General features: G+C 40.5%; 13 protein-coding genes across 16 annotated transcripts in view; 7 read left to right on the forward strand and 6 right to left on the reverse strand.

Moving 5' to 3' along the window:
- LOC117477570 (fucolectin-1-like) overlaps positions 1–1419 on the forward strand; it is a 5088-nt gene extending 3669 nt beyond the window's left edge. The window contains exons 5-6 of the mRNA XM_034124261.1: positions 418–697; positions 1187–1419. Of these exons, the coding sequence (XP_033980152.1) occupies positions 418–697; positions 1187–1340 (434 nt within the window). The 3' untranslated portion in view covers positions 1341–1419. The remainder of the gene's footprint in view (positions 1–417; positions 698–1186) is intronic.
- Positions 1420–5203: 3784 nt separating this feature from the next.
- On the reverse strand, positions 5204–10717 carry LOC117477623 (fucolectin-4-like). The gene is made up of 6 exons (XM_034124340.1): positions 10604–10717; positions 9799–9874; positions 8404–8689; positions 6966–7114; positions 5933–6212; positions 5204–5436 (listed from the first exon to the last, which is right to left on the reverse strand). The coding sequence occupies exons 2-6, from the start codon at positions 9860–9862 to the stop codon at positions 5283–5285; spliced, it is 933 nt and encodes a 310-aa protein (XP_033980231.1). The 5' UTR covers positions 9863–9874; positions 10604–10717; the 3' UTR covers positions 5204–5282.
- Positions 10718–20476: 9759 nt separating this feature from the next.
- zdhhc18b (zinc finger DHHC-type palmitoyltransferase 18b) lies at positions 20477–37871 on the reverse strand. Its single transcript, XM_034125312.1, is given in 10 exon segments — positions 20477–22329; positions 24908–25017; positions 25799–25901; positions 25993–26044; positions 28027–28164; positions 29042–29084; positions 29086–29192; positions 34741–34901; positions 36409–36679; positions 37402–37871. Coding segments are annotated over 9 exon segments (1146 nt in total). The 5' UTR covers positions 36663–36679; positions 37402–37871; the 3' UTR covers positions 20477–22151.
- A 2319-nt stretch (positions 37872–40190) lies between these two features.
- lin28a (lin-28 homolog A (C. elegans)) lies at positions 40191–42946 on the reverse strand. Its single transcript, XM_034124481.1, has 4 exons — positions 42937–42946; positions 41814–41962; positions 41026–41198; positions 40191–40374 (listed from the first exon to the last, which is right to left on the reverse strand). The coding sequence occupies exons 1-4, from the start codon at positions 42944–42946 to the stop codon at positions 40191–40193; spliced, it is 516 nt and encodes a 171-aa protein (XP_033980372.1).
- Positions 42947–45787: 2841 nt separating this feature from the next.
- Positions 45788–58502, forward strand: si:ch211-30b16.2 (glycoprotein endo-alpha-1,2-mannosidase-like protein). The gene is made up of 5 exons (XM_034125311.1): positions 45788–46657; positions 47437–47776; positions 48713–48822; positions 54082–54158; positions 56687–58502. The coding sequence occupies exons 1-5, from the start codon at positions 46484–46486 to the stop codon at positions 57321–57323; spliced, it is 1338 nt and encodes a 445-aa protein (XP_033981202.1). The 5' UTR covers positions 45788–46483; the 3' UTR covers positions 57324–58502.
- Positions 58503–62878: 4376 nt separating this feature from the next.
- Positions 62879–71632, reverse strand: sf3a3 (splicing factor 3a, subunit 3). The gene is made up of 17 exons (XM_034125357.1): positions 71374–71632; positions 71217–71264; positions 70200–70252; positions 69975–70080; positions 69812–69884; positions 68888–68979; positions 68713–68795; positions 68054–68192; positions 67079–67147; positions 66787–66854; positions 66511–66618; positions 66357–66426; positions 65653–65817; positions 64938–65048; positions 64762–64852; positions 64623–64678; positions 62879–63142 (listed from the first exon to the last, which is right to left on the reverse strand). The coding sequence occupies exons 1-17, from the start codon at positions 71467–71469 to the stop codon at positions 63065–63067; spliced, it is 1506 nt and encodes a 501-aa protein (XP_033981248.1). The 5' UTR covers positions 71470–71632; the 3' UTR covers positions 62879–63064.
- Positions 71633–80207: 8575 nt separating this feature from the next.
- LOC117478046 (ubiquitin-conjugating enzyme E2 E2-like) lies at positions 80208–127256 on the forward strand. Its single transcript, XM_034124914.1, has 6 exons — positions 80208–80351; positions 82856–83053; positions 89201–89251; positions 119409–119541; positions 123009–123156; positions 126586–127256. The coding sequence occupies exons 2-6, from the start codon at positions 82863–82865 to the stop codon at positions 126681–126683; spliced, it is 621 nt and encodes a 206-aa protein (XP_033980805.1). The 5' UTR covers positions 80208–80351; positions 82856–82862; the 3' UTR covers positions 126684–127256.
- A 3912-nt stretch (positions 127257–131168) lies between these two features.
- Positions 131169–138775, forward strand: LOC117478047 (ubiquitin-conjugating enzyme E2 E1-like). 2 transcript variants are annotated; one of them, XM_034124917.1, is made up of 6 exons: positions 131169–131264; positions 133040–133192; positions 133581–133631; positions 137073–137205; positions 137859–138006; positions 138297–138775. In XM_034124917.1, the coding sequence occupies exons 2-6, from the start codon at positions 133047–133049 to the stop codon at positions 138392–138394; spliced, it is 576 nt and encodes a 191-aa protein (XP_033980808.1). In that variant the 5' UTR covers positions 131169–131264; positions 133040–133046; the 3' UTR covers positions 138395–138775. The 2 variants fall into 2 exon arrangements, with proteins under 2 accessions (XP_033980808.1, XP_033980807.1); XM_034124916.1 differs by lacking the exon at positions 131169–131264 and adding an exon at positions 131365–131450.
- A 2986-nt stretch (positions 138776–141761) lies between these two features.
- On the reverse strand, positions 141762–150610 carry nkiras1 (NFKB inhibitor interacting Ras-like 1). The gene is made up of 4 exons (XM_034125462.1): positions 150523–150610; positions 149870–149970; positions 144241–144482; positions 141762–143539 (listed from the first exon to the last, which is right to left on the reverse strand). Exons 2-4 carry the CDS (start codon positions 149961–149963, stop codon positions 143297–143299), a joined length of 579 nt encoding a protein of 192 aa, XP_033981353.1. The 5' UTR covers positions 149964–149970; positions 150523–150610; the 3' UTR covers positions 141762–143296.
- Positions 150611–151412: 802 nt separating this feature from the next.
- nup42 (nucleoporin 42) lies at positions 151413–156427 on the forward strand. The gene is made up of 7 exons (XM_034124174.1): positions 151413–151713; positions 153060–153570; positions 154178–154266; positions 154351–154427; positions 154574–154660; positions 154986–155088; positions 155593–156427. Exons 1-7 carry the CDS (start codon positions 151506–151508, stop codon positions 156105–156107), a joined length of 1590 nt encoding a protein of 529 aa, XP_033980065.1. The 5' UTR covers positions 151413–151505; the 3' UTR covers positions 156108–156427.
- A 4135-nt stretch (positions 156428–160562) lies between these two features.
- Positions 160563–199741, forward strand: rims3 (regulating synaptic membrane exocytosis 3). The gene is made up of 7 exons (XM_034124364.1): positions 160563–160741; positions 174129–174457; positions 194786–194927; positions 195206–195318; positions 196861–196962; positions 197058–197197; positions 197819–199741. The coding sequence occupies exons 2-7, from the start codon at positions 174184–174186 to the stop codon at positions 198029–198031; spliced, it is 984 nt and encodes a 327-aa protein (XP_033980255.1). The 5' UTR covers positions 160563–160741; positions 174129–174183; the 3' UTR covers positions 198032–199741.
- A 6850-nt stretch (positions 199742–206591) lies between these two features.
- smap2 (small ArfGAP2) lies at positions 206592–223424 on the reverse strand. Of its 3 annotated transcripts, none has more exons than XM_034124247.1 (9): positions 222959–223424; positions 212320–212453; positions 211026–211190; positions 210786–210845; positions 210002–210059; positions 209738–209883; positions 208448–208625; positions 207755–208308; positions 206592–207668 (listed from the first exon to the last, which is right to left on the reverse strand). In XM_034124247.1, the coding sequence occupies exons 1-9, from the start codon at positions 223062–223064 to the stop codon at positions 207543–207545; spliced, it is 1527 nt and encodes a 508-aa protein (XP_033980138.1). In that variant the 5' UTR covers positions 223065–223424; the 3' UTR covers positions 206592–207542. The 3 variants fall into 3 exon arrangements, with proteins under 3 accessions (XP_033980138.1, XP_033980137.1, XP_033980139.1); XM_034124246.1 differs by having other exon boundaries at positions 207755–208311; XM_034124248.1 differs by lacking the exon at positions 210786–210845 and having other exon boundaries at positions 207755–208311.
- A 589-nt stretch (positions 223425–224013) lies between these two features.
- Positions 224014–230713, forward strand: trappc3 (trafficking protein particle complex 3). Its single transcript, XM_034125417.1, has 5 exons — positions 224014–224185; positions 225141–225238; positions 228315–228414; positions 229603–229785; positions 230138–230713. The coding sequence occupies exons 1-5, from the start codon at positions 224144–224146 to the stop codon at positions 230255–230257; spliced, it is 543 nt and encodes a 180-aa protein (XP_033981308.1). The 5' UTR covers positions 224014–224143; the 3' UTR covers positions 230258–230713.
- Positions 230714–288358: the final 57645 nt, after the last annotated feature.

Consider the following 288358-nt stretch of genomic DNA (forward strand, 5'->3'; position numbering starts at 1 on the left):
TGATGTTCAAGTTGTAAAATATGGTCCCATTAATATGAAAAAGAGAAAGGATGTACCAGCCTTTCATGTCACTTATGATTACTAAAACAGGTCTTATTTTATTTAAAGTTTAATTTGCCAAAACTGAATGACACATTTAGTTAAACTTAGTGCAGTTGTAGTTATATATAACTTTAACTATAGACTCAATATATTATAGACTACAGTATAATATTACTTTAATTCCTCTTTTCCAATAACACATAACTATATTGTAGTTGTTTGTATATGGTGGGGTTATCACTTTTATGTCCTTCATCCTGACGGCAAATTAAATCAAATCTTTTGAGAGTCATGGTGAAACGGTATAATAAAAAACAATCTGCATCAGGAGTCATACATCTTATTTATTTAACCTAAATCTTTGTTTTGTTGCAGGAGAGAACCTGGCCATTCAAGGCAAAGCCACACAGTCATCAGTGTATGGGGCTGCCGATGCAGATAGAGCCATTGATGGGAATCGGGCCTCCAAGTGGGGTGACGGTTCCTGCAGTCACACAGCCAAGGAAAGGAACCCCTGGTGGAGGCTGGCTCTGCCCAAAACACACAAAGTGTTTTCTGTTGAGATAACCAACCGATATGAAGTCCACGAACGACTCAATGGAGCCGAGATCCGCATTGGAGATTCTCTTGTAAACAATGGTGCTGACAATCCAAGGTAACTTACAGCCTGTCCTATTACAATACTAATATTAAAAAGTCACTAAATTGGTATTTTGTTGGAACACGTTTGAGGAACAATTATTCAGTTTTTCTCTCAAGTTTACCCTGTTGCTACATTTTGGATTAAAAATCCTTACATTGCCAAGAAATAGGATTGGAGCGGGAATACCCTTCATTTATGAATGATTCCTGCAATGTGTTCCGATCTGATTACAGAAATGGACAAATACCAAGGTCGCCAAATGAAAGGCCTGATCGAGGGTCGTCAATTGTGATTCTGTGAAAACATTTATTTAAACATTACTGAAATATAAATATTGTTCTTTATCAAGTCCTAATTAAAAGATCTGCAACCAACATTCTAACCAAGTAAAGCGTAGAAACCTAATGACGCTTTGAGTGCATATTGAACTTAAAATGAAAAGCCTATTACTTCAATAAACCCTTCCTGAGGTTAATGTAGTGATTTCTGCTTCTTCTACAGGTTTGCTGTAATCACCAGCATCCCGGCAGGTGAAACTGCTGAGTTCCAGGTTCCCAACGGGATGGACGGCCGCTATGTTTACATAGGTATCACTGGAAGATGGGAGTACCTGACCCTCTGTGAGGTGGAGGTGTTTGGCTCTGCACTGGATTAGCATTCAATGTAATGGATTTGCAAAGATGCTGTAATGTGTACACAAAGCATCCAAAATAAAATTTGCATCTTAAATTTCATTGTTTGCATGACGTCAAGATTTACTGGTGGAGATTGCAATAAGTCTGCCTTGACTTTTGCTTTTACACGGGACTTGTACACCTTTTGGGAATGTGCTTGTTTTATGTCATAAGAAAACAACTGATACATTTTTTTCTATCAATCATTTAAGACCAGTGAAAGCAATGGTTCTGAAGGCAGGTTTTTTTTTTTATTTAAATACAGACAAAATAGACAAATATTATAAAAGACATCTGAAAGCTTTCTTACCCAAATTTAGATCAGAAGATCGATCCCCATCATGTCTGTGAGATTGGTATCTTGATAACTGAAGGGCCACAGACAATATTAAAGTTCAAACAACTAATGTATGTCTGGAGGCCCAAACAAAGACCAGTTTCCTCTGTATGCCTGAGCCGTTTGTGTTTTTCTGTAGAAAGCATTAATAACAAGACTTCCTTTGGCAACAAATACAATAAGAAAGAAAGAGAACCTTGTTAAGGCCATACAGTTGTATTTCACAAAGAATTGGGTATTTACAAAAAAGTTCTGACTGGGCACAGTTAGAGGCAGTCTACTTGTTTTGCCATAAAAAACACAACTCTTTCTGTCATTTTACAACTGGATTAGGAATGAAAGCGTGCCTGCTGAAAGGTGAATGATATGCAGTAAAAATTGTATTTAAAAGCTTCCAAACATGGGAACATCATTTTCCAAAGACTCTTTAAACACTGCTGGCCTCTAAAGGAACATTTCAACAACTTTTGCATAAAAATACTTACAAATAAATTATAAAAATAGCGTACTACAGAAGAATCTTTCCCCAGATCAACACTGTGCAGAACAATAGAAGTCAGATTTGGTCAAGTTTGCAAAGGGTATTGCTTCACCGTATGTGGACATCAATGATTTGGCCTGCCAGACAAAATGTACTAAAGTCAAAGAAAATAAATTCCTAACATTAAGAAATAATACTGATTTATTTATATTTATTGATAAACGCTGTGAGAATGGATCTGCGGAGAGCATTTTTCCGCGATCCCAACTCGTCTATTACCAGCGTTCAGGGAGCTCTATGCAAGTCAATGGGACTCCCTGATAGTTGAGACTCGACGCTAAAGGGCCCCCCCTTGCGTTGGAAAGTGACGACAGGGACCCTGACATAACGTCAACATAGGCCAAGTTGGGAGGGAGAATGTGTTGAAAAAAGACACCCCTGATTTAAACGAAGGAAAAAACACCTTCAACCAAAGGATACTAAAATATGCCGCATTGCTACGAATCTTTTGTTAAAAGTTTTTTATACACTATTATTATTTTTGCTATTTTTTAAATAAACAGATGACTTAATTTAGATGCAAATTGATCGATTGACCATTCAGAAATGAATACAGTAATTGAATATATATATTATTCAGAAATGGGCCATTGCGCTTAACTAGTACATTTTAATTTTGTAACTTTAATTATATTTTGATGCTAATACATTTGCACCTTTACTGAAGCACGATTTTAAATGCAGCACTTTAACTGCTAACAAGGGGACTTCACAATTGTATTTGTATTGGTACTTCTTGCACCTCTGTACTGCTATACTTTGCATGTAGTTGTTCTCCAACTTGTGCACCGTATCAATGCTTTATTGTGCTCCTCGCAGGGATAGAACCAAGCTGGTGTACTCCATGTATAGCCGCATGTCTGCAGACACAGTGAAGGGGAACCTGATGACGCTGGGGGTGGACTTCTTCGTCCTGGAGGATTCCTGGTGCACCCGGAGAACCAGGTACCTCCACACCACCAGAGCCCTCTCACAGCCTCTCACAACCTGTTTTCTGTCATATTTTATTTGATAATATGATAACACTGTATTGCAAGATAAAGTCTGGAATCTTTCCTGCAACATCAACAAAGAATAATATTTAAGGCAAGTGTTCAGACACTCAACAAACATTACAATCACAGAAGATAATATTTCAGAATCAGAAACAGGTTTATTACAAGGTAAGTTTACACGTATGAAGAATTTGAGTTGGTGTCGTGGTGCATAAAAACAAGAATTAAAAACACAGGAAGAGAACTAGATAAATATTTAAAATAATACAAAATATATAGTGAAATATAATATAACAGTATTTACATTGCATTTGATCTGGGGTTAAACTTTATTTTGCACTAAAGAGGAAATATTCTGCACATTTTCCGGTTCATAGTTCTATCTCTAATGTGGCACACAAACCTATATATCACACTACAGAAGAGGGGAAACCCCTACAAGCATAATAGGGCCTCTGTAACTGGTGCTGGAAAGAGTGTTTCTGTATGGTTAAATCATGTCACCCTGTATTCTGTATTTGATGGTAACCACTCATGTGTGCATTTTAGGACATGGTTATGTAAATATATTATATATAATCATTTAAAATATCTAAATTGACTTGAATTGCAGGACAAATAGTGTGTCATTCTCATTAACCATGTCTTCCTTTCTCTTCGCTCAGGCCCGGGTGCAGCATGCCAGAGATCTGGGACATTGAGGATTCCCAAAACGTTGGTAAAGTTCCCCTTTGCACCCACTTCACCACAGTCTTCTCCAACGACATCTACAAAGTTCTCCAAAGTTCTCAGATAACACCGTGAGATGGACTAGTTCAGCACCTGTTGATCTTTCACTAGGTTTTGATCAGTCACTGCCATTGCTGCTTTTTACTCGAAGCCCAACAGTTCCCCCTCTTTGCGGTGCTCTGAGTCACTGAGCGGTTGGACATTTCACCCTGACTTCCCAGTGTCTGTGGACTGTTGCCAACCATCTTTACTGCTGCATTGTTTTCATACAGCAACATGTGACATGCTGTTCATAAATCAGTATTATTTCTTAATGTTAGGAATTTATTTTCTTTGACTTAAGTACATTTTGTCTGGCAGGCCCAATCATTGATGTCCACATACTGTGAAGCAATACCCTTTGCAAACTTCACAAAATCTGACTATTATTCTGCACAGTGTTGATCTGGGGAAAGATTCTTCTGTAGTACGCTATTTTTATAATTTGTGTGTAAGTATTTTTATGCAAAAGTTGTTGAAATGTTCCTTTAGAGGCCAGCAGTGTTTAAAGAGTCTTTGGAAAATGATGTTCCCATGTTTGGAAGCTTTTAAATACAATTTTTACTGCATATCATTCACCTTTCAGCAGGCACACTTTCATTCCTAATCCAGTTATAAAATGACAGAAAGAGTTGTTTTTTAAATGGCAAAACAAGTAGACTGCCTCTAACTGTGCCCCGTCAGAACTTTTTTGTAAATACCCAAATTCTTTGTGAAATACAACTGTATGGCCTTAACAAGGTTCTCTTTCTTATTGTATTTTTTGCCAAAGGAAGTCTTGTTATTAATGCTTTCTACAGAACACCATAAATGGCTCAGGCATACAGAGGAAACTGGTCTTTGTTTGGGCCTCCAGACATACATTAGTTGTTTGAACTTTAATATTGTCTGTGGCCCTTCAGTTATCAAGATACCACTCTCACAGACATGATGGGGATCGATCTTCTGATCTAAATTTGGGTAAGAAAGCTTTCAGATGTCTTTTATAATATGCGTCTAATTTGTCTGTATTTAAAAAAAACTTGCCTTCAGAACCATTGCTTTCACTGGTCTTAAATGATTGATAGAAAAAAATATATCAGTTGTTTTCTTATGACATAAAACAAGCACATTCCCAAAAGGTGTACAAGTCCCGTGTAAAAGCAAAAGTCAAGGCAGACTTGTTGCAATCTCCACCAGTAAATCTTGATGTCATGCAAACAATGAAATTTAAGATGCAAATTTTATTTTGGATGCTTTGTGTACACATTACAGCATCTTTGCAAATCCATTACATTGAATGCTAATCCAGTGCAGAGCCAAACACCTCCACCTCACAGAGGGTCATGAACTCCTCTCTTCCAGGGATACCTATGTAAACATAGCGGCCGTCCATCCCGTTGGGAACCTGGAACTCAGCTGTTTCACCTGCCGGGATGCTGGGGATTACAGCAAACCTGTAGAAGAAGCAGAAATCACTACATTAACCTCAGGAAGGGTTTATTGAAGTAATAGGCTTTTCATTTTAAGTTCAATATGCACTCAAAGCGTCATTAGGTTTCTACGCTTTACTTGGTTAGAATGTTGGTTGCAGATCTTTTAATTAGGGCTTGATAATGAACAATATTTATATTTCAGTAATGGTTAAATAAATGTTTTCAAATCATGTCACAGAATCACAATTGACGACCCTCGATCAGGCCTTTCATTTGTCGACCTTGGTATTTGTCCATTTCTGTGATCAGATCGGAACACATTGCAGGAATCATTCATAAATGAAGGGTATTCCCGCTCCAATCCTATTTCTTGGTAATGTAAGGATTTGTAATCCAAAATGTAGCAACAGGGTAAACTTGAGAGAAAAACTGAATTGTTCCTCAAACGTGTTCCAACAAAATACCAATTTAGTGACTTTTTAATATTAGTATTGTAATAGGACAGGCTGTAAGTTACCTTGGATTGTCAGCACCATTGTTTACAAGAGAATCTCCAAAGCGGATCTCGGCTCCATTGAGTCGTTCGTGGACTTCATATCGGTTGGTTATCTTAACAGAAAACACTTTGTGTGTTTTGGGCAGAGCCAGCCTCCACCAGGGGTTCCTTTCCTTGGCTGTGTGACTGCAGGAACCGTCACCCCACTTGGAGGCCCGATTCCCATCAATGGCTCTATCTGCATCGGCAGCCCCATACACTGATGACTGTGTGGCTTTGCCTTGAATGGCCAGGTTCTCTCCTGCAACAAAACAAAGATTTAGGTTAAATAAATAACATGCATGACTCCTGATGCAGATTGTTTTTTATTATACTATTTCACCATGCCTCTCAAGATTTGATTTAATTTGCCGTCAGGATGAAGGACATAAGGGATAACCCCACCATATACAAACAACTACAATATAGTTATTTGTTATTGGAAAAGAGGAATTAAAGTCATATTATACTGTAGTCTATAATATATTGAGTCTATAGTTAAAGTTATATACAACTACAACTGCACTAAGTTTAACTAAATGTGTCATTCAGTTTTGGCAAATTAAACTTTAAATAAAATAAGATCCGTTTTAGTAATCATAAGTGACATGAAAGGCTGGTACATCCTTTCTCTTTTTCATATTAATGGGACCATATTTTACAACTTGAACATCATGCTGGATTGAAGACTTGAAACAAACAATTGAGATCATAAACTAATGGGTACACTCTTTCCAGCAGTAATACATCAAGTGAGTTGCAAGACAATTTTGCATAGACTTCTACACAATCAGACTTTTAGAAAGAATGCAGGTTTAAGGCACTTTTCTTTATACTTTTATTGTCATTACACAGTGGGCATACTTACTATGTAACAAAATGGTTTCTCTGCATTTGACCCATCTTAGTGTTAGGAGCAGTGCACCGAGTTAACTTTTCAGCCACTTGGCTTATATGACAGTTCCTTATTTAGATGGAAATCACACATTATTTATGTAAGATCCCAAACCCTCACCAGTTGGGGCATGGTACCCGTAGACTTCCACCTCACAGAGGGTAAGGACCTTTCTATAACCCGGTATACGCACAGTCACATAGCGTCCCTCCACACGATGAGTGAAAGTCAGAGTGTACAATGCCTTTATTGTAGAAATTGTACCAGCCCTAAAAGAAAGAGAACAAAAGTGAGAAAGAAAGAACATGAATGACATGTTATACCCCTAAGGCTTCAACAGTTCGATAAAAGGTAACTGGTAATTTCCTCAGACTTCTATACAATCTGACTCCTTTTTGCAATCAGTGGGGCACCCACTGCGAGATATGAAAGACGATGCAAGTTTAACGCACTTCAGCATTGCCTATATTTTTTATATGCAATGCAAATAAGTAAAATGACATGGTTGAAACATTTAGGAACAGTTTCTATGAGAATCTACTGGCAGAGGTGGGTAGTACATTTACAGTTTTGAGGTACTTTTACTTAACTTGAGTATTTCCATGTAATTCTACTTTCTATTCCTCTACATTTCAATACGGAAACAATGTCATTTTATTCCAGTACATTCATTAAACAGCTTTAGCTACTTTTAACTAAATGTATCTCTAACAATTAAACTAGGGGACTAACTCTTTAAGTCACAAAACAGTCAAATCATATAAATAAAATTAAACTTGTAAAATGCATGAATATATCTCGAAATGTCACATACATGTGTACATTTAATCATCAAGTACATTTTGCTGATACTACTTTTACTTAAAGGGGACCTATCATGCAAAATGCACTTTTGTACGTCTTTTATACATGAATATGTGTCCCCGGTGTTCCAGGGAACTCACCAAGTGTCAGAAAACACAACCCTCTCTATTTTCCTCCATACCCAAATCTCTAAAAAAGGGGCTGCAACGGATCTGATAAAAACTGATCCAGATTTGAACACTGTCCTGACGTCAGGACGGTGGCGCTACAGCTATTGGGGCAACTCCACCAATCAGGAGGAGACAGCCACGGCCATTGCCGTTCGAAAGCGCTGGAGACGCTGTAGTACATATGCCAGGCCTGTAGGTGGTGCTGTTCTCACTGAATCTGCCCTTGCAAAAACAGAGCTAAAAAATGTCAAATTGAGCAAAATGAGGCATGGCTAAAATGCATGATCTGTTTGGTATTTTGAAAAGAAAAAAGTATAAATATGCCTTATATAGGTATGGTCCTACACTATATTATTCAAATATAGCATGATGGGTCCACTATAAGAAACATTTTGAATGCAGGAATTTTCCTTGTAATTAAATATTTAGAAACTAGGGGATCTGTACTTTTACTCGAGTAACACATCTTAATACACCTCTGTCTACTGGTGGTGAGCAATGAACAGGGGAGAGGAGAAGATAAACTAAATGCTCAGACAGTTACACAAAACAAATGAATAAAATGTGTGCAGGAAATGTCTCACACTGGGTTTGAAGCACCATTGTTGTCTAAGGAGTTGCCGATGTGGACCTGTGCCCCCTGAAGCCTGTCTGAACAGCAGTCTCTTCTGTTGGAGATGATGACGGAGGTGACGATGTAGGGCTCCAGCAGGTCCAATCTCCACCAGGGGTTGCTTTCTGCATCAGTGTGGGTGCACGATCCAGAATTGAACTTATTGTCACGGTTTCCATCAATAGCGCTGCTGGCAGATCCAAACACGTGGTTATAACGGTTTGACTGGGTCGCTTTTCCACGCAACGCCACGTTTTCTAGGAAAGAGACAGTTGAATATATAATTATAATACACACATTGGAAAATGGTTTAAGCTACATTATTGTTCCAACAGATAACTGGTCCTGAATATTCAACGCACAACAACTAAAGAAAACAGAAAAAACCTCAAATGACAAACAGAGAAATGCTGCACGTTTCTCAGAAAGTAAATGATGACTTTATAGACCTGTGAACGGTGATCATTAAAAACTATTCCATTGTGAGTTGGGTTACGCTTTCTGAATTTGCAGCATGTTGCCTTAGCATGCACGTGTTGTCCACTTGATAAAGATGTTTATCAGTGTTTTAATGTCTATGCAGTGTTTTATTTCCAAACGCTGAACACATGCTGATGAACTGGAGATTGAATGTGTTTTCTGTATTTGTTTGTGTCGCTTTGCTGGGATTTCTTACATGGCGATGTGTTCACAGTTACATTTAAACAGTATTACCACAATAACCAGTTATTGGAGCAGCAAAACATACAGTGTATATCTAATGTGAGCAGTGACATTACAATATTTCATGCATTACATAACTGCTGAAAAACTCGTATTTCCACCACAATCCAAAGGATTTTGGAGCTAAAGCTATAAACTAGACCAGTGGTTCCCAATCAGGGGTACGGGGACAAAATAAACCATTTTAAATCAATTGTCTTAAGCTTGGTGTCCTGCCCCAAGAACTATCAAAGTTTAAGAAAGACAAGCAAGGTCGAGTGTCTCAATAAAAGCTCTAGTCTTAACAAAAGATGTTGAAACTGCTCGAATAAGTGTAAAGGTCAAGTTTAAATGCATTTGTATTAAGGGTGACTTATCAACTAAGGAGCAGTTTGGTTAAATACGATTAGAAAAGGGTTTAACAAGAAATCATGTAGGCGCATCATCACAGATGAGTGAGGGAGCTCTTATAGAATGGAGACCAGCTCAAGGGGTAAACGAGACAAAACAGGTTGGGAACCACTGATCTAGACAATTAAACTTAATTTATATAAACCTGCTTTTCTTGCTAACGGACAGCCTTACATTCACTTCCCTGTTATGTTTTATAGTGAAAACGTCATATATATATATATATATATATATATAAATGATTCATACTCACGATAAGTGGAGGCAGAGCACGTCTCCATGAGGAGCATGAGAAGGAAAACACTGAGTTTCATCATTCTGGATGAGACCTAGGAAAGTCATTCATAGAACATATTTAACATAAAACACATTTCTTTGTTATTTCTGAAAGCCATCATTTAAGAAATGAAAATCAAATCTTAGTGCTGAATTTCAACATTAAGACCATGATCCCGCCCCTTATGTCTTTGACCAATGGGAAGTCAAAGTTAAACATATTTAATACAACTGTTAATACAATTAAAGCTGCAATTTGAATGTATACTTTATGAAGACCTTTCACGAAGAAGAACAAATAATATTATTTTAAATAATTAACAATGGGGAAGAGCTTGGTTAAATCCTTGATTGGATATTCCTTCTCTGAGAATACATGATTTTTCGTAACCCGTCTGTAAAATATAAAAACTTCAGGGGTGGAAAATAACTAAGTAGATGTACTCAAGTACTGTACAGTATTTAATTACATATTGGAGGTACTTGAACTTTACTAAAGTATTTTAGTGCCACTTTATACTTCTACTCCACTACAACTCAAAGGGAAATGTTGTACTTTTTACTTCACTATATTTATGTTACAGCCAAGGCCGGATTAACCACAGGGCACACTGGGCACGTGCCCAGGGGCCCTTGAGCAAGAGAGGGCCCTCAGTGACCACACACACACACACAAATATGGCAACTGCACTCGTTCACTTTAGTTGTGGTGAAAACAAAGGAAAATGCATTTTGTCAAACCATGCGTTAGCAAGTTTGTTGAAGTTTGTATATGTACTCACACTGTATAGTTGTGGGATGGAAGATGATCTCAAGGTGAGTGATAGAAGGCTGGCAGGTTTCCCAGGAATCAGAAGAGTTTTTGCCTGAGTTCAAAGAACAATCTGGTAATGAGTGAGTGTGCAGGAGAGGCTTATATACTAGCTGATTGGAGATGAGAAGCAGCAAGGAGCCCAGGTGAGCTGACGGGGTGGGTGTGGCTGTCCAGTCGGGTGAGGTGGAGGCGGGGTCAGTGGAAAAGTACTGAGGTGCAGCACGTAAGGCAGACCGTGATAATAAGATCCGGGATCAGCAACTTCTTCTACTGATGTTGAAAAATGTTTATTTCATCTGATGCTAGCTTCGTTATTGTTGATAAAAATATATAGACTGCCATTTAGAAACATCCAGTAAATACAATTCTGCTTCCAACAATAGGGCTAGGCCAAACTGTCTACACTGTGAAAACGGTTCCGATGGTGAAGTCAATAAAACTCTATTGTCTAATGTCATTTATTTGTCCTAAATTGATTTTTTTTCAATGTGCATTTAAATAAGCAACATTTAATTAACAATGAGAACATGTTTTAAGAACTCATTAATTTATAAATTAATAGTCACATTTTCTGAACTTTCATTTCCCCGGATTTGCCCGCCTCGCCCCCGGAGCAGCCGTCTTCGTCGCCCCAAACACCGCCACCCCTCGGCGGCCCGCAAGTGCCAGAGGACCTCGGCAAAACAGAGCCTGCCCAGGTATATCTAAACAAGTTCCCAACTCGCCTGTACAGTGGGGTAAGGCGCTCATTTTGCAGCTCATGGTTTAAAAACAGAGATTGGCTGGAATTTCCTGTAAAAGATGCCATCTTCTGCTACTGTATGCCTGTAGACATTTCGGTTCAAATACATCTAACTCAGATGCCTTCACCACAATTGTACCAGAGTACCAAACGCTGTCTCCTGGTACTCATCTGAGTAACTCACTAAAAATGAATGACTATATGACAGTAAAACAAGAATAGAGTTTAAAAGGGGAGTGATTTGTAAAATATCCATAAAGAAAAAGTAAATCTGTTTACAGGTCTGTTTCAAATGGATGTTGAGAGGTATCCATAGATCTCTTCATTTTGCTCTCAAAGTGCACCAGATTGATGCATTTAACTTCAATATTGAAAGAAAACTCTTCCCGGACCCCCCTAGAGGGTGTTAGGTCCACTCCCCACTTATAAAAATAGCACTTTACCCCTGCACCCCCTCTTATCTCAGATGCACCCTGAGTCATTTTGTTTAAGTACAGTGAGCCTTTCTAAAATATACAGTAAAGAGACAAACCCACCAGCATTATAGGATATACTAGGATATGACTTTGACTATGACTTTGAGCCAAATTCTTGTTTTTGGGCTGTATAAATAAATTGACTTGAAACAGTTGCTGATTTAGAGTACTGGCACCTTTTGTATTCCAATTCAAGCACTGGTCGTAGGACTGGAAACCCAGAGTTTCCCCTGAAGTTAGCTCGCTAAACGAAGATCCGGCTTCGTAGTACAGGCCTCAGGTCAGAAGAATTTCATTGGCATTTCTACACTCACTGTAGCTTTGTGCATATGACAATAAAACCTTTGAACGCTCTGTCCTTAGACCCTCACATCGGACAAGGAAAAACTCTCAAAGAAACCCCCCAGTTAATGGAAGAAACCCCACAGTTAATGGGGAAACATGGAAGAAACCTCGAGGAGATCAACAGAGGAGGCATCCCTCTCTCAGGAAGGACTGACGTGCAATAGATGTCGTGTGTAAATTAAAAAGATAATACATTTAAAACATAGGTAGTCCAAATGCATGTGTGTATAAATAAGAAGATAATGAATCCAGGTAGATGTCAACAATCCTGTGGGTGCCATCAAAGAAGTAGTAAGGTGAGCAATGACTCACAACAACTGTTATTGTTTACAGTGATAAATAAAAACTGAGTCTCTTTATTTCACTGAACTTTATTTTTCTTTTCCTTTACAATGACAGGAGCATTTTTCTTAAACAACCTTACAACGGCGTACAATACAAACATGTTTCTCTTCAGAGATGCATCGATCACATTCACTCCCACTGACATCCACGGTGTGTGTGTGTGTGTGTGTGTGTGTGTGTGTGTGTGTGTGTGTGTGTGGTGTGTGTGTGTGTGTGTGTGTGTGTGTGTGTGTGTGTGTGTGTGTGTGTGTGTGTGTGTGTGTGTGTGTGATGTATGTGCAGCTATTGCCACCAGTTTACAGTGAGGATAAACGTGATCAATGTCACAGAAAACTTGCATATTGAAAATCTAAACTACAGATTTCCACCTGAGAACAAACAGAACACCTATGGAAGCCTATAAGGGGCCTTTTTCAATGATAATGTAAACCTCACTTCATGTCAATCCAATCTTGTTTTTTAAACATTTTTGCAAGTTAAAGCTAGGGTAGGTAAGAATGGAGAAACCAGCTTGAGTGCACTAACATTTGAAAGTACGCAGCCGAAAAAAATCTGCCCCTTCCTTCAGACTTCCTTACAGAGCCCCTCCTCCAACACACACGAACGCGCACATGACCAATGAGGGCACGAGATAAGTTTGTGCACAGATGGAAGGCTGACAGGCAGGTAGGCCATCCAGTTATTTTAGTCGGGCCGGCTAAAATGATTGGTCGTGCTTTTTACAGTATTACGGCTTCCACAGATGACATTTCTTTTAATGAATTTATTGTCAAAGCACTTAATGTATTCATAGCTATCGGGATGTGAAGAGCATTCCATGGAATATAACAAAAAGTGTTTCTGAAGTGAATTACCTAACAATTGGAAATAAATACCCACATTAGATTATAAAATATTTACCTGCCATGCATTTGAAAGTTTTAGTATTTTACATCAATTTTGAAAATGTAAAATCCAATATAAACACTTTAATGTTATTTGCTTCAATGTAAGCATTATTTAAAACACAATTAAAATCTAAATGTAATTTTTCTAATCATTTAAAATAAAAACAGAACTTGACATTTTGGTTTTCTTAAGATTAAACCTGCTTAACAGTGGACAATTTAAATTGGAAATTGTAATTTAATTTAAACAATGCAACCTGATTTTCCATGTATGCAAGCAATATTAAAGTCACATTTCAAAATGTTTTTGCGTTTTGAGGTCTGATCTTCATTTCACTTGTCTACTTTACGGCCCGTCCACACGGCGGCGTGCGTTGAAGCTTCAACGCTTCTGCCCATTCACTTTGAATGGGGTGACGTCACACTTTGCCGAACTGCGTTGCTCGCTTCAAAAATTGAGCAATGTTCAACTTTTGAAGCTTCGACGGAAGCGTCAGCCAATCAAATCATATGCCGGGGCGGGAGATTCATGTGATTGGTTGTTGGTCGAGTTTCAGACACGCCCGCCGGTAAGCTTCAACGCACGCCGCCGTGTGGACGCTGACAGTGGACAATATTCAAATGCAATAAGCTAAACAGCGCCCCCTGTCTACTGCATTTACCATTACAATATTACCTTGTGAAAATGAAAATGCTGTCATTTCTTTCACCAAGATGGGTTTTCAGGTAGGAATTGTCTTCCCGGTTCGACTTTCTTTTGACATTTTACAGTTTCCATTTGAATAAAGTCCCCTACGGGCTTCCATACACCCAACGTTCACATTCTTAGATTTGTCAAAGCACAGAAAGTAAAACAACTCTAAGGAGGAGAGAACAGGTATTGCTGTTTTCAGTGTGAGCAGGAACTGAAATCTTTAAATGATTGTGTGATCATAAAATTAAAACATCAGTAGGCGGTGATGAAGCACAGACAAACACTTCTTCAGTTCAGGTACACAAATCACAGTTTTCCTACAAAGAGTGGTTCGGGGTCTCTCAGGAGTATGGAGTGATCGTGGGAATAAGAAAAACTAAAATATGTGTCAAGTCATTATCATGCTGTTGCATTCACTGCCATTTATGAAGCATAAAAATCTGTACACATCAATACAACTGTGCTTTTTGTACAAAGATAAAGGGAAAACCACCTCAAAAACTGAATTCACATGTGCAGTTTTAACGTTTTGGATAGTTAATAAACAATTAAATGTGGGACAATACTTGTAGTTTGCTGGTCAAATGATAACTAAACTTGGACCTGTATACCTTTGTATGAAATAGAACAGATAGGCGACAAATAAAACCTGGATAAATGTGTATTAAACCTAACAAGCTTAATGGGAATGATATGCTCAGTCAATGGATCTTTCTGGAGCTTTTGGCAAGCGATGTGTCAATCTCGTTTACCACAGCTGTATGAAACCAAAATAAACACATTTTTATAGGTTTTATTGCCACAAACTAGTCAAAAGGATGCCAAATGAACTACATCATGATGCCAATTCGTAAAAAGTCTGAAGTTATACTTTGTCGGGTCATTACATGAGACGACAAGCAACTTTTAACATGTTTTCTGAATGGAGTTTGGAACAATCAGGGCTATTCTAAAATGGTAGCTGGTCCATCATCATGTCATCTTAAAAAGGAATTAAAACAGCCGCAATCTTACTGTTTATACGCAAAGATAACTAAATACTTGGTTTCTTTAAAATAGTATGTAAACATAAAGCATTTAAGATGGTAATGACCTCAATATTATTAGTAGCTTTCCCCTTCATTTCTGATTTATCAACATCAGGCCCTTAACACTGATTGGTTTAGCGTCACTTGCTTGGGCTGAAAACATTTAAACTTGTATATATGTGCAAATACTGCAGATGTGTTTAATTACCATCACGTTATTGTGTCTTTTGGGGAACCAGGGGCTAATTTATTGCGTCTATTGTGTTTTAAGATTGACTTTGTATGTAATTGCGCCACGGGAATAAAAAACATTCAGGATTTCTGGTGCACACAGCATTAGACAATGATCTCAGCCCAGTGCCACTCGACCCTGCTACAAGAACCTAGAAGCCAAAATGAGCTGAATGAGATTTAATTTGTCACCCATCTGTATATGTAAGGGAAGTTTCATCTGTGCATTACTTTCCTCATATCCTTGAAAATGCTCCAACGACTTGTTCCATTATCCACTGTCTCCGGATGACCTCACCAGACTGTCTCTCTGCTGTTTAGCTTAAGCAGAAAACTGGCTGAAGTTCATGCTATAAATCGCACAATGTTATAGAAAATTACACATGTGAATTCAATATTTGGCAAGGACTTTCCCCTTAAAGACCACACAAAGCTTTTCAAGCTTCCAGTTTGTTCATCATAGCTACTATTTCACAACATTTGATGGATCTGACATGCTGGTAAAATTCATGTTATACATGTGGATCATCAGAAAGGCATATGGCTCTACCAGTACAGCTCCTCCATCTTACACATCTCCTCCTTTCATGTGCTTTTTGCATCCTTTACCGACAGACATCTTCCAATCTGCTCTAGTTTTTCTATTTCAACGATTAATAGAGTGATGCAGGATTGAGTCCTAACACCCGGAAATAAGTCAGCTTTTTAGCACTTGAGGTTCCCGTGTCTCGAAGTTACGTTTTTTTAAGCTGTTAGATGCCTGAAATAAGGTATGTGGTTAAATAAATTATAAATTGCTCTTATTGTCATTTCACAGTACAGGTACTATGTAACGAAATTGTTCCTCTGCATTTGACCCATCCTAGTGTTAGGAGCAGTGTGCTGCCGTGGACGGCGCCCGGGGAGCAGTGTAGGGAACGGTGCCTTGCTCAGGGACACCTCGGTAGCACTTGGTCTTGCCGGGACTCTAACTGGTGACCTTCCAGTTGCCAAGCCAAGTCCCTATCGACTTTGCCACCACCGCCCAAGCTGAAGAGATTTTAACGGTTTTTAAACACGTCAGTAGATACCTGACTGGTGAATTTGAAAACTGCGGTTGTTAACAAGTGTCTAAATGAGACGACTTAACGTCATCACGCCCAACATTAGCCGCCTTTAGCTTAGCGGTGGTGACGTGAAGTCATGTGACCATGATTGTAGTTCCTTTATAGCCTAACATTCGTTTTTTACTTCTGCATTTACGCTGCAAAAATCATAAAGTGGTGTTAATATGTGGAGATGTGGAGAACATGTGTTTGCCAAAGATCCTAGTTTCTGCACCATTCCACAATCCAATGGAAAAATCCCATTGCTTTTTGTTTAGGGAGCTTGTGTGCTTTAATTGTTGTTTTACTTTTATGTATGGACCACAACACCTATCAAATTCCTCGTAAGTGTAAACCTACCTGTTTCTGATTCTGATTCTGATTGCAATGCTTACTTCCAGGTCTGCCTACAAAAATACGTCATCACTGCAGCACTCTATTGAACACACAAATGCATATCTTCCAGAGCTTTCAAAGAACTAACTAAACAACAAACATTTTTGAACTCATAACACTTGTATCTGACTGTGTTACAGCATGCAAGCTTCAAACAATGTGTGTAATCACTTGAAAAAAGCTGCCATTTCTTTCTTTTTTTTTGTCATTGAAAATGTGAAAAGCTGTCACCTTTGTGGCCCCTGGCTTTGGAGCTGGGGCCAGCGTCCGGAGAGGAGGGGGACACGGGGACATCGAAGGAAGGGTTGGCCATTTGCAAAGCTGCTCGTTTGTTTTTCTTTGACCGAGTCTTAGTGTGGCGAGGCGTAGATGCCCGGCCTCGGGAGTGATGGACGTGTCGGGCACCGCTGCAACTCGTGGAGATCTCCGGCGAGGGGTCAAAGTTCACAGTGGGGTCAGTGGGAGGTTTCCCCTGAGGACACGAGGTGGAGAGGAGCGGGGGGAGAGTGGCCGACTCCAGCAGACCTTTAGTTCCCTGTGTGCACTGAGGAAACAAGGAAAAATACAAGAAGTGATGAGACGAGGAAGTGGTGTAACAGCTAAAGGATAGGATAAATTAAAATAAAAAATTGATTCATTATAAGAAAGTTATTGTAAATATTAAAAATATATATAAATATAAATGTTTATATTAACAGAAGATGTTAAAGTTAAAAGGTTGCAATAAAGTATTGAAATATATATATTTTAAGAAAGTTATTGTACATTTTCGCCGAAAAGGATCAAAATATAAAATGTAAATATGTATATAAACATGTGCAACAAAGGATAACATTCAAAATATTCAAATAATAAGTAAATTAGTTTGAAGTAAAAAATTATAACACAAAATACAAAGAAATATAATAAAAATAATTATTATAAGAAACAAGTTAAAGGTCACTATCATGCTATTTTTAGGCAATAGCATAGGTCTCAGATATATACAAATATATAAAAAACATGTCTATGAAGTGTTTTGCTCAAAATACCAAACAGATCACCCATTCTAGCCATGCCTCATATCCCTCTATTTCACTTCCTGTTTCAAAAGTGCTGATTTGGGGTATAAAGCTTTAAAAAAAAAATTGATACAAAATAAAAAGGGAGGGGGCTGAGCTCATGAGGGACCCGGCAGCTACTGTCTAAACTAAATACTGCCGTGATGAAACGCCATATCATGGATTATCAAGGATTATTTCTGAAACAGTATGGAGCTCAAAGGCTTTCTCTCTTGCCGGTTATACCACAAGGTGAGTTCCTTTTTATTTCCTGCTTCTTCACACACATGCTCTCCAGTACAGGTTAGCTCTGAGTGTTAGCGATGCTAATGTAAACACCGACCATATTACGTCCAAAACAGTCTGGCATTGTTTCTGATAGCAACTTTCTGATAGTGCCGTGGGTCCCCATTTCCGATATTACGTCATATCGGACGCAAATCTGGATCAGCTCCGTTGTAGCCCCGTTTTTAGAGATTTGGGTACGGAGGAAAAGAGAGAGGGTTTTATTTTCTGACGCTGCGTGAGTTCCCTCACACACCGGGGACACATATTTATGTATAAAAGACATCACAAAGTGCATTTTGCATGATAGGTCCCCTTTAAAGTAAAAATTGACAAAAAGGATAAAATAGAATAGAATAACATAAATTAAGGTTAACATACACGATAAAGGATCAAATTAAATAGAATAAAAATTGCAATATATAAACCTAGGAAGAAGTAAAAATGTGTTATGATTTTTGGGAAACAAGGAAAAAGACAAGAAGTTGATGAGCCGAGGAAGAGGTGTAACAGCTGGAGGAAGCTCACTCACACGCAAGCTGCCATGCAAGCAGATGTTTCATGAACTCATAGTTCTTTCTGATGTCGAGGCTCATCAGAACTAGACACTCATATTTGAGAAGAGCTCAAATATCATTCTAGAGTTTGGCCATTTGTCCAGTTAGAAGAACTTGATACGACTTCTTTACATTACATGTGACTTGTTAGACGCTTTTATCCAAAGCGACTTACATACTCAATACTGTGGGCAATCCCCACAGGAGCAATTTGGGGTGAAGTGTCTTGGCCAGGGACACAACGACATGCTGACTGCAGTGGGGTTTGAACCTGTGACCCCCTGATCTCAACCCCCTGATCCCAACACTGACGCAAAACCCACTGCGCCACACACCGCCAAAACTGCTGCACCAATTAAAGAATCTGCTGAATGGTTGTAGATTTAGATGTAGAAAAGTTTGTAGGTCAACAAGATGAGAAACTCTATAAATGAAGCTACTATAAGCAGGTGTTTCATGCCATTGATCTCTCTGATGTTGATGCACATCAGAAGTAGGAAAATAATATCTACACATCAGTGCATTGTGAATACATGTTCCATAGAGCATGCACTGTATTGTGTTAAATGATGCATTCGACAGTGTGTGTATAACATGGCAGCAGTGTGAGTAAAGCCATGCAGGATTCAGCCGGCAGACAGCAGGGTGCTCAGACTCTGCTCTCTCTCTCCCTCTCTCTCCCTCTCTCTCTCTCTCTCTCTCTCTCTCTCTCCCTCTCTCTCTCTCCCTCTCTCTGAACAGGCTTACCGAACTCGCTTTTCCTGCTCTAACAGAGGCTGCTCAGCCACCGCAGGACACCGCAAAGTCCAGACACTCCCCCTCCTCGTGAGGAAGGACACACACACAGTTAGGAATGGATGGAGACAAACAGGGAGCACAATGGCTGTTTGTTAATGGCCTTTTTCCCTTCAAAAATATGATTAAACTAAATTTGAATTGTAATATGGGAGGATTTAAGGGGCCGTTGTAGGTAAAAAAAATGTATACAAAATTCCCGATATGTGGGAGGGGTTTTCATCTTTGGAGCAATGTTGAATTGTAAAGCCAAGTGTATTTTTTCTCGTAATTTTGACCTTAAAATGTTGCAGAATGTTCCAGTTTTTCGCTTCTAAATTTGGATTTTTTTGTAGTAAATCTAGCACTTCAATTACAGAAAATATTTCAGTTTATTCTCCTGAATTTATGACTTAAAAGTGGGGTAGGTAAGTTTGAGAAACCGGCTCGAGATCGCTAGAATTTGAAAAAACACAACCGGAGAAAATCTGCCACTTCCTTACAGAGCCCCTCCTCCAACACACACGAACGCGCACATGACCAATGAGGGCACGAGATAAGTTTGTGCACAGATGGAAGGCTGACAGGCAGGTAGGCCATCCAGTTATTTTAGCCGGCTGAAATGATTGGTCGTGCTTTTTACAGTACTACAGCTTCCACAGATGACATATTTTTATGGATTTTTTTGTCAAAGCACTTAAGATATTCATTGCTATCGGGATGTTAAGAGCATTGGAATATAACAAAAAGTGTTCGAGCCGGTTTCTCAAACTTACCTACCCCACCTTTAACATTGGACAATATTAAATCTTTAAATGTGAGTTTTTTGTCATTAATCCAGCACGTTAATTCTTAAGAATATCCACGTTCAATTTAAGTCTAGAAATGTAGAAAAGTAAAACGTTTCTGTTTTTGAGGGTGGACAGACAATGAAATGAGTGACACAGATGATGAAATGCATGGATAAAAAAATGTTTTATTATTATTTTACATGTCAGTAAAACTTACAAAATAGATGTATAAAAACAAGACAAATCACACAAAAACAGTGAAATGTAGACATGAAGGAAAGTATGAAATGATTTGGCACTTTGACTTTATATGCAAACAAGTAACATGTTAAATACAAATGTAAACCACAACTATAAAACAAACAGCTCACAGCTTCACCATGATGTCAACTCAAGACAATTGTTCACTCCCACAAAACACTTTGAGTCTACTCCGTACACACCAATGTGTACACAACCCTTTACAGCTGACTCTTTTGGTGTGAAGGAAAAATATTTTCCAAACAGCAGCTTCTCTTTTCCACTTGAAATGAGAGCACTGCACCGCAGATGTAAGCAAAAGTTTCTGTACAACTCCACACACATTTCATATCACTAACTTTCAGAAAAACAACCAGAGAGGGAAGAGGACACAGCCTCAGAGTCTTAATACAACTCCCCCTCCCTCTTAAAACACCCCACATACTGCACATGACACTGAGGTGGAGATTTGTGATACAAAAGGTAACCACTAGTCATATAAAAATATAGTGAACAGTATCCCTGTTGCTCAATTAAAAAACAACTATTATGTTCATTTCCATGAGGTATATATAGATTAGCTGCCTGAAGCAGGTGTGTAAACTCATCACAATAACAAGGCAACACAACACAGTACTACATCTCAATTTAAAGGAATGGTTTTGTTGGATTATTGCTTTTTTTTTTACCCCAAGAGTAAGACGCTCATGCCTGTTTGCTAAATATGAAGCTACAGCCAGCAGCTGGTTAGCTTAGCATAGCACAAACACTTGACATAAGAGACAAGTTAACCTGGGTTTAACTAAGAGGGAAATATTAGATTACCGCTACCGTCACTTCTCAATGTTGTGGTCAAAGTGACTTTAGCCCATACTGAAAAAAGATTGCAAAAAAATCAAGTTCTGATCTCAGAGTTACATGTTAAGGCTTTTTTCTTACCAAAAAACTGGAAGAGGTAATGGGTGCAGCACAACATTGCCCCTAAAAAAAGTAAGATCAAATGCCTGACTCCTGATCCCGACTCCAATGCTGAACTTAAAACAAAAATGTAACTTTGAAAAGTTGAAATCATTAGAAATGGCATTCAGTCCTGCAAAACGTATTCTAGTAAGACCAGTAGCTTGTATGTTAGCAAACCTACGAGGGCATACAGCTGCATATCTGAATCAGTTGAACTGTATTCGTGCTACTTCTACACTTGTTTCCATTTCCCCATTACAACAAATGAATAACTGCTGCTCAGCTAAAGCTAACAGCTAGCTTTCACACACAGACATTAGATGGATATTGATCTCACTCTCTGAAAAGTGACTCCTTAAAGTGACAGATTCCAGTGTTTGGCATACATGAAAGAAGCAAACAGTATACTTTATTTACCAAATGTATGAGCACTTGATTCATTTTAGCTTAGTCTTAATCCCTGCTTTTCAATTTCATTCCAGCTATTATAAATCATGCCAGCATTCACCGAATTTCACCCTATTTTTGCAGTGAGTAACGTCATAAATACTGGTTGAACTAATACAGTGTATGCAGGGATTAGCCCTTCAACAACAGGCAGCGGACAGATGTTGAGCTACAGCAGGCAACAAGGCTCCCGTCAGGCAGAGGAGGAGTTATTTTGGGAGGAGGGGGGTGCAGGGGAGGGGGGTGCCAGCTGTGAGGATCCTCCTACCACGTTTATCTCGCTCTTATTGGCCAGATCGGGCAGCTCGATGTCAGCGCCGGCCGTCTGCACAGACTCATCCGCCGGCAGGAAGCCCCGTCTGTCGATCAGGCTGAGAAACAATAAAGATTTGAATCAGCAGGCGTGCTTTTAGTCTCAATATCTACAAATTTAGAAATACATGTTTCTGGAGAAGCAGCGTTCAGTTGTTATGCGCCAAATATCTGGAACAAACTACCAGAAACCTGCAGGTCCGCTGCAACTCTTACTACTTTTAAATCCAGGCTGAAGACTTTGCTCTTTGTCCCTGCTTTTAAAGGTAGGGTAGGTAAGTTTGAGAAACCAGCTCGAGTGCGCTAGAATTTGAAAATACACAACCGGAGAAAATCTGCCACTTCCTTACAGAGCCCCTCCTCCAACACACACGAACGCGCACATGACCAATGAGGGCACGAGATAAGTTTGTGCCCCGATGGAAGGCTGACAGGCAGGTAGGCCATCCAGTTATTTTAGCCGGCCCGGCTCAGATGATTGGTCGTGCTTTTTACAGTATTACGGCTTCCACAGATGACATTTCTTTATGGATTTTTTGTCAAAGCATTTAATATATTCATTGCTATCGGGATGTTAATAGCATTCCATGGAATATAACAAAAAGTGTATCTCGAGCCGGTTTCTCAAACTTACCTACCCCACCTTTAATCTGCACTGTAACTTTTATTCATGTATTTTTTTTAATGTTTATTTTATTATCTTTGCTTTTTAATGTCCGTTTTTAAATGCAATTTTCTTAATGTCTTTCATTTTTGTAAAGCACTGAATTGCCTTGTGTTGAAAGATAAATAATCTTGCCTTGCCTTCTGTCACATCCTATTGGCAAGCACATTTAAGTAAAACAAGATACTGGGGTGGAGATTAGGGTTGCACCATTGGGGGAAAAAAAACATTTGTAATTCTTTTTGACTCGTACTGATTGCGATATGATTTGCAATATAAAAGGGAATGATCATTTGTTAAACATTATTCTAATTTACAGTGATATAGAAATAATTATGCTTTTTAGGGTTTTCTCTTTCCCGTAGTGTGTTCTATAGGATTGTGTGCGTGTAAATGGTCAACAAAGGCTTATATCCCCAAAAGTCAGTCTTATTTTTTTTTAAGAGCATCAGTACCAAACAAGGTTTTTTTAATTGGTTCTGCAGAATTCAGATATTTTCCACATATTTTACTTTTTTCAAATGTTGCACTTGCAATTTCGATATTTCACTTCTCCATTTTGCAATTTCTTTAACCCTTATGTTGGGTTCGGGTCTCTCGTGACCCATTTCAAGTTAAAATTATATAATAACTACGCTCTAGTTATTTTTATCGGAACAAGGCTTCATGATATCCTCCACAACAGATATATAAACACTACAAAACTGATTTGGACAATTTTAGCCAAGTCTGAAGGTCTCTAAAAAAAAAAAAAAAGTGTATAATTTGGTGTTCGGGTCTGGGAAGACCCAGCAGAATTGTTGGGGGTGACTCGGGTTCAAATTTGGCCCAATCAAAATTAATCTTTGACTTTAGACACCCCTCCCCCACTCCCTTCATAAACTGTAACAATATGTTTTCGCAACATGCACCTGGTCTCCCCTCCCTCTGCCCCCTTCCCCCCACGGGAACTCAACCTTTCTCAAATAATATGTACACTAACACTTGAACCTGAACACACACATGCACGTGTGCAATATGTGGTGTAATGTGTTTTGGGCCATAACATTAAATGACAACAGGATTGTACGGTTATGAATGCATTATAAGTTAGATGTAGTTAAAACAATATTGGATCATAGTCATTATTTTGAGTGTTTTGGACTGAGATAAATCATGGGTCAAACTTGACCCGCGAACACCATGAACGGTAACAGCTTTCGAACACAACACAAGGGTTAAAGGTTAGAATAATTGTTCAGCCCTAGTGCAGAAGCTAACTAAATGTAATATTTCTTGTTAATGTCAGGGATTTCAAATGAAAGAGTCAAGGCTTAGAGCTCGACAGAAGATGTTCCAACAACAATTTTAACAACTGATTTGTCAGGGAATAATTCTGTATACATGTTTACCTTTCGCCCTCTGACGCAGATGCCCAACCTAGGGCAGCCGTTATCTCCCTTAAGGAGGGGCTGCCCTAGCAAGTTGTTGTTGTTGTTACCAGTTTATGACCGGGCACCTCTCGGGGAGAGATAGTTATTGTTGTGGGACACCTGGAACACATCCTTCTCGGGGTGTAGATGACCCCGAGCCATAAGCGACAAACAAATGTGATTCAGTGTCCTCAGCTGTTTAGTCTATCTATTGAAGAATGTTGATTATTACACTCTGAACTAGTTAAAACCTCGAGCTACAGGAGGGTTCTTCAGAATTGATTGTGGCATCTCAACCGTGTGGTCAAACCGTGGCCTGTGACATGTCTTGTGAATTCTCCGGCCGAGCTCCAAATAAACCGTCAGTGATCTCGTGTCTCTCTTTTGAGTCCTGAATCCTATTGTTGCAGAGGTTTCCCCCCACAGGATTCATCATCAAAAATGCAGAATGCTAAATTGATTGTTGGATTTATGAGTCCCTGATTGAGGATGTGGTTTTTGCTCATTCCTAATTATTTACATGCATATGTGTTACTTCAATAAAACCAAGTTCCCACTGACCTGGGGGGCATGGGTCCACAGAGCACAGAGCAGCAGTTCACAAAGATGTTTCTCTGACTGTAAGGGTTGGTCACATCTTCTCCACTCTTCCCCGACCACGAGCCTTTAATCTGGGACACACAGGATGAGAACACCTATTTATTACCAGCTTTATTCAACATCCACGTCATTAGATACTTGGGTTAGTGTCCCAGGTGTTGGATTTAGAACTTCTCATTAACCCCACTGAACCTTATAAAAAAAGTTTGTGGATACAAACAGAAGAGATTCTTCAATTTTCTATAAAAATGTTGAGTGTTTAAGACCGGCGGGACAGATCTAATAGTAATTTAAAAATTATCCTGCGGGCCCAAATTAAATCCACCAAGGGCCTTATTTGGCCCCCGGGCCTTGAGTTTGACACATGTGATTTAGATAATTGATTTCATGTTTAACATTTATATTTCTGTTCTTAGTCTGCCCAGTTTATTTGTAAAATATTCGTAAATAAGGCAGCAGTGTCAGTGTATTGTTTGCATGCTTTATTCATTTTAATGACTATTGCAAGTTGTCCAATGCATCTTTCTTGTCTTCAAAGGTTTTTCACCTAAAGACCCGTTAAGCAACCGAATGGACCTTTGGTTTTGAAGTAAACTACTGAAATAAAAGACTGAGAAAGTAACAGTTGCTGTTTCATTGGAGTGGAATCCTGTTAAAAGTCCAGTAGATGTTTCAAGTCCCTTTCAAGTGGGGAAACTGCACCAAAAAACGGAGAAGACTTGACAATTACTGACAGTTAATTAAAAATAATAATTGATTTTAGGAATATTCCAAACTTTCTTAAGGTTGACCCACAACAAACCAAAACAAAAAATCCCTTTCAAAGCTTCTCCATTATTGCAGCGTACTCACGTCCTCATTCGTGGTCAGGTTGGAGGCTACCAGATATGTATGGAAGCCTGAGAGGCCCAAAATGGACCAGACGGAGAAGAAGCAGATCACCAGCTCCACTGCAGTGAGAGGCTGAGTCAAGGAGGTTTATTAGAGCAGGGAGAAATGTGAATAATACATGTTCACTGAGAGAAACCTTCATGATTAAAGGATATCTGCCGGGACTCTCCTGCAGAGCGAACACCAGGCCTTTCCCCCCCTGAGCTCCTGGAAGAGAGGAGGAATTACGAGAGATTAAAATAATTGTAAAATAATAATAAAATTAATTTCTATGCGCTTTTTCAGGTGCTCAAAGACGCTTTACAGTGGTGATAAAAAGGAAATAAAATAAAATGTAAAAAGTTCAATTCAAATATTAAAACAGCAACACAACATTAAAATGAAAATAAAATATATGTTTTTGAAGTTTCTCAAGGTTTTTCAAAGTGTGGCATCACCCTTAAAAATATTTAACATCCTCAAACAATATTCTAAGTTTGAATAAAGTCATTTTGATTAAATGCGTTTGACTTTTATTTAAAGGTCACCCATCATGCTATTTTTAGGCAATAGCATAGGTCTCAGATATATACAAATATATAAAAAACATGTCTATGAAGAGTTTTGCTCAAAATACCAAACAGATCACCCATTCTAGCCATGCCTCATATCCCTATATTTCACTTCCTGTTTCAAAAGTGCTGATTTGGGTATAAAGCTTTAAAAAAATAAAGAAGTAGGGGGCTGAGCTCATGCGGGACCCGGCAGCTACTGTCTAAACTAAATACTGCCGTGATGAAACGCCATATCATGGATTATCAAGGATTATTTCTGAAACAGTATGGAGCTCAAAGGCTTTCTCTCTTGCCGGTTATACCACAAGGTGAGTTCCTTTTTATTTCCTGCTTCTTCACACACATGCTCTCCAGTACAGGTTAGCTCTGAGTGTTAGCGATGCTAATGTAAACACCGACCATATTACGTCCAAAACAGTCGGGCATTGTTTCTGATAGCAACGTTTCTGATAGGGCCGTGGGTGTAAAGCCAGCCTACATTTCCGATATTACGTCATATCGGACGCAAATCTGGATCAGCTCCGTTGTAGCCCCGTTTTTAGAGATTTGGGTACGGAGGAAAAGAGAGAGGGTTTTATTTTCTGACGCTGCGTGAGTTCCCCGACACACCGGGGACACATCTTTATGTATAAAAGACATCAAAAAAGTGCATTTTGCATGATAGGTCCCCTTTAAATAACCAATAAATGCTCCCAAACTGGCCACTTTTTCCATGTCTTTTCTCCAATTATCGTTTGGTATGAAAGTGGTGATGCCTTGATGTATCCCCAAACAAATGCAGATATACATTTTTTTTTTACAACAGTTATTTACTATAAAAGTGTGGGAAATACAAGGAACTGTGTGCAACTAGTTAGAGAGATAACCAGTTTTTGGTTGCAATAGAAATGCCGTCATTGAAAAGCTTGACTCTAACACATATAGACTAAACTAAATATAAACTTTGTTGAAACATGATAGGAATTTTTGAATGTTTGAAGCACACGAGTCAATCCTACGCACCAACCACAGAAATGTAATCCTTTTTCTGTTGTGTGTTGCTTTAATTATTTTTTTAATGAATTACACTGTATATTTAAACTGAGTACCCTAAAAATCCCTTTATAAATAAGATGTACTATTATTACTGAACAGTCAAATACAAATAATATAACTGTAGCCTAATCTTTATCAACGGTGCAGAAACAGGAATGAAGCTATTCAGAGCAGCAAATCAAATAACTCTGACTCAATTCCATCAAATAGAAAAAGTGCGTAGTTCCTAAAAACTGTTTTGGTTAATCTTCTTGATGTGGGAGCAGTAGCACCAAGGTCACGCTCGAATATTCTAACTCTTATGTAAACTGGCTGTTGGATGAAATAACATTTGAATACTCTGTGAATGGCCAGTGGGACACAGACACCTTATACCTTAAAAAAAACTGGAGAAAACAAACATTGTACTGTAAAAACTGTATATTTTTCTTATCAGATAGCTAACCTGCTCTGATGTGGTTAGCCCCGCCCATCAGAAAGAGACAACACACACACACAGGTGCTGTTACAGCCAGGTGTGTGTGCAGGTATTATCAGTAACATCCTGCCTGTTTTTAAACCATGAAACACCTGTGAACCGGAGCAAAGAAACACACGTACTCAGAGCCAGATGTGTGGTCACGCAGCCGAAAATGAAGGCGGTGTGGAAGGAGAGCGACACGATGAAGGTGTAGAAGAAGCGGTAGTTGCGTTTTCCCACACAGTTCCCCACCCAGGGGCAGTGGTGGTCGAACCGCTCTGAAAAACAAACGCATGTTGATGAAAAGGGATGCGCAATGAATTGATGAGTGGGAGAGAAAATCCTCTGGAGGGATAACAGGGATTTTAGCCTTTGCAGACCATTTACATGCACACAAACCTATCTAAAGGTCCCCTATTATACTGTTTTTCATCAATATATTATAGCTCTCAGATATATACAAAACATGTCTCTGAAGTGTTTGTCTCCAAACACTAAACAGATCATTGCAGCATCCCATAATCCCCTCTGTTTCAGCCCTGTTTCCAAAGTGCTGATTCTCTGTCTGTTACTTTAGATGAAAATAAGGAGCCCCTCCCCACGCCCCTCTGAGAGAGATTTGGTTAAAAAGAACACAATGGTGCTCTAGGAGGAGATTCAGGGGATAAGGTGGGGGGGGGGGGGTTACCTTGGTTGGTGATTGGCTAATGGTTACACAAGCCAAACAATCGTTATGACATCATAAAGTGGCCAAAATCTGATCAGCTCATTTTCAGACAGGTTTTTATATAAATGGATCAGGACAAAAAGAGAGAGAATCTTTTTTCCTGAAACTTTCAGAGTCTCTTTACACAGAGGGGACACATGTTGATGTAGAAAAGACATGAACAAGTGGATTTTGCATAATAGGTGACCTTTAATACAATATGAAAGGGAATGATCATTTCAATCATAAAGTTTTAAAAATAGTCTTTCCCTCCAATATTTGAAATGATAACACAATTGCAACATCAGTCAAAATAGTCAATTATTAGTTATTTTATTCCTCATCAATCATCCCATCCTATCAATGGATCCAGCCTGATCCCCGGCGATGGGATGATGTTCCCTGTGAGGCCTGTATTTATTATGCATGGTGTGTGAATGTCAGCTCACCCACACAGTTGTCACACAGGCTGCAGTGGGAGGTGCGGGGGGGGCCGGAACATCTTGCAGGTGAAGCAGTACTTGAGCTTCACCACCTGCTGGTTGATCACCACCTCCTTAGTGCGGGGGGGTGGCCGATAGCTGGTGTTCCCCGTGTTATCTGCACAGGGGAGGGACAGAGAGACAATTCAGTTTATTCACTGATCAAAGGAGAGATTTCTTCCTTTTCAATTCTTTATTTGGAGTCACATTATATTAAAAGTACAGTTTTGAAAATCATATCTCTTTAGAGACACGAGTGTTTTTTTTTTCTTATACCCTATTTGAGGCAGAGTGTCCAAACTTTTAAAAGTACATTGAAGACCTACATTTTTAACAAAGCCTTCGGTTAGACAGGGTATATGCAGGAATCCTGAAGTCAAATGTAAAACCTTTTAAGACCTTTTTTAAGACCCTTTCCATACATTTTAAGACCTCATCGCCACTTCGAGTTTTAACCGGTTACATTGGCGACACACTTTACCTCACATTTACTATATACAGTATTGATTGTCCTTCCTCCTTATCTTCCAACCATTTGGACGCAGACTTGCATTTCCCCATAACGATGTTGTTTAACAACCGGCGTAAACGGACCTTCACGCGCTATCAAGCAGTGAGCGTGCGATGTCCTGTTCAGATGACGTCCAATCCAACGGGATGCCATAAATAAACTACACAGAATCACACTACACACCTACGCAATGATTACATTCAGGCAAACTGTAGAATACACCCTCTTTAGACAATTTATATACTTATTGAAAACAAGCTACCAAATGTAATACCTTGGAAAATGCCGTTTAATACTTTTTAATAGCCTTAATTTTCGCTAAATTGATTTAACAACTTTTAATACTTTTTAAGACCCCGCGGACACCCTGGTAGAGCTCGCATTTTATGGTATTCATTTGATTTGATTTTGATGGTAATTTGAATAATTTGAATGCTTTATGTATTTTTATTGTCTTTTGTTGTTATCTTATTTATTTTGTATTTCTATTTGTATTACATACACTATCTTGTCTTTTCATTTTGCTGTAACTCCATTATTTACAATGTTGTTATTTGTTTTTAATCTGTAAAGCCCACTGAGGTCCTAATAAAGACATAAAAAGGGCCATCTTTTACAAACACATGCCATTTAAAAAAGGGACAACTTACTCCAAAATCAAACAAACATATTTGTAGTCTTACCTGTAGCGCTATTTATAATCTAATTATTGGATATCTGGATTGTTTTGGGTTGAGTTGCTGAGTCTTGGAGGTATTGGTCATATAGATATAGACTTCTCTCCAATATAATGGAACTATATGGTTTGTGGTGCTCAAAAATAAGTGCATTTAAAGCTCGAAAACGATAAATGATGACAAGTTTACTTAAGTATCCATAGTTTCATTTAGGAACGACAAACCGTACTTACCATATCACTGTACTGTTCTTAGATTAGTATCACAGCTCTAGTTTGATTTTGAATATAAAGAAATGCGCTGCTTATTTGAACGTTATGTACTTTGATTGTACTTATTGTCAGTCGCTTTGGATAAAAGAAGCAACTAGATGAAATGTAATGTAATGATTTCCACATTTCCAACATAATGTGCTTTTTAAATGAACGTGTAATGGCATCAGTAATGAGATCAAGCCTAAGAGAATAAGAAGTCAAACTAAATATCCAAAGCTGTTTCTTTAAAGTGGACCTATCATGCTATATTTGAATAATATAGTGTAGGACCATACCTATATAAGGCATATTTATACTTTTTTTTTTCAAAATACCAAACAGATCATGCATTTTAGCCATGCCTCATTTTGCTCAATTTGACCATTTCTAGCTCTGTTTTAGCAAGGGCAGATTTTTTTGGGGGAAAAATCCAAGCTTTTATTTTGAAGGACCGATTTTCTAACGCTGTGCATGCAGTAGGCGTTGGACTGGAAGTACCGGAGACCATAAATGGTTTTGAAAACTTCTGTCACGTAGTGATCATCTTCTCAATAAAACATCTCTGCTGATGTTTTTTCGAGTCTTCTGGCCAATCAGAATCAAGATTGTTGCCCGAAGTCCCCACGGAGAATAACTGAGGTAGAACTATTCTTTATACATCCATGGGTACAACTTCAGATAAAAAATGAACACATAATGAAATATGACCCCCGGTTTGATGATTGACAGGTCACAGAACAATGGGAGCTATCTACCCTTACCCACAATTTAAAGTAAGTCACACAGAATCTCCTCTTTACTCTTCTCTCAGCAAGCTGTCAGAACTAAGTGAAAAACAAACAATGGCATAAAATATTATTAATATATCGGGTAGTAATAGATTTATTTATTTTCTTCTCAGAGTGTACCAGAATGCGTAGTTTATGTTAGTATTTCTAAAAATCTCCTGGGGTTCAGCTTTGATTCCATTATCTCATTAAACCTTTTTTAAAAGCATACTTTAGTTCTGTGAAGGGATATATGCACTGTACTTCACTTTTATTAATATTGTATTCTGAAAAGCGTATATATTACAGCACGATTTTTTGTTGAATAGATTTGAGTGCTTCAAAATGTTGGGTCACGATGTATTGACCAAGTAAAAAGTGGGTCCCGAGGCCTAACCAGTTGAGAACCACTGATCTAGAGGCCTGGCATATGTACTACAGCGTCTCCAGCGCTTTCGAACGGCAATGGCCGTGGCTGTCTCCTCCTGATTGGTGGAGTTGGCCCAATAGCCGTAGCGCCACCGTCCTGACGTCAGGACAGTGTTCAAATCTGGATCAGTTTTTATCAGATCCGTTGCAGCCCCTTTTTTAGAGATTTGGGTATGGAGGAAAATAGAGAGGGTTGTGTTTTCTGACACTTGGTGAGTTCCCTGGAACACCGGGGACACATATTCATGTATAAAAGACGTACAAAAGTGCATTTTGCATGATAGGTCCCCTTTAAGATATGGTGGTAGGTAAAGATTCAAGACTTATGTCAGAGCATCTGTATTAAAAATATCTGGAGCAGCAGCAGTGCAGTTGTGTAATGTGAACGTCTTACATCATCACTGCCTAAACTTTGGTCCTGAGTAGGATGTAACAAGGTGCACAGAGCCAGCTTTAGACACGAGGTCAATATATTGAGGTAATCCATATTTAAAGGGAAGGTAGTGTTGGCAGGACTTCAAACTGAGAGTGCATATAAGTGATGGACTGAACCCTGGTGAAAAAAGGAAACACTGAGGGACAGAAAATCCTCCGGTCCAAGTTACAGACACATTGATTTCACAAAAAATGCCCTAAAGCTGCCAATGAGACATACGTTACACATGGTAAATACTTCTTTAATGCGTCAAAGGAATCCTCATCGTTTAAAATAAAATGGCAACAGAAAAACTGATGTCTGTATTCCAGTAAAACAGCTAAAAGAATTATAGCCGCTTTCACACCAAGTACTTTGCCGTACTTAGTTCCCAGCACTTAGTACCCCCATGGATAACCAACTGTAAACCCCTCACACACCATTGCACGCTGTACTCTTTAGTCAACTTGACATCATTATCAATGCGCAGATCACTGCACTGGTACAAACTCATCTATACCGCTATGCTTGGACTGCTGCCCCTCTACATATCCACTTACATATCACACAAACAGTACAGCTATAGCCTACGATCTCAAAATTACATCACTCTGTCCGTCCCCAGTTCGCACGGTGCTTGGGAATAAAGCCATATCATACTCTGCCCCCTCGACCTGGAACACACTTCAGCAGGAACTTAAGCTGACCAGTTTGATACCCATCACGGATTTTAAACTAATTTTAAAAAAGCTGGAGAAATCATCTGTGGGTGTTTGCACCTGCTATATCTAACTACTGTATATGGATTTCAATGACTACTTTTTTTACGATGTTGTATTTTAGTGTTGCCTCTGTGTTTAGTGTCCTGTCTGTCTGTAACTTTGTGTGGTAGTGTTACCACTGACAGGTCTCTCTTGAAAATGAGACCTTGTGTCTCAATGAGATTTTACACCTGTATCAATAAAGGCTAAATAAAAATAAAAAATTGAACTAAAGAGCCGATCGTGTTCACACCGGAATAAGTTCCCTGAGGGAAGATTACGCAAATGAAGCCGCTGACGTCACTTCTTCTTCTTCTGCTTTGGGTTTACTGGCAGGCCGCAAACAACTTCACGGCGTATACTGCCACCCGAAGTCCCCGGCCGGAAGTCCCCGGAGTTGGGGACTGGCTTCAGTAGAAGCTGCTGGGACTTCCGAGTAAATCGCCAGAGCGCAGACACCTCCTCATCTCTCCAATGTTTTTTTTTGTGTTGCCATAAGTTAGTCTCTCTCCGTTGGTGCGCGGGGCTAATGCTAATGCTAATAATGCTAATGCCAGCAAATACAATGGCGGCTTCAAAAAACTTTTCCGAGTTTTACGGTGCGTGGTTTGCAATTCGCCCAGCCAATCCCCACCACCTCTCTAGCAGGCACTAAAAAGGGGGTAAAAGTTCTCTTTTTGGTGTGAACGCAAAATCCCAGGAACTAGGGCTGTACGATTATGGCAAAAATCATAATCACGATTATTTGGGTCAATAATTGATATCACGATTATTAAATATGATTATTCATTGACTTTGAAAAAATCCATTTATTGAACTTTAAAACAAATACAAATAATAATTTGAACAGTATCTTTTTAACTGTTGATTACCCTGAACGTATAATTCAACTGAAAAACCAATACAAAAATAAATGATACATTTAAATAAATAATATCAAAATAATAAATACCAATAAACAAGATCAACAAATATTTTGGAGCGCACTTCCCCAAGCTACTAAACATATATAAATATGATAAATACAAATAAATTAGACCAAAATTAATTAGATCAAATATGTTGTAGTGCACTGTCACAACCTAGCAAAGCTAAATAATTGTTTTTTTCGATTATGTTGTTTTTGTAATTGTGGCAGGCCAAAATCATAATTGCGATTAAAATACGATTAATTGCACAGCCCTAACAGGAACTATCGGAACTAAAAGGGAAAAGTACTCCGGTGTGAATGCGCCTTATGCCTTCATTCTCTACTGTGAGTTATGCTCTGAATATAAACAAACTGTGTGAAAGCTGTGACAAAAATAGAGTTTCATTGAAGTTTGACACACTTTAATGCCACTGAGCAGAGAGTAGTTTATAAAGAAATGAGCTGAGATCAAGCAGTTTGAGTTTAGGTATCACAGTGTGCAAATGATGCTCTAAACCTGGGTCATAAACCGGCAGGAAAAACACCTTGCGGGGAAAAGAGACACTAAAAAGGCTTATTTTGAATGATACTGGACGTAAAACACAAAATAAGGGCTGCTTCTTACATTACTGTCAATCTGCAGATTATTTTCTAGACTAAAAAGGTCAGAAAATACTTTAAAAGTCCCTCATAGTCTCTTAAGGTCAAAAGTGATGTCTTTAAATGTCTTGTTTTGTCAGTTTCACTCATTTAAATATGACATAAAACAGAGAGAAGCCGTTTTCTGAGGGCCTGAAAACTGTATTTCTGCATACTTTCATGAAAAAACACTTAGAACTCAAAATAGTTGGCGATACTTACTCTGCAGATTGATTTTTTCATGCAGCTCTAGTCAGAAGCACTTAAGACAACAATGTTTCTATGACTGGAGTTGGCTCTTACCGATCTGTTTTTCGATGTCTGCCGCCTCATCGGGCGTCGCTCGGGGCAAGATGCCGGGGTCCGTGAAGCTCGTCTGGAGCAACGTGATGACCACAAACACAAAGAGGAAGCCTCCAATCACAGGGATGCAGCTGGTCAGGTGTTTGACCAGGAAGGGACAGCTGTGAGGAGAGGAAGAGAGGGGATGGATTACTAAGACATGACAAACAAAGGGAAAGGATATAAAGAAATCCAAGTCTCATATAACTGAGGCTGATATAGAGAGGCGAAGTCCCTCCCTTTCCGGGGGAGCTCCATGGGACCTTATTTCAGAAAAAGTATGTATTGAAGTCAATGGCGAGAGACAGATTATCTTTCGATCCCGTTTGAATTGTGCCACGAATTACACATATGATGTTTGTCAATTTAAAAGATAATTTTGCAAGTCAAAAAAATAAAAATGTGTCGTAAAACTGTGAAGTAACACTTTTTTTGTGTGAAACCGCTCAATGAACTACATCTCCCGTCTCGCAACACACACCAAGACAGCCGTCACGTTGGCACATTTCACTTCTTTCTTTCAGAATGAGGCGAAAAGTATTAAAAGAGGTGAAAATCACTCCAAGTCGGGGCATGTTGAGAGCTGTACATACACACAAGGGGAGTTAGTCGGTTCCGTAAGAGCCAGCATGCGGGACCGGGATTCTGAGATTTGTAGTCTTTCTAGTTGCGTATTTTTCATAGTCTTATATTTCAACAGTTTTACGACAAACTGTGACTTTTTTGACATGGAAATGATTTTTTAAGATTGACAAACATCATATGTGTAATTCGTGGCACAATTCAAACGGGATCGAAAGATAATCTTTCTCTCCCCTTTGACTTCAATACATACTTTTCCCGAAATAAGGTCCCATGGGTCGGAAGTAGATGGGCGGGACTTCGCCTCTCTATTTCAAACCCACTGGGGGATCTAGTTTTAATTAACATGCAGTGCCTTTAATCAAAATCTTAAATCCATAGAGACACAGCATACATTTCACTACACTATGATAACAAATACTTCATGAAGTATGTATTAGCAGTGATGGAAGAAATACTCATTATTTACTTAAGTAAAAGAAGCAATACTACAGGGTAAAAATACTCAATTACTTAAAAGTGCTGCATTCAAAATGTAGTAGTACAAGTTAAAAAGTAGTTGCATTAACATATATATATAAAGTGCCAAAAGTAAAAGTACTAATTTTGCAGAATGGGATATTTAAGAACCATATATTTTAGTATAGAGTTTCTTTCTATACCAATGGGAAGCTAAACCTATAATAATATATGATAATGTATTCTATGTATAATCTACATGTGCAAAGGGGAGTATAAAGTACCATAATGGGAAAAGACTCAAGTAAAGTACTTGCATTTTTTACTCAAGTACAATACTTGAGGAAATGTACTTAGTTACCTTCCACCACTGTGTATAAGGACATTTTATGAATTAGTAGAACCTGGTTTACAGTTCAGCAAAGATCTTATTCATCAGATAAGATTTAACTCAACAAAATAATAATGTTCAATGCTAGTATGCTTCATATTGCTTTACTATAGTGGAAGCTGACATGTTTTGGTATTTCCACTGAACTCTCAGGGGACGTGACAGAAGCGTGGACCTTAAAACTAACCCACACTCACTCAAAAATAAAGAATAATCCACTGGTGATGAGGATGAGGCCCAGGGTGAGGGGCAGCACGCCGCTCTGCCGGGCCACCATGATCCGCCCATCGCAGTAGAACCGGTTCTTTCCGGGGAACACGTGCCACTTCCTCCTGGGTTTCCCTTTCGGCTCCTCTGGTCTGTCAACGTCCGGCCCGTGATGAGGGGTCGGGATCGGGGTCGGGGTTGGAAGTGTCCGGGGGTCAATTTGCTGATACTCGCAGTTTTTCATGATGTGGAGTAGGGACCCTTTAATGCACCAAAAAAGTAATCATCATTTAAAGTCAACTGGAAACAGCGAAACTGATGATGAAATACCACTGAGAACAATGCCTTTAATCTCAACTGTGAGTTTTGCTGTGAATATAAATAAAACAGTGTGAAAGCTGGGACAAAAATATTGTTTCACTGAAGTTTGATGTACTTTAAAGCCACAGAGCAGAGGGTAGATTATAAAGAAATTAGATTAGGCAGTTTGTTGATACTGAAGGTTTTCATGACTTAATAACCAGGGTTTGGAGGGTAACTTCAAACATGTAATCCATTACAATTACTAGTTACATGTCAACAAATGTAATCAGTTAAAGAATCTGAGTATCAAAGTAATCTGATTACTTTCTTTTAATTTTGTATTACCACAATATGAAAATGCAATTCAAATAAAATAAAAAACAATAAGATGTTTTTCACTTAAGTGCAGGTTACAATTTAACCTCAGAAAGGAAGATATATGTTATGATATAAATGTAGTAACAGTAATAGATTAATAATGCCGTTTAAACTTCGACTGTATTTTGCTTAACATTAAAATAAAGGAGAATTAAAGTAGCCTAAATATAAAGGTAATTAATTCAGTACGTATAGTATAATATATGGATCTTTATTTTAGAAATATATTTTGTATGTATGTATATATTTTCTTGATAAATGTAATCTGATTATTATTTAAAAATGTAATTTAATACAGTTACCTTTTTTTGTATCCCGTTTACGTAATCTCGTTAGTTGTAATCTCGTTACTTCCCAAGACTGTTTATAATAACGAGATTTTAGTTATTTATCCAAATTCTGAGAACATTTCACCAGCGGTTAACAGCATCACCGACGCCCGGGTTTGAGGCACTGAAACGCCGCAAACGTCGTCATCTTTCTACGGTGAAAACAAGCCAATCTTACACTATGGGTATCCAAGTGTAAATAACCCAAAGTACTCGAAATAAAATCCCAGATATTCTCCATGTTCCTTCACTTATTCCTCTTGTTTTTTCCAGAGAGCCATCGCAAAATAATCCAGCCGTTGACCAACTGGTAACCATTAGCTTGTTAGCTTTGCCATTTAAACCCTGGATGTTTAACCGTTCATTCTTCTTCTTCTTCTTCTTCTTCTTCTTTTGCTTCTTATTTTGTTTTTACAGGCGGTTGGCGTCCAGATGTTGCATTACTGCCCACTACTGGATACATAATAAAACGACCCTTTCCAAAAATAACTATTATACCTAACGGAAAATGCTAATATAGGAAAATAAATAAACATAATAAGCACCTTGTACCTTCGTTTCGATTGTATTTCTTGCTTAAACCATAGACTGTATATATAAAGGCTTAAACCAGCAAAGAAAAAGAGACTGCAATATATTTTTTGTTTTAGTTTTTATGGCCAGAGGATCTCCCGGAAGTAGTTTCAAAATAAAAGCCCTCGTCTGGTAAACGCATGGCTGTATAAAAGAGAACACACGACATTTAATGATAGATAATGATTTTAAGATATAGTTGTTATTACAAGAAAGAGGCCGTAGAGACAGTCTTTAATGCCCTCTCAGAGTCTATATTGATAAGACTAGCGTTGAGGGCTTTCCATAGTTCGGTTTATTTTGAAAGATATTGACGGTTCAAGGACTGAAACCCAAAACGCTCCCAAAACACGAACAACGTCTCAGAGTTCAGCCTTATCAAAACAAGCCGAAATACACCGTCACCGAGCTGCACAACGTATACCTAGTGATGGCGAGATGAAGCCTTATCAAGCTTTGAAGCTTTCCAGCCAATTGGTTCTCAAAAGGGTTCATCTCATCTGAACCGTTGGTCAAAGTGTGTTAAACAGGCACACATCTCAAGAGTGTGATCTTTCTGTGAGTTCCCAATGAGTAAAGCCTTAGAATAACTGTAAACAATGAACATGAAATCATATTTTTTCATGTAATACATTTGTATGAATATTATATATATACCTGCCCAGTTACTCTTACAACGAATCCGTATTTGCAGTTAATCAAATTAGTAATCTAAGATAGCCTAGGCTACTCATAAAAGCACTTGAAGTATGAAGTGACCGCAGCACTGTTGTTAAGGGGTTTTTGCATCTAACTGTAACCTTAGAGCAAAGCATTAAATCCCCATTATTAATCAATCGATGCTTTCTACTGATCTGTGAAGGTTTTCATGTCATCATTACCATGGGCATCACTTTGTTAGAAACAGTGGTGGGGACAATTTCTCCATATTTAACAGCATAGCAGAAGACAAAAGATGCCCCCCCTCACCATGAAGGAGGGGTTCACCTTTGGTTTCTCCTCCCACCTGAATCCATCACATCACGATGGGGTCTAATCGCCATAGATTATATATTTTTGACTTTTGTACATATGGCAATAAATATGTTTATTATACCAAACAAACTCGAAGTCTCTTCTGATTTAAATACATTCAGCTTCCACTAAAAATTACCATCATTTAAATTGAGAGAATATTATTTGTGTGAAATACAATCCCTGACACACATATTAGAGTTTAGCATACAATCAATACAGGTCTTGCATAAAAGTTTGAATACAGAAATGACGGCTTGGTAAATAAGACATCAAGAACCTCATTACAACCTACATTCACTTTTCAATAAAATACCTCAAAATGTTTTCCCAAAAAGGCAGAAACAAAGGCGTTCAGCAAAACAAATAACAACCAAGTTTCTGTCTTACATTCACATATTGGATGTTGTCTTCATCTTCGTCAAGTTGATTACAAATACAAAGTTACTCTTGTTTCAATCAACAATTTACCAAAGCATTGGGGACATTCATTTGAGAATGATATAGAAATATTTTAAGAAAGAGTTGTAATCATTTCAATCAATTACATTTTTATTTCTATCTTCTCCTTATATTTTGGGAGAAAATAACTTGGAATATTACGAGGTTAAGAAGACATAGTAGATAAGATCTTGTCAATAAAATAAATCAAATAATTGGCTTTATTATATTATAATATTATCTGAATTTTTATTTCGCAAATAGAAAAAACATCTCAGTAAATTTGTGTCATTTAATTTAATTTTAAGGAAACATGGAAAAGAACAAATCTTGTCCCGGGGGAATTCATTTGTTATTTTCATAAATATATAACTTAATATTATGACAATAAAGTCAAAATAGATAGAAACTTTTACAAGATTTAAACTATTTTATTATCTTGTCAACTTGACAGGCCTTTTGGGGATATTTCCTATCTTGCACATACGTTATAATATTTATTATATCATAAAATTACCTGTTTTTGAATTTGGGGAATAAAAGAAAGTTGATTTCTGTTGCTACTTTTTGGATGAATTCACACTAAATCTGATTGTTTTTATCCCAGAGCTAATACACATTATCCAGACATTAAAACAACCTTAAACTTCACATTTTATACCTCAATAAATAAACCCTGAGTTTCTCAATCTTTAAACATTGTTCCAGTTAAAAACCTCACAGTTTCTCTGAGTTTAAAGAGGGTGGTGCTCCTCTTCCTCGCCCCTGTGTGAGGAAGCTGCAGACTGATGCTGCTGCGCTCTGATTGGACAGCTGGACACCATGTGGTTCAGGCTCTGACAGATGTGGCACTTTTTGGGCTGAGGAGGCAGCTGACACTGTTTGGCGTGATGGCCGGGGGCTTCACAGTTATAGCATCTGAAATAAAACAGGACACAGGAAATGAAATGGGTTTTTTTTTGCCACAAATTCAGTTGTTTTTTCTAAAATACCTTTTTGTTTTTGTGAAAACCGGTGATGAAAAAAATATTTTGCCATGATCATTTTCAGGAAAAAATACATTATAAATGTGTAATATATATATATATAGTTCTGACTATTTTCAGATGCATAATTTTTTTCTCAGAATTCTGACTTTAATTTCAGGACCCTCCAAAAAAAACATTTATACAATATTACTTTTGACAGGTATTACATTTGATATCAATCTGTAAAGAAATCTAAAAGCTCAAATAAGTCAATGCAGTGCACTGACTGACTCCCACCATAAGACGGCAGCTTTAGTTCCAGCTTCCTGTCTCTCTTTAACAAATCTGTCACCATGCAGCCTCTGATGCACTTTGAATGTTCAGGGGTAAGATTGATCTCCTCAGTCCCTCAGGGGGAAATATAAAGTACGCTTTGACAACCAAACCTAAAACTGGCTTAGTTTTACACCAATACAAAGTAAAGGGTGCAACATTGCATCATTAATGGGCTGTAGAGGAGATGGTAAGTGGCCAAAGTTTGCAAAATCTTGAACATTACTAGTGCTAAATGTGAAGGTTGTACGTCCTCATTCTGTCTCACCTCTCCCCTCTGGATCCCCGGCTCCTCTTCGGCCTCCTCTCGCTGCCCAGACACGGGGCTCCGTTTGGGCCGGTGACCCGCAACGACTCCAGACCTCTGGAGGATTTATTGAAGGTGAACTCAACAGCTTCTCCTTCTCTGAGGCTGCGGAAACCCTCCATGTGAAGTTTGCTCTGTTAACGAGAGGGTCAGGATTACATTTTATGTGCGTTTTGGCAAACTCATATCCCATTTTCAGTAGACGTATTGATTCACACTTAAAGTATTAGCCTACAGAACAGTTAAGCTTACAGAGAAGAGATAGAATCTGATCCAGACAAAATGTGAGACAAAGAGAGGATTTTGGAGAACAAAAATTGAGAATTTTGGAAAAAGTTGAAATTTTGGAAAAAGTTGAAATTTTGGAAAAAGTTGAAATTTTGGAAAAAGTTGACATTTTGGAAAAAGTTGACATTTTGGAAAGATCTGTATTTTTAAAAGACATTTTGGAAGAAAAAGTGAGAATTAAGAAAAAAAGTGAGAATTTGGAAATTAAAGTTAGAATTTGATTAAATCTGAAATCTATACAAATCGAAAAAAAGGGAGAATTTGGAAAAAAAAGTTAGAATTTGGAAAAATTATTATTAGTATTTTGATCATCTCTGAAATCTGAAAAAAGCTATAGTTTTGAAAAATAAATTCAGAATTTGAGAAAAAAGTCGGAATTTTGGAAAGAAGGTGATAAGGGCCAAATGTAAAAAGCCAGTGCATAAGAACTTCTACTGCAGCACAGGATCTGAATGCTGCACCTGATGCACGAACACGTCCTGCTGCGGGACCCCGTCCCGGCTGCTCATGGTCAGGAAGCCGAACCCCAACCTCACATTGAACCACTTGCAGACGCCGCTACCCAAATCCACCTCCTGTTTCTCCTCTTCATTGCCACATCCACTTCCTGCTGCACGAGAAACAGGGAGAGGGGAGATTAGTCCAATTATTTAGAGTTTAATAAGTCAACGTGTTTTATGAGGAATTCACTTTAAAAAATGCAAGAGACGAATGAAAATCAAGTCAGAGTTTAGCTTATTAAACACTTTAATTTAGATATTACATGTTGTAAAAAAACATTTGACTTTTAAATTCATCAAGTTTTAATGTCATACTCTATTACCAACAGGCCTTCCAAATAAAATGTTTCTTACTTCTTCCCCGACAATATTAATGTGCATTAAAATCCACATTTTAAAGACAGCGAATCTTGCAATCCCCTTTTTCTGTTTCCTCAAATTATCTCAGATGAGAGATTTTTTGACAAAGTGTGTTATCTGATATCTGTCATATCTTATTTATTGCAATCAACACCATTTCAATGACCACGATTTTCAACAACATATTAAATGTGTGTGTGTGTGTGTGTGTGTGTGTGTGTGTGTGTGTGTGTGTGTGTGTGTGTGTGTGTGTGTGTGTGTGTGTGTGTGTGTGTGTGTGTGTGTGTGTGTGTGTGTGTGTGTGTGTAATCCTGCAGGAGATATAATACCTTCTGCCTGCTTCCTGCTCTCTTCTTGCACAATATGCAGAAGCCCTCTTGACCCTCCCACCTCTGGTAACCCCCACCACACGCACACACACACACACACACACACACACACACACACACACACACACACACACACACACACACACACACACACACACACACACACACACACAAAATGTACAGATTGACCAATCAGAGTTTTATAAGATGCAGCTTTCCACATGAATTAAAGTGTTATTTAAGGGCTAAAAGTTGTGCTAGTAAAATGCAGGAATAATTAAATGTAAAATAGTGTACATTGGAATACAACACTGATTATTTCAAAAAAATATATGTATTTATATGAATATGTGAACTTATCTGATATCTAAAGTGAAATAAAGAGTGAGACATACCTTTGGTCATCTTAGAGGAAACTCCTGTTCTGCAGTGTCTGCTTGAGCAGTACATAACTGGAGCTGTATTTATAAAGTCCATGATGATTAAATAAATAAACAAGTGACATTTATACAGCAGATGGTTTCTTCTTCCTCTTCTTCTTCAGGGTGAGTCACATGATTCAGGTGAAGTTGATCCTCCTGTTCAGGTGATTCACCTCCACCTGTTACAGTTCATAAAGAGAAGTACGGTGGCCTGTAGGAGTCATTTACCCACACTCATTTATATATGATGAGCTGCTTTCAAACTACTGAGTCATGGAAATTCCTGTAATGACACACACAAATGCACACTCAAGCTCACACTAAACACACACACACACACACACACACACACACACACACACACACACACAAATGCTCCCACTTAAAACAAACACACACACACACACACACTGTCTCTCACAACACACACACACAGACACACATTCACAAGCATGTGCACTTCATAATTGTGCAGTAATAACTAAATAAGTAAAGCCACACACTCACACACTTAGCAAGTTAAGCGAGAGAGTGTGTGTGTGTGTGTGTGTGTGTGTGTGTGTGTGTGTGTGTGTGTGTGTGTTTAATAGCTCTCTGAAAGTCACTGTGGAAATGGAAAAGCCTACCGGCTCCTGCGGAACATGGAAGGCCAGGCGTCACCCAGAGGGGCTTCTGGAACAAAGCCTCGACACGCGCTTGTTTGTACACAGTACACACACAGTACACACACACACACACACACACACACACACAAACACACACATACACACAAACAGGCTGTTATGTCACTGTGATTGAATAAGCATAGTAGATGAGAATGGTATAAAACTCACATTTCACATATCACTCTGAATGTCCCCCTGCAATATTTATGTTGTGAATGTAATGCTGTTAAAATGCACTTGAATGAACATGTGTGTGTGTGTTGGGTTGAGTGTGTGTGTTTGTGTGTGTGTGCGTGAGGGATGTCAGATCACCTTTCAGCTTTCCTCCAGAGGGACATCAATCAATAAATCTGATCAATAGTAAATCAAAAAGATGCCATGTTGTGACAGATCTCCCACACACACACACACACACACACACACACACACACACACACACACACACACACACACACACACACACACACTATGTGACAGTATGTGACACTGTGAGTGTTGCACGGCCAGATACGGCTCAAGAAGCTGACTCAAATAAGGAAATATATGATACAATATGATGTGATATGATATGAATGATAATGTGACACATCGACGTCTGCACTCACAGTGCCGCGGACTGTACTTAATGTTACTCTGATCCGGTTACTTATGTCGTGGCAGATATTTAAGTAAGCTTTCTTAACGCTAATGTTATAATAGTCAGATTGCTCTGAAGATGGGAGGGGATATTCTATTAATTTTCACGTTCACACAGTCAGTTGATTTTTGCCGGCCGTCTTTCCTGCAACGGCAGTTTTTCTGTATTTCCTCTATCCTGTAATATGAATTGATCACTTTAAACTCCGCACACGGAGCTCTGATTGGTCAGCAGGCAGTGCTTTCACTGAGTTGATCTCTTAGCCTGCAACCTAACCTCCTCCCGAGGAGGTTAGCCGCTCAGCATAAGTTACCATGGAGATCTAGCCTGCTAAAAAGAGAACCAGCGTCGTAGGACCGGAAAGCCCGAGATTTCCCTGAAGTCGGCCGGCTAAGCGAAAATCCGGCTTCGTAGTACAGGCCTCAGGTGGCAAAGGACATGAAAGACTGAAGATGTATTATCTGTTAAAGAACAATAACAACATTTGGGGGAATTGTTTAACATAGCTGCACATTTACCTATTGCTATTAAAAATATGTATGTCCTAAATAAATGTCATGCATATGATTCAGTATATTACAAAAATTAGTTAGTATTGCATGACGTAGTGTAAAACTTTCTTAAAATAATGACCATTAACCTCCAACCAACTACAAGCATGCAGATAATACATGCACTATGTTCCCTCTCCCACTAGATGTCACCTAAATACTTTACTCTCTGAAAACACCCCAATACTACACTTCCAAAACAACACTGCACATATTTGATTTGATTAGATTATTTCAAGTACTTTGCAACAGTATACTGCACGTAGTTCTTTAGTATTTCCAGATTTCATGTAAATAATCTTCTATATCTTAACGTATAATAGTTTCTATTTTATTTTTGGGTTGTTTTTCCTATTTTTTATGTTCTTTAACTGTGTGTATGTACGCACCACCAAGACACATTCCTCATATGTGTAAATCTACTTGGCAATAAACCTGTTTCTGAGTCTGAATAATGTCACACTGACTCGTGCACAAAAACCATGGTTACGATTGAATTTGGACATAAAAAAAACCCACATTCAATATACAGTACGTTTTTGTAGAATCGTGCAACACTGGGATTTGTTTCCTTGCTACATTTTACAGATGATTGATTTTTATTGAGGATCAATCATATATATTTAATTTAAGATTTACTAAGATTGTTTCAATACACACATAATGTATGGATATACACAAAAGTACGGAAGAGGATTGGTGCCACATGTGATAAAAAATGGAGATCTTCAATGGATTTCTAAAAATAATTATATTTATTTTCTATATTTAAGTCAGAATATCACATGTTTCCATAATCCTCATCATTCCCTAAAAACATTTACTATAAATATCTGTCACAACACACAGAAATGATTCTTCATAAATCTGAGCTAAGGCTCCACCTCCTGCCTCTCTTCTGGCACTAATCACCCCTCACACATGCATTTCCGGTTGGGGGTTAATCCCACCCCCTCCTCCTGCACAAACAAATGTTTCATTCTCTCCTGAAGCGTCAGTATCCATCAAAAAGAAAAGAAAAACCTTTCTGTGCTGCAGGGATGGATTTTGGAAGCAGATGTGACCCCTGGACCCATGAGGATGGGATGAGAAGAGGAGCATTGCACGGATAAACTAAACATATTAAAGCTCCTGTAGAGACATGAGGGAACAGCTGACAGGTGACATAGATGTTGGAGGAAAAGATGGAGGGGAATAAAACGCGAAGTGCGCAGCGCGGATGTGCAGAGCAGCGGATTTATTATTATTATTTCACTGCAGGATGGAGGTGAAATAACATGCATGTTTTACAGTCTCCATCGCACTGAATCAACGCGTTTTATTTCCTGCTGTAAAACGAAGAGAGGAGCGCTTGTTTTACTGTCTGCAGCAGCCTGATCCTGCAGGGTATCTCGGGGATGATGGAAGTGAAAGAATACTCATGTTTTACAGTCTCCATTACGCTCCAGCTGCACTGACTGATTTAATCTCACCAGTTGAAAAAAACACTTGTTTTCCTGTCTTCAGCACCAGGGACAGCGACCATGTGTGCAGAGGAGGGGGTTTACTGAAGCCTGATCTCCGGGTGGAGGGGAAATAACATGCATGTTTCACAGTCTCCATTGCACTGACTGAAAGACGACCAGAGGAGCGCTTGTTTTCGGTCTTCAGCACCGCGGACAGCCACCATGACGCGGCTCCGCAGGAAGGCTTTAGTTTCTCTCTTCCTCTTCACCCTCTTCATCTTCGGGGCCATGATGGGGCTCCGGACCCTGAAGCCCAGCGACGGCTTCTCAGACCTGGCCCCGGGGATGGGCTTCATCCGGGAGAGAGAGAGGGACCGGAGGCGGCTGGATGCAGAGGTGGGGAGTAACTAAGTACCTCAAGTACTTAAGTAAAATGTGTATTGTACTTGTACTTTACTTGAGTATTTTTAATGTTATGTTACTTGTCTACTCCACTACACGACCGAGATAAGTCACAGAGATACATGTTGTACTTTTACTCAATTACATGTATTTAATACCTTTAGTTACTTTACAGATCTGGATTAATGATGTGAAATATAATCAAGTGTTAAATCAGACTTTAGTTCCACCTGGAGTAAATTCACAAGCTACCCTGCAGTATACAAAGTCATTCAAACTAGCTGCACCTTTACCAGCTTTGAGAACACTTTCATGATCAATCATTAGAAAACATATCATATTATTCTGAAATGGACCAATCTGCACAAAGACTACTTCTACTGTTGCTACTTTAACTATATTTAGATGATAATACTTTTCTACTTTTACTAGAGTAACATTTGAATGCAGGACTTTTACTTGTAACAGAGTATTCCTACACTCTGTATACTTCTACTTTTCCTCTAGTACAAGATCTGAGTACTTCTACTTTTACTCAAGTACCAGATCTATACTTCTCCCGGCTCTGTATTTATGATGCATTGTTGGTGGAGCCTGGGACTGAAGAACTTAATCGCATAACACTGTAGCATTTCATATGACAATAAAACCTTTGAACTAAGTATGATTTTGAATGCAGGACTTTTAATTGTAATTAAGTATTTAGCCCATAATGTATTGGTACTTTTACTAAAGCATCTGAACTCTTCTCCCCCCTCCGTCTGGACCTGCAGGATGTGGCGGTGTCTCCGGGTCAGGTTCACGGCGGCAGCATCAGCAGCGACACTAAGGTGGTTTTCACTAAATCTGACCGGGACTACAGCATCTTTTACGACGTGCACATCTTCTACTACCTGTGGTACGGGGACCCGGCCACCGACAACAAGTACATCCACTGGGACCACGTGCTGGTGCCGCACTGGGACCCTAAGATCGCAGCCAGTCACGCCCAGGGCAGACACACGCCTCCGGAGGACATAGCCTCCAGTTTCTACCCGGAGCTCGGCCCCTACAGCTCCAGGGACCCCAAGGTGCTGGAGTCCCACATGGCGCAGATAGAGGAGGCTGCAGCAGGTAACTGATTTAAAAATACTGCTAAATGCATCTACTGAAGAAAGCAAAGGACTTTATTTGGATAATAGTTACAATTAAAAATACATGTTTATATTATTTTACACTTTTTATTTATTGACTTAGTTGTCCATACATGTACTTTCAAGATCTCCCTTTATTTTTGCAAACAGTATAAATAAAATAAGACAAGTAGACATGCCTTAAATCTGAAGGTCCTTTTGTTCACATGATAATAAAAACTGCCCAAAAAGTTAATTAATAATTTTATAATTTATACAAATAATAATCATATAATAGTTAAAATGTAATCTAATAATCTGCTTCAAATAACTCAACAAAATTGAGTGCAATATTGAGATGATGATTAAAAAATATATATTTTGTGCAGCCCTGGTGTAAATAAAGTGACCACAGCTTTATTGATTATTAACCAATCAGTGCTTTAACCTCCACCCTCAATGTATTAACTCACATTCTGGTTCTGTCCTGGTACCCCCCCCGGCGTGGCAGACGACCACGGGGATATCAATTATAAAACTGCCCAAATAATGAACAATGAATTAATAAAAAACAAACATTATAATTTATAAAAATAATAATAATGTAACAGTACACATTTCTACTGATAATCTAAATAACTCAACAAAATTGAGTGCAAGAGATGATGATTAAAAAAAAATATTTTGTGCAGCCCTGGTGTAAATAAAGTTACCACAGGTTTGTTAAGCAGTATTTACATTGTTACTCTACCTATGTTTCTATAAAGTGAAGATTTGTTTACCTACTTTTGATACATGCTCTGATATAATAACTGTATGCTGTTGAAAAAACCCAATAAAAGTGACCACAGCTTTTATTGATTATTAACCAATCATTGCTTTAACCTCCACCTTCATTAATTTAACTCCCACTCTCTGCCTCTCGGTGGTGTGTTAGGGGTGCTGGTTCTGTCCTGGTACCCCCCCGGCGTGGCAGACGACCACGGGGAGCCGAGCGAGGATCTGGTCCCCGCCGTGATGGACGCCGCCCACAGGCACAGCATCAAGGTAACTGGTGAGACAACCGGTATGTTTTCTACTTCCTGACGATTTACTCAATGTGACAGTTTAACGTGAAAGCTGAGTCATGATGTTCCTTTTAATCATGTGTGAGTAGTAAGTAATCTTGTGCATGTAAGATTAAGAACATGCAATACATTTGGGATTCTAATGTCCTAAGGCTTTATTGTTGTACGCACAATAGCTAAATGTAGTTTAGACTCAGGCTCCTCCAACAATAACACAAAACAATATACTTCAAATTAAAAGAGGCTTGATCCCTTAACGCTTTTTACTGATTTACTGAATTATTAATGACTTTACAGCGACAAACGTCTCAATATTGTTATTTGTATGATAGTGTTTGACAAGTTATTATCTTGTGCATATAGGTTTAAATGTCATTATTATTAGCTATTGAACAAAAGGATCTGTTGTTATTGTTTTTCGTTGGCAGTTGTTGTTATACCTCTACATGTCTTGCAGCTGCAATGCATTGTGGTCCACTGAGGCTCTTACAGTGAATAAAAGTGAGAGTACCAAGCGAGTGGGACCCGGTGGCATCTTCAATTTTAAATCTCTGACCTCAAAACCTGACATTTACAGTGATATGGAGGTAGCAGAGAGATGTTGCCTTTCTCTCTGAGTACATCGTTTTTTTTATTAAGTGCCTCAGTGTATTTATCTTCTTCAGTGCAGCGCTCCATCCAACAGTCAGATCCACTTCAGCACAGCAGGGTCTTAAAGCCAAAACATGCTGGAGATGCATGAGGCAGCAGAGACAAAACACACACACACACACACACACTGGAGCATCAGCGTTAAGACGACTGATGCCTCTGTGTGTGTGTGTGTGTGTGTGTGTGTGTGTGTGTGTGTGTGTGTGTGTGTGTGTGTGTGTGTGTGTGTGTGTGTGTGTGTGTGTGTGTGTGTGTGTGTGTGTGTGTGTGTGTGTGTGTGTGTGTGTGTGTGTGTGTGTGTGTGTGTGTCATCTACATCTACGCAGTTTACTAGTAAATGTTAGCATGGAACTATTTGTACACAGCATGTTTCATGGGGGACACAAATAGCGTTGCACCTGGTCAGGTAGAGCAGCTGGATATTCAGAAACAAAGCAGACTTCCTGTTGGAGGGTTTGGCAACTTCTTGTTGAGACAATAAGGCAGACTCATTCCTGGGTTTAGGACTCATTCCTGCATCACTCCATATCAGGTATTCTAGGAACACTTTCTGCCATTTTCAGACCTCTTGAAGTGTAGTAATTTTCTCTGTGTATTTTGGCGTTTTGCACTTTTGAATTCATCCGTTGAGTTTACATATAGTATCTGATTGAATGCAGTGTACAACAACGTAATGATGCAACATGAGTTCAGGTTGGTGTTTGTCATCATCTGAAGAGTAAATGCAAACAGCGGTGGCTCTCCTCAGGCTCAGTGTAAATATGATCTGAGCACACACACAAACACACTCTTCATCCGCAGATTGAGCGACGTTTTACCTTGGCGTAACACAGCCGCGTCACCATAGAAACTGTTTAGAAACTGACCTTGCTGTCTCTCTTTGAAAGATGGCGTGGGCGTCGGGTGTTTGTGTCTCCACAGCTCAGTCAAAGCTGGGCTGCAACCCTTATATCATGTGCCTTTATATGTAAAAATAAGCTATGTGTCAATAAATATAGCAGTTATAATGTTAGAGTATACGAGTACAGTAATCTCTCCTGGAGATGAATTCCCTGAGGATGAATGGATCTATAAACATATGATTTTATTATTCCTAAAAATATGCTGAATAGAGATCTGAGACATTTGGGTCAGTGGATTAGATCCTGCTTCACCTGAAAGTGTCAACAGATGAGACGATACATCCTCTCCTCTCCTCTCCTCTCCTCTCCTCTCCTCTCCTCTCCTCTCCTCTCCTCTCCTCTCCTCTCCTCTCCTCTCCTCTCCTTTCCTTTCCTCTCCTCTCCTTTCCTCTCCTCTCCTCTAGAAATCCTCAGGGTCCTGCAGGCTAAACTTGGCTTCTGTCCTCATGTCTTAACTCGAGACGAGAGAACACCTTTAATTAGGAACATTTTAAACAAAAAAGGAGAGAAATACACGTTTCAGATTCTCTTCGTGTTTGATTACCATCAAGGGTTATGATTAGCAGAGGTTCAAACTCCTCAATTCATATGTACTTCAAAAAGTAAACAATAATAGGCAAAAGCATCTGTAATTGTATTCCATAACAAATTAGATTTCAACACGACATTCTATATTAGAAACAATACATGTGTTCAGACACAAAATGCATTTAATGAAATGTTTCGAATCTAAGCATATCTGTAAATATGTATACATTTCTAGTACTGCAGGGTGTCCGCGGGGTCTTAAAAAGTATTAAAAGTTGATAAATCAATTTAGCAAAAATTAAGGCTATTAAAAATTATTAAAAAGTATTAAACGGCATTTCCCAAGGTATTACATTCTGTAGCTTGTTTTCAATAAGTATATAAATTGTCCAAAGAGGGTGTATTCTACAGTCTGCCTGAATGTAATCATTGCGTAGGTGTGTAGTGTGATTCTGTGTAGTTTATTTATGGCATCCCGTTGGATTTGACGTCATCTGAACAGGACATCGCACGCTCACTGCTTGATAGCGCGCGAAGCTCCGTTTACGCCGGTTGTTAAACAACATCGTTATGGGGAAATGCAAGTTTGCGTCCAAATGGTTGGAAGATAACGAGGAAGGACAATCAATACTGAATATAGTAAATGTGAGGTATAGTGTGTCGCCAATGTAACCGTTTAAAACTCCAAGTGGCAATGAGGTCTTAAAATGTATGGAAAGGGTCTTAAAAAAGGTCTTAAAAGGTATTACATTTTACTTCAGGATTCCTGCATATACCCTGTACTAATATATATTTACTGGGTATTTTTAAATTAGGTGCAATGCCTGATAACCTGCTGCTGCAAAATGCCAATGATTAATAAAGTGAATCTATCTATGGATCAAATCTTAAGAAGGGAAAGGCAAAATAACTGCAATGTACTGCTATAAGGATACTCAAAACCCCTTTTTGATCATCCTTTTTGGACCACACCAATACATAACTGAACAATTAACACAGTGACACATATTTAAAGACATAACATGTATCTGTCACAGCTTGTGTTTAAGCACTTATGTGTTTTTAAGGATTTAAAGTCATTAGTTTTTGGCTTTTCAGTGTTTTTACTGTGCTGACAGACATTAGATATTATAGCTGGCACACAGCCCTTATCCTTCAATGATACTCCAAAGAAGCAGCAGCTCCTAATAAAAGGTCAAATGAGTCAATCCTGCAGCATTCACACTCCACTGAGCAGCAGGAGAAATCTGTTTCGCTCAACCATAGAAGGTTGTTTTCTTTTTCCTGCAGGTATACAATCTTTAAAAATAGAAATCCAGAGCAGAGGCATGTCAGACGTTTCCTTTGTCAATCATCCAGAGGCACACACACATCCACAAACTATTTTTATCAGCACAAAAGAATGTAAAAAGCATCGGCACATTGGTATCTTTTCCATTTATTCCACAAGGACATGATTGACAGCATTTGAACCGCTGTTTGTAGTCGAAGAGATGTCAATCATGTGGTTGAAATGTTGTAAATAAAACCCACGCAGAGTAAACAGAAGATTCAGGAACGAGATAGCAATGTGCTGTTTCATTTATACAAGAAAAGCAAGGCCACTAAACTGAACAAGCAGGATGTTTTATGCATAATTCAAGGTGACCATCTGGGGCATGTTCTAAAATAGGGACACTTGAAAAAGGCTACTTCATGTTAAACTTATTTTTACAGACCTTATTTTCAGAGATTGTCACCATATGGGTATATGTTCAACCTCCAGGCCACTATTATATTTATATTTTTGAATTGTATATGCTACCTTTTCTTGTGAACTCAATATGTTAAAGACATCTGGAGGGAATTGTTTTTAAAATGGCACAAACCCTTTACTTGGACTAAAAAAATATCAAAGGTTACGAGGATCTTAAACACGTTTTTGGCCTTTGCGCAATAATGTATATGCTAATTTTGACCGTTTTTTACTTGTGGTTTCACTACAGCCCTAATTGTGCAATTGTAGGCTACTCTTAACATTAAGGTCACACTGTCCGTAGCGTGCACTCTGCAAACTTTAGTCAAAAAAGTCCCTTAATATAACTGTATTTGTTAGAGGCAGAAGGCAGCGAACTACTAAGATAACACAAAGAAACTGTAGGCTACAACAGCTGATTATTTTATATTTCTATAGAATAGAAGGATTGTTTTTGTTTCTGTCTGGAAAACAGGGCCTAAATTGCTTTATCAGCTAACATTACAACACCAAATCCATACAGCAAAGCTCAGTGAGCTAGCTTGCTAACCTTATCTTGCTTGCTAATATGTTAGAAGGCTAGCTTGCAAATTACTTAACCAGCCAATGTGACGGCTAACTGATAATGACCAACAGTGTTTATTTAAGCCAACATAAATAATGTACAAGGAAAAGTGTCAAATAACAAATCTACTAGCCAAGTGCAATGCAAGGCAGTGGCTGCTAACTAGCTAACCACAAGCTAAGTTTGCAGTTAGCTAGTTAGCCGCCCATGCCTAGCTAGTTAGCAACCACCTGCGCTAAACTAAGGTTCGCCAGTTAGTTGTAACTAATGGTTCAGCCAATGTTTGCTAAATGTGAGCTGATAAGCAAAGTGCAAACAGTAAGCTAAGTAAAGTTAGCCAAAAGTCAAAATATAATATAGTAACATAACAGATTATAACATATGTCCCGTCATTGCAGAAATGCTATATATACATTCATGTTATTAAGTGTAAAGCTGTAGCTGCATTTAAAAAACATTGCGTAGAAAGCTCCTCGTTAAAACTTTGCGGTTAAACTTTTTAATTGTTTCCCGCTGACTGGCATTATATTAGCTTTGATTGGTCATTAAAATGAATCTGGTGTTGAGTAGTTTGATATTTGAGTGTGCACACAGAAGCATTCAAACACAGTGGAACAAGCACCTCCAGAACATAATGACACTCCAATCAACACTGTGAATCACAGGCAGCCCGGCCAGATAATTAGCGAGGTCGGACTAATTGAAGGTTGCATTTATACTGGCTGTCCATCAAAATAAATGATATGCTGAAATAATAAGAGCTCTGTTGTAAATTCATTGCATAACCCCTTGTTTTTTAGGGTTTTGTGCATTTATGTTGTGCTTTTCATGATCTTTTTCTCAATGTGTTTTGCACAGGTGGCCTTTCACATACAGCCGTACAAAGGACGGACGGACCAGAGCATGCATGACAACATCAAATACATTATTGACAAGTACGTTGTTTGGCTTTGTTTTCACTTTCCTTTGTCCCAGACGTGTCTCCTTTCCCCGAGCTGAAGCTAACGGGAGCTCTGCTTTCAATATCTGACGTTTGAAGTCTAGAGGTGTGGTGAATCATGAAGTTTGAGAAGGGAATAGAGGAACTTGTTGTTAAATATTGATGTCTCCCCTGTGATCCTGCTGTCATAGATCAGGAGGTAGCTTTTGCTTTGACTTTGACCAGTCTTAATGCCAGAAAATCCCAATCCTCTTCCCTAACTCAAGCAAAATGTAAAGTGTGTCTTTATCAGACATGTGAAAAGGCTGTATGGGTCAGAGTTTCCGTTAGCCGGTAATTACCGGACTTTGACCTAGGGCTGTGCGATTATGGCAAAAATCATAATCACGATTATTTGGGTCAATAATTGATATCACGATTATTAAATACGATTATTCATTGACTTTGAAAAAATCAATTTATTGAACTTTAAAACAAATACAAATAATAATTTGAACAGTATCTTTTTAGCTGTTGATTACCCTGAACGTATAACTCAACTGAAAAACCAATACAAAAATAAATAAAATAAATGATACATTTAAATAAATAATATCAAAATAATAAATACCAATCAACAAGATCAACAAATATTTTGGAGCGCACTTCCACAAGCTACTAAACATATATAAATATGATAAATACAAATAAATGAGACCAAAATAAATTAGATCAAATATGTTGCAGTGCACTGTCACAACCTAGCAAAGCTAAATAATTGTTTTTTTCGATTATGTTGTTTTCGTAATTGTGGCAGGCCAAAATCGTAATTGCGATTCAAATACGATTAATTGCACAGCCCTACTTTGACAGGTAAAATATGCTGAAGACCGGCAAATCTAAATCTCTCCGGTCAAAATGTCCGGTCAAAATCATTTCCCCTTAGCGCAATAGTATGTGACAGACAAGAAGAGTCAATTCTAATGTCTAACACTTAATGTGGAGAAAGAGATGTCCTGTATGGGTTGATTGTGCGTTGATCTGTTGGTAATGCCTCGGGGTTCCGGTGGGCATGTAAACAAATGCATAATGCTGCTGCGCTATACTTTGTGGCCTCACCCGGTTGCATAGCGACGCTTATTGTTTAGGTGTCTTTTAATAAGCAGGTAGTCATATCATTAGCTAGAACTAGCTAGATCTGATCGATATGGACATAAACGCGAGTGAAGTCGAATCTGACGGGAGAGAGAGATCAGCTGCTGCTGACGAGTCGACACGCAGCTCTGCATGATCACCTGCAGCGGTGAACGGAGCAACACACAAACTTCAGGTTAAAAAATCACACTTCGCTATTTTAATTACCTCTCAAACTACCTAAACTAGTTATAGATATGTTTATTTTTACTGTCGGGTCACTCATTACTGGATCCGCGAGCTGCATACTGACGGGCTGTCAGGAGAAGGAGAGAGCGCTCCGTTCATTATTCCCATGTTATTATAAGTTATTTTACACTTTTGAATAATGTAGTTAATCTACTATAATTAGTTTGTTTAATATCCAATCATATCAATTTGTTTTAAAGCTCAATAAATAACAAAGAAGACCTTTGACCGGCACTTTTCTCATTTTGTCCGGAAGATTTCAACTTTAACGGACATGTTGACCGGCAAAAATAAATTCTAACGGAAACTCTGGTATGGTTATCAGATAGAGTTTCACCTCATAGAATATTCACTAGCAGTCTGATAAAAGCCCATGATCTCCCACTGTGACTAGGAACAACAATATAGACTCTCACTAGCACCACGTTTACAATGTTCATATAAATACTGGAGTAAATTCAAAGCAAAGGCTAGAGAGCGTCCCATTTTTGCTCTTTATATTCCTGCCAATATTTTCAGAAACCCACTGTGCTGGCCATCTGTATAAAATGAAAGAAAAAGTGGAGGGCCAGAAAAAGAGATGATGGTTTTCAGTAAAGCATAAATATTTTCTCAGTGTCTGAAAGCCTGTAAAACCTTTTGTTATAAAATGTGCTACATGTGGCCTTTAAGCATAATTTTATTTGAATATACTAGTATAAAAGAAATCAAACAAGACTACACATAAGAAGATTGGTCGCTCAGGCATCTGACCGACTGATACCGATGCAATTTAACTTTATGTCCATCATCCTACATCGTACATGCAAGTGACTCGCATTGTTGTCATTTAAAAAGAGAACATGTCCGGAGGCTGCAGTCTTTTTACTGCAGTGACTATATGATAAGCCGGAGAGCCTCAGCCCTTAAAGCTTCACAAATCAATACTTTTTACATTTTAAAGAACTTGAAGGAATTGGTAACTTTATGACTTTGGCTACTCCCAGTTGTAGAAAAAAAAACACCATTTACCAGCACACGAAAGAAGAATGCAAGCCACTAAATATTAATTTCACTTAATTTTTGCCTGCAATTGAAAAAGACATTAAAGCGACTATTTTCAAAATGTTTTTCCATGGATATTGCAACAGCTTGAAATTCCGCCTCTCTTGTTTTCCTCAGGTATGGAAAGCATGGCGCCTTCTACAGATTCAGGTCCAGCACGGGGCGAGTCCTGCCTCTGTTTTACGTCTACGACTCCTACCTGATGCCAGCCGAGTCCTGGGCCGATCTCCTCAGCCCTAAAGGTTCCCACAGTATCCGAGGCACGCCTTACGACGGCGTCTTCCTCGCCCTTATCGTGGAGGAGCGCCACAAACACGACATCCTAGCTAGCGGCTTTGACGGCATCTACACCTACTTCGCCTCCAACGGATTCTCCTTTGGCTCGTCCCACCAGAACTGGAAAGCCATCAAGAACTTCTGCGATGGCAACAATCTGCTCTTTATTCCCAGCGTTGGTCCGGGGTACGTGGACACGGCTGTTCGCCCGTGGAACAACCACAACACGAGGAACCGCGTTAACGGACGATACTACGACACGTCCTTGCAGGCGGCTTTGTCTGTAAGGCCGGAAATCGTCACCATTACGTCCTTTAACCAATGGCATGAAGGCACGCAGATAGAGAAGGCTGTACCCAAGAAAACAGTGACGCGTTTGTACCTGGATTACCAACCCAATCAGCCGGACCACTACTTAGTGCTCACTCGCCAATGGGCAGAGAACTACAACAAGGAGAAGGACACATGGCTGATGTGAACTTAATTTCCCTAGTGAATCAGACCAAAACAAAAAGTCAGCTCCTACTCCTTTATGTCCATTTCAATACCAGTTTTTCTGCTTCGACAGCATCTACACCTACTTTGAATCGAATGGCTTCTCTTTGGCTTGTACTACCAGAACTGGAAAGCCATTAAGAACTTCTGCAATGCCAACAATCTGCTCTTTTGGTCCAGCGTTGGCTGTTCGCCTGTAGCACAACCATGGAACGAGAAAGCATGTTAACGGACGATATTAGGACACATCTTTTCAGGCCAGAAATCTTGACCATTAAGTCCTTTTACCAATGTCAGGAATGGACGCAGATAGAGAAGGCTGGACACAAGAAAACGGTGAGGTGTTGTACCTGGACTGCCAACCCAATTAGCCAGACTACATAGTGCTTACAGGCCAGTGGGTCGAGAACTTTAACAAGGAGAAGGACATGTGGCTGATGTGAAGATGGCTTTAGATAAGACAAGAAAAGACATCTCCAAACCTTTATATCCATCCCCCTAACTGTTTTATGTCCGACTCTGAGCACTACTTTGACGGCATCTTCACCTACTTTGCCTCCAACGGCTTTCCTTTGGTTCGTTCAACTATGACTAGAAAGAAAGAACTTCTGCGAAGCCAACAATCTGCTCTTTTTTTCCCAGCGTTGGTCCGAGTTACTTGGGAAGGGCTGTTCAACCGTGGAAACGTCTTTGCAAGCGTCACCATTAAGTCCTTGAACCGATGGAAGAAAGGGACGCAGATAGAAATGGCTCTTCCCAAGTTTGTAACTGGACTACAAACCCAATCAGACGGACTATCACTTAGTGTTTACTCTTCAATGGGCGGGGAACTTCAACAAGGAAAAGGACACATGGTTGAACTTTATTAGCTGGTAGATCAGACCAGAAAATACATGAAATCAGCTCCTAGCACTTCTGATAAGATTTTCTCTAAATGTTCACTCTACCTTTACTGTTTTTAATCCGTTTTTTTGTACAGCTTATAAATGTCACCTGGTATGTTGAAGCTATGAAGGACAAATAATCATTGTTTCCTGATAATTCAGTATCTGTGTGCGGCTTATATGCAGTAACTCTGCCCTGTAGAGACGTTTTTCTTATTTTCTTATGATGAGAGACTGTTCTTTCCTGTATTTCTCTGAAGTGAAAATTAAAATGTGTGTCTGGTTACTGTCGGTGAGTCATTGAACAAGAACATCCGAGAAAGATTATAAATAGTCAAAGAAGTCTGGGTTGCAGGAATATGGTTTTCAGAGTCTAGGGTTTAAGTTGTATTTGTTTGCAGATGGTTGAATAATTAGCATGTGCAGAAAACCAAAGACAAGACAGAAGCTTGTGCTGCAGCTGCTCGAAATTATTGGTTTTGTTGAAGTGCCTGGGTTAGAGTCCTTTGTCACATTTTTTGAGATTGGTTAATTTTACCACGCTGTGAAATGAAAAGCTGTTAAGGGTGCAAAAAAAGAATAACACAGACTCTCAAGTACTTGTTTGTGCAGTAGTTGGCCAAAGAGAAGCAGAAGCATTGGAAAAATGTAATCTATTACAACTCTGGGCTTATTTTTTTTCTCTGTTTTTGGTATTAATTGCTATTAATTATGGTTTTTAGCTATTTTTTGGTGATAAAACCTTAATTGAGTACAACAAACATTTCCATAATTATTCTTTTTCCCAACCAATTTAAAACGTGGGTGCATTATCCTTTTTTAATTTTCTTTATTAATTAATATTTTTTTAGGGACATTAGAAAACATTGTTGTACATGTGTTACTTCATCTGTAATCCCTGGCCAGACATGTCAGAGACACATTAGAATGAGTTATGATATTTAAAAAGTGTAGAAGACGTTACAGAGAACATGGACAATCATCATCCTAAAATAAAATGATATTGTTCAATTACAATTATTTCTGGGACAATATCCTGTCAAATAAATGAAGTTATTGCAAAAGGCCCAGCGGACAGAGGAAATTAAATTAGAGCAAGGCTCAGCGTGCAGTCTTTTTTAAGCTTGAATGAGTTTATATCATTATAATCCAACAAACAAAAAAACACAAGGCACCTAAATGTCTATTCAGACTGCTTTGTCATTGCTTGGTTCTGTAAATTAGGCTGAAAAAACCCTGTGTTTTTGGGTTGATGCTACGGTGGCCGACCGGTGCAAACGAGCTACAACGTATCAAAACTCTTCCATTAGGAGAAACGCCCTGCAGCTTCAGACACGATGCAAATATATAAACACAAATGAACCAAATCACATGCAGATGAAGAAACATCTTCCGCAAATTGACAACACATGCAGCATTTAGAAAACATTTATCAACTTGAGGAAACCCGAGCAGCGCAAACCAAACCGAGCTGCGTAAACCAAACGCTGCAAATAAAAAAACTCTGCAAGAAGCTCGAAACACAACGGAAACCAGGGGACACTAAAAGGTTTCGCACACAGCTGGGACCGGAGCGCTCAGTGACGTTCAGGATTATAAAGATGGACATCTGTCTCTGTTGAAACTGCAGCGCGATTATACTTATGGAAATGTTTTGGCCGTTGTAATGCGTTTGCACCTTTCAGCCACCGCTGGTTCCAGCTGTTGATTCCAATTATGTTCCCAATCATGCATTAGCCTAAATGAAAAGACTGGCTTGTACAGAATTCATGTTTATTTTTTTCATTCAAAGCTTCTATTGAGGCTATTTGAATGTTTTTCATTACATTTCATGACTTAATCACCCTAAAGAGTATGGGGTTCAAGTACATTTTTGTTTTATAAATTGTATTTATGCTTTTGATGGATTGCTGTTATTACACCCGTTTGTGTGCAGCAATCAAGAGAGCAAACTGTCATTTGACCGCGGTAAAAATGGTTATTTTTGAAAATGAAACGCTATGAATGCTGCTGCAAACTATGCGGTACAGCAATAAAAAAGGACTAAGTTCTATATTTTATGGAAAGTAATTCAATGAACCTAACGAAAAGAGAAGGAAGGGTTCAACAGTGTAAACCCCCGGAGCGTGCTCCATGGTACATCCCGCTGACATTTAGACATTTAGTCATTTAGAGCACTCCTAGTCAGACTGTATCTCAGTCATTATATTCCCAAGCCTCTGCAGCAGCCCTCAGTGGGCAGACCTGACTTTAGGTGTACGACAATGGTTGTTGGCGTGCTGCTGTGTAATTCAGCAGTGGAGCCTGAGTAAGTGGAGCACATCGTGTGGAAGAGGAGTCAGTGGAGCAGCTGATCCCTCAGGACTCTCTGGTGCCACGCTGTAATGCTCCTGCTGGCATAGAGCCCACTAAGTCACATGTCAGAACCAGGCTGCTGTCAGCGCAGCCACTAACGAAATATGAGGACATTGAAGTAAGTAAGTTAAGTAAGTAAGTACAATTTATTTATAAAGCGCTTTTCACAGATATAGTCAAGTGCTTGACAAAGCATTAACACATCATACGAATAAAGACGTGCTAAAAACACAATAAACAATAAAAACACAATAAAAACATTCAATAAAATAGAATAAAAGCACAGAACTTACCCAAACAGGAATGTCTTTAAATGACATTTAAAACAATCTACAGACTCAGCGGACCGTAGGTGAGCGTTCCATAATTTAGGAGCTCAGTCTTCATTAGAAAACCTGAAATGAAAGCCTTAGAGCAGCTAATCGATGCTAATATGCAGTGTGGAATTTGAAAACTGTCTCTCTCATTTCTCGAATTTTTTTTTACACATTTAAGATGTTATTTAGGTGCAAATGAAGAGACATCTTCACCAACTTGGCAACACATGCAGAAAAAAAGTATAGAGTTGACATGCTTACAGAATTACAGCCATGACAATTCAGCAATATATATCTTTATATCACAATATCATGATTTTTCTAAATTAGACGATATGTTTTATAATTCTTCATTAACATTTTAGGGAGTTATTTTAATACTGTAAAAATACAAATTAGAAAGTTTAAATAAAATATAAACGCTGATATGTTTGTGAGTTGACCGAATGATCAGTCTCTAAGATTTCCACCACGACATCAAGCATAAAGCAGCACCCTCTGCAGGCTGTCACGTAAACTGAAGACTGCTTTTAATAATGATATTTAAAATGTTGAAAATATTCTAACAGTGACTAAAGGAGGGCGAAGAGAACAGCCTTTCAAGTTCTTGGACAAAAAAAGACTAACTTCCTTTTATTGGATTTGTGCTTTACAATTTTGTACGAATACAGAGGAAAGCTATTAAGAAAAAACGTAAACTTAAAGGTCACCTATCATGCTATTTTTAGGCAATAGCATAGGTCTCAGATATATACAAATATATAAAAAACATGTCTATGAAGTTTTTTGCTCAAAATACCAAACAGATCACCCATTCTAGCCATGCCTCATATCCCTCTATTTCACTTCCTGTTTCAAAAGTGCTGATTTTGGGTATAAAGCTATAAAAAAAAGGAAATTGATACAAAATAAAAAGGGAGGGGGCTGAGCTCATGCGGGACCCGGCAGCTACTGTCTAAACTAAATACTGCCGTGATGAAACGCCATATCATGGATTATCAAGGATTATTTCTGAAACAGTATGGAGCTCAAAGGCTTTCTCTCTTGCCGGTTATACCACAATGTGAGTTCCTTTTTATTTCCTGCTTCTTCACACACATGCTCTCCAGTACAGGTTAGCTCTGAGTGTTAGCGATGCTAATGTAAACACCGACCATATTACGTCCAAAACAGTCGGGCATTGTTTCTGATAGCAACGTTTCTGATAGGGCCGTGGGTCCACATTTCCGATATTACGTCATATCGGACGCAAATCTGGATCAGCTCCGTTGTAGCCCCGTTTTTAGAGATTTGGGTACGGAGGAAAAGAGAGAGGGTTTTATTTTCTGACGCTGCGTGAGTTCCCTGACACACCAGGGACACATATTTATATATAAAAGACATAAAAAAGTGCATTTTGCATGATAGGTCCCCTTTAAATTATCTTCTAATTTTGGTAAAAATCAATTAATGATATATCGGTAATCAAAAAGTTGTGCTTTCTAGTATTTTGTTACTAAAACTAGCAAGTTAACGCATATGACAAACTGATCCCTGACTCATGAGCCATGATGAAGAATGGGAAATAAACCCGTTCAATCAAAGTTGCAAAAATGTAACATAAGCCACTTAAAACAAAAAATAAATAAGGTCCAACGAGAAAAGAGAGCCGGAGAGGGTCCTCTTCTGCTCAGGTTCATATCAGTATGTAGTGTCTCTACTTTAAAGAGTCCTCTCCTGCTGATGTTCAGGTGTATATCAGTATGTAGTGTCTCTACTTTAAAGAGTCCTCTCCTGCTGATGTTCAGGTGTATATCAGTATGTAGTGTCTCTACTGTGACGTGTCTCCATGCTTTAAAGTTCAAACAGCTCTTTATTTTTCTCATACTGCCTGTGCTGCAGCACCTCTTTTCACCCTCTGTCTGAAACCAGAGCCCAGTCTGCTCTGATTGGTTAGCTGGCCGGCTCAGAGGAACATTAACAAACAGAGATGAAGACAAAGCTCACTGTGACAAAAGTTTATTATAGTGATCGATGGTCCCCACATTAGCAATTTGTCAAAGGGAGGAATAAGGGGGTGGAGACTGGAAAACAACATTTCTACTTACAAATAAAAAGAAACATGGCTGATAAAAAATATAGCAAATCTTAGAGGACGATCGTTGGATGTTTTTTTCTTTATTGTGCGTCTACAGCAGACCCTGCCTCTTCAGATCCTCGTAGGTCTTCTTGTTCACCACGTTACCGCTGGAGTCCTCGTACTCCTCCTGAAACACAGGCAGGGAAGCCAGGGTTACAAATACAACTTCAATTAACGATCAATCTGGATATATTTTTCTATTAATGTGCTGGTATTTATAAGTTGATCCTTACTTTGATATCTACATTTTTTTTTTTATGTGATAGAGAATGTGATGGTGGTGCCTGGTAGATGAATGTGTGTGTTAGTGTGGAAATGAGCTAATAGCTACATCTGGCTTAAACCATCTCCTCTCTTTTGAATATAATATGTTTATGCATGGTTCAATAATGAATTATGTCTAATAATAATAATTAAGAATTTGGGATAAAATGTATGATAATAGAGAAAAGTATTATATTTTTTAAATGTCTTGTTCTTTCAGGCAAAACATTTCACATATATTCACTTTAACCAGGGGTGTCAAACTCAAGGCCCGGGGGCCAAATCCGGCCCGCCACTTCATTTTATGTGGCCCCACAAGAGCTTGCAAAGAATATAATAAGTTTATTACAATGAACTACATCTCCCGTCTCGCACCACACACCAAGACGGCCGTCACGTTGGCACATTTCACTTCTTTCTTTCAGAATGAGGCGAAAAGTATTAAAAGAGGTGAAAATCACTACAAGTCTGGGCATGTTGAGAGCTGTACATACACACAAGGGGAGTTAGTCGGTTCCTAAGAGCCAGCATGCGGGACCGGGATTCTGGGATTTGTAGTCTTTCTAGTTGCGTTTTTTTCATAGTCTTATATTTCAACAGTTTTACGACAAACTGTGACTTTTTTGACATGGAAATTATTTGTTAAGATTGACAAACATCATATGTGTAATTCGTGGCACAATTCAAACGGGATCGAAAGATAATCTTTCTCTCCCTGTTGACTTCAATACATAATTTTTCCGAAATAAGGTCCCATGGGTCGGAAGTAGATGGGCGGGACTTCGCCTCTCTATTCTGCTAGGTCTCCCCAGACCCGAACACCAAATTATACACTTTTTTTTTTTAAAGACCTTCAGACTTGGCTAAAATGGTCAAAATCTGTTTTGTTGTGTTAATATATCTGTTGTGGAGGATATCATGAAGCCTTGTTCCGATAAAAAAAAACTAGAGCGTAGTTATTATATAATTTTAACTTGAAACGGGTCACGGGAGACCTGAACACAACATAAGGGTTAATAGGACTTAAAACTAAGAAACAAAGCAGGAAATATCCATATTAAGGAAAGACAGCATTTTCTCAAACGTTGACGATACTTAAAACACCATTATAACAAAAGAAATGTAAAACACCATTATAGCAATTGTGATGATATTGAGAGATTGACCACTGATGCTTTCACACTATAATAATCATCAGTAATGTCTGGTTCTTTACTGTAATGCTGCCTTTAAAACCAGAAACAACAACAGAAGATCTCTACTCTCATATTACGATACAGATATAATATTGATTTATTTCCAAGTGCTAAATAACCAGAATATTTGCAGATAATTTTCCTCACCTCTGTGTCCGGCTGCCACCGCTCCAACGCCTTCTGGGACTTCAGCTTCGCCCACACTGAGAAACAAACAATTAATCAAAACGAACTTTTCAAATCCTTTAAAAAAAATCCAACAAACTAACGGGACTAAATCTCTTACGGGACACGGCGTCCTCGATCTGTGTGACGTTGGCGAAGTGAGCCGTGTTGGGGATTCCCAGGCAGCGCATCCCGTGAGCATGCCTCCATTCCTACAAAACAAAAAGTATTTCGTTATTTGACTTTTTATAACAATGACAAGTGTAGATTTTCATGCTCTCTGTAACATCCACGTACAGCAAAGTGCCTCTGGAAGGCTTTGGGCCCTCTGTAGGTATAGTTCCCGCAGATCTCACAGTTGTAGTTGATGTTCAGACCGTGGAGTTTATACAGCCAGTACGGGATCGGCTGCACGGAGAAAAACAAGAGAGACACATGTTAAAGAAACAAGCAGCACGTCGAAGTAGAGCATTTCAAATACACAAATGGCATCTTGTGTTTTCATGTGCAATGTTCGTATGAAATGTATTTATTGTTGAGATGCAACGTTGAGTATTTAGTGAAGCACCTTTTTCAAACCAATTTGTTTTTATTAAATTGATTTTCCACAGGTATCTCTACTGGAAGACATGCTTGTTGCAATGTGCCCTATTGAGTAACAATTCAGTATTTTCTGTGCATTTTATTGATATAAGCTTCCAGTCTTATATACTTCAGTTAATCTTCACCCAATAACATGCTGTCTTTCCTTTCATCTTTATTATAGTCAACCACCACCAGGAATAACCGACTGTTGTGAAAAACTAAATAAACATTGATTAGGGCGAGATGATTAGTCGTTGTTGCATGGTGTGTATTAGGTACAGGGTTGTGTGTGTGTGTGTGTGTGTGTGTGTGTGTGTGTGTGTGTGTTAGGTGCGTGTGTGTATATTAGGTGCAGGTGTGTGTGTATATATTAGGGGCAGGTGTATGTGTGTATTAGGTGGGTGTGTGTGTGTGTGTGTGTCCTCACCTTGCCGTCCCAGCCCAGCGGCAGGTTCTTGGGGTTGTAGATGATCTCGTTGTCTTCGTCCTCGCTCTCGCTGTCGCTGAGCTGCTCCTCCTCCTCCTCCTCGCGCTCCTCTCCGGTACGAGCCTGCTTCCTCTGGACGTTCTCGTGAGTCAGCTGCCTCTGCTCCTGTGACCAGAAACAAATCATACAAACTGTCAGGGTTTATTCTAGAAGAAACACACAAGACACCTCTGATAAAATGTTGGATCTGGCCGCTTTATTCAGCTGTATTAACCCTTTAATCCACATTAACCAATCGGAGCAGCCTGGGCTCTGGTTTCAGACAGAGGGTGAAAAGAGGGGCTGCGGCACAGGCAGTATGAGAAACATAAAGAGCTTTTTGAACATGAAAGCATGGAGACATGTCCCAGTAGAGACACTACATCAGAGTTCCCGTTAGCCGGTAATTACCGGACTATGACCGGTAAAATATGCTGAAGACCGGCAAATCTAAATCTCTCCGGTCAAAATATTAGTTTGTTAATATCGAATCATATCAATTTGTTTTAAAGCTCAATAAATAACAAAGAAGACCTTTGACCGGCACTTTTCTAATTTTGTCCGGAAGATTTAAACTTTAACGGACATGTTGACCGGTAAAAACATATTCTAACGGGAACTCTGCACTAATAACTTAAATAAATACAAATGTATATTTTACTCACCCCGAGGATCTCGATGTAATCATAGACCTGAGCCTCCAGGAAGCCGATCTCTTTGTTCCTCTCTGTGTCTCTGCAGGAGTGGAGGATGGAAATGATCATTAAAGATATAATAAGAAACTGTCTGTATGAGATGTATAGCTTTACACCAACTTACTTCTTAGGGCCTTTAGCTTTGGGGTTTTTGGCGAACAGTGACGGGTCCAGTGATTCCAGAGATTTACCTTTGGTGCTGAACAGCCTCTGAGCTCGCTCCTCCAGAGTCCTGCATAACACACACACATTTAATCAGTTGACAGCACCAGTTTGTACAGAAAACCAATTTGCAGTTTGTTTTCCAGGTGTGCCACAGTCAGAAGAAATGTTAAGTGTCAGATTAAGTAAGGTAGATAAGTTAAACGTTATTTTTTCAGCATGCAAACGTCTTTCTCACCCTCCACACTTCAGCCCCAACGCCATGAGAGCAGACTTCAATCTGTCCAGACCCAAAGAGGCCAACTCCTGTGGAAGAAAACAACCAGAAAAAGCACATCAGTGGAAGCTAGGGTTGTATGTCAAATACAAATTGACAGTTATCATACTGTGTAAACAAGAGTGTTTAACATACTATACTCACATGTACATTCACTGTAATATCTGAGATTTCCCCATGAACATCTTATACCTTAATAAGCAAGCCTCTGTAAACAGTAACTCTTTAAAATATGAGTGTTTTATATGTTTACCTCCCAGGAAGAAAAGGCAGAGAGGTCCAGATGAGCTCCGGAGTGAGTCAGAGCACTACTCGTCTCTTTCTGGAAATAAAAACAGGTAAACAGGTCAGATTAGATGAGTCACCATATCTCATAGCAGAACAATCGTTATTTATATTGTACTTTAATTTGCTATTATGGTCCAATGAGACAAGAATCACACTTCACAGATTTTCAATTTAGAACATCCTCCTGGGTCAAATGTTCTCATATGAAGGCCTGTACTCAACCCGTAATCTTTAAAACAGTTTCTTAAAAACGGCTTCATAAATGTTAGGGATGCTCCGATCGATCAGTGAAGCAGAAATCCTGCAGCTCCACCCGCTGTGACGGACCGGTGAGCGGAGCAAAACACACACTAAGAGTTAGACCTAACACATTTAGCTATTTTATCTACCTCTGGAACAAGCTAAACTAGTTATACATATATTTATTCTTCACTGTCGGGTCACGCATTACTGGATCAGTGAGCTGCATGAGACGATACTGACAGGCTGTCAGGAGAGAGAGAGAGAGAGGGGGAGAGAGAGAGAGAGAGGAAAAGAGAGCGCTTATCCGCTCATTTCTCCCGTGTTATTATCCAAAGTTAATGTAAACTTGAATAATGTACTTCATTTGAATGTAATAATTATGTTGGTTGTTGTTTGTGGAAGCGCCAGTGAATGAGCCCCATTAACTGAGTTTTAAACATCACTTTAAATGGAAGATCCCCATAGGCCCCGCCCACTCGATCGGTATCGGCCGATACTGATTCCGGCGATCGGCCCCAAAATTGGCGATCGGAGCATCCCTAAAAAATGTATTATATTGGAAGTTTTTACAGGAGCATTTGTGTATCCGTTGGGGAATATGTTCTGCGGCTGATTTGTGAGTACTTCATTTGGCATCGACTCAAGAGGTTACTCTAAATATCTTCAGGTATCTTTCTGTAATGAAATAAGAACTCACGGGCCAGCCTGGAAACGTCCCGTTCTCCCACTTCTTCTCGAACTCCCCCAGCACCTTCCCGTAGAGCTCGTTCTGATCCAGCAGAGGTTTGACCCGTTCTGTGTAATCCTGCAGATACTCCAGCAGCATCTCCAGGTACCTGCACACAGAAATGATTCATAGAAGGAAAGAAGTTCAATATGAGTTCCTTGTATGCTAGTAAGGGATATTTATCAGCTTTACAGTCTCATTCATCCATTTAAATGTTTTTTTAAATAATAAATATATAGAATGAGCTTTTAATTTGTGCATTTTTAACAGCATATAGAATAAAGATAACAGGCTAACTTCTTTAGCCACATATTTTTTAATTGGGAGACTTTATTCTTAGGGAAATGATCAGAAGTGGGAAAGACTCTCTGAATGGTGGGTTTTTATTAACTTATCCTCTGGACGATGTCTCCACGTCATCCCGTCTTTCTCCCCCTAACAACTCTGTACATTTATCTACAATTAAAAAGGCAAAAAAGTTCCCGAAAATACCCTAAAAGCTGTAAATTGCCCCCAGTGTTGAAATCTGTCAAAAATGATGGACGGCCTTAACTTTGGGGGAAGAAATGGCGGTACCTGCTCAGTTAGTGCAACCCGAGTTCTGATGGTAATAAATCAGGTGGACCTACTTTTTGTACTCTGCGTTCTTCCTGTCTTTGGGGATGTCAAACAGCTGGTCAAATGAAGACAGGAAGGAGATGTACTCCAGTTTCTGTGGAGGAAAAGTAAAGACGGTGGTTAAAAATAAATGTGACTTATGTTTGGAGTAAGTCTGAGTAATGTGGACGTTAAGAAGATCCTCACCTCGGCTCCCTTCAGGTTGATGAACTTCAGGTAGCAGTCGTGGAGGTCCAGGTAACGGCCGTATCCTTCCTCATCAGAGAACTCCACCAGGTCTGAGGAAGGTAAATAAAATCAGAGCCGAGTGTTACAGAAAACGGTCCTCTATTTAATACCTGTCTAATTCTCTTTGAGCAGGTTTTTATTCATATTATCTTGGCTCTTTAACGACTGTTTCCTTTAATGAAATGCCATTCTATAATGTGTTTCTTCTGCAGCTATGACATGCTTTGGATTTCAAGTCTATCCCAATTTGACATACACCGTTTTAGTTGTGCAAAAGATAGCCTTGATTAAATCCTGTTGTGAGACGGAGCCTAAAATAAAAATGTAGCAAAATATTAGATCTGGATTGAGACTAGGGCTGCACGATATATCGTGTCGTGACGATAATCAATAAAAAAAATGTTTAGGACGTGCGATATTAAGTAGGCAAATTAACTCAAACACGTCATGTTACAATTCTTTTGCTGCTTGCTACAAAAGGAAAACTTGCGCAGCTCTCATGTCAGGGGTACTTGAGTGAGTGACAGCAAACCACCAATCACAATCAAATCTCCAAAGCAAACGGACCTGGTGATTAAAGGTAAAAACACTGAATAAAGTAGTTTCATGTGTTTCTCCAGGGCAGTTCGGCGCTGCTAACCGAGCTAGCTCAGCTTGTTGCTCTGATAACTTAAGATCCGGACGTCCGTGACTAAAATCCTTCATCCGGTTAAATATAGTTAGAAAAATACCAATTGTATAGCATTAAAGTTCAAGAAAGGATGGTTTGCGGACAAAAAAAACGGTATTTTCTTCAATTCCTGTATTTTTTTCATATCGCAGGGGGGGGAAAATCCCAATGTCAGTTTTTTCCAATATCGTGCAGCCCTAATTGAGACGTACTTTGCTCCTCCTCGGTGGGATTATCTCTGGCCTTCATCAGCTCATCAAACTCTGCAGACATGGGTATGGAAATCTATGGAAACACATGAAAACAGTATTGTTAACATCCCATAGTACAGAAGGATTTCATAGTCTAATTTACAAGTACGTAGGCGTTAACTACCTCATTGGGGTGTTTTCTGTGGAACTCCTTTATCTGTTTCAGTCTGTTGTAGAACTCTGCAAACTCATTTGGTCCTGAGATCGCAGCCAGTTCGTCCTTTCTCATTCTGTAACAAGAAAAATAATACACATGTTACTACCCGTGTGTTACTTTAGTGAATAAGGTTCCAACAACACCTGTAATATAGAGAAGAGCCGTTTTACCACATGCCATTTAGTCACTTACCCGTCTTTGTCTTCATAGGAGTCTCTGACAGTTAAGCTGACGTCCATATACCTCTGTGAAAAGATAAAAGCACTGTCAGACTGTCTTTGTTTTTACATTTCATTTAGCTGACACTTATCAGAAGCACAAGCAACGATAAATATCAAGAATACTGCAAGTACATAATCTTTTAATAAGCCAAACAATTTAAAGGGCTGCTGAATTGTCTAAGTTCTTCATACAGAAGTGAGAACGTTTTTTTTTATTAGCCAAGATGCATGTTGAGCATTATAGCCACTGTGTAATGTACTGGATTCAGAAAGATTGGAGGGAATTTGACCCTGAAACATCAGTACTTACTATATATCAATATGTAACAGATAAAGCAGCAAGTTTCTGCATAAGAGTACATACAATATTTATTTGTGGATCATTACAGCTGCCATGGCCTTACACATATTGAATGCTATGTTTAGTTAGTTGGACATCGATTTGTTTTTTTAATAATCAGAAATGGGGACTTAAGTCAAAACAAAGATTAAGAACTTTACATACTGATATTTACACTTTACTTTTACATTTAAAATTAGCTGTAATTTGTCCCTTCATAGGGTTTATTTGTCAGATAGTCTACAGATGTATATCTTTCACTGTCAACATGAATATATTTTATGTTTGATTATGTTCTACTTTTTTTATTTCCACATTATTCGCAATGCCTTGTTTACATGCTGCTGTTACGAAAAAGTCTCCCAATTTGGCATCAATAAAGTAAATCTGATCATATGTTGAGATATAACTCAGTTTTTTTTTTTACCCCAAAGCATTCTAAGTAAGAATGCAGGCATATTTAATCATTTGAATAGACATTAAGCTGATAGATTTTAAGTGTGTGGATTATTTGTCACTATATCCTCTATGAACATGTAGCTCTGAAAACAAGTAATGTAAACAACAGTAAAAAAAGTAAAACTTAGCTATCTTAGCTAACCGGTGCTAACGTTGGGAGTTTATTAACAAATAAAAGCTTTAACTTACATCCAACATCGCTCTTGTTCTGTGGTCCGAGTTAATCTGTTCCCGCAGCTGTTAGAAAAATAAACACAATGTGAAAACACAAGTTAATTTACACAGGTTTCCCATGCTAGCATATAAAGCTAATGCTAAGCTAATGCTAACAGAGGAGCTAGTTTACCGTTGATTTCTTGTGTAGCATTTCTTTAGTTTTAGTATCCATTAGCCTCTCCTTCTCTTCGTGGTAGCGACGCTGTTGCTCTAAAATCGTCTCCATGGTTTATTAATGTGTTTTGCGTTTATAAAAAGAAGAGATAATGCTACTAACTAGTTAGCATTAAAATGAACCAACAGCCGTTTAAGAGACGTTTGTTTTCAATGGCGCATGTTGAGGAGGGAAGGTCGGTCGCTGAACTCGGTACAGTGAAACATGGACCGAAATAAAAGGTTCCGGGTGACAGAAAACCATGGACAATAGTGTTTATACGTTTCTAATTCATTAGTTTAAAAGATAAATGTTATAAAGATATTCTAATAATATCACACTGGAACAAATAGTGCTACTTAAGTAAAATATATATAGTACATTACAGTGGAGAGCCGTGACTTTTATACCTAGGCCCTCTGATCCATATATCTATGCTCTGATCCCCCACCTTCCCTCGAAAAAAAAGAAGAAAAAAAGAGGAGTTATTACGTCACTTCGTAGACTTCAGCGGAATATCAAAACAACGGCCCGGAGTGCAAAACGCATCAATGACAGCGACCCTCTACCACACAAAACAACACCATACAACCTTTCCAAATCCAAAAGAGGTAGGTTTGCGCGTGGCAAATGTGCACGCCCAAATTAGGTAATCAGAAGAAATGGAACCCCAGTAATTACACGTATAAACCATGTATTTAACATATATTGCATCATTTTATGCATTTTTCAGAAAAAGTGGTAGTTTGGTAAACAGTGACATCAACGACATGTTTGGTCCGTAAAATGCCCGAAAAGTAAAAGAATGGGAGATAAATATCCCAAAGTCTCCACATTTTATTATATTTGTAATGTGTTTCTGGTCCTCTTTCAGTTGAGACAGTGTAGTAGATGAAGGATGTGTCAGGATGTAGAACTCTTGTGTGAACATTGGATAAAGCCAGGTTCATATTCTTATTTCATGTTGTTGACATATTAGAGTCAAAGGTTTGCACAGAACGAAATATCTTTGTGTTGCGCCATAAATCAGAGAATAATGCATTAAAAAAGTCATTTCCTGCATTTTTCTACTGATAAAGTGTGATATAAATAATGTACAGGCTTTCAGATTGCTGTAGTTCACTAAACAGAGACATTAACGACATGTTTGGTGTCGAAAATGTCAGAAAAAGTGAAAGAATGGGAGATAAATATCCCAAAATCTCAAAATTGTATTATATTTTTTGTGTGTTTGTGGTCCTCTTTCAGTTGAGACAATGTAGGTGAAGGATGCTTCAGGAAAAGACCAAACACTGGATGTCTTTCAGTCGCCAACATGTGTTTTCGAGACACTGATATTAACGGGGGAAACCCTGCAGGACTCAAATGCCTAGTCTCTGTTCCCCTAACTCATTTGGGAGTGATTACCCATCAGCCCCCCAGGGGTAACGCTGCCCTTCCTCTGCACGTTGTTTCTCTTTCAGAAACACAGGGTGTTTCTCAATCGCGAGTACGCTTGCTTGGTAGCACATGTCTGCCGAGCATCTTGCTTCAGAAGCGAGGCAAGAATACTTCCTGGCATTCGGAAAACAAAGAGTGGAACAGGCTAGCAAGTGTGCAGGTGTGCGTCATATGAGAGGCCCCGCCTTACATCTTCCGCCACAGATTTGGGGAAATTGGTCCGTGCGCAAAGCATTGTGGGGATTTTAAGACCGCGGAGTCTACTCATGTGCAGCCTCGATATTTCTCCAAACGGAGTACGCCGGGCTCGGTAGATTTCCAAGTATGCTGGAGATTGGAACAGTACTTTGGCGGCACTCGATGACGTAGTATGCTTGAAATAGTGGCTCTGCAGCAGCTTTACTCGCGATTGAGAAACACCCACAGGCCGTTTCTCGAGTATACCTGCTGCAGAGCCACTATTTCAAGTATACTACGTCATCGAGTGGCGCCGAATGCTGGGCATTTAACATGCATTTAAACAGTCCTTCGGCGCCACTCGATGACGTAGTATACTTGAAATAGTGGCTCTGCAGCAGGTTTACTCGACATTGAGAAACGGCCACAGAGGACTGTTTGTATGATGGGATCACAGACACGCTGCAAACGGTGTCCGCCAAAAGTCGAGTCCAGTGTCTATGTAGTGTCATTTTTATTTGTTATAGTTTGGGAAGATTGAAAATCGGTAGGGAAAGCCAGCTAAGTCGGTAGGCGGTAGAAACATGTCAAAAGCGGTAGACTACCGCCCAAATCGGTAGGGTTGGCAGGTATGCAACACCATTTATATAAACACCTGTCATGACAGGGCACCCACAGCCAAGTACCAATTAAAAATGAATTAAGTCGGCACGGCGGCCCACATTGAAAATTACTTAGGCTATACCTTAGATCAGGGGTGCCCAACCAGTCGATCGCGATCGACCGGTCGATCGCGGGGAGATTCCCAGTCGATCGCGAGATGTGTCTAAAAATAGAACAACAATATTCTGTTTTATTGTTAATGTCCTATAACATAATCTTCCTGTGCCAGAATAATGCACTTGAACGCATCAAAGCTTTGTGATTGGCCGGCGTGACCCCATGTGTCGGGGCGTGGCTGGTGGGCAGTGGGCACTAGTTCGCTGACGTTGTCCGTGTCAACAGGAGTGACAGTCCGCACACACACAAGACCGCAATTATGGCAGAAGCAAAAAAACCCAAAATATATAATTTTCACTCCGAGTGGGAGGATGATTATTTTTGTATCTATTCCAATTCAAAGTCCATCTATCTCATCTGCAATGCGAGCGTGGCTTTATCGAAGAAGGGTAATTTAGGAGCGGCATTTCAAAACAGTGCACAAACGCTACGAGACGGAATTCCCCCCTAATTCTGCCCTACGCTCCCAAAAGGTGAGGGACCTGAAAGGACAGCTAAATGCACAGCAGTCCATTTTCACCAGGCCCAACAACAAGAGCAAGGCTGCTACCATAGTATCTTATCGTGTCAGTCACGTTCTTGCGAAACACATGAAGTCTTTCAAAGACGGCGAAGTTGTGAAAGAAGCATTCCTGGAGGCTGCCGACGCGCTTTTGGGGGACAGTAAAAATAAATAACAGTAGCATTTCAACAGGTACTCAAGTTAGATACCGTTATTAATCACCTGTAAGTTTTAGTTTGTTTGAACTTATTCATTATAATTATTGTACAAAATGGTATAAGAATGCAAACTTAAATTGATTATAGTCTATTATCAATTCAGGTTAAGAAACTAGTGTTGCTTGCATCCTATTTTAAAGGAATTTCTTTTTATACTCTACTAAAATGCAACAAAAAAAGGGTTTGATTCTATTAATTTTGTCTTTTTTATTGCACTTCGGCAGCAGATTCCTGTGTAGCTTCAGATCTGAGTTGTCTTATTAGTAAGCCTAATTTATACTTTTGTAGCAACACTATTTTTATATAATGGCAAAGAAAGGGTTCAGAGTCTTTTCTTTTTTTCCTGTGTTATGTGGCAGCACTGTTCAATGTTTCTTGAAAACATTACCCACTGTAGTATGTGACGTGTGAATAAACTCCAACTCTGTATCAACAACACTGTTGTGTAACTTCAGTTAAATACTTGTATGTGTGTAGATTAGAAATAGGTAAGATAAAGGATCTGCAGTATTTTATGAAGTATTAATCGTACAAAGGTCAGTTTTATACAAGTAGAAGTGTGTATTTACCTGATAGTAGGCTGTCAGTAATGGCTACACCTCTCTATTTGGACTGGTAGATCTCGGCAGACTGGCAACTTTAAAAGTAGCTCTCGGTTCAAAAAAGGTTGGGCACCCCTGCCTTAGATGATCAAATCACTTAGATGATCAAATCACTTAAACACAAAGTCCATCCTCCTGTCCTTTTGGATGAAGCACTTGATGGCGGGGTCATGCAGCTGATCGTTTGCCACTCCAATTTATCATTGTAACTCAATCTTGAAAATGACTCATAATTTCGCAACGATGTCATCGCTATCACTGACATGAGCCATCATGAACGAGCTTATGCTAATCATAAATCTATCAATCATAAATCTATCGATTAGATTTATGATTCGAAAATGATAAAAGTAGGGTAGACATGTGGATATTATCCGGCTGAACAAAACGTGCATTTATCTAACAGGTTCGTTTTCCACAGACCTTATTTCGAGCTATTTTCCCAAATCCTATGGAGAAATCCCATTGCTTTTTTGTCGAGGGAACCCATGCAATTGTACTGCCATTTGATATTAGTCTCTCGTTGAGTTACTATAGGACCACCAATCAGCTCCTATCTTCACCTCGCAGAGACGAGCTTCTTTCATTTAACCCTTCACATTCAAACAGAAACTGAACAGGCAGATTCAAATGATTTATTTATTTGGAAATGTTATTTTAAATACAATTAAATCAACTTATGTTGGTAAAACTAATGAAAAATATAACAAAAAATATTTTTTTAAAACATGTTTTTTTTAATGTTTTAAAATATTATTTTTTTGAATATCTTAGGCCCTCAGAGAGGACCTAGAGGGCCCTGACCGCTCGCCACTGGTACATTAAGTTATTTAGATGATATTTAAAGATTAGACAAAGAGATAAGGTGTTTTTAAAGCTGTTCATGGGTAATACAGTGTTTATTTATTAATTCAGTTTAAATTAAGTTAAATTCAGAAGAAAAATATAATTCAGATATTTAAAAAATACCCCACTGGAGAAAACAGTGCTACTTCAATTATCAATGTAAAAGATAAGATAAGATATACTTTATTGATCCCAATTTGGGAATTGTTTTCGATACAGCAGCATGTAAACAAGGCATTGCACATAATGTGAAAATAAAGGAGTACAAAATAAACAGACATAAACAACTAAAAGCATCCGAAAATAGAATATAAAAACAGACATTTTAAGTAAAAAAATATGTAATGATTAGTCAATTAAGTTATTTAGATTATATTTTAGGATGAGATAAAGACCTGAGGTGTTTTTAAAGCTCTGTCAAATGTATGAACAGGCTCAATTTGTTTTATTGAATTGCATAATGGGACCTTGCATTCCTACAGTAGCAGGTCACCAAAGCAAAGGCATCACTAACAACTCCATTGCTCTAGCAGGGCTCCATGCATCTGAGTGAATGGACCATAAATAATTAACATCTCAGAAATCAGTTGTGAAATTCTGTTGCAGGCTTTTGTTCTAAAGCAGGATGGATTGGCAGCCTTTAGTGTATTCCTGTGTTTTGTACTTCCTTTGTAGTCTCTCTCTCTCTCCACACACACTATCATCAAAGCTGCCATAACGCTCCACAGAGCACACCGTCTGCGTGCACACGCGTGGGAGCGCGCACGGAGGCGGTCTGATTCGTCAAGCTGCAGCAAACAAAAGACATCATCGGAAATGAGGAATCTGTGCAAAAACATAGTAGATTAAACAGGCGTTTTATTAAAATACACCCAGGGCCGTTTCTAGCTTTTTGGGGGCCCTATGCAAGATGCTGTTTGGGGGCCTAGTTTTTACAGTTTTTTTAACTACAATGGGGGGATTCCGAAGCCTTTAAGATGATCTGTGGAGATGCATCAATCTGTTACACTTTAAGAGGAAAACAGGCTAATGTCACGAAAACCAAGCAATTGAAACTTACAAAAAATTATATTAAAAAGGTAAACAATAAGGCAAGAGATGCAGCATTTTCTTAACAATATTTAATTTACACTTTTCATCTTCCTCAGACGTTATTCATTGGCTGACAGCCCAACGATGATTTGGACTTTATTACCCCACAAACACAAGCCACAGCTTTGCTATCATTGCAGTTTAGTTGTGTTTATATCCTACATTTGATTTTTAAGCATATAAAGCTTCACCGAACACAGGAGGGGGCTTGGCTGTCTACATTACATTACATTACATGTCACTTGTTAGACGCTTTTATCCAAAGCGACTTACATTGGAGTGTCATTGTGAAGCTGACCATTGAGCGGCCCGACCAAGCAAGGAGGCAGAGGCAGAACGTCCAAATACAACCCGGTGTGGGCATTTATTACTCCTTGTGGTACATGACACAGCCTCAATATTACTGTCTCATGTGAACACAGTCACCAGCAACAAGGATCTCCCACACACCCAGACTAACAGGAAAACTGAACCTAAATACACACAGGACTAATCAAACCAACAAGACACAGGTGAGGAGGGAGGAGAAAACACAGGGCACCAGGTGAACACAATCACCAGCAACAGACAAGACGGGAGGGGGAACACTTTTCAAACTAAAACAGGAAACAGAGACAGACAAACTAAAACATAGACAGATCGTGACAAATAGATGCATAAATTACATATAATCACATGCTTCCTGTGCAATGTTTTAGTGTGGAACAAAGTAATATACTTCGCCAATAATGAAGCTATATAATCCGTAACGGAGGCCGAGATCTACGGCCCCAGAGATCACCTCTGTTACACTTGCCCAGGGACACAACTACATGCTGACTGCAGTGGGGTTTGAACCTGTGCTCCCCTGATCTGAACACCAACGCTCTAACCCACTGCGCCACAGCCGCCTTACAAATAAAGACGGCTAATTTTAATTCTCCCCAAATATATTGAGGCTGAACCTGAACTTTCAGCTTGGGGGCCCCCTAGGGGGCCCATAACGTGTGATTGTGAGCAAAAAAATGACATCGTTTGTATATATATTTTCATGGTCTATTTTTATTTTTGATAAACAGATTGTGCAAGTTGTACAACCGACTACAATTGTGTCACTGTCATTTATAAGCATATAAAAAAAACCTTAAAGAACAACAGAGGTATCAAATTAAAGACTAAAATATATATATATTATACGATTATTAAAGGTCCCATGTCATGCTTTTTCGGTTATTACCCGTCCCCTTGTGTGTTATGTAGCTTTTTATGCATGTAAACGGTCTGCAAAGTCACAAACCCTCAAAGTACACCCTGTGTGTGTGTGAGGAGCTCCACGGATTGGTCCATTTGGCCTGGTCCATTGGGTCGTCGTTATGTCACTTGGTTCCCGGAAGAAAAAAATTGAAAAAGAAAATCTCCAACGAGGCGTTCTGGGGCAGCATAGACACGTCTTTTCTGTGTTAGAGTTTTACTCAGCCAGCCTTATTTTTCTCAGCTGCAGCTCCACGGATTTCTCAGCCTCGACTAAGCCTGAGACAGCGGGACACGGCGAGGCCCGGCCCGCCATCCCGCAGACCAGCAACCAGGAAACAACACCAGCAAGCCAGCTCACTGTCCCCTCCAGCAGCGAGCCCCGCAACGTCCCGCCAACACGGCACCCAGACCCCACCCAGCATTCTATTACAATTATTATTAACTTTGTCTGTACAAAGTAGCCTGTCCAGGAAATATGCCCAAATCAACAAAAACTCATCTGTGTGTCATTGCTGGTGTCATTTTCTGGTTGCTAACGCCATTGTAACACATAATCACTGATGTTCCGCTGTAACGGTGGTGGACTCATCAGAACAGAGTGGGCGAGCTGACCAATCAGAGAACAGTGGGCTCACAGGGAGGGGGGGGGCAGGAGCTCCAACAAGCTGTTTAGGACAGAGACTCTCTGTCAGAGAGTGAATACACATACTATACAGAGACGCTGTATGAGAAACCAATGTGAGTTTGGAAAATTGCACAATTTAAATCTATTCTAGTAGACCTCAACAATGGAATTATGATCAGTAGAAATGGCCATGACATGGGACCTTTAACATATATGTTTTCATTGGCTATGAAATGTCACCAAAAAGCTAATAAACACTTCTGGGACGCTTCTAGCCGTAACGCGGCGAGTCTGGTGGAATAGCACCTGACTAGAGTGGCCGCGATCGCTGTGAACGCCGCGGCGCAGCCTTAACGGCCCGTCCACACAGCAGCGTTAAAAAAATCTTGGAACACTTCTGCCCATTCACTTTGAATGGGGTGACGTCACTTTGCCTCACTTTTCGCCGAACTGCATTGTGGGCAGCAGAGAGGAGATTTTCAGGATTTTCAGGATTCAAAGTTGAGCAATGTTCAACTTTTGAAGCTAAGGTGGAAGCGTCAGCCAATCAAATCCCATGTATGCAAATCTGACAGTTCAAGCGCTAGCCAATCAAACCGCGTGTATGCTGGGAGAGACATACCGCAGGTCATTTCCTCATATTCCAAAAAATGGAGGAGAAATTAGCGGTAGGGAATCACCCGATGCTTTATGACCAGTCCCTATTTACCTACCGGGATATAAACCGGAGGAGCCAGGCATGGAGGGAGGTGGCAGAGACAGTGGTATGTTTTCTGATCCTGGTATGTCCCCTTTAACAGACAGTATAGTTAAGCCACTGGTAACTATGATTTAAAATGATGTGTTTTTTGGTGATCTGACCATCTGTACAACAAACAGCATATCTCTTTTTTTCAAATAGGATAATAAAATATGCAACGTTATTGATCTGAGGAGGAGCGGACATTCTCAAAAAATTAAGAAAATTGCATTTAAAGGCTTTAAGATAGTACTAAAAAATGCAAATGTTTTGTTTTATGATGTATTGGTATATAGTTAATTGTTCTTAATTTAGCAAAGAAGGTGTCCTTGGATGGTTTGTTAAATACTGTATAATGCGTATGTGTTTAATTTCCTTTATTTGACACTGTATACATTATAAATAGCTGTGCAAACATGTATATGCTGAAGTACAGGAAGGTAAAAGTAAGAAAAAACTCCCTATATTATTATGCAGTCACATTTTCTATGCAATGTGTCACCTCACCTCATTCTTTTATTTTGAAACCCAGAAACCGGAAGCTCTTCGTGTAACCACGCGGTAACCTGACGGTGGCGGTTTGGCACATTCTCTCGCAGTCAGTCAAAGCAGCGGACACCCAGCGGTACGGATTACGGAATAAACAGTGGACATTTTCACACATTTCCCCCGCAGAGGTGCGTCCAGCCTGCGTATAAAGGTGAGCTGACCTTATTCTCAACTCTACAGATAGATATTTAAGGGTTTATTAGGTTATTTTGCAGAGGGAGGGGGCGGCGGCGGTGGCGGAGGGGGCATCCATTCTGCCTTTTGTGCTGTGGAGCAGATTTGGCAGAGGTCAGTATATTGGCTCTGGTGTTACACTTCGAATAAGTGTGTTGTTATGGGTTATGGAAGTTTAGCTCAGTCGGTAGAACAGGCGAACAATGTCCAGAGACGGACGGAACTCGGCTCGAAACCATACTGAACCGAGCTCGAATCCCACCTCTGGTTCCCCATTTAGAGCCTACATTAAAGGCACTGGTTGCTCAAATAAAAAAAAAAAACAGTTGTCGAGCTTAATATCTATATGTATTTATTAGTTTATTCCACTCATGGCAATTATTATACAACAAAACATGTACACAAGACAAGAAAGTCTTATTTTACCTGCCCCTTATTAAAAAAAAAAGAAATCGATGGTCTGTCAGCCACAGTTGTTCACACATACTTACAGTAACATGAAACCAACATCAAGTCAACACAACAATCTACCATCAGCAACACATCTGGATGTCTCAGAGAGGCTGTCTTGCTGTGTTTAACTCCCCGCAGAGAGCCACCAAAGCCCGGGGATTCCTCCTCATTATCTCCTTCCCGAACTCCGTCCAGAAAATCCATAATTTAACACATAATCCTCTCAAACCGTGTAAATATAGTCCTCGAGGATGCCGTAAAAGACATTAAAAAAACTGCTGACATCCACTGTTTCATCCGGTGTACACCCACTGCACCAAAAAACCTTTTAATTCAGTTAAATCTAACTTATTTTATCCAAATAGAGTCAAAACCGTCAAATAAAGAGGTTGAGATGCCTCAACTTGTTTAAGCCTGACAACATACGTGCATTTAGACAACGTTTTAAGTTAATTACAATACAACAACGTGTTTACCAACAAGCAAAGCAGCATTAAGCTAGGTATTTTTAGTGAATTTGACATGTTGGTCTTACTCTTTTCAATTAAGGACCATTGTTTCATTCCGTGTACACACTGCACCAAACACCCATTTAAATCCAATACAATCTTACTATTTGAATCCAAAAGAGCCCTAAAACTAACAATTGTTATTTTCAAAAAACTTGCATTCATAAATTGTTAAAAGTGAAATACAACAATGTGTTGCATGTGTATCAGAAAGCAAAGCTGTATTCAGTTATATATTATTAAACTAGCTGCCAAATGTTTGTAGTGAATTTGACAAGTGGGACTTATTTAAAAAAGGTATAGCTTCATTTGTCATTTGTTTGATTGGTTTTCTTTAAACTTAAAGACTTAAATATTATCGGTATATTACTTAAAGGCAGTACACCATTAATTGTATTGGCTTTAAAATAAGCAAAGTAAACGGGTATAAGTCTGGTTTTAAGTTTGCTATTTAGACATTTTTTAAAGCAGGATGTCACTGGCCACACTTAACAGGTAAACCTTTGTGGAAGCTACCTTGAAAATAACAAACCCAAACACCCCTTAATCCAAGTCTAAAGTAAAATAAATATGATATCTACATGTGGTTTCTCTTTGCAGTGTGGTTTTCTGCAGGCCTGCTCAGTAACACACACTTCTGGAAGCTTCCCCTCGTGTTGATGGTTACATTTCAGCTGACAGTTTCACACCTGAAGGGCTCTGCTGTGTCAGCATCTTTTACTTCCCCTGTGTTTATTCTAAACTGGAAACGCACCATAACAACAACAGCAGCAGCAGCAGCAGCAGCTGATACCCTGAGAGGATTCCAGCATATGCATGTTTTAACCTTTTGAAATCACGCTGCTCTGTGTCATCCTATAACCCGTTTAATCCCCCAATTATCTCCCATATCAGCGGCCCATCTAATTGCATCAGATAGCCTGTGAGCAGCGGCTGTTAGTCAAATGTCAGGATCCGAGTCCTCCGTCGTGTTTATTGAACAATCTGTCCTTACCTGTGTCCAATTTGATATTAATTTCAGCTAGGCAGCAGAAAGGCTCTAGCAGCCAGTCATCTGTATCATACATTTTTCATAGCGGGACCCGGGAATGTAAATAGAAGCATTCACCTTGACATTCACACACACACACTCACACACAATTACACACACACTGACGGATGGATGAGCTGGATTCAGCGAACATGACCTTGTGTTGTAGGTGTCTTTCATTATTGAGGCTTGTGAGCAGCAGACGTTCTCAGATATAACAAATCTGTACAAGATGCAAACGTATTATTGTCAAATGTAGTTTCGGCAATAACAATCTGAAGTCTCAGGTCCTGCAACCATTTGCATACATAAGATGTGAAAAAGATCAAGAAATAAAACAGCAAGTAAAATGCAGGAATAAGGACAATATATACAAGTAAAATAGAATGAGATTGCAGAATGTAAAATGAAATACTTCGATCAGATAGACCCTTATCAAACCGTGCAGTCCTGATAACCCTGCGTGTGTGTGTGTGTGTGTGTGTGTAGAGTCATCATGTCCAGTGAGGTGCAGCCGAGGCCGGACAACAGCCCCAACACCAGCGGGGGAAGCTCGGACGCGGAGCAGAGGGAGGCGGCCCCCCAGGAGCAGGCGGGCCCCGAGCAGCGGGACCAGACCCCCCCCAAGAAGAAGGAGGCCAAGATCTCCAGCAAGACGGCCGCCAAGCTGTCCACCAGCGCCAAGAGGTAGGTCTGCTCTCCTGGGACATGTCTCCATGCTTTAATGTTCAAAAAGTGTTCTCATACTGCCTGTGCTGCAGCACCTCTTTTCACCCTCTGTCTGAAACCAGAGCCCAGTCTGCTCTGATTGGTTAGCTGGCTGGCTCTGTTGTGATTGGTCAAACCCTTAGAGATGTCCCGCCCCTCAGCCGATATATCACGTACAATGTGTTGTAGCGCTGAAGAAATTCTACTAAATGGAACCTTTTCTGTCTCGTTGTGGATCTTAATACTAGTTTTTTCTACTACAGCAGGCCATAAAGACACTTATTTGGGTCCTTTTTAAGATATTATTAAGAAAACAGTGAAAGTGATGGTTTTAATATGTTGTCATTAAATCAAAAGTGCTTCTTTATGTGTTGACAGCTGTCTGGAAGTCGGTTGTTTTTACACACCTCACTGCTCTGTTGGGTTTTTCCACAAGCATATCAACTTCATATCCACACAGGTCTTAAAGGCTGCTTGCCCCTGGGGGATAAAGCACATAAATCCATCCAGAAGGAGCCAACGCCAGAGTTTTTTTATTTTACTTTAAACACCCTCTTAGTAGTTGCCAGCTCATAGAGTCCTATTGTGCAGCCAGAAATGTTGAGTAACCCAAAGTTTTATGATAGAAATGTAAAGTACGGTTCCCCAGCACATAGAAACTGCCGGAAGCTAACCTGCACATGTTGGGCAATTTCCACAATTACCATTATAGTGTGGACAATAGTAACAAAATGGCTTGGCTTGGAGGGGTTTTCAGGGTTATTGAGGATGCTCACTCCATTTCTGACATTTCAGTATAAAAAATGACAGTTTTAACAATCAAGTGGCCATATTTGTACTCTCTGTGGGCTGATTTTGATGAATTGTGGGTCTATTTGGAAGATTCAGGGGACTCTGGATCATTTGGATTGGACAGATTGGCCTATTTATTTGAAAACAAATAGTCCACAGTAGGGATGCCAGCGATTATTCGATTTTTCGAATATTCGTTACAGTCTCCATAATCGAAAATTATTTTTAAAATTCGATTTTATGTATATATTTTTTTATTATTATTTATGTTTTTCTATTTTTTCCTGGCTTAGTTTCAACCAAAATATAGACTAATGCTAATAATAGTAATAGTATTAATAATTGTAAATGGCAGTTTGTTTTACTGTAAACTTGGAGGAAGCCAGCTGCGCAGAGTGCAGACTGCTGCTGCCTGCTGCAGCCTGCTACACACCGACCCCGCCCCCCCCCCCCCCCCCCCCCTCTCCGTCACACGTGCGATTGATTTATTGGCGATATACAGAACAGTAAGAACAACACAACTAAAGATGAACAAAGCGGCATATAATAATCGATTAATATTCGCCAGGGCTGTCCGATTTTCGAATTTGATCATGGTAAGTTTCTGGCATCCCTAGTCCACAGCAGAGATAATAATGTTCATCTTGTGCTCTCTATATCCAATGGATGCAACACTACTCATGGTAGTCAAAATCAGCTCACAGAGAGTACAAATATGGCCACTTTCTGGTTAAAACTGCCATTTCTGATCCTGAAAATGTCAGAAATAGATTCAGCATCCTCAATAACCCCCAAAATGTTCCGGTTTCACTTTGCTGGCAACTAGACTATCTGGAGTTGTAGACATAGAATAGAATGGGAGGGATGAAACCCTCTTTAATGGTCACACATGCAGAGCACACAGTGAAATGTGTTCTCTGCTTTTAACCCATCCTAGTACCAGGAGTCTAGTACTAGGAGAAGTGGGCAGCTATTGTACAGCGCCCGGGGAGCAATGGGAGTGAGGGGGGAAGGGGGGTGTCCGGTGCCTTGCTCAAGGGCACCACGGCCCAGGAGGTGAACTCTCAATGTTTCAGACCATGGATGTGATGGATCTATATATCCATGCTTTTTCAACAGCTCCCTTACATTATTGATCTATATATGTCAGAAAATACGAACAAATATCCGTCCCAGTTTCCCAATGTCTTCAAATGTTGTTTACTTCCAAACTACAATCAGTTTAAAACAAAAGAACAGCAGGGAATCTCCATATCTGAAAGGTTTAAGATGCATTTTCTGTCCAAATCTACATATTTGAGAGGCCGAAAACAGCTTTTCCTGACGTTAATGAGATGTATTACTTCCTCCTTGTAGAGACTTTGGATCTGGAGGTTGTAAATCTGTATTTAAAAACTGTGCAGACACCCTGTCTTCTCATAAGCAGCGGAGGATTTGCAGTGTGATGTAAATGAGCTGTGCAGGGTGAATATTGCTCATGCATTCATTGCCACGTCGATGCTAAAACAGTCCATCACGTCACCATCGACTGCTTGTCCTTCTCCTGCAATAACAAATTATTATTATGTCCCGCCTAACAAACAGCTGGGCGAACAGACGGCGTGATCAATAAGAGTCGTCAATTATTCTGTTTTTATGGCATGCATGAGCATTTTGAGTTATGGCAGGGAAAACAAGATGCAAAGGGGAATAGAGTAGGGTAACAAATATACTTTATTTAGTTTCTCTGTACAGAAGATATGCTGTGTTTGAACGCGTGTCTTTGGGAGTTTAAACTTTAATTCAGGAGTGTAGACTTGTAAGACTGTGGGGACGCAATGCACTTTCAAACTCTTTGTAAGACACACCATCTACCTACCTACATACCCACCTACCCACCTACCCACCTACCCACCTACCCACCTACCCACCCACCTACCCACCTACCCACCTACCCACCTACCCACCTACCCACCTACCCACCTACCCACCTACCCACCCACCTACCCACCTACCCACCTACCCACCTACCCACCTACCTACCTACCTACCTACCTACCTACCTACCTACCTACCTACCTACCTACCTACCTACCTACCTACCCACCTACCTACCTACCTACCTACCTACCTACCTACCTACCTACCTACCTACCTACCTACCTACCTACCTACCTACCTACCCACCTACCCACCTACCCACCTACCCACCTACCCACCTACCTACCTACCTACCTACCTACCTACCTACCTACCTACCTACCTCTCTCTCTATCTCTCTCTGTTAGTAGTCTGGGAAAAAGGGTAAGTAAATGATGTCAAATACAACACTTCCTTATAGAAAAAGGCTCCTTAAATGATGTCTAAATCCTAGGTGAGTTGATGATACATAACTTGGAGTATCCAAGAGAGGGATTTCCTTTTCAAAGGCAGCGTCTGCCCACTCCTCACTCGAGGAAGGAGGAAAAAGAGACATATATTTGCAAAGGAGCCTGTAATACGATCTCCTCGGTTATGGAGTCGTTCTCAGCTCGAGTGCATGCTGTGTAATTTTATCCGCAGTATTTCCTGAGGTGGCACATTCTGACGGCTGGAGCGGGGGAACAGTTGGAGAGAGTGGTGCAATGAACAAGGCCGTGGGAATCCTAAAGGGGGGGAAACACTGATTATACTGCCGGCTCCTCATGCTCCTGCACGGACCAAACACTCGCTCTCTCTGATGCTCCACAGCTCATTGATAATCCCCCGAGACACTAAACGGTTACTCTCTGTGTCCCCGACAAATGCAAATATCAGCAGAGCTTTTTATGATGGAAAACACCAGCTCCTGTGCGTGTGGAGCAGACGGTGATTTATTACAGAGACCAGCAGCTGAATAACACTGTGCCTGTCAACGTTAAGATAAAAGTGTAACCCTCAAGGTTCTGGTTTTATGTTGGAGCCATCCTGATAGGAACTCTGTGTTTATATCAACCTGTCTGCCGTGGACTCTGGGTGTTTTCACCAGGAAGTGTCAGGTGAGGTGCGGAGTAAGTGCAGAGGCTTTTATTAAAGAGGTCCTATCCTGCTTTGTAGGTTTTCCCTCTCCTGTAGTGTGTGCTATAGGTTTTAGTGCATGTAAACAGTCTGCAAAGGCTAACATCAGTGTTTCCGCCAGACCAGGGCTGAGAGGGCGTCCTCCCCGAGAGCGGGTTGAATTTTGACTTGAGCCGTCCCTTATAGATACTGGCTTTTTACGTTAGTGAGCCGGATCATTTGGCTCGGCTCTCTTAAAGCGCCAGCTGTTTCGGGTCCCAAACGGCTCCTCATGTTACAACAGTTTACCACGGAGCCTCAGTTTCGCCGCTGCGAGGCTCTGGTGCTCGCAGCTCACGCGCGTGCTTCACTAGCACCGCTCATCGCGTCCAAATCACGCACGATCCGTGTTGTCCTGTAGCAGGCACCGCCGATGTCGGGGAAACGATCTTCTATACTCCGAAAAGAATCCCACCAGACTCCTTTGCCCCTCCAACAGAGGGATGTCCTTGTCCTTTTTCCTTTTCGCCATTTCAAGCGATAAAAACGCTCGATCTTCTCTCAAATTATTAATATTTCAATGTCAAATGACGGCAAGACGCCCCCCTGGCGGAAACCCTGGCTAACATCCCTGTGTTCCCTACAAAGTGAGTTTCTCTTCACACACAATATCCTTATTGACCCGTCAGCTGACAGGACTCCTGTGTTCAATCAGGAGCTCATTAGAAAGTCAGTGAGGTATTCAGAGTATGCACATATTGATTTTGCCCTGCAGGATTTATATACCTGTCTATGTTTGTATGTGTGATCATAACACATATCTGTCTCTTGTTTCCAGCCTCTTAAATATATAGATGAACTGCTTTTTGTATATCATATACACATATGTTTGGGTTTGGGACTGACGAAACAAGGCTTCTTACAGGGGTCGGCAACCCGCGGCTCTTTAAGCCCTCTGCTCTGGCTCCCTTGAGCTTAGACAAAAATAAGAAGGAAATAAAATAAAAGTATTTGTAGGACTATTTATATTTTGTTGCACGGTTGAAAATGTATGTACAATGTATCTTGTATTTTGAGGTGATACTGTGACACATAAAAAAAAAAAAAAAGGTTTTAATTAAGTCAACTCAAATATGCGTCACATCCTGCTACGGTCCGCGCCAGCGCCTTTTCTTGCAGGCGAATAACCTGACCCCCGGCTCGATGAGCGAACTATGGATACATCAAAGAAAATAAAAGTATCTGAGGAACACAGAGGGTTTAATTCTGCGTGGTTAGAGATATCTGCTTTCACAGCAAACGATGCTGGCTTACCGGTATGTTTGATATGTGGAGAGAAGTTGTCAAAGGTGCTGCAGCCTTTACGTATGGGAGGAAAACACAGAAGAGGAAGACAGCTGACGATCTTCAGTCATAATTCAATCAGTAAACTCTTTTTAGGGTGCAGCTATATGTCTTATTTATTTCAAAGTGGGCCCATTTTAATTATATTCATTTTCTTCAAATGTGCAGAGGACTCCCCAAGTGCTGTGTTGATTTATTTTAAAGTAGGCCTGTATTTTTTTTTAATTCTCCTTATAAGAGTTCTTTGAGTTAAACAGTTTTCTATAATGTAATAAATAATAAATGCAAAACAGCTGTAGTTTTTGTCTATGATGTAACAATATATACAACTTTATAAGCTATCAAGCTATCAAATATGTTTTGCGGCTCCAGACAAAAGAAATTGGTGGAAAAGGGGGCAAAGTGGCTCTTTTGGTCAAAAAGGTTGCAGACCCCTGTCTTAAGACATCACCTTGGAGTTTGTAAACTAGGAGGGACATTTTTCACTATTTTCTCACATAAGACCAAGTTATTCATTATTGAATCTATAATGTATTACTTTCTAATTAAAGTAAGTCTTAGTTGCAGCCTCAGTGCAAACACAAATATCAGAAATGTGTTTGTTTTTTTAACCTCTCAGATATAAATATGCCCTCCTTTTCTCTGTTTCAAACCAAATGTGTTTTGGTGTTAGACTGACAAAACAATACTATTTTCTGACATAAATAATTGCCGCATAAATTGCTAAACAATGTTATCGTTAGTTGCATAGATAACAAGAAATGCAAATAAGGTGGAACAGCATCTCTCCAGGTTTTACAGACAATTTGCGAGCAGATAACTTTTTCATAATGTGGTTTTTCCGTGTTTGTGAGGACAAAAGTTGAATAATGTGTGTTCGAAATACATTTTTTGTATGTCATTTATTGTTTAACAGATAGATTTTTTGCATGCAGGATTTATACAACTGTTTTGTTTTTAAGTGTGATCATAACACACATCCTCCTCTCGTTTCAGAATCCAGAAGGAGTTAGCAGAGATCACTTTGGACCCGCCGCCAAACTGCAGGTAGGAGCCTGTAGATGTGATTTAAAGGCAATTGTGTTTGTGAATGGATGAGTCACGTGATTATCCTGTTGTTTGCTCGGGCTGCAGCGTAATAAATGGACCGTGTAAGCAGGCATGGATCTGACGCTGAATAAATAAATGTGTGTGCCAGTGACCTGATTGGCAGCGAGGATCTCTGTAGCAACAGTGTTGTGTTTGCTCACTCTCCCTGAGGCTGGGAACTCTGCTGCGGCTCCACTGGTCCCCGCGGTGAAAGACAGTAATAAGCTCCTGCCAATCAACATCTGAGTCACAGCGCTCATTGTGTGGGGGATTTTCGTTGAGTCAGCGTTTGGGATTCTTCTCAAACTGATGGCTTTTTGGGGCGAAGGTGGAGGTGTAGGCAGCGAGTCACTGAAGTCGAGGCATTTCCTGAGAAAGCAGAGGAACTCAGTGATGCATGGACACTCTTAGGGTTTGGAGGGAAATGTTGGCCACAGCTGCCCGGGGGTTAGTCACTCCAAGTTTTTTTGCCAGAAGCAAAAAGTAAGGAAGCACTAATCCAATGTTTTCAATAGCAATCCTAATAATAATCCTAACTCAGTGGTCTTTTTCCCTTAAAAAAGGCTTATGGCGCATTTCCACTGCAGCACGTAGCACGGTTTAAGCGTGCCGTGCCAAACCCGGCCCGTTTTTTTTTGCTTTTCCACTAGGGGTAGTTCCGGCTCAGGGCTACTTTTTCACCTTTTTTCTGGCCCTCCAAAATCGAGGTTCTTACTGGGCCAACAACCGGGCTGAATATGCTAAACTAGAGACGTAAACACTCGACTGCTGATTGGTCAGAGAGAATCGCTGGCAAGGGGGCTACAACTACAACAAAATGAACATATTTGACCGTGATTTAATTGTAATACACGTTTCAAAATGATGCCGAAGTAACAACATACTGATACCGGTTAGTAAAAACCATGAATTAATGCTTTGACAAGTCTGCAGACAGACGGCAGGCGAAAAGCCTTTTAAAATGCGTGTTTTCTGAATGGAGATCGGCTAAGCTAACGCAGCATATGCTCCGACCGTCCACACTCACAACAACGGCCTATACAGACATAAATAAAGCAGCGACTGTATTCGCCATGACACAGACAGTCTGTGGTTTGTACTTGTTTAACTTTTGTCTAGTTTCTGAACAGGTATGAGGAGCTGTGGGCTCTGAGTGCTAACTGCTAACGGCTGATGTTTTGGTTTTGTGGTTCGCATTGAAGATGACGTCACGGCTCCGCCTACACTGCGTTACTATAGTTACTGCCCCAGCTACTAAACTGTAATGGAAACGCAGCATAAAGTGAGCCTGGCCTACCAAGGCCTAACTATACCGTACCAAGCCGTGCGAGGCCCTGCAGTGGAAATGCGCCATTAGTTGTATCTCAATTCCCATACGTCTGTCCTTACATGTGCTATTTTGAGTGCATAGGTGCAATGTATGATTGTATGCAGGGCCGTATCCACCATTGAGGTCACCGAGGTCCGGACTTCGGTAATCTTTTCCGAGCTGTGTATATAACTAAAGTTGTGAATTAACTGCACTAAAAGGGATTCTTTGTAGAACTTCCATTTACTGACGATGGGGGCGCTGCATAACTACGTAGCCTCGATTAAAGCAAACAGAAGAAGACGACATGTATCAACAAACCACCGCAGCCCGGACTTGTATCGGAGCAGCGGAGGAGTGATGAGGTATCTAGAGATCTGAGTCCAGCGGGCTGCTTGTGTTTCTGTTCATCAGGACATCATATGACCAGCAGATCCTGTGTGAACGCTCTACGTTAGTCAGTGGACGTCCGACAACATGCACACTAACTTATATTGCAGCTATAGGCTATTCTTTGGTTTAAATTGCGTGAATAAACTAGCTAGAGAGCTAAAGTTAATTACATTCATCCAATGTCAGAAGGATGACCTTTTAACAAACGTTGTAATGCTTTTCTTTCATTTCAATTTGAGTGAAACATTGAAGATATAACATTGTATTGTTTTCTTTTTACACTGACTCAGATATAATGAAAAGACTATGCCAGTCGAACCTCAGCTTTGGTAAGGAAGAGACAGGACAGGCAGAGAGAAAGAGAGAGAGAGAAAGTGATGGAAATCAGGGAGGAACTGCAGGTACAGTCACACAAAAGAATGTAGGCTTAATAACCCCATCTATCTATCTATCTATCTATCTATCTATCTATCTATCTATCTATCTATCTATCTATAACTTAGTCTTCATTTACAATATAGACAATAGGCATACTTTTTAAACAACATACATCTATTGTTATGATGTCATAATAACATACAATTGTATAAAACACAATGTGCTTACATCTTTGTTCTCTTTTGAGAATCAAACAAAACATATTTAAAAAAAAAAAAATGCAAACAAACAAGTGAAATGAACTAAATTGCTGAATTGCTTTTAATTCACTGGCAGGAGCGACAAGTGAGAAGGAGCAAAAAGTGAACAACGAGGGAGAGATTGAACAAAGAGAAAGAGTAGAGGACAGAGAGAGTAATGAACAGGAAGAAGACAGAGAGACTCAAGAAGATGGAAGAGAGGCTGCAGGTTATGGAAAGGAGAGAGACATGGAAAATGAATGTTGACAATGTTTTGTGATCATGTTAGCCTCTTCTGCATGTCCAGATCATTAATAGTAACAATCAACTGATTCAAAATATTTGATGCTGCAGCCCACTGACATGGTTTGAAATCGATATATTATCCAATTTGTGACCCCCCACAGGACTTAAAAAGCACCTAACTAGATCATGACAATCCCAGAAATCCCCCTAGCATGTTTGGACCTCAGTATTTAGGAAATCCTGGATACGGCCCTGATTGTATGATTGTATGATTGTATGATTATATGATTATAATTGCATCGTTTCGGATGGAGATGTTTTGGACCTGTCGGCAACTGTAGTAAGGTCCACATAAAAAAAATATTTATAGTTAATATTACATCATTGCAACAATTGAAAGCTTCATTTTTGGAAGATTTTAAGAAAAAATCTCTCAGGTGAAACGCTGCATCCATTGTTTTCTCACGGATTATCTGAAGATTTCCTTTATTCTTTGACGGATGCTTGATGTTCAGCACCTGCTGGCTCACTGTGTTAACTCATTAAAACGGTGTTACATCTTCAAATTCTTAAAAAAGAAAAAAAAGCTGTTATCCTTAAAGTTCAAATATGCAGACAGAAATGCAGCCTCTCACCTGTCACAGTACACATTCTCTTGCACGCTGCCTGCAGGTTTAATGCACGCTGCCTGCAGGTTTAATGCACCGCGGTGTTTTATATCAAGGTATCTGTCACAGTGGGAGATATCTCCTCGGCACGTCGCAATCTGTTTGTCGGCTCTCCGATCTCAAAGCAGAGGCTAATCTGGCTGAAGGATACCATTATGTTTCCTCACAAAGGGCCGAAAAGCCAGACATTTCATGGGCCGACGTTTGAATAGAAAATGACATTTCTGTGCAAAGAGTGGCTTCCCTTGAAGAGTGAAAAGAGGAGGAGAGACGAATATATGGAGCGGTCGGGAGCCCTCAGTCGTATGTAGAACTTTTTAGTGTATTTCAGCGGCAGGAAGAGATACCTGAAATGTAGATTCCTGTATTCAGAAACCCCTCGGGGGTGTTTCACACTAACAGCTCCCCATTCCCACACACTGCTGTTTGATTTACACAGGGGGCGGGAGGGTTGCGCTCAAAATGTATTCCTTTACATCAGGGGTGTCAAACTCAAGGCCAGGGGGCCAAATCCGGCCCGCCATTTCATTTTATGGGGCCCCGCAATAGCTTGCAAAGAATATAATACGTTTTTTATAATGTTACATGCCGCTTTACAGGAGAACGTTGCCCATAAACTACATGCCCCACAATGCATCTCATTTTGTGACATGCAATGAAGAGACTTGCAATTATTTTCCCTAGACTTCTGCTTTCAGACGTAGTTAATTATGAAGTTATTACCCTATCCGATAACAATCCAATGCAGAGGAAATAGTGTAAAATAATACATTATTTTATATTTATTATGTATATTTATCTATGTATATTTATATATATATCTTAAAGTTACCACCGGCCCTTTTGAGTGCAACCATAATTCTAATGTGGCCCGCGATGAAATTGAGTTTGACTATCAAAATCTAAATGTAACCTTTCTGTTACAAAGGGATTTTAACCTTTGCCGACCATTTACATGCACAGAAACCTATAGAGCACACTACAGGGAAAGCAAACCTAAGCAGGCAAAACCCCAAAAAGCACGATACAGTAGGACCTCTTTAAAGACAAATCTGCCTTTCATGAAGCATATTCAGGCAGCATCCTATGAAGTCTTCAGAGCCCTTTGTTCACCTGCTAATTGATCTGACAGCGTTAATAAAAGACATCAGATGTGAGGGGTTATGAAGGGACGCTGTGATGCCTCTCATTACCCCACAAGCTTCTATCTTTTTTCTCCCCGCCAAAATAAAAGCAGCAGCTCATGATCACACCTCCATGCATTCCCTTTCTCGGGTTACAGGACTGTAATTCCTCCTGGGAATGAAATTGAAACACCTTTGCCTCGTTTGAGAGATCATTTAAAAAGGATTTTGTCGGAGCCGTTACATGAGGAATATTTTCATCCTTCTGTTTAATCGTCTTTGTCACCCTGCCAGAGAGTAATTCATTGAATGTGACAAGCACTCAGGAAGGGTATGTAAATAGCCCTCCCCCCCCACACCAGACACATTATATTAGCCCGGTGTGTGCTCGGCCTTCCTGGATCGGTGTGTGTGTGTGTTTTCCGTAATTACCATATCCTTTCATGATAGTCCTGGCGGAGTGTTTTGATAAGAATCCCCCATCGGCGGAGGGGAAACAATGTGAAGGGGGAATTGGCCACGCTCTCTTGCTCTTTTTTTCTCCTTCTTAATCCCAGCAGGACTTTGTGTGTGTCAGAGGGATATCAGCGGAGATCTTAGGAAATGAAAGCAATAAGGCACGAGAAAGTGTCGCTGCAGAATGATCTCCTGAACGGAAATCCATCCGTGACTATCAGCTTGTAGAGATGATTGACTCGGCTTTTATTGTCTGACAGGAAGAAAGGGGTTTGGTTTCTCAAAGGATGGTGTCCAAAAATGTATTGTGAAATGTTGTAATATAGGGCTTTAACTGATGTAAGCCCACGGAAATTATTAATCTACATTTTGGGGCAGATTCTACTTTGGTAGCGCCAAAAAAAGACACCTTTACACATTTTTATTAATGAGGCCCTATTCTGGTGGTCTAATGGATAGTGAGGTGGGCTGATGATTGGAAGGTTGCGAGTTCAAATCCCGCCTGGAACACCACTACTAGTGTGCCCTTGAGTAAGGCACTTAGCCCTCAGTTACTCCAGGAAGAATGTCCCTGTAATTGGTCATTGTAAGTCGCTTTGGAATAAGGCGTCTGCTAAATGCCTAAATTGTAAATTGTAAATTATATTTTTGGGAGAATAAACCCCACAGATCTTCAACTCCGGTGTGTCTCACTCATTAACAACGCAACACAGAGCAACAAGAACGTTGTCTACAGTAGCCATGAACTCGCATGTATTTTCTTATTTGAGGGGGGGGGGGTGGATGCGTGGGCGCATTTACAATATATGGTCTGCAAAGGCTAAAATGTTCTTTTGTTAAAAGTAAATCCACATTTTAGATGAAAACACCACCAAAATAATCTTAAATGTTGTTTGGAAGGAGACGTGGATAAAATCATTTTCCATTGCTTCCGTTTTGTCACTTTTAGATTTATCCCATCGTAGTAAAAGCACGATTTATATTTATTTTATATTTATTACGTCAGGAAAGGCGCTGGCAGGCCCAGGAGTCAATAACATCGGGCATTAATTCCTCATCCGTCAATCACTCAGAGAATACTGAAGCCTTGTAATTCATATCGCCCATTTTTACTGACGTCTTAAAATCTCGTGGCAGCAATAGACGCTTGAGCGGAGTAGAAATATATTTTGATATGATATTTATGACTTTGATGTATTACAGCTCTCATAAAAGCTGCTGAGAGACAGATTCTTCTCACAAACATGAATGAGGGGTTTGAGTGCTGGGAACACTGTAAACCTCATCCATAAAACATGATTTCTGACTAAAACAAAAGTCTGTAAATCCTGGAGAAACGCAGAAATATAGGATACTTTCCACAAACAAGAAGCAGTAGAACAGAGGAGGAATTCTCTAGTATGTTCCTGCAATGGCCAGATTCTACTTGTTCCCCATACAAAAAGGATTTCATTTAAATATAGTGACACAAAATACCACATATCTTCACACTAAGTGCAAATATTGGTTTCATTTGGACAGGAATACATTATGTCACCTATTACTTCCTGATTCCTTTATTCTTAGGCCTGTTGCATCGCTAGAGGCGTCTGGGACTTTTCAGATGTTCACTGCCAGCGCTGTAGCTGTTGTGCACATGACAATAAAGCTTCTGAGTCTTTGAATTCGACTGTTTGAATCAGCAGAGAAGCAGCTGAGTCATGTTTGTGTTTCTCTCAGAGATAAAGTGCTGGGCGTCTCTTTGTCGGTTGTTACAGCTACGCCGCATAGACACACACACACACACACACACACACACACACACACACACACACTGTTGTTGTGTCTCTGCAGGTCAAAGGTGCATAATTGATGCCTGAGAGATACATGCATCCTCTGCTTTTCAGGTTCCTCTGGCATTTGGTTTTCCAAAAACATTCCCAAGACGTATTCTCAGCAACGTTTGTTGTTTCTGGTGCTATAATCTGTCTGAGACTATTTGTTTTAATAGATTATCGCTCTTATTTTGTATGATGCTTTCAGATTCAAGTAGTACAGTGAGGAAGAGTGTGAGTAAAATATGTACAAAGAGAACCCACACGCTCCAGTCTTATATAGCCTTTAGCTAATGAAGAAATCATTGTATTCACATATTAGTCAACCCCCTCCCTCGTGTGTGTGCGTGTGTGTGCGTGTGTGTGTGTGTGTGTGTGTGTGTGTGTGTGTGTGTGTGTGTGTGTGTGTGTGTGTGTGTGTGTGGTGTGTGTGTGGTGTGTGTGTGTGTGTGTGTGTGTGTGTGTGTGTGTGTGTGTGTGTGTGTGTGTGTGTGTGTGTGTGTGTGTGTGTGTGTGTGTGTGTGTGTGTGTGTGTGTGTGTGTGTGTGTGTGTGTGTGTGTGTGTGTGTGTGTGTGTGTGTGTGTGTGTGTGTGTGTGTGTGTCGTGTGTGTGTGTGTGTGTGTGTGTGTGTGTGTGTGTGTGTGTGTGTGTGTGTGTGTGTGTGTGTGTGTGTGTGTGTGTGTGTGTGTGTGTGTGTGTGTGTACTGAACAGCTGCTGTGCCCACGGGCCGGCTGTTTCTCCACGGGATGTTTCCTAATAACAAACCAGACCTCCTCCCATTTATCTGACAAGACCACTGCAGCTACAGGAGCTGAAACACACACACACACTTTCCCAACATTGAGACGCTGCATCTGACAAAGAAGTAAATATCGGTTTGTATTCTTAATAGTTTGTTACATTTACCGAAGTTAGCATGAATGCTTCCCGGTATTGTGTGTCTTCAAATGAAACGGGCCATATTCTGCTTAGGTGTTCCCCCCCCTTTTAAATGAATGATCAGACTGTTGCTATGTCATGTAGCTGATATTATAAATAAAACATCACCTCAGAAGAGGACAACATGTCTGCCTCTTTAATAAAACACTGATTACAGCAGCATGTATCAGTTCAGTCTAATGGGAAATGCTCCGGAAGTCACCGTGTGTTTCTGTGTATCTGACATGAATGAAGTTTCCTCTTTAAGCCTACGAGAGGAAGTGGTACATTTATGTGTTAGTGTTTCTGTGTTTCTGTTTGAGTACTGTGTGTATCTGTGTGTGTGTGTGTGTATGTGTGTGTGTGTATCTGTGAGTGTGTGTATCTGTGTGTAGACAGAATCTGTAACTGCCTGCATGGCGCTGTGGAGGATACTGACTGCATGTTTAGTGAGAGGCTAATCATTCATCCGACACACAGACATGATATGCATACACACACACTGATGATGACATTCACACACACTAACACACACATACACACACACACACACCACTGCAGAGACAGGCTTAGTCAACGAGAGATGAGAGGAAATCAAGAGGATGGAGGAGCAGAGAGGGAATTTGTTTTAACAAGAATCGCAGGAGGAAAACATTTTTGGGTGATTTATCTAGATGCATGGACATGATCAGAATACACATTGTTAAGCTATTAGATCCACTCTCAATCCCCCCGTGGATTAAACGTGATGAAATCTAATTGTAAAATATCCGAATCAGGTTTATTGCCAAGTAGGTTTACACTTACCAGCAATTTGCCTCTAGTGTATAATGGTTCATAAGAGGAATGAAATGAAACAAAAAGCAAATATAGAACATGGAGAATAACATGGATATTAATAAGTATATATATATATAATATTTCAATATCTATTTCCTCTCTGAAGCAGATGGGTATGTCTCTTTCTGTCTCTCAGTTCTCATTTTTATTGCGATTTTTCTCCTCAAACAGTACGAGCTTAAACGGAAATTCTACTTCTTTTTTTGTGTGCAAATCCCCGGGGGATTCTCTCCGTGCAGCTGCATACAACTGCAGTGATTTGACAGATCATGCTATCTGAAGCTTGTTGAAATGTTTTACAGCAGAACAAAGTGGTTTACTGTAGGAAATGTGCACCACATAATACTCCCTGATTCACTGGAATGATAGTCCTACTACACATTTTTTTTCTTTTTTGCGTGTGTTTATAAATTACCTCGAGGGCCGTACCAAATGGTCTCGCGGTCCGTATACGGCCCGGAGGTTCCCCACCCCTGATTAAGAGTCTCTACTGTGACATGTCTCCATACTTTGAGAAAAATAAAGAGCTTATTGAACATTAAACTGCCTGTGCTGCAGCACCTCTTTTCACCCTCTGTCTGAAACCAGAGCCCAGTCTGGAGGGAACACAGGGATTTTAACCTTTGAAGACCATTTACATGCACAACAACCTAAAGAACACACTACAGGGAATATTAAACTATTTAAATAATAAGAAAATTGGAGTTTGACCCACATCCTTTTACGCCACCCAACTAAACTCTTTTACTCTTGTTAGTCTTGTTTTCCCAGTAATAAACATCTTTACTTGTCATAGTAGGAAAAGGACAGATGTTACTAATACACAATGTCATTTTTCGAGTCACTACATTTGATACTCAACTTGCCGGCATTACACACAAAACCCATGCACCCAGTTATTCCTTACACCTTAAACGTCTCATAAAAAAATTGTTTTCTTTCAATCTTCAATGCTTTCACCCTGCATGACGCTGTGTTTGCAATCTACTAAAATAAACTCTGAAAGCGGCTCTCACTGATCTGACAAAGCTCCCACAGAGCCTCAGAATTCATTCCACACATGTTTTAATAGGCTGAATTAAACTCTAAATGAATAGTAAATAATCTGCAGAATGTTTGCAATTCTTTAAAACCACAGCGTGACATAAAAAGATCAGATTAAAACAATGATTTTCTCTAATATCTCACACAGTGGGTAGTTCTTGGACTTTAACCATGAGTGTGTTTTCTGAAACTGCTCCCACTTTCCTCTGTTTATTTTCCATTTCTCATTCGCAGCCAACTCTCCTTTAAACTTCAGAGCTGCTGAATCAATAGAGCGCTGAGAGCCAGGCTGCACTGTAGCACACACTTCCAATAATGTTACATCACATTACATTTCATTTTGCTTTTACCCAAAGCTATATCCGATAGAGGAGAAGAGTTTATCTGTCTCTGCTTCACCTGCACACCGCTCATAGGCTGATCAATTGAGAGAAAGAAGGATTTAAAATAACACCTGTCTGTCAAAATGCAGTCAGAAATATCACATCTTTCTCAAGTTAGTTTCTGAAATCTATTCTATTTTAATCTACAATATCAGTCTCTGCTGGTGCTAACTACCTAGCTCTTTTTATATTTAATCTAAAAAGACCTTTGTTGCTGCTGCATGAAATCACGCAATCAATCACAAACCTGCATCCACATGTCGTGCAATCACTCCTCTCTCTCTTACGGAGCGTCCACACAGCAGCGTTAAAAAAATCTTGGAGGTGGGCGTATCTGAAGCTTGGGGATTTTTTGCGAGCAACGCGACCAACAACCAATCACATGAATCTCCCGCCCCCGACATACAAAGCAAAAAAGCCCGAAGTAAACTGGATATAAACTCCCCAAACAGGCGAAAACCTACCACTGTCTCTAGCCACCTCCCTCCATGCCTGGCTCCTCCGGTTTGTATCCCGGTAGGTAAATAGGGACTGGTCATAAAGCACCGGGTGATTCCATTCCCTACCGCTATAATTAATTTCTCCTCCATTTTTTGGAATATGAGGAAATGACCTGCGGTATGTCTCTCCCAGCATACACGCGGTTTGATTGGCTAGCGCTTGAACTGTCAGATTTGCATAAACGGGATTTGATTGGCTGATGCTTCCACCTCAGCTTCAAAAGTTGAACATTGCTCAACTTTTGAAGCCTGAGATGCCTGGAAATCTCCGCTCTGCTGCCCACAATGCAGTTCGGCGAAAAGTGAGGCAAAGTGACGTCACCCCATTCAAAGTGAATGGGCAGAAGCGTTGGAAGATTTTTTTAACGCTGCTGTGTGGACGGGCCGTTACTGGCACTTGTGTCAGTCGGTCTGTCGGGCGTGGGAACGTTTCCCCTATTTTATCACTCGAGGGTAGAGCTCCAAATCATCCCCTCTCCTTGCTCTGATCCCTCGATCTGAAAGTATCTTATCTTACTGGAGAGTGTCTTTATTCACGCTGTGGCCTCGCTGCACTCACGTCTGCCCTTGATACGTTTAATTAAGTGCTCAGCGCAACCATACTGAGAGTTTCAAGGTAGTTTGACTGCAGAAAGCCCACTGTAGGTCACCTGAGCTCCAGATGCAGCGCGATGGAGCCTCAGGGAGCCGTCACACTGTCGTACCTGATGGAAAGTACGTGAGTAAAAGTACTTATCTCGTAAATCTGCTCATAGATTGTAGGTCAACACTGTAAGAAACTCTATGAATCTGCCTACCGTAACAACATATTGAGACTGGCCAACAACATCTCTGACCCCCCACCATGTCCTCAATATGACTTGTTTCCATCAAATCAGTGGTACAGGGTCCCACAATTTAATAAAGTTAGACTGTTGTGCACCAGTCAATCCTCAAATTAAATACAGAGATAAATCCCAGGTAAAATATACGTTCTTGAGCATGTTGTGTTCAGTGAATGTCATGTTTTGTTAAATGTTTGTTCCCTTGTATTGTGTCTTAATATTTGTCCTTATTGGATGTTGCAAATGGAGCTGCTGTGATGCAAGAACAATGTCAGACTCGATCTGATAATAAGATATTATGGTATGGTATCGTTGGTTACTTTGCATCACAGCTGGCTCTGTTCATCTCAGAGTGAGTTCCACAGATTGTCCGGATCTTCGCCCTGCAGTAAATCTCGGGTTAATTGTCTCCGTGCCTCGGTTGGTTTTCCAGCTGATGTGGCTGCTGAATTGTTAATGTGACCTTTTAGTGGTTCAGCTTTCAACAGCCATCACCTTCAAAGTGTCTCTTAAAAAGGGGGGGGGGTCACCTCTTTTATTTTCAAGGGGAAAAATCCTCATGTGTGGGTAAATCTTAGCAGCGGAAGAACAAGTACACACACACACACACACACACACACAGACACACACACACAGGATCAGCTTCCTGCCGGGGCTTTCATTACATTCAGGTGACAAATCCCCAGCAGCTAGCACCGTGGGGCGGCGGCAGGACGATGGGTACCCTTACAGCCTGATCTCATTCACTGTCACACACCTACTTTCACCTGGGGACATCTTGAGTGACAGGCTCAATGCAACAGAAGATCATCAAAGTATAACACATGAAATAGTGCAATAGACACACTACTAGTTCAATTAAGTTGCAGGAATAAGAAAAATATGTAGATTTCAAATGTAATTAAATAAACAAAGGGTAAAAACAAGTTGCCATGCCTGGGCACTGTCGGACAGTGTATGATCAGGACCGCAATACTATGGTCTATTTCATAAATGACCAAGTTGGAAGTGTTATTAGGCTCTCCATTCAATAAAAGCATGAGCAATCATCTCTCTCACGCACAATGGACTTTATTAGAGGGTCTCGAGAAACCCTTTGCCAATCGACTTCACAGATGATTGGCCAAATGGCGCTAAATGTGTCACCGTCATTTAGCCTAATAACGTGGCCATTTTTTCAATAGCACATAGAATTGCGCTCTTGATCATGTACTGTCCGACATTGGCAAGGCATTGCAACATGTTTGGTGTTTTAACATTTTGTCTTGAAGATTAAAATATAATTAAATAGTTTGTTTATTCCTGCAACTTAATTGAACTAGTTAGTCTATTGCACTATTTCATGTCTTATACTATCTACAAAGTCCAGAGCATTTGAGCAAACATTGAGGGCCAGCTACAGCAAAACTTGTTTGGATTGGTCCAAATATCGGGTACCAAAATTGGAGATGATTGGTCAAAATGTGCAGGAGACGTAACAGGAAGAACAGATTTGGGCGAAATACAAAACGGTAGGAACTCCATCAAGGGTCAAATTGGCATTGATTACATGAATGGATTTGTCTAGAACCACAGAATCCAGTAAAAGAAAATGTTTCTTTTTTCAAATTTGGTGTTGATTGGTCAGAATGTGTCTGAAAAATAACCAAAATCCGCTTTGGACATATTTCAAATGGCGTAAAATGTATTCAGATACAAATTGGCATGGCTTAGTTTTGTTGGAAACAACAGAATCCAGGAATGTGATTCTGTTTCTGAGCCTTTCAAAAATTACAAACACAATCTGGCCAAATTGCACCATATTCAACACGACACTGCCTTTGACCCCCAGCAAAACACCCGCCAAGTGTGAAGTAGATCGGATGAACGGTTCTCAAGACATGTGAAGGACAATCAGAGGACACACACACACAGATTCCTATCTTTATAGTTAGATTTACAAAAGGGAGACCTGTGTTTGAAAGCCTAACAGCTATTACTTTTCCACACAGAGGAAAGCCAGCAATGTGACAAATTGCATGTCTGAGAAACTCGCTTTACACTCTGATTTTCTGCGAGGAAAGTCTCTCAAAGTCTTTTTTTATTCCACGCACAGATTATCCGTGCAGGAGAGAGAGTGAATTATAGATTCGTTTCTGGCTGTGAATGATTGCAGTCTATGGGAGCCCATCTCAATAGAGCAGAGACATAAAATCAATGTGCAGAGTGCAACCTAATCAATGCTGCCATGATGACGACACAGGGGGGGCACTGAGAGACACTTTTATTCAGTTAGCCCGGGGAGGTCACCCTTGCGTTTCCTCGCCACTGTGATTTATTACACTAAATGTAATGGTGCTGCAATTTCTGACAGCGCTGTGTTTTTTCTCACACCCTTTTTTCACAGCAACTTGGCAATTTTTCCCAGTCATTTAATTTAAGTCCCCCTTCGGAGAATGTGTTCGTTTTAGCGAAAGTGGTCTCTGCATATTGGCTAACGAGAAGGACATTCACTCACAATAGGAGCTGAGTCGGCAGGTCTCAGTGACCTTGATGTGTGTGTGTGTGTGTGTGTGTCTTTGTCTTTGTGCCTCTTGAGGACCGTGTAATGGCACAGCCGGGTCTTGTAGAGAGGCCGGAGAAAGAGACTGATGTATTATTGAAACGCTATTTGACTTCATCTGGTATAGATAATAATAGCCACACTTTACTTGAAGTGGTGCTTACAAGAAATCAGAAGTGTATCACGGTATGTGCATTGAGTATTAATTAAATAAAAGGACGGTATACAGCACTGAATATCGAAAGATGAGGTTGGGTCACAGAGGGGGAGTCGTTTTTTTAAACTCTTAAAGCGGACATATTCTGCTCATGATCAGGTTCATATCAGTATGTAGTGTCTCTACTGTGACATGTCTCCATGCTTTAATGTTCAAAAAGCTCTTTATTTTTCTCATACTGCCTGTGCTGCAGCACCTCTTTTCACCCTCTGTCTGAAACCAGAGCCCAGTCTGCTCTGATTGGTTAGCTGACCAGCTCTGTTTTGATTAGTCAACCGTTGTCCCGCCCCTTAGCCCATCACGTACAATGTGTTGGAGCGCTAGCCAATAGCAGCTTGAGTGTTTCATAGCGATGGCACAATGTTCTTTTGAAAACCTCAATAGAAACTTTGGATGTATACAAATTAAATCCTTTACCGCCCTAATGTCAGGGTGATGTTCTGAATCGAAGTTTAAGACTACATCATAAACGTTTGTTTGACACGGAGATGATTTTCTGCAAAAATCACATAGAGGAATCCCATTGGCTTTTTGTGGAGGGAACCAGGGAGATGCTACCTTCAGGGACCAACACAGAAATTCAACATCACTCCATACTATAACACTGGACTTCCCCTTTAACACACTCTGACCTGGTAGACGTGTATGGTGCAAGAATAGATCTAATGGCATGACATTAAACCGAGACCATACTTTTTTATTATGATATGGTTGGAAAATAATCTTTTTATCGACCCACGCTCAGATTCACCGGACACAGTGTCAGATATCTTTTTGTCTTTAGATAAAGAAACAAGTGTTCAGTCGGTTTCCTGTCACTCCTCCAGAATCATTCAAAGTGCATGCGCTGTCTCAGCACCTTCCATTAAAGTCAAATGTGTTTTGCTTGAGGAGCGTGTAAGATGGAGGAAATTAATTCTCCACAGAAGCTTCACCTCTCTCTGTTTTTCTCTGTCAACGAGATGACACACACACACAGACACACACACATCCTCGCTCTTTCCACTGTGGAATTTTATACTCTCAGTTTTTTTTTTAAATATGAAAGCACTTTGATTTTAAGACGTTTTACTAAAGATGAAAGAGGCCTTTTATGAAAGTATAAGAGTGTTTTCTCTGGGAAAGGAAACATCACACTGCTGCTCTGAGTTTCTGAAACTGAAGCGATGAAGAGTGACTTCAAATTATCTTAGGACTGACTTTTGTGGATTTCGTGAGAGGGCAGCAAATCACAGCAGGGTTGCTCTATGAACGTGACGTTTTGTCCAATTCTCCCCTGAATTGCTGTAGTGCAGTACAAGTGATAACAAATGTATTATTTACTACAGAGGTAACATACAGGACAAAAGACAGTAGCATATTCTGACAAATTAACTTGTATTATCTTTTAAAACAATGCCGTTTGTTTGACCTCTGTGACTATTAGATCTAATTCTGGACAACAAATCATCAATCAACTCACTTTTAACATTTGGCTTGTTCTTATACAAAGTACCTATTTAAACAATTGTATATCTTGTTTCATTTTTTGTTATATTGCAAATTGGTTGGTGGTATGTGTGAGAGAAACTTCCTCTTGAGGGAACACAGGGATGTTAGCCTTTCCAGACCATTTCCATGCACAGAAATCTATAGAACACACTACAGGAAAGGGAAAACCCAAAAAGCAGAATAGGGCCTCTTAAATTTACTATTGCCAAATATTTAGTTTGGACAGACCCAAATAATAACGGATCATTTATTGCCCAAAAACCATGATCCAACCCTTTAAAAAAGGACAGAAAATTCATTTAGGACATATTTTTCACTCTGAAACCTTGTAATGTCTGAATAGTCAGACTGTCCTTTCATTGGAAAAAGGCATAAAAGCTCTTTTTGCTTCTGCAAGGCCAAACACACCAACAGATTTCCAGCCTCTCAGCGCAGTTTCAATGAGATTGGTGTACAATATCAGAGAAATGGCTAGCCACTCAGTGAAAAAGACCTAATACCAAACTCTATTTTCTTTATGTTGTTTTCCCCTTCTTCTCTTTCATCTTATTTCCCTCTCTCTCTGTTTTATTGTCTGTATTTTCCTCCCAGCGAAAGGCACAGAGTTAATGAATTACCGTTTCTGCAGCGCGATGGGAGCCATTACTGGCTGCAGACACAGTGAAGGTTATCATAAACACATTTGCCTCCCTTTAGTGGCTGAATGTGAGAGAAGATGAGGGAGAAAATGACTCGCATCCAACATTATCATTTACTTAAATCATCACTGTGGATGCAGCGTAATGGGCTGCACGGGAACATACGCCAAGTGGTAACTGAGAACGCTTCAGGATTCATGAAGCTAACACAGAGATGGCGTTTGTTAAAGGAAAACTGTTTTTTTGTTTAGGTTTTATACACAGCACAAGATTATGTTTATTACAGGATACTTATTTTTTTGGGTATAAGGGGAACTAATGGAAAAGCGTCCGTTTCACCAAATACAGAAAGTTAATCTGGTCAGATTTGTGTTTTGTTTTCTTGTTTTTTTTATTCAGATAGTTCCTTATTTTTAGGGATGCTCCGATCGCCAATTTTGGGGCCGAACGCCGGAATCAGTATCGGCCTATACCGATCGTCGATCCGATCGAGTGGGCGGGGCCTATGGGGATCTTCCATTTAAAGTGATGTTTAAAACTCAGTTAATGGGGCTCATTCACTGGCGCTTCCACAAACAACAACCAACATCATTATTACATTCAAATGAAGTACATTATTCAAGTTTACATTAACTTTGGATAATAACACGGGAGAAATGAGCGGATAAGCGCTCTCTTTTCCTCTCTCTCTCCCCCTCTCTCTCCTCTCTCCCCCTCTCTCTCCTGACAGCCTGTCATATCTCATGCAGCTCACTGATCCAGCAATGAGTGACCCGAAAGTGAAGAATAAATATATTTATAACTAGTTTAGCTTGTTCCAGAGGTAGATAAAATAGCTAAGTGTGTTAACTCTTAGTGTGTGTTTTCCGCTCACCGGTCCGTCACAGCGGGTGGAGCTGCAGGATTTCTGCTTCACACATGTTGCATACCGCCATTTTATTGTCTTTTTCGGACACCTTAAAATACTGCCAGACTGGTGAAGCCATTTTGGCGAGCTTGTTTTGCCGCGCACAGAGAAAAGTGTCATGTATTTTACGTCATCATTTTACGTCATGCGATCGGCTCTCGCGATCGGCATTTTTAGAGAGTACCGATCGATCGCCAGAAAGTGAGTATCGGCCGATATCGATTGGAGCATCCCTACTTATTATCCTTAATTATGCAAAGTTCTCGTGCAGCTGCTTGAGTTTACACAATGTTTAGCATCTGAGACTTTATGTTCACAAAAAAGTGGAGCCCAAGTTAAGCTTTTTTCAATAATTTCCAAGAAAGGTCAAGAATGAACCTCTCAAGCTCAACCAAAACATGTGTTGTCAGTATCAAGTTGTTGCTTTTATTGGCACATTGTCAGTCAATCAGAAACAGGTATTTTCTGTGTACGTTTTAAGAACAAAAACATAATGATTCCTTTCCCTTTGTATCTGATCCTTTACTTAATAAGTATCTAGTCAAGTGTTGTGTAGTACCAAGTAAGCAATAACCAAACTACCTCCTCTTAAAGACCCATCAGTGTGTTATCCAAAGATAAGACGAGAGAGTTGAGGATGATGATGTTTCCCCATGACTGCACTTAGTGCCCGCCATCAAAGCAAATCATCCACAAAGCCTGAATGGCCTAATTCATTTCCAACTGCTCCGTATCGATGCATATCTCTTTCTCTCATTACAACGGCAGTGTATTAGATTTGATGTCTGCCTGTGAGCTGTCACTAACATGCAAGACGTTATCTGCGTCTTGATTCCTTTCATGTGATCTGGATGGTTAATTTAATGTTTGTTGATTTGTCCCTGCAGGAACTACTTGGAGATTACGAGTCAAAAACAAAAGTGAATTGTTTAATTGGACTCTTTTCAATCCATTACCTCACCTAAAAACAGTTGTGTGTTTCTGTTTTATGAAAATCGTATCTTAAGGTAACGACTTCAGAAGCTTTGAACAACATCTCAGCAACTAATGAATGTGTTAGTTTAAATATAGCTCGAGTTTTTTCAACAAGGTCGACTAAAATATGTTAATTTGTCAGTAAAAGTAGTACAAATCTTGACTTAAAGGGCCCATGTCATGCTTTTCCGGTTATTACCCGTCCCCTTGCGTGTTATGAAGGTTTTTATGCATGTAAACGGTGTGCAGAGTCACAAACCCTCAAAGTACACCCTGTAGCGAGTAAAACTCTAACACAGAAAATACCTCCCCAAAACGCCTCGTTGGAGATACGTTATTGTCCATTTGATTCTTCCATTTTGTTCCGGGTACGGCATGATGTCAAGCCGTACCCGGAACGAAATGGACCAATCCGTGGAGCCGTTACGTTACGTCCGCGAACCGTTACGTTAAGCCCCCGCTGATTGGTCCAAATTGACCAATCCACGGACTTCCTCACACACACATCTGTGTGCAGGGAGCAGGCAGCTCAGCTGATTTCTCCTCCCTGGCTGCAGGCTGATAACAGACAGTTGGGATCGCGGCGAAATTTTCTCTGCAGACCCATTCTCTCTGCAGACCCATTCTCACAGCGTTTATCAACCTTTTTCTTACTCAATATCAAGCCACACTTATTGTTTTTACTTCGGCTGTGACTTTGTGTGTGCTCAGGATGAGTTTGGCTGTGTTTGGCTGTGTATCGCTAACAAGGAAACAACACCTCCACGGAGCTCAGCGCGATTCACAACGTCCCGACCAATCAGAGCACACTGTGCTCACAGGGAGGGTGGGGGCTGGAGCTTTGGGAGCTACAACGAGCCGTTAAAGGCAGAGAGTGAAATTCAGTGAATACACGTAGTTTACAGAGATGCTGTATGAGAAACCAATCTGAGTTTGGAAAAATGCACAATATAAATCTATTCTAGTAGACCTCAACAATGGAATTATGATCAGTGGAAATGGCCATGACATGGGCCCTTTAAGATCTTCTTATTTGCATTTTAGAAAGTGAAAATGGTTGAATATGTTAAGGATATGTCTTCAAGAATCTGAAAAACCTAGTAAATGGTAAACGGTAAATAGACTGTATTTATAAAGGGCTTTATCCAGTCTTTGCATCATCATTCACCAATTCACACCTCATTCATACAGAGAAAGTAAGCTAACATTCACACACCTTCACACACCTTCACACACACCTTTCACCAATGGGGAAATTACATCGCTGTTTGTCAAGGGAGCTTCCAACGCTCCAAATATATCATCAATGCACTAATCTATACAGATACAGTCTGATTGTATTGCCGTTTCCATGGAAGTTCCTCTTGTTGCGCACACACACACACACACACACACACACACACACACACACACACACACACACCGGTTTACTGCAGGGATGTAATGTTGCTAGGCGACATGTTCGAGACAATGGTGGTGTTGGTGGTGCAATTGGTTTAGTGCTGATTCAATGGTTAGAGGCTGTTGGAGTTTCTCCAATCAGCCGTCTGTCGCCTGCTCTTGTCTTCTCTGCTCCCGGTGAACTGGAGCATTGTGGTTATAAAGCAGAACCAAGTGAAGAGGGACAAAAGCCAGCGCGAGCCAGCCAACACTTAGACCTTTTAGCGAGAGCAACAAAGGAATCAAAAGAGCTTTTATCTCAAGGGGGCTTTAAGCAGTTCACCTCTTTCTCCAGCCCGGATCATTCCCAGAGACCTTGAGCTTACCCTTCGTTAAAAGCGTGACGTGGTGACGCTGGTTAGTGTTTGCTAATGAGGCTTTAAAATCCTGCTAAGCTGCAAGGAACGGCCTCCAGAGGTTTATGGTTTGATAACGCCGCTATAACCAGTTGATGGTTGTCCGTCAATACCGGCGTCCTGCTGAGGTTTTATTAATTAGGTTGGCAGGTTTTTCTCAGTCGTGAGTGATGGAGTCAGTGCTTTGTAGGTAATTAGTCATTAATAAATGCATTTGTTTAGGGTTATTACACTGTAGCCCAATTAAGGTTGGGGTTCAGTGATGAAAAGTTAGATTTAAAAGGGTCGATGCTTTTGAAATAACTAGGGTTGTACCAGATTTTGTAAAAAGGAAAATCATTCAAAAGGCATCACGCTGGCCATCCCATCTATCGCAAAGTACTCTTTATTTTGCCTCTTCTAGTTCTTTCTCAAAGGCAATCATGCAATTTCTGCAAAAACTGTGTTCACTTGTTGGAAACTCTCCAAGTTCCAAAGTTCCCTGAAGTCGGACATAAATGGGGAAAGGGCTAACACAGGGTATCTAAATTCCATCATTGGATCATTTTGATGGTAAACAATCATCATTGAATTTCATTTTTAAGCCAAAATGGAATTCAATCTTTTAATTTAGTCTTAATCTGACGGGGAAATATTGGGTAAAATGTCCAGTTCTAGAGATAGAGTTGTCTGCGAAGCAAATTATGATTTTAAAAGATAATTGCCTCTACTTTTTACAGTTGAAACCGTTTTCGTTTATGATAATTCCCAATTCGAGGTAATACTGGTGTGTACTACAAAATGTAATCTCAGTTGTTGTGTACAAATTCCAGTTTTACAGATAGGGTTCTTTGAGCAAATAGTTGTTTATAAAGATAATGGCCATGTTTTTTTTACCTTTTACAGTTTTGTATTTATTATTTATATTGGCCCTTTCTAATTAGAGGTAATCCTGGTTTGGTAACTAACACACATTTGGTAAGGGATCAAAACTTCAATCAAATGGGATTCCCTAAAGTTTTTGATTTGATGATTTTAAAATATAATATCCGTCTTGTCCCACCACTTCTTACAGTTAAACCCTTTTTGTTTTTGATTTATAGACATTACATACTTCCAAATCAGAGGTAATCCTGCTATATTAAACATTTGAAAAGGGATCAAGCCTCAATCAAATGGGATTGTTCACACATGATGAAACAAATCCACTATGGGAATATACAGAGTAGTTCAAACACCAGTAAAGTCTACATTTCCTGCTCCCTGACAGTGTTTCTTTCTCCTGCCTCTCTCTCTGTGTGTGTGTGTGTGTTTCTTTATTTCCCTGTGTAATAGATTGTGTGTTGTAGCCTCTCTGTTCACTCCCCGGTGAGTCACTGACATTTGCGCAGTGCCCTTGAGCGTCAAAACATAGCTGAAGCGCTTCAGCAATAATAACAGTGTGTTGGTGGGCTGGATATTGAGGAGATAATGCCATCAAATAACCTGTAAGCAAACGCACCCCGAGCAATCAAAGGTGTTTTGGGAATTCTGGCAACATTGAGACTTAAATCAAGACTTAGGTTTTGGTAAAAAGGAAACTTGAGTTAGTTGTTACCAAATGCTTAAAGGTCCCCTATTATACTGTTTTTCATCAATATGTTATAGTTCTCAGATATATACAAAACATGTCTCTGAAGTGTTTGGCTCCAAACACCAAACAGATCATTGCAGCATTACCCATAATCCCCTCTGTTTCAGCCCTGTTTCAAAAGTGCTGATTCTCTGTCTGTTACTTTAGATGAAAATAAGGAGCCCCTCCCCACGCCCCTCTGAGAGACATTTGGTTAAAAAGAACACAATGGTGCTCTAGGAGGAGATTCAGGTGATAAGGTGGGGGGGGGTTACCTTGGTTGCTGATTGGCTAATGGTTACACAAGCCAAAAAATCGTTATGACATCATAAAGTGGCCCAAATCTGATCAGCTCATTTTCAGACAGGTTTTTATATAAATGGATCAGGACAAAAAGAGAGAGAATCTTTTTTCCTGAAACTTTCAGAGTCTCTTTACACAGAGGGGACACATGTTGATGTAGAAGAGACATGAAGAAGAGGGGACACATGTTGATGTAGAAGAGACATGAACAAGTGGATTTTGCATAATAGGTGACCTTTAAAGCCAAAAACAAAAAAGGGTGAACAAGTGCAACTCGCCATAATAACACTTTTCTTTTCATCCTGGACGCGTGTTTATTGGGTTTGAGGCAGGAAGAAATCGTTTGTAACTTAGATCAATATTTCACACGAGTCACAGGTCTGTTTTTACTGATTAAAACAGCTTTCCATAGACATTGAATAAGGTTTTGACAGGTTTTGTAGATATCTGTCTGCAGCCATCAATAAATGCCTCCCCACCTCGAGCTTTAAACTGTGAGTGAATGTGACTTGAGAGAGATGGTCGGTGGTCCTCTTTGTCACCTGCCCTCATTAGCTGAATTGATTAGCTAAAGCAATCATTGACACACCCACAGGGGGAAATGATAAATGATGCCGCTCGGAGGTCACTGAGCCACTCCTTCCTCCAGAGATCTAAGCCGAAATTAAGTCAGACTGTGGATAAAAAGGGCTGTTTTATTACGATTTATAAGCTTTGTGGAGCTGGGGTTTTAATACCAAATCTCCCGGCTTTTTGGGGTTTTCCCTCTCCTGTAGTGAGTTAGGTTTGAGTGTATGTAAATGGTCTGCAAAGGCTAAAATCCCTGTGTTTCTCTCCCACATGTTTTCTAAATGCTTCATGTGTTGTCAAGTTGCTGAAGATGTTTCTTTATGTGTTTTGGTACATTTGTGTTTTAATAAATGTAACACAAAAAGTAAGGCAATTTGTGTTTGGTAGATGATTTCTATGTTGTAACAATGCCTTTTGGCAATACATCTTATACCGTTGGAAAGCCTGTTTTCTTACCTTTCCAATGGTACCACATGTGTGAGGAACAAGCATTTTGTGGGATGAGCAGCAGAGCTGAGTATGTGGGCTGCGCCCATGAACAATTTGACAAATCTCCTCTGCCAATGCCAAACACAAATTGCCTTACTTTTTGTGTTAAAGGTCACCTATCATGCTATTTTTAGGCAATAGCATGGGTCTCAGATATATACAAATATATAAAAAACATGTCTATGAAGTTTTTTGCTCAAAATACCAAACAGATTTATTTCCTGCTTCTTCACACACATGGGGTCCTTCTCAGGTCGACTATTTTCATTTCCTCGGTCCTCGGTCCTCGGTATCACCGGAAGTTGATTTGTCTGCGCCATCTTGAGTAGCGTCCCATGACTCTTATTTCTGCCGGAGGACCGAGGATCGAGGAGCGAGGAGCGATAATGGAGGAGCGATAACCGAGGAACCGGTGAAATCCTCAGATACTCTCCACGCCCCCTTACTGTGTATCGCTCACTGATTGGACGATGCAGCGCATGCACTGATCTGATGCTTCTTGACATGAGAGCAGTTTCCCAGCGGAGTGAAGAAAATACATGAAACTCACGGGACTCACTCCTCAGTTTATACCGTGTTCTGTTTCAATTAATGCATCATTCAGTTACAAATATGTGATATATCTGAACAACAAAGTGGTCAAAAATTATTTTATTCATTTATTGGAAACATTTTCATGATCGCTTTTTTCGGTTTACATTTTCATTTATTGTCATTTCCATTCAGTCAGTCATTAAGTGCTATTTAACATGTTAATTTGCTACATATCCACACAAACAAAGTGTGCAATCCAATGCAATGAATGTTAATCTAACTGGGTTTTGATAGATAACATATCTCTTTTTCTTCTCTGAATTCTTTTATTTATATTGTGCACTCTAATCAATATTAATCCAACTATTGTTCGTTTATACATTTTAAGAATGGCGTTTATCTTTTTTGAGAATGAGTTCTTATTTTATTTAATGTATTTGGGTCTACAACAGATGATACAAATGTTTGTGTCAGTAAATGTGTACTAACAGAGGCGGGGGAAAATAACGGGGACAGAGCTGCTGTCAGACGAACAGCTGTGCGGAGTCATCACAAACAGACGTCGCTTCACGTGACGCTCCGGAGGAAAGGATGTCCCATTGCTCTTAAAACTAATTTCCCTGCTTCTCGTGGTTTCCTTGCGTCTCTCCATGCTTCCCTGGTGGGAGGGACTAAACGCAGGGAAACGACGCAAGTGAGGGACGCAAGGATTCCATTTAATCGACCTGAGAAGGACACATGCTCTCCAGTACAGGTTAGCTCTGAGTGTTAGCGATGCTAATGTAAACATGCACCATATTACGTCCAAAACAGTCGGGCATTGTTTCTGATAGCAACGTTTCTGATAGGGCCGTGGGTGTAAAGCCAGCCTACATTTCAGATATTACGTCATATCGGACGCAAATCTGGATCAGCTCCGTTGTAGCCCCGTTTTTAGAGATTTGGGTACGGAGGAAAAGAGAGAGGGTTTTATTTTCTGACGCTGCGTGAGTTCCCTGACACACCGGGGCGGGGACACGTATTTATGTATAAAAGACATCAAAAAGTGCATTTTGCATGATAGGTCCCCTTTAAGTTTATATCCATTGTTCCTGAAGCTGAAGTACATGTACACTAATGGAAATGTTATGGTACGCTGTTGCACATTTGCACTTTTTGGCCACTGTTATCTGACTCTAATCGGGTTGCAATTGTAACAACATTTTGTACGAAAAATTCTTGCCCAAACTATATTTCAATATGAAAGATAGAGGTAAATTAGACTGACTAACATGTTATACCATTCGATTTATTCGTACTTCACCAAACCTGTGTCTATTCAGCTTAACTCTCGTCAATAATAAAGCGATGACAGATGAAAGATAAGCAGAAAGGACAGTGTATCTTTTGAAGATGATGAGCTATCGTCACCCTTTGTTGTCCGGTTTCTCAACGTTGAACTCAGTCCTGGTTCGGGCGATGTGATGATTGAAGCTGAACACACCCTATGCTGACAGTTTGTCTTTTCAGCTCCTGTGTGTTTGAGTGCTGTGTTGAAGTGAAAAGCTCTATTTGAGATGCCCACTTGTGTGTGTGTGTTGTGTGGTGTGTGTTGTGTGTGTGTGTGTGTGTGTGTGTGTGTGTGTGTGTAGTGTGTGTGTGTGTGTGTGTGATGTGTGTGTGTGTGTGTGTGTGTGTGTGTGTGTGTGTGTGTGTGTGTGTGTGTGTAGTGTGTGTGTGTGTGTGGTGTGTGTGTTGTGTGTGTGTGTGTGTGTGTGGGTGTGTGTGTGTGTGTGTGTGTGTGTGTGTGTGTGTGTGTGTGTGTGTGTGTGTGTGTGTGTGTGTGTGTGTGTGTGTGTGTGTGTGTGTGTGTGTGTGGGTGTGTGTGTGTGTGTGTGTGTGTGTGTGTTCAGAGAGCTAGAGTGTTTCCCAGAGCAGGACTTTCTTTTTCTCTGTAGCAATGATTTTATTCAGGTGTCAATAATAGTTACTGATGTAAGGTAGGTTTATCTTTACTCTTATACTCTGTTCATTTGAACAGGCTTCTACACTAAGAAATAAAACGTAATCAGTAAAAAATGTAAAGCTCCTCCATGAAATGTCACGGTTTGCTAAATGTTTCATTAGCGGCCGATCATTCTTCATGCTGTGTGGAATTTTGTTACTGAATTGATTCATGTATGTCTCATTTCCACTTGCTTGCTCTTTTGTGGTCTTCCACTAGAGATAATACCTGTTGGTGGTGGACAACATGACCAAAAATATCAAAGACTTAAAATACTCGATTTGTTCAGAATGAAAACCACAAGGTTCCTGAGAAAATCTCAGAGTGTTACAGGTATTAGGGAGGTGTGTGGCACAGTGGATTGTGCGCTGCCCCCTGGGCAAGACACTTCACCTCAAATTGCTCCTGTGGGGATTGTCCACAGTATTGAGTATGTAAGTAGGCCATCCAGTTATTTGAGCCGGGCCGGCTAAAATGATTGGTCGTGCTTTTTACAGTACTACGGCTTCCACAGATCAATTTTTTTATGTATTTATTGTCAAAGCATTTAATGTATTCATTGCTATCGGGTTGTTAAGAGCATTCCACGGAATATAACAAAAAGTGTTTCTGAAGTGAATTGCCTACCCCACCTTTAAGGTGCAAATAAATAGCATCCTGATATTTATCAAAATATAAAACAATATATATAGACAAATCACAAATGTTTTTCCTTCAGAGTATGCAATAAGACAACCAGAGTTATTCTTCATCTGACTCACAGCATGCTCTTGGCTATTTAGTCAATCTTCATACATTTTCCTCTCTTTTGGCATCAGATAATCTACCTTTCTGCCGTTGATCTGGTCAATTTTGGCCTCAACATCTTCAGTTTATTTCCATCCAGTCATGATTTTGCTTATTAAATCTTTATTTGGCTGCACAGCAAAGAGGAAATGTAATCATAGAGCACAAACGCCAGCAAGGACAGAGGCATTATATTCCATTATGGGTTCATTTTCCAGGTTTCTAATGCATTTTCCCCAAAAAAGCCGATGAAGGACGCTTTTAATTAATGCAAAAAAATTAAGTATGTGGTTAAAATTACCCCCCCAAAAATAAATGTGCATAAAATAGCACTAATTGGAATATCTCTGCACAATAAGGGATGCATGTGACTATTACCTGGAACTGTCTTAGCTTGTTTCGAATGGGGTAGGTGCAGGATGTTTTATATTTACAAAATGTTCATAGATTTTCCTGTTTTTGCATGGAACAATCTACCGTTTTGCAGTGTATCTGGTCAGTTAACCATCTTGCAAGAAACAGCGACTGAGGGCTTCTTAACATTTAACAAACTATGAATGTGTCATACTCACTTAACGGGAAAAAAAATCAGCTTAAGCAAGCCTCTGAATTAGCCCTGAGCGAAGAAATGCTAACGCACTTAGCACAGAACTCACAGTAAAATACCCTTATTACTTATCGGATCTGCACAAACAAGATATCGATTAGCAAGCTGAGATTCCACAGATTCCAGACATATAAGTATCATCACTGAGCGATCAGAACTCGCGACATGGGAAGCAAAACCAGACATCACACCACGTAGCTTTACGGAGCAAACATTGCCAAATTGACTTACCTTTTGCTGTTTCTGATCAAAAGTCGTGTTCAATGGCATTAAAACGATAAAATCGCTGCTGAAGGTTAATCCATAGGTTAATCCAATGTGTCTGTGTCACTTTGAAATTATTACTGATAATCCATCATTCAATCTTTATGTCAATAACGGAGATTTCATATTAGCTGCTATGAGAGCTACTAGAGTGTATGACAGCTTCCGGTATTGGGCATTCTGGCTACGCATCACTCATGTTCACTATGTTCAATCTGAATTTACTATAAAATAAAAAATTCTATATTGATTCTGACTTTTCTACATCCAACTCACAGGTTTATCATTGCTTTGAGAAAAAAGATTATTAATTTACCCCTTTTAGAAGTGAAGATATAGTCATTTGTTCTGGGAATGTCATTTTCGAGCCTGAGGCCTGAAAAACAGGCTCGGGGCTTAACTGGTTAAATCCTCATCGTTTTATTTTCAGTGGTCACGTCGAGGCTGTATAAACAGCTCACAGGACGGAGGAGGGAGAAACATCCTTGTGTCAATTATAGCGCTCCTCTGCTGCTGCAGGGTCTTTATTAATGGCTTATGGTGTGGAAATTGACACCGTGTGAAATAGCCGGGGGCCATCATCGTCATTTAGCCTTCATTACGAACACCTCTCCTCTTCCTCGCTGTATCTGCAGCAGCAGCCTCTTAAATACAACTCCTCACTCAGACCTCAGGTGATTCTGCTGATCCTCTGTCAGTCTGACAGCACAAGGGCAGCTGCTGGAACACAGTAGTTCCCATTATCAGAAATACATAGTTCACAGGCCGCTTCCTCCAAATACCTTTAACGAAGAACATGTAGTCATTGATGGGTCTTGAGGGTTTTATTCATGTTAATTCCATTTGTCTCTTGGCGGTCAACTACCGACTTTCGACACTTTTTACTCCGCGTTCACACCGCAGTACTTTTCCCACTTTAGTTCCGATATAGTTCAGAAATGTCGCGTTCACACCAAAAAGAGCCGGAACTAAAATTAGTTCATGAGAACCTTTTTCACCCCCTTTTCCCTGCTAGAAACAGGGACTTTCGTGGGAGAAAAAGGTTCCGATGTCTGATTGGCTGGGCGGATTGCAAACCACGCAGAAGAAGAAGAAGTGACGTCAGCGGCTTCATTTGCCTAATCCACCCTCAGGGACTTATTCCGGTGTGAACGCGATCTGTACTTAGTTCATCAGAACTAAAGAGTTCTGATGAACTAAGTTCTCATGAACCTTTGTGGGAAAAGTACTGCGATGTGAATGCGCCTAATATAATAAGTATTACTATCAGGCGTGCATCCTCTTGGTCCTGTGTACTCTGCTTTACGGCATGAATTAGGTCGTACTCAATAGTAAACATAAACCTTACGCAGTCCAGAAACATACAAAACTATAGAAACGGTATTGTTTTTACTCTTTGTTATTCAATTCATTTAAATAAAATAAAGAATATACAACTTTCTTGCCAACATAGACATTTACCATAAATAGAAATACGCCTAAATGTCTCTTACAGATGCTTCTCTACCAGATCTAAAATCCTGTCAGAGCAGCGTTCAATCTGCAGAAACAGGAACAGGAGGCGATAAACATTTCCAGATGCTGCACTGAGCTGTGGGAACGCAGCAAGAGAGAAATCTGTGTCTGTGAACGTTTAGAAGCCTGCAGGATAATTTTGAAAGACAACCTGGCTATAGGGTTTGACTAAAAATTGCGTGTGTTTTGACACAGTTGTGTATTTTGACACAGTTGTGTGTTATGTATGAGTTATGTCCTCCTGGATGGATACAAATAGCCGAGAAATAAAATCACTCTGCTGCTCAGCGTGAGGCGGTGGCCTGACCTGACGGAGGTGTGTGTGTGTGTGTGTGTGTGTGTGTGTGTGTGTGTGTGTGTGTGTGTGTGTGTGTGTGTGTGTGTGTGTGTGTGTGTGTGTGTGTGTGTGGTGTGTGTGTGTGTGTGTGTGTGTGTGTGTTGTGTGTGTGTGTGTGTGTGTGTGTGTGTGTGTGGGTGTTGTGTGTGTGTGTGTGTGTGTGTGTGTGTGGTGTGTGTGTTGTGTGTGTGTGTGTGTGGGTGTGTGTGTGTGGTGTGTGTGGTGTGGGTGTTGTGTGTGTGTGTGTGTGTGTGTGGTGTGTGTGTGTGTGTGTGTTTGTGTGTGTGTGTGGTGTGGTGTGTGTTGTGTGTGGTGTGTGTGTGTGTGTGTGTGTGTGTGGTGTGTGGTGTGGTGTGTGTGTGTGTACAAGAAACCGACAGGGGCATCTGGCCTAATTCCAATAGCAAATGAAATTGGATTAGTGCCTCCCTCCTCGCAGCTGTGTGTGTAAATGTGTGTGTTTTTTCCTGTGTGTGTGTGTTGTCGAGAATCAAGGCAGCAATGGAGCTCAGCAGCCGGTGAACAGTGAGGACACCAATGCTGCTCAACACTTACTGTGTGTTTGTGTGTGTGTTTTTTTGTGTAAGTGTGTGTGTGTGTGTTTCCCGCTCGCCTGGCTGCAGACAGATCAGTCATCCACATGACATTGATCACACTCCTCATTTCTCCAGCTCACAGACACTCTTTGTTATCCTCTCTGCTGTAAAGCACAATAATCTGATGACAGGAAGTTGAAACAGCGGCTCAGTGCGGCTGATTTAACAGATGATTATCACGCAAACACACACACTTTATTTTATTTCATTTGCTGCAGCTGAGAAAATGTAGTTACAGGATAAGAGCCTTACCCAGTTTATTAGAATATGGCTATAACAATTACAATTTGGTCAAAATGCTAAGACAAAATACAATAAAAACGAATTGCAACACTTAACAATGATGAAAATACCTAAATATTAGATAAAGACTCTCAAATGTCTAGTTTAATTTTCAAAAAGGGCTCAGTTACCAACATGAATAGCACATGGTTTGGTTTAAAGCGGGTAACCGGGGCGATGCTTCGGCGTGCGCCCTCATACCAAAAATGCAGATTTGTCCCGTAAAATGTAAAGAATACAATATTTCTGTTCGTCAAAAACGGTTTAACGACTCAAAAAATATGAAAATTGACTGCAGAGACATCTTTGTTTTTACGGAGCTCTGACATCGCGTTGTTGCTTACGTCCGCGGCGCCATCTTGTATAAGGGCGCCATGTTCTCGCCAGAATTGATATATCATATATATGCAAGATCAGCGCCACAGTATCGCCCTCATACTATATTTTTGAGGGACTATTTTCCGCGGCGGATGAATCCTCTCCTTTGCTGCTGCAGAGAACATGAAGTGTAGTTTCTCTAAACACTAAAATGTCCTCCTTTTTTGACTTCCAGTGCTGGTCCTAAAGGAGACAACATCTACGAGTGGAGGTCCACCATCCTCGGCCCCCCCGGCTCCGTGTACGAGGGGGGGGTGTTCTTCCTCGACATCGCCTTCACACCAGACTACCCCTTCAAACCTCCCAAGGTGAGCGGCACCCTGCAGCTACACACACACACACACACACACACACACACACACACACACACACACACACACACACACACACACACACACACACACACACACACACACACACACACACACACACACACAGTCTAATGTTCGTTCTCCTTTAGCACGTTCACAAAATAATGGAGACAGCCGCACCGAAGATAAATGATGGGACCTGATTTTCTTTTAAAACACACTGTATGACATATACAGAAGAAGTTAGAATACACTGTCATAGATCAACATACGAATAGCATTATTATCATTGCAGCAGTAGTGTGTGTGAGTGTGTGTATGTGTGTGTGGGGGGTTGAGTCAAAATAAACTGCAGTGTGTGTTCATGGTAATAAAGGAATATGTCAACACGGAGGCTCAACGATGTAATCTAACAATGAAGCTCTGTGGTAAAGAGGAAGAAGATATCAGGCTACACACACACACACACACACACATATATACACACACACACACACACACATATAAAGGCATGGGATTTGCTGTAAAACAGACAAAAATAGAATATCACAAGACCTCGCCGTTTCTTGTTATTGTGTCCTCGTCTGATATCCGTTCAGCAGCATTTGGCTTCCCTCCAGTGTGTGTATGAGTGTGTTTGAGTGTGTGTGTGTGTGTGTGTGTGTGTGTTCTGCTGATGCAACTGTGTGTCAGTAATTACACGCGGTTGCATCCTCCCTCGGTTTGAGCCGCGCTTACAGCGGGGTTTTTGGTTTCTGAGTGTGATAATACTCTCTCTCTCTCTCTCTCTCTCTCTCTCTCTCTCTCTCTCAGCTATTTAAAGACACGTGTTGCAAAAATAAACAGGGAAATGTAAACAGGAAAATTATTTCAGGATATCTGCCGTGTTTACCCTGCTTCAATATGGACCATTCAGTAAGGAGAGGCGTGATGTTGGATTAAGGTTTAAAAGTGTTTTTTAAGAGTCATATTGACACGTAAAGCTAAATAAACCGTGCTGTAGGAAGCATGAAGGTAATTTTAGCCACTCTGTTTGCTTTTGATATTTAGATGGAGAAGTGTTCTCTCTTAAACTGTACTGACCCAGAGGAGGCAGCATCATTATCTGTTAGCATCAACCATGATTACAAGCTGTTAATGAGACCACACTGGCTGCTTTAGCATGCTAACGCTAACCTGGACACGAAACCTGCCCTCTACCATCCATGCCATATTTCTTGTAACAAAACCCTGAAATTAGTAAGCACTTATCACTTCCTTTTCCCTCTTCAATGGTGTTCTGAATGTGTTTTTGGTTGTTAGCACAAGCTGAAGAGATTTTGTTTCTACTACATCAAATACGTCAGTAAATACAACACTGGTGAACAACCGTTATAGACAAAGTATCACAAACGTTGAGATTATAAAAGCCAATGGAAATATCACAGTGGCTTTCTGTGGAGGGAACCTGGAAGATGCTGCCTTCAGGGTCGATTATGACGGTTGAAAACAGGAATACAAACCAGAACAAGCGGACTGTTTGCTTCTCATGTGAGTGCGAGAGGGCTGGCGGCTGTTTGTCTCTCATAACGAGGAGATGTGAAGGGGGGAACGTGGAGTTAATGAGGATAAAAGAGGGAGGAAAGGGGGGAGGCATGCCTGGTCAGCAGCTCAGAGGTCAGAGGTCAATCCTTAATGATGTAGTGCTGATGTGAGGCTCTTCACTCTGCAGAGACACCATCAATGCTCCTCTGTATCGAGCTGTGCATTCACCGTGGAGCTGCCATAATGTTTATACTGCATTAGTGTATTGGCAGACATCCATTAAAGGCTTGTTTGGAAATCAATCAGAGTGTATGATTGTATTTCTACAGCTGGATGTGTCCGGGCAGGCAGCACGTAGGATGTGAATAGTGATTTTACAAGGCTGTTTATCTCCTTTCTGAATTTAATTATTAAGTGATACATAAATGATTACTATTTATATATGGTGATGTTGAGAGGGTCGAAGATTTAAATCCACATGTATTGACCTTGTGATTCTGCAGCCTTTAACGTGAGGAATACATCTTTTGGGTTATGGGTAATGTTAGTTTGTAGCAGATATATCCAAATAAACGATGGCAAAGTCTTGGTAATTATTTATGACCAATCACGACAGAGCCGGCCAGCTAACCAATCAGAGCAGACTGGGCTCTGGTTTCAGACGGAGGGTGAAAAGAGGTGCTGCAGCACAGGCAGTATGAGAAAAATAAAGAGCTTTTTGAACATTAAAACATGGAGACATGTCCCAGTAGAGACACTACATACTGATATACACCTGAGCATCAGCAGGAGAGGACTCTTTAAAGTAGAGACACTACATACTGATATACACCTGAACATCAGCAGGAGAGAACTCTTTAAAGTAGAGACACTACATACTGATATACACCTGAACATCAGCAGGAGAGGACTCTTTAAAGTAGAGACACTACATACTGATATACACCTGAACATCAGCAGGAGAGGACTCTTTAAAGTAGAGACACTACATACTGATATACACCTGAACATCAGCAGGAGAGGACTCTTTAAAGTAGAGACACTACATACTGATATACACCTGAACATCAGCAGGAGAGAACTCTTTAAAGTAGAGACACTACATACTGATATACACCTGAACATCAGCAGGAGAGGACTCTTTAAAGTAGAGACACTACATACTGATATACACCTGAACATCAGCAGCATCTGCCCTCTATAGGCGCTTTCACACCGGAGTACTTTTCCCAGTTCCGAAAATGTGCGTTCACACCAAAAAAATCCGGAACTAGAACATAGTTCATGAAAACCTTTCCACCCCCTTTTCCGTCCCTGCTAGAGAGCAGGTACTTTCATGGGAGAAAAAGGTTCCTATGTCTGATTGGCTGGGCGGATTGCAAACCACGCCCCGTAAAACTCCCAAAACGTTTTGTGAAGCCGCCATTTTATTTCCCTCGCATTAGCATTATTAGCATTAGCATTAGCCCAGCGCACAAACGCAGAGAGACTAACTTATGGCAACACAAAAGAAAACATGGGAGCGGTGGAGATGAGGAGGTGTCGGCGTTTCTGGCGATTTACTCGGAAGGCTTCAGTAGAAGCTGCTGGGAGTCTTCCCAACCCCGGGGACTTCCGGCCGGGGACTTCGGGTGGCAATATACGCCGTGAAGTTGTTTGTGGCCTGCCAGTAAACCCAAAGCAGAAGAAGAAGAAGTGACGTCAGCGGCTTCATTTGCCTAATCCTCCCCCAGGGACTTATTCCGGTGTGAACGCGATCTGTACTTAGTCCATGAGAACTAAAGAGTTCTGATGAACTAAGTACGGCAAAGTACTTGGTGTGAAAGCGCCTTATAAGAGTGGGGTTTTATTCTAGCTTACAGGAAACTCATATGTTGTTTGTGTGTGTGTGTGTGTGTGTGTGTGTGTGTGTGTGTGTGTGTGTGTGTGTGTGTGTGCAGGTGACTTTCCGCACCAGGATCTACCACTGCAACATCAACAGTCAGGGTGTGATCTGTCTGGACATCCTGAAGGACAACTGGAGTCCTGCTCTCACCATCTCCAAGGTGCTGCTGTCCATCTGCTCCCTGCTGACTGACTGCAACCCTGGTGAGACACACACACACACACACACACTTCTCCTCATATCTCCCGCCATGTTAAGCTGTGGCAGTTTGACTGACAGGTCCTTTCTGTGTGGGTAATGTAAACGGACGCGTGTCACTTTGATGACAGACTGCAGGTTTGTGTAACACAGCTCCTGCACACAGATATATTTATATTCTTTTATAGAATAATCATATTTGCAAATCAGCTACTCAGTGTTTACCGTAATCCTATTATTGTTTTTGTTACTTACATCTCTTAATCCTTATATCCTTATGTGAACTCCTACCTGTCCTTTTTTCTGTGCTTTACTATAATTGCTCCCTATCTAATCATCTTTATTTTATCTGTACGGTGTCTTATCTAATCTTATTTAATTGTATCTTAATCTTATCTTTAACTTAACATTACTGAGATTTCAGAAGAGCGTCTCCATTACGTAATGTTCTGTAATGGTTAAATGGTCGAAGCATAAATTATTACTAATTAAATACGGTGATGATAAGAGGGCGGACGATTTAAATCCACATGCATCGGCCTTGAGATTCATTAGCCTTCGAAGTCTTAAATGAATCATCTGGGTCGAAATACTTAGTATAACTGTAGCAGATATATCCAAATATATGATGTCGAGTAAATAAGGTAAATATGCAATTGTTGGCATGCAAAGTAGAACAAATACATGACATTATTTTCATAGCGCTCGCATTCATCCTCTTATGATATTGTTCCATAAACCATTAGCCTGGGCAGTAAAATCAATATTCAAGCAGCACTAAACACAGCCCTGTAAACACCTGAAACATCAAGGACAAGACGTCAACTCTCTTAAAGCTAATGACATCCATCAGGCTCTGGTTAAGAAGCAGAGGAGGATTTTATGGACCAGTTAAACCAGTACGATAGTTCCTCAGCTGCCAGTAATGAAGCAGAGCGGCAAAAAGCAGAACAGAAATCGCAATAATTAGGTTGAGCGTGAAATAATTAATAGAATAAGAATCAGTGAGCGGTGCAGAATAATGACAGGTGATTTCACATGTGGATAACAGGGAACAAGATGGTAACGGACAGGAAATGGTGAGGGGGGGGTCTGATAGTCCTGATGGTGAAGACCTCTCTGTGGGGATTGCTCTTTGATAACTAAGCAGCGCAGATTCTTCCTCTCTGTGGGTGAAAGAAAATCCTCTCCTCCTCCTCCTCCTCCTCCTCAGAGATCAAATGATTCCTTTAAAACTATTACACAAAAGAGATTTGATCGACACCCCGTCCTCACTATGAAAAAAGAGAGACTTTCCTTCCCTCTTTCTGCCTCTTGCCTCATCAAAATCTGTCTTTTAAACCCTGCCTCAAGTGCAGAATGTTCTCACTTTTACTTTTCCCACCATTTTGAACAAAGTGTTCTCTTTAGTGTTTACTTCCTGTCTACAGTATGTTCAAAATTGACCAATCAGCATCAAGTATTCAACTATGCCGTTTAGTTAAAATTATTACATTTTTATTAACGTCCATACCTTAAAAAGTTGTGCAATTTATACTTATTTCAACCCAAACTATGAGGCTTTACTGAACTAAAGCATGTTGTTTTGCAGCATTTTTGTTTTACTTTACAACTATGTGCCAAGAATATGTTTCTCTCAAAACGTGATTTGAGTATGAAGAGCGATCTGCTGGATGAAAGTCCTGGATATCCAAGCATATTTTTCTGAATCTGATTAACATTGAATCCCCAGATTCCTCCAAGTTCTTTACAGTTGTTCCAAATGACCACACTTGTAGACTCCTGAACAATGGAGGGTGTTGTGTGAAGGATAAAAATGCCTCAAGTGCTGAATGTCTAAAAAAAAAAAACGCTAAAATATCCCTCCTCCGCCTTCAGTCAGAAGCTTTCCTCCCGCGCAGGGAGAGGAGGTCTTTGGCATGTAGCTCATTAAAGCGGCGGAGGCGGATTGAATGACAGTTAATCAACCCGTCGCTCGGCCGCCAAAATGATCCCTCATCACGTCCCGGAATCACATCTCTACCCAGGGGTGTAAAGTACATTTACTCAAGTACTGTACTTAAGTAAAAATGTAAGGTACTTCACTTGAGTATTTTTCAGGCTGTGCTACTTTATACACTTACTTTCCTACATTTTGGTAGCAATGTTTTTATTTTTTACTCCAACGTCTTTTCCCTCCTTTTCGCAACCTCTGTGCAACCACCAAAAAAGCAATGTAAGATTTTTAACAAAGCCGCAGGGATTCCTCCTGCAGGGCCGGATCATATTTCAGGCTGGTGGTGATATTCAGGCCGGTCTTTTATAATAAAGGTATCTGCGTTATCCCCTCTGTAGCTGCAGGGCTGTCAGTGTGTCAGAGCTGTAATAACACTCGCTCCGCCTCAGAGGAAGCCTTCAATCTGGATTCATATCAGAAAGGTTTCAGATCAAAACTGTTAATGGACTCGGCTGGTGAAGCTCCTTCTGAAGGGGCTGGAAATATGTAGAAATATGTAATCTACATTAACCCAGTGTAATGTCATCTTTTAAATGCACTGTTTTTTTTCCAATGGTTCCTTTTTTAATAGTTCCTTAAAGGTGGGTTAGGTAATTCACTTCAGAAACACTTTTTGTTATATTCCATGGAATGCTCTTAACATCCCGACAGCAATGAATACATTAAATGCTTTGACAATAAATACATAAATAAATGTCATCTGTGGAAGCCGTGGCGCTGCAAAAAGCACGACCAATCATCTGAGCCGGCCCGGCTAAAATAACTGGATGGCCTACCTGCCTGTCAGCCTTCCATCTCGTGCACAAACTTATCTCGTGCCCTCATTGGTCATGTGCGCGTTCGTGTGTGTTGGAGGAGGGGCTCTGTAAGGAAGTAGATTTTTTCCGGTTGTGTACTTTCAAATTATAGCGCACTCGAGCTGGTTTCTCCATTCTTACCTACCCTACCTTTAATCAGTATTGCAATAATTAGATCATTTGTACACATTCATACTGCAGAAAGTGGTCAGGAACAATGCAGGTATGAGGCTTGTTTACAGTGTGCTGCATTCAAAACAGGTTTTTGGGACAATTTTATGTTTTTTTTATGAGAAAAAGAGTTCTCATACTGCCTGTGCTGCAGCACCTCTTTTCACCCTCTGTCTGAAACCAGAGCCCAGTCTGCTCTGATTGGTTAGCTGGCCGGCTCTGTTGTGATTGGTCAACCTCTTAGAGATGTCCGCTTAATGATGAAAAAAAATCCCACAAAAAGCAGAATAGAGCCCTTTAAGACAAAGATATAGGAAATATTAGAATAAGAATTAAATCTGAATACTGAGTTTATTCCAGTGGTTTGAAACGTGGTCCTATTGTTTTAACCTTTTACACCAAAATAAGGATACTGTGACACTTGTATTTGTTGTTTCAATTCTCACTGAGTTTTTCTCTTGTGTTCTCAGCCGACCCTCTGGTGGGAAGCATCGCCACACAGTACCTGACCAACAGAGCGGAGCACGACAGGATAGCCAAACAGTGGACCAAACGCTACGCCACATAGACAGACACACACACACACACACACACACACACACACACACACACACACACGCACACCTCCCAACTCTATGGAAGCACACCCGCTCCTGTCACCCCCCCCCCCCCCCCCCCCCCAACACCTGGAAAATGAACTCTTATTTGTTCCATGCTGACTTGAAAAGCTTCTTTTTTATACAAAGAGTCTATTGGGATTGTATTTTCCAATACACTGAATGTTGATATGGTCATGAAAAGCTTTAATACTGTTATTGTATCGTTGTAATGTCGTTGCATTGTTTATAACATGGTCGCTCCTATTCTTATCTTTATTATTCCCATTCCATGTGATGGTTTCTATGTAAACGGATCATTCTGAGTGAGTGCTTTTACTTTCTCTCCCAGTGCTTTTGGTGGATATTAGTGCATGGCCTCAGGATGTGTGTGTTCATGCAGCGGACGTGTTCGTAGTGTTTTTATTCATTTTTTTATTTTTCTGTCCTGGCATGGAGGGAGCCCGTCACCATGATAGTGCTATAAGTCTGCTGTACATTTAACGCCTAAACATATTCGATTAAACACTGGCTGTATCGTGTCACAGCGAGTCTCTGTCTCTTTACTCTCTGTGTGTGTGTGTGTGTGTGTGTGTGTGTGTGTGTGTGTGTGTGTGTGTGTGTGTGTGTGTGTGTGTGTGTGTGTGTGTGTGTGTAGTGTGTGTGTGTGTGTGTGTGTGTGGTGTGTGTGTGTGTGTGTGTGTGTGTGTGTGTGTGTGTGTGGTGTGTGTGTGTGTGTGTGTGTGTGTGTGTGTGTGTGTGTGTGTGTGTGTGTGGTGTGTGTGTGTGTGTGTGTGTGTGTGTGTGTAGGTGTGTGTGTGTGTGTGTGTGTGTGTGTGTGTGTGTGTGTGTGTGTGTGTGTGTGTGTGTGTGTGTGTGTGTGTGTGTGCAGCAGGCTCAGCTGCACACAAAACAGTGACACTTTATTTTCACATAAGGAAACTTTTGACCGTTTTTTTTAGGGGTAATGGAGTTTACATAATACAATAACATGGAGCTAAAGTGTATAAGTACAGTCTATCAAACAAAGTAATGCAAAGGCTACTCCAAAGTATGCGGGACCAATGTCTTCAGGAACGTTTAGGTACTAAATACACAAATGACTTGACTCTCAATATACATTTTAGTGATTTCAAAATGATCTTATGGCTCTCTCTAAGCAACATTTGAAGTTTGTAATCGTAGTGTCGTTGTAGTAAACCTAAGACAAAGTCATTTTGATGATCGGATATTTCAGGGTTTTGCGGAGTCATGTCATGGTCAAATGAAACTCTTGAATTTTCATAGTAGGTAGAGCACAAAGGAAACAAAGCAACTCTTGTGTGTGCGCGTGTGTGTGTGTGTGTGTGTGTGTGTCCCCGACCACTTCCTGTTAGACATGAGTCTTCACAGCTTCACCACAGAGAGCAGCGGTTAGATGGTGAAAGGAAACCATTTATAATTTCAGGTCATTGAATTAGTGAAAGTTAAAAATACAGTGCTAATATTTTGAGGATTTCTTTTGACAAATTAGACGTATTAATATGTTAAAAAAGCTGGGGGATATGGTGTATATTATCAGAAAACAACAAAAGTGGTTCAAACTAACGGAAAAATATCACAAATTTAAGAAAAAACACTGAAAAAAAAATTGTACTTTTATCTTAGAGAAATTGTTTGTGTTGTTGTTGTTGTTGTTTTTTCTTGCAAATGTACTACCTTTAAACTATAGACTCCAACGGGTTCAAAATGCAGCTGCACGACTCCTCGCGCATACCAGATCATGGCACCACATCACCCCAGTCCTCAAAGACCTTCACTGGCTTCCTGTCTCCCATCGCATCAACTACAACATACTGGTCCTCACCTACAAAGCCCTCCACCATCTGGCCCCCCCTTATCTCCCAAACCTTCTCACCCCCTATCAACCCCCACGGTCCCTCAGATCCACCGCAGCCGGACTCCTATCCATTCCCACATCCACACTCTGCAGCTTTGGGGACAGAGCCTTCTCAGTGGCAGCTCCTAGGCTCTGGAATTCCCTCCCCCAAGATCTTCGTGACAGTGGGTGTTTCTCAATGTCGAGGAAGGCTGCTCCAGAGCCACTATTTCAACTTGGGATGCTACGTCATCGAGTGCCGCCAAAGGACTGTTCCAATGTCCAGGATGCTTGGAATTCTACCGAGGCCGGCGTCCTTCGTTGCGGGAAATTTCGAGGCTGCACATGTGTATCCACAATGCTTTGCGCACGGACCAATTTCCATAATCTTTGGTGGAAATCACGCTCCATTTAAGGCGGGGCCTCGCATATTACGCACACCTGCACACCTGTTAGCCTGTTCCACCATTCTTCGTTTTCCGAGGCTAGGAAGGATTCCTGCCTCGCTTCTGAAGGACCTGACTCGGAGGGACATGTCCTACCAAGGAAGCGTCCTCGACATTGAGAAACACCCCCTGAGTCCCTCACAGTCTTTCAATCCCGCCTCAAAACCCATCTCTTCAACTCTGTCTACCCATAAGCCCCGCCCCCCCCCCCCCCCCCCCCCCCCTCTCAATCAACTTCCTCTTGACTGCCTTTTCTGTTTGTCTACCCTCCCTCATACTGTAAAGCGTCTTTGAGTTGTAGAAAAGCGCTATATAAATATAATGTATTATTATTACCTTTATAATCATGGGAAATGTTGAATCTTAGACATTTGTTATTTTTATCCATTTTATTTAGTTATATTTCTTTGAATTCCCTATTTTTAATCTCAACAAAATTCTAGTTTGTTTTCGTGAAATGTCACTTTTTGATTTGGGAATATTTTCACAAAAGATTTGATCCTATTGACTTTAATTTTAAATTAGTGATTTAAAAAAAAAAAGTATTATGTAAAATGTTCATATTGAATTTACACTCAACTGGTGAATTTAGAAATGTGATGTTTATTATATGAATGTAAAAGGCTGTAATTCATCGTGTGGACCAAAACAGAGAGAGGTAAGTTAATGGATTTTCTAATAATGCCCATGTTTATATTTAATGTAATATTTCTCTAGTTTGCTTTTATTATTACATCCTTATGTCTCTCACCCTTTGAAACTCAATATTTGTAATATAAAGATGAATGTAGATGTCCAGTCTGTCTGCTTCTGGACCCTCACTTCCGGTGAGAAGCGGCACGCGTCCAGCGGCACGCGGCAAGTTCACGTCTTTGTTCACAAAAATCCCGGAAATTAGACAATTCATATCCTTCAAAATAAAAGCAGCAGATTTAACTCGCACAACTCAAGCAATTTACAATTATATACACTATAACGTGTACAATAACGTGTTTTTTTTTTGGACCAAATTAATATAATCGTTTTATAATTGAACTCTATTTTTTAATACCCTTCTTTAGATTCAAGATTCAAGACTTTTATTGTAATTCGTAGGCTTATTAAAGAACATATATATTTACATACATATACACTATGCTCCATAATAGCAATTCATGATCGTACAAACATTTAAATAACATTTAATAATTGATAATTGATGATATGTTATGTCATAATACACTTTTATTCTTGTATTTCCTTAACTTTGCGGTTATATATTAAAGGGGGACCTATCATGCAAAATGCACTTTTTGATGTCTTTTATACATAAATATGTGTCCCCGGTGTGTCGGGGAACTCACACAGCGTCAGAAAATAAAACCCTTTCTCTTTTCCTCCGTACACAAATCTTTTAAAAACGGGGGTACAACTAGCGGATACAGATTTGCTGCCGATATGACATCAAATCGGCGGCGGACCCACAGAAAATTGCTATCAGAAACAATGCCTGACGTGTTTTGGACGTAATCTCGTCTTTGTTTACATTAGCAAGCCTCGCTAACACTCAGAGCTAACCTGTAGAAATAATCCTTGATGTGGTTTAGAACAGGATGGCGTTTTATCACAGCAGAATTTAACTTTATCTCCGGTAGAATTCTGATCAGGCATTAGCTCCGCCTCCTCTTTTTTTTTTTTCATTACATTACATGTTACTTGTTAGACGCTTTTATCCAAAGCGACTTACATACTCAATACTGTGGGCAATCCCAACAGGAGCAATTTGGGGTGAAGTGTCTTGCCCAGGGACACAACGACATGCTGACTGCAGTGGGGTTTGAACCTGTGACCCCCTGATCCGAACACCAAAGGACCCAAAATCCGCGTTTCTCTAAACAGGGCTGCAAAAGAGGGTTATGAGCAGTATGAGGCATAGCTAATCTGTTTGGTATGTTAAGCAAAAAACTTCACAGACATGTTTTTTATAGGTATGGCCCTACAATATATGTTTCCCAATATAGCATAATAGGTCCACTTTAAGCTGTTATTATACCTTATGTTTCTTTTGGTGCCCTTTTATGTTCTTGCATGCACTAATAAACTTGATCTTATCTTATCAATATATCATTAATACCTTCTCAGTTTCCGTATGCTTTTATTTTCTGAAACGATGACCGGAAGTGAGATTTATCTCCACCGTTGGCGCTTTGACACTCGTGCGTTCAGGCGTCGGAGACACACACACATAAGCTGTGCACACACAAAGAAAGGTATAAAATACTAACCATTTGTATTGCAGGGCAGCATATTGTTAGCATTGGATGTAATGTGTGTTTTCTGCAGGATTCTGGGGCTCCACACGTTTCCGGGTTGCCTTTAAAATGAGGATTTAAGAGTCGGTGCATCCTGTGACTCTGAGATCAGCTGCATGTCGACGGATATAGCTTTAAAAAAATGCAAGGAGAGGAAACCCTTTAAGTGCACGGCGTGGTGTGTGTGTGTTTTGGGTTTAAAGGGTTAGAAACAGGCTGTCAGGGCTGCAGTAGCATTTAGATTTCGGCAGGTAAAAGTTTCTTTAAAAGGTGTAAAGTGTGCACGCTGCGACATCGATGCATGTTTCCATCCCCGACCTATTTGACTCCATACACAGCCTCCTGTTGTGTGTCTGTGTGTGTCCGTGGTCTGTGGTATCTTTCAGAAGTAGGCCTGTAGCCCAACTAATCATCATATTATTTCCCTTTGTGGCAGGTTAAAAAAGAACCGCAGAGTGCAAACAGAGAAAAACAGCACAGCCGATAAATTCCTCATTAGCATTCACAATGTGTCACATTAAATTGATGTGTCAAATTAACTCGGGTCAACCTTAAATCGAGGTATTTTTGTTAAATTAACGTAAAACTCAACGGAGCTTCTGATTCTTAGTGACGTTCTATTGGCGCGAGAGGTTCTATTTACGTGTGTGTAAAACAACGTGCCAGATTCCATTAAAAAAATCTTAAATGTAAATGTTTTTGCCCTTATTTGCGGCTGTTTTTAGGTAATACAACTAAATAAAGATTGCAGAAGACTTGTAAGGACCTTCTGTTAATTTCGGCATTACAGGTATACCTTTTTAATACGATCTAAATGTCATTTGGTTAAAAAAAACTACATTTGAAACACACCAGGGGAAATGTAAAGTGTTAAAGCGAAAGTAAAGAGGCAAAAATATTGAATAAGAGGCATGAATAAAATATTAGAGACAGAATTTACTCAATTTACAAAAGACAACAATAGGTGGACAACAATAAAGGTGGGGTAGGTAATTTTGGAGAAACCAGCTCGAGTGCGCTAGAATTTGAAAATACACAGCCGGAAAAAATCTGCCACTTCCTCACAGAGCCCCTTTTCCAACACACACGAACGTGCACGAGATAAGTTTGTGCACAGATGGAAGGCTGACAGGCAGGTAGGCCATCCAGTTATTTTAGCCGGGCCGGCTAAAATGATTGGTCGTGCTTTTTACAGTATTACGGCTTCCACAGATGACATTTTTTTTATGGATTTTTTTGTCAAAGCACTTAAGATATTCATTGCTATCGGGATGTTAAGAGCATTCCATGGAATATAACAAAAAGTGTATCTCGAGCCGGTTTCTCAAACTTACCTACCCCACCTACAGTAACAGTATTTAAAATAATTAAAGTAGTTTGATATTAGTGCGCTTATTTACGGCTGTTTCTAGTTAGAAATGTTGGAGGAGACTTTTAAGGGTCCTCTGTTAACTTCAGCACAACAGGTTCATATTTCAAAACAACATCATTTGGTTAACACAACCTGCCTTTTAGTCCAGAAAGACGGTGAAAGTACACTTTAATTGAAGTATTATTGTATTGGAGACATGCCGAAATTCTTGAGTGCCACTTCACCTCAAGTGTTGGTCAAGCTTTAATCATTCCCCCTTAAGCACGGCTTTAAAGTGAGATGCCAGATTTTTTTTTTAATGGGGTTTGGGGCAAAGGTGGTTTGTATTTTTCTACATCTCGCGTTTGTGCTTCTTCCCCAGGCTCGTTATGTCGGATGAAGATTCGCGTTCCAGCACCAACTCTTCCTCCTCTTCATCGTCAACACATCATCAGGACACAAACACACCGAAGAAACGAGAAAGCAAAGCCAGCATGAACAAGTCCTCCAAACTCCTCTGCACCAGTGCCAAGAGGTGGGCTGTTTTTCAGGAGGAGCACACATTTGGATATTCTGCCACTTATTTCCAGGCTTGATTTTCAGTCTTTTAGGGTTTTTTAAAGAGGCCCTATTCAGATTTTTGGGGGTTTCCCTTTCCTGTATTGTGTTAAATAGATTTGTGTTCATGTAAACGGTCTGCAAAGGCTGCAGCACATGAGAAAAATAAAGAGCTTTTTGAACATTTTAGCATGGAGACATGTAGTGATCATTTGTAGGCGTGTTACGTACTAGATTACAGAGAAGCAACACGTTTTATTTTCTTTAACATTCAGTACATTAGTTGCAAAGCATCCTTTTCCCATATTTCATTCACAGCATTTGTTAAGAGTTTAGCATTTAATGCATGCGTTTTATTTTTGCAGAATCCAGAAGGAGTTGGCTGACATTACATTGGATCCACCACCAAACTGCAGGTGAGTGCGTTATTTTAGTGTGTGTGTGTGTGTGTGTTTTATTTTTAAGGAGGACATTAATTATGTTATGAGAAATGAATGCAAAGTCATCCTTCGTGTGGTGCCAGGTTGAAAACAGCCCCTCACACACTCCTTTGTCGACTTCTTGAACACAGTAGTATCGCTCTGAAACTCTCGCGCTCCTATTGGCTAGCGCTCCAACACATTGTACGTGATAGGCTAAGCGGCAGGACATCTCTAAGCGGTTGACCAATCACAACAGTCAGCCAGCTAACCAATCGGAGCAGAATGGGCTCTGGTTTCAGACAGAGGGTGAAAAGAGGTGCTGCAGCACAGGCAGTATGAGAAAAATAAAGAGCTTATTGAACATTAAAGCATGGAGACATGTCCCAGTAGAGACACTACATACTGATATACACCTGAACATCAGCAGGAGAGGACTCTTTAAAGTAGAGACACTACATACTGATATACACCTGAACATCAGCAGGAGAGGACTCTTTAAAGTAGAGACACTACATACTGATATACACCTGAACATCAGCAGGAGAGGACTCTTTAAAGTAGAGACACTACATACTGATATACACCTGAACATCAGCAGGAGAGGACTCTTTAAAGTAGAGACACTACATACTGATATACACCTGAACATCAGCAGGAGAGGACTCTTTAAAGTAGAGACACTACATACTGATATACACCTGAACATCAGCAGGAGAGGACTCTTTAAAGTAGAGACACTACATACTGATATACACCTGAACATCAGCAGGAGAGGACTCTTTAAAGTAGAGACACGACATACTGATATACACCTGAACATCAGCAGGAGAGGACTCTTTAAAGTAGAGACACTACATACTGATATACACCTGAACATCAGCAGGAGAGGACTCTTTAAAGTAGAGACACTACATACTGATATACACCTGAACATCAGCAGGAGAGGACTCTTTAAAGTAGAGACACTACATACTGATATACACCTGAAAAAGAGAATCATATGTCCTCTTTAATATCTAATGTTCTCCTCTGCTGCTGCAGGAGTCAGATTTGGTAAAGCTCTGTGTTCCTGTTTGAAAGGTTAAAGCTCAGTAAAAATGAAACCGCTGAAATGTCAGCGCTCTTGCAGTGTGTGTGTGTGTGTGTGCGTTATACCCTCAGATACTGAAGTGAATGAGACAGAGATAACATGTCATCTGAATGTCAGTCAGAGGAACATCAGTCTGATGGATTTAGTGGGTACAAAATCTATTCTTAGTACAGGAATTCTGATTTAATATAAAGGGGTGTGTGTTATATTTTTAAACCGCATCAGTACATTTCCATCATCTTGTTTCGGCCACTATTGAAACAAAGTCTACATGTCCCTGCTTGGCATTTGGCTTAGTGAAAACCCTACAGTCTGTCCAGTGTAAAAGTGAGGATTTACTTATCAGTGTGAAGCGTTAATTAGGGATAAAGGTGCAGATTCAGACAGTTTGTTTGTGAGATTACGTCCTGACATTTCCTTCTTCTGTTATTACAAACCACACACACAGAAACCACTGATCACAGAAGCGCTGTGCAGAATAACTGAATAATAGATTGTCTCCTTATTTATGTAAACACACTGCTGTACACTGTGCAATTCAGTCTTTATTTGTATCTGACAAAGAGTCCTGCTTATCATTTAAATTGAAACTGCAAAGTGAAGTTTGGAGCGCTTCATCGAGCAGAAGCTGGTGTTGACTCTGTTCAGTTTTATCTCCTAATGATCTTTTCTTTTATCACCCTCACCGTGCTCTCATAATGACTCACACGGGCGATTGCTTTTTATTGTTTTTAATGAATTACCAATATGACTTGGACTGGAGTTTTGACTGCAACACATTAAAAAGATGGTGCTGATGGAGTCATTTAGCAGATTTTGAGTGCTGAACCAGAATAAGCCTCAGTATGTGGAGGATAAACGGAAATAAAATGAGAATTAAAATCTGGTTAGGCTCCTCAGGCTGAGGGTGTACAGCCAGGAGGTGGAGGCTGTGTGTGAAATATGGGTTGAAATATGATTGCACAATTAAGTGTAGAATAATGATGCCACCAGCATTTAGTTCCTCGTCTTGCTTTAAAGAGTCCTCTCCTGCTGATGTTCAGGTGAATATCAGTATGTAGTGTCTCTACTTTAAAGAGTCCTCTCCTGCTGATGTTCAGGTGTATATCAGTATGTAGTGTCTCTACTTTAAAGAGTCCTCTCCTGCTGATGTTCAGGTGTATATCAGTATGTAGTGTCTCTACTTTAAAGAGTCCTCTCCTGCTGATGTTCAGGTGTATATCAGTATGTAGTGTCTCTACTTTAAAGAGTCCTCTCCTGCTGATGTTCAGGTGTATATCAGTATGTAGTGTCTCTACTTTAAAGAGTCCTCTCCTGCTGATGTTCAGGTGTATATCAGTATGTAGTGCCTCTACTTTAAAGAGTCCTCTCCTGCTGATGTTCAGGTGTATATCAGTATGTAGTGTCTATACTTTAAAGACTCCTCTCCTGCTGATGTTCAGGTGTATATCAGTATGTAGTGTCTCTACTTTAAAGAGTCCTCTCCTGCTGATGTTCAGGTGTATATCAGTATTTAGTGTCTCTACTTTAAAGAGTCCTCTCCTGCTGATGTTCAGGTGTATATCAGTATGTAGTGTCTCTACTTTAAAGAGTCCTCTCCTGCTGATGTTCAGGTGTATATCAGTATTTAGTGTCTCTACTTTAAAGAGTCCTCTCCTGCTGATGTTCAGGTGTATATCAGTATGTAGTGCCTCTACTTTAAAGAGTCCTCTCCTGCTGATGTTCAGGTGTATATCAGTATGTAGTGCCTCTACTTTAAAGAGTCCTCTCCTGCTGATGTTCAGGTGTATATCAGTATGTAGTGTCTCTACTTTAAAGAGTCCTCTCCTGCTGATGTTCAGGTGTATATGAGTATGTAGTGCCTCTACTTTAAAGAGTCCTCTCCTGCTGATGTTCAGGTGTATATCAGTATGTAGTGTCTCTACTTTAAAGAGTCCTCTCCTGCTGATGTTCAGGTGTATATCAGTATGTAGTGTCTCTACTTTAAAGAGTCCTCTCCTGCTGATGTTCAGGTGTATATCAGTATGTAGTGTCTCTACTTTAAAGAGTCCTCTCCTGCTGATGTCCAGGTGTATATCAGTATGTAGTGTCTCTACTTTAAAGAGTCCTCTCCTGCTGATGTTCAGGTGTATATCAGTATGTAGTGCCTCTACTGGGACATACGCTAGCCAATAGGAGCGTAGGAGTTTTACATAGTGATGTCATCACATTCCAGAACTTGGGGATGTTAGCCTTTGCAGACCATTTACATGCACACAAACCTATAGAACACACTACAGGAAAGGGAAACCCTCCAAAAAGCAGAGCCTCTTTGAAAGCCCTTAATGTTCCCTGTTTCCTGACAGTGCTGGTCCTAAAGGAGACAACATCTACGAGTGGAGGTCCACCATCCTCGGCCCCCCCGGCTCCGCGTACGAGGGCGGGGTGTTCTTCCTCGACATCGCCTTCACACCAGACTACCCCTTCAAACCTCCCAAGGTGAGAGCAGAAGTATTGTTGGCTTGCAGCGAAGCATTTTGATAGATGTCTCTATTCCAGAGGCGTCACTTTCATACTTCCTATTCTCCACTAGAGGGCAGCAATGCACTTTGAAATGTAAGGCCAATCAGCAGTTTGTAATGGATCATCTTTATTCCCTGAGTTCCTCTGTTATATTATATAAATTGATTAATTTAAATGGATTTAGGCATACGATAAAGCATGTTCCTTTTTGTTTTATTCATGCTGTATGGATTTGTTTTTGTATGTTGTAAAAATCCCAAAACAAATTCTTCTTTTTGACACAACCAAACATCACAATTTGACTTTGACTTCCCATATGTCCAAACTTAAACACCTCATCAAATCTGACCTGAAAGCTTTTCTTAATCATCGGCCAATCTTCTTAAATTCAGTATATATTTAATTTATTTAATAACTACTTGTCTATAAGTGCATTTGTGTTGGATTAAAGTGAAGGACGTGTCAGAAATAAATTACATTTGAGCTTCATGGGTTTGATATACATTTCAATTTGACTGGAATGACAAAGTTTACAATGCAACTGTCATTAGAGTTTGAGTTTAGCTTAAGAGAGTGTGTTGTGTGTGTGTATATATATATATTTGTTGTGTGTGTGTGTGTGTGTGTAGGTGACTTTCCGCACCAGGATCTACCACTGCAACATCAACAGTCAGGGTGTGATCTGTCTGGACATCCTGAAGGACAACTGGAGTCCTGCTCTCACCATCTCCAAGGTGCTGCTGTCCATCTGCTCCCTGCTGACTGACTGCAACCCTGGTGAGACTCACACTCACACACACACACACACACACACACACACACACACACACACACACACACACACACACACACAGTGCTCATTGACTGCAACTCTGGTGAGACACACACACACACACACACACACACACACACACACACACACACACAGTGCTCATTGACTGCAACCCTGGTGAGACATACACACACACACACACTCTCCATTCTACTACATTTAAAGTAGCCACTCACTCACTCACACACATTGTTACTTCCTGTTTATAATTGTGAGGTGTTGTTTGTGTTCTCAGCCGACCCTCTGGTGGGAAGCATCGCCACACAGTTCACCACCAACAGAGTGGAGCACGACAGGATAGCCAAACAGTGGACCAAACGCTACGCCACATAATGAACCACAGCATGGGGAGAGGGGGGGGGGGGGATTTTTATCTCTGAAATGAAAATCTTAATCCTGACGTTTTTGTTGTTTATTGTATTTTTATTATAAGTTATCTCCGACCCAGTTATACCCAAACCTGGCAATAATGCGTTTTTAGTTTGTGCTTGAAGATGGATGCTAATGCTAATATGCTAACTGTGTCACAGCATGAATCCCAGTTCCAATTATATCAGTGTAACATATTCTCACGTGTTAAATTCTCCCTGTTTTTGGAAAAGGTGTTAAGATCTGAATGGATGTTGGTTGTGATTTGTGTTCTCTTCCGATGAATAGCTTGTTCTGTTTCTCTTCAGTATTAAACATTACCAACTGCCTTTGTTTCAATCAGGAGAGACTTGTTTTTTTTGAGTAAACACAAAACACAATATCAACACACACCACTGGGGGCCAAGCAAGGCATCCAAACGTGAGTAAAACAAATTGTATGGAAGGAAAACGCGCTAGAAATGTCTGTTTAAGGCGTCTAGGTGGCTTGGATAGAAAGCAAGCAAGGAAGGAAGGAAGCAAGCCGTGACATATGTAGAGGAGGAAAATGAGGAAGAACTCGTTCAATTTGAATCTGGTGTGTAAATAAATTACCACTGCATGTTATTTGTTAATTTTCTTTGTTATTGGGGTACATTTTTGATGAGTGGGTTATAGTGGTTACAATGGTATGGTACCATGACATCAAGTCAAATTCCTAGTATGTGCGAACCTACCTGGCAATAAACCTGATTCTGATTCTGATGGTGGGGACAGTGAAATAGAAAAAAATATTAATTGGAATTCTGAGGGGAAAGAAATCTATTTTGTTCTAAAAAAAAAAAACCCCCGATATTTCTGACTTTAACATCTGGGCCCAGTAGTTCAAAACTTTTAATCTCAATCAGATCCGATCAGATTTTGAAATCCCATTTTTTGTGATCCAGGATCAGACCACTTGGCCAGATTTTGTCCCAGTTTTTCAAAGCAGTTCAGGATCGGATCACTCTGATCCAGATCCAGACTTTTCAAGATTACTAGATCCTGAATATCAGTGCTTTAATCCTACCGATCGCCATCTGAAAAATAATACAAGGAAGACGAGACCACATTGCAGAGACTTCTATAGTCCGCAATTACTTTTGAAAGGTGAGGACAGATGATGGACTTTTTTTGGTTGAAGATATTTTTTCTTACATTTATGATTGACAATCTTTGTTGTGATACTTTTATGAGCATAAACATTTATGTCATCAACATTTGGTTGAAAACAAAATAGGCCACCACAAAGGTGACCAAAAAATGAAAAATAAAATTGATTTGCTATGAAGGCTAAAAATTGTGTATTATTTCAGTTAACAAACTTTGCCATCTTATTTATATTGAAACATATTTTTAAATAAATTGTACAGTACATTTTGCTCTGGTAATCCACTGGAAATCCACCCCTCTGGTGGGATCAAGATAATCCAGTTTTTCGGGATCAAACTGATCCTGTGTTGTCGGTTTGAACGACCTGTTTTGAAGATTTGATCCAGATTAAAGCTTGGATTTGATTTCCTGATCTGATCGGATATCAAAGTGATCCTAATCCTGTTTTTTTGTTTTGAACTACCCAAAATCCAAATCTGATCCCATCAGATAGGGATTACAAATGTTGAACTCCTGGGCCCAGGACATCAAATTATTATTTTCTTGAAATTCAGATTTTAATCTCAAAATTCAGAGAAAAATCATAATTTCGAGATCAAAGTCTAAATTGTGAGGCAAAAAGCAGAATTTTAAGAATAAAAAATGACCGACTGACTTAGTTTCATCATCTGTAGTTTGTAAAAACACACACACAGGGTTTAATACGAGGCTACATTTTATTCAGTGCATCTTATTAGAATAATGCACGACCTCTGTTCTACTAGCAGCACATTCATTATTACTTTAAGGAAACACAAAGAGAAACAGCGCAGATCATCCTTCACATTGATTCATCATTTTTTCAAAACAAGTCGAGGAATGTGGTTCATTAAAGTGACAAAAATAAATTAGTTTAAAAATAAATATTTTCTACTGTTAGACACGTTAGCCCTATTGGATTAAACAGGCTGGAAAACACAGGAGTGCAACTACATCACAAGTAAACGCAGCACCATGAGTATTATTGCTGCCAGGCCTTAATATATATACATATATATTCATATGAGATGGACTGGACGAATGCTGCATTCACATCACGTGGGAAATAACATCACAGATGAGTAATCTGTCTGAAAAAAAGACAGGTGGAGTGCAGCTTTTGTGAGGTTGGTGCCACAGATTTAAGGACATACTTCTGAAGTGCTTTTCTGAATACAACGAGATGATGCTCATGTTGAAAGAGTGACAGGTAGCTGTAATTATCTCTACTGGCTTTAAAGAGATTGCATACTTACGGAAGAGGATTAGGGCAACTTGTTTTCTCAGTGTTTGACGTAACTCTGAATTTTGTCAAATATGTTTTGACTTTTTATTCAGAATTTTTACTTTTTTCAAAATGTTTGGTGACCAACTTTTTAATGTTGTCCTTTTTTTTAAATCAGATTTTTGACTTTGCTCAGAATTTTGACATTTTTCTTAGAATTTTGACTTTTCTCAGAGTTTTGACTTATCTCTCTAAAAAAAGTGAGAAAAAAAGTTTCCGATAAAACATTTTTAAAGAATGACTTTTGGTCAGATCTTTAAAGAAAACCTGTGGGCCTAATCCTCCCCTGTACATACTAATGCAATCCAATGTAAGAAATAGGGCTAATTACACGCTGGATGAAATACATTAACCCTCCTATTGTCTTCGTTTCCTCCCCTTACTTTGGTGTTCGCGGTCAAATTTGACCGGTCCTGTTTTAACTGCTATTACATTAACACAAAAACCATTAATCATCACCAAATGTCTTTTAACACCCTTTCAAACTGTACATATTGTATCAGACTACTGGTATACATGAAAAACTGCAGTAAATATACAAAGAATAGACACTGAACATGTATTGCGTGTGCCAGGTGTGATCCATGTGGGGGGATGGGCACATAAGAGCGGGAAATGTGTCAAATTGTTCTGTGTGTGTGTGTGTTTGTGTTTGTGTGTGCCAGGTGTGATTCACATGGGGGGGATGGGCACATAAGGGGGGGGGGGACACATCTAGAGTATGTGTGTGTGTGTGTGTGTGTTATCTGATCCGGATGGTTACTAATTCCTTTTCTTTATGGCGGTCATTTGTGACCGGGAACACCATGGGTGTTTCAAAGTTGACTAAATCATCCAAAATTCAATGAAAGTGGTGATCAGCAATTATATGTTCAAATGTCTACTGTGAAGGATATCATAAAGCCTTAATGCAATCGAATGTAAAACAAAAAAGTTATGATTGATGAAAGTAGTAAATCGGTCAGATTTGACCCGAAGACAACAGGAGGGGTAAGCGGACAGTATTTTTGTTTTTGTTAATAGAGGATTTGAATCAGTCTTTTTGAGTCACATGTACAGCACACCGTTTAGTGTTAGGATAGGATATAAAGAGATTGCAGATGGTGCTAAAATACAATCACCAAATGTAATAAGAGGCTTAGTTATACTAATAAAGTGGAGTATCGATCTTTAGGAAATGGCACTAGTACAGGCGACCTTTGGGTTTCCAAATGCCTACAGACTGAGCTCCTAGATTGGGATCTCTTGGGATAAGTAAAGACAATTTCAGCAACCACTGACTCTTTAAAATATACGGGCATTGTCTCAAAGATAAAACTCAAAGAACAACTTAAACTATCATTCAACTTTGAATAGAGTGGACAAAACCTATATTATACAGTTCAGTTGAAATGGTAAGTAAACATAAGAGGTTATTATAAAAGGTAAATCCACAAGATCTGTGTTTGAGTTGCGTCAAATCTTTGGTACTAAAGTGCTAAAGATAGTTTTCCACCTTCAATGAAAAACACTGATGAAGCTACAGGTGACACTTCTGTCTGTTTGGTTTGCTGTAAACAAAGAAATACAACATGCATCCTCATGGGATTAGTAAACACACAGGAGAATACAGGATTCACTTTCTACCGTTGCTCAGATTGATTAGTCTATTTGTGTAAAATTACAGTTTCGTCAATGGCTTTGAAGAGAGGAGATATCGGCTACAGTTCCTCATCGAAAAGGGCCAACTGCCAGCAAAGTAAAGGGATGCTAATATTCTAAATACAGCGTAAACATAATGGTGTTTTTATGTGTCTAAAATATGTCCACAACAATACATAGCTTAGCTTCCTTCTGGTACTCCTGTCTGTTTCTACAAACTGCATCTAGTGGAGGTAATACACTGACTATGATAGCTTCTTATATCAATCATACAGACTTGGGTTCTCAGTAGGAAAGATGATTAGCATTCTTCTTCAAATGTTTTCCCCTACAATTATGTAGTATAGCTGACTTAATGTGTGTTATGCTGCTTATAGAGTGGTGTAGGGATGTCATATTATTTTTAGGTTGACCCTGAAGGCAGCATCTCCCTGAACCAATGGGATTTCTCCATGTGATCTTGGATTATTGCGGAAAATAATCTCTGTGGCAAACAAACTTTTATGATTCTTACACGTTTTGTTCGGCAGGATCAGGTCACCACCGCTAAGCTAAAGGTAGCTAATGTTGGGCTATAAAGGAACTACAGCAGGGTCACATGACTTCACGTCAACACCGCTAAGCTCAAGGAGGCTAGGAGTATTAACTGACTGATTTTATATAGTAGAATCAAAATATGTTCAGTTTGTGTTAACCACAGATCTTATTTCAGGCCAAAACACATTCAGAAAACCATTAAAAGAGAGGACAGGAAGTGGTAAGATGCTGACTCGTTCCAGGGTTTTTGGCTGTCAGATGTCGTTGGACGGCGTTCCTTTGCTCTTGCGCCCGGGCAGAGGGAAGGTGGATTTGCTCTGCGGCTGCGTGAGCCGGCTGGTGAGCTGCGTGAACGGTTCGATGAGGGAGTTTCGCTCGGTGACGCTCACCTCCCACAGCTTCACCTTCTCGCCTCGAGCCCACTGCTGCGCCGCCTCCGGCTCCACCTGGCGACGCTCCCGAAGGTCCGTCTTATTCCCGAGAACGATGACCGTCACCTGAGAACAAACACTATTCATTATTTTACAGATTTTAGATGATGCACTCTACAGTAGCAAGAGATATGACACAATAAAGCATTTCAGGATTTAAAGGTCCCCTATTATACTGTTTTTCATCAATATATTATAGGTCTCAGATATATACAAACATGTCTCTGAAGTGTTTGGCTCGAAACACCAAACAGATCATTGCAGCATCCCATAATCCCCTCTGTTTCAGCCCTGTTTCGAAAGTGCTGATTCTCTGTCAGTTACTTTAGATGAAAATAAGGAGCCACTCCCCACGCCCCTCTGAGAGATATTTGGTTAAAAAGAACTCAATGGTGCTCAAGGAGGAGATTCAGGTGATAAGGTGGGGGGGGGTTTACCTTGGTTGGTGATTGGCTAATGGTTACACAAGACAAAACATCGTTATGACATCATAAAGTGGCCAAAATCTGATCAGCTCATTTTCAGACAGGTTTTTATATAAATGGATCAGGACAAAAAGAGAGAGAATCTTTTTTCCTGAAACTTCCAGAGTCTCTTTCCACAGAGGGGACACATGTTGATGTAGAAGAGACATGAAGAAGTGGATTTTGCATAATAGGTGACCTTTAAGAATTCAAAGGCTTTATTGTCATATGTACAAAACCTACAGCTTAAGCTTTTGACAATACAAATATTATATCCAAGGCTAAATGCAGCAGAAGCCCCACCTCTTTCTTATCTCTGGACTTGTCTATCTCCTTCTTCAGGACGTCCACCTTCTTGAAGGACTCCACGCTGTCCACGCTGTAGACGAGCACGAACCCGTCCGCCACAGAGTAGTAGTGTTTGGGGAGATCCTGTCCGTCGTGCAGACCTTTGGTGTCGTAAAGCCTCAGCTGCTCCTTCACACCGCGGTCCGTCTCCACCGACGCCACGTACACATCCTCCTGCGTCTCACTGGACTCAGAGCCTGCAGGAAACACAACACACAGTCAGGAAGGAGAAAGGGATCCAGACAGATGCAGCACTGAGGAGGCTCGGACATCACACTCTGCATGTGTGTGTTCGTAAGCATGCAACAGGACGTCTGATTTGATGGTGTATCAGCAGGCACAGATGATGGTGTATTCCATTGGTTGTTGATTAACGGTATCTGTACAGTGAACACATGTGTGTTAGCATATGAGAAGGTTTCTCTTATAAACACTTTGGCAATTTACTTTTCATTTTGGTACAATTTATTTTCAATTTGGTAATGTTACCTGCTCCTCAAATAATTTCAAGTTCAAAAGTGTGTTTTCTTTTTATAACACACATTGCAAATTAAGTGTTTTATTGTATTGAAGAAAATATAGATCAATGTAAGCTTCTTCTTACGCAGCGTCCACACGGCGGCGTGCGTTGAAGCTTGCCGGTGGGCGTGTCTGAAACTCGACTAACAACCAATCACATGAATCTCCCGCCCCGGACACACAAGCACGCAATTTGATTGGCTAGAGCTTGTACTGGCATATGATTTGATTGGCTGACGCTTCCGTCGAAGCTCCAAAAGTTGAACATTGCTCAACTTTTGAAGCGAGCAACGCGAGCAAAGCCAAGCGACGGAACCACAATGCAGTTCGGCAAAGCGTGATGTCACCCCATTCAAAGTGAATGGGCAGAAGCGTTGAACGTACGCCGTGTGGACTTTCCTGTTTTATCATAATGATGGAGCAATTAGGATTTTGGTTTTAATTGTATACGTGGATAACCTTAAGACAATCAAGTCAGAGAGCAAACTAAAGTATTTAAAAGGCTTAATATCAAACTGGCAGGCATTGCAACAGGAGCTGTTAGGAGCTCTTTTTGGCAGAGTAACGATGGTTGGACAAGTTCTCTTAATGTTGAAGAAAAAGAGCCAGGACAAATGAAATCTTTAACCAACATTGCAGGAAAAGCAGTAGGAGCAGCAGGAGTAGGAGCAGTAGGAGTAGGAGCAGCAGGAGTAGGAGCAGCAGGAGTAGGAGCAGTAGGAGTAGGAGCAGCAGGAGTAGGAGCAGCAGGAGTAGGAGCAGCAGCAGCAGGAGTAGGAGCAGCAGGAGTAGCCGCAGAAGGGCTATCAGCAGGAGTAGCAGCAGTAGGAGCAGTATCAGTACGTGCTGCTGCGAGAGCAGGGTACAGATGTGTTGCCGAGTATCCAGACGCACAGAGAGCAATAGAGAAGGCCAGGGATCAAGCACTGTCTGAGTCTGAATGCGAGGCAGAGAGTGAGAACCAGCTTCGGATGTTTGTCACCCTGCTGACGGTGAAACTGATGCTCAAGTGCCACGCTCTGGAGAATCGCAGCACGGCGGACTGGACCGCCCACATAAAGAGGCTGGTGAACCAAACCATGGAGGGACTCGCCATCACTAAAGGCTTCTGCCCCAACGTCAGGAGCATGAAGAAAGTGTGCAAGGATGTGCTGAAAGGACTGCAGAAGACGTTTAGCGGCAAGACAAGTCTGGAGACTCTGATTTTACAACAGGATCCGGCTGTGGAGGCAGCGATCGTCCATTCTTTTCAGGCCCATATCAAACAGCTCTCTGCACAACTGGCAACCAAGGCTTCCTCCAGCTGGAAGAAAGAACTGCTCAAGGTCCTGTTCATTGCAGGGCTGCTTGCTATCTTCATCCCCCCTCTGCTCACCACCTACACTTCACACCTCTCCTCCACCACCCAGCCTGGCTTCTGCACCCCCCCTCTGCTCACATTGCCGCTGACCCCCCCCCCCCCTCTGCTCATCTTGCCTCAGACCCCCCCCCCTCTATCCCCCCTGCCATCAAGCCCCCCCCCCCCGCTTCACTGTGAGCACAGGACAGGTCCAGAGTCAGATGGAAAAACTCCACCAAGGCAAGGCTGCTGGCCCTGATGGTATCAGCCCCAGGGTCCTGAGGACCTGTGCACGCCAGCTGGCTCCTGTTCTCCAGTATATATTCAACCTGAGCCTGCACTTGGAGACCATCCCGGTGCTGTGGAAGACATCATGCGTTGTTCCGGTCCCTAAAAAGACAACTCCTTCTGGGCTCAATGACTATCGCCCTGTAGCACTCACATCTCATGTGATGAAGGTGCTTGAGAGACTGGTCTTGGCCCATCTCAGACCGCAGGTGAGATCATTCCTTGACCCTCTGCAATTTGCCTACCAGCCTCACCTGGGGGTGGACGATGCCATTATTTACCTGCTGCAGCGTGCTCACTCATACCTGAATGGATCGGGTTGCACTGTGAGAATCACCTTTTTTGATTTCTCCAGTGCATTCAACACGATCCAGCCTCGGCTACTGAGTGACAAGCTGCAGGCTATGAGGGTAAACTCGTCCACCATCTCCTGGATTACCAACTACCTCACGGACAGACCACAGTACGTCCGGCTGGGCAGTGTGCTGTCTGATGTGGTGGTTGGTAGTATTGGAGCCCCACAGGGGACTGTGCTGTCTCCTTTCCTGTTCACCTTATACACCTCTGACTTTCTATACAACTCAGAGTCATGCCACCTGCAGAAGTTTTCGGATGACTCTGCAGTGGTAGGGTGTATAAGGGATGGACGGGAGGAGGAGTACAGAGCGCTGGTGGGTGATTTTGTTGAGTGGACTGGAAGAAACCATCTGCTTTTGAATGTGGCCAAGACCAGAGAGATGGTCATTGATTTCAGGAGGAAGAGGACATCTCCTCCTCTGCCCCTGTGCATTCTGGGAGAGGATGTGGCAGTTGTGGAGGTCTACAAGTACCTGGGAGTGCACTTAGACAATGGGCTGAACTGGAGGATCAACACTGACGCTGTGTACAAGAAGGGGATGAGCAGACTCTATTTTCTGAGGAAGCTGAGATCCTTCAACGTATGCAGTAAGATGCTGGAGATCTTCTATCAGTCTGTTGTGGCTAGTGCACTCTTCTTTGCTGCGGTCTGCTGGGGGGGCAGCATCAGAGCCGGTGACACCTGCAGGATCAATAAACTGATCAGGAAAGCTGGGTCAGTCATCGGCATCAAGCTGGAACCCTTTGAAGCTGTGGTGGAGAGGAGGACACTGAACAGGCTGTTGTCCATCATGGATAACCCCACCCATCCTCTCCACCTGCAGCTGGACAGTCAACGGAGCTCCTTCTCCAACAGACTGCTGCAGCTCCCCTGTCACAAGGACAGATACTGGAAAACATTCCTGCCCACTGCAATAACACTGTACAACAAATCACCTCTGGCTGGAAGAGAACTCTCTGCTCCATAGTTTCTCTAGAAATAAAACCACCTTGTACTTTTTACTCACACATAATCTGTTTCATATTTAATACTCCATAATTCCATATATTTTGAATATATATATATTTGTATATATATATAATATCTGTATGTATATTTTCTATTTTGTATTTTGACATGTATATTTTATATTTTATTTTATTTTATTTCTATTCTTGTATATTTTGTTTTATTGTAAAATGCCTTTTATGCTGCTGTAACAAAAACAATTTCCCAATTTGGGATCAATAAAGTACGATCTATCTATCTATCTATCTATCTATCTATCTATCTATCTATCTATCTATCTTCATTGTGCTCGTAGTGGTGCAGTGAAGCAGCAGCTGCAGGTGGAGGAGGTGCTTAACATCTTCTCCATTTAGGGTTTACCCCGGGTACTCCGGTTCCCTCTCAAAAGATATTTTTTGAAGTCTCAGAAACTTCTTAAATGAGACTTATACTTTGTTTTCTATAGTTAATATATGTGTATCTTATTTTATCTTTTAATATGGTGTCCACATCTGCTATTTTAGTTTTTTTTTTACTTATTGTGTTATTAATAACGTGTGCATACTTTATCACGTTATCTGCTGTTGTAATTGTCACATGGCAATGTATTTGAATTGTTCATTATTGCATGGTTTTTTATTGTGTGCTTTATGATACGTTTGCTTTTTAAATGCTTTTACTTCCTGCTGCATGCTCCCTCTCCATACATTCTACCCCTCCCCCCTCCTCTACATAATCATGGGAATTTCCCCGTTGCGGGACAAATAAAGATTTCTGATTCAGATTCTGAACTGGTGTAATGCTTGACAACACTGCTGCTGGAACAAAATAATTGGGAAGAATAGAGTATCTATCTACAGCAGATCATGTTGATTACCTGACGTTGGAGCACACGTTATATAGAAATACATATACTGTAAGAGGACATTAATAAATACAGAAATAATATATGCGTTAGTGTTGTTTTCGTATTGTTGGTAGATCAAATACTCTTTTAACATGGACATGCCATGAGTATGGAATGGATGATACACTGGCATCCATTCAGAAGAGTTGTGAGGAAACTATGTCATGTGGTTATTTCCAAAATATTGCACACCCCCTGGCCAAATTAAAATCTAGATACAGGTTAAGAGTAGTTCAAGAGAGCAATTTGATTGTTACATTTGTATATACAGTCAAAATATATTGTTATTTATCATTTGACATGTCAGTCAGTGTAAAAGTGAAACTGACTCTTAATGTAAATGTAGAAAGAAAAGGAAGGAGAAAGGATCGACAATTGATGTGTTGATTTGAAATCTCTTAATGAAAAACACCTTGCTAACAAATGCTGAGATGTGTAAACTTTGCCTAAAAGGGATCTGCAAATATACAAATTAATTCTACAAGATTTAAAAAGAAATCTGGGAATAGATATTCAAATAAAGTAAATTAAAAATAATATGTAATTATCTCCCCAACATTTACCACTGTGGAACCAACATTTTTTAGTGTGGATTTACATTTACAACAGTTATAAGAAAAACTTCCAAATCAATGACCTGCATGTATAATGGTATGTTATTTTCTCATTATTAACGTTAAAGGTCCCCTATTATACTGTTTTTCATCAATATATTAGAGGTCTCAGATATATATATAAAACATGTCTCTGAAGCGTTTGGCTCCAAACACCAAACAGACCATTGCAGCATCCCATAATCCCCTCTGTTTCAGCCCTGTTTCAAAAGTGCTGATTCTCTTTCTGTTACTTTAGATGAAAATAAGGAGCCACTCCCCACGCCCCTCTTGAGAGATATTTGGTTAAGAAGAACACAATGGTGCTCTAGGAGGAGATTCAGGTGATACGTTGGGGGGGGGGGAGATTACCTTGGTTGGTGATTGGCTCGTTATGACATCATAAAGTGGCCAAAATCTGATCAGCTCATTTTCAGACAGGTTTTTATATAAATGGATCAGGACGAAAAGAGAGAGAATCTTTTTTCCTGAAACTTTCAGAATCTCTTCACACAGAGGGGACACATGTTGATGTAGAAACGACATGGACAAGTGGATTTTGCATAATAGGTCCCCTTTAAGGCTTTACTCACCTACAGAGTGGTTTCCGTACAGCAGCTGCTCCAGGATGGCAGTCTTTCCCACCGCTGCCTGTCCACACACCACCACTTTACAGCCTTTTCCCATGTCGAGCCTACCACACACACACACACACACACACACACACACACACACACACACACACACACACACACACACCACACACACACACACACACACACACACACACACACACACACACACACACACACACACACACACACACACACACACACACACACACACACACACACACACACACACACACACACACACACACACACACACACACACACACACACACCACACACACACACACCCACACACACATTAAATAAATGTAGTGGAGTATAAGTACAAAGTAGCTCTAGTAAAGTACAAGTACCTCTAGATTGTACTTAAGTACAGTACTTGAGTTAATCTACTTAGTAACTTTACACAACTGGTTATAACTTGGATTTGATCCTTAGCATTTGCTCGCTTTGACAGCTTTGTTGTTGTTTAACCTAGCTAACGTTAGCTAACAGGCAACACGGAACAACTCATTGTGCGCCATGTAAACACACTAATAACATTAATCATAATACATTAATGGTAACAATACACTCTTTGGTAGTTACTGGTACATTTGATTGAAGTTACTTACTTAAATCAGGAGGTTTACGAGCTGTCAATCGAGTCTTTAATGTCAGACACATCCGTTCTGCTCTGCTAGCATTTATAGTGTCACTGCGCATGCGCGAAGTAGCTTCTTCGTCTGTGTGTGTTTTTAGAGCCGGTGGCAACCAGGCGTCGCATTAGCGCCACTACTGGATACATCAAACTACTATTGATCCCAAATTGGGGAAATTCAGAATCAGAATACCTGTACTCGTCCTACAGAGGGGACATGAACAGTTGTTACAGCAAAGAGCCAAATATAGCTTAATATCACTCACTTCATAAGCATGAATAAGAAACAAATAAAAAAGATAAAAAACTAGAAATCAGACATCAGAAATATAGGTTCATGTTCCAGAGCAGAGACACAGTATATCAATTGCAGAAATACTCAAGTAAAGTCAAGGTACCTATGAGTGAATATGTGGGGTGGCCTGCTATCACACTGAAGTGAAATGAGTCTTTGATGTATTCTTATTTAAAAGTAGAGGGACGATAGATAGCTCATATATGAGATTTCAAAGACATTTTTTATTTTGTTTATTTATTTTTTCGAGGAGGAAGAAGCACTCAGACTTTGTACTTAAGAAAAGGTAAGAGAAGGGTCTCCATAACCATGAAGAAACAGCCACCTTCTTTTACAACATGCTACTTTAAACTAGACATTAATTCACAATAAGACACGAAACATAAATAATACATCCAATAAGAGCCAGGGGGGAAGATACGCATAAAGGCACAAAAACACTAATACATTATTATTAACGAAATCCAAATAAACCCCACATTTACCAAATGCAACATTGAAGTAATTGAAGGAAATCCATCACCGTCCACCTGGGGTCACTAGTGAGCGATGACGTACAAGTCCTGCGACACAATGCTGTGTGAGATTCCTGAGTCGCACGAAAACACTGCCGAGTGTGGCTGCCGACATTTGGGCGCTCAGAGAAAAGGGAGTGTGTGGAAATGACCGTGTGCAACTTCTTCCTCCAGGGACGGTGTCGATACGGGGACAAATGTTGGAATGAGCACCCGGGAGAAGGAGATGGAGGTGGAGGAGGAGGAGGTGGTGGAGGAGGAGGTGGAGGAGGAGGATACAACAACAACAACAACTACAACAACCGCTCTTCTGCTCAGCAACAGCCCAGAGGAGGAGGAGGAGGAGCAGGAGGAGGTAAACACAAGGAGAACATTTAAAGTTGTTTACATTTCCTGTAGCTGCTTCTTGTATTGAAAGCTATCCATTAGCTTGTAAGATACCGGCGAAGTTGACGTAACTACGTAGCAGGCAACATTTACTTTCGTTTCTCCATCACCAGCATCACCCTAGGGTTGTTTACTTTTATTTGTGTGCCTTTTGAGTAGGCTCAAGTACTCAGATCTTGTACTTGAGTAAAAGTAGAAGTACTCAGATCTTGTACTTGAGTAAAAGTAGAAGTACTCAGATATTGTACTTGAGTAAAAGTAGAAGTACTCAGATCTTGTACTTGAGTAAAAGTAGAAGTACTCAGATCTTGTACTTGAGTAAAAGCAGAAGTACTCAGATCTTGTACTTGAGTAAAAGTAGAAGTACTCAGATCTTGTACTTGAGTAAAAGTAGAAGTACTCAGATCTTGTACTTGAGTAAAAGTAGAAGTACCAGAGTGTAGGAATACTCTGTTACAGTAAAACTCCTGCATTCAAAATGTAACTTAAGTAAAAGTAGAAAAGTATTACCATAAAAATATACTTAAAGTACCAAAAGTAAGCAGTCTTTGTGCAGATTGGTCCATTTCAGAATAATATATATGATATGTTTTATAATGATTGATCATGAAAGTGTTCTCAAAGCTGGTAAAGTTGCAGCTAGTTTGAATGAGTTTGTATACTGCAGGGTAGCTTGTGAATTTACTCCAGGTGGAACTAAAGTCTGATTTAACACTTGATTATATTTCATCCACATCTGTAAAGTAACTAAAGGTATTCAATACATGTAGTGGAGTAAAAGTACACCAATTACCTCTGAATTGTGGTGGGGTAGAAGTTCAAAGTAGCAAAACATTGAAAAAGTACAAGCGTCTCAAAATTGTACTTGAGTAAAAGTACTTACACCACTGTTAATAAGATTACAAACTAATTAGGAATGCCAATCCTTATAGTGCAATTGAACAACGCTGCAAACAAACGCCTCGTCTGTCAAAATGTAAATAAAGTTTAACAATCAACGTCTCTGTGAAACCGTTTAAAATTAGTTATAGGTTGGGTATTCGACAGACAGTCAGCCTTCGATAAATTACCATTTGAATGACTCCAAACCAATGTGATTTTTGAAAAAAACCTCTGCCTGTGCTAACTTGCCCCTATTTGCAAACGTTATGCAAAAAATATATAGTAATGTGTGTTATCTGGCACACTTTCATTAGTTTTTTCAATAGATCAATGTCATGTGACCCAGTGACTCAAAATCCCTGCAGTCATACGTGCAGATTAGGCAGAAGTGGCCGTAGAATGATTCAACAACTGTGTGCATGTTGGTTTCAGGGTTTGGAAACAGAGTTTGGGTGAATCCTTCCCAGCAAAAAGCAGCCTACATCCAGCCGTCATCTTTCTCCTCTCATGGAACTGAGGAGTGGGGTCGAGGAGGAGCTGGAAGCGGAGGAGCTGACTGGGGAAAGGAAGCAGCAGCAGGAAGTGGAGGAGGAGGAGGTGGAGGAGGAAATGACTGGGGTAGAGGAGGTGGAGGAGGAGGAAATGACTGGGGCAAAGGAGGAGGTGGTGGAGGAAATGACTGGGGCAAAGGAGGAGGTGGTGGAGGAAATGACTGGGGCAAAGGAGGAGGAGGTGGTGGAGGAGGAGGAGGCAATGATTGGGGCCGAGGAGGAGGAGGAGGAGGAGGAGGTGGCGGGAGGAGTGATAACGTGAAGAGCTCTGAGTATAGCTTCTCTGCTCAAAACCGATTTTCAGCGCTTGATACTCCCAGCACCTTTGACAGGGGAGGAAGAGGAGGAGAAAAGCAGGTGCCAGCTGGAGAGGATGATGATGACAAAAAACTGTACGGGCCTTGTTTCTTTTTATTACGTTTTGCATGTGCAATGTTAAAATGTGAGCATCAGCAGGGTGTCCGCGGGGTCTTAAAAAGTATTAAAAGTTGCGAAAATGAAGGCTATTAAAAAGTATTAAATGGCATTTCCCAAGGTATTACATTCTGTAGCTTGTTTTCAATAAGTGTATAACTTGTCCAAAGAGGTTGTATTCTACAGTCTGCCTGAATGTAATCATTGCGTAGGTGTGTAGTGTGATTCTGTGTAGTTTATTTATGGCATCCCGTTGGATTTGACGTCATCTGAACAGGACATCGCACGCTCACTGCTTGATAGCGCGTGAAGGTCCGTTTACGCCGGTTGTTAAACAACATCGTTATGGGGAAATGCAAGTCTGCGTCCAAATGGTTGGAAGATAAGGAGGAAGGACAATCAATACTGTATATAGTAAATGTGAGGTAAAGTGTGTCGCCAATGTAACCGGTTAAAACTCCAAGTGGCGATGAGGTCTTAAAATATATGGAAAGGGTCTTAAAGGGTATTACATTTGACTTCAGGATTCCTGCATATACCCTGATCAGGAATGATTAACTTCATGTCTGTCTCACTGTCACTCAGGGAGATCGTCCAGTCGGACATGGATAGTTGGGAGAGTTCGGGCCAGTGGGGCTTCTCATGTTATTCCTACTCCAAGGCGCCTTTATCTGGTCAGTATAAATCCACATTTAATCACCAGTCCTTTTTTTTTGTAGACACTAGACCTGATAATGTTTGACATTTCTTGCCTACAGGTTTCACTGATCTTTCTCCAGAAGAGCTCCGACTGGAATATTACTCCACAAGAGAGTCTGGAGATCTTCAGGGATACGTAAGTGCTTTGTCTTATAGTCTTTCCTTATATTTGTCTTTAGGCTCTTAAGTATTCTTTGCAGTAAAGATAATGGGTGTTCTTTTAGTGTAAGTCAAGTGTTGTGTTTTTTTTGTTTTCAAAAAAATGTGTTTTCTGGGGTTTAGGTTAACGGTATCACTCAGTTGCTCAACCAGTGGAGAAGCAGAGTCCAGGAACTGAAGGTTATGAATCCAGCCACCCGCGCTGCTTTGGTGAGACACACACACACACACACACACACTCACACTCACACTCACACTCACACTCACACTCACACTCACCTAAATCCTGGATCATTATCTTGTATCCGTACCTGTTTTTGGCTCCCATCCATCAGTGTGGGATGGCTGTTGCACCAGTAATACACACACACACACACACACACACACACACACACACACACACACACACACACACACACACACACACACACACACACACACACACACACACACACACACTTGCTTTAACAATAAGTATTATATTCAATTTGTATGTATATGAAATACTTTTAAAAATAACTTCCATTCCTTGCAGCTTGCAGAGATAAATAACCCAGCACCTCAGGCATCTTCAGGTGGCTTTGGTTTAGCAACATTGACTGGATTTGGATCGTCTACATCCAGCGTGGAAACCAAAGGTTAGTTATAAGTATTGTTTTGTTGTATAGGCAGAGGGTAAGCAGTACTACAATATTTTTGGGAAATGTTGCATTCCTCTAAAGGATCAAAGGAAGCCAGCGCCAATAAATATCCTGGCAAATAACTCCTCAGAAAAACCAAATCCTGTATTTGAAAGGTTTTGTGTTCTCAATCACAATCATTTGTAATCAATGTAATTAATCCTGTGGCAATTTATTTCTCAGGAATAAAAAAATGCAGTGTCATTTTTTCCTCCAATGTCGTACAGACTTACTGTAGATTCAAGATTCAAGGCTTTTATCGTCATGTGTGCATAGCTACAGTGTAGTTATGTCGATGAAAATCTTAGGTCCCAGGCTCCTCCAAAAGGGCAACACAATAAAACTGTAGAATAGAATAGAAGTAGTGTAGAGTCATATCTACCTGACAGTGGTTCCCCTCATCTCGTGTGAAAGCAGAGTCCATTGCTTCTTTGTTCATTCTAAATCTTTCTGACCATGTAGGCTTCGGGGCTCCAGCAGCGGCCGACTCCTTCAGCTTTGCTGCTCCGAGTGGAGGGTTTGGATCTTCGGCTGCACCACCCTCCTCCACAGGGTTTGGCAGTGCCTTAGCAGCTCCTACACAACCCCCCTCTGGATTTGGAGCCACTTCTCCATCTACTTTCTCCTTTGCTGCTCCGACCACCGATAAGCCAGCAGCAACTTCAGGATTTGGCTCTGCCTCGGAGTTCACTTTCTCCTCGACATCAAACACTGGAGCAGGATTTGGGAGCGGTTTTGGCGCTGTAGCACCAGCGGCGGCGGAAAGCGGTAGTGTTTTTGGAGCGGCAAGTGGAGGGTTTGGGGCGACCGCTGCTCCCCCTGCAGCAGGAGCCGGGCCTGCGGGTGGAGCTTCAGACAGTCTGTTTTCACATGTGAGCATTATGACTGCAGAGGAACTGAATCAGTTTAAGGCTAAGAGGTTTACTCTCGGCCAGATTCCTTTAAAGCCTCCCGCTGCTGACATGCTGGTGGTGTGATGGAAGGGACTTTTGAAATAAAAAGATAATTTATAGGAACATAAGATTTTTGCTTCTAATTAAACCGAAGTCATATTAGTACTTTCTATGATATGTTAATGCGAAGCTTGATGTTCAGCTGTATAGTACACAGTACCTTTTTAGATGGCCTTTTGTCATATAAAGTGATGTTTGCAATTGATTGAATGTATTTTTTAAGGATTTTTCTGAACTGGTTTTCTAAGTTTGACCTTTTCCCATTTGGTGAAATACTGGCAGTGAACCATCAGTTGATGATTAAAGTTTCTAAAGGTTTGTTTGCATGACCATGTGATAACCTATATTACAACCAAAAACATTCCTTGAACCTATGTTGAGCACTTTTATCTGCACAACAATCCTAGAAAAAGGTATTTCACTGAATGATTGGTTATAGAATATCCTCAGATTGATATACTGCAATCTTTCATCATATACATAGAAGTTGTAATTACACAACTCAACCAGGAGAGGGTGACAGAATACAAGCTTTCAAATCCATTAGCCTTTCCCATCTTTAGTTAAGTATCAACAGACACTAGGCAAGTGTAAAGTCGCTGTTTACTTGGAGCCAACTTTAAGAGAAAAGGCAGGTTGTTGGCTTAGAAAAAACTTTGTTTAAGTTTTCATTGTAATGTTGTCCAAAAACAATCCATCAACACCAACTTACTTACATCCACTAAAAGAGGCAAGTGTGGTAGTGCACAGATGACAGTGAGTGAGTGAGCCATTCAATACGTATTCATTAGGTGCTGAACATCCGATGGGACCACAAGTAGAGGAATACAGTGACAAAGAGACAGCAATAAACTCTTCTGCTGCCATAAGGCCGTACGACTCTGCTGACTGCAGCATATTTTCCGCTGACAGGGAGTTTGTTATATTGGCGAGAGGTGAAGCTGAGCTGGAAGTGCCTACTGTGTGTGTGAAATCATCCTAAGTCAATATCTCATGGTTGGGTTCAAAGCATTTAGCATATAGGTACAGTATAGGCATTTTTTTCTCCCTGCCTCTCTTTCTGTTAGCAGTAACCTCCCAACCCCCCAGCCAGAAAGCAGATAATACATAAATAATTCAACAGATTAATGAACGATTAAAAAGGCACTGTTCAGTGAAACTTGTTTAAATTGCCATCCAATGACTCTTAAATACATCTAATGGAGAAATATGGGCATCTGTGATACTTGTTTCCCTGGCAGCAAAGATGTAATCAGTTACTGCTGCGCCATCACATTAGCATCCTGCCTGTGTTTATGTAATGTATGCATGAGCTGCACAGAGCGGATCAAAGCAACATTACGTACACACACATAATATGTTATCACCTTGGAGAACATTACGACCTGCATATGGTTATGATGTAACTTAAGAAATTATTAATTCTACTCATTTGACATTATGTGATTAATAGCAATGAATATAATCTATGAATGCAGTAATTCTTTTGCCTACTTCCCTCCTGGGGATTGTTCATTATTCCCAAGAGGAAGCCTGGATTTTGAGAGATGACATCTAAATTGGTATGAACACACACATATACACACCTGTCATGACCTGTACACACTGCCCTCCTTCTCCTCCTTTAATCCCCAACCTGCCCCACCCTCCTGTCAAATCATAGCTTACACAAACCCGGTCACATGACCACGGTTGTGTGCTGTAATTCAATTGACCGTGACCTGACTCCAGCTACAGGCATATAGTACACTGCATATGGTGCTCCAATATAGTTAACACAATTTTCCATTGGGGCAACAGGTTTGTTTGTCTTGTTAATTCCCTGTTTAAACCATACACTGCAGCCGTGTATGTATGTCGACACTATATGGATCAATCCTTTCAATTATTACTTCTGCCTGCAGCTATCAATATTTCTTCTCCTTTAGGTTTGCTAGATCTTTTATGACATGCAGCACCTAAATGCGGTGTTTATCAGCTTTATTACACAGCTATTGTTGTCACTATATCAGCTTATGAAAGCAACAGATGCTTCTACTGTACCACATTTTGAATCCACTCTCTTTACAGAATACCAATGAGCTGATTTGGATTCAGTGTTGGTTTTAATGTGTGATGGGGGCTGATTCCAGTCGACCCTCCTTACTGTTGCAGCAGAGAACATGAATTGATTGTGTTGTGTCACAGTGGTTCGCCTATGGGAAGCAGGGCATTGATCCAAGGCCTTTGATTTATGCTATTTAAGAGGCTTGCCGGCAAATACCTCACGTGCAAGGCTCCCTACCAAGGTTTCTGTGCTGCAGATTGTAATGGGTTTATATTATGATTAGGGCACCAAGTTCTTCTACACACTGTTAGTAATAACATACTGTAGTGAGTAAATACTGTCAGTGCAGAAGTATATTGAGACCAGAGTCACAATCAATTGAACTGTAGTGGCACTAAAAGGCTAAGCAAGAAAACTATGCTGCACTCCTTCGATGCGAGCTGCCAACTGCAAAATACTTCTATTACCACATTTTCACTTCTGCAGCGAGTTACAAATAGCACAACTGTCAACAACTATTAATCCTAACTGAATCCGTGAAATCGATGGTATCAGATTCTCAATCTCTCAAACAACTATGTAGTCCTTCAGGTATTGGATGAAAGAAAAAGCACATGTTAAATTAATTAGTAAACCTGAATATTTTTTGCAGGGGAAACTAGTTGTGAACACAAAATTGACAGGACAAGGAATTGTCATTCATTTGATGTCATGTTACTGGCAACATGCCAAATGTAAGTACAATGTTAAAGGTCCCATGTCATGGCCATTTCTACTGATCATAATTCCATTGTTGAGGTATACTAGAATAGATTTATATCCAAACTCACATTGGTTTCTCATACAGCATCTCTGTATAGTATGTGTATTCACTCTCTGTCCTAAACGGCTTGTTGGAGCTCCTTCCCCCCCTCCCTGTGAGCCCAGTGGCCGTCTGCGAGACAGCGAGACACAGCGAAACCCAGCCCGAAACCAGCCCGAGCACACACCCGCAGCCTGGCTGGGAGTTTGTGTGTGTGCTCACACACAGACTCAGCCTCGCCGCGTCCCGCCGTCTCAGGGAGGAGAAATCGGCGGAGCTGCAGCTGAGAAAAGTGTGTGTGAGGAAGTCCACGGATTGGTCCATTTGGACGAATGGATACATTTGGGTATGGGCACGTCACTGTACCCAGGAAGAAAACAATGAAAAAAGAGAAATCTCCAACGAGGCGTTCTGGGGCAGCATAGACAGGTATTTTCTGTGTTAGAGTTTTACTCGCTACAGGGTGTACTTTGAGGGTTTGTGACTTTGCAGACCGTTTACATGCAGAACAAGCTACATAACACACAAGGGGACGGGTAATAACCGGAAAAGCATGACATGGGACCTTTAACTCTATTTTAGCTATATGTTGCCAACTGTGTATCTGTCTGCTTTTTGGTGCACAGCAGGTGGAAAACAGCTTGAGCAATGACAGTGACCCGAAACAGTAATGTTGTGTATATTACAGCTGCATATTAAGTTAATTTAGCTTTACCTGTAATAAAGGTATACATTTTTTAACCCGTGGACATTGGCTGGTTAGCTGTATATCTCTGCTTTCAGTGTTTATGCTTAAGAGGTTAAACAAGCTAGCTCTCAGCTAACTAGCTTTAGCTTCACATTAAACAGTTAGCGAAAGTTAGCTGAACCAGCTAGCTCTGGGCAAAAGGCGAATAAAATATATTTCCTTAAAAGTCACAACGTCTTTTAAACAAAGTTTTGTCTTACACAGTGGTGGAAGAAGTATTCAGATGCTTTGGTAAAAGTACCAATACATCATTGTAAAAGTCCTTGCAAAAGCACAAAAGTATTATCAGCAAGATGTAGGCTACTTAAAGTATACAAAGTTAAAGTAATTATTTTGCCGAAAAATGATATTGATATAGGCTATGTTACATTTCTAGATAATATCGCTGATCAAGTAGCATTTTACTGAAACAAGGTTCTGAAAAAAAGTTAATGTTTTAGAGATGCATTTTGTTAAATGTAGCTTAAACTGTTAATTAAATGTAGTGGAGTAACATCATAATATTTCCCTTTTGAATATAGTGGAGTATAAAGTAGCATTACATGGAAATACAAGTAAAGTAAAGTACAAGCCCGTGAGTAAATGTAGTTACTTTCAACCTCTGCATATTTACAGTTAGATGTGTGTTTAACCAAGCTTCCACACATCATGATGATTAACCGTTTGGTGTGTTGCGTAACTACCTGCAGCTATGATTACGCAGGCATTCATTGCAATCCACCTGCTGGTTTTATCCATGTTACATGAACCCTCTTCTCTTTCTCTATACAGAAACAGGTTGTATTCACGTTTCCACAAGCCACACGTGGTCGCTGTTTGCCATTACCAAAGCCAATTTCCTCTCTCCTCCCTCCCTCTCCACAGCGTCTCTCACCGCGCCTTGGATACCGTGTGATCAGCATCAGCAGCACTGAAAGCGGAGGAACCGTTCAGCAAACAGCCGACCAGCACAGACAAAATACAACCCAAACGATGACCTTCCTACAGATACGACAAAAGCAAACAATTATTTGACAACTTCCGACCGCACACCTTGCCTTCGCCGCTCCTTGCTGTAAGCGGTAAGTGCTCTGATTCAGGTTTAATTGCAGTCATATCGCAGTGCTCTTTTGCACAGGGCAGTGAAAGCACCACTGGACTCTGAATATTGCAATTAATAGCAGATGGTCAGTGATAGGAGAAGCATGGCTCAAACTGGGTGCAGTCATGTGAATTTGTCTGTATTGTTAATACATATAGGCCTGTTGTAGAGGATTAGATGATAAGTGTCATTTGGGAAGTCTTGGTTTCCTTTTACACTCTCATTTTTTTAGCTTTAGAAGACTTTCAATGCACAGGTTGCAGTTTTCATGCATTTTTCCTACTCGTTTTAACTGTTTAAAGAGATTGATAAGGTCATTCAAGATTATATAGATAATGCAGATTAAGCCTATCAGTAAGGGATTTTATTCTGACCTAAATACTCAATTATTTTAATTTTACATTTTATAAGCAGGAAAGGCCTAAATATGTTTAGATATTTAAATATGCTCCACTGGGAATTTTAACAAAGTCACTCAAGGAAATTATTTGTCTGTTGATTCAGGTATATAGGGACAAAGTTCAGCGTGTCAGTGGGTGCTGGTGATCTGTATTATGGTTGTTTGGGATCAAAAGCATAAAGTCACCTACGCACCGCTCACTTTTTGGATGCGTGTGTGCATGTGAGCGAAGGTGATGGTAAAAGTAGGGGGAAGGGAGTGTGGGGCAAAAAACAAGCATATTTTACGAGAGTGGTACTTTGCCAGCTCTAGGGTCAGGCCAAGTGCATGCTGAGGTGTGAGATTATATCACAAACACAACAATGTCCAGATCTCAAGCTGTGCTCCCCATCTGTGGATGGAGGCAGAAACATGTGATGGGGCTCGAGATTCAAGTGTCTTTCTCTCAGAAAAACAGTCTGAAGCTGTAAAGTCACACTTTATTCATGCTTAACACTCTTCCACTATGTTTTAGTATTTTTCAGTAAGTGTAACAATAACAAGTTACGGTTTTTCGAAAAATGCAATTGCTGCTTTTTACATAAATAAATAACATTTGTAAAATAAGGCCAACTGACTTATTTATTTCTCAAAAACTGTACAGAAAATAACACTGCACCACTTCAAATATATGTTGTTTTTATTTATTTGTTAAAAAACCTTTGTGAAGCGATCCATAACCTAAAAAGATAAAAAGGTTGATTCCTATATGAAAACATTTTCCCCACCTGTTAGGCACAAAGTGAGAAGGATAAAGTGAGTACATGAAGTTGCACTGAAGAAGTGCGCCATCCTTGGCCCGTCTTGAGGAGAAAGAGAATAATTATCCATGTGCTTTCCTCTTGAAATCCTTGCTTAAGTCAAACTTGATCCTCTGAATGATCAATGGAGACAGTGAAAGCTGGAGAGAGACTCAACCTTGTTCTGTTGAAAACCATGTTTCTTTATCTCAATTTAAGAATTACTCTAACATTTGAAAACAGAGGCTATATTACACAGTCTGCACTCTTTACTAGTGAAAGAAATCCCATTTGACATATTTAAAAAGCGCCATCACACAGCTCACATGGCTCTTTGTGTCGCAGTTTAGTCCTTTTTTTAGATGGGTGTGGGGCTACCAAGCAGATATGAGATGTGCAGCTTACAAGTTCAAAGGACAGACAAAACCTTGTCCTTTTGAAATATTCACCAGGGTGAAATATATGTGTGTGTCTACAAGTATGTGTTTGAGTCAGATTGTACCAGATAAGCAAGCCACTCAAAGGGCCAGCCTGAACTATATCTCCTTCCATCAAAGAGTCTCTGCTCACATGCGTACACACACTTTTCACATTGATAGCTGGAAAGGGCAAAGGCGAGACCAGTGCTGCACCCACACACACTCACACACACTCACACCGCTCTGATCATACTTAAGATCTGTAGCTGGCAGCTGCTGGCCGTGCTCTTCTTTGAAATGATAATACAATGAAAACAACTAAGGTGAGGGGCTGACAGCCATATTAATAAGCAGGCTTTTGTGTGTGTGTGTGTGTGCGTGTGTGCGTGCGTGCGTGCGTGCGTCTAGGTGCATCTTTTTATATGTGCGTGTGTTGCTGTTGCGACCATATGTGGCTGTGTACACTTGTAGACAACCATCTGCAAAGCACAATTCCCTTCTGGACTGGTATGATGAAGGAGAGAAGCGGGGATTGTTAGAAAATGAATGCTTGGTTGGTATTCTTCTCTTTCTTCTTCTTTAGTTTTTTATGAGATGAATTGTGCCCACTCGGATTTAAACCGATGTTTTTAAAGTTTGTCTTTATAAATACAGTCTGGAGATTATCCACTTGAATTCCACTGTACAAATCACCAAGCTATTTCTGACTTTACAACAGCAGTCCTCAGAAAATCAATTCCCCTCAACACCTGATACGTGTTGCTCCTGCAGCAGAAAAGGTGACCTTCATCAGATGCGCCAGTTACTCTCTTGTTAACCAAAATCTTGTCTGATACAAAAGTCTGCTTTGCTTTCTCCTAAGATAAATTCTACAAAAATACAAATGATATGTTAATAATTACAAGAATCGTTACAATCTCTAAAGTAAATTTTCAATTTGTTTACGTTGTTTTTCTCAAAATAGACTTAAAGGTGGGGTAGGTAATTCACTTCAGAAACACTTTGTGTTATATTCCATTGAATGCTCTTAACATTCTGATAGCAATGAATATATTAAATGCTTTGAAAATAAATACATACAAATATTTCATCTGTGGAAGCCGTGGCGCTGTAAAAAGCATGACCAATTATTTTCACCGGCCCGGCTAAAATAACTGGATGGCCTACCTGCCTGTCAGCCTTCCATCTCGTGCACAAACTTATCTCGTGCCCTCATTGGTCATGTGCGCGTTCGTGTGTGTTGGAGGAGGGGCTCTGTAAGGAAGTCTGAAGGAAGGAGTAGATTTTCTTCGGCTGCGTACTTTCATATTCGAGCGCACTCAAGCTGGTTTCTCCATTCTTACCCACCCTACCTTTAACTTCAGTAAGAATTTAAAGTGAAGACTTACTGATGAACATTTGACTTACTAATTACTTTGAAATTGTTCATTTTTTAGCGGTATCTGCGTTGAAAATGTACAATATGGCTGCAACGATTTTTTTTTTTACTAATTATTTGCTTACTATTTTCTCAATGTATTGTTTGGTTTGGCCACGGACAGAAAACTGAAATATGTCCATCCAAGATCTCAAAGTGGAAAAGATATGGTGTCTATAAATGTATTTTTTGTCAGTAAAAAAGCGAAAGTTTACCAAGATTTGAAATGGAGAAAAACTGGAAATATATACACATTTGCATCATCAATTATCAAAATGGCGATTATTGTTCTGTCCATGAACTACGCGATTATACAACCAATCATTGCAGCTCTAATTTTACAATAAAGAATTGATTACACAGACTAGCTAATATGCTACTTTACCAAAAGACTACGTTTTACAGATCAACCGAACACTCAAACACGTAAGAAACCCCAAAAAACAGGTCATATATAAAAAGAAGATGGGAGAGATATGCATTAAAAGCCTATGATATCATTTTTAAAAACACAAGCGAGGGGAGAGATAAATGTACAGCTCTTATCTCGTCCTCCCTCAGGACCTAGACGTGCAGTAACGTGCCTCAGAGCGTTCTTTGGTTGACCCCTGCTTGGCTCCCAACAGGCTTGTTTTACCTCAGCACATGCTCTCTAAACCAGGACTTGGGGAGTGGAGTTAGATTATGTACATTTCCCGCTCCCGGTCGTCTACAAGCCTCCCAGGTGGGACGGAGAGATGGAGCAGGGTGGTTGAGGGGCAGTGAGAGAGATGTCACTGACCACATTAGTCACCAGAGAAAGCAGGCCATGAGTCAGGAAAGCTCCCAATCTCATCCATCACGCCCCTCTTAACCCACTTTCCTTCCAGTCCAGCCACTCTGGCTTTTTATTTTGCTATTTTCTGCTAGCTCTCCATCCCCCTTGCTGCTGACGGAGTAACTTTCCCCTTTGATGAAAAGGAGCAGAGGGCACAAAGAGAATGCTTCAGTGCCGGACTGGTGGCAGGAAGAGATGAGAGCCAGGAGAGATTAAAAGGCCACCTTTTGGAGTGCAGCAAGGGACACGGCTAGGATATGGACTTTTCTTTTACCCAAACAACTTTAAAAGAGATATATATATATATTAGAAAAATATATTTTGTTCTAAAACCACCAGACTAAGACTAAGGGACAGTTTCATCCCACAGGCCATAAGACTGTTGAACACCTGAACTTTTAAAATCTGTTTGCAACTCACATATATCATATATATCAATATTCCAATTACTGTATATATAGACTATTCTGCACAGTTTCTATCATATGCTGTTTCTATTATATTCAATTTTTATTTTATGTTTTATAATTATTGTGTTGCACTGTTGGAGGAGCCTGTGACCTAAGATTTTCATTGTCATAACTACACTGTAGCAATGCACAAATGACAATAAAAGCCTTGAAACTTGAAACTTTATCACCGTTCGGAGACAAAGATGAAATCGTTTTTCAAATTTTCACACAGATTCCCGACAGTGGTGTGTAGAGAGAAACACTGTGAGCCCCTGGAGGGTGATAAGTGATGATATGAGAGGTCGCACTTCTCTTAAAGGCTGCTGGCAAAAACATTGTATTGCTGGCTCAGCTTTGGAGGGATTAGTGTGGCGAGGCGAGGAGGTCCTGGGATGAGTGATTGAACTTTAAAATGATACTCCACAGTGTAGTGATTTATCGATGTGGCTGAGTGCCAAAAGATTTTGTGGTAGTTGTTGTTGTTGGCTTCCCAGATCTCTGAAGTTACTTAAGTGAGTGTAACAGCATTACATATTCAGTTTCTAAACACATGATTGTTTTAATTACCACACATGTGTTTATATTAGCATAATAGTTTGGAAACTGCACATGTCTAATGTTTTTGTATGCTAACAAAAGTGAGTTTTATGTATACATTAAACTACCTACTTTTTTTAATGAAAAAAATGTTGATCGACTTGTAAATAAATAAATAATTGAATAGGATAACACAAAAGAAATGACACAATTAAAATGTTAGCTGTGCTTTGTATTTGAATCATTGCTGAATAATGCAAGTAAACCAATAGTAGTTCTTGTGTCAAAGTGTCACATGTTCTTAAAAATCATCTGTTATCCATTTAGTTTGAATGACAAATGGTCGTTAACTGTTATTTACCTTCAGATAAGAAGACATTACAGCTTATCCATCTGATTGTTTACTGCTATCAATGTGTGCTGCAAGATTTAATTAAGCATATCAACATCAGCATTACATTTTAATCCCCCCCCAGACACACTCATCTGACCGTTGAATTGCAGCTATAATAGAGAAAATGTAAACCTTTGCTCTCCTGCCGCGGCTGATTCATCATGATCCAAGCAATTTGTGTGAAAACATGGTGTGACGGATCGAATTTATGTCTGCTGTCACAAGGTGATGTAGAGAGAGAGAGACTCAATGACTCACCTCATTAAAGACTTTATTGGATAAAACATTTGATTGGGCCAATGGGAGAGGCAAAGCTGCTTATGAGTTCCTTTTCTGTTCATTTCACGGCTCTTATCATCCAGTTCAGATTTGTGAGTGTGTGCACCATGCATACTATTGCTCAGCTAAGTGTGAAATGGGAAATTTGTGAATATGTTATAGCGATGTGTCTGGTCAGTTTTTTCCTGATACATTGCACTCGCTCAGCCAATAATATACAAAATAAATATGTGTCAGAGCAGAGTGTTACAGAACACTTGGATGCCTTTTCCAATCCGTCTGCCAAGACCTGGGTGTTAACAGCCCTGTCATGAAAATATTTCCGCTTTTTTCTTCCGTTGCATTCTGGCACGTACATTAAGTACAGTGTGTGTGTGTGTGTGTGTGTGTGTGTGTGTGTGTGTGTGTGTGTGTGTGTGTGTGTGTGTGTGTGTGTGTGTGTGTGTGTGTGTGTGTGTGTGTGTGTGTGTGTGTGTGTGTGTGTGTGTGTGTGTGTGTGTGTGTGTCTGAGCTCATTAGCCATATGGCGTGTGTGTGTGTTCTGTTTTCTCGCCTTAAAGTGGACCTATCATGCTATATTTGAATAATATATTGTAGTGCCATACCTATATAAAACATGTCGGTGAAGTTTTTTTTTCCAAATACCAAACAGATCATGCATTTTAGCCATGCCTCATTTCGCTCTATTTGCTGTATTCCCTGCCCTGTTTTTGCAAGGGCTGATTATGTGGCAAATGAGCTGCAGCTGACCACGCCCCCCTGCAAAGGAGGGGGGCGAGGCACGAGCGTCATGTTACCATGCTGTTACCATGCTGTTACCATGCTGTTACCATGCTGTTACCATGCCACGGTAACCTCTCATTCCCCTGATAGGCGGAGCTCCCCGTTTCTGACGTCAGAACAATTTCAAATCTGTATCAGCTCCGTTGCAGCCCCGTTTTTAGAGATTTGGAGGAAAAGAGAGAGGGTTGTGTTTTCTGATACTTGGTGAGTTCCCTGACACACCGGGGACACATATTCATGTATAAAAGACGTACAAAAGTGCATTTTGCATGATAGGTCCCCTTTAAGAGACACCTTATGATCAGACAGATCCATCAGCCCCAAACACAACACAATGGCAGCAGGTGCGGGGTTGCAAACACACTTTACAGTCTCTATCATTACCTGGGAAATTGCCATGGTAACCTCAACAGGAAGTGCATTACACTTACTGCCTGTTCTTGTGAACTGCCGGGGTGCTTGTTAATCATGACTTTATTCTTATTTTAAGATATATTTGACTATTGCACTCGATGTGAGGTGCATGTACACGACATGTGACGGATATCAAAGGTTAAAGAAGATCTGTTTAATGAATTTTGCAGAAACATAGAAGTACAATTCCCATAACCAATTATATGTGTTAATTGGCCATGTTCTCACAGCTTTTCTTCTGCACAGAGAAAGCTGAGATTTGAGTTTTTACATAGTCATTCTTCTAAATTGGAATTTCATCTATTGTATTACATAGCTCAGATTTTTATACCAATTACCTGGGAGAAATATAGGAAGCCAACTTGGCCGGGAAATATAAGCTCAATACAGCTCATATTAAATTAAGAGTTACATACTGGATCTTTTCATTGGTTGACAGTCAGAAAACGACATGGCAACTAAATAAGACAGATGTAATCCAGTATAATAAGATGCTGAAAATGTGCAATCGTCAAATGTCAAAATGGCATTTCATCGATGACAAATTTGCAGTATTTTGCTGATGGATACTTTGGTTTTCTTCTGTTGATTTAGCTTTAATTCCCCAGATTAATAGCCCAGTTCACTCTTTACTGTCTTGGCAACAAAGCACAATCATCCCACAGCAAACACATACAAATGGTATGAAAATGTAACACACAAAGTAAAACTAATAACACGAAAGGAGATGTACCTGTTGAGTGTTTCAAATGTATGTTGATATATAAGATTTACTCGCCTTGGCTCTCTCTTACAGTATATCGTTACCATCTACTTTGCAGCTAAATTGTAGGTTAATTAACTAAGCAGCAGTAGCAGTGTGGCTGCATACAGGGCAACTCTAAAGAGACCATTAATGGATCGCGCCGCCATATCTAATTACAGGGTTGCGGCCTTTGTGTTTATGGAGAAACTGAAAGGATAGGTCACATTGTTACTGTTTGTTTCTCTGCGGGCGGTAATTATTGGCTGAAGTCCATGATTTGTGGTCTTCTACGCTGTAGCTTGCCAGCAGAGTGTTCTGCTAGAGAGTTGGTGTTATATTAAACTTTGGAAAGGATCCAACCATTGAGGGCATTTTTTCATTTATATGAAATGGACAGAATTTAATCTGTGAAATATCTATCTACCAGCAGTTATCTGTTGCGTACATTTCTTATCAAAAGTTACTTGAAAGTAGGGCATGTCTGTCTTTAAATATGTGCATCTTGAAGACTTGGTTGCAGCTAATGCAAGGCTCCTATGTAAACATTCATTCATGTTAAAGGGGACCTATAATGCAAAATTCACTTTTTGATGTCTTTTATACATAAATACGTGTCCCCGGTGTGTCAGGGAAAATAAAACCCTCTCTCTTTTCCTCCGTACGCAAATCTCTAAAAACGGGGGTACAACGGAGCTGATCCAGATTTGCGTCTGATATGACGTAATATCTGAAATGTGGACCCACGGCACTATCAGAAAGTTGCTATCAGAAACAATGCCCGACTGTTTTGGACGTAATATGGTCTGTGTTTACATTAGCATCGCTAACACTCAGAGCTAACCTGTACTGGAGAGAGTATGTGTAAAAAAGCAGGAAATAAAAAAAGAAACTCACCTTGTGGTAAACCCAGAGGCCAGATCTTACTCAGCAGGGGTCAGAGTTGGGTGGACACCAGTGATGTTGAGCGGTGCAGGAGGTGCTGGGTGTGTCGGGGGGGCAGACTGCTGACAGCAGGAGAAATAAATTAGCTCTGAGATGAGCAGTTAGGGAGCAGAGACATACGGCAGGGGAGCTGTCGTGCACAGAGATGAAGATTGATTGGTTGCGGGATGTTCCTTTAGGTCCAACAGAACACAATGTGGGGACAGGTACATGGTGGCATCTCCAAAGATTGAGAATCGCAATGCAGTTGTTGGTTTGGGAATTTAGTTTAAATTCCAAGATTATTCATATCCATCATTACCACAATTGTAATTTAATACTCCATAATTCCATATATTTTGAATATATATATATTTGTATATATATATATATATATATAATATCTGTATGTATATTTTCTATTTTGTATTTTGACATGTATATTTTATATTTTATTTTATATTTTATTTTATTTTATTTCTATTCTTGTATATTTTGTTTTATTGTAAAATGCCTTTTATGCTGCTGTAACAAAAACAATTTCCCAATTTGGGATCAATAAAGTACGATCTATCTATCTATCTAAAGGAGAGGTGTCATGGCCATTTCCACTGATCATAATTCCATTGTTGAGGTGTACTAAAATAGATTTATATTGTGCATTTTTCCAAACTCACATTGGTTTCTCATACAGCATCTCTGTAAACTACGTGTATTCACTGAATTTCACTCTCTGCCTTTAACGGCTCGTTGTAGCTCCAAAAGCTCCAGCCCCCACCCTCCCTGTGAGCACAGTGTGCTCTGATTGGTCGGGACGTTGTGAATCGCGCTGAGCTCCGTGGAGGTGTTGTTTCCTTGTTTAGGATACACAGCGAAACACAGCCAAACTCATCCTGAGCACACACAAAGTCACATCCGAAGTAAAAACAATAAGTGTGGCTTGATATTGAGTAAGAAAAAGGTTGATAAACGCTGTGAGAATGGGTCTGCAGAGAGAATTTTGCCGCGATCCCAACTGTCTGTTATCAGCCTGCAGCCAGGGAGGAGAAATCAGCTGAGCTGCCTGCTCCCTGCACACAGATGTGTGTGTGAGGAAGTCCGTGGATCGGTCAATTTGGACCAATCAGCGGGGGCTTAACGTAACGGCTCCGCGGACGTAACATAACGGCTCTTCGGGATTGGTCCATTTCGTTCCGGGTACCGCTTGACATCAGGCCGTACCCGGAACGAAATGGAAGACTCAAATGGGCAGTGACGTATCTCCAACGAGGCGTTTTGGGGAGGTATTTTCTGTGTTAGAGTTTTACTCGCTACAGGGTGTACTTTGAGGGTTTTGACTCTGCACACCGTTTACATGCATAAAAACCTTCATAACACACAAGGGGACGGGTAATAACCGGAAAAGCATGACACCTCTCCTTTAAGTTATTATGTTCATGGGTACTCCATTCTCTAGTCTACTTTAATAAAATATGACATTTTCTTCTGTAGCATTTTTTTGATTTGTTATGAAGTTCACACAGACACACGATAGATTAAACACTAGCATTGTTTTTGTGTCCAACGTCTCCTAGCTTCATGGTACAGCGTGGGTAGGCTAATAAGCGTGTTGTTGTCCTGTGGGCAAAGCGTATACGCAGTACACTTGAGTTCACCCTGTTTCACTTTTGCATGTCTTCAGCCAAAGATACACACACACACACACACACACACACACACACACATACACACACACACACACACACACACACACACACACACACACACACACACTGAGGATCTCATCATTAAGAGGGGAGGAGGGTGAATTATTGTCAAAATCAATGTCATACTCTTCTTCTTCTCTCATTTTCACTCCATCATTCCTCACAGGTCTGGCCCCGGCTTCCTGCAGGACTTTTCTGTGTGTCCATTCATTATGAAGCATCCTCCCTTCCCTCCCCTCTCTCTCCATGTCCTTTGCCTCCCTGTCCTCATGGCTCTCTAAAAGCAGAATTATTCTGTTTGTCATCCTTTCTCTTGCAGCCTTCTCTTTCCCTCCCCTACCCTCATTTTATCCTGCTTTGCACGATGTGTGTTCAAAGTACAGACGCCCCCCAGAGAGCGGGAGAGAAGTGCGCATGGGCTGCAATAGGAAAGATAGGGTGGGCAGGAAAAAGAGGAGAATAAAAAACGGGCATACGGGATTGTTTGTTTGTTTGTAGCCTTTATTTAACCAGGTTAAAAATCCCATTGAGATCAACGATCTCTTTTTCAAGGGAGACCTGCAGTACATTGGTTACACATAAAAACAAAAAGGACATCACAACATAATTACAGGGGTATAAATTAGCAACCTATTCACAATGTATCTAATAACATTTCATCCAGCCGCGCTTTAAAATGATGCAAGGGAATCATCTGAATTTCAGATTTTAAACCCCTGCCTCCTCTCTCTCCCTCTTTCTCTCCCCTCAGTACCCTTTTGCACACCAAGCAAATGCCACTGCAGTAGCTTTGTACTAAGCATGCATTCTTCCACTTGGCTTTTAGTATACGTTTCTTTCCAAAATGCCAAAATCTGCCCTTTGCTTCATACAGTAAGTCCACCGTTCCTCAAGAGCAGCAACTGCTGTTATTGTGGTTTTGCTAAATGAATCCCAATGAAAAGTGCAAGTCAGCAACATTTTTTTGGCTGTAAGCATTATGTCTGTATTGGTGTGACAAGCAGGGACAGATGATGATTTAAAGAGACATCTGAAGCACAGGGCACTTACAGCCTCATTTTGAACGACGCATTAAGGGCAACTTCCCTGTACTGTATTTGTATTATTAATGACTTCCAGTCATGGGAGTGAGTGTTTTAGTAGCATAAAGAATTTGTGCTCCATTTCCTGCGATTCGTTGCGGATTATGTAAAGATTATGTTTTTAAGTCACGTTAGATCTAGAAGCAGTCTCGGAAGATGGCATTGTTGGACTGCCATGACATTTACAGACATTCATACCCAAATGATGAATGCTACATATTTTAGTAATCTTAATTCCTATGTTACCAACATAAGGTTAACATATACAGTTTGAAAATGGGAATTCTTAGCAACTACTAGATAGATTGCTATGAAGTTTGGTACCTAATAATTTTAGGGGAAAAAGTAGGGATAAATTGTGATGACTTGATCACATCTCTTTCTTGTGGAACCATCATCAAGTCTACATTTGAGTTTTTTCAATACTTCAGTTCATGACCAAATATCTCATGCAAAACTGAATACATCCCATCGGCCTCAGCGGTATCGTCTAATGTTGATTAGCAAATGTTAGCATGCTTGCACACTTTACTAGAAAGCACAACCTGTTCAACAATATACCTGCTAAACGTAAGCATTGTCGTTAACATGTTAGCATGCTGATATTAGCATTTAGCAGCTCTAGGCACTGCTGTGGCCTCACAGAGCTGATAGCGTGGCTCCTATTGTTGTTAAATGAGCATGCATATAGCGTGAGGTGAATCTTGGAATCAGCTGAACTGTGCGAGACACTCAACGCACAAAATACTGCATTGCTGTAATTTCTCTTTACAGAAAAAAAAAAAAATTGAGAAATGTTAAAAAAAGAGCCAGCATAATCTACATATTTAACTGCCTCAGTATAATCACTTTGTAAAGGGGAGAGAAAAGGAGAGGGGAGAGAAGGAAAAGGAGAGAGATATCGCGTGATAGAGGTGTCGAAGTCCTTCTTTTCACAAAAGACATCTTGACATGTCACATTAGGAGAAGCACCGGTGCAAATAATACAATTATTTTTGGTTCTTGAGTTTCAGGGTCCTGGTTTTGTTCAAACTATCGCACTGTCAGTCCATTACTGCTGAGTTCAATGAAGCCATCACCGAGTTATACGTAACCTGTTAGCTTTTCCTACCGTGACATGTAAAAATACCTGCTGTGAGAATAACGCCTGTTGTGAGACTCTGTGTGCGTCAGTTAGAACAAGGAAGAGGTGACACACACACACACACACACACACACACACACACACACACACACACACACACACACACACACACACACACACACACACACACACACACACACACACACACACATACACACACACACACACACACACACACACGCACACACACACACACGTTGATTTTCTCCATGGATTCAGCCAACCAGTGATGACGCTGTTGTCATAGCTGTAAAGTTTATCGTGCGTCACTTTATAAGGTCAGACACAGAACAAGATATAAAAAACCCCCACAAGAAAAATACCAGCTGACAAGGTCACCTCTCAACAGCAGGTCAGCCCTGACATTTGTGTTAGTGTGTGTTTCTTAACTCACTGGAACAGTCTGCTGCCATCTGCACTGTCCTCACTGGCTGACCTTTTGGGTTCTCTGTTTTCTATGTTTACAAACTAAGACTATTTAGAGCTTTTCACTTTTGATTTTATGGTATAGGATGTCATTTATGCTGTCTGTGCAATAAGTGGATACCGAACTGTGGTTGAAATTTAAACTATGTGTCCTTCCCCAGCCTCGGGGAGTCACTGCAGCTGTAAGACGAGCGATTATTCTTTATTTCATCACACAGTGCTCATCAAGATGTCCTTTTTCCTTTTAAACAATTTGTTTATACATTTTTCATTCTTTTAAACAACAAGACACGCCATACCTTACACAAACTTACACACAAATAATAATGTGAAAAACAGAGGCAAAGACAAGACAGGACATCATTTCAGAAGAAATACAATTGAAATATATAATACAAATAAAATACATTAAATGAAATAAAATAAAATAAAAAAAACAATTGGGCAGTCGCAACATTATCCTAAAAAGTGTACATAGCCACAGCAGTTAAAGAAGTACTTTACTTTTCCTTTCAACCAGATCGCTCTCATGGATTCCCATTGTTATTTCTTAGCATGTTTATCAAGATGTCCTTTGAGTTGAGCTGCTCTCCTCTCTTCTCTCCTTCAACCCTCACCTAAGCATATTTTTTCGTCCTCTTTCCTTCTTCAGCCCCGCTCCAACTCTACATCCTTTCCCCCCAGCCTCTCGGCCCTCCAGCAGGACCATGATGCTCAGCAGCTCTGTGGAGGTGCCCAGCCCGGGTGGGATGAACGGTCTCAGCGGCCTCAGCGGTCTGAGCGCGGCGGCTCGTAACGTGGTGCGCTCCTCCAGCATCTCGGGGACGATGTACAACGTGGAGAAGAGTCCCAGCGGAGGGGCGGCGGACTCCACGTCTCTGGCTGGAAACAAGAAGCGGCGCTCCAGCCTCGGCGCCAAGATGGTGGCCATTGTGGGGTTGTCGCAGTGGAGCAAGAGCACACAGCAGCTCAACCAGCAAGGTCAGTTTACAGTCAGTGTGTTGGATGGGAACTTTTTAGATTAAGTATAATTAAATAAGTTAAATAAGATTTTCTAATTTAATTCTCAAGGTCTATTCAACGAGATGCATAAGGGTATTCTGGGAAAGTGTGCTGTAAAAAATGTGTTCTTTTTTTAATAAAATGTTGGCTCCCCATTTGGTTCTCTTTTGTTTAAATTAAATAATATCTGATCACTTCCACTTCCAATGTCTCTTGGTAGTAGAAGTTGTTACTTACTTTTCAAATGTTTTCAATGTACTGTTCTAATATTGGGACAACCTCCATAAGTCAATTAATATTCAATTATCATTTGTTGTCATTATGCAAAACAGGGTTGCACAACATAATCCAGTTGTAGTTTAGTCTCACTGCCAGCGAAAGTGTTGCTTCCTGGATTCTCCACATGACTTTTGAGCACCATTCAAATCCAATTTGTTCCCACATTTGGACCTTTTGAGCTAGGTCAGTGTGACTTCTCACTCCTTTTGTACCTTTCCCCATTTAATTCCTCTTCATGACTCCAACTTCCATTCTTCTGATTCTCAGTATTCACTGTTACCTCTCCCTTGTTTCTCTTTCTCTTCCCTCCTTGGCTTATGTTTTCTTCTAAACCTCAAACCCAAATAGAAGCCATTTTCAATTTGTGTTTGGATTTAAAACTGCAAATCAAATTCATTTCTAAATGAAGATTGAATGTTAAGAAGTTAATCGCCCTACTTCAGGGGTGTCAAACTCAATTTCATCGCGGGCCACATTCGCATAAAGGTTGCACTCAAAGGGCCGGTTGTAACTATATAAATATATAATATATATATAAAATAATGTATTATATTACATTATTGCCTCTGAATTGGATTATTATCGGATGGGACAATAACTTAGTAATTAACTACGTCTGAAAGCAGAAGTCCAGGGCAAATAATTGCAAGTCTCTTCAGTGCGCATGTCACAAAACGAGATGCATTGTGGGACATGTAGTTTATGGGTAACCTGCTTCTGTAAAGTGGCATGTAACCGTATAATAAACGTATTATATTCTTTGCAAGCTCTTGCTGGGCCACATAAAATGAAGTCGCGGGCCGGATTTGGCCCCCGGGCCTTGAGTTTGAGACCCCTGCCCTACTTGGTTGGCTTTCAAAATGTTCCAACTCTAGTCTAACAGGACAGTGATCGGTTCAGTTTAAGCACAATGATATTAGCCTAATACACTCCAAAGGGTAGTTGATGCACTGCCTTTATACCTGTAATATCTAATTAAACAAGCTCTCACTGGCTTCACCTTCTGTGGCATTTGGTAATGAGTCTTTTTTTTAAACCTGAAGCACCATTGTGTTGCACTCTGAAGTGGGTTTGTAGCAGTGGCAGCTTGTTTGAATGGTAGCTGAATAGCAATGATAGCGGCACTATGTCCTACTATGAGTCTCCTGTGAGGATAATTGCAGAGCTGCAGCTGAAGTGTTTCTTGCTTTGAACCTCGGTAACAAACACAAAGCCAGTGACTCCTGGTGGGAAATAGGAAAAACAGGTTGCACACCGAGGCTTGTTAAAGGCTGAGAGGCAGGGCCAAAAGGGACAGGGAATGTTTCTCATTTCAATTTAATTATATTATTTCTTTTTTTGTTGATAACGAGTGCTGTGTTCATCTCCCCATATCCTATCAGCACACTAGGTTTCTCCTCCCGAAACATCGAACTAGTCTGCTTTTGTCTTTCTTTGCTTGTTCGCTTTGTTACAGTTCGTACGTTTGAGGTATCAAAATATATTATTCTTTATTTAAAATGTCATTTCAATGTTTGACATTCATTTGTTCCAGCTTTTCAAATGTGAATACTTGCTAAGGGTTTTTGTCATCGGTGAGATTACGGGGATTCCTTTGGGTTTCGGACTGTTGGTCAGACAAAGCGAGACATTCGGAGGAAGTCCCCTTCCAAGACCTTTTTGATGAGCGCTTTTCTTTATTTTTGGGACATTTTGCATATTACACTGTTAAGAAATGGGAAAATAATCATTAGTTGCAGCTCGAAATCACACACGCAACAAATTCTAACACTGTTTTGGGAAACAAATGGGAATTTATTTGAGAAATATAAGCAAGAGGAAAGAGATCACTTTCAAGGACAGTGTAGAATGTGAGTTTACTTCATATATGTTCTCATGCCAGCTCTGACATGGTTGCCATATGGCTAATGGGCAGTGAGCACACAGACACACACACACACACACACACACACACACACACACACACACACACACACACACACACACACACACACACACACACACACACACACACACACACACACACACACACACACACACAGGCACGCACTGAGGCACGCACTGAGGCACAGCTGACACTTGTCTGACGCAGGGAGAGCTGTCGATATTTTATCCACGGGGGCTTTCATGTCTCTGTGTTGGAGGGGAAAGGGTGGATGAGGAGGCTAGGAGGGGCTGACGATGAAGAGAAGAGGAAGGGTGTGTGACGAAGGGTGTGTCTAAATTTAGATGTTCTCAGCTGTGGGAGGAACACAACATCGCTCCTGGAACAAAATCACGGAATCATGCACCGCTTCCCTTTGTCTTCCATCTATACCTCGTCTTGTGAAAAAGGTATCATCTGCAGCTCATGGTTGATAGTTTTCTAGTGAAATTAATAATAATAATAATAATGGGTTCCATTTATAAAGCACTTCATATTCGAATTCAATTAGTCAAATAAGAAACACTGGTATTGGATCTTGACTTAAAATGTGTGGATTTTTGGTTATGTTGGCTAAAATGTAAGTTCCAATTGATGTCAGGTGTACATTTAATCACAATCCAGTAGGGCTGGGCGATATGGACAAAGTTAGACATCGAAATATCTTTGACCAAATACCTCCATCGATATTGTGACGATAGGGCGGTGGTGGCAAAGTCCATCGGGACTTGTCTTGGGAACTGGAAGGTCACCAGTTCAAGTCCCGGAAAGACCAAGTGCTACCAAGGTGTCCCTGAGCTAGGCACTGTTTCCTGGGCACTGTAAATACTACTCCTAACACAAGGATGGGACAAATGCACAATGGACAGTACCAGTCAAAAGTTTGGACACACCTTCTCATTCAAGGTTTTGTTTTTCAGCATTCTGCAGTAGCCAGCAATATATAAATTATATTCTGGATTTTTTAACACTTTTTTGTTTACTAGATAATTCCATATGTGTTCTTTTATAGTTGTGATATCTTCAGTATAAATCTACAATGTAGAAATAATTTAAATAAATAACAAACTTTGAATGAGAAGGTGTGTCCAAACTTTTGACTGGTAGTGTACATTTCCCCTCAGTGGGACTAATAAGGGTATATAAATGTATGAGGGTTTACCATTGATGCTTAAACTTAATTTACACAATTAGAATGTAAATAATCATCAGTAATGTCGATGTAATGACTTAGTGGGTAACAGGAAATAAAAGAAAGACCTACTAAAACTGGGCATTGAATTAAAAGAGTTGCATAATTGTACTGTAATACAGACTTTTAAACCAGGAAAAGACCACACATAACGATATCCAGAAGAAATTACAAGATTATGCCAATGTTCCTTTATGAATTTCCTCACAAGCCTGAAAATCTGTTCCTGGAGACAAACAAGGTTGTTTACTAAATTACCCAGAGAGACCTAAATGGGCTACACTAATCTATGTTTTCCCTACTTCATAATTCACTCCAGAGACAAAAATAAGGCTGCATGTAAGTAATTGAATGACCCACACGGAGAGACAAAAGGTCACACAGACACGAATAGAGCGGCAGGTAAAAATTCCTCCTCGCCCGCTTGAGTTCAATTAAGGTCCTCTCTGGGTTTCTTCCTGGCGGTCGTTACCGGCCCAATCTGGCCAGCTGTCACTGCTCCATGTTCAGAGTGACGTGGACATTGATTGGCTGATGGAGCGGCTCGGCCCAGGTGCTTGGATGCTCACCTTATAGCCGATAAGCCACTGTTTGATTTGGTTCCTAGAGAAGAGAAGGCTGAGGGAAGTCATTTGGACTTTGGCGGCAGAAATGGGAAATGTAAAGGTCACCTATTAAAAAAATAGGTAAAATCCACTTATTCATGTCTTTTCTACATCAACATGTAAAGAGATTCTGAAAGTTTCAGGAAAAAAGATTCGCTCACTTTTTGTCCTGATCCATTTATATAAAAACCTCAGATTTTGGCCACTTTATGATGTCATAACGAATTTTTGGCTTGTGTAACCATTAGCCAATCAGCAACCAAGGTAACCCCCCCCCCCCACACAATCACCTGAATCTCCTCCCAGAGCACCATTAGGCGCTTTCACACCAAGTACTTTGCCGTACTTAGTTCCTAGTACTTAGTTAATCGGAACTCTTTAGTTCTGATGAACTAAAGAGCCGATCGCGTTCACTCCGGAATAAATCCCTGAGGGAGGATTAGGCAAATGAAGCCGCTGACGTCACTTCTTCTTCTTCTGCTTTGGGTTTACTGGCAGGCCGCAAACCACTTCACGGCGTATACTGCCACCAGAAGTCCCTGGCCGGAAGTCCCCGGAGTTGGGGACTGGCTTCAGTAGAAGCTGCTGGGACTCCCAGCAGCTTCTACTGAAGCCTTCTGAGTAAATCGCCAGAACACCGACACCTCCTCATCTCCACCGCTCCCACGTTTTTTTTTGTGTTGCCATAAATTAGTCTCTCTCCGTTGGTGCGCTGGGCTAATGCTAATGCTAATAATGCTAATGCCAGCAAATACAATGGCGGCTTCACAAAACTTTCCCGAGTTTTACGGGGCGTGGTTTGCAATCCGCCCAGCCAATCAGAAATTGGAACCTTTTCCTCCCGAGGAAAGTCCCTGCTCTCTAGCAGGCACTAAAAAGGGGTGAAAAGGTTAGCAAAAAAGTTCTAGTTCCAGATCTTTTTGGTGTGAACGCAAAATCCCAGGAACTATCGGAACTATTCCTCGGAAAAGTACTCCGGTGTGAAAGCGCCTATTGTGTTCTTTTTAACCAAATATCTCTCAGAGGGGCGTCGGGAGTGGCTCCTTATTTTTCATCTAAAGTAACAGACAGAGAATCAGCACTTTTGAAACAGGGCTGAAACAGAGGGGATTATGGGATGCTGCAATGATCTGTTTGGTATTTCAAGCCAAACACTTCAGAGACATGTTTGTATATATCTGAGACCTATAATATATTGATGAAAAAGAGTATAATAGGGGACCTTTAAAGTACATCCTGCAGAGTAAGAGACAAACTGACTGTATCTCTTGTGGCCATAGATTCATTGTTGAATAACTTGGTGTTGAATATTAATCTGGTTGCAATGGGAACCTTGAGGAAAAAGGACCGAAAGCACTCCGCAAATTGTATTTACTGCTTTAATTCAGTTTTTCGAGACATTATTCTAAATGCATTGCATCTGTTTTATGACTTTTGGGACCAGATCATAAGCAGTCTGTTAGTTAGTGATTAAAATTCAGTTTGTCCTACTCCTAATAATGTCATTTACAGTAGATGATTACACAGAAGGAATTGGGAGGTATAAAGAAAGTGAATGAACAGTTAGGCAGCTTATAGAGACAAAAAGATGTACAAACAACAAAGTGAACTGAGACAGTGGGGGAATAAGTCAACGTCTCACTATTAAAGTGCTATTAGGAGCTAATGTGGTTATGGTGTTGTTATTCTGTCAGGGTTCCTGCAGGGTACGTTCTAGCTGTGATCCATTTTGTGAATTGGATCCAGTCAGTTCGCAACAATCAGCAGAATCTGTTTCGGTAAATTCTTATTCAATCAGATAAGTGTAGATAGTGTCTGGGCCAAGAACTGCATGTTTTTAAATATCATGATATCCAAAATGTTGGGGTTCTTAGAGGGCTTTAACCTTTTGTCAACTGGCTTGATTATTGTCCGATAATCTGGCATTTCACAGTGGTCCTCATTTGGGGATATAACCAGAATGAAAACAATATATTAAGCACTTGCATAATCACATCATCAATCTACAATGAGCGCCTTTTATTTCCCAGTGTACAGTGTGCGCTCAGTTTAAGCGCAAAAACAAAGAGAGGAAATGTCTGAACTAATACACAGCATGCTGCTTTCAGTAGGCCACACACAAACGGATTTGTTAACAGCCTACAGCCTTTGTTAACATTTTTAAATAGCAGCTCAGACCTGTCACAGTTCTTACTGTTAATGAATGACATAATTGTGCCCCCAAAAATTGTAACCGAGATTAAATTCATAATAAATCCATTTGGTGTCTCATACTTTTACACTTTCAGGGTTTATTTTTTGATATTCAAGGTCTAAAAAGGTCTGGAATTTTAGGAGGGGAGGTATTAAATGTTATCTGGAATGAGTGTGCATGGGGGGGACATTGGTTTCCATTGGTCTACTGCCATACAATTTTTTTTGTTAATGCGAAGGCAGTCATGTTGGGTAATGTGCACTGAATATTTCCCGTTATTCAAATGCAATACAACTCAGTAACGGTTTATACTGTTGTCTAGTTCCTCAATTTTTTTGTATTGGTATTATTGTTTCCTTTGAGAGGTCTTAAAAAGGTCTTGAAAGTCATTACATTTGTACTTAAAAAATGTGCAGATACCCTGACTTTCTATTTCGCTTGTCTCAGCAGTAATATCCCAAAGATAACTCTTGGAAAAAAGGTGTCAAAGCCAGGTTGAGTACAGCATCAAAGGATAGAGATGTAGGCGATAGAACACACCCTATGAACAGTAGGTAGCTCAGAAGAAAAGGTTATATACTTTCCTTCATGTTGTATCGAGGTGCACTTTCACAGAACTGGGGTTTTATTTGAAGGTGTGTTCCCCCTTATAGATCCTTTTGATTAAGGCTATTTTCGTGCATTTGTACAATGATTGTGTATTTCATACCGTTCTCCTCGTGTAGTTCCTTTCATAGACTGGGTGTTTCTCAATGTCGAGGAAGGCTGCTCCAGAGCCACTATTTCAAGCATAATACGTCATCGAGTGCCGCCGAAGGACTGTTCCAATGTCCAGCATACTTGGAATTCTACTGAGGCCGGCGTCCTTCGTAGCGAGAAATTTCGAGGCTGCACATGTGTAGACTCCGCGGTCTTAAAATCCCCACAATGCTTTGCGCACGGACCAATTTCCAAATCTTTGACGGAAATTGCGCTCCATTTAAGGCGGGGCCTCGCATATGACGCACACCTGCACACCTGTTAGCCTGTTCCACAATTCTTCGTTTTCCGAGGCTAGGAAGGATTCTTGCCTCGCTTCTGAAGCAAGTGACTCGGAAAGACATGTGCTACCAAGCAAGCGTCCTCGACATTGAGAAACACCCTGTGTCATTGCGTCATTATTGAGGGTTTTGTAACAGGCGAGAGTTGGGGGTGGCATTTTAGTTCTGTCTGTGCTATTTATTACGTGCTATTATTGGATTGGTACTGGTGAGGAGATAGAACACACACACACACACACACACACACACACACACACACACACACACACACACACACACACACACACACACACACACACACACACACACACACAAACGGTTTTAGGTGAGTCACTCCTCAGTTGAACACGGTCTTATCTCCTGAGCAGGTTTATCCAGGACTGTGAAAAGGGGCCATCCGAGCGTGTGTGTGTGTGTGAGCGTCTCCCAGCAAACTGTCAGTCTGAACGGTGGGACGCGGCTTGCCGAGAAACAAGCGCCCCCGATGAGATGCAGTGCACCAGGAGAGTTAGATTAAAGGAAACCAGGCGTGGATGTGTGTCTGTTTGTCGTGTGTCTTTGGTTGGCGTCCCAGTGAAGCGCTTCAACTCCCACTCAATCACCTCACCCTTTTCCTCTCTATTGAGATCCCTCATCTCACTCGACACCCATCCTCTTTAGTTTCTCACCCTCACTTTATAACTCCTTTTAAAATATCCTTTGTTTAAATCTTTCTGTCGTCTGCGTGTTTATTTCTGTGGTGCTGTTGGATAGAAACCAGAGACAGAAAAGAAACAAGACACAGAAGGAAAAATGTGACACAGGAAGAGCATACTTGTTAGTTTGCTTATTGAAATCATTCCAACTTTGTTCTGGGACCAATAGCAGCCACATGTCTGCGTGTGCTTTCGTCAGGCGAATCATTTCTGAGTTGGCAAACTGTGACTGTAGCTCCGACCTGGGAGTGAAGATTTATGCTGTAGCTTTCAGCATTGCCAGTAATGTTATGAAACCCATTTTCCATTCTTCTGGCTCAGTTTTGTTTTGTCTCTCGATAAAATAACACGGGTCTTTCTGTTTGCGTATTTGCCTGGCGTTAAAAACGGCATAATTCAGTTTCACAAACTACAGTATGGTGCCATGAATTTAGTTTGTTTTTCAAAATACTGTAAAGTTAATCGTATCCTTAGCTTTGTCTCTCTTTGAAAAGCTAATTTACCGAATCAAAACTGTTTTTACTTCTACAGAAAAGCCTCCTAAACAGCTTTGAAAACTATGCTTGCAACCAAAAGCATAAAACATGCACGTTTGCTTACAGATATGTTTATAACAGATAAGAAAAGAGCACTGCTGATACCGGGACAGGACAGAGTTTAGCTATCGGTTTACCTGAACTACAGTGTACATAAAAGCTCTTTGTAGTAATACTTTTCAAAGTGAACATTGAGATAGCTCTGCAGGACTGGATGATGTTATGTAGATGGTAGATAGCTAGGAATAACATTTTCTATCCTAACACTAGAATGGCATTCAGAGAGCGTAGACCTCCTACAAGTCTATTGGTATACTCCCTTGCTGCTAGGGTGATGACATTTGCAAAGTTTGGGGTTCATGAGCTTTTAGGTGCGACCAAACTGCTAAAAGATATTTCGTTTTTTATTTCGCAGGACATTTTAAACAACACGTTTATTCTTGTTTTGAGTTTTTGAGTATGCGTTCAGATGCGTTCAGCAGAGTTTCCGTTAGAATATTTTTTGCCAGTCAACATGTCCGTTAAAGTTGAAATCTTCCGGACAAAATGAGAAAAGTGCCGGTCAAAGGTCTTCTTTGTTATTTATTGAGCTTTAAAATAAATTGATATGATTCGATATTAAACAAACTAAATATAGTAGATAAACTACATTATTCAAAAGTGTAAAGTAACTTATAATAACATGGGAATAATAAACGGAGCGCTCTCTCCCTCTCCTGACAGCCCGCCAGTATCATGCAGCTCGCGGATCCAGTAATGAGTGACCCGACAGTAAAAATAAACATATCTATAACTAGTTTAGGTAGTTTGAGAGGTAATTAAAATAGCTACGTGTGATTTTCTAACCTGAAGTGTGTGTTTTGTTCCACTCACCGCTGCAGGTGATCATGCAGAGCTGCGTGTCGACTTGTCAGCAGCAGCTGATCTCTCTCTCCCGTCAGATTAGACTTCACTCGCGTTTATGTCCATATCGATCAGATCCAGCTAGTTCTAGCTAATGATATGACTACCTGCTTATTAAAAGACACCTAAACAATAAGCGTCGCTATGCAACCGGGTGAGGCCGCAAAGTATAGCGCAGCAGCATTATGCATTTGTTTTTTGCCGGAACCCCGAGGCATTACCAACAGATCAACGCACAATCAACCCATACAGGACATCTCTTTCTCCACATTAAGTGTTAGACATTAGAATGGACAATTCTTGTCTGTCACATACTCTTTTGTCTGTCACATACTCTTCTTGTCCGTCACATAAGTGGCGCAACTGATGCGGTATTGTGCTAAGGGGAAATTATTTTGACCGGACATTTTGACCGGTGAGATTTAGATTTGCCGGTCTTCAGCATATTTTACCAGTCAAAGTCCGGTAATTACCTGCGTTCAGTTCAGGCACATTTTCCAAGCTCATTTTTCTAGGTTTTTCCAATAATACATGAAGACAGCACATGCCTCTTTGGATCCATACCAATATTTAATGGGTTCTTCTTTAGCCCATGCTACCCCCTAGCACAGAGTTTCATAAAAATGGGGCATTTGGTTTTCTATATTCCTGCTAACAGACAACTAGAGAGAAAAACAGAAAACCTATTGGATCTCGATAATGCTATATCTCAACAATCCTAATATTTGAAATGTATGATGGAGTTTTGTGTGGGTTGGAGACACTCAACAATAATACAGCAAAAGGCTACAGACTAGATTGTCCAGTGTTTGGAAACATTTAGCCTCCACTTGTCCCCTGACCAGAGAGCAGACCTGGCATTTGAGTAAGCAGGGTGTTTTCTGTGTGACTCACTGTGTTTGTCTGTTTGAGTCACAGCTAGAAAACACACTTCAGGAATTTTGCCAGAGCCATTTGGAGAGCTTACTGTGATCCGATCCTCCGAGGTGTAATGTACCTCAAAAGAGAAATTCTTACAAATCAAAACAGCTTAGAAAAGGCCTTTAACAAAATGACTAACAGCGAATAGAGAGCAATTGATTCTTAAAATAGCAACAATGGAAGCTGGTGAATCACTGCAGCGTCTGACCTGTGGTAACTGTGCTATTTCATAGGGTAACTACACACGACAGCTATTCATATTCATTATGACTCGTGGAAAAATCCTCCTTGAGTCTTTCGAGCTGCTATTTCAGGTGAGGCGGCTGCTGTGTATCTCCCACCTCTTGCTCCACCACTTGTTTTTTCTTTGGAAGCGTATTGAGTCGTTGGCTCTCCTCACATACAAACTGAAACCTTACTCATGTCTCTAAAAGCTCCCTCTTCCCCACCGGTGCTTAGAGGCTACCAAACACCACCCAAGCTGGCCAGCGATCATTTTCTCTCCTCTTTCTGTTCCTCATCCCTCCACTTACTCCCTTATCTCCCTCTTTGTGTCTCCCCCAGCTAACTGACATCTCAATTTTCTCTCAATCTTTCCCCCCTATCGTTTTGTGTGTGTGTGACTAGCTTATGCATGTAAAACCCTGCCTTTATAAAAAGGTGTGAACTACTCTCAGTTGTAAAATACTGCACCTGCAATCTAATGCAACCCTTAATATTCAAAAGGCATGATTTAACATTTATTGTAAAAAGAAATGTTTGTGTGTACGTTCGGGGTTGTCAGGATGTCTGTGTGTAAAATACCTATAATCAGGCTGATCATTACCACTCCTCTCGACATTCAGTGCACTAAACACACACTTACTGAACGTACACATCCTGCTGTGCTCTTATAGAAAAGCTGGACTAGAGACCTGCTGTTGGTAGGAGCAACACACACACACACACACACACGCACGCACGCACGCACACACGCACACACACACACACACACACACTTGTAGTTCCTTCTCAGCCAATCGTAACACACAGGAGGATTTCTGAATTGGTGTTATGACACAGGTAGGCTGCTGCTGCACTTCAGGAAATATTACTAAGGAGATTTAGTTTAGTTTTGATTGTTAATATGGTCTCTTATCAGAGAGCACAAATCTGCTGACATGTTAAGGTTATTTCCTGAGTGTATTTTTCTTTTTAAAAAGTGGAATTGGCTGTATTATTCTGCTTTGAACTAAAGCCATCCTCATCTGAAAAAAATTGTATCTCTCACCAGACTAGCAGAATGTAATCAATCAAAGTGTATTTATATAGCCCAATATCACACATTTTACATTTGTCTCAGGAGACTTTACAGTTTGTGCAGATGATGAATACGACTAGGACACCCTCTGTCCTTAGACCCTCACATCAGAGAGGAAACACTCCCAAAGAAACCCCACATTTAATGGGGAAAATGGAAGAAATCTCGGGGAGAGCAACAGAGTCCACATTTAAATTATTTTTGTTGCAGTGTACAAGATGGTACCGTTTTGTTCAGAGCTTAAAATGTAACAGGTGGTTTTGTAAAAATGCTTAATAGTTTTTACTCATCTGTTTCTTCTCTCCTTCAAATCATTCGGCCATCTTGCATCCTTCGCCCATCAGCCGGCTTGTTGAGTAATCAAGAGGAAATTGCATCTGAATTAGATTACTCTTTTCCTCATTGTAATGAATTGTCATTAGACAGGAGCCCGTGTGGCATATTAACTCACTGACAGACATCCTGCCATACATAAAGGTTTTCGATTTCAAGAAATCATTTCCTTTGCAACATGGTGCTAAAGAGGCTAATCGCCTCTCATTGACCACTCCCTGGTTTCTGTCCCCTCCTCAGCTGTTAATGTGACTCTCACACACACTGCTGCACACATCAAGACGACACTGGAGATTAGTTCTGTTTTCCTCCCATGCATTATCATTAAGGACCCCAACACTTAGCATACTAAGCTACACTTAACTCTCCGCCACACTTATTTGTTTTTGCATGCTCTATTGGAGTTAAAAAACGGTCTAAGCTGCATGCTGCCTGTGTCCCATAAATGGGTGAATTGTAGAGAATAAAAGCAGCTGAGAAAGAGAACACTTGCACGCTTGCAATCCACTTTACTGTACACAGAGTTTACTGGCCCCTGGCAAGATAATGTCGAGCCTTGAAAGGTTTTGAGCTATTCCCTAAACTGTTGGCATTATTTTGTATTAGTATAATTCATTATTTTCTTCAGATTGCCCTTAAAGGGGACCTATCATGCAAAATCCACTTGTTCATGTCTCTTCTACATCAACATGTGTCCCCTCTGTGTAAAGAGACTCTGAACGTTTCAGGAAAAAAGATTCTCTCACTTTGTGTCCTGATCCATTTATATAAAAACCTGTCTGAAAATGAGCTGATCAGATTTTGGCCACTTTATGATGTCATAACGATTTTTTGGCTTGTGTAACCATTAGCCAATCACCAACCAAGGTAACCCCCCCCCCCCCCCCCCCTTATCACCTGAATCTCCTCCTAGAGCACCATTGTGTTCTTTTTAACCAAATATCTCTCAGAGGGGCGTGGGGAGGGGCTCCTTATTTTCATCTAAAGTAACAGACAGAGAATCAGCACTTTTGAAACAGGGCTGAAACAGAGGGGATTATGGGATACTGCAATGATCTGTTTGGTGTTCCAGCCAAACACTTCAGAGACATGTTTTGTATCTGAGACCTGTAATATATTGATGAAAAACAGTATAATAGGGGACCTTTAAAGGATTAGTTTCACATTTTGGGAAATCTGTTGGTTTGCTGTCTTGCAGAGAATTGAAAAGATATCTCAATCATTCTTGTTATTGAATTATTGTTGAGGGCTCTAGTGTGAGAACATTATGGGTTTACAGCAAACCCCTAACACTGAACTGTTGTTACCTTACTGTTAACAAAGATTCTCACTTTTATGAAACTGGAACGGTAGTGACACGGCAGCCTATTAAAGAGGGAATTGCTTATTACTTACTTACTTATCTATACTCCTGTGCCAATATGTGATAAATATTTAATTTGCGATTTTTGTCAACCAAGCCTAAGAGGGTATTTCATTTATTTATTTGGATGTGTGGTTTTATTTTATTTTGTATTTGTATTCTGAAGAATTAATTGCTTTTAGCGTTTAATATGCTATTACTTGATCATGTGTGGCATAACATGATCAAATACGATTGTATATCACAATTATTTCTGGAACAATATATCTTCCAGCGATGGTAGCCGTTGAAACAAACCTAACCCCACCCCCATTGTCTCTGTATTTGCTGATTATTGATGAGCTTTACAGGGAGTTTTACCTTCAAACAGATCAAGGCTGGCTGTTTCCAGTTTTTGGGCTAAGCTCATCTGTAATGTACTGGAGTGGTATTGATCTTCTCATCTAAGTCTCTGCAAGAAAGAGAATTCAGCTCGTTTCCCAAAATATCCCACCTTTTAGCACTTAGTCAACCTGCCTCATCAGGACCCAGTGGGGGGGATTTTGTCAGATTTGATTGACTGTGGTGAAGCAACCTAAGTCATCAGCTTCCGATTCAAATGCTACATCAGACAACAACTCAGCCTGCTCAGGGTCAACTTTTGCAAAAGACAGGAAGCCAGCCAGACTAGCCCATAAGTGCATGGCGTCCATTTTCTCTCGGGTAACACACGGAACACAGAAACACAGAAATCTGTCATGTCAAAATCATAGCTGCATTAACTTTGGTCGAAAGAAAGGATAAGTTGAGGCATTGTTTGGTATTGGTGCTACACTGCATGAATGAATATCCTCAGGCTCCCAATGTGCCTTTGAGCAAAGCACGGTTACAGTAAGGCTGCTGATTGTTGGCACTTATGTGTTCACAGTGTTATAACATGTCTTAATCAGAGGAATCCTGGATGGAAAAAGCATTGAAATACATCTGCTTGTTTTTTTTATTTGCAAACTGTAACTTCGTAGTACCTGCCGTAGAAAGTGCAGTAAATCTGTTTGAATTACCCTAAAGCTTTGAATGATAATCATAGTTTAGTACCTAGGTGTATACATATACAAACGATACATTTCAGTATATTTAACTGCAGTCCTTACATACTGCAACTCACTTTTCTAAACTCTTATGTAACTGTATGATACATAAATATGGCGTTGAATAACAGATATTAATATGTTACGTCTCCTTCTATCTTAAATTTGATTTTCGTCCAAATTTAGCAGGGGTCCGGCGGTGAAGATACCACAACATATATTTCACCTGCTTAGTTACTGTTGCTAGGCATGGCGGATCGTTGCCGTCACCGGTGCATCCAATAGGCATGTCGGCGCAGCCAGGGAGTCTAAAAACAGCTTTCTATATTACAGCGGATAATGAGAAGGGCTTCATCAGTGTTCTCTCCAAATGTCAGAGCAGCTTCTAATCCTCTTCCCTGTGACATGACTATGAAACGTGGGGCGTGCATCAAAAGGCTAATTTCAATGATTACCTAGTTATATTTTAACACACAAAAAGAGAGTTCTGACTGTGAATTATTCCTGGGCTGCATATTCCTGTGTGTGTCTTTAGGGACTAGTTAGTACTTATCTTAGTGCAGCAAACAGCAGACACCCTACACAGCATCGTAGCAGAACAAAGACCAAGACCCCCTCTCTTCAAGCATGCTGATGCACAAACACTTATGTAATGTTGTATAAACAGCATACATGTCAGACTACCTCTAATCATGTCTTACAGGGTGTGTGTGTGTGTGTGTGTGTGTGTGTGTGTGTGTGTGTGTGTGTGTGTGTGTGTGTGTGTGTGTGTGTGTGTGTGTGTGTGTGTGTGTGTGTGCATTCGATGTTAACACTATACAACAAAGTTAGTTATCACCGTAATAAACCGTATTTCATTTCATCTTACTGTACAATACTTAATTTTACATTCTGTTCTTGTATATATCATATTCTATTTACGTGTATATAGACTTCTTGCACTATTTTGTATTTGTACTTTTGTATTTTATCATATATGTTGCATCGTTGGAGGAGCTCCATTTTCTACACGGTAGTTTATGTGCATATGACATTAAAACCTTTGAATCTTGAATATAAGGGAGCACACCAGTGAGTGCATGCATAGGGAAATGAGAAACTAATTAAAATATGGTGGGAAACAACGAGAAGAACTAAATGCAAGAAGAGTGTTTTAACGTTTGATTCAAAGACACTAAGAGAAAAATAAGTGGTGTCTGTTTAAGTATGGAGGCTCGTATAGAGAGGACAATACGAGCGAGGAAAGACAGAGAGAGGGGAAAGGCTTGTGAGCGAACACACCAGCCGGGGCTCTTGGTGCAATGCAGACGGCATTGCCATGGAAACGAATGGAGGGAAAGCGCAGACGAGGAGGAGGGGATTAAATGGGAAGGAAGAGATCACTGCTTCGCACCGTGTGTGTGTGTGTGTGTGGGGGGGGGGGATTTGATGGGAGGGGATGGGCTGGTTAGAAAATGAGTAACAAGTGTGGATGTGAAGTTAGATGAATTAACCACTAGATGTGGATGTCCCACTCCTCTTTAGAGTATTTACAGAAGATTCACCACCATTATAAACACATTCGACCGTCATACTAAGAGTGTACACAGCTAATTATGTTTGATTAACTATTTTAAATGTCGATACTTGAGTGTACACACTGTATACTTGACAGGAAAGAGTTCTGGTTACTGTTGCTGTGGGTATGTCAGTCAGCGTTTCAGACGAGAGTTCAAAAGTTTCAGTAACATTTTGCCTCTAAAAATAAGATTTGTGAGAAGAAAAAAAAGTGATGGGGTATGAGCCCGTCGCCATGGCGCCATTTGTCTCAGGTGGCATTGTCTGGGTCCAGATCTGAGGGCGGGTGTTGTCATGGCAGCTGGGAGAGCATGGAGTTTGTCTGTCTGGGTGTGATGCCACACACACACACACACACACACACACACACACACACACACACACACACACACACACACACACACACACACACACACACACACACACACACACACACACACACACACACACACACACACACACACACACACACACACACACACACACCAACCACACACTGTCTTGGAAATCTTCTCGACTGCAGGATTATAAATAGCAGGCAGCACCCCTCTCCTCTCTGACACCCAAAGGACCCCCATCACTCTCATCTGTCTCTTCACTTATTTCCCCTCAACACTCTACTTGTCCTCTCCCTTCTGTCTCACCCTTCATCCCTCACTCCTCTTGTCAGATCTCACCCCCCCCTAACCCTCCTCCCTCCTCCAGTCTCATCAAGTGGCTTTGTTTGCAATCTGTTTATCCTCCGTAGTGATGGTGATGATTTGGGAACAGCGAGGATGCTTAATGAGCTTGGAGTTGCACAATGCTAATGAAGTGGGACGGCTGTACCTGGGTGTGAGCTTAACAGAAAGCAAGATGGAGAAAGTGCTTGTTTAAAGTCTCCTCCCCCATTTAACTAACCTGGATCCTATAGAGGAGAGACATACAGTACGAGCTCCTACAGCAACCGCTAAATAATGAGCTGTCGGAACAAAGCACTCAAAATCTGTTGGTTTTCTCTTGCTTTGTTAACCGTTGTAAAGTTTATAGATGTTTTATCTTCATGGTCTACTGTATATTTTCTATTTTAATACTATTTTGAGATGTTTAATTTCTAGAATTGTTTAATTTCTACTCTTTAATAATTTTGTACTTTATTATTTGCCTCTTTTGTTTGTTTGTTCACCATGTAAACCGGCCTTGGGTCCCTTGAAAGGCGCTATACAAATTTCATCTATTATTATTATTATTACTTATATGGGATGCCTTAGGCGCTTTCACACCGGAGTACTTTTCCCGTTTAGTTCCGATAGTTCCTGGGATTTTGCGTTCACACCAAAAAGAGAACTTAGTTCATGAGAACTTGTACCCCCTTTTTAGTCCCTGCTAGAGAGGTGGTACTTTCCTGAACACACACACACACACACACACACACACACACACACACACACACACACACACACACACACACACACACACACACACAAAAAGTTCCAATTTCTGATTGGCTGGGCGAATTGCAAACCACGCCCCGTAAAACTCCCAAAACGTTTTGTGAAGCCGCCATTTTATTATCCTCACATTAGCATTATTAGCATTAGCATTAGCCCAGCGCAGAAACGCAGAGAGACTAACTTATGGCAACACAAAAGAAAACATGGGAGAGGGAGAGTGATGAGGAGGTGTCGGTGTTCTGGCGATTTACTCGGAAGGCTTCAGTAGAAGCTGCTGGGAGTCCCAGCAGCTTCTACTGAAGCCAGTCCCCAACTCCGGGGATTTCCGGCCGCGGACTTCGGGTGGCAGTATACGCCGTGAAGTTGTTTGCGGCCTGCCAGTAAACCCAAAGCAGAAGAAGAAGAAGTGACGTCAGCGGCTTAATTTGCGTAATTTTCCCTCAGGGAACTTATTCCGGTGTGAACGCGATCTGCTCTTAGTTCCATGGGGGAACTAAGTGCTGGGAACTAAGTGCTGGGAACTAAGTACGGCAAAGTACTTGTTGTGAAAGCAGCTCTTGTTTGGTTTTTTATGCTGCTGCAACGCAAACATTTCCCGATTTGGGATCAATAAAGTACCTCTTATGTTATCTTATTTTACCAGTGATTTACTTCCAGATTAAAAAACTAAAGGGGTAAAGTTAGAGATGTCTGTAAGAAGGTTTAAGACATTTTCAAGCGTTTACCCCCTACTGCAGGATTTAAAAAAGCAGCTTAGAAAGAAAGCCCCGGTCAAAGGGAAGTCTGGGAAATAAGTACAGAAATGTGTAGAGGTCTTTTTAAAGCTCTGTCATCTTCCTGTCTGACTAAACTTTCCTCATGTAGCTCAGACACGTGTTGACACTGTGTGAGAGAGTGTAAACAGAGGTGTGATTGTACAGACACTACTTTCCTAGTGTCAGTGTGGGAATGTGTGCACACGTCTCTGTAGAGCTTTGTGTTAAACAGCTCTGGGAATTTGAAGTTTTTATATTGCTTTATTGTTTCCAGTTGTAGACCTCGGGGTGAATAAGTGTTTCTTTTTTTGTCTTTTACATCTCGTTCCTCTGTTATTTGGGGTTTCTATTAATGGTGAGAAGCTGGTAGTAGAACAATTAGCATCTTCTTTTAGTGTTCACAAGCAGTTTGTGTTTACAGTGTGTGTTTTTATTTAATTAATTGTTTTAGATTCAGGTTTTAGATTATTTTTAGATCAATCAATTCATTATTTTGTCTTCAGAAAATATTTCGAATTTTCTCAGGATCCAAGATGATGTCTCCTACTCCAATAGTTGTCACTTTTCCTTAAAAAAATACAAGAAAAATGCACCAGTTTGAGTCTTTGTGTGACTGTTTGAAGTGATGTGTTTGCCTGTGGACGCTGAGATGTTGCAGGACAAAAAACGGGGGTGATGGGGTGATATTAAAGGGAAGGTTTTTCTGCTAAATCTGCATCAACGTGCAACCATACATGTCACAAACCCTTAACCTAAGTGACTTTGACTGTGCCTCACTACTTAAAACTCAGCATGTCAAGACCCACAGAGATACAGTGAGTCTTTAAATGGGATGATGCCCTTAAAGCTGTGTGTGGGGGTAGCCTCTCGCCTCGTCTGTAGAGCTGTAAAGCCTAAATACTTTCCCCCTCAGCCCCCCTTAGCTCTGCCTCCCCACTTTCTCTCTACCCCACTATGCTCACTGTTATTAAAGCTACCATTTTGCTTCTACCTCCCGAGACAGGCTCATAAGTCCCCCTAAAAGCTTATTGCACCGTACTCGAAACAGCTATTGTAAAACGTGCTTCCCATATTTGAAATGGGCCGTAGTAATACCTGCGAATTGAACATATTTTCCAATAGTGCGGGAATGTCCCAGTGGAAATTAGGCCAGATTGCCTTCTTGCCCGAGTGGACTTGCTTCAAAATAAATATTGTAGGGCTGGGTGTGCTCAAGGCAAACCTGGATTTGTCGTTATTTCTTTTGAGTTTAAAAAAAAAACAAAAAAAAACATTGTTGATATTTCCTGTACAGCTAAGTCTCACTGACATAAAAGACATCAATCCTCCGTCTGTTTTCATGCAAACACAGTAACTAAGAAACAGCATGACGACTTCTCGCCTGAGGAAACATCTGCTTTTATCATAACCTCTACAAAACTAAATATGTGAGGATCCATTTATAACATATTTTTGTGCCTTAAAGGTCCCCTATTATACTGTTTTTCATCAATATATCATAGTTCTCAGATATATACAAAACATGTCTCTGAAGTGTTTGGCTCCAAACACCAAACAGATCATTGCAGCATCCCATAATCCCTTCTGTTTCAGCCCTGTTTCCAAAGTGCTGATTCTGTGTCTGTTACTTTAGATGAAAATAAGGAGCCACTCCCCACGCCCCTCTGAGAGATATCTGGTTAAAAAGAACACAATGGTGCTCTAGGAGGAGATCCAGGTGATAAGGTTTACCTTGGTTGGTGATTGGCTAATGGTTACACAAGCCAAAAAAATCGTTATGACATAAAGTGGCCAAAATCTGATCAGCTCATTTTCAGACAGGTTTTTATATAAATGGATCAGGACAAAAAGTGAGAGAATATTTTTTCCTGAAACTTTCAGAATCTCTTTACAGGGGACACGTGTTGATGTATAAAAGACATGAACAAGTGGATTATGCATAATAGGTGACCTTTAATGGTAAGGCAAGGCAAGGCAAGGCAAGGCAAGTTTATTTATATAGCACCTTTCAACACAAGGTAATTCAAAGTGCTTTACAAAAATGGAAGACATTTTAAAAATGGCATTTAAAATCAGTCAAAGGCCACACTGATCCTGTTTAATACCTGTCTTACTTATCAGACTGCTCCACGACTTCATCTGATTATATCGCTAAGAGTATTATCCCACTGAATAAAGGAAACTTATTTGGATCTATGAACTCTTTGCAGAAGGTGGGACGAAGAAGCTTCGCAGCACCATCCGACGGAGCACGGAGACCGGCATCGCCGTGGAGATGAGGAACCGAGTGACGCGGCAAGGAAGCAAGGACTCGACCGACGGCAGCACCAACTCCAACAGCTCCGATGGAACGTGAGTATCTACCCTTGGGGTTACAGATGGGGTCCAAAACTAGCAAGCCACATGAATGTCTGGGAGCAAATACATTTTATATGCTACACTAATACGGCCAGGATCCGTTGAATTTTCGGAATATTGGGTTGCAGATTAGAATGTTCAAAAGGGGGGTTCGGGGGCTTTGAATTGCCTTGTGTTGAAAGGTGCTATATAAATAAACTTGCCTTTCCCGGCAACTCCTCATGGCACACACGGCATACATATATTCATCATAACTCTTTGCTCTCTCTCAGGTTTGTCTTCCCTACAACACGCCTGGGCCCTGAGAGCCAGTTCAGTGACTTCCTGGATGGACTCGGCCCCGCTCAGATCGTAGGCCGGCAAACGTTAGCTACACCCCCCATGGGTAAGCCAAGAAAGATCGACAACGGTGTCTCATTCTCATCTAGTATCGTTTGATTCTTTCTGAGATCTTCTTTGCGCTGGGATTCATTCTTTTAACCAATGGAAATTAGACAGTTATAGGTTAATAAAGTTGTGAGACAAGAGTACATTTATGTTGGACTCTACTACGGCGGAGAATCAGATACAAATATCTCCCGCCCTACACCAGCATACTAACTGTTAAATGCACAGCAGCGTCTAAAAGTACTGCACAATACTAGTGTATTCAGCACGGAGGAAGTTATTCTTGCATGAGGTATGCATCTTTCATGCAAAAGGTCATTGCTTGTGAGAATCAACACAACAGTTCTGTGCTCATACCTGGCTGTTCAGGCGCGTTCACAGCTCTGTGTCGCCCTCTGCAGTTACATTCTGGACATTGCAACCTTAGTGAGATTATGTTCTGGTTCTGATTATACAAGTTTCGGTAACACTTTATATTAAGGTACGCATATTCACCATCATTTAGTTGTTAATTAACATGCATATTAGCAGTATATTGGCTCTTTGACACTGCCTTATTCTACATGACCATATTCTCCCAGTACTAGGCCATTAGTTAAGAGTTTTTCCTCAATAACCCTCTAATAAGTGCTTATTTATTGTATGTAAAGAAGTTGCTGTACATGAGTTGTGTTTGCGGGGTCTTAAAAAGTATTAAAAGTTGATAAATCAATTTAGCGAAAATGAAGGCTATTAAAAAGTATTAAAAAGTATTAAACGGCATTTTCCAAGGTATTACATTATTATTATTAGGTAGCTTGTTTTCAATAAGTATATAAATTGTCCAAAGAGGTTGTATTCTACAGTCTGCCTGAATGTAATCATTGCGTAGGTGTGTAGTGTGATTCTGTGTAGTTTATTTATGGCATCCCGTTGGGTTGGACGTCATCTGAACAGGACATCGCACGCTCACTGCTTGATAGCGCGCGAAGGTCCGTTTACGCCGGTTGTTAAACAACATCGTTATGGGGAAATGCAAGTTTGCGTCCAAATGGTTGGAAGATAAGGAGGAAGGACAATCAATACTGAATATTGTAAATGTGAGGTAAAGTGTGTCGCCAAGGTAACCGGTTAAAACTCGAAGTGGCGATGAGGTCTTAAAATGTATGGAAAGGGTCTTAAAAAAGGTCTTAAAAGTCTTACATTTGACTTCAGGATTCCTGCATATACCCTGTATTATGCTCTGCTCAATGTGGGCCTAATAAGGCAGCAGTACCACAAGAATATGAATTCTCCCATAATAACACCAAACACATATCATCTATTCTTATGTAACAAGAAATGAAACTACAAGTGTCATCAAAATAACAAAAAATGTGGTATTTCTAACTCAGAATATGTTCCCTATTTTAAAGTGAAGTCTTGTTCATAACAAATAAGCTAGTAGTTTGACTCTAATATGTTAATTAACAACTAGTTGATGGTGAATAAGTGTACCTTAATATAAAGTGTTTCCCAAGTTTCTATTGGGTTGTTATTGATAGTGTTTTTCCCTCCACAGGCGATGTCCATGTAGGCATGGTGGACAGAGGAGGGCAGCTGGAGGTGGAGGTCAACCAGGCCAGAAGGTTGACCCCTAAGTCGGGCTCCAAGAACACACCAGGTACTCACTTCTCCCCCTGCATTCAAATGTATTGACTCCTTTGTCCGAGCTGTGTTCATGTGGGAGTTTCAATGTGTTGTGTTTCTCTGCTGCAGCTACCTACGTGAAGGTGTATCTGCTGGAGAACGGCATGTGCTTGGCCAAAAAGAAAACCAAAGTAGTGAAGAAGAATCTGGACCCCACCTACCAGCAGGCTCTGTTGTTTGATGAGAGTCCTCAGGGCAAAGTCCTACAAGTATGTGACTTCTTTCATTCCCTTCCTTGTTTTTCTAACACTCGTGAATCCCTCTGTGGTTTCAAATATTATTGGGTTTTAGTATGTTTTCTATCCTCATGTAGTGTAAAATGTGTCATTACATTTGTCTGAAAAAGGAAAAGTAATGTGTAAGTTTCAAATGACAGGAATCAGGACATGTTATATTTGGTGTATTCAGAAGAAAACAATGTTATACTTTACAGAAAGATACATTTGGAGGTGTTTAGAAGTATTATCTGTAACCATAAAGAACTACATGAAAGAAATATCTTACCATATTATTTATTAAGAATGTATAGCTTAAAAAAAGATGTATAGTCATAGTTGAGGCGCAGTCTTCTCCTTCTTGTGGGAGACTGAAATATTAGTTACATTACATGTCACTTGTTAGACGCTTTTATCCAAAGTGACTTACATACTCAATACTGTGGGCAATCCCCACAGGAGCAATTTGGGGTGAAGTGTCTTCAGGGACACAACGACATGCTGACTGCAGTGGGGTTTGAACCTGTGCCCCACTGATCCCAACACCAACGCACTAATCCACTGCGCCACACGCCTCCTTAGTCTATGTATAACTTATTCTCACCTCTCCTCAAGGTAATCGTGTGGGGGGATTACGGGCGTATGGACCACAAGTGCTTCATGGGAATGGCCCAGATCCTTCTGGAGGACCTGGACCTGTCTGCCACGGTCAGCGGCTGGTACAAGCTGTTCCCTACCTCCTCTCTGGCAGACCCCAGCATCGGACCGCTCACCAGACGCCTCTCTCAGTCCAGCCTGGAGAGCGCCACCAGCCCCTCGTGCACCTAGACCCCCAGCAGACCCCCAGCATACCCCCAGCAGAACCCCACATGCATGGGCACAGAGTCATGCAGACACGGACACACGTACTGTAAATACACAACGACTGTATTCCAAGTGCAAGACAGGTAGACACAGACACACACACACACACATATATATATATATACCCATGTGCATCTGTGCAGGAACACACATATAGGTGCAAATACCTGATCGCCATATCCTTCAGTACGTCCATAATCACACACACTGATCAGTATTTTAGTTGAGCAAATCTAACTTGAAGTAGACTTAATTTACCAGAACATGTAGCATTTCCCACCGTTCCCATTTTCAACCTTTCCTACCATGACTCAGAAATTCTGCATTCCCAGATTTCATCCCAGGCCCATCCCAATGCCAGTTTCTAAACTCTCTATGCCAAACTAAGGGAAAAAACACTTTATTTTTTAAAAACCAAAGCAATTGTAATGTTGTTATGATAACTATAAGTCGTAGGTGAAATAGTATACAATATAAAGTATGGAAATGTAGCAGAGTCGATGACTTAGATGTAATGCAAAAAAAACACACACATTCTACACACACGAGCTGAGAGCGGCGGGCCACACACACACACCTGGGCAACAGGCTTGGATATTCACATAATGGCTATTATGTGAGGTAGCAACACTGCTATTCTATAATTTTCACACGGCAGAGTTTATATATAGATATAAATATATCATATATATATATAAATAGATAGTTATATACTTATTTGTGTTTATGTATGTATGGGCTGCATTCTGCATGTTTGCTTGCAACCTTTTGTAGAGACATTTTAAAGTGCTTCAATATGTTTGATTTCGCTTGCCTCGGCCAATGTATCAGGAGCTGCTTTATTTTGCAATCCGAGAGAAAAAAGAGCACCGAGTTAGTGAGGAGGGTGGTGACGAGGGGGGGGGGGGGGGGCCGTCATCACAATCTGCAGGAGAAGAGAACAAATTATTCAGCCAGCTACTCATTCGCTGATGAACAAAATGTATGATCCTGCCTTCATCTTTAGAAAGGACTGTTGTACAGCACAAGGCATTCTGGGAAATGTGTCCAGCTCCAGTTTGGGGTTTCTTGTGTTCCACATCCAGGGGGTGCCACTCTCTCTTTACCAGCAGCCAGACTGTCTGAACTTCCTGTTGATTTCCCCCTTCTGATGTTCCTAATTGATAAAGAGAAGGTGGTGAGCACACACAGCTGGTAACAACACACCCTTCCTCTCTTCGGTACACACACTCTGTCTCACTACATGTTACTAAACCTGTTGTGAATGTGTGAACGATATCTGACTGTTTATGCCAGAGTTACTTTTCCAGCAGGTTGATTGTTCACCTGTGCACCAGTTTCATTCGCTTCAGATGTCACTCTTCAAGATGGCACTTTACTGTAATATTATGTTTGATTTACATGCAGTGGTTGACCACCTGTTTATTTATTTTATTTTATTTGATCAAACTCCAGTGTACATCTTTGAATCTATTAATTGCATGCCAGCATGGGCAGTTTTCCACAGATTTTTGACTTAAAGGTCCCATGTCATGGCCATTTCTACTGATCATAATTCCATTGTTGAGGTCTACTAGAATATATTTATATTGTGCAATTTTCCAAACTCACATTGGTTTCTCATACAGCATCTCTGTATAGTATGTGTATTCACTCTCTGTCCTAAACGGCTTGTTGGAGCTCCTGCCCCCCCCCCTCCCTATGAGCCCAGTGGCCGTCTGCGAGACAGCGAGACACAGCGAGACATGGCGAAACCCAGCCCGAAACCAGCCCGAGCACACACACACACACCCGCAGCCTGGCTGGGAGTTTGTGTGTGTGCTCACACACAAACTCCCAGCTTCGCCGCGTCCCGCCGTCTCAGGCTGAGAAATCGGCGGAGCTGCAGCTGAGAAAAGATTGAGTGTGTGTGTGTGTGTGAGGAAGTCTTAATGTAACGGCTCATGGACCAATCCGCGGAGCCGTTACGTTACGTTACGTCACTATACCCAAATACGTCACTGTACCCAGGAAGAAAAAGAGAAATGTCCAACGAGGCGTTCTGGGGCAGCATAGACAGGTCTTTTCTGTGTTAGAGTTTTACTCGCTACAGGGTGTACTTTGAGGGTTTGTGACTTCATAACACACAAAGGGACGGGTAATAACCAGAAAAGCATGACATGGGACCTTTAAATCTAAACAAAAGGATAATGTTTTCTTGATCAACATTGGATTGCTCAAAAGCGTTTTGATTTTGTCCGTAGGTAAACTTAAGGGCGTTTCACAAGCCAACTTTTAATACGTTTTAATGATACTCTGATGTGGTCCATTCAAGCATTTGTAAAGGCAAATCATTTTAATATGGCACGTGAAACCGAACCGGGCTAAAATAAAATAAACCAAGAGTATCAATCCACTCTGATTTTGGAATAGCCAAAAGCTCAAGGGATAAAGACAGGTCCCAAACACATCTAACAATTAGCTTTTGCATTTGTTTATTAGATATATTTAAAATGACCAAAAAGGACCAATGCCACTTTGTTCTAAGTAGTGAACTTTCTTTAGTGACCTGGTTCAGTTAAGATGCACAATAGTTGAGTCTTCATTGAGGAGTAGCAGGTTCAAAAGGTGTTTAAAACATGTTCCCTTCAGTGTTTTTTCAAACCGTCTGTTTCAGGACCAACTCCAACTCTTGTGTATGGATACGTTTGTAAGTAGTGTTAAGAGAGATAATAGTCCCAGTTTACAGGCTACTAAAAGCTTGTGAGTGTTTACAAGCTCACATTTAGTTTTATCACCACCATATGTTCTATCAGCTGCTACGAACTGCTCACTCCTCTCTTTCTGCAAAAAGGGAGACACTGAACTTTGGATAAAGGGAACTTTAATTCTTCTGGAGGAAGATGAAATTAAATCTGACCCTCCCTCATGTACACAAAGGGAGGGTTTTTTAACCTTTTGCAGCTAGTCCGTGCTGGAGCTGTTACTGTATGTGTAGTAATTGATTTAATGTACCTTTTTTTTTAAATTTGTATCTATTTATTTTTTCTTAACGACTGTCATGATGTCAAAATGAGGATTATACTCTTGGTATTTGCACACATTTTCTTCAGTGTGAACAAAACAGCTTTGTTTGTGAGATGGAAAATACATGGAAATAATATTTAAAAATACATTTATAGACCTGTATAACTTTCCTAAATGTTAAGTCATTGGTGAACTCCTTCAAAATGTTTATTTCCCCATGTGATTCTTAATCTTAAAGGATAACTTATATTTCCCTTTGCTGTTTATTGAGTAGCCCTGAACATAAGCAGTTATTATGAGTAAAGTAAGAGACAATGCATTAGGAAGTTTAATTATCCTTTTAGGAGAGTTTTAAAGGAGAGCATTGCCCAAATCTTTTGATTCCTGTAACCAAAGGGAAATGTTTCATACTGCCTTTCTTCAAAGTGTAGTTTGGGTGTGTGTCTTTCAATGCATTTACTGTATTGCGTGATGCTTCATAATGAGCATGTGACGGAGAGATTTAAATGTGTAAATATGTATTAAAAAGCCCCTTGTTAACTCAAGTCGTGGACAACAGTGAGGAGAAGATAAGGATCAGGGTTTTCAGATATGACCGTTAACACTTAGATTAGAGCTGTAGTATCACATGATTCAAATGCATCGTCTCATCACGTTTGACTTATGTTGACAACTGTTTTAAGTGAGTTTAAAAAGGGTTTCCTAAAGAGGGTTAACTATGGCAGGGCAGAGTATTAGCAGGTCGTAAGAGAGTATTCGACTTCTGTAAATGTGAATGCAGGCGGGTTGCAATATTGATGGAATGATCAAAGTGTCCATTACAGACTATAGCAGTTTATTGGAAACAGTGTGGAGCATGTAGAGCTCGATAACGCTGTGTTTCAGATACAGGTAAAGATAGTATTAGGGTTTGAATGTAAAGATTGTAATGTACACCCATGATACGCTTGCTTTTTTTCCCCTGTAAAACCCACAACGTTTGTCTTGTGCAAAACTTTTCTAATGTATCTTCAATCAACCTGAATTGTCTCTTGAGTGCAATGTTTGGAAATGTATTTTATTTTTGTAAGGAGAGCGTTATTATTCAGAAGAGGAGAGAGAGTCAGAGAGGCACAAACCTGCTTTTCGCGAAAATGAGGGCTTGTTCGGTTTACAATGGCCTTATTTTGTGTAGGAGACATTGCTTCACTATTGTAGCACACAACTGAACGTTTTGACAAATGTATTTTGCTTGAAATATTCTACCGAAGTTATATATGTGTATATGTATAGTTTTATGAATGTATTTCTTAATCCTTACACCAGGACTGAGTGTAATTTTGTGTCATCTTGTTTGCTATACTGTCTCTTTGAGGACTTTCCAGGGATCTCGCCTGCATTGTTTCTGGCTGCCCCTACTTCTACTGTATACTGTATGTCCTTTTCTTTGTGTGTTCACTTTAAAAGAACAGCTCTGTGGTTGAAACAAGCATGAATTCTGCGTGGCGAAAACGCACTTTTGATGTATTTAAAATGCCACGATGGGTTTAAAACAGAAAAGATTGCTATTCCCCTTGTAACTGAAACTCGATTTATCTATCAAGCTGATTGAGTTATCATTTCTGTGCTTTGAACTTGAAAATGTTTGCCGCATGATTAACACTTTTCCTGTATTTAATCTTTATGATGGTCTGATTACGATGATAATAACTTTGATAATGACACATGTTGAGGAAGTCAATTAGACCCAGTACGATGTTAATTCATTGAGATGCAAAAAGTAGCATGGTCTTAGCTTTCCACTTTCTGAAATACTTCTTGCAATAACCATTTGGCTGTAGCCTTTTTTCACTCATTAGAGTAAGGTTGTGGGAACCTCAGGCCAAATTTGTATCAGCTCACAACCATAACAAACACAATTTTTAAGTCGGATCTTAATTTCAAGCACTAGAAGCAATGTAGACTCAGCAGAGCATGCATTGCATTGTGAATAACTTTCTGAAAGCCGCCATGAGCAACAAACAAATCGTTTTTTTTATTTACTTTCCTTTCCTAATGAAGCATGCATTCCAAATATCTGTTTACAGATGTAGCAACGGTCAACGAGACATTACTGCTGAGCTGATGGGCAAATGGGTTTGTCTTCATCCACGTCTATAAATGTTGTTGATCACAGCACAAGTCTCCTTAGTAGCCATCCTGTCCTTTTTTTAGATGTTTGTCAAACTATATTAAGGCCACTGTAGGTCCCCTCGCCAGTATCAAGACAACCTTCATCTTAAAACCCAGCAAAGCACATTTTGAACTTCCTAAACGTAGGGAACAGCTTTGAAGAGCGTTGACTTTAATGGAGCCAAGCACATATAGTCAAAAGATGCCTATAGGAAAGAAATCTGAAGCTGGAGGAAAACATTCAGCACAGTTAAAATTGGATTGCGGGTGATGCTGGATGATTGGTTGTCTTTTCTAAACCGGCCTTAACCTTTTCACCGAGGAGCGTTCACAGAGTACATTTTAAAGGGCAACGCATAGCTGACCGTCTATTGAAAGGATGCTTATGAAGAGGAAAAAGGGAGCTGTAATTTTATACCTGTGCTTTGTAAATGTTTTCTATGTGCAGTATTTGATAATGTAAAACTGGTATTTTTGTGGTTTGTACGCTGCAGAATTGATTACTTAAGGTGCACGTAGTTTTGTAAGAAAATAGAATCAAACGGAGAACAAAAAAAAACTATTTCTGAATCAGAAGCCTGTATTTGCATGCCCTTTGACATCTGGACGCAAGGTCAATAAAGTTGATTTGAATCACAAATATTTGTCAGCTGTGTATTTTTAGATATTCTGATTAAATAATGTGTTAAATGTATTTTTTTATTAATCTGCCTCATTTCATACATTAACCTTAAAACAATTGGGTCGAACTGAACATCTTTGAAATCTCAACAATATATACAATTTAATCAAAGAATATTTATTTTTGATATTTTCACAGAGACAAGTATCACATACAGTATTCTCAAATGAAAGTGACTATCAAATCAAAAAGGGGCAAAGCATGTGGAACAAATGCAGAACTAATATACAGTACAAGTTTATCAATCGTGTTACTTATTATACAGAGACATTCTGATAAAGAATAAACTACACAATATCTTGATTAACAAGTACATAAAAAGATACATTCCTTTTATTTGCTTTTATTTCACAGAAAATATACCAGACAAAAGAAGGAACTGAAGCATACTAAGCCGGTAGCCCACAGGAATGTATTTTTACTGCTTTTTAAGAAACCTCTCTGACAGATATGCTGTAACATAGCAGATATTGCTCTGAGCAGAGAAAGTGACTGCTGCTCTCACACTGTTGCCTCAACTGCCACAACATGAGATACAATTGAAAGAAACACTCGGAGGGAATAGACAAAATTCTGAGTTTTTTAAAGGCTGTACTGCTTTTTTTTAATGGCAGCACTTCATTTGAATCTTGTTACACAAGAGTATATTCATTTAATTCTCTTTAAGCGCTCACATTAGAAGCATTTCTGTGCTTCTACATGACAAAACAGAAAGACATATTATTTACACTAATGGCTTCATGCAAGGGTTAGCATTATAAGAATGAACATAACAGCAAGGACATAGAGATGGCTTGTGTAGAAGTGAGTGGTCGTACAATCACTTTTTCGCTTCACACTGACCTGATAATGTGTCAGCCTGGTCACAGTTGGATCCTAATTGGACGGCAGGACATTAAACCTTTGTTGGAATTCAACAATTCACCAAAAACAGACAGGACGCTGTTGACCACGGGACATTCAGAAGACACAAGTGTACATTGATTGACAGTAGAATATCAAAAACAAACACACCCCAGTATTACTGAGGTGTGTATTCAAAATGAGTCAAGTACATTGTGACACATTCAAGACGCACAGTCGTTTGAACATTTTGTTGGTCGTGGTCGAAGCGGATCAACATGTAGAGAGAAACATTCAGAGAGACACATTCAGATATTTTGAAAAACATACAATCAGAGTTAGATAAACATTGTCCACATGCAATTCAGTGGAAGAATCTGAAACATGATCTGTACCTTGGTCGTCTTTTGTCTCTGTCCTTCACCTCCTTCTCTCTATTTCTCTCTTATATAACAACAACTTTTGAGGCCTCTATTGTACAAGGTAGATTAACTTGAGGTGTGTGAGTGTTACTTCAACATGTACATGCATGCAAGTGACTTTTTAAGTGTCCCACCCTGTCTGAGGAAATAGCACAGTGAATTGATATGCCCAGATATTCATTGATTAAGAGCAGGTTTGACCAGACTGTTAAAGGATTGCTGATTTAAATGTTCTACTTATCACTAGTTATGTGGCTACAGATGTAACAAAGCATTGCAATACTGTACAACCATAATAAAGCTAGCGTTGATCTTTGGTCTCCCAAAATCCAGTTTAGGACTTTAGACAATGAAGTCGAGTTTCAGTATGTATTCTCAAAGAAGCCCTCTGTAAATAGAGCAGAAGATGGCGTTTTGTAGCTGCTATAACTTGTGAGACAAAGGATCTAAAAACCTAAACGATTTTCCTAAATTTGATTATTGTACAGTAGGACGACTTGAGTGTTTAAGGGGATACAATGTTTTTAGAAACATTTGAAAAATGTATTTCTTCTTTCGCAAAGCCAAGCTAATTCATTCATGTTTATTTCCCCCTCCACGTGCAGCTTGAGGGGTGATAAAATAATAGATTAGCGTAGCCTAGCCTAGCTTGATTCTTTTCTAAGAATATGTATCTAGTTTTAATCCCTTTGTTACCTTACTTCGAAAATCTTTACCCCTGTGCGCTTGGAAAAGGTTGCGGCTAAAGTTAAGCTAATTGTTGGATTCTGATGTGAATTATTTGTTATTTGTTCATACAACGTTAAAACAATAGTTTTACATTTTGGTTTGATATTACCTGAATGCTTATCCTTGCCAAAATGTAGCTTAGAAAATCAATACCATGGTATTTATGAAGCTAACCACAGCAGCCAATTAGCCAACACAGTCTCACGGCATTTCATGTTATAGTCACGAAATTAATCTATTGATGCATTTTTTTCGTGTCGCACAGAACGATTTTAAAAGCAATGTAAATAATAACAAATTAGAAGGAAAAACAGATTTAAAAAATACAGATTTCAGTATTCTGACACAGAACGATTTTAGAAGCAATCTATTTCTATTGGTAGTATAATTCGTGCAAGGAAAAAAAGATGACAAAAAATACAGATTTCAGTATTCTGAGGCTCTGAGCCATTTCTTTTCCTCACAGACGGCAAAAAAAGTCAGACATTATACAATTTAAAATAAAAGGGATAGGGTTAGGCTTAGGGTAAGATATTGAGTAAGATAATGTTTTTATGAACCACACAGCTTCTGGTCTTCCAAGACCCGACCGGACAAAAAGACGTGGTGCAGGCACGAAACATACTACCAAAATAAATACATTGCTTTTAAAATCGTTCTGTGTGACACAAAAAAAATGCGAAAATCGTGTTGGTGAACACGAATCAATAGATTAAATTAATTTCGTGACTATAACACGAAATGCCGTGAGACTGGGTCGAATTAGCTTAACACCAAGACTGGAAATGTGGCTATTCTCTATCTATTAAAAGGTAGAACAGTGCATATAAAGCTCACTGTTAAACATGTTATATCTCATTTAATTAATGCTTACAAAGTCAAAGTCTTTAGATAAAGCCATGCTTGTTGTTTCCCCTGTCTCTAGTCTTTAGGCTAAGCTAAAATAAGCTAACCAGCTGCTGGGGGTAGCTTCATATTAGTCTCACTCACAGCAAAACGAGGCAATTAGGCTCATTCCCATGAAAGCAAACTATTTACCAAATGAAACTAAATATTAGCCTTCACTTTTAGCCTTAAAATAATGTATGTCTCCATCCTTTAAGGGAAATGTGTCTTCTTACAAAATAACCTCAATATTCAACGACATCAACCAATGGATTTAAACTGGGTAAGTTTTGCATTTTCTTCTGATTATGATCAATTGTAAAATAAATAAAATCTGTTCTTTTAAGTCGTGCAGTTGGTTAACACCCACACATAGCTGATGTGTACAACGCTGGCACATAGCCTACAGGCTACAAAAAACGATGTGTAGTCCTAACCAGTTAACCTTGAACCCTGTTGTCTTGGACATCATACCAAAGTGTTCTGAAGGCAAGAATGGGAATATGCAAAACATGGCCATGGATGGAAGAGAGAATAGGAAGCCTGGGCAGAGAGGAGAGAGAAAGAGGTAGTTGTGGTTTTCGAAACCTTCAGCTATTTCACACCTTTCTCCTTCTTCTCCTCCTACTCCTCCTTCATCTTCCTTCCCCCTTTCATTCGAAAATGTCTCCTGGAGAGTGATTGAAAGGTTCGTACAACTCAGTCCCCCTCTTTTCTCAGGGTTATTGGCGTGACATCACATATTTGATAGATGAGATCATTTCCAAACATGCGCCGTCATGTGCGCTGAGCTTTGAGTTGTCGAGCCTCCCATTTGTTGACTGCTGTATCCTATCATGCCACTGGTGTTGCTGACATTCACACCGGCCATATGCTGAGTCATCTATAAAGCACAAAACACATTTTGTTATTACCAGAACATATGCTACCTTGAAATTCATTTAGTACAAAACAAATACACACACACACCTGGGTAATGTTCCACTGTAGCTGCTGAGTTTGTTGCCCTCTGTACACCTGCTGTTGAGGTAAACCTCCAACCTGCTGCTGTCCCATCAGCCCATTCTGTTGATGTCCCATCAGCCCATTCTGCTGCTGTCCCATCAGCCCATTCTGCTTCTGCTGTCCCATCATCACATTCTGCTGCTGTCCCATCATCCCATTCTGCTGCTGTCCCATCATCCCATTCTGCTGCTGCTGTCCCATCATCCCATTTTGTTGATGTCCCATCATCCCATTCTGTTGATGTCCCATTACGCTATTTGGCTGCTGTCCCATCATCCCGTTCTGCTGCTGTATCATCATTGCGCTTTGCTGTCCCATCATGCCCTGGGTCATCCCTGTCATATAAGGTGCGCCACTAGGCTGCGCCATGACACCCTGAGCACCCATTAAACCATTCGGCTGTCCCATCATGGCCATCTGTGATGTCATCATGGGGCCTCCCATTCCACCTGCCTGGGCTAAAGAGTGGTACGATCCATATGGATGTGTCGGGTATCCCATTTGGTTCATGTACAAGCCTGCTGACAGTTATCACAGAGAGAAAGCGGCCATTTTAGCATTGGTAAGCACTCTATAATCGGCATTCTCTAATCCCTTTGATATCAAATGAACACTAAGGAGACATCAACATCGAAGAGAACGTTTTCCAGTTCTTACCATGAGCAGACATACTGGCGTGAACTGATGGGGCGGAGGCGTACAGGGAGAGAATCGAGTCCTTGGAAAGTTTCTTGACAGCGCCCCCCTCTGCATTTTGTGTCCGATCCAGGAACAGACTGAGGTTTTCAGGCACAGAGGCAGTCACTCTACTCTGGGGCATGGAGCTGGAAACAGGCTGGAGAGGACAGGGGTGGCGGGAATAGAGAGACAGAGAGGATACATGTATCATCAACAGTACAAGGGTGCAATAACCACGGTGTTTCTGTGCAAATATTATCTCGCAAACCACTCAAACTGAGAACATGTCTAGTCTAGAAAGTGTGCCTTTCCATTGTAACCTTTTACAAAAAAGAAATGCCACCAAAGAAGCTCAGGAATTAGAAAAGGGTTAAGACTGTTTCCTCCAAAAATAAGCAAGTCCGCCTCATAGCTTGCAGGGACAGCTATATGTGTATGTATATTTATAACCTACAAATTAAAGTGGACCTATCATGCTATATTTGAATAATATAGTGTAGGACCATACCTATATAAGGCATATTTATACTTTTTTTTTTTCAAAATACCAAACAGATCATGCATTTTAGCCATGCCTCATTTTGCTCAATTTGCACTTTTTTACCCCTGTTTTAGCAAGGGCAGATTCTGTGAGAACAGCACCACCTACAGGCCTGGCATATGTACTACAGCGTCTCCAGCGCTTTCAAACGGCAATGGCCGTGGCTGTCTCCTCCTGATTGGTGGAGTTGGCCCAATAGCCGTAGCGCCACTGTCCTGACGTCAGTAAAGTGTTCAAATCTGGATCAGTTTTTATCAGATCCGTTGCAGCCCCTTTTTTAGAGATTTGGGTATGGAGGAAAATAGAGAGGGTTGTGTTTTCTGACACTTGGTGAGTTCCCTGGAACACCGGGGACACATATTCATGTATAAAAGACGTACAAAAGTGCATTTTGCATGATAGGTCCCGTTTAAAGAAGTGTAATTTCTCTCTGTCATGGAGTGGGAGGGTGCATTGGCAAGATTGAAATTAGGCCTAAAAGTCCATATTCACGCTCTCTAAGGCCAAAGCTCACAACGAAAATGCTAACATCAATGTTTAGCAGCTATGTTGACTTAGTTCAGCATGCTTTTGGGACACTGAATATCTGTACAAAATGTTATGGCATCCATCCAAGAGTAATGGAAATGTTTCAGTATGGACCAATTGCCATCCCTAGAGGCCCGCTGATAGCAGGAACATTAGGGATTCTGTGAATAGCCCCCTGTGCTGTATTTGCAGTGTGTTACCGTGTTGTTTTTAGAGGAAGCAGTGGCCGGTGCCGGCAGGGAGCTGAAGAGATCCAGAGCAGAGTGTGCCAGAGCCGGATTGGACACCGCTGGGCTCCCATTACATCCTCCTCCGTTAGACACTGCAGGACTTGGAGCAGGGGCATCTAAGAAAGGGTAGATGGTAGATAGTCTGATTATAAGAGATTATTATCTATTTCTATCTCTTTCTCTTGCTGTACAGTAAATGGGTGTTAGTGTGTGCATATGTGTGAGCTGCATTACCTAATCCAAGCAGGTCTGTGACAGCCTGGGTATTTGTCTTGGGGCTGACGTCTTTTTTCTGTCACAACAGAGAAAGTCGATGCAAGTAATGCAATATGTCTGCATGGAAAAAATGAGCTTGAATCAAGAGTCCTTGGTGGTGAAATGACCTTCCTGCTATCGTCTGACCAGCAAAGTTACTCCCAATCTCCCTCTACTGGCTGAAGATTGTTATCCTCATGATGTACTTCCTGTCGTGTCACCTTCTCCTAACACACTAACATGCTCTTTACTTTTTCTTTAGCACCTAATCTTCCTCTAGCACCCTATACCTCAATTGAATACTGCACTAATTTACTAAGAGCATCAGCTTAAAGGTAGGGTAGGTAAGAATGGAGAAACCAGCTCGAGTAAGCTAGAATTTGAAAGGACACAACCCTTCCTTCAGACTTCCTTACAGAGCCCCTCCTCCAACACACACGAACGCGCACATGACCAATGAGGGCACGAGATAAGTCTGTGCACGAGATGGAAGGCTGACAGGCAGGTAGGCCATCCAGTTATCTGCCGCGGGCCGAGGCAGATAACTGGACTTGCTTTTTACAGCGCCACGGCTTCCACAGATGAAATATTTGTATATATTTATTGTCAAAGCATTTCATGTATTCATTGCTGTCGGGATGTTAAGAGCATTCCATGGAATATAACAACAAGTGTTTCTGAAGTGAATGACCTACCCCACCTTTAATGTTACAAATCTAACAACATAGGGACAAGATCAGTTCTCTATCAATGCTGCACTCACCAATTTCATCTTCTCAAACACAACTGGTTCCTTGGGTATATTGTCGCAGCTCTTTTCTTTCTGTACACAGAAACAAATGGTTTTGTTTAGCAAACAGACACTAAAGATGAAATGGCCTTGCTCAAGAGGGGGTAGATGATGAGGGAAGAGACAAAAGAAGGTATGTAATTCAGGCCTTTTGTAATGATCCTGTCAAAGGCACAGAGCCTTGTTTTGTGTGTGTGTGTTAGGAGGACTCACCCTAAGCATCTGGATGTCAATGACTTTATCGATGTACTTCTTCTTTTCATACTTGTCTCTAATAAACATCTCTGCTAAATGGTCTGTCTCGGGGCGCTGGAAGCACTCGGGTAAGAATGCCTCGTAGAGACGTCTGGCTTTGGCATTTCCCATCTCCTGAACACACTGATGACACCAAATCACAGAAAACATGTTAACATTGTTAATCTCTCTGATATAGGCAGAGTCCTGTGTATAAAACGAAGGGAGTTCATATTGTGGATTAAGAGAAAAGAGGCAAAAGATTGCTGACTATAGAAAAACGTCCACAATAAGGAGATTAATGCTGACTGTCTGGCCCATCAGAACTAGACAAGATGAGTGCATACTGATGAGAAAGTACTTCCTCTCCTGTATGTGAGCATGCAACATTTAAAAAGCCCCGACAGACACAGCTAAAGCCACCAGAAATGTTTGTTTACTTTAATAAAATAGGAATATATGAATCTCAATATGGATAAAATAACCAAATCCACTGGCCAGGCTTTTCGTACAAGACAACTATACGCATATAGCAGCTTTCCTGTTTGGGCATCTTATGTAAAAGCACTGTCCCAAGCATAGTCTAAAAGCATTAGTTTTTATTGTACCTCATCCATAAGTAAAAGCACGTACAATGTCTATCCAAAGCTGGTATGCTGTGGGCTTATATTTAACCTGTAATGTCCCTTACTAAATAAATATGTACATGTATCAATCCATTAATGATTGACACATCTCTGATTTATCCAAGATTTTCCCACTTTTTCTACAAGAGCACACTACTTTCAAACTACATGAACTACCCACGTATCGGTGAGTACGCTATCATTGTGGGATGCAATCAATACAGCACATTTTCAGACACAGAGGCAATTCAAAGTGCTTCATCATTAACACTTAACAAGAAGACAACAGAAAGGAATACAATAAATACACATAATGGAATAACAGGTTCATAAAAAACATGCATAAAAGAGATACAGAAATAAATACGGTAGGTGCTAAAACAAGTTAAAAGGCTTCTGGGTAAGCAGCTGAAAAAAGTAGTGTTTTTAGCCTCGACTTAAAAGAACTCAGCGTTGGTGAAGACCTCAGGTTGTTCTGGAAGTTTGTTCCATTAAAAGGTGAATGAATGTCTTATGTGTCTCATACAGACGCTTATGGATGCCTTGTTTGTCAGTATGAAACACTCAGGGTCATGGAAATGTGTTTGTATTTGTCAGACATTAACATATCTTCTCTATTTATTCGTGTCTGTAGTGTGACCTCTGACCTGGACCTGCTCCTGTGTCCACTGGTCCAGATTGACCGACTTGACCTTGGAGATGTGGACCCCCAGGTTTCGATGGATACCAGCACAGCGGATACAGATGAAGATGCCCAAATTCCAGGACGACCATCTTGGACCTGGCAGAGAGAGTGAGGTAATGTTTAATATTAAGAGAAAACAGTCTTTAGAGGAGGCTGATAAAGTAATTTGGCGGCAGAACAAGAACTAACAAGAGCATTGGAGGATGATGAGAAACACTCTGATTAATTTAAGTCCAATTATAGAGAGACAAGCCTGAAATTCAATAATTAGTTTGAATTCAGCTGGGAATCGGCTAATCCAGTGTAAGTCATGCAGTGTCCTGACACATAATGCGATCCAATGGGAGAGTTAGCCTACATAACTGAGACTGAGAGGAGGGAGAGGAAGTAGAACGTAACAGAAACACACACATAAACACGCACGCACGCACGCACACGCACACACACACACACACACACTAGATACCTGCAGGGATGATTACTCATATGGTCATGAGCCTGTGTGTATGTGGGTGTGTGTAATCTAAGTGGGCCATTTTGTCTATATTGCTGCCATTTCTGTCTTAACGGTTACATTTTAGTGCCCCCATGTTTTTATAGGTTTCAAATATATCTTATGTTGTCTGTGCTTTACTTTCCAGACCACTCCGAGAGGGGGGGGAAATACAAACAACACCGTCAGGCTATTTTCCTACTGAAATTATGCAACCGTCCTCTTCAGAGAATACAGTCAGCTTCAAAGAGAATACTGCTGCTTCTCTCCCCGTCTCTCCTTACATCTCACTCTCCTCTTGCCCCCCCCCTCCTCTTCTCTTTCCTCCATCTCTTCCTGCTCCCCCTCCCTGGATGAACCCAGCCACCCTCTGCCTCATCTCTGTAATGAGTCCTTGCTCGCAACCTTGCTACAAGTTGGTGCACTGTGGCCTTTACACCACTAGATGGAAGAGCAGCTTGCAAGTTGGCTTACTCATTGGCCTCGCCTGTCCGCCAAAGTCACCGTGCAGTGTTACGGAAAGGCCATTATATGCAAATGAAAGAGGAAGTTTCAGAAGAGAAAACCTTCCTCTTAAAGACAGCTGCAGCAACACTCTATCTGGGTGCAAGTGAGTCAAGTCATAGCTCCTTGTCTTGGCTGCATCCTGCACTTTAAAGGCTAAAAGGGTTATTCTGTTTGAAGCATTAGAAGGCTATCATAGGCCTTGTTCTGCATGTTTAAGTGTTTCTGGTTTGCAGAGCTTGCAGGCTACATATTTTAAATTAGTTAAAGGGAAGACATCAAGGGACAATAATGCACACAAATGTACAGAAAGCAAGCAATAACAGAGGGTCAGCAGACAGACAGAGGATGTCCATCAGCCTGAGTGTCTGGCTGCAGCATTAGCTCTGACGGCGGCTAATCACAGTAGCATTACTCTGCAAAGCCTGCTCAGCCGCTGTCAACATTGGCACTGACAAAGAGAAAGAGTGAGATTTGCAATTGTGTTAAACTCCCTGTTGTGCTGGAATTAGTTTGCCATCTTTATTCTAATGCTCCGCTGTGTCCTGGCCGCCATTTCTTATCTGTCTCATTCACAAACGCTGCCTCCCTCCTCCTCTCCCCTGCCTGTCCATATCTCTCGCTCACAGTCCAAATTCTCACTTTCTCAGACTTTCCCCACCCTCACTTTCTGGGGTTTGGACTGATTGCTGCCAATGTTTTTTGTTGCATTTTGTACTAGCTTTTTCAAATCTCTTTTTAGCCAGGCAAGTGGCATGGCTCTGGTGTTGGCAAAGTTGGTCTAGTGCTTTTGTCCAGACTGAAGTATCTCAACAGCTATTGGATTTGGTTCAAATATCCATGGTGCCCAGAGGATGAATGCTATTGACTTGGATCATCCCCTTCCTTATCCTCTAACACCATGAGTTGACATTTTGGGCTAATAGTGAAATAGCTCGACAACTATTTGATGAACTGCCCTTAAATCTTGGCGAATATGTTCATAGTTTGTAGACGATGTATCCTAGGGGATTTGTTGTTTCTCTAGTGCCACCATGAGGTTGACCTTTGTAGCATTGACTGTCAAGTCCCATAAACAAATGTTAATGTGACATGAAATTACACATGGCCATATTTTACTTTCCGAAACCTTGTGTGTCCATGTGTCCAGTGGTGTAAGCATAAATGTAATCTCCTTACGACAGGGTGTTATGGATGTTTGGAGTCCTGGTGCTCAGGTGTGCACAGGAGTGCGGCGACAAGGAACAGGGAGCAGGAGAGAGTTGAAGGCTAGTTTTTTTTAAAGGGAAACACACCTGCACACTGCACCATAGTTCCCTATTTGGTTCTAATCAATGCAGTGCCTGAGTAAGAACCCATACACAGCATATGTCCAGCATCAATGCACACCTACAGGTACTTTGCACAGATATAGAGAGAGTAGGAGGAATAGACTTCTAAAAAAAGGAAGGACAGATTGGATAAACAGTATGTACAAATCAGATTCTCTGTTACCATGTTGCATTGCAATGTACATTCCTCCACTGTTGAGTAAGAGCTGTGAGTAAACTTCCTCTTTTCTTTTGTAATCAAAAGAACAAATGCCAACAAACACCTTCTTTTGAGGTATAATTAAACACTTCAGGTTTGACTTATACATCTTTCCACGGTTGTTATAGGGCAAACTCCAAAAGTAGAGGGTTTGAATAGCACATTGATGAATCATCCTGGCAAAAAAACGAGTGTGGTTGTGGTTGTCAAACATGCAGCTTGAAGCACATCAGGGGAGGAGAAGGCAGAAGAGCCAAAAAGAGAGACAAACAAGAGGGGATTTTTATAGTCATCAAATGGTGGACGTTAGCTGTTTGATGGCCTGCTGGGACGAGCAGCGAGTGAGAGCAAACTGAGATCCATAATGAACCTCTCTGTCACTCACCCACACACATTTATCTGTATTTGTAACACTTGTGAGGACCTATACTCACTACATCAATTTTGTATATAACCCTCCATTACACTTTAATCCATGATGTTTATTTTTATTTTTTATTTAACCTTTATTTAACCAGATAAAAACATTGAGATAAAATCTCATTTTCAATGCTGACCTGGCCAAGAAGGCAGCAACGTTACACATAACACATAACACAAACATATAAAATACAGATAACATAACTAAGCAGTCACTACATTGTGCACATTAGGACAGTAAGAAAAGTACACTACTTGTTACTGCAAGAGCAGCTGGTGGTGAGGACTTCAGACAACTTCAATTTAAAACATGCTATAGAGACAAGTGCCATCAGTGTTAGGCTTGATTGAAGGTCATTCCAAGACCAAGGACCATAATAAGAAAGACTCCTTTTTCCAGCCTCAGTCCACACAGCAGGAACCTGGAACCGTATCCAGGCACTGGATCTGAGGTTGTAAGAGTCACAAACTGGGGCAAATCTGGCACATATGTACAGTGGAAGCTTACCTAAAATGGCTTTATACATTAATAAAAACCAGTGCTGCATCCTACGCATAGTAAGTGAGGACCATCCAGTTAGGCTATACAATGTGCAATGATGAGTCCTATAGGGTGCATTTGATATATAACGCAGTGCAGCATGGTAGAGTGGGTCAAGTTTGGCCAAAACAGTGGGACAGGCAAATCTATATGTAACATTTTTATGGCCAGTGTCATTTACATTTTTATTGATATTGCATTTTGATTGCATGTTATCCACTTTCATGGTTGCCATTGATTCCCATAATTTTTTTCCATTTAGTTAATCACCATTAACTCTTAAATATATAACTATAACTTGTGAAATCCACCATGGTAAATGTTAAGTCTGCATACTTGTTGGTCGATGTAAAACTGGAAATAGGAACAGTGAACTTAAATACTTCATAATGACAATGTCACTTTGTCAAAAAAATAAAACTGACTAACTGTTCACACTGGTAAATTATACAACTAAAGCAAATTGCAACAGCCTGATAATAGATTTTACAATTTTTGATTATACACGGAAATAAATGACCTAAACTGGGAAGCATTTATCTAATTACGAAAATGCGCATTAACAATCACACACACACACACACACACACACACACACACACACACACACACACACACACACACACACACACACACACACACACACACACACACACACACACACACACACACACACACACACACACACACACACACACACACACACACACACACACACACACACACACACACACACACACACACACACACACACACACACACACACACACACACACACCTATATATCGTTTGCATGCAGTGTCAGTGTGTGGCTCTTTTCTGCATTGTTGGCATTTTCAGTAATCCCACCTTTCTCTATTCCCACTCATGCTTTTAATTCTCTCCACTGAAGCTATTCATTCTTTCCATCCCCATCACGTTTCTCATTCTAATCCTCTTCCCTGTGACTCAATCTGCACATGCCTTTAAATGTCTGGAAAAACAACAAATGCCAAAAGATCCTATACAGTTCAATTCAGAGTTGTACATACTATTATTGGAGAGAAGCTGCTACATTTGTCAAACACCAATTTGGTAATCTGCCTATCATCACTACCCAGGACCACATGGAAATAACTTGCCTGTCATTATTGTGCATTAAGTGACAATTGTGTTGTTGGATGTAAATAAGAGAATCCTACAATATTGCACACATATAATTAGCATGAGCTCTCTGACTCCGACTCAGAGACAATTATGATGACACATAGGCTGCAAATGTCACACAGTAACATACGTATTCATGCACACAGCCATTGACATCCACACACACACAGGCAGGTGCATATGGCTCATTAGCCTATATCCCACATGGATAACAGCCTCTCTGCTGCATCTAGTTAAATCCCACAGAGCCTCAGTCATCGGCGAATCCTACGCCCTCCTACACAAACACACACTCATCTTAACACACACTTGTCCCATGCTCAAGCCCCTCAGCATCTAAAACAATCCAGAAACCCTGAGGCCAAACAGTGACCCAGAACCAGTCAGAGCTACGCAGATGGACCCTATTGATAATTTACTAATACACACCCACCATCTGTGTTACAATGGCAGTGTCATGACTGTGATCCTGCAGGTGAGTCACTGAGGTTTGAATTGCTTATACATGAAAAGATGAGTAAAACACGCCGTCACTGTAAGCTTTAAATCACAATTTTAGACATGATTTTAAGCTTCATTTAATCAGTTTACTGACATTATTGTTATTTTAATCTCTGTAGTTATTTTATTGCTTGGTTAAAGACAGAGCATTCTTGTATTGAATATACATTTTGAACAACTCTCAGAGAACTTTGTAATACAAATGTTTTATTATAACTCTCCTTTACTTTGATCTATAAACATTAAATAATTCAATGCCCAACTTCAACTAAAACACTACCCACAGTACTCTATATACACTTTAACAAACTCTGTTTTTCACTGTATTGCTATTGACACAAAAAGGGAACAATATAATAATAGGTGTATTGTTGTTATTTACATTTCACTGTAAGACAACCCTTAATGTGAGATTGAACGAGGTACTTATCATTTGCAATATATTCATTGTGCCATTAAAACAATGTAGTGATGTCGACGGTGGAAGCAGCCAATTGTGTTTTGAAAAGGCCCACCAACAAGAAAAAACAATACGACTTTTAGTGTACGGTTTAATTACCATAATTAGAACATTTTCACCACTCTACTCAGCTCTCAGACATCATTTTCTGACAGGGAAATGAAGCTGTTAGCCATGCTCTCATCAAACCCACCAGACACCATTGACAAAAACAGTCAAGTAACCTCTCTGAACACGATAGTTGCTGGTTTACTAACACCTGACCGGTAAGTTTGTGGCTGTTATTGTTGGACTTGGTTTGGATTCACAAACGTATCTTCTTCACTCTGCCTACTATAAGGTATACATAGATTAGGATACAACCCCATTTCAATCAATCCAAACTATTCTTTTAAAGGGTTCCTACTATATTACCATGTCTTCAGTCGCAGTTTTAAAGAGGGGCTCTGTTTCAAAATGTAATTTAATGACTTTAGGTTTAAACTATGATTAAATCAAAATATCCTAAAGTTAGGACCATGTTATAATTCAGAAATAATGTCCAAACTGCACACAGAGTTGGAGGATTGAGGGAAATATAGTAATATACAGTATACAGTACACACAGTAATATATTGTACAGTACACGCTGTCCTTGGTACTCTGAGTCTGAACTGTATGACAGCCAGGGTACACAAACAGCCAATCACCTGATTGTTACAAGGTAAATCCCTGCTGGCGTCTGATTGGATGAGATTAAAGGGTGAAACGGGGGCGGGGGCTAAGTGTTCGTGGAGGGATAAAGCTTGATATCCAGGTGATATCTCCACGGCAACCAGGGCCCGGTATGTACGTAAACACAAGTACAATGGGGACATCAATGGAGGGAGGCTTTATGCAAACACACACACACACACACACACACACACACACACACACACACACACACACACACACACACACACACACACACACACACACACACACACACACACACACACACACACACACACACACACACACACACACACACACACACACACACACACACACACACACACACACACACACACACACACACACACACACACACACACACACACACACACACACACACACACACACACACACACAGCCTCTTGAGATGGAAGCCAGAGGTTGAAGTGTTGACTACATTATGCACCTGCCTCACCCTCTCTCTCCCTTCTTTTCATTATTTCCCGGCAGTTTTGAGTATGTACAATGAAGTGTCACATTCTGAGGAAGTAATAAAAAAAACAAATAATACAGTACGTCATGCGATACAGGAGAAATTAGAGACGGGAAGTTGTGCAGACCTGGCAGTAAACTGCAGTCAAAAGGCAGAGATATGGTTTAATTGCTGCAGTCTGTATAGTAAGCATAGACAGTGAGGATCTAATAGCATTGCTAATGTGTTGTTGTGTGTTTTCATGCGCTGGTGTAAGCACACACTTGGCTCCACACATCTCACCACTTCCTCTTGAATCACAGCGAGGGAGGAGGGTGATAAACCCACGGAGATCTATGTCAAAGCAAACAAGATTAGACCGAACCTCATCACAGGCCATATGGTCAAAGCCTTTGGAGAAGGAAGGGAGGGGACAACCGATTTAAAGGTGTGCACTATGTGTGTTTAATGAGAGTGTGTGCTAATCAGGTATGAGATGAAACACATCTCTTCAAGCATTAACCTACATTACAGTGCCAGCTCATTAGCAGAGTTACGTGAAAAAAAGTGAGAGTGATGTGTGACCTTATCAATTGGAGTATGGAGCCACATGTTATGAAATGGTTAAATAATAAATGCAGAACAGGCTTCTGCTATACCCGACAGCAAATTCGTTTCAGATTATAGTGAAAGGTCGCTGAATGTTCAAAAGATATTTTTTCTTCAAGATAAAGCTAAAAATAAAGATAAAGCTGTGTGTGTGTGTTTCTGTGTGTGTGTGTGTGTGTGTGTGTGTGTGTGTGTGTGTGTGTGTGTGGCTATTTTCTCCACTAACTCCTAATCTCATCTGCATTTGGACCAGTCTGCTGCACTTTAAGGTCAAGCCAATCAAAGAAGCGATGCACAGGCATGCCGTATAAACGCCATTTGATTATTTGAATACATCAATGGCAACAATCAAACCTAAAGATTTTAAATGTCTGTTTTTTTTACATGTCCCTGATTTGGTCCAGAAAGGTCCACCACTGCACAAAATCAGAAATAATGCCTCATAATCTGTGTTCCTCTGCTTTTGTCGATGTTTTAGAGCAGTCACATTTTTACATAAGCTGCAAGAGTCTGATCACAGAGTGCTTTTTTAAAATTGACTTCTGAACAGTCACAAGTCTCTTCGCCTGAAGTCTTACAGCTCCTGAAATCCTATTTATATCAAATTAAAAAGACCATCCACATGCCATATACTCTGGAACAAAACCTCGTTTTGTAAAACCAAGCATTCACTGTGTCCTGCTGACGAAAGCAGTTTAAACCCAACCAAGACCTTGATATCACATGTCAACTCAAAATATAACTGTAAAAATAGCCACTAGATATGTGCAAGTGTGTGGAAGCAAGGTTTAGATAAAACATGGAGAATCAATCTTTAAAAAGCGTATATGTAAGATTAAGAAGGTATTGCTTTTACAATTGTCACAGATGAATTAAAGGGGACCTATCATGCAAAATGCACTTTTGTACGTCTTTCATACATGAATATGTGTCCCCGGTGTTCCAGGGAACTCACCAAGTGTCAGAAAACACAACCCTCTCTATTTTCCTCCATACCCAAATCTCTAAAAAAGGGGCTGCAACGGATCTGATAAAAACTGATCCAGATTTGAACACTGTCCTGACGTCAGGACGGTGGCACTACGGCTATTGGGCCAACTCCACCAATCAGGAGGAGACAGCCACGGCCATTGCCGTTCGAAAGCGCTGGAGACGCTCTAGTATATATGCCAGGCCTGTAGATGGTGCTGTTCTCACAGAATCAGCCCTTGCAAAAACAGAGCTAACATTTTTCAAATTGAGCGAAATGAGGCATGGCTAAAATGCATGATCTGTTTGGTATTTTGAAAAAAAAAAAGTATAAATATGCCTTATATAGGTATGGTCCTACACTATATTATTCAAATATAGCATGATAGGTCCACTTTAAGTTATTGACTCACTGCAAAATACGTTGTAGGCTAAGGCAGTAAATTGTGCCAGTGGAATTATGTTGTTCTAGTTTACGTAAGAAAGGAAGTCCAGAGAGAAAACCACCTGATGTGATTTTTTAATAAAACATTTGTGCTGCGAGCATCATCACCTTGGATAATTTCCTAAAAGACAAACAGACTTAGTATTGGGAAGGAAAAGGGAGGCAGACAAAGATAAAGAGATATAAACAAAGATGCAGAACAAACACACAGGTAGTCATGGCCCAATAACAATCACAATCTGAGTTAGCACCGAGGCTAAGGTCAGCTAAGTTACTGGATGTCAAAAGGTCTGTCCGTCTGTCCTTATGTGCACCAAACATAAGAAATGTTTCCCCCTAGGAGCAGCCATGCATGGTACACAAAACAGCTACTATAACTTATTGATTTTTCCTCTGAGGGTGCTTTGTACACATCAGATTTCTCTGCGGTTGTTTGCCTGTCCATTTGTCTGTTTGTCTATCTCTGTCTGTGAAGCAAACAAGCTCAGATCCAAACCTGAATGCGGCACTACAGAATACAACATAATCCTTGTAGAATACGGAAAGCAGCTTACTCATATAATACATAACATTTTCATGAGCAATCCCAAGGGTGTCCCCGGTGTGACAGCCTGCGGTGATTTACGTACATTAAGGGCCTTCACTCGAGAATTTATGACTGAGGCGGGAGCAGTTTCAGTCGTGTGGAAATGGAAACGTGACATGTAGCTTCCCTGTTCAATCATCTCTCTGACATGGTATGGACAGGTCAGTCTTATCAATCTAAACAGCAGCAGCATAACTGAGTTGCATCAAAACCAGCTTGGAATACTGCATGGTACATCGAAAGGTTTTCTTTAAAAGTTTTGACATAAGTTGTTTACGTACACCTGAGTGTAGTTTTGTGTGCATTTATCTGCCAATGTATGGACCTCTAGTGGCATTTTGCATTCACAGATATCATCAATTCATAACAACTTATTGACAGTTTATCCTAAAACAAAATGAAGGCAAGTTGTGTGGGACTCAGTCTCAAACACTCAGAGCATCTGTGACCAAAACATCAGTGTTTATTGACCAGCATGGCCAAACAGGTTCATCAATCAAACAGCTAATGACATGGTTCAAGCTACAAACAGACACACAATGGTTGTGATGGAGTTAAAAAACGATATACTAATCCTATAATACATTTTAGAATGATTCATAGAAGGATACCAACAATCCCCCAAAAAGTAAAACATGAAAAGACAATATGAAGCACTGTAACACTAATTGCTCAAATTACTTTACAATAACATTATAATAATAAGTGAGGATGACACGCTTATAATCCCTCCACATTAATATTGTCCCTGTGCCCTGTCTGCCCTCAGATGGCAGGAACAGTCTGTTCAGGGTGACTCAAAGTCAGTACTGATGTCTCTATCTGTGTTTCCATCCCTTCTACCCCTGTGGTTTCCATACTGGAGTTCAGGGAGCCTCAGGTGTTTTGCAGAGGTCCCATTAGTTAGACTGATTTTTACACATGATCTCATTTACTCGTTCCTTCCTGTATTAAAGTTCCTTAATTATCATCATTAACAAAAACCTTATTATATGAAAGGTATTCCACATTAAATATGCATATATAATAACGACTTGGTGATAGTAGATACACTTTGAGCTCCAGCCTTGTGAGGATGTGCTGCCGTGTCTTGCAGCATAGTACAAGTTAATTGGTCGAGGAAGGATGAATGCACCGCCGCATTTTCTAGCGTAGTAAAGGAGCAAGAGGGTCGATCTATGCCCTGGCTATTTACCAGCATGGACTGGGAAACATCGGCAATCACTTACCTTTTGATTCGCAGTCAGCGCAGAATTTATTATCTTCCAGCGCCAGTAAAGAGTTGAGGACAACCTGGTATCTGTCAACGTCTTTCACAGATCTGCCCGTCATCATTGCACTGGTCCTCCTCCTCCACAGCCCCTGCGGTCCGAGCCGGCTTTTGTCAAATAGCTTCTTATTTGATCAATTAAAGCAGTGTGTGTAAGAGCCGATGCACTCCCTTCCTCCTACTCCTCCGCCTCCTCCTCTTCCCCGGAAAGCAGGGCGAGTTTGTTTCACAAGATTGGATGATTGTCTCTCAGCCAACCGGCATGCGGGTTATGCAAATTGGCTACTAATACCGATCAATACGTAACCTGGAGAAAACAACTTCTGATTGCCAAGCTGTAAAATGTAATGCAAGGTCGACTTTAAACCGCATCTGTAACCCAACACTGACACTGACTCTCTTCCAGCTCACAGACCGTCCTCTCTCGCTCTCTCGCAACTCTCTCTCTCTCTTTCTCTCACACACACACACACACACGCACGCACGCACGCACGCACGCACGCACGCACACACACACACACACACACACACACACACACACACACACACACACACACACACACACACACACACACACACACACACACACGAAAATACCAGGTCGTTTGGTTTATCTTACTGTCAATATGTTACATATACTGCCATCCTGTGGTCAATTATAAGAATAGTTTTAAAAGTAGAGTGCCTCTTTCCCCCTCCAAGACGCAGGGCGGCGATGAACACCCTGCAAACAGCCGAGGAAAGGTTTGGTGAGACAGCTGACATAAAAACTAAGTTTGTAAAACTACCAAAGCATTACCGGAAGTACATTCATTGAGACTTCAAAATAAAGTTAGCAATGTGACAAAGGAAGCAAAATAAGTGACCTTTATAGCTATATGTAAGGACATTGGAACACAAACTGTCGTTTGTATTGAATGGAATTCGTTTCCCCCTTCGTATCCGTGCTTTGTATTACTCATGATATCCAAATAAATCCTTTAGTCTGAACTACAACCGGAAGTTGTGGATTAATCCAGCTAGCTGGATACTACTGGTTTTGCGTCTACTCTGGTGATTACGGAAATAACTGCTACGCCAGAATCAAATAAATAAAGGATTACATTCGAGTCGCTATCTGTGTAAGCCTGTATCACTGTCCACAATGTCCAGGCAATCCAACCGAACAACAGACAGCAAGAAGATGGTAGGCGACTCCCGCAGATTCAACGTCAACCAAACCTAGCTAACCTAGCAAGCAAAATGCTAACCGTAGGCTTGTAGCTAACACACCAACTGTCCATTCTCTGCAAACTCTGCGAACAAAATAACCATGTCAGTCATGTGTATTTGTTTGACAGATGTTTCTATATATTTAAACATCTGAAACTGGTGAATAAGTACTTCATTCATTGTTAAGTACTGCTAACTTTGACAGGAAGTGTTACGTTAGTTCGTTGTAGCACGAGCTAAATAGTCTCCTAAAGTTAGCTTTTCATGCTCCCTTTGCAGCCATTGTACTATTTACGATAACTTTCCAAATGAAAAAACGTATACCTTTTTAACAAAACCTTATATATATTTCTGTTTTCATGTTCAGCTCAGTCAATTCAGTTTTATTTGCACTGTTAAAAGGGTTGACATTAACGTCTTATAGCTGCAGTGAAGACTCAAGTCTTATGTGTGAAGTCTAGATATATGTATACGTCATGTCTATTATTCAAAGTGTACAATTATTATTAATTAATCAATTGTTTTATTATGCAATCACACGTCATTTCAGCACCAGACGCTTTCCCCAGTATGATCTGTTACAGACATTATGGTGCAGAAAGTAGCCCTGTATTTGAATGCATCTGTACTACACATAGAGGAATTTAATTATAATTGACTAGTATGCTTCCTGCTTGTTTAGCTTTAGCTGTGTCATGATCTAAAAATAGAATCAAATAGAGAGGTATTTACACATTTTTTTTACCTCATTTGATCATTATCTGTTCACATCACCGTAAATATAGATCTATGTGTAGTTCTCCCCATTTAACAAGGAGGAAACCTGTTTTGCCAGACTCTATCAGTTAACTTTTATGCCCCTATTCCAGTCTGATTCATTTGATTTTAGCAGCAGGAATAACATGAACCTTTTTAATTTCCTGTTGTAGAACTCTGAGCTGTTCACCCTGACCTACGGGGCCCTGGTCACCCAGCTCTGTAAAGACTACGAGAACGACGAGGAAGTCAATAAACAACTGGACAAGATGTGAGTACCAACATTGCCTGTAATTTACCTGTATTTGGATTCATGTAATTTGATAGCGAGAATGCAATTTCACATTGTTTCAATTCAGAACATGAAACTGATGTGCATTATAAAAAATACTCAGACAACACACTTCCACGGTTACCACATTTAATTTGACATTTCACAAAATGCGTACTGCTATTTTTGGCTTTCAGCAAGCAATACACCTTTGTAGTAAAAAAGTGTACATCTCTGTCATTATTGTGACTTCTGTTGGTAATGTGTTCCAGTGTTTTAAGCCTTTTTAATGGTAAATTAGGGTTGATGATATGTTTTTTGTTCATTAGTTAACGATGTAACTTGTGCAAACAAATCATTATATTTTCTCATCCCAAATTGTTTTATTAAGTGCATTTGTCCTTACTTTATTTAATATATTTTGTTGTCTCACCATTTTATATTTCATACATAATTTTAAGCATAAAGGTGTAATTCAGGTTTCACATTACAATACATATCACATACCAACTTCAAAATACTAAAGCATACCAATACCAAAGACAGTGACACATACAGAACAGGGTTAGACATTAAGGCGCCGTTTACACGAGGAGAAAACTGCTTGTATCTGCATAGTTTCGCGTGCGTATAGCCCTATTATTTACACGAGGCCGATAGAAACTGACCCCACAAACGATAACGGGTCCCAAGGTGGATAGATTTGCAAACGAAACGCTCTGGGGGGTCAACCGAGTCCGTGTAATCACCTCTATACGAATATTTCCTGAAAAAATAGCGATAGCCCCACCTCTCCCCACCTCTCCTGCTCACTGCTGTAGCAACTATCAAAAATAGCTGTGTTAATTAAACGCACAAGGGGTTCTTGAATGAAATAATATTATAAAAGGCAAACCAGAATTGTTAACGCCCAATATACTCCTTAAACAAAATAAACAGAGTCAGATTTCATGCATTGATCCATTATATTGACAAAGGTGCGATCTCACCCGGTGTTTGTAGAGAATATCTCTCTTTCTGAGCCGTCCTCTCCACAGAGACGTGCTTCTTGGTCGGTCGATGCAATATCCACAGATTCGGTTTCTTTCAGTTAACTTCCCCGTTGCATTTATCCATATGCTGAGGAAATGACTATATCCCGCTGAATACCAGCAATCGCCACACACTTCCTCCTGTCAGTAGCTACTGCTAGTGCTACTGCTACTGACCATGCTACAGATATTAGTGCAAAATCTACAGCTCCTCTACCACAACCATCAGCAACAAGTGGACATGGAGAATTACATGAACTACATGTTGCTAAATACACCGCAGGGCTTAAACAGAAGGGTAGCCATGGCAACATTGTGGCGGGGCTGCTCGGGCTGCTCTTCTTCGCGGCTTTTGGTGTATTTTGGCGGAAGTTACAGCGCCACTTACAGTCCCGGAATATGTACTACAGCGTTTCCAGCGGCCTCGTTTGAACAGACACGTTAAATGAAACGAATGCATGTGAACGGAAGACTTTTTTGAATACGCATACTGTGCATAAACGCAAACGGTCCCGTGTGAGCGGGGCCTAAGGGAGGGCCAGTGGAATTGTATTATCACTGGCCCCACCATTGTAACCACTGGCCCAAGAGCATTCGTCCAAAATATCGACTAATAATTAAGAAAATTAACACATTTGTTGCAATAGTAATTTATGCACAAACTACATTACTAATTGTACTACAACATTTGAATCATCAGTTCTTCCTCATTTTCCTCAATTGTTCATATTTGGTTTATTAAAATAATTATATTGTGGTCATTGTTAAAAAATGTCTGCTATTATCATTATTATGAGTATATTATTATTTGTATAATGCGCTTTCTTCCTTCCTGTCATTAGGAGTTAGGCATGTAATGGCTATGTAATAGATTAGATTAGAACCTTCATTATCCTAAACTGCTGAGACATTTCCCTATAGCCAATACCTTTATATGTTCTACTCTTCACTTACTTGTCAGCATAGGTCGGCATTTATGTACAGAGCCGACAAAAGACCTTGTTTATATTGGCATCATATTGAAGCCAACTCCATCGATCAAGCCAGTGTGGCTGAAACTTTCTCTCCCTCTTCTTCTCATACTCCCTGTCACTCTCCTTTAACTCTTCCGGTGACATTCTTTTATTTGAAGATTGTTTTTTGCCCGGCGCTTGGCCGGTTACCGCTGGTACGTGAGTACGTTATGCTGGCCCGGGGTGTCTAAATAGTGCTTCCGGGCCAGCGGGCCATTTATAATGTTGAGCCCTGCAGAACTAGTGTATGTTAACTATTTCAAGATATAACCTTTCCTCTGGAGTACATAAACGGAGTTAATTTATTTCAACATGTAAAGGTTTATCGTTTGCTTGTTAAACCAACAGAAGGGAAGGGATTTTTCTGGCCTCTTGGATCTCTCCCTTTAAGTTGCACCTTAACACTGCTCTGACTAATTCTGCTGCCCTCTATTCATCACACACACACACACGCACGCACGCACGCACGCACGCACGCACGCACACGCACACACACGAGATGACATAATCCGGTTTTGCATCATATGTGTTTTTTATGAGAGAACTAAATATCTGGAAGGCAATGTTGCATACTGTCATCCTGCAAAATAAGATGAATGAAAATGGATGGGTTCTATAACTCAGATATTCAAAACAGTCTGTCAAGCTGACAGGACTTTGGACTTGATGTACTTTTCTTTTTGGTTGTGCGTCTATCCTAAGCTCTCCCCAAGCTAAGACATGATGAGGATTGTCTTACCTGTCCTTAGAAGGCAGTGAGTCTGCACGGCCCACTCTGCCAACCGGTCAGATTCAGACCTTTTTAGGATCGGGATGCATCAGTTGTCTCCAGATTCTGTATTATGTTAAGTTGACTTGACCTTCTATTACCACAGTTATCATCATTTGCCAAGCATATGACTCTAAAATGTTTGGAGCATTTCGAAATGTCTAATATCTCTTTACTATAATCTCCTCAGTAATTTTCTTCTACTATGAAAAGGAAAAATGACTTCATCTGTTTCTTTTGCTAATCTCTCTCTGTCTTCATAGGGGTTATAACATCGGAGTGCGTCTGATCGAGGACTTCCTGTCGCGCTCAAGCATTGGCAGGTGTCAGGATTTCCGAGAAACCGCTGATGTCATCGCTAAGGTAATTCAAAAAGGCCAATCTGATCGAGACTGTGGTCTTGACCCAAAGACAAAGGTAGAGAGGGAAGGAGGGAGGACAGATCCAAATAATTGATGAGGGAAAGAAGGAAAGGATGTAGCTAGAGGTTGGAGGAAACTAAAGCTTGTGAATGAGGCAGAAAAACTTAAAGTCCCAGTGTGCTTCCTTCTAAACTTGAGGCCAAGATCCCATTCCTCTTTGCTTTGGTGATAGTATCCTTTACATTCAGAAGGCCAAGATTCACTTACATGTGGACTGACATTTAATATCACTCTTCAGAAAGGTGATTCTCAGTAACACTGTCAACATACTCTGAGTTAAGCTCTGAATCAGCAATGGTACACAACGCAACTCTGTCGAAAGGAATCCTTACTGAATAACCTGGCCGATCTTATTCCTGTTATATGTTGTACTTTAATATTTCTATCTGTATTAATCCTGGCCTGTAGATTTGTAACGTAAAAGTGAGACTCCCTTTATGACTGATGAACACAAAGATGCAGGCAGACCATGAAGCAGGCCCCTCTCATGACTCTCCAGCTGTTTTTAAGGTGTAACTGCTGCCTTTTTAGGAGAGTTATTCCACAGATGTAACTCCACACTAGCTCATGGATCTGGCTCTTGGTCATGAAGAGAAGGGTCATGCCTGTAAATGGAGGACCACTGAGGGACAGCGGTTTGGAACGTGCAGCGATAGCCCTGCCCGAGGATATCTTATGAGCTCTAGCCAAACTCTGAAACCACCTCAGACTTTTGTGTGAAATGTATCTGGAGGTCTGTTCAAAAACAGATTTTCATTCCATTTCATGAATGGTTTCTTAAGTTGTGTTGCTACTTCTTTAGCTTCAGTGTGTCTAAAGAAACTGTTGTCTGCACTGCGGATTCAGACTATTTAAGATAAAAAACATCCGCCCTGTGTCAGTGAATATTTTAGCGCGAGCAAATCGTTGTGCTTGCATGAGGAAGCATGCCGACACATCACAGGGACAGAGTGCTGCTGAGGAAAAGAAGCAACAGAGACCAGTTATCAGATATCAGGTGTGTGTGCGAAAAAGACGAGGCATTTGAGTTAATTTAATGTGCAATCCAACATTATTGCTTTCAGTTGAGTAGTCCTGGATATTCTCTCTTTGTTTCATCCACTTGTGAACGTGTTGTGGTTGTTTTCAGGTTGCATTTAAGATGTATCTGGGAACCACCCCCAGTGTGTCCAACTGGAGTCCAGCAGGAGATGAATTCTCTCTCATCCTGGAGAACAACCCGCTGGTGGACTTTGTGGAGCTGCCGGATAACCACAGCACGCTGGTCTACTCCAACCTGCTGTGTGGAGTCCTCAGAGGAGCCTTGGAGATGGTAAAGTCAACATACTCAATGATTACATGATTTAAACAACACTTTAAAAAAAAGTAGGCAATGATTTCTGAGCTACTACCATAAGATGGCTGAAGAATTCCCTGTTTCTCTTATTTTTAAATCTTATATTCAACTGAACATTTTAGTTTTGAAGACCGACCAAACAAGATATTAAAAGACATCATCACACTGGACTTTGAATAGCTGTGATGGACAGTTGTCACACTTTATATTGACCACGACTTATCGATAATTGGCAGATTAATCATTAATAATAACTCTTAATAGATTTCCTTTGCACATTTAGAACATGTTTTGCATAAAAATGTAACCTATTATCCGTCTGATTTAGGTCCAGATGGCCGTGGATGTGAGATTTGCTCAGGACACTCTGAGAGGAGACAATGTGACAGAAATCCGCATGAAGTTCATAAAAAGGATCGAAGAAAATCTCCCCGCAGGAGACGAGTGATCGAAAAAAATCCTTCCCTCCACTTCTTGTGTCGAGATAGAGGACTGAGTCATACCAGGAACAAAATCAGACAATGAACTGAACTCAGAACATCAAGATGAGTGGTACATCTCAACTAACATTTCCTTGGCACTGATCTGTGCTCCAGTTTGAGGGAGAAGTTTTGTAAGGCTGGGCCATTTATCTGTCGACATCCCTCACGAAAAGTCACTTTTCTTTTTCATTAAATGTTAAAATATTTAATCTTTCTTGAAAATAATGATGGCTTTTCATTTGTATAGACTTTCTTTTGTTGGTGCATGGCTGGAGAGCCTTACCTCGTAATGTCTTTATGTTTGTTGGTTATCTCTCTTGTTTTTTATTAAAGAAATCACACTATATCGCTGCCAATTATATGGCATGTTAATTAATTTATGTAGAAGGATATGTCAAATAAAAGCGACGTATTTAATATGATGCTTTTTCTCGTGTGTTTATGAGTGTAGAGACTTTATGACACACACACACACACACACACACACACACACACACTCTGTGTCCTCTGTACCACCCTGTCAGTCCTGCTTCAGTGTACTGTGGGACCGTTATTTCCTGAGAGAACCGCAGCCGCTTTCCAAAGGCAAACAATAACAGACCTAATGCCTCTCTTATGTTTGTTCAGGGTACATGGAAGTAATCTGTGTGTTTGTGGTTGTGTGTGTTTGTATCCCCTGTGCTTGGTTCTCGTTATCACACCTGTGAATGGCTTGACATCACCCTGAAGTCATGTAACAGAACTTCTCATTTAGACCCACTGCACACCTCGTCAATAACCGAAAACACAGGCAGCCATTCACACACACACACACACACACACACACACACACAACACACCCCTGGCCTTGCTTGAAAATCTGGTCTGAATACACTGAGGACATTAGCCATGTTTTTCTTATTTTTTGTTTTATTGTGTAACAGAACAATAACATCTGAACCAAAGTCATCAATCTGCTGAAAGCACTTTGAGGAAGAGATTGTCAGATACGGATTTCCTTTTTGTAAAAATCTGTCAGCTATTACTTGCTGGAAACATTCGGGCTCTACACATCCAATTGTACAGCTGCAATTAAATGAACCCATTTCTGCTTTCACTGTTTTAGTATCCAGGCAAATTCTCCAGAAAGCCACCAGAGGTTGCTGTTTGCATTCAGCTGTAGGCAGCATCATTCCCAGAATAAGGCTTAATTGGGCATTGCAGGAGAAAAAACATTCACTTTATGTGGGAGTGCAGGCTAGAGCTGCCAGAAAATATAAATAAAAGGTTAATTTTCAGATTTTAAATATGGAAGGAGCAGAACATGTGCAGTATTTAAGCAATGGAGTGGACGATGCCAATATCTTTGGCTGGAGATTAGACAAACCAAAACAACATGCTGTCTTTTTATTTCAAATGGCAGGGAAGATGTTTAAGGATTTCATACTTCCATTTCCTATTTTTAAGCATCTGCCCACTCTTTTCTTGGGTAGTGCTCATTTAAAAAGATAAAAAATGGAAAGTGGAAGCGCCCTGACGGCATGCGGCTTGCAATAAGCCTGGTGGGCCATTAGGCGAGCTCTCAACACATTACGTACGCATATCTATGCACCCTGTAGGCCTCTGATGTGGATGTTGGATGGAAAGCGAGCAGGAAATAGTTTTTGTGCAGAAGCTCAATGTAAATGACTTGGCAGAATTAGAACCGTGTACCTAGGGGATGCACCCACAGCTGGGTTTGTGTACTTGTGAAAACCTGTATCACTCTGCCATATGCTCGCAGGAATTTCACTTGACAAACACACATACATAGTGTACAGAGAGGCACGATGAATTTATTACAACCTATGTACTCACAAATAGGTGTTAATGCACACTAGAAGGACCTTGTCCAAACAGGCCGTTTTGCCGTCTCCCAGCACTTAAATATCTACCCATAGGTCTGGTGAGAGATCTGTTGATTGTTTCTGCAGTTTTACCCATTAAACAAGAAAGTATGAAGACTACAAACTAGCTAATGCTCTGTTATGACTTCACTCCTCATAACCTGTCCATCTGTGATTTCCATTCTCTTTGCAAGACTGCAGATGTGTGTTGTGGCAGAAAGAAAACCCCATAGAAAAAAGGAGTGATTGTTAAGACACTTAAGACTATCTGAGCCATGAGGAATTGCTTTGAAGATGCTATTTTTATCTATTGTGTACATACATGAACTCTGGGAGAAGGACTGTTTTCATCACTTATGTCTTGGACACAGTTTGGTTTCTCCCATTGGCACATGCATCATTTTATGTTTTTATCATTAGTAATATGTATTGCAGTTGCCTTATATTTAGTATAAAACTCTATTTAGACGGACCTGAAAAACAAGTAGCAAATGTTGCGAGCCGAGACAACGTGCGGCGATCTGCTTTAAGTCAGCTAAACGTTTCCATGTGGTCTTTATAGGAAACAAATGGTGAAAGGCACGCTGTGACAGTAAAGCCCAGCACACAGCCTGGTATTGACCTGATCTTATTGAATACCGCATCCCTTTCTTCTACCTACACTCCATTTTCACCGTTTCCCCACTTTATTTTCTTGTTCATTGTTTCAGTCACTCCACCTTCTTTCCATTTTCTTACCCTTCGTAATGTTTTACTGATTTACGTGAGGAAATCTAGCAGTCTCTAAATCAAATGAAGGATGTGTGATAGTCAAACCTTTTGGGAAATGTGCTGTCTCTCAGGTGAGGTAAGAACTGACTGGGGATGCGCTCACCCCGGATTTCCAGAGGTTTCCGGGAATGTGTGTTTTGTGTCAGATCAGTGAAGACATTACAGCAGGATGAACAGCACTCATTCAAATCAGAGAATGCAGTCAGCAAACAAGTCTGTTCATGATCAAAAAAACATTTGTATGGACCTAATAATGCTCCCTGGCAGTGAAGCGATGGGGAAAAAGGCGCTTGATTTAATGAGCTTGTCTCTGTTCTGCACCTGAACGGATGCTCTCATGACCATGGGAGTTGTTGTTACATAAGTCACACTTGTCTGTTATGAAACATCCTGTTTGTGGTGAAATTGAGTTTGACGGGGGATGTTCTTTGGGATTTATGTGCAGAAACACCTCAGCAAATAAACATGGAAGTGGTTTTGAGAGGTAATTATGAGTCGATATGGTATCCAGTCACATTATGCACCCACTGAAAGCTGCTACGGCATCTGCAAGCCATTTGGAATATGAATCACCAACCACTTACAGAAAAACTCTAAGCCCTTCTTATAAATCTAATAAATCATGCTCAATCTTTAACATTGACAGCTCAACCAATAGAAAGTGAAAACATTTTTTAGGACTCCTGAAGTTATCTTTTGTTCATCAGGAGTGTTGTTGGGTGACTTCAAACACAAAAGTATGGATCAGATCCAGCTAACATGCTAAACAAAATCCTGGATTGCAAGTGTCATAAAGGACACCGTGTTAACAATGACATCAGGAAGACATCTAGTTTGTGTCTCAGGAGTGAACTGGCTGGTTCCACAATGGTTTCATCCAGAGTCCTGGACGCCGCCGAGCCATTTAATGCCTTGTTTTTAGTTTTTCCTCCTTGCCTTTCTTCCAGGCTTTTTGGATGGGAGCTGCTAAGCTGCCTTCACTCTGCTTCCAATTTCCTCCTGCTCTTTTGTTCTTCCTCTTTTCTCCAGGATCTGATGGAGAGGAGTTTTTGTAGACGTTCCTGATGATTCAGGTTTTACCCGTTCCAGATCCTCTTTATCTTTGAGCCTCATTTTCCCACAATACACTCAGCTTTTTGTCTTCTCCCTCTTTTCTTCCCTTTTCCCTGAACCCTGCAGCCGTTTGGAGCTGGAGTTTATGTAACAGCCGCAAACTTTCCAGCTTGGAACGGCCTCACTTGAAGATGGAGAATGAGTGGGGGAGAGAAAGAAAAAAAGAAAGTGTCATGTGATATTACACTGGCCAGTCCTGAGGGCAAACGGCACCTCACCTTAGACTTCATTATTCCAGGGCCTTTCCCTCTAAAAGCACATATGTAAGCATATATATACATCGCTCTCCCAGGCAGTAACAAATACGTTAATTCCAATTGAAAAGCAGGAATGTGAAAGTCCTGGTTTGCCCTGGACTAAAATCAAACCAGGCTTCCCAACCAGAGCACAGGGCTGCCTAGAGGCTGCACACCAGCTGCACTAGACGGGATATCACCGCTCACCACTGCCAAGCAAGACCCGAGCGAGTGTGTGTGTATCACATTAAAAGTTTGGAGTGACAAAACACACACCATACATTGATTAGAGCAAAGCACTACCGATGACACATGTCTCCCTAGCAGGTCATCCGTCTAACTTTTAAGAGAACGTTATCCGAGCTATTATCACAACATAAATCAAGAAAGCACCCCAAAGCTTTTATGTCTTCAGCAATTCATTTTTTATCCGCCCACTTCAAAGACCTTTCACACTAGGCAATGTGATTGTAAGGGGTCTGGGTGTCCCATTATCCTGGCTACTATAAGTGTGAGTTTCCATATAAAACACCTCAAGCTGTCACACTGGAAAAGACTGAAAAGACACACTGACTGTAATATGCTGACTGGAGGTCTATGACAAAGTTCCCAGTGTGGTAAAGGCATTATTAGCTATATTTCGATTCATACAGCACTCTTGGACATTTTTACAAATATAACCCTAGTTTTGTGTGTCTCCTATGAAGCTAATAGTTTAACCCATTCTAATGTAATTTAAATACATGAAATAGCAAAAAAGCAGAACAAGTCTATTGGATTTTGTTAAGGGCATGACTGTAAAGTAGGCTTTCAATTAATTGCAATCTGTCTAATCGTTGTTTAATCATAAGCAGAAATGTCAACATGCTGCTTGGCCATCAGGAGGTCATCAGGATACATAATTAAGAACAATTAATGAATGTCAAGTGTAAACTTTGATCTGCTGGTATTGCTTGTTGAAATATTTCAGTCTGGACGAAAACAGGGCATTGACTGCGGCTGGTTCAGCTAATAAAAGGTGTCTTTTTAACTATACTGATTGCATACTTCATAATCATTTCTGCTCTTTGACCTGTTGTCCCTGATGAAAAAGTCAGCAAAGTGTTCACATTGCTACTCTAGGTATTATTTTCATCAGGTTTAGTGTTTCTCCATCCCATTATTGCTGGAGTCTGTCGTGTGTCTGCCCAACTGTAAAGCCTTCAAAGTCTTTCTATTGTTGCCAAGTAAAACCTTTCTTAACCTGCTCGGCAGTGAAACAAAGGCCTCAGGGTGATGAAAGATTTATGCATTGGGTCGTATTCATCCGACAGGGCAGTATGCACAGAGCAGGCCTCTTTAGTGATCCATAATGCTTGTGAAAGGTATAGTACTCACACAACTAGTACAGCAGGAGTAATTTTCTCTGTTGAATGTTAACCTGTCATAAAAGTCCTGTGCTCTCAGGTGTAAGACGTTGCATCTGCACAGTTTTAAAAGGATCTAACTGCAGTATGATTTATGCTAATAATGTGGGTTTTTCGAGCAGCGCATTAGCATAAGAGAGCATGTTGGTAAAACAGGAAATTAGTTGTACTTCACTATGTATTGTGTTTTTGTCTGAGAGAGTGCAAGAGGACATATGTGCGTGTATTCATTGACCTTCAAATACATGCATACATATGTTTGGGTGTATAATGGGATTGTATTCTCAAATGGCCTCGTCGTGCCAAACATGTGTAGCTTGGATGTTCAACTTTTGCCTTTCCCATTTCCTCGCTCATGTCATTCAGTATTGTAAGCACTACGCCAAAAGTTCGTCTTAATTTTTAAGGCATGGAATTTGTGATCTTTGTGTGCGTGCGTACATATTGTAGAAGGTTTTCTCCCTACATGTGTACATGTGTTCATCTGCTTCACCTATGTGCCTCCCTTTGTGATTTCGTAACTCATTCAGTGCAGAGGTGTTGAAAGCGCTCTCTGTGGGCCTCATAACGCACAAACCTTTTTCCAATTAGGGCGGCCAGGTTGGGCTCAGTGGTGCTTAGATCTACTGTAAATCTGACCCAGACACAACCCGACTGGGTCCTGCTCCAAAGGGACGGATGCAGAGAGGAAGAGGGAGGAAGCTGTCAGAAGCTGTGTTTCCGGGCCTCTCATGCTAGAGGTCAGAGTCTGGCCCTCCGACTGTCAGCATCTGCATCAATTAGCCAGTTTAAGGACAGCCATATGGTTTCATGCAGGGAACAATTCAAAAGCCAGACCAATTCGGATCTCTCTGGCCATGTTACAGCCACACACATGTCCACATGGAGCCACAAACGGTCCCTTACGCAAATATAAAATATTCGGACTAACGAGAAGGAGGCCTCATGTCAGAATAAAGGTCTCTAGCATTTATTTGTAATGAGTGGGTCTCTAAAGGCCCTGACACACCAAACTGACACCAAAGAACACGTCCCGATGGAACACGACTGTTGTGTCGCCTCACGTCTCCTGCGTCTTGGCCAACAGTCGCACTGGAACACACCGCAAAGACTTCAGCCGACGGCCAAGTAGCACGTACGAACTGCGCATGCGTGAGTGGCAATAACTCTCCTTACCAGCAGGCGGCGGTAGTGTGTATTAAGGGGGAGGCTGTGGCTCAGTGGATAGTGTGCTGGACTTCGAATCAGGGGCTAGCAAGTTCGAGTCCCACTGCAGTCAGCATGTCGTTGTGTCCCTGGGCAAGACACTTCACCCCAAATTGCTCCTGGGGGGATTGTCCACAGTACTGAATGTATGTAAGTCGCTTTGGATAAAAGCGTCTAACAAATGACATGTAATGTATTCGTCATTCAAAAGAGGCAACAACCGGAAGACAGACTGCGTGATACACCGAGAGAAGAAGAACAGACTGCGTGATATAAACAAACAACAAATAGCGTGTGTGTTCCATTTTTGGTTTCTTCATTCCAGATCGCCATGATGAAAAATAAACTCTTGCGTCCAGGTGAGATGAAAATGAAAAAGAATAGCCGTCTGTGTGTGCCTTCTTAATCGTTTGTTTGTGTCCCTCACTTCCGTTTCGCTTCTCATGCACTGATTCGCTAAGCTGAACAGCCAATCAGAGTGATTTCTTTGGCCGACGGCCTTGAGCCGACAGCCTCCCGATTCAACATGTCGAATCGGCGGCGGAAGGTGTCGGCACAGCCGAAAAGACACGACGGTGCGGGACACACCAATCTGAGTAGGGCGACAGGACGCTCATCGACGGCCAGACATCTATCGACGGCCAAAATCGGGTTGGTGTGTCCGAGCCTTAACTGTCACTGAGAGAAATTCTCCTTGTGTTTGTTAGTCTTTCCGGTCATCATCAGAGCACAATGTGGTTTATGTTTCACAGTAACTATGAACCGATTTTGTTGGTAATATGCTATGGGACTATGTCATTATTTCCTATTTCCGCATCTGTAATTCCATCAAGGCAATCCTTTGATTCAGAAATGTAGCTATAATCAGTTAAACCAAAATTATATTCCCAAGAAACAAAGGAAAGAGGAAACATGATAACTGAAAACAATCCATTTTCAGAATACCACATTTGGTTTATTTTGCTCTCGGTATGCAGCATGCACCATGGAGACATTTTTAGTGGATGTAAAAGCCAGTCGAGCCGACTGAATGAGACTCAAATGTCCTGAGAGATGTGCTTTGGAAGAAAAAAGTATGACTCCAACTGTAGAGAGCATCCAACATTCACATTTTTCTCTTCACTTTTATCTATTTTTTGTCCTTTGTTTTATCTCCTCCTTGGCAGGTGTGAATGAATTGAAATCGATGATGCTGTGAGTAAAGAAAATGAAGACTTACCGTAGCCACTTTCTTAGTTTCTCAGAACATTCATCTGGCATGAGTAACCAGTTCATGTCTTTGTCCACATGGTAATGAATCCAAAAAAAACCTTTCTATGCATACTATTCCTTCCACAAATCAGAGCATTGAACAGATGATTAAACACTTTCTACAACTGTTGTATGGATTGCCAAAACATTATGTGCAGACATTGTCGTCCCTGTAGGATATATTTAGTTGATTTCCGTTATCCCATGACTTTGATACCACCATAATGGTCACTTTGTGGGTTTCAAATTTGATTCCTTGACAACTAGTTGATTTATTGCTATAGATTGCACAAGGGGCTGATTGATTGGCAATAAATATGGAACTTACCGCGTATTGTCTTTCTCAGGATGATTCATAATCATTTTGGGAATCTATTAGCTTTTCATTTAGCACCATTTCCGTATGATGACCAAAACATGTTGCACAAATGATATGCGAATCAGCTTTATCGTGTTATTCGCATAAAGTAAGATGGCAAACATCATCTGCTAAACATAAGCATGTTAACTTCCCGACATTAGCTTTAAGCTCAAAACCTACAGCCTCACAGAGGAGCTAATGTATTTGGATATGGCAATGACTTACTGTTATGTTGTTTGATGTATTTTCTTGCAGCAGTAATATGACATTTAATTTACTTGAATTTAATTTGTATTTGTTCCGTTCATGGTATGCACAACTTAATGTCTAATAATTGTTTACAAATCATGTCTCTCTAAACACACCATTGAGCGAAAAGGAGCAGGGAGAAGAAAATAATCTTATATGACCTGCTCCTTTCTAAAAAAGAAAGAAATAGAAATAGATGGTCTGTCCTATATATTTCTTATTCACAGCCAAACATAACAGTATCGTAGGATAATAAGAGAAACACAAAAACTTACTACAAAAAATACTTAGTTCCCACTTGACAGTTAACGGAAAGAAACAAATAAAAAAACAGACATTTGACATTTATGTTTGGATTTATCCACAGTTTTTACACCGTTTTCCCAATAGAAACTCTTAAATCAGCTGATTGGTTTGTATATTGTTCAAAGTAACTTGCGCAACACTAAATAATTCCCATATCTTAAATCTTCTTGACAGTAGGTGCAAAACTAATGGTTAAAGGTGATTCATAAGTGATCTCACTGATGGTGCTGTAGTAATGGGATATCCTGCAACCAGAATTCAGTTGAAACACTAAATGTACTCCAACACCTGAAGCCAGAGACCGCTACCATCCTGATGGCGACACCTCCGCCATGAATGCTCGATCCGCTAGGCTGGACCTGGTAATGGTGGCTCAAAGAGTGGACTGTTCAGAGACACAACCCCCCATTCACACCCAGCTCCGGTGCTTCATGGTCTGGTTCAACTTTACAACACGAAGGGGGGGGGGGGGTCTTAAAAACATGCCCTGTCACTACTCAACCTTCAAAATATGTCACTGATTTTAACATATACACACACACACACCTGCCCATGGCTCACCAATCTTTGACATGTGCTGTCAGAAGGGTGGGACTGTAGGCTCAGCAGCGTTTTGATGTTGTCATGACATCATCAGGCCAGGTGATGGAGTGCTGTGTCATGCTTTGTTTGGTTTTCCAGCTCTAACCGTTTTAGCAACAACACCAGATCTGGGAAAACACGTCAGTGGGGGGGGATATAACTGAAATTGGTGGACACCGGTGAGGAGAGGAAAAGAACATAAAATAAGAACCCAGGGGGTGAATGTATTCGGAAGGAATTTGTGTTTGAACGTAAGGGTGTAATTATAACAAGGTGCCTTCAACTACAGTTTCACCTCCCTAAACCAGTGCCTTTCACACCTCAGTGACCCCTGACCCCCCTGCATGCAACACAACACTCACATTGTGTTCGACATGAGGCACCTCAGTAGATTCATATTCAACATACTGTATAATCATAGCATATACTTTAGAGCATCGTGAAGTTGGAATTTTCTACCATTGGTGTATGCTGCAAAATAGACATGAAATGGTCATCTGTCACTGTGGACGTTTATCATCTCTATTAATTAAAAAACGTACACTGTTTAATAATGCCATTGCAAGCAGGCTTTTTACACTGTAGATGTTAATAATGCAACACAAATGCTTTCAACACATTTGCTAAATGTTCACAATTTATCGATGATAACACAGTTGCTAATAAGATGCTTTTTGGCAGACACATTACTTTTTGACAGAGCTCACATGAACATGTTTTTACAACAGAACCTGAAAAATGTTGCTCACAGTTGGGTTTAGTGCGAATGATTATATTAAGCAAGTTTAATATTAGGAAGACATTTTTATAGTGTCCAAATATTAAACTGTAGGTACTTATAAGGTTAATAGTTTTTTGTGTTTGCTATAATAATAAAAAAAATCCAAAATCATTCAATGTTTTTTTCCAGTCTATGACCAGGAACCCTTCAAAGACGGGAACAAGAGAGGGTTGTCAAGTTAGAAACTGAGAATAAGCATGACCACCAATATTTTTGGCTACTACATAAATAACAGAATGACTGTGGTCAGTAGTGTAAGGTGTGGCGCTTGAATCAGCAAGGAAAGAATGACAAGTGCAGTAGAGGGTTTCACGAAGAGTGAGTCATTCATTAGCACCTCTTTATAGAGTTGTTTACCTCCTTTATAAAAGGTGCACTGTATCTAAAAATAGGAGCGAGTGACATGTTTGGAAAATTGCATCTGATGTTTCCATTTTCCCGTATTTGGCATTTATGTTAAGTGTGTGGTGGGCTTGAAACTAAAATGATGGTGGTGTGATGTGGGCGACACCACCTGGAGACCCGCCCTTGCTACTGGTGATATAAAGGACAAGTATGCTTGAAACACTAACCAGCAGCCCAAGGAAATATTTTCCAAATCTTGATAGATATCAAATCCATATTTGTTCTCTTTTTGTGTGTCCATATTTTTCAGTAATATGGAATCATCAAACATCTTCATATTGGAATGTATATTGCAACAAGCACGGATCAGTTAACCTTCAAAAAGCCACTTACATATTTGAAAGTGGGATGGTACCAATGTTTCCGGTCTAATGTTGCTGTTTTAGGGCATCGAGGGACTGGGAGATTTGTGGATGCCTGCCACAGCTGACAGATAAGGACACTGTAGGAAAAAGGAAGTGGCATGCACTTGTCAACATGGCGTAGGAAATGTGAATCGTCATGTGTGGCCAATTCAGGTCAGTCCAATTGCGTAAAAGCATAAAAGGACTTCATAAAAACTATCCAAACCTAAAGTAATACATCGTGGAGCCTAACCAGGTACAACTTGTTATCTTTGGACAGTTGGCACAACTTAAGACTGGTTTATGCTCAAACTAGTTTGCAAAATTAGTTTTTAGAAAGCCATCTTAGATTAATGGCAGCATATTTCAAATTAGGACAATTGCAGAGCACACTATGCCTTGAGATCATTCATATTGTTTGACTCTTTTAGATAAAACGTACAGATTGAGTTGAAATATTTTGACGGTTTTACTATTTTCGCTTCAAGAGACACTTTTTTCCTCTTGATTTTACAAAAATACATTTTAAGATTCATCAATCTAAACTAATTGAGGGTCCCAATTGGTTTCTTTTGAAAACTTTGGTGGGAACGGATCCCAAAGATAATTATGAAGTCGCTGGCCCAAGATAATTGGCTTCTATTATTCTTGTCTGGATGAGTGAGGGCAAACAAAGCTTTTTCTGCAGAGGAGGAGAACATCGGTCATCACACTGCCCAGATTACCGTAGCCACGTTCTTAGTGAAACTGGAGAGACAAATACCAGGGAGATTTTTGTCTATCTAAAGATATCAGATATGGGAGAAAGTTGATTAGAGGAGATATGATTTGGCCAAATTGAGTGAAATTGGTCTGAGGTCTGCACTCTGTCCATGTAGAGAAACCAAAGCAAAGCAAGTCTCCCATTACTCATTTCTTAGCAGCATAATTTGCTTTTTTAAAATCTTGCTCCATCCACATCTCCAACTCACTCAGCTTCTCCTTTCCATAATTTTCTCTCCATGGTGTTACAGTTTCAAAGTGATGATTCCATTTTTTGTCATGGTTTGGAGAGCATATTTCTCTTTTACTGGTCTTCAACACAGATGTAACGCGGCATAGCAGGCCTAGCCCAAACGGACTTTCCTTCATAAACCTCTCGATTCCCAGACTATTATGCTTGCATATTTCAATCGCCATGGAGCGCAAGTGAGGGGTGGAGGAGGAAGGGAAGGGAGAGAGGGAATGAGAGGGGAGGAATGAAAAACACAAGGTCAGCGAGAGAGACATTTCTTTCTTTCACACCATGTGTTACTGTAAGATATTCATTTCCTCTGCGATTCCTCTCCCTCCCCCAGCCCTTTGTTTTTCTTCTCCATCACTGTCAGTGTCCACTGACTGAGGTAGTCCAGGTCGCATCAAGTCCACTTGATCGTGTCTCTATCTTGGATCCCTTCCTCCAAATCGGTTTCCCAAGTTGTGGACCGTGCAGAGTGCAGCTGTGGAAACCCGAGAGTTTTTTGTTGTAGTTCTGCGCTGCCAAAGGCCATTAAAAATGAGCATGTTTGACTTCTGAGCCTGGTTATGTGATTGAACTAAAGAGACAATCTTATTTATGAAATTGAATCTAGATAGCGATCTGTTGTCTTCCTGTGACATTTCTTGCCAGGATTGGATTGATTGTAAGGTAACAAGGCAGCAACACGACAGGTTTCCAGTGGAATGTTATTAATTGTTATCAGTCAGTAATTAATTGATTTTTTAACAATTTAGGCAAATGGGAATCTCCATTTTTTTGTCTACTTCTTTTCTAGTAAGCCTGAAGTTATTATTTAACAGTGCAGTATGGCTGAGACTTAAGACATACTTATCATCAAATCATATAAACACGAACCATTCTGGCAGACAGAGAGTGGACATAAGTCGTTCCATGTGGAGGCCTTGCTAAGTGTCACATGCGGCTGTTGCAGCTCTTTGGTTCCCATGCACAGTAGCCAAGGACCCTCATTACTCGTGTGTTTTCATTTAAGTCTAAATGTGCTGTCACTAATTGGTTACATCATAGAAATCAAAATAAGGAACAGGATGTTTATGACATCTAGTCTGATTCAAATGTAAATCGTCTTTGTACAAGATGTACCGTGATAAGCAGATCAGAGGTCGTATAGACACAGGTGTTCACAAACGCTCTAACAGTGGTTTGTTTTGCTGACAGGAAACTGAACTCAGGGTAACCATAAGGTACCATGCCCTCATGTACCTCTTGTGAACTTTCATTGTGGTCATTTGAGGATGTGGTCTTTTTGTATGGTTGATAAGACTCATGTCAATTTAGCATTTCTAACTGTTAGGTCCTAGTATAGTTGCGGAGTTGTCTAAAAATAATAACCATTGTTCAAGCTCCATCAGTTAAGCTAGTCATCATTTAAGTGTAATCTAAGAGCATTCAGACAATGTGTCTAACAACCACTGCTGTAATGTAGGAGTTCATGAAGGTATAAAACAGTTATTAGAATAGTTATTTTTATTATTATGAATAACCGCAACCATGAGAGATCCTTGAGCAAACAGCTACAACAGCCATAGATAAAAATAGCCTTTGGGCTCAGTTAGCAACCCTTAATGTGTTTACAGTAGGATAAAAATAGGCTCTTACTTTTCAAACTAACATTAAACAGTTCGTTAAACCCTTACCACAAACACCGATCGTCCAAACCTAGCTTAGCATCCATAACTAGGCACGTCAGGCCTGTCAAGCTTTGTAAGATTTATTTTAGACAAAAGAGCAAAAGTGCAAGTAATGCATTAAACAGTGTGTTTATTTGCTCTATCTTACTGTAAATATATGATGCAATTGTAAGCATGTCCGGCAATGACTTCCTTAAGTAATAACCATGATTTACTTTTAAGTACATAATTTACTTACCACATTTGTCCACTCTGTAGTATTTCCCAGGCGGTCCTTTGCAATGTTAGCCTCTCTGTCCTGCTCTTTATTGAAATTGGGATTTTTTTTTAGCATGCTATCATGTTTCGATCAAGTGCATTCTTAAAATACCTTTTAAGGGTTCACAATTTAAAACAAGTCAGTGGAAAACATTACAAATGTCAGCTGGAGACAGTGTTTTCATCTAGGCTACTCATGGAGTAAACGTTAGCCTAATTAGCTTGCTAGCTACAGCTGATAAGCTGATCAGGTTTTCAAGTAGTAAATCTGCCATTGCTATCATCGTAAACTTCATGTCATTTGGAGGAGGGCATCATTAATCAAAACAGAGCATTTGTCATCAGACGATACCTTTGTGTTTTCTGAGGACGTCACCAAAGCATTGCTGGGATAATATTTAGCCAGGTGCTGAATGTGGATTGGGAGACGTTTATAGAGCTGAGTGCTTTATGGAATCCATATCCCTCCCATAAGCCCTCTTCCGGATCAGAGCACTAATGCAGAGGTCTGCCAGTGTCCTCCACAGAGAAAAAGAAAGAGAGAAAGGGGAAGATGGAGTGAAGAGGAAAGAGCAGGACACAATGATGGAGAGAGCAGAAAGAAAGTGAATACCAGATATAGATACATACAAATATCCCTGTGTCTGACAGTGACAGTCAAACCCAATACCCTGCAATGCTGCAAATTAAGCTTTGTACCCTGTACCCCATACCCCATACTATTTCCAACAATTTGTAAGGGATATTATCGCGTTTTGGAACAAAAGAGCTCCATGCCACAGAGAAGTAGAACTTAAGAGCTTGGCTAAATTCCTGTCTTTGGAATTTGGATTCCTGTGTTCGGAGACATATGCTTTATATACGAGCCTTGACTGGGCCCACGCACTGCTTTATTTTCTTAACCAGACACCCACTGGCATGTAACGTAACTGTGGTCAAAAACATGGAGAGGTTTCAGCAATGTACAGACCCCACCCCATCCGCCAACGTCCATTCAAGGCGTCCCACATGTTCAGCTCACTCGTATGAGTCTGTGAATGTGAGAGAGGCTGAGAGATTCAGGAAAGAGAATAGGAGGATTTGGACCCTACCAGAAGGCCACCTCGATGGCTAGGGTTACCTCGGCTCATTCTTCCCTCCACTCTTTCATCCTTTTTTCCACATGAACAGGAAAACCCAGGCTCTCCCTCCCTCTGAGAAGCAGTGTGTAACTATATGTGTCTATGAGAGAGAGGTGGGTCAAATTGGATCTGCTTGGCCTTGGGAAACCACATACTGCAGTACACCTGGCCTCCAACATGTTTCCCACAAAGATACACAGATCAGGGACGTTCATGGCCCCTCATAAAAATCTGCACCCCACTTTCATCTCCTCTAGGTCTTGCTTTGTTTCTTAGCGTCTTTCCTCTGTTCTTTCCTTCTTGTTTTTCTTAGGTTTTCACTAAGTTTAGAATTCTTTCATTCCCTCTTTCTTTTTCAATCGTGCAAACATGTCAGTGGTAATTCATGTTGATAGCGGCCTTTTGTCCAAATATTTCCACTGTAACTTTAACCAAGAAATCAATGGTAAATCCTTTTAATCGAGCTGTTTGCTGAGGTGGCCACGAAGTCGTGCTTTTCTTGGCTAGTTGGCAACGTCCTGTTTAAACATACGCCCCTTTCTCTGTTTAGAGTGGAGTTTTGGATTTAACCCCTCAGTCAACCAGTCATCACACCTGATGGGAACAGATAGACTGAATCTGCTTAAGCTGTCAGTCAGAGTTGGTCTTGGCTGCAAGTGTAGCATATGTGTGGGTGGTGTGTATGTGGAATGGATATACAGTGTGTCAGTGTGTGTTTGTATTGTGCACATGGTTTGAGTGTGATCAATGTGCAGTGTGTAGATGTACACACAGTACACTAAGTGTGCTTCTATAGTGTGTACAGATGTTTTTCTCAGTTGTCACCTCTATACATGCAATTACAACTTTTTTGCTAAGGTTTGAAATTATTGGTCAAGTTTGTGAAAGATTGTTGTTGTCAGATCAAAAGATGGAGGTTTTAAATCAATGGTAAATTAACCTCATCTACTCATCTAGACTTCAGGCCCAGGGATCGAATCACAGACCTTCAAACGAGTGGATAACTGATCCAGCTCCTGAGCCACAGTGCTGCTTCATAAATATCATCTGATTCTGCCTTTGCTACTCAGAATGGACCGTTTTTATTTGTTCGTTTACAAGAGGTCACTTGTCACTTTAATATTCACCGCCTTTAACTTTTAGGCAAGCAACCAATCCAGTTGTTTCTATGGCAGTGTGGACAATCTGTGTGTGTGAAGCCTTTTTTAGCTGTTACATATTACCACTAGTAGACTGCACCCTTGTGCCATGCATAAATACTTAAACATCTATATTAAAGGTTGCAAGAACAGGTTAAAAGTGTTGAATGAGGAAAATCGCTACAGTGCCATAAGAAAAAAATCTATTAGCCTTGCAAATTAATCTGTTGCTTGGTCAGTACTATTTGTCATTGCTTTATTTGTTTTCTATTCTTATGCATGTGTCTAAACATATTGACTTTATTAATTAAAGGAACCATACCAGTAAACTTTCCTTGCCTTACTGATGAACTATCTACAGCGATGATGTTCTGAAAATGAGAATGAAAAGTTAAGGCATCACAGACACGCACAGTCCTCTTGGTCTATTCACGCATATGATCCCAATTATAGAATGATATACACAGCCTCACTTTCCCCACTGACTGATGACTGTGGGATTTTAGAGAATCAGCCTTGATGGCACACACACTGACACACACAAGGACTAATACTTGTAATTTGGTGTCTACAGAAGGATACATGTTACGCATACATGAACTTAAATGCTGTTTGACATAACTCATAATCCCACCTATTTCTTCAACCACACACAACCACAATCTCTCTCTCACACACATGCACACACACACACACACTCACACACAGCGCAGTCTGTTCTCATCTGCAGGCCGTCCCAGCCCACAGATGTTCCCTCTCAGGGTGATCTCCAGGATTTGGGGAGTGTTTTGAAGCGTCGGGTCAATGACGCGCTGCAAAGCCCCCTAGATTTCAGTGGCGGGTCCTAAAAGAGTATTTGCCCTACCTGCTGAACTCCACAGAGATGCCAAGCTTTGACTAAATACAGAATCTGAAGGGATAAAAATGAGCGTGCGCTTGTTTGTATGAATAGAAAGACTCATTAATTCTCAATTGTAGGAATTTTAGGTCTGTGGACCTCCCTTATGTAAAGATTTCTTGTTGGCAAACTGCCTCTCATACACATGTTTTCTGTTCCCTTTATACACTATTGACCTCATTAACATCCTAGTTCCCCTGATAGTTGATATATTTTGTAATGTCGGCCTCTCATATGTATGGGCCAATGGAGAATGTTCCCAATAAAACCCTGAAAAACCATTTGTATACAAATCTGCATTTGTTTTGGTCTGCTGCTCACTTTGAACTTTTTTCATATTTAAACATTTTTTTGATTTCTTGACCAGCAAACATGACGGCAGGCTTTTGTCTTTTATTATACTCTGTAATAGTAACAGACAGTGTTGTTCTTCATTCTTTCCCTGAGGGCGGTGGATGAAAACACTTAACCAGACAAGATTAGCGCCATACTGCAATGTATTTTTATCTGTCGTCATGTGTACACATCCAAATGGTTCTGCTTTGATAGATACCACACATCAGAAGGATACAATAATCAGAAAAACATCAAACTAGTCCAGACTCAACAGACTGTCACAAACATTTCACTTTAATTAGTTTACGAAAAGAAAAACCTGTAAATGCTTTGTTAATTTAGTTTTAGACAGATTCATATCAATTTGTGTTTACTACAAAGTTTTTCATGTTCATTGCACAACAAACACAGTCATGCTTTTCCAAACCATGACCTCTCCAGCACAATTAAAAACTCTGTTGTGTCCCAGATTTGGTTTGCAAGAAACTTTAGTGTGGCACAGGATGATCAGCAGGTTTTCTTCGACAACCTGCTCCTGCAGATTCGTTATCCAGCAGGATACGCCCAATACCTCCCAGGATAGGGTGAAGTTCTGTTCTAGGCCCTTGTCATATCAAGCCTACATTTCGGCAACTCTTATCTGGTGTGCCTGCTTGTTCCAAACAACCTCTGTTGTTCATGTAGAATGCAGGTAGGTCTTCAACCTACCAATGTTCTTCCACGCTTCAAGTCTCCTCTGATTCCTTCGCTAGATCCCGGTTGCTGCTCAAATCTGATTCGAGAAACTGGTTGCTAGCTTAACGTAAATGGTGGCGACCCATCCTGCATCCAGGACCAGGAGTGGAGTGCACCAGCTGGGCGTAAAAAAGTAGGTTTTTAACTCTAACGTCGGGCTTAGCTACGTCCGACTTAGTGATTCGAACACTCCTGGTATAACCATGCAACCGACTTAACAACTACGCTATGCTCTTGCCAATCGTCTTGCCGTTCTCCTTATTTGAAGGGGGCCCTGGCTACTGCTCTACTAAGTCCTGAGTTTGCTGCACATCGACTGTCCCGGACTGAAAACACAACATAATTATACAAGTAAAACATACTTTCACCATCCCCTATTGTCTCTAAATGTGGCTCTTGAAGTAACCACGAACATCTCTTGGCAATCCTTCCAATAGTTGTTAAGCATTTAAGATTGGTCCAAGGTCATGGACCAGCCAACAAACCAACATTGCCATCGCAAGCCGTCAGTCAGTACCATCAAGTGTGTTTGATTTTGAGTGTGTCTCATTTTCAATTGAGTGACTTGGGCCTACAGACTGCCTTGATGGATCATGATATATAAATGACACATGTTTAGTGTCATTGTGATTCAGCCTTATGGTAAAATCATTTCTGCTTTGACTGTGGGTTTATTTTAATCCGAGGCAAGCTGAATATGCTTCAATGCAGACCCATTTTGGGGTTTCAGAGTCTGTGGTTATTTTGGCTTTTTTCCCTTTGAATTGAATTGAGAATAAAGAGGCCATTAATGATTTGATCATTCCTACCATTACCATGGGAAGGCAAATAGAAGTGGTTGTCCAACTGTGGTTGTGCTTTCACATAGTCGAACTGACGGTGCAGGGCTTATTCCAGATCTTGATTATACACTGCAAACTCCCCAAGAGGAGCAGAATATTAATGGCAGATAATTGTAATTCAAGCTTTCGGGAATGGAGATGTTTTCTCTCAGCTAAAAGGCATAGAATATCTGTGCATTTTCATTGGATTTGAAGCAAGGCTGTCACAGAAATTAAACGACCAGGGGCATTTTGTTGCCCTGAGCTTCTTGGTTTTGCAACTTTTGTTATGTAACCCTTTTGATTCAGCAGTGCTCACTGCAGATGAAGAATGTACACAACTAAGAAGGAGCTGGATCTTTACCAAGCTTTCAATATGTTTCCATTTTGATCCTCTGAACCCACACTGGAAACACAAGGCTTTGGCCAAGATCATTTTTTAAACAAGCGCATACGAGTGAATGTTACAACTTACAAACACGTTTTTCTTTTGGTAACATACAGAATGGAAAAGGAAAGAGCAGAGTACTTAAGGACTTACTATAAATGACTTTTTTGAAATAGATCACCTCCTAGCTGGATCAGGCTTTGCTGTTCGGAAAACAATAATTTTGGTCCACTTATTTTGATGTTGTTTTGTGTTTGATGTTATTGTCTATAAAAATCCCTTATGGGGTTTGTTGTTAGAATGTTTGTAGTCAACAACTATTCCCCAAAACTTAGTCAACTAGCCCATAAATCAAAGGAGATTATTATTTTACTTTTTTAACCAAATAAATCTTATACATTTCTGTCAAATACAACTAGTAAAAGGTTACCAGTGTTGGGGGGACCTGATTGGCGTTTTGTGAGTGCTCGATTGGCTTTGAGTTGCTGTTTACAAATGATAGGACTAAACCCCCAGGAAGTTTGTTAGAGCTGGAGGAACCGTTTTCAAAGCAGTTACAAAGTGGCTGGTTTCTTGTAGGGAGAACAGGAGTTATTATTTCTCTCAATACTTCTTATTTGACCATTTTCAAACGTTAAAGGTATGTCAACCTCCAGTCAGTTCTACAATGTTTGTTGTAGTTGGGCATTTAAACGCACAGTGACATTTCCTTCTGCCACTTGCTGATTATGCTGTTGTCTGTTGCTTCAGCGGCCCCCACTTAAAGTCACAAGTGACAACTATGACTTGTGTTTAAGTCAAAAACAACTACTCACAACACCCTCAGTTGGATGTCAGCTGTAGTTGCATTGCCAATGATTTATTATGGTACCATAGTAAACAAAGAATCAAGCTTTTGTCTAGTGGGTTTTCTTACTAGATGTGCAATTCCTAGCAGTAGGTTGCGTATAGGCCATCGCCCCCCACACACACAAACTTGATGACACAATTTGGTGTTGTGGTTGGTGGGATCCCATTGCAAGATGGTCGTTTCCAGCTCTGATTAATGCTTCAACAATTCATATTCAAACCAAAGAAGAGTTCATAATACTGATTTCCACATTGCACTTCATGATCAGGACATTGCAATGCCTTGCTATGACTTAGTGAATAAAGACGATTAAAACAATGAGTCACATGATGGTTGGAATTTATGAAACCTCTACATGAATAATAATTGTTCATGAACCAATCACTTGATATGTATGAGTTCTATTCCCTAATTATACAGAATGCCTTGGTTTCTGTGGTTCTGAAATGTTCCACTGAGTCAACACAGTGTGTAACCATCTCTCCAGGCCATGCTGGATGTGCGCTTTTTAAAGGATGAGGATGGTATTCATTGAGGTTTGAAATGGGAAACAGACTAGCAGAGACTCTTCCAGGGGTGATTATATCTGTGGGATAGTGGGGTCCGTCCAAATGTGTGTGGCGTCTTTGTCTTCGCCTGCTTCCAAATGCCCCTCGGAGGTCCAGAGCTTCATACCTGTGTCTCTTGATATTCAGTGGCAAGCGACTTCAATGACTCTGGCCTTTTGTCTGTGGATGGAACTATATAAAATAGAAGACAGTCCATCGTCAGACCTGATATTAATAAGAATATTACCATGCCAAAGAAAACTGATAAAATACCAAGAAGAACTCCCACAGAAACCACAAATATATGACTTACGGATCAAGATTATCTCAATAAAACATGAGTAAAGACATGTTTAATGGGAATATGATACTCCTGTATCCTTGCCATGTTACTAATAGTGTGGGTTTGCGTGCATGTCCATTATTCTGAAACACATTAGTAGTAACTTCCTGTCTGTTTGCCCACATGATGTTGGTGGTCCTGTCTGGATGCTGGTGCCTCCTTTTTGCTCGGAGTTATGTGAAATTCTTTGTTTTGTTTTCTTCTAGATCAGAAACAGGCCCTGCATTCACCCAGGCCCCTATTAGGAACAAATTCAGAGACTATTTTGCTTTGATTACTTCAAGATGAAAATTTGGGCCTAATCTGTTACCTGTTTATCAGTGGCGCATTAAGACCGCATAATTAAAATATGGAGAATTTGTTCTGGAAGAGATGTGTCTAAGCCGTTATTCCCTTTCAAGTTATGAAAACCATGAAAACAACCTTTCCAGCTCCTTATTAACATGACTTCAACACACATGATTAGATGTTGAAACATTGAATAATTTCATGTTGTTTTGTGTATACTGTTTGCAGATGACAGCTGGCTTTTCCAAACTGTTTATTTAAAAATCAGATGCATGATGACCCTGCAATGTGTAATGGAAAGGCCCACGGGGGGGGGGGGGGACGGGGGACAGGTTGTGTTTTGTAAATGTTTTTTATGCAAGATGCTTTCCCACAGGAAACAAACCAACTCAAGGGTCATCCATTTTTTTTAGGCCAAGGACCTCTTACCTGAAAAACAGACGGTGCAGGGAAACACTCCATATAAAACTGAGTAGCATATTAATCTAGGCCAGGCATCCTCAAAGTCCGGACTGGTCCGGATCCGGACCGAACCACAACTGTCTCTGGACTCTGAGCAAATTATACTTTTCATATGTATTATCTGTATTATTTGTGTTATCTGCGAGACATCGCCACAACGCAACGAGTCAAAATTCTCCGCTATGTCCACTGCAAACAGCGCTCTGCATGTCTGTCTGTCAACACATTGGTCCAATCACATTCAGCATCCCGTCAGCGTTTTTTCAACAGCAGTCTGCGACAGTCTGCGAATCAGAGGCACAGTAGGGCGGGTCTTCGCGGAATGCGGGTGGGAAAAATGCGTGTGTGTTTAAAAAAAAAAAAGTCAGAGCGAGAGTTAACAGCTCATCTAGTTGCATCTGTACTGTAGCTAGTAGCCTAGTTTCACCTACCGGGGTGGCATGGGGTGGCAACTGCCACCCTGAAAATAGGCCTTGCCACCCCAGCTGCCACCCCAGTTGGCAGCTTTATTTTGAAAGAAAAGTTGTGGCTCATCAGACATTTATGGGAGAAAGTCTCTAATGTCCGAGTGCAAGTGAATGCAGCACAAGACGCACGTCTTGTAACCCCTCCCCCGGCCCTGGCGCGAGCGTGGAAATATGATTGGCGGCGATTTCATTTGAACGGGACGGTGCAAAACGAGAAGCATTCGGACCCAAGTACTGAAGGAATGAGGTATTTGCGGTCTACAATGACAGAGAAGAGACTGTCAAGTTTGGCTATACTCAGCATTGAATCAAAACCCACTAAAGCTGTTGATCTTAATAAGTTTGTGAGGCGTTTTGCTGAACAAGATGGTAATCGCCGCATTCAGCTGTAATAGACATGTCAACTTGATGCGCTGCTCACGGATGAGCATACAAAACTGTTAAGATGATGACCTTACGTGTGTAAATATATATTTTTCTTTGTGGGGGTCTGCCCCCAAAAAACTGTTTTAAGTCCTGAGAAAGTCAAATAAGACGGTGTGTAAAACTACACTGCCCAGCCAAAACAAAGTAACCACTTTGATTTAACTAGGCCAGTAGGTAAGGACATTCCACTGGATAATAACTGAAGTATAAAAGAATGCATGACTGAAGTGATGGAGACCATGTTTGAAGGCAAACAAAAGGAGGAAATAACAGGTCAAATCAAGCAAACCCCCCTCTCAGATTCCACAGCAACCAGAAGAACATAAATACTGGCTGGTGATTTGATTAATCAGCTTTGTGATGGAATAAAAAATGCACAGTGCATTTCCTTAGCTGTGGATGAATCCACTGACACCACTGACAATGCTCAGTTGCTGGTGTTTGTGAGTTTTTATGATGAGGCAAAGGGGGAGTTTGTTGAAGATGTGTTGGGCCTGACGAACCTCAGTGGACACACAAGGGGGCAAGACATTTATAAAGCAATAATGGGAATGCTGAATGAAAGAGGGTGCAGCTGCCTTTATTCATAACTGTGCAGCTCTTACACTGCGACTCTGAGGGAGCAAGCACAGACACAATAACAATGAAAAGTGCTGCATACAGATTATTTTCGTTTTTGCAACCTCGTGTTAAGAATCTTGTTGCAATTGTTTAAAAGTTTGAATGACCGTAATAAACGGACCTTTGTCTTATTGAAACATTTTTTTTTGACCTTTAAGATTTGTATTTGAGTACCCCTGATCTAGGCCAATGACATTTATAATGAACAATGCCCGGCCCCCCCACTGACACTTTACCTCAGCCACATCATAGACTCTATGCATTACATTAATGCACACAATGTACAACATTATTTTGTATTACAGCTGATGTAAATACTGTTATATTTTACTATATATTTGTAATTGTTTTTAATATTTTTCTAGTTCTCTACCTGTGTTTTTAATTCTTGTTTGAATGCACCACGACACACCAAGTCAAATCTTCGTACGTGTACACCTACCTGTTAATAAACCTGTTTCTGATTCTGATGCATTTTAATGGTGCATATACGACTTGCCATATTCAAACCAATTTCAAATCAATATTAACAGCCTGCAGTAACTCAGTGAATTCCTGTGGAAGACCCACGCTCTTGAATGCTGGTCAGCGTGGTTACGTTTTGTTTACTACAGAGACCTTTGTACTGTTTGCCGACTGTTGTCCTACGATGCTAGTTGAGCAGAATGTCTATGCACCTTTAAATACCTCCAGCCACACATTGCCAGTTTTCTTGGATGAACACACAGCTTCTCCCATTAGGATGTTCATGGCATCGAGTCATAATCCGAACCGCATGTCGGAGTCTTGGTTCCATTTGCTACTATCCTCATTCCTTTTCTCTTTGATTCCCACTTCCTCTTACTCTCTCTTCCTGACCCTGCAGCTGTTTTGGGGGAATATTTTCTTTGTTTCTTTCATTCTCGTTTTGATCACACTGTCTTTAAATATGACCTGGTTGAAGAGGGTATGTGATGCTTATCTCTTAGCCTCTGATCCTTTACCTTGTTTAAAACCTCTCCCACTGGCAAGCAGAGGTGTGTATGTGAATATGTGCATGTGTGTATGTTGTGTACTAGGTCCGTCCACTCTATTCAGCACATCTGCGCCGCAGCTGAACACTCCTTCGGGCAACGTCTGCACTGTTTGGTTTTCAACATCTTGTATGTGTGTATGTGTGAGTAGGGATGTGTGTGTTTATATATATACTCTATAAGATAAGACAACCTTGAACAGGATAAGTGATTTAGAAGGAGGATGGGTGGATGTCTTTCATGTCTAGGCATGTGTGTTTGTGGTTTTTTCAACTTTTTCAAAAATCATGATTATAGTGTGTTTGAATGTGTGCATATTGCATATGTAGAACACAGGTGGACGTCAGTCCTTTATGAACCCATTCACCCCTACTTTGATATGTCTTCCATACCGCTCCAAGGGCCCTGCAGAGCTAATATTTTGTTAGGTAACCAAATTAAGCCAATATGAGGGAACTGTACATTGCAGACATTGCAGACATTGCTGTTTCTTTTATTTTTAGCTTCAGGATCACACCAAGGTCCACAGACAGCGATGATGGCTGTTTTGGGGAACTTCTCATACACGGCGCCTTCAGACTCTCATGCAAGCTTTAAATACTTGGCAGGCGTCAAGGCCTGTGTGAGCCGGGCCAGGTGATTGTCTTTTTTGCCTGTGTATTTTCTTAATATTATAGGTATAAATATTTATTATATAACGAAACAGAACAGAAAAGGTTGTTTGTGTTCTCCCAGATGGATAATTTGTTCATCTGTTATGGCTTTAATCGATAATTCAGATCTTTGAACATCATTTTAAAATCATATTAGCTGTACAGAACATGGGGTTTTGCTTTTCTTCACTTATGAAATTCAATACAAATATTTAAAAAATACTTTAGTGTGCTGATTTGGGATTCAGTGTGATGGAATTTAAAAAATGGCTTTCTCATACGAATACACATGTGCCTTGTTTGCTTCCTGGCTGAACTACTGAATTGTTTTGCACATCAACACAGTGTGTGATTTTCTGTGATTTGTTTCATTTCTCACACTTTTGCGTTACCTTGTAAGCAAATGTCTTCAGTCCTCATTTGACTGCTTACAGTACAAGTTTGCCATCAAAACAAAGCTGTTGCAATACACATCTGTATGTGGGAAAATGTTCAACCGTGGGTAAGTTTTGTACATGTATACCAAAACTCTAATCCTATTTGGTTCACTGGCCTTTTTTTCTAGTACCTATTGTTATTTAATTAGAGGGATTTCTGGGTGGGTGGGCATGACAGATAGTGTCTTATGTCACCTCAATTTCAAAGGCCCTACAGGCAGTTAATCAGCCAGGATAATTACTTTATAAGCTGTTACTTATCAAAGTCAGACTGAAGCATCCTTTGTGCTCCAGTCAATCCTCACAGTAAATACAGAGCTAAATCCCCAACCCAGTCTCACGGCATTTCGTGTTATAGTCACGACATTTAATCTAATGATTCGTGTTCACCAACTCGATTTTCCCCTTTTTTTCGTGTCACACAGAACGATTTTAAAAGCAATGTATTTCTATTGGTAGTATGTTTCGTGCCTGCACCACGTCTTTTTGTCCGCTCGGGTCTTGGAAGACCGGAAGCTGTGGGGTTCATAAAAACATGTTCTTACTCAATATCAAGCCACGATTATTGTTTTTATTTTAAATCGTATAATGTCGGACTTTTTTTGCCGTCCGCGAGGAAAAGAAATGGGGCTCAGAGCCTCAGAATACTGAAATCTGTATTTTTAAAATCTTTTTTTCCTTCTAATTTGTTATTCTTTTCTAAATAACACACTGTTATTTACTCAACAATAACACACAATTATCCTTGTTTTTATTTATTTGTTTAATTCTATAATCTCTGGCTTTTTTGGCGTCCGTCAGGAACTGAATTTCAAAATAAAATAACCGGAAACAGATACTGAACTGATTACCCAAGATTCTCAGCTATGGTGTAAGCTCGGTGATTGGATTGTTTAGCCGCAATGCACGTTGGGATATGGTCTTAATGCGATATGAAATCTGAAAAACATTTTTTTTTAAAAAGAAGAAAATAATACTTTAATCCGAGTGTTCTTGCTTTCCTCTTTGGAAGTCATCACATAACGGCATTGTAATTCATGGTTCGGCTGCATTAAATATTACACATCTGCCGTAGTTATTTATTTATAGAGTCCTGATTAGAAGACTTCTAGACAAACTGGAAGAACTGCCATGGAAACTGAATACGTGACGTGGATCATAAATATATCAGAAATTAAACAACATCTTCAATTTCTCTTCACACAATACGTCTCCTTGCAGTATCAATAGTAATTCGGCTGACTTTTATATTTGATCCAATAGAGTGCCACAGTGACGCATCCTAAAACCCGGAAGTAAACTCCTTCCGGTTCCTTCGACAAAAACCAATGCAATTTCAATGCAAGTGGATATTATCCGGCTGAACAAAACGTGATCTGTCTCTTCAATTTGTGTCAACCACAGACCTTATTTCGAGGTATTTTCCAAAATCCTATGGAGAAATTGCATTGGTTTTTGTCGAAGGAACCGGAAGTGGTAAAATGCTAACTTACTTCCGGGTTTTAGGACGCGTCACTGTGGCACTCTATTGGTAGATAACGGTGCACAGCTGATAGAAAAGGGTTTGCAGTTTTTAAAGATATTACTGATTTTCTTTGAATATAAGAATGTAAATACTGAGTTGAGAGAATTGTCAGGGGTTTTGGGTGATGGGAGACACATCTATGGATTCAGAATATCAATAGCTTACCATTAAATGACGGATATACCTTTCTGTCTGTGATGTTTTACAAATCAGATATTAATGAACTACAACATGTGAAATATTATAGCAATATCCTGTAAAATTATGTGAAAACATGAATAAAACTACACATCTTCAGATGTTGTACATACATAAGTGTCCTACACTAATAATACAAAGTTATTATGGTATTGTATGCTGTGTGTACCTTGTGTGCACCGCCTAGTGAATTATTTTTTTAATATGTTATATTTGATGAAAAAAATATTAAGAGTACATACAAACAAAATAGGGGGAAAGTAGAAGGTCAATGATAGAAATATAGAATATAAAAAATTGTCCCGTTCGAGTCCAGTTTTGGAAAGTCTGCCGTGGTTTCATTCCATTTCAAAGAGCTGTTTGGCGCTCGGCATAACCTTGGCGCACTGCCACTCCAACATCCAATCCCAGAGCTTGAAGATTAATCACGGGGTTTTCAAGCAAAGGGACTGTAGTCCCAAACGATATCTGAGGATTATGGGTAGTGTAGTGTCTTCGGCCATCCTAAACTCCGAAATGTTTTTCGGATTTCATATCGCATTAACACCATATCCCAACATGCATTGCGGCTAAAACATCCAATCACCGAGCTTAAACCATAGCTGAGGATCTTGGGTAATACGTTCAGTGGGAGTGTATCGCAATAATGCTCGAAAGGTCCCTTATAGGCCTACGTCTGTTTCCTGTTAATTTATTTTGAAATTCAGTTCCTGACGGACGCCAAAAAAGCCAGAGATTATAGAATTAAACAAATAAATAAAAACAAGGATAATTGTGTGTTATTATTGAGTAAATAACAGTGTGTTATTTAGAAAAGAATAGCAAATTAGAAGGAAACAAATATTGAAAAAATACAGATTTCAGTATTCTGAGGCTCTGAGCCCCATTTATCTTCCTCGCGGACGGCAAGAAAAGTCCGACATTATAGGATTTAAAATAAAAACAATAATCGTGGCTTGATATTGAGTAATAACATGTTTTTATGAACCTCACCGCTTCCGGTCTTCCAAGACCCGACCGGACAAAAAGACGTGGTGCAGGCACGAAACATACTACCAATAGAAATACATTGCTTTTAAAAAGGGGAAAATTGTGTTGGTGAACACGAATCATTAGATTAAATGTTGTGACTATAACACGAAATGCTGTGAGACTGGGTTGAAATCCCAGATCAAATGCACGCTAAAGGCTCTTTGAGCATGTTTTCTCTCAGTGATTGTGCTGTTATGTTAAATGTTTGTTGTTTGTTCTTCATTTCATTTCATTTCAAACCTTTATTTATCCAGGTTGTATCCCATTGAGATCATTGACCTCTTTTTCAAGGGAGACCTGCTCAAGTAGGTTCCACATGAAACATTAAAATCATAAACAGAACAACAAAAGGACATCATACATTAGCATTACAGGGATTACAATTTACATAACTATCCACATGCACAGGTACCAACAGCTTCCGATTCACTAGCATCCAACCGAGCTTTAAAAACATTGAGTGGCACCAGATTGCTCAGTTTCCATTTCAATTGCAGACTATTCCAGGACAGTGGAGCTGCGCATCTAAATGCTATCTTCCCTAAGACAGTCCTAGCAGTTGGCACATTTAATAAAACCACAGCATGCGATCTCAGGCCGTAGCCACTTACAGTTCGCCGTGAGATCAGGGAGCAGATGTAGGATGGAAGTTTCCCTAACATGGCTTTATATATAAAAATGTACCAGTGACTGAGCCTCCGTGCAGTTAGTGAAGGCAGACCAGCCCTTGCATACAGGGTACAGTGATGGGTTAATGCTTTACAGTTTGTCACAAATCTCAGTGCACTGTGATACGCAGCATCTAACTTGACCAGGCAATTGGCAGGTGCATTCATATAAATCAAATCCCCATAGTCCAGCAAAGGTAAAAAGGTCACAGAGACTAGCCTTTTTCTGGCCTCGAGCGAGAAACAGGACTTGTTCCTGTAGAAGAAACCTAGTCTAACCCTCAGTTTTTTAAGCAGGTTATTGACATGACATTTAAAAGTGAGACAATCATCAAGCCAGATACCAAGGTATTTGTAACAGGCAACCACTTCAAGTTTTATTCCTTGCGTAGTTAAAATATCTAAAACAGGCTCTGGTGTCTTTTTAGCTTTTGAAAAGAGCATTACCTTGGTTTTATCAACATTTAAAAGAAGCTTAAGCGCTAATGTATTGTGTCTTGATATTTGTCCATGTTGATGTTACACATGGAGCTGGAGTGATGCAAGTCAAATTTCAGACTTGATCTGACCAATAAAGTATTATCGTATCGTATTATCCCCATCTGTTATTTTAGCCTCCTGGATTCGGATCACCGAGTAACATACAGTACTGAGGTGATAGGTCTTCTTGATTGGACGCACTACAACTGTGTGTGTGGGAGCTGCCAATCACTCGGCAGGTGTTGAAGAAACATTAATGAAAAGCTACATTGGAATTAGTGCTACTAGCAGGCTAAGCTAATCCTTTATTTAATCAATTGTAACCTTTTGTTCGATTTCTTTGTATGGGAGCCTTACAGTGAAAAACTAAAATTGTAAAGATTGCCAAAAAAAACGATAGAAACTCAACCACTTTCTTCATCAGATATATATGACAGTTTTGCCGGAGGATTTTAACTAGTCTTAAGCGTAGTAGCTTCAGTCTCAGAGTGGAGGCTCATTGGCTTGGAATAGAATTGAACAGAATGCTTTGTGCATGGCAGGGTCTTTCTTTTTTTCAAATCCACACTGTTGAAATGTGTTTAATTTGCCGTGCTGTGTGTCCTGTTTCTTACTATGTCATGTAGACTAATTTTCCGCAATGTTAACTTTTCTTGCTCCTGTGGCAAAACAAACTTGTGGAGCGACGGCTGTAAGTGCAACGTTGAAAGAAGGACAGGAGACAGAGCCCAGGAGAAAAAACGTTGTGAACTTCCTGAAATGATCCCTTATGCTTTCCACACATGATTCCTGTGATTAATGGGCAGGGGGACGAAGTGATTTGGTGTAATAGAGGTGGCATGGAATGTTGCTATATACACCCAAATTGAGATTAATGTGGGGAATTTATATACATTCCTGAAAAGGTGCCCTGCACTACTTCATCGGGTGGCCGAGCTGCTTGCCAAGATTCTGTTTGAAACTTTAAATGTGGTATTTTAATATATATTATTGGCTCTAGCAATAATGCATCAGTGCATGATACTCATATGTGAATTATTAAATCCCACACTCTTATTTTCACATTTGTTAAAGTATATTATGTTTAAACTGAATTATATAACACGCACGCACGCACACACACACACACACACTTTTTCCTTTATCACTCTGGGTGTCTGATGTCAGCATGCTTCTGAGGTCAAGAAATACATCACTCTCAGACACAATGTATGACACAGTGAGTTTACTTTAGTCATATCACTAAATCCCAGGTGTCACACATTCAAACCTGCCAAAGCATCGCACCCACAAAACTTTCAACGCAGAGAATGGTCGGGAATGCAAAACCAAACGAAAAAGATTGATTCTGGTAACAAAAGGGAAAACAAGCCAACAAAGCAAGAAACTGTAAATCAAGAGCGGGTTCTGACCACTGGATGATGGATGCTGGCTGCAGTGTTTGTGTTTACTGGGGTATCGAATGCTGTTTATGAGCCAGATGAGATCAGAGCACGGGGGTTTCCATGGGAGCAGACAGACCATCCGGGGGTCGTGTGACGGAGGCCTGGGGCACTCTGTCATCACCGTGTGGAGCTCTCTGCTTTGATTTCCTTTATTAGCTCCCATGTGTTTGCCTCTGTGTCTGCGTGCATGTGCGCATGTGTTGGTCCGGGTCGATTCACTTCACGGGTGCTTGCGTCCTCGATGATTAATTTAACTGTGGAATGTTATCCATAAAAGTTGAGTGACATGTTTTCTCCTGGTTTCATCTAGGGGTTTTGGGCTCTAATCACACTTTTAAGTGTGTGACAGAATACAGAGCAGGCCACTCCTGACACACACTGCACTATAGGCTGTGGTTAGTACAATACATGGGCCAAAGTCTTTAACAAGCTCAATATTGCTGTTTTGGAGTTGATGCCTTTGTGTTGCCTGGTGCTAAAAGCCGGATATGAATTCATCTTAATGGAATTGCGGAAAAAGAGTTCAACTTTGGTAAAAAAAAAGAGAGAAATGGAAAGTCCAAAATAAAGAAGCTATTATATTAGTTGTGTTGCATCATCCAAAGTTATATGAACCTACTCTGCAAAATGAGACGCAAGCAACAACAGAGCTTACCTTTTTGAATGAATGTTTCTATGTACATAACTAACCACAACATACGGTAACTATACTTTATGAGTTAAATTACTGACAGTGCACTAAGGCCAGAGGCCTGTACTACGAAGCCGGATTTTCTCTTAGCGAGCTAACTTCAGGGAAAACTCTGGGTTTCCGGTCCTACGACGCTGGTTCTCTTTTTAGCGGGCTAGATCTCCATGGTAACTTATGCTGAACGGCAAGCCTGGTCCGGAGCAGGTTAGGTTCCAGGATATAGATCAACTCAGTGAAAGCACCGCCTGCTGACCAATCAGAGCTCCGTGTGCGGAGTTTAAAGCTATCAAGTCATATTACAGGAGAAAGGAAATACAGTTTAGACTGCCGTTGCAGGAAAGACGGCCGGCAAAAATCACCAACTGTGTGAACGTGAACATTTATAGAATATCACCTCCCATCTTCAGAGCAATCTGACTAAAGCTTACTTAAATATCTGCCACAACATAAGTAACCGGATCAAAGTAACATTACGTACAGTCCACGGCACTGTGAGTGCAGACGTCGATGTGTCCCATTATCATTCATATGACATCATATGACATCATAATGTATCATATATTTCCTTATCTGAGTCAGCTTCTTGAGCCGTATCTGGCCGTGCAACACTCACAGTATCACATACTGTAGGTAGAAGTATTATTTTAAGCAACACATTAAGTTGACGAAACACTCGAGTCAAATGTAATTAAAGTCAGATCGTGTCTTAGACGGGGCAGTGATATCATAAACCTGGTAATGTACGCATTCAAACACTTTTTCTTTTACCAGCTGTATTCACCTTGCAGGTGCAACTATGTGGCTTTTATCCTGGATAAAGTGTTTAAGTCATGGATGTTTAAAGTTTAACGTCTTCATATTTGTCTAATATTATAGTTGACTTTTCATTCAGGAAGTATGACGCGCTGCGCTGTCAGTACGCTTGTCCATGTTTGTGATTGGTCGAATGCTCCAAATACCACCCCTTTTATGTGAACGCACACCTAACTAGATAGAGCAAAGCTGGCTTGAGTTAACGAGTTGATAACCAGCGCCGTAGGACAGTTTAGCGAGACCGCGTTTGTTTTGGATTAGGTAAACCGGGTAACTCAAACATATCCAGGTTAGGTTGAACCGGCTTCGTAGTACAGGCCTCAGGGCTCACGTACCCTTAATGCGATAACATAGGGAGGGACTGAAAGATACCTTAACACAGGGGCTTCTTATATTCATTAAGACTATATTCTAGACAGACAATCATAAACCCCCAAATTAAGTACAAAAGTGACATTTTGATAACAATTGCACTATAACCCTTCAATTTCAAATGATTTTTTACAGTAAACATCACCATGAAGTATTTCAATTGCATCATTCAGATATGCACATTCTTCTTTCATAGACTGTGGCCTTGGCTGAGTTATTTTTATTCAAAAATGAAATGAAGGTTACTAGTTTATCTTTCAATTACGTGGCAATACCAAAAGACTTAGGGACAATCAAAGCCTTAGGATGTGTTAGCAATTACTAAGACATTTAATTAGATAGAGTAAAACTGTAACCACATTTATGTAGTCAACTAAACAATTAGTTTAGAAGAGCCTAGCCACACTAGCGAGACTATTTCCAAGATATTGAATTATATGGGAAAGTTTCCAGGTACTTTAACGATAACTTTTCCTATACAATTTGCCAGTCTGAACATTTGTATTAAAAAAGCTAAGACACTTTGGCACCACCTGTTGAGTTATATCCCGACTAATGAGATCACTTTTGCCTCGGAAGCAGATTTGAGATATTTGTGTAACTAAACGTCCAATCTGCAGTTTGCGCTTCAGTGCAGACAGGATATTATGATAAGCCCACTTTCACAAACAGGAAGCATTTTAACGCAAGCGACATTGCAGTTTATTTTGATTATAGTTTGTTTAGACCTCCACAACATTTTCCCCTACAGTATTGTATGCAAATGCTGGATTTATTTTGATACGCCTGCTTGCTCCTCCAAGTGATGAAAGATGGATGCATGGATCCATTCAATGTCCCGAAAGCTCTTATTTTTTCAGGTTCTTTATCAGGCAATGTTTGGGTTTCTCTGAATATTGTTTTGACGTATAAATCAAACCAATCAAGAGTGGAAAAAAACACTTTTTATCTTGTAAAAACATGTAAATATGTGATTGCTTTACACAACATCAGCTGTGAAACAGAAAAGGCTGCTGAAATAAAATCCTTGAATATGTTTGTTCCTATAAAATACAGAAATTCCCATGCATACTGTAGAAGGCTTTCTTTTTTTTTACAAGGGACTTCCTAATTACTTTAATTCATGCTATTCCACCCAGGCATTTTATGCATGTTTGTGTTTCTGCTCTGCTTCGCACCGTTTGCGACATTTATTTCCTCAGATTGTCTCATCACACAGCGAGAGCAGGAAGTAGGAAGTGCTTGTTTCCCTGGCTTAGCGTGAACCTCATGTTCTGACAAACACTGCCCAGTGACACTTGGCAGAGAGCGTTGTTTCTGTCTGGACCGCCCTGCAAATGCGCAGACGCGTGTGCGTGTGTCCGTGTGTGTGCGAGTTGTTCTGCCCCCTTAATGCGTCGCTTCCTCCGTCTATTTGTCTTCTCACAGACGGGCGGCTGACTGTGCACTCGGTGATCATGGGAGATAAACTTCAGGGGCTGCAGCGCGCTCATAAAGCACTTTCCTCGTTGACAAGTTCACCGAGCTGAGATGTTTTCTAAACCCTCTCTCACCACATTTTATTGCTAAGTAACACAAAGTAAACTGATGTGAGATGAATGACAGGAATATATGTAATTCAACACTTCATTTCTGGCTTGGAAAGATGCTAAAAGAGCAGCCTTAATGCTACAGTATAACACATCTGACTGGAGTACGGCTCAGGAAGCTACTGCAGGGGTTATGGGCGCCACAAGGAAGATGGATGACGTGTGAGTCTGCCTCCCCTCCAGCACCCCTCTCCTCCTTATCCCTAGGAGTCACCCCTGACAGAGGCCCTATTTGTCCAATTCACATTTGCTCTTTGTCAAAAAATGCAAGGAACGATGGGATGTAGTGCCGGACAGAGGCTGTGTGTGTGAGAGCGTTATGTAACAGCAGCACTTTGATATCTGCCCCCATGAGCCTAATACAAAGTAGTAGGCATGCTCAAGAACACAGGCTGTCAAAAAGTGCCTTTGATGGCAGTGAGGCTGGCTAGTGTCATGTACCCCAGTGTGGGTGTATGTGAGGTCGACAGTCTCAACTACCGACTGGGGAAAAGAGACTTTAAAACCGACCTGTAATCACCTGTCACCCCACAATCCTCTAACTACCTCTGAGGTCACACGAGCATGTGTGTGGTTTTCAGTCAAAGGTAGACAGATACAAAAAATGTAATTTGTCATCTAAGTTACAAGACAAATGCTTGGACAGAATTAGTATAAGCTTCTAATTTTTTTGCTGGACCGCAGAGTGCAAAGTCAACGAGGGTCTCTGAAAGCATTTGGAAAGTATAACAAATGTTTCGGGCGCAGTTTTTTTGTGTTTTTACATTCCAGACATTCATTGATGAGGGTAATTTGTCTTATGTGGTCATTTGTGTGAGTGCCTGAATGTGTGTGCGTGTGCAAATGCGACAGGGCGGAGCACGTAGGTTGGGAAACAAAGTCATCCTGACCGAAGGATTAGGTATAAATGGGTGCACTGCGAAAAAGACAGGAAAAAGTAAGTGAAGATAGATAATGTGAGAGGGTGGAGTGAGGCGGAGAAAATTAAAGGAAAATAAATCGTGGTGTAGAGGCAAGTAGAGATGCGGAATACGATGGAAAACAGTGGAAAAAATAAGGAGGGCAGGAGGGAGGGCTGAGGGCCTGAGGGTGTGGCAGCGAGGGTCGTTGGAGCGAGAGGAGAAGGGGCTTTTGGAGGGGAGAGGGACACTGTGAAATGTTGAAAAACCTCACAATTGATGGTGTTTGATTTCCACAGTAATTACCATTCCTCTGGCTTCTTGCATTCCCAATCTGGGCCTATCTTATATCCACGCCACATTCCGCAAATGATTAGCTGGCCCACTGCTTCTCCCTGCTGCCCACGGACACAGTTTGCGGGAAAGACAGTGAGAGTTGGAGTTTAGATGTTCCTCTTCGAAACAAAAACAGAGAAAAAGTTGCAAAATGCCTTCAAAACCCAGCAGTCAAATTCCTAATACACACAGAAACACATGTGAACATCTCTTTAAAACCCACTGCTACCTTTGAATATTCATGGAATATGCCTATACTCAACACAAATGTTACTAAGGCTATCCCTAACAGCATGTTTTCAGGGTATTTAAGGTCCTTGCTCTTGTGTTGAGAAACGTAAAAATGAAAGAGAGAAAAAGAGAACACGAGAGTGATTGCCAAACTAATTCTTACACAGTTCCAACAGCAGCCATGCTTAGCTGTGTGAAAAGAACTGGCTCCAGTCTCTCAGAAAATGTCCGCTTTGCTTTCCTTTGTTGACAATATTCTCTAAAGGAGAGTCATAGTGCGACGCCAAAGTACATGAAGAACTGGAACATAACACTCAGTACAGAGCAGCTCCCCACCAGGTGTGTCTCCCTCGCCCCTCCCAAACAAAATGTTCACTCAGTTTTCCCTTCCGGCTGCATAACAACTAAAAGGGAGATGTATTAGTCTTGTATGATGCCTTGCTTAAGTGGAGCATAACAATTGGTAATGGATTCATCTGCAGGTTCAAAATGAAACCAAACGTTAAAGGTCCCCTATTATACTGTTTTTCATCAATATATTATAGTTCTCAGATATATACAAACATGTCTCTGAAGTGTTTGTCTCCAAACACCAAACAGATCATTGCAGCATCCCATAATCCCCTCTGTTTCAGCCCTGTTTCCAAAGTGCTGATTCTCTGTCTGTTACTTCAGATGAAAATAAGGAGCCACTCCCCACGCCCCTCTGAGAGATATTTGGTTAAAAAGAACACAATGGTGCTCTAGGAGGAGATTCAGGTGATACGGTGGGGGGTTACCTTGGTTGGTGAATGGCTAATGGTTACACAAGCCACAAAATCGTTATGACATCATAAAGTAGCCAAAATCTGATCAGCTCATTTTCAGACAGGTTTTTATTTAAATGGATCAGGATAAAAAGTGAGAGAATCTTTTTTCCAGAGACTTTCAGAATCTCTTTACACAGAGGGGACACATGTTGATGTATAAAAGACATGAAAACATGGATTTTGCACAATAGGTGACCTTTAAGATTTCAAGGCCATGACAAGCAAAGCCAATTGTCGGAAATGCCTCTTTCTACTTGTTGATCACGTACGGCCGGTTAAGAGGAGTGAGTAGTCAGCAGTCAATAGCAGTGTAAGACACTCAATAAAATAGGTTTTGCTGAAGGGTCCAGAAAGATACAAACATGTATTTATGACTAACAGAGATCAGAATCTGGCGCTGAATATGGGAGCCTGTTTGTATCTCCCATCCCTTGCAGTACACTGTATATCTTCCCAAGTCTGCTTGTGGTGTTTGTGAGCTTGTGTGATATAAAGTTGGGGTGAGAGAGATTTAGGGCTGCCTCATGCAGGGGAGCAGACTGTAGATCAGCGGGCCCCTGGACTCCAGAACACCTGGAGGTCTCGATGATCTAGCGGCTATCCCATCAGCCCCGCCATCAATCAATGTCCAGTTACACAGCAAGGGGCTTTGCTGTACAGTGGGTCCCCAAGGCCTGCACAGCAATAAAGACTCTCATATTTCTCAGCATTAAAAAAAGCAACATGTGAATGATTGTGTTAGAGCTTAGTGAGGCTTAGACACAGACATACGCACATGATGTATAAGCGGACACAAACAATAACTTACAAAACACATGGAAATATCAACCAGGTGCAAACAGGATGACCTTCTCGAGGAACAATGACACACTAACGACTGCACCCAGGTGAATCTGCATCACTGCCGTGTTGACGGGGGTTTATTCATTTATTTATTGTCAACTGTGTTTCCCAACTGCTGGGTCTTGGACTATGGGTCCATTCTGAGTGTGTGTGGTCCCCATTTTCTGTTCCTGATGTCATTTGACCTTCCCTTTGCATGTCAAGGGACGTAGAAAAGACCGTAGCTATCCCTCACTTAACGCTGGAAAAATTCAATATACAGTGTGAAATAAAGTTCTGGCCTGGCTTGAAATCTAGACTAAAAAGCAAAGCAGATGATAAAGTACACCGATCAAGCACCAGATCTTGTGTTGAGCAGCGTCTTATGCCGGGAAAACACATAGAAGCCAGAATAATCTTTAGATTTTTAGTCCTTGAAATGCTTTTAATGTTTTTTATATATCATATTGGTGCATGGTTGCAGTGCTTTTTATATCATGAATTACCTATGCACTGTTTCTTTTTTTAAATCTTGTGTAATTAAATCAAAGAGTTTGGAAAAATTGTAAACACCATCTCATTACAGCAAGAGGTTCTTTGGTTAGACTTCACCAACTAAAGGTCCTTACACACCAAGCCGATTTCGGCCGTCGATAGATGTCGATAGATGTCTGGCCGTCGATGAGCGTCCTGTCGCCCTACTCAGATTGGTGTGTCCCGCCCCGTCGCGTCTTTTCGGCCTTTTGCCGACACCTTCCGCCGCCTGTCGGTAAAAGGCCGTCGGCTAAAGAAATCACTCTGATTGGCTGTTCAGTTTAGCGAATCAGTGCATGAGAAGCGAAACGGAAGTGAGGGACCCAAACTAACGATTAAGAAGGCAAATCTGAGATTTCATTTAACTCCAGCTCTCGACACAGGTTCGGGAAAGCCCCATGAGCTTCTCGCTGTAGAGTGAAAATGGAACGCACACACTATTTGTTGTTTGTTTATATCACGCAGTCTGTTCTTCTTCTCTCGGTGTATCACGCAGTCTGTCTTCCGGTTGTTGCCTCTTCTGAATGACGAATACACACTACCGCCGCCTGCTGGTAAGGAGAGTTATTGCCACTCACGCATGCGCAGTTCGTACGTGCTTCTTGGCCGTCGGCTGAAGTCTTTGCGGTGTGTTCCAGTGCGACTGTTGGCCAAGACGCAGGAGACGTGAGGCGACACAACAGTCGGGTCCGTCAGGACGTGTTCTTTGGTGTCAGATTGGTGTGTAGGGGCCTTTAGGGCTAAAATAATGGATGGACAAACAATATAGATGTTCCTTTTTTCCCTCTGAGGAGACACTGGTGTAATCCTATAAATATTCAACCATTTGTTTTGATGAGAATATGTTCCTTTTTCCAATAATAAGGCATTTTGTTGAATATTGTAATATCACTGAGCAAGGTGACCAATGTATTCCAGCTTTCTTTTTAACAGCGTTATTCAGTATTTTCTTTTGTCAAAAAAAAAGGATTCATTTTGTTAGAAAAATATTTAACTTTGTGTTTCCTTGAAGAAAATGCCATGTGAGTGTCTGCATTTACTAACAATGGAAACACATTGATGAATAACTAATCACAGCGTTTACAGCAAAGTGTTTCCTGATGCAGCTAGGACCTTTTTATCGTTTTCATTGTCTTTGCCAGTCAAAGCCCACCTAATACACATTACATTGTTTTGTTACTTGTTTTTGTAAGATTGCCTGCGCAGCTAAATGGAAACATGATTATAGATTACTTCCATCCAGCCGCAAACATTTCTGCATTGGCTTTTGTGTTGTTGATCATTTCTGACCAAGAAAATGACCAAATATGTTTATTTTACTCATGAAGAAGAAGTAGAATTGCACAATAGAACTTTCTTCAATGTTTTTAAACCGACCCAGTTAAACCCAAAGCTGTGGATTCCTGTATAAATGGTAAATGACGGATGAAAGAGATGAGGTTGCTGCTGTTGGAGAACTCTCGGGCAGACTTTCAACATTTCTTCTCCCTGAGACATTGAATATTTGTAGAAGTGACAGTTGTGTATTTGGGTAAGGATGAGAAAATTCGTTTAAGCCAAAATAGAGGAGGGAAAATGAAAGTGAGAAAACAAACAGCGAATCCGGTTGCACACTTCAGTTGTGCAATGATTGCAAATATAAAATACATTTTCCCTTTCTCACTGTTCAAGGACAAGCTCACGTGTCCCCGCTGCCTCCATTTGTCTTTCTTTTATTTCTCTTTTCTTCAACCCCACAAAGCAAGTTTTTCCACCTCCTGTACGGGGGGGTAGAATAAATATATAGTATTTCCCTGTTCCGAGCTGGTGTCCCACTGTATCACATGCTTCTTTTTCCCCGCAAGTGGTCACAGGTGTGTAGCAACGCTGTGGAAACATTTTCCCACAACGAGGTTTGATCGATATATCCGGAAGAAGCTCGGAGCGATGCCACGGTATGGGATTGCACAGGATTTTGGAATTATCCGCTGATGGGTTGCAAAGGGTCTGTTGAAACGCTCCTCAGCTGCAGCCTTTGATCAGGCGTGCTGGGAAAGGACAGGAGAGGCTGACCGTATATGTTTTGACTGGATATAGTGGAACAAAAAGGCTGCCCAGCAATGGAGAAAATGTAAAACTGAATTTGTCTGGCAAAAAGGGACATTTTTGGTTTCAAACTGTCAGAATTAGATTTTCCTTCACTTGATAATCATTTCTGTCCATTTTAATTACATTGCACTCCCCAAGGTATTTACTAAATGTTAGAAAAAAGGAGCTTTTGAAGCAGATGTGCTCGATGCGATGTCCTGGATTTCCTTACTCAAAACATGGAAACTCTTTCTTACTGTCTCACTCCCAGCATACCAGAGTAGTTTCATTAAGGAAATGACTGCAGTGATAAGCCATGTATTGCTCTCTTAGGACAGCTTCATCATAGAAATTGACAGCGTCTGTCTTCTAATCACAAACTATTCAACAAATCAAGCCTAATGAATATGCTTGTTTTATCAGACAAACACTGCATTCTTCTGTCTCTCTTTGCACTCCTCTTTTCACGTGCCAAAATCTATCCATCATAAGCTTCCAGGTTTCTTTCCTCCATTCTAAACTATGGCAAAAATGTGTCTGTGTGATCCCATTTTAGAAACTGGAAGGAATGCTCCCATCTTTCTCTCCACCACCATTCATTTACAAAAGAACCGACAGTGATGAGGTGCATGTCTAGACATCGCAGAGATAGTAGTCAAAATAAATCTGGGGGAGATTCACTGGAACTAGACGGTAAAAAGGTAAAATGGAAAAGGTACGCCACTGTTCGACTATGAATTGCTCTGTTGTGAAAGGAACGGGCAGTTCGTGAATTGTTGGCATCGTGGAGAGAGCATGGCCAGACCTCAGGGGATTCTGGGACGATCAAATAAATCCCTCAGTCATTCATCTGTTTGCTTTCTCTCCAGCAAACAGTATCGTCATCCAAACTGGACCTGTCATCCCCCCCATGACTGGAACTGTTAAACAATAGTGTGATAGATTTCTTTATTTTTTTCTCTTAAAGCCAGTGGAAAACAATGACCTTTACTGCTTAGAGAAAGGGAGAGGGAATGATATTTAAAAATTCAGAGAATGAGAGTACGGGAAAGGACATGGAGGTGAAGAGTTGTGCTATCTATTATTTTATGTAGCTCAGGCAAGGAGTTAGGGAGGGAGAAAAGGGAAGCGGGAATAATGTGTGTATTTGTTTTAACTGGAAGGTCAAGTACAGGGCAAGGGTCAGATGTATTTGAGTAGCCTGCAGGCTTTTCTTACTGAAGAGGAAAGTGATTTGAGCAGGGTGTAACAGCACCTCCAGTGATCTTTTATCGGCCTGAAAAAATGTTTGACCTGCCTCCATCACTCAGGGACTCTCAAAGGTAGTCCAGAGGACGCGGAGATGGTGTGAGGAGGGGGAGAAAATAGAGGTTAGGTGGAGTGTCTGTAAACTAGAAAAAAAGGAGTTTCCACTACCATATCCTGTTCTACTATTGTATAAATAAAGATGCAGTGTTCACCGTGCTGTACGTACTGTAGATGCCCTTCCTATCTGTGTTACATTAGGTGTAATCCTCCGTGGTCCTTGTTGCAAGATGCTATCAATGGCAACAAATTCCAACCTCACCCCCTGCACTCTCCGATCCAATCTTAGCAATTCCTCCACATTTTCGGCATTCTTTGCCCACGATGGCATATCTCATGAAACATGTCCCTTTGACAGGGGGAAAAGCCGAAGAGCGGTCACTAGAAATTGGAAAGGAAGTGCGAGCAGGATTTTCAACAGGAGCAGAGAATGTTACAATATAAAGACATGTTAAAGTGCAGGTTATACAAGACCCTTGATGCACATGCTCAGACGTATAGGCCACAGACCTCAAATAAAAAGTATGAAAATATGGACGTTGTTTCCAAATGATCTAATGCAGGCCTTTTTCTGCCTCTGAGCAGGCAGGTATTTGCCGCAGAAAGGTTCACGGCTCATATTAGCTACAAGGACCTATAAAATGTGGCCTGAGGTATGTTATACGGATACACCTGGCTAAGCATTTGCAAGTGTGCATGCCAGTGTGCATAGTTCAGTTTGCCTTCTTTCGAATGTCCTCCTTTTCATTGCGTTTGGGCTGTTGGGTTGAAATGCGGTGTCAGTTTAGACTCAGTTTTGACATTTTGACATTAAAATGAATCAGCTCTTCGTGAGACCAGACTCTTAGCAGCACTTCATTAAAATATCATTATGGCAATAGCTAGTCAAAACTCCACAGAAATTCACAAGACACGAAACGCAGCCTTTCCAATGAAGCAATGTTAAAGCTCCAAAAGGAATAAATGTCAAATTTGTTCCAAACATTTTCAATTTAAACTGGACAATTGCGTGCAAGAATTAAATAACTATTTTTTGAGTGACTGTTATAAACAAAACAAGTGCAATAATCAGAGCATGAATACAAAATGGCGTTGAAAATGGTAAATGGGGCAACCTGGTGGCCGAGGCGTTTGAGACATTTACTTTATTATCGGACAATCTATCAAAGTTGACTAAGATCATAACTAAAAGTGACAATAAACCTTACAAAAAATAGGCCTAACAACCTTTGCTTGGTGTGAAATCGGTGTGAAATCAGAATTACCCACATACTGTACTGTACTTATGATTGTTGACTCTTAAAGTGCTGCTGAAACCAATAGTTATTCCATACCTTCAAGGGAAGTCAAGAAGTTGACATCAAATTTGATTAACAAGGGTTCCTGGCAGTTCACTTTAAGTAAACATTCCTCTACTTGACCTACCAACTCCAAAAACCATGAGGTCGATCCAGAGAGATTAACTGTTTTTTAAGGTGGTGATTTGTTAGTTCAATCTGACATTTTTGGAAATGTTTTGTCTCCCTTTCAAAAGAGCTGCAGTTTGATTAGCTTCCAGACGTTTCTCAAGTTCTAAGACAATGATACTCTGTAATGGTGAATGTTTTCATTCGGCTTTGGCCTTTCTGCTGTGACCTGACAAGCATGAAAATAAGGATAAGGATTGGAAGTTTTACTTTGGACTCTGATCCTTAAATGCATTCTGTAGATATCCGGTTGTTCCATTTTTGTAATGAAAGACATGTTTCGGCAAGAGTAAAGAGGATGTCTGATGGGAATCCCATTTTCCTTTATTGGAACTTGGCTTCCAAAAGATCAACAAAGCTTTCTCAGAGTATTTTGCATTATATCGGGTTCAAGTCCCTTGCTGTCTGATCAGGACAAGCTCAACTGTCTGTCATGGAAGATACACATATGACTTTTATTTTCTTCTGAGGAAGCGAACTTGCCCAACAAGCAGCATAACACCTCAACCAATGCGTCTTTGGCACTCAAATTGTTTTCATGTTGAATCGATGATAAGGCTTTTCCGTTCGTCGTAGAGCCTGAGTGGGAATTTTTTAGCAGCTTGTCATGTGTAAATGGTGTTTTTCTTTTATCCCTGAAAATATATAAAGAGATTTAAGCAGAGGGCCCACACCACAACAAAGAAAAGGCCAAAACGGTGGACTTCCAACTCAAATTATGGTGTCAAGCGTCCTCTGTATGGCTTTTGATCAGGGCATTAGGTTATACTTTCAGCTCCTCTTATTGCGAATTCCAGTTGTATGACTCTGCCCACCATGTCTCCTTTAATATTTCTGCATACACGCACACACACATTGCCTCTCAAACACACTTTACAAATTAAGGAAACATCAGGAGATATTTGGACATGTTTTGCTTAGTTTTTTCCGTCAGTTCAGTGTCCTTTTGTTTGCTAATCAGAACCGATGCGTAAAACACACCAAGAGGAAAATCTTGCTACTTTGGTGTGAAATTATTTCTCTATTTCTGCAGCCTGAGCAGCTTTGGTGGCCACATCCAAACAAAACGCCAACCAAGTTTTCGTCACATCTTCATCATGAACACTTGACATGTTCTTTGTGATTTCGCCTGGAACATTCCTCGTAAACTATGCATACACAGAAGACATGAAGTAGGTAACGGTTGAGGCTGCAGCTGCATGCTCTTTCTACTCCTGTACAGTTTCCCGTGTTTCAACCACCTTGTCTTTCCTCATGTCACCATACACCAATCCCACTAATGAGCTGGCTGAAGACATGATGATGGGATGGAAGCTGCTTGAGAAAAATCTGTTCTGACACAGCAAAAACTGGAGCAAGGCATTTCCCTATTTCCATTCACATGATATAAAGTGTAATGTATGTGTTCTTTGTGTGATTCATTCATGTTTTTCGGCTTTGTGTTATTTTGCATGTGGCCTACTAATTTATGCATGTGTCAGTGTTCGTGTGTGGTCCAACCAAAGCACATGTGGCCGTGGTTAGAAATGGATTATTTCCATTGTTCAAAAATGTCTTCATCCTCTACCCTGCCCTTCCTTGTCACCTCAGCAGAAAATAAATGGAGTCTAATGGCATTCTTTGAATTCTTGGTGTGCAGAGCCGCTGTTTCCGTATTTCACGGATCTGAATGGTGTGGCCCAGGCAGTCTGGAATTTTTGGCTGGGAGATCTGAGGCCTTGAGTTATCAGGATGTACTCTCTGTAAGGTGTGTTCATGGTAGGGAAAACTCAGATAACAGTGTACGCACACCTGCACACACACAATTAAGTTCTTTGACACAAGTGTGAGCCGGAGCAAAGCGTCTGTCACCGGGAAGTGTCGGAAACAGGGTTTTCTGGCGTCAGTGTGGTCACTTTCTGGAAGGCATTTGGCAAGATTTGTGATTACATGTGTACACCTCAAGTGTGCTGTACACCAATTAAGAAGAGAGAGAGAACTGTGCTATGAATAAGCAAGCAATAGATTTGGTCCAGGGAACCAATTTAAGGGTTTAGTTGCTGAATGCAAGATATATATTTTCTACGTCTTACATTTCCATTGTCTCAGAGACAGATGAAACAATTGATACTATGAAAACCTCCCAGACGAGTTAAATTATTTTAAGAATATGAACCTGTGTGCAGTGTTTTGACGTCCAGTTAAACTTGTGGATCAATTACTCAAACAGATATTTTTAGATTATATTTCAAGACTTCTTGTGACTTAAAACGACAGTCCCATCAACATAGCCTCTTGCATTTTCTTAATGCAGGTTTGAGCCTCATACATGGTGATGGAGTGACATAAACCTGTCAGTAATGTATGTTGGGATATGTATATGCATTAGGTATATTCTGCATTAGTCACAACCGTAAATGTCTCGGCTTCCTACTCTGACATAGGTTCAAATTCCTCCACTCCTGCAGTGAGACAAGTAGCCATAAGCAGTTTTCCTGTTTCCTGACAACCTAGTGTGTCCTTCATGTGACACTTTGCGTATATACAGTATGACTTTGTTCAGGCCTGAGCATTGGTCCACCCAAAATAAAGTACATAAGCCAATCAGTGTGGTTAGCTTAATCTGCATGAAGGCAAATTACCATGTTACAAAACACTTATAAAAACAATCATGACATGGCCATATTACTCTTTACTATACATCGATTCATAAACATAGTGTGTATGCAGGGTAATGACATGTGATTTTAGCTGATTATTTCTTTAGATTTGTTCTGCCAGATGAAGTCAATTTGGGTTAAGTGCTTCAAGAAGCATGCTCGCTTTCGGATGTATGTTTAAAGGCATGGTCCGGATTTAGAGCATAGGGCCACATTTTGTGCCAAGATCGCCCAAATAATGATGTTGTTCACAGGGTAGTCTGACATTTAGGGACTGACCATGTGAGTATAAGCTTAAACCAAATCACACACTGTTTTATATCTAAGTGAGCATCTTAAGCTAATATCTATGTTAACTGAAGCTCTGACAAAGAGATATTTCATGAATTAAAATAAGAGGTTAAGCCATTTTAGTGAACTTCCAGTGCCAGCAAAGGCTCATTTTGCACATGAGTTCAGCCCCAGGCCTCTCCAGCATCAAAACCATTTAATTTAAGTTAAATGCTTTCAGTTTTGCTTTAGTAATTTGCTAAGGGGGGCATATCAGTTGTCAAAAAGCTCTCTTGGCAGCTGAAATGTCAAAGCATTCATTTAGATTGGGACCAACTTTGATATGTGTCCCCTCTAGGTTGAATACAATCAACACAGTTATGATGCTGGGGGCAAAATTAATCACAAGTTTCCATACAGGAAGCCCTTTCATTCATACAAGTCATGAGGTAAATGTCGAAAAAGGTTCTGGCCGGGTATTTTGGGACAAAACAAGCTCTTGACCTTTGAGGATTGACGTAGTTGAAAATGATGAGGGTAGCAACTGTGCACTTTGAGCTGTTATTTTGAAAAACAGTTACATTTGGGAGAAGTGGCTTGAGCAAAGAGTCCTAAGTGGTGTTCTGCAACATTTGCTTGTGTTTGCTCTTAATGTCAATGACAGTTTTGACATTTGAACACATGCCCTATTCGACAGTTTCATCATAGTAAGTGTTGTTTTTCTGCCTCCAGAGTGAAATCCATATAGAAGTAGGAGTGCTGAGTCATGGTTTTGAGGTGGTTGAATCTGTAAAAATCTCCCATTCACCTGTGGTACCCAGGTCCTAAACCCAGCACTTTCACTCAACTACAACCACATGTCTGAAAGCACACTTTAAGCCACAAAAGTTTGTTAAAATAAAGACTGAACTTGCTTTAAAAGCCCCAGATGTATAACTCCCTTCTGTTTTTGCTGACGACCAGAGCCAGTCTTGAAACACCTGCGGCTTTCACTAAAGTACTCCACTGACGCTTTCCACTTTGATCAGGCTTTCTGAATGTTTTAATGGCTTGACAAAAGAAACTATTGTACCACATCTAATGCTATTTATGTGTAAAAACAGCACGATATCTGGCAGAAATGTCAAGCTGCATCAATCTTAAAATTCTGGACTCTTTCTATTCATGCAGATTCATTTCCTGAGGCTGAGAGGATTACATTATGTTCGAGAACAGAAAACCATTTTCATTAACTTCTCTTAAAGTTGTCTTCAAACCAAACTTACCTGTCTCACTGCACTCCAACGTAGCTTGTATTCCGAGCTTAGGTTATTTACAATAGATTTCCTTTTTGGTTACTGTACACGTCTTTATTAGTTTTAACCCTGTCCCTTTGAAAAGTTTCTCCTGACCTTCTGCCAGGTCAGTTCTTTTTAAGGACCTTTAAAAGCCACATGTGTGACATGTATGTATAGTGAACCAACGCTTCAGTTGAGGTCATAGTCATGCACTTCACGTCATATCAATTATTCCTAAACAGATTAATTGAACATAGCCATTTGCAAGTCAAACACATGCTTACAGTAAGCACACCAAAAAGGGTCCCACAGAAATCACGCTCTCAGGCAGTAAGTCATTCAGACAAACACACAGAGACATGCACGTACATATTTTCTATAAGTAAAACCCACTAGTTAACTTAATAATCTGCAAAAACAAAGGTTAAATTAGATTCTTTAAAGTCAAATATACACGTATTTTACGACCTGCTATTAGATCCACATGTCAGGCTCTTTAGGAGAGAACACACTTTTACATGTGTACCCCTATGACTTTTTGATTGTTATAATTACATGTGCATGGCTCTTGTTAAGGCTCCTGACCGTTTTATGGTTTCCGGCTGAGTACACAGGTTCCAATATTTGTTCTCCTCTTTTAAGGGGAATCGTTAAAGGCCGCCTCTGGGTCCTGGCCGCAGATGGTCTGATGATGTGTACGCACAGGACCCCACACTGCAATATTAGTACCTTTTGACTTTCCCCCCATCTTACTCCTTCTCTGTATTTTGCCATTTCTCCTGCCAACCAGCCATAAAACAAGTGTTTTAACAGAAAACACTGGCATGCCTTTGCGCTCCTTCAAAGGGGACTTTTCTGGCGTTGGAGACAGTACAGAGACTCCGCTCACATCTCGTTGGATACACTCAGACACATTCTGATTACACAAACACAGAGGGGTGGGATATTTTTCGCATGGCAATTCCAAGCATCACCACAAACTTAAGACACATGGCGTTCGGAGACAAAAGACAAAAGTGACAGGCCGTTTCAGGGAAGTATAAAACAGTCAAACCCCCATTCGCCATAACGTTATACCTGGGATGGCCTTGATAGTAAGCGTTCCCAGGCATCTGATGAGTGCTTTGCTCTGGCGCTGCGTTTCCCATGAGGTTGTGCGCTTCAATCTCTAATGAGAGAACCTTCCAGGCTAGACATAGCGGGCTCTGGCTCAAGCCTTCAGCCCAAGCTGTTCTCACCACAAAGAAACAAGCCAAGTTATTCACTGATTCCTCTCTGACATCCCCGGCCAAAATGTCTCCAATCCCATCCTCATACAGCCTCCACTCTTGACTTTCCCTCTTTTACATACTCTTTCTTTCTCTTTCTATTACTTTTCTCTGAGTTTCTCGTATTTTCTCTTCTTAAATGTGGTCAAACGTAATGTTTTCAGAGAACAGACTCTTCTATTAACAACGGTGTGAGAAACACAAATGTATTATGTAATGGCACAAATCCTACATGGGCAATACTTAGTCAAATGGACTCACACGTTCAAACTCGTACAGGAGGCTGCTGTGCTTGGCATGTTCAGTGAGCGTCAGTGTTTACACAGCATGTGATAGCTCCGGGTAGCGGGAAGGAGGAAATAGCATCGACAAAAAGGGTTGCCAGTTCTGAAGGAGGAGGTCCATCTGTGCAAACATCACCTAGTTTAGGGAGTTATTAATTACCCCGGGTCACAAGCCAAACTTCTGGGCTGTCACAGGAGCGCAGGAAGGGGAAAGGTGACATTAAATAACAAAGGGGAAGAAGAAAGAATTAGGGATTAGGGTAGTGAGAAATAACAGCTGCAAAAGTTGAACTTTCTGAGTTATTTCATAGATTTGAGAAAGTAAGTTGTAAACATGATTGAAGTACCTTGTCTTACTCCACAACAACACACATCCAAGCAAGTTTCCTTCACTCTATCCTTCTGCACTTTCTATTAAATGTGGTAGAGAGGGGTCAATAGCTGTTTTTTTACCCTTCTTTTCTGCTTTCAAGAATGTCTGCAATGCTTCCCAGGAATCCTGCCTTGTTGACTTTGGTTTGGGATAAAAGGTACAGCCTCCTCTGTTCTCCACGCTGATCCGAAAGGTGATTAGGCTGGCCTCAACATGAGCCCCGAACGCTGGCCCAGACAGATTACCCCACGTTCCTGCATGCTCCTGTTATTGAGGGGACCGAGGTGAAGAGATAGATGGGAGGGGAGAAATTAAGCGGAAGAATGTCGGTAGCTTGGTGGTGGTAGCGAGGGACATGGAAAGTTCAGGTGCTTATTGTGTTGAAATGGTTTGGCTAGAGGGTGATGCTGTTGTGGCTCTTCTCGAGATTCACATGGATTCCAACATTTCAGTTTGAAAGCTGATTCCTGTTACAGATCACTTTCAAATCATTTCATTCAGTCGAGTATAAAAGTAGGCCCCTGACATCAAAGTTACTGTTGATGCAGAACTTCGATGCCAGAGTGAACAACATAAACGTTTTATTTCCCTCTGCACTAAAAACAGTTGATTTTGGAAATGCCTTTTTGTTTCCTTGCGGCGTTATTATTCCTCTTCTCCCTACACTGTTATTACCCTCTCCCTCCTCCTTCCCACTAAAAAACTACCATCAGGAAGCTGTAAGTATAACTGGTGTTTTGAAATAAGGACTGTTTCCACATGAACCATACTCTAAAAAGCATGGGTGAGAAAAAAATCGTGATTGGCTTGCATGGGCCAACAATAATATTGTGTTTAATCTAGATATCATTACATGCGAAATGAGCAGGAGAAATTCAAGGGCACCATTGTTTCCCTAGGCCAGTTATTCAGGGGTCCAATGATTGAGTGTTTCCTTTAGAAACCCAAACCAGGAGAGATTTGAGGTGCCACTTCAAGTGTTTCAGCTAAATGAAGAGAGAGAACTACAGTTAGAGAGACAGTGAGACAGGAATGGTGAACATTATCGATTTCAAATGTAAAGTAAATCGCACCTGACAGAAGGTTTAGTATGAGTGTTTCCTGCGTGACAACATTGCTGTACCCAGTCTATTAGTGCAAGCTGACACACTGCTATTATTGCCCCCTACTGTACAAACCAGTGTCAAAAACCCTTTGAGCAAATACAGCCCTGGTGAATATTTTAAAATAAAGCCATTATCAATTGCCTATGACAGCATGTGTGTTTTGTGGGAAAATATGTCCGTATCAACAGTCTGTTAGTGCAAGTTAACACCTAAACCATTGTTATTGTTGCCCCTACTGTACAAAACCAATGTCACAATGAAACACTGAGCCTAAATTACATCTAAAGTTAAAAGCAAATATTCCAGCAACCATTTTTTTGCTCTCCTTCTTAGAACTAGATGTCAATGTGGCGATTAACCAATGGAGGGTAATGACATCTTAAATGTGTTTTGTGGTACTTCCCAAAATTCTCACGACAGCTATTAAACTCCAGCAGTGACCAGTGAAATGTCATTTCAGCCAGAAAATTCAAAAGCTGTCAGCTAAAAATGGAGCCTAGGCTAGGTTTTCCTCTTTTTTTTTTTAATGATTTTAGCTACCAAAGGTCATGAGAGGAAAACGTGGAAAACCAACTGCTTGTACTTGGCACTGGTTTGTCTTCATGGATGAGGCGCTGGGACAGAGGCGATCCTCTGCCGTGACGTTTATTCATTGCCTCCATCCAAGAGGAGGAATCAGGGCCAAGTGCAGCGGTGGAGAAACAGCAGGAGGGAACAGAGGGACATATGTAGGTTGTCCGTATTGAGCCGGGAAAGCTGATGGAGATGGAGAAAAAGCATGTAGCGCAAAGCAAGACAAGGCCAAACCGCCAAGCCAATATTTCTGAAAGAACGTTTTATTTTTCTGCATACATTTTTGCTTGGAAAGGCATTTACCAATTTGTTTAAAAGGTTTAAAATATGCTATGACATATTATACAAGCATTATACACAAGCCACTGATGGCTTGTGCTAACAAAGGTCCATTCTTGTACTTTACATTATATGGCCCAAATGCTTTGATAGAAATAAAGCAAAAATAATGTAAAACATATTCACAGGTGCAGCTCAAAAGTGTACTAGTCTGTGTGAATTATTTATATAGTCAAATATTTTTGCTGGCCTGACATTGTGACAATAACAAAGAATCATGTTTTGTAACGGTGGTGTGATTTATTGTGGGTTTTCTGTTAATTGCGTTTACATCACAGAAACAGATTTCTCTCCCATATGTTATGCATTGTATACAGTCGGCTCAACTTAGATGAATCAAACTTTACTCGAAGCCTCTTGAACATGGCATTGGAACCCTGTTGTTGAGAGAAAAATGGTGTGTGTGTTATAGCAACGGTAAAGCAACATAACACAACAGCCTTTTAACACACCTAATCCACTACATTTAATGTATTTATGGAAAATTAAATTCAGAGGGTCAGATAAGCAAGAATAATCGCCAACCACCAAATTCTGAGCCACTCAATTTCCACAAGTGATTCACACCCTTATATTACACAGGAAAGGAGAAGATAGGATCAGCTAAGACTCTCAGTCCCCTTTGTTAATAGCTCCTCAGAGAGGAAGAGGAAGGAGGAAGAGGGAGCTCAGAGAGGGTGAGAGTGCCACGGGATGTGATTAGGCTGGACCTCCCGTTTATGATTTCTGTATTACAGGCGCTTGGTGCCAGACATTCCCTCCATGGAAGGAATGTCTTCCTAACCAGTTCCATGTGAATGGTTTAGGAGGGAACCACAGCCCGCTGGTTGTGTTGAGGGCTCAGCCTTTAAAACACACACCAAGAGAGAAATATGAGGATGCAGGGCAAGAGGCTGGAGAGGAGAGAGGACAAGAGAATAGAAGAACAAGTTACAAAAGGTCAGAAAAGTGTATACCAACCATACAGTACGTTCCCCTCTCGATATACAGGCTTCAGTACAATTTGTCCCTAGCTTTATTCCAAACCGTCCACTCCAGCTGCTGTTCATATACATGAACGTGGGATGCAGAGTTACACGATATTAAGTGGTGGGGGGGATCGAATAAAGTAAGTGATGTGGCTTTAGGTTTCATTCAAAACACAGAATCATATATTTTGCAGGATTGCGTGACTACAGCTTTATAAGGCAAAAAGCAGACGAGAAACCGAGAAATTAGCCCCAAGCAAAGAAAAGAGAGCACATGCATATAAGTCAGAGGTCATGCAGTTCATACACATATTTAATGTTGTTGGCCCTTTATCACATCCACACTAAAACATACTCAGACATTAAAACATCATAAAAGCCGAGCGCACTGCCTGCGATTAAATCTGAGACATCATAAATTCCACCAACTGCTTTTGTGACAATTTAACGCAATTGGGCTGTAATTGCAACACTAACAAATCATTAATATGCTTTTCAAAATGTTCTCGCTCTGTAATTCACATTCTGCCTTTCTTCCCACGAGAAATTGGCCTGGAGTGAACAAACGTTATTTGCATTTTACAGCCCGAGAGTACCACGATTTTGGATGCAAAGCAGGAACGTTTGATTGTCCTGGAATTTTAACCGGACTGGATTACTCTCCTGGTGATTTTGGCCACGTGTAACAGAATGATAACAGCGTTTTGTGTTGGGATCAGCTGCAGCCTCTGGGCATGCTGTGCAAGGAGAGGCAGCAGTTAGCATCGGGGAAAACTATTATAATGTCCATTTATTTGGCAACTTAATTGAACAATGCTATGAAGAAACAATTGCACAGCCTCAGATGTAACCTTTGAGGCACTTTTAATAAGGTCAAATACTAATGAAAATAGAATACACACACACACACACACACACACACACACACACACACACACACACACACACACACACACACACACACACACACACACACACACACACACACACACACACACACACACACTCTGACAGAAGTCACAACCTTGTCCTACACAAGCCGTTGGCCTTAGCTCCAACAATAATGTTTATTCGACTGTCTCAGGAAAGAAAAGACACGCCTTCCGCTTGCAGCTAGTCAAAGCAGGAAATCTATGAGAGAAAATGGAGATGTTCTGCTCATGTCCCAGCTTACATCTCTCGCACATAAACATACATAAGTGTGCAAACAGACGTGCAGAGAGACGGCCTGCAGCAGTTAGCCGTAATTGGTGCTAATTGGTTAAGTGTTGGTGAGTTGCCGGGCCCTGTGAGGGATTTGGAATCATGTTAGTGAAAAAGACTGCAGAGGATAAAGAACTTTTCCAGGTCTCGGCTTCAGTGTGCAACCCTATCACCGGACAAAAATGTTGGTATTGGACAATTCTGCAAAACCCAGGATTGCATTCAAGGTTAGAGATCAGCGGCAACATTTTAATAATTATTTCGTTGATTACGGAATATGTCTATTTATTTAAAGGTCACCTATTATGAAAAATCCACCTTTTCATGTCTCTTCTACATCAACATGTGTCCCCTCTGTGGAAAGAGATTCTCTCTCTTTTTGTCCTGATCCATTTATATAAAAACCTGTCTGAAAATGAGCTGATCAGATTTTGGCCACTTTGTGATGTCATAACGATGTTTTGGCTTGTGTAACCATTAGCCAATCAGCAACCAAGGTAACCCCCCCCACCTTATCACCTGAATCTCCTCCTAGAGCCCCATTGTGTTCTTTTTAACCAAATCTCTCTCAGAGGGGCGTGGGGAGTGGCTCCTTATTTTCATCTAAAGTAACAGACAGAGAATCAGCTGCAATTATCTGTTTGGTGTTTTTCGAGCCATGTTTTGTATATATCTGAGACCTATAATAAAGTAATGAAAACAGTATAATAGGGGACCTTTAAGGTTAGGCAAAGATTATGGTTATGGTTAAACAAAGCTATTGAAGAAGTGAAACGGGTCAAACACTCAAACATCCTCATCCTTACTTCCTGCCTTGCTACATAAAGGGCACACTTCTACCACACTTCCAACATTAGTATTGGATGTACAGTAGGTGAACATAATTCACAGGGATGCTCGACATCATTAAGACGTGGCCACATCTCCATTGATTAACTGTTTATGCAGCACATCTGTCTCTGACTCTTTATCCATCCATGCATGTTGTGCTCTTTGTGTAGTAGCACTATGATCCAGGAAGCTTTCTTTGTTCCTTGTTGCTCACTTGCCCCCTCCATGGGTGGTCCTTGCTGCAGATCTTCTGCTGTGGTGTTTGTACAGTTCAGAGGTCTTTGTTTTTCTGGCATGTCTCTCCATGCTAACCAAAGCCGGAGGCCTGCTGCCTGTTTTCTTTCGCATAGCTACACATCTGCAGGCTTTTGAGGAGAAACCGGGCAAAACGCAGAAAAACAGAAGTTGGGTGGAGAAGCCGGAAGTCAGAGAAACTCGAACGCTCTGCCTTCAAACCTGAGCTGCCACTTTCTCCAAGTATGTGTGTGTGAGAGGTGCGCTGCTCCGAGATAAACTGTGGTCTGTTAGAAAAGGGCCTGGCACACATGTTGACAGCCTCATTATTTATACTCCATTTTGACAGCTTGTTTTGTGTAATATACTCACACATATTTCCATCTTCGTGCACCCTGTCTTCTCAATTTCACAGGAATACTAACTTAATGTATTTTGTGTGAAAAAGCAGTGTTTCCCCAAAGGGCGTGTGTTATGGATCAAACAGTCACTCAGTCACCAGAGCTTTATGGCTAATTCCCTCCACTCTGGACAAGGTCATATTGTTCCCTATTTATGTTCCCAGAATGATAAAAAGTGAAATACGATCCCTTCCGACAGTTAATATTTCTGAGAGCCTTCAAGCTGTTTTCCTAGATTCTTTTAAAGGGACGTATTTCCCATATATACATTTAAATTCATGATGTGATATCCACAGATCGTGTGTGAACCTCTGAGACAGTGGCTACAATTTACAAGTTTCCTCGTCTTTTGGAGGACGGGTGGTGGGACACGTGGAAGCAGCTGTTTAGGGAGGAGGTTCCTGTGAGCATCAGGGTCAGGACACACTCACAAAGCTACACAGGAAGCCAGGTGGCACAGGACACTAAATCAAATTCTATATTAATGTGAGCGTGTGCAGCATTCAGCAGGATGTGTTTGTGTGTGTGTGTGTGTACGTGCATTTGCTCTTTTCACAGACTGACAGTGCGGATATTTGGCACAAAACAAACAATGCTAGAAAAAGTTCACCAGGTTCAGCGAGGGGTCAAGTGAGTAAATTAGTTTGTTTTAATAGGACTAAACTTTCAACAGCAGGTTTGAGAGGACTGTAGTGAGGCGGTGGGAACACAGGAGCTACTTGGTGTGAAAACAGAGGGTTAAGGTCAGGGAGAGGATTGCTGCCACTCAAAAGGTCAGAGGGTTGTTGTAGTGCCTGGAGAGCTACAAACACAATACCCCTGGGAAGCTTTTAAACATTCATGTAATCAAGTAATTAATAACAATAACTTATATATTCAACTGAGATCTGTACTTTCATTTTAGCTAAGACACTTTTACATTAACCTTGAGTTAGTGAAGCTAATTTAATCTACAAAAACTGTGGCTATGATCTGAAAATAAGATGATCAGCATAATACCTGTAATAGAAAATGAATTGTAACGTTTCTTTTTCGCAAGGTATTTGTACACTACTTTAATCCGTTAGAGCTGATTCCTCACCCTGCATGAACTCAGCTGACTGTGACAACTTGTTACTCTAGTTACACTGCTTTTGCTTTTTAGTCATCCATAGTGTTTCAGCATTTGTCTTGTAATCTGAGAATCAACGTGCCATTGTCTCACTATCCAGGGATAACCAATATGTATATTGTACTATCAGTTATCCTTAGATGTATACTGTTATCCAGACATATCAAACATTATATCCACATGTTTAAGGTTCACATATCCTTTTGTATAGATATCTGTATTCATATGTTATATTCAAATTCATCTCAAGATCTTGATTGTTGTGTTGACAGATTGTACACTCTGTGAGAGACCATGACTGGAAAAACGATTTCATTCAAATATCTTACATCTGTTGAAATGATATTGTATCTTTCTGTCAAGTCTTTGTTAAGAGTTAGCCAACATTAATACAAAATGTTAAAGAAGTCACAGTGAATTATTCAAACCATCATAAGAAAACATCTCATCAACAATATGATCGAAATCTTATCCCTTACAGGCTTATAATGTAACTTTTGGCAGTGCAACATTGCTATCTCTTTTATCAAGATAATGAGATAAATTAGCAATTATTATGAGAAAATGGTTTCCAATGTCAAGAATGAATGAGATAATTAAGATGTACGATAAAGGACCTAAACATGTAACCCATTGAGGGTTATATATTAAACTTCCTGTGCTGCACTGAGAAGCTTCAAGAGTTTCAGTATAATTATTTAGGGTTAGGACAGTGATGAATGAACTCAGCGCCAGCCCCTCAAATCTAACCTGGGTCGAGATTTTTCGATGTGAGATCTCCAAACTCCTGCAGTCTGCTTTATTTATTCTAACTGGATTGTTTGGGTTTGGAGATTCTGTTGCTCCTGCTGTGAAGGAAATTGCTCTCTTGCCTGCCGGTGGTGAAACGGAAAATGGTTTTAAAAAACGTAAACAAACCTAAACGGTTCTCTGTGTTTGCGAAAGATCGCCGTTCTCATTTCCCAGTCAAGGCCGGCTAGCCGAGATGAGTCTGTCAGCGAGAAGGAGAAGTACAATCTGATATGAATTGTTCAATAGCTGGGAGAGTGATGAGCTTATCAGTGAAGTACAGATCTCTGGGTGTGTTGTTTTAGCTGTTGGATACAAAAAACTGGCAGGATAATTGTGACCATCTCTATCAAAATCAGAAGGATGTGGAATTCCGAGATAATCATGGATCGGTTATGTTTTGGTTATTTTTAGGTTTTGGCTGATTTAAAAACAAACCAAGTCTTGGCTTTTAGAATATGGAACTTTTGTTGCCATATTCAGATGATAAATACATCTTTTAGACATACAAAAGAGGGTGTCAACTTCAGCGATCACTGTGTCCTGTCACTCTGATCAGCGTCACTTCCCCTCCTTCCCTCCCGATCTCCAAGAAATAATGAATGACAGACTGCTAGTAGTTCTCTGGTGACTGCCTGGTGTGTCAGGGCCTTTAAGGCCCTGACACACCAGGCAGTCACCAGAGAACTCGCCGACACCCAACACCGACAGTTCCATCGACGAGTTCTCCTGCGTCTTGGCCGTGTGTCGCACTGGAAATCACCGCAAAGACTTCAGCCGAGCACGTACGAACTGCGCATGCGTGAGTGGCAATAACTCTCCTTACCAGCAGGCGGCGGTAGTGTGTATTCGTCATTCAAAATAGGCAACAACCGGAAGACAGAGAAGAAGAACAGACTGATATAAACAAACAAATAGCGTGTGCGTTCCATTTTCACTCTCGTCCATCGAAAACATGTTTTAGAATATAAAATACATGAATGATGAAATGAGCACATAAAGTGCAGACCAGAGATGGAGTACTCGAGTCCTGGACTCGGACTCGAGTCGGACTCGAGTGCCGATTTTCGGGACTCGTGACTCGACTCGGACTCCCGCACTGATTGACGCGACTCGGACTTGGACTCGTGAATTCTCGCGCACGATGACTTGGACTCGGACTCGGACTCGTGAATTCTCGCGCACGATGACTTGGACTCGGACTCGGACTCGTGAATTATCGCGTACGCTGACTTGGACTCGGACTCGGACTCGTGAATTTTTCCCCCCCATGATGACTCGGACTCGACTTGTACATTGACGCTCCGACTTGGACTCGGACTCGAGCAAGTTTTCTATGGAGTCTGATGTCCTCTATCCTGGCGTGTGCACCGGCTGCGAGGCGAGTTCACGTACTGGGCCCCGCTATTCCAGTCTAAAGATGTCTAGAGACACACCCCGCATCGTGCTGTATGCTTTCACACATTCTGCTTCCACATTGGAAAAGAGCAGCGCAAAATGCTCTATGTGGAAACAATATTGAAGAGAAGGCTCCGTAACACATTACTCTAAACATCGAGTTCAGACATATAGGCTGTCTTGAACACTATCATCAGAGTAACGTCATCTAATCAATACATAAAGATTCAGCCGATAACACGAAAGCATATGGCTACTTAACATGCAGAATGACGTCATTTTGCATGCTAAGTAGCCATGTGCTTTCTGGGGCTAAATCTTTATCAGTAAACCGATTTAACCGGTAAAAGTTCCTTCAAAATAAGAGTCCCGAT

This window comes from Trematomus bernacchii, unplaced genomic scaffold, assembly GCF_902827165.1.
Source record: "Trematomus bernacchii unplaced genomic scaffold, fTreBer1.1, whole genome shotgun sequence".
Lineage (NCBI taxonomy): Eukaryota > Metazoa > Chordata > Actinopteri > Perciformes > Nototheniidae > Trematomus > Trematomus bernacchii.

What these genes read in the sequence shown, in the direction of transcription:
- LOC117477623 (XM_034124340.1), bottom strand. Translation starts at nt 9,862, where the DNA reads ATGATGAAACTCAGTGTTTTCCTTCTCATGCTCCTCATGGAGACGTGC. An exon ending in CGGGTACCATGCCCCAACTG is followed by an intron (nt 6,213 to 6,965) that starts GTGAGGGTTTGG and finishes GTTTTGTTGCAG; the next exon opens with GAGAGAACCTGGCCATTCAA. An exon ending in AATGGTGCTGACAATCCAAG is followed by an intron (nt 5,437 to 5,932) that starts GTAACTTACAGC and finishes CTTCTTCTACAG; the next exon opens with GTTTGCTGTAATCCCCAGCA.
- lin28a (XM_034124481.1), bottom strand. An exon ending in AGGACGTGTTCGTGCATCAG is followed by an intron (nt 41,199 to 41,813) that starts GTGCAGCATTCA and finishes TCTCGTTAACAG; the next exon opens with AGCAAACTTCACATGGAGGG. An exon ending in CGGGGATCCAGAGGGGAGAG is followed by an intron (nt 40,375 to 41,025) that starts GTGAGACAGAAT and finishes GTTTTATTTCAG; the next exon opens with ATGCTATAACTGTGAAGCCC.
- si:ch211-30b16.2 (XM_034125311.1), top strand. Translation starts at nt 46,484, where the DNA reads ATGACGCGGCTCCGCAGGAAGGCTTTAGTTTCTCTCTTCCTCTTCACC. An exon ending in GATAGAGGAGGCTGCAGCAG is followed by an intron (nt 47,777 to 48,712) that starts GTAACTGATTTA and finishes GTGGTGTGTTAG; the next exon opens with GGGTGCTGGTTCTGTCCTGG. An exon ending in CCCACAGGCACAGCATCAAG is followed by an intron (nt 48,823 to 54,081) that starts GTAACTGGTGAG and finishes TGTTTTGCACAG; the next exon opens with GTGGCCTTTCACATACAGCC.
- sf3a3 (XM_034125357.1), bottom strand. Translation starts at nt 71,469, where the DNA reads ATGGAGACGATTTTAGAGCAACAGCGTCGCTACCACGAAGAGAAGGAG. An exon ending in CGCTGGGCTGGGACGGCAAG is followed by an intron (nt 65,049 to 65,652) that starts GTGAGGACACAC and finishes TTCTCCGTGCAG; the next exon opens with CCGATCCCGTACTGGCTGTA. An exon ending in GATCGAGGACGCCGTGTCCC is followed by an intron (nt 64,679 to 64,761) that starts GTAAGAGATTTA and finishes TTTGTTTCTCAG; the next exon opens with TGTGGGCGAAGCTGAAGTCC.
- LOC117478046 (XM_034124914.1), top strand. Translation starts at nt 82,863, where the DNA reads ATGTCCAGTGAGGTGCAGCCGAGGCCGGACAACAGCCCCAACACCAGC. An exon ending in GACCCGCCGCCAAACTGCAG is followed by an intron (nt 89,252 to 119,408) that starts GTAGGAGCCTGT and finishes TTTGACTTCCAG; the next exon opens with TGCTGGTCCTAAAGGAGACA. An exon ending in ACCCCTTCAAACCTCCCAAG is followed by an intron (nt 119,542 to 123,008) that starts GTGAGCGGCACC and finishes GTGTGTGTGCAG; the next exon opens with GTGACTTTCCGCACCAGGAT.
- LOC117478047 (XM_034124916.1), top strand. An exon ending in CTCTGCACCAGTGCCAAGAG is followed by an intron (nt 133,193 to 133,580) that starts GTGGGCTGTTTT and finishes TTATTTTTGCAG; the next exon opens with AATCCAGAAGGAGTTGGCTG. An exon ending in GCTGACTGACTGCAACCCTG is followed by an intron (nt 138,007 to 138,296) that starts GTGAGACTCACA and finishes TTGTGTTCTCAG; the next exon opens with CCGACCCTCTGGTGGGAAGC.
- nkiras1 (XM_034125462.1), bottom strand. Translation starts at nt 149,963, where the DNA reads ATGGGAAAAGGCTGTAAAGTGGTGGTGTGTGGACAGGCAGCGGTGGGA. An exon ending in GTACGGAAACCACTCTGTAG is followed by an intron (nt 144,483 to 149,869) that starts GTGAGTAAAGCC and finishes TGTTTCCTGCAG; the next exon opens with GCTCTGAGTCCAGTGAGACG. An exon ending in AGTCCAGAGATAAGAAAGAG is followed by an intron (nt 143,540 to 144,240) that starts GTGGGGCTTCTG and finishes GTTTGTTCTCAG; the next exon opens with GTGACGGTCATCGTTCTCGG.
- nup42 (XM_034124174.1), top strand. Translation starts at nt 151,506, where the DNA reads ATGACCGTGTGCAACTTCTTCCTCCAGGGACGGTGTCGATACGGGGAC. An exon ending in AGGAGGAGGAGCAGGAGGAG is followed by an intron (nt 151,714 to 153,059) that starts GTAAACACAAGG and finishes TGTTGGTTTCAG; the next exon opens with GGTTTGGAAACAGAGTTTGG. An exon ending in GATGATGATGACAAAAAACT is followed by an intron (nt 153,571 to 154,177) that starts GTACGGGCCTTG and finishes ACTGTCACTCAG; the next exon opens with GGAGATCGTCCAGTCGGACA.
- rims3 (XM_034124364.1), top strand. Translation starts at nt 174,184, where the DNA reads ATGATGCTCAGCAGCTCTGTGGAGGTGCCCAGCCCGGGTGGGATGAAC. An exon ending in ACAGCAGCTCAACCAGCAAG is followed by an intron (nt 174,458 to 194,785) that starts GTCAGTTTACAG and finishes AACTCTTTGCAG; the next exon opens with AAGGTGGGACGAAGAAGCTT. An exon ending in TCCAACAGCTCCGATGGAAC is followed by an intron (nt 194,928 to 195,205) that starts GTGAGTATCTAC and finishes GCTCTCTCTCAG; the next exon opens with GTTTGTCTTCCCTACAACAC.
- smap2 (XM_034124246.1), bottom strand. Translation starts at nt 223,064, where the DNA reads ATGATGACGGGCAGATCTGTGAAAGACGTTGACAGATACCAGGTTGTC. An exon ending in TTGACATCCAGATGCTTAGG is followed by an intron (nt 210,846 to 211,025) that starts GTGAGTCCTCCT and finishes TTCTGTGTACAG; the next exon opens with AAAGAAAAGAGCTGCGACAA. An exon ending in CACAGACCTGCTTGGATTAG is followed by an intron (nt 209,884 to 210,001) that starts GTAATGCAGCTC and finishes ACCCTTTCTTAG; the next exon opens with ATGCCCCTGCTCCAAGTCCT.
- trappc3 (XM_034125417.1), top strand. Translation starts at nt 224,144, where the DNA reads ATGTCCAGGCAATCCAACCGAACAACAGACAGCAAGAAGATG. An exon ending in CCGCTGATGTCATCGCTAAG is followed by an intron (nt 228,415 to 229,602) that starts GTAATTCAAAAA and finishes GGTTGTTTTCAG; the next exon opens with GTTGCATTTAAGATGTATCT. An exon ending in TCAGAGGAGCCTTGGAGATG is followed by an intron (nt 229,786 to 230,137) that starts GTAAAGTCAACA and finishes CGTCTGATTTAG; the next exon opens with GTCCAGATGGCCGTGGATGT.